The sequence below is a fragment of the Pelodiscus sinensis genome, chromosome 5, assembly GCF_052426305.1.
Source record: "Pelodiscus sinensis isolate ZL-2025 chromosome 5, ASM5242630v1, whole genome shotgun sequence".
Lineage (NCBI taxonomy): Eukaryota > Metazoa > Chordata > Testudines > Trionychidae > Pelodiscus > Pelodiscus sinensis.
In genome coordinates, this window is record NC_143056.1 from 89,013,859 (window position 1) to 89,302,216 (window position 288,358).

At 41.4% G+C, this 288,358-nt stretch overlaps 1 protein-coding gene and 4 long non-coding RNA genes across 14 annotated transcripts; 2 read left to right on the top strand and 3 right to left on the bottom strand.

The window, feature by feature from the left end:
- Nucleotides 1-10,459: 10,459 nt before the first annotated feature.
- ANO1 (anoctamin 1) lies at nt 10,460-145,804 on the bottom strand. Of its 9 annotated transcripts, XM_025185664.3 has the most exons (29): nt 145,619-145,804; nt 145,258-145,340; nt 85,723-85,901; nt 79,315-79,641; nt 72,944-73,042; nt 68,480-68,631; nt 66,505-66,559; nt 61,686-61,737; nt 59,188-59,253; nt 58,429-58,484; nt 56,433-56,474; nt 49,969-50,033; nt 47,876-48,010; nt 43,803-43,963; nt 37,046-37,128; nt 34,979-34,990; nt 34,059-34,130; nt 31,949-32,026; nt 30,780-30,854; nt 28,431-28,632; nt 27,293-27,404; nt 26,541-26,598; nt 26,329-26,429; nt 24,363-24,508; nt 22,740-22,892; nt 21,668-21,720; nt 17,888-18,072; nt 15,049-15,154; nt 10,460-14,218 (listed from the first exon to the last, which is right to left on the bottom strand). In XM_025185664.3, exons 2-29 carry the CDS (start codon nt 145,313-145,315, stop codon nt 13,964-13,966), a joined length of 3,138 nt encoding a protein of 1,045 aa, XP_025041449.2. In that variant the 5' UTR covers nt 145,316-145,340; nt 145,619-145,804; the 3' UTR covers nt 10,460-13,963. The 9 variants fall into 9 exon arrangements, with proteins under 9 accessions (XP_025041449.2, XP_014430074.2, XP_014430070.2 ...); XM_014574588.4 differs by lacking the exon at nt 145,258-145,340; XM_014574584.4 differs by lacking the exon at nt 34,979-34,990 and having other exon boundaries at nt 145,258-145,791.
- LOC112546125 (uncharacterized) lies at nt 86,827-95,195 on the top strand. The gene is made up of 4 exons (XR_003089749.2): nt 86,827-86,924; nt 92,457-92,563; nt 93,741-93,862; nt 95,064-95,195. It is a non-coding gene; the product is annotated as an uncharacterized LOC112546125 (long non-coding RNA).
- A 348-nt stretch (nt 145,805-146,152) lies between the features above and the next one.
- LOC142829169 (uncharacterized) lies at nt 146,153-149,790 on the bottom strand. The gene is made up of 4 exons (XR_012903550.2): nt 149,699-149,790; nt 148,331-148,473; nt 146,715-146,831; nt 146,153-146,549 (listed from the first exon to the last, which is right to left on the bottom strand). It is a non-coding gene; the product is annotated as an uncharacterized LOC142829169 (long non-coding RNA).
- Nucleotides 149,791-163,293: 13,503 nt separating this feature from the next.
- LOC112545864 (uncharacterized) lies at nt 163,294-206,258 on the bottom strand. 2 transcript variants are annotated; one of them, XR_016349565.1, is made up of 3 exons: nt 206,196-206,258; nt 195,642-195,752; nt 163,294-163,424 (listed from the first exon to the last, which is right to left on the bottom strand). It is a non-coding gene; the product is annotated as an uncharacterized LOC112545864 (long non-coding RNA). The 2 variants fall into 2 exon arrangements; XR_016349566.1 differs by lacking the exon at nt 163,294-163,424 and adding an exon at nt 184,775-184,919.
- Nucleotides 206,259-218,061: 11,803 nt separating this feature from the next.
- LOC142829001 (uncharacterized) lies at nt 218,062-220,878 on the top strand. Its single transcript, XR_012903215.1, has 3 exons — nt 218,062-218,205; nt 220,309-220,534; nt 220,630-220,878. It is a non-coding gene; the product is annotated as an uncharacterized LOC142829001 (long non-coding RNA).
- Nucleotides 220,879-288,358: the final 67,480 nt, after the last annotated feature.

Sequence of the window (288,358 nt, forward strand, 5' to 3'; positions counted from 1 at the left end):
TAAATATAGTATAGATGGCACAGCTTAGATGTCTATTGAGAGCCACATCATTTGTTAACTGGTGCTTTAAAAGTAGTATACCAAGTTATGTGCATTGTACACAAATGGTAGTTAAGTAACACAGATTGCACTATGAAATCGCCTGAGCAAGAATGGTTTTGCTAAGTGGGTGGGTTTTGCATAGGGTTGACAGATACTTTCAGGACAAATACCGAACATGACAGGGGAAAAAAAAACTGATTGAGCAAAAAAAAGCAAAAAACGGGGAGACCAAAAACACACAAAATCCCCTTGCTCACCATACGCGGCAGGGGAGGAATGTCCCAAGCGGCCTTCTGTCTGAGAAAAACATTTTACATGTCTAGTATTTTCTGGATTTTTTTTGCTGGAAAGAGGACGCAAATACCGGACTGTCCGAGCCAATACCGGACACCTGGCAACCCTATAATTGCACTCCGGGAAGCTTCTTTGTGTAGCCTGGCTTTGGCCCATTTGGCAGAGTTTGCCTCTTTCTGGAATACCTACAGTCTGGTACTCTGTGTACTTATTTCTGTATTCTAATAGCTGAGATCACAGACTCACACAGTGCCTGCTGTGGGAGCTACGGTGTGCCTAATCTAATCTAATGTAGATAACAGTGCTCATTGCCATCATATTGGAGCTGCTGCATCCAGCTGTAATTATAATGCTTTCTGTATTACTCTCAAACACCATCCCCTGAGGCTGAGGTCAGTGAATCTATATAAACTGGCTAAACAGCCTCATACAAACAGTGTCTTCCATCCCTCTCCTCAGTGACAACATGCCTGTAGCAGGCTTTTAAAATAAGGGCTCTGACTTCTTTTCCAGACCACTCTCTCATCTACGAAAGACTGCTCTTACTTCCCAGGTCTGGGAACCAGGGGTACAAAGTATGAAGTATATAATATATATTGCAGTCTCACTGTACACATTTCATCTCTAGCGTTAGTTCTAAGCTATACATCTGTCAATTCATATTTATTTTGCTTGCCTTTGATATGGTGGTCTAAATCAACTTAATACTTTAGCATGGTGCCCTGCTCCCTCATATACCTGGCTAGCTGAGGTGGGAGGACATGGTGATCACTGGATCAATAGTGCCTTATGACTGAGATTACACAGACTATAGGAGAGCTGCTACCAGCTCTATGACCTGACTGTCCTGATCCAAACTAGTGTCCCAGCTGCAGGTGGAGGAGAAAGCCAACAGCCAGCTTCAGAGGTAGAAGCTGGATTCAAACTGGCTGGGACTTGAGGAAAGTTTGTCTCCCTCTAGCTGCTGCTTTGCAGGTGGATAAGTGGCTTTTATGAGATTGGCTGATTATCATAGGAGTGGGAAAATAGGCAAGGATCATGTGGTTTTAATCTTAGCAAACAGGAAGAAAGGGGGCATCCAAAATGATGTGATATTGAAATCTATTGTGTTCCAGGATGGAGTGACAAATGACTTTGCTGGTATCCTTTTCCTGTGGAGCTCAAGGGATCTCCCAAAACACATCCCAGCCAGAAGGAGGCTGTGAAAGAAAGTACCATAAATTAGCAAATATAACCTGCATCCATGTATAACATGGACTCGTGTATTACCCGCGGTTTTTCTATCCTGTGTAAAAAAATATTAATTACTCGCGGATGTATATAACCCGCAGAGGCTTCTGCCGCCTTCATAAAAGATGGTCTTTGATGCCGCGGTGAGAGATCTGGCAGCAGCGGAAGCGCTGCTGCTTGGGCCAGTGCAGCAGCCCTGGGCACGTGAGCAGCAGCACCGAGATGAGGAGGTAGCCGCTCAGCATAGAGAGCAGACATAGGGTGACGGCCATCCTGCTGCCAGTGCTCTGGCTGGCCTGCAGAAGGGAGCCACACTCGCGCCCAGGCCCGCCCTACGCAGCCACAGCCAGGCACCAACCACCCTCCTCCAGGCGGGGGGAACAGAGAGCGCAGCGCAGGCACGCTGGAAGCTCGTCAGGCTCTCCCTGCAGCAGAGCTGACCCAGTTCTAATGGGGTGGGGGCAGGCAGAGTCACTTAGGGGAACTGATGCTCCCGGGGGGACTCCAAGGAGTAAAAATCAACTTGTATAAGACGCGGACATGTATACCCCGCTGGGGGTGTTTGTGGGGGGGGGGGAGGCGGGGGTTTGTCAAAATGTGTATAACCCGCAGTTTATATTAGCTAATTTACAGTAATCTTAATTCTCTGGCCAGAAAAAAAGAGGAAAACATAATTGAAACTGGCAATTGTCAATGCTGAACAAGAGTCAATTAGCAGCTGGAATTTACAGATGAAAATCTTCTATTTAAATAGACTTAAAAAGGTTTGAACGTGGGAGATAAGTTACCTATCAGCTATTTAGCTGAAAGTCAATCTAATATCGTTCTCTTCTAAGGAACTTAGGGGTATCTCAGACAGAAACGCTGAAGAATATTGTAGTTAAGGAGAAACAGTCACAATCCAGAGGGAAGTAAAAGAACAAGAAAAGTAATTTAACTAGGTAATATCTCATTTCTTTGTTTATATAAGTTAGATGAGCTGAGTTCCATGAAATTTACTGTATTTCCAGGTACTTTTATCTTGTGAGTCTTTTGTATGTGAGACAATGAATGTTCTGCATGGACACTAAATGTGCTATGGTCCTTTCCATTAAAGAAATAGTTTGCCTAGTGTTTTTGGCCAAAACTTACCCTTCTCTATAAGTGTGTGTATTGTTGTGATTGCCATCCACTCTCCAGGTGGTTGCATTTTGAGGAGGAAGTTGTTTTTACACTGTTTGTAAAGTGCTTAAGGATCCTAAAAGGGAGTTGTCCAAGATGAAAGGGACGATTGAAATGTAAAATCATTATGGTCTATGAAAGACGGGAGAAAGGAGTGCCCAGAACCCCAGCAGTTAAAGAAAGCCCACCCCATTTTGCCTGCAACCAATGCCATACCTGGTAGGGGGAAAAAATGAAGGAGCCTGGCTTAGTTTAGGACTGACTGGTGAGGAAGCAAGACTTGGTTTGGTGGTCTGAAGGCAGGAACCAGAGTCTGCCTGCCAGGAGAGCCAATAGTTTCTCCAGGCCTCTGGGCAAGGTGTTTGTGTGTTTGGTGGTGGGGTGGGGCAGCTTTGTGCTCCCAGAAGGGGTGGGGCTGGGGCAGCCAGTTCTTGGTGCCACCCAGACCACAACAGGTCCACCCTCAGCCCTACATGCTGCCTTTGTGCTTTTGGATCTCCGCACCCTCTGTGTGCTTTGCCCTCTCAATGACGGGTCTGCTGCCCACCCAGCAGCTGCAGGAACAAGTAAGCCCCCACCCTACCCCTCTGGGCAAAAAGTGGGAGAAACCTGAACAAAGGAGAATCTGGACTCTTGGGACCAAACCCCAAACTTAAGGACTTAGAGAGTGGTTCTGAGTTTCTGGGCCAGGAACACAGTGGGGAGGGGATGGCCTTCTTGCATTTGAATGTTTTCCATAACTATTTATTGTCAATGTTTCTCCTACAATAATTAAAAGACATTATATAAGCATTATATATGTAACTATTATGATACATTGCAGTCTACCAAAACCACAATTTTTAATGAAGCCACATATCAAGTTTTACACATGGGGAAATTGAAGTGTAGAGAGACTAAATGACTTGTTCATAATTACATAGTGAGTCAGTGGCAGAGATGGCAATATATTTCAGGAGTCCTGACTGGTAGTCCCCAAAGCTAACATGCTATCACGTAGTGTCTAATGTTGTATGTATTTTTTCCTCTTACTTACGTGTCACTTTCCTCTCAGTTCCCAACCCAATAAACACAGGGGAAAGGAACTACTTAACAGAGCTGAATTATTAATGTCTCTCTCTGTTTATGTAACTTTCCTCTCTCTTCCTATGTTGGAAATATAAAAAAATGTTCCTAAGAGTGGGCCCTAAGTTGGTGTAAAATTTACCTACTAACAGTAAAATAATTCATGGTGATGCACTTTAAACCTCTTTTTTAATAACTCAGTTGTGGGAGCCCAAACAATTAAGTAGGCCCATTGAATTCAGCCTCTGGAATCCTGCTCCAACCTTGCTCAGCAGAAAAGCAGCAAATCTGCTGCTGGGGAACTCTCTGTGACTGCTAAGGATAAGCTTTTCCCTGTGTGAATATTGAAACAGAGAGCTCTTCCAGCTGAACAGGGCTTGCATTGGAGCCATTTGGCGTTATATCCTGTCTTTGGCTGAAGGGGATGCTGTTGAGAAACATATGTTTTTTCCTGTCAGCACCCAGATAGTCTGCTTATGCACCCATTTCTCAACCTGCTTGTGGACTAGAAAATAAAATCTGGTTCTTCTCCCCCATGGGCTACTAACGCTTCCATTTAACAAAGTGAGTGGATGGTGCTGGCTTCACACTAAGAAAATGGGAAGTAATTCTGAAGGGCACCTCACGCTAGTTTGACGTTAGTGGTGTTTTTGCCACTGACTTCAGAAGAGTTACTCTTGATTGATAGTGATGTATGTAGGAGCAGAATGAGACTTATTGCATTCACAGTAGTGAGCCCAGACACTGACTCATAAGTTAATACCACAAGCTAAGGTACATTTATTTTGTAAGAACAAGTGCCAATGTAGACACCTGGAATTGTTTATTCTAAATATAATCACTGATTAGAGGTGTGACTAAGTACATTTTACTTTTCTCATTAAAAAGAATATGACCATACAGCCCTTTCCCTCTCTCTGTATGAGTCAGTTGGAAGGTGAACATTCTTTTGGAATCTGATTAGAAAGGGAGGTGCCTTGCCTGCCTAAACAGTGTTCTTCAGATAGTCATTTCCTTGAACATTTTGCACAATTCAATGTGGCCAATAAATGACACAGGATGTGACTAGTCCAGTTACTCACAGGAATTCAAAAATAATGAGTAAGAAAGCAGAACCCCACCCTTAGCTACCTCTGAAATATATTCTATTTTTCTATTCTTTAAACAAACCCTTCAATACAGGATGGGTTGATGGTGCAATGTAGGAAGACACGCGACACATGAAAGAAGTGGGAAGTGGGTACAATCAAATATATACATTTTTATTAAAACTATAACAAATAAAATACACTCCAGTATGCCTAAGTGTACCTCAACTGAGTTCATATATTTCACACTTTGGTGAGGGACCTTGTCAAAGGCTTTCTGAAAATCCAAGTATACTATATCTACTGGATCCCCCTTGTCCGCATGTTTGTTAACCCCTTCAAAGAACTCTAAGGCTACGTCTACATTGGCCCCTTTTCCGAAAGGGGCATGTTAATTTCAGAGATTGTAATAGGGAAATCCGCGGGGGATTTAAATATCCCCCGCGGCATTTAAATAAAAATGTCCGCCGCTTTTTTCCGGCTTTTAGAAAAGCCGGAAAAGAGCGTCTACACTGGCCCCGATCCTCCGGAAAAAGATATTTAAATCCCCTGCGGATTTCCCTATTACGATCTCTGAAATTAACATGCCCCTTTCAGAAAAGGGGCCAATGTAGACGAGCCCTAATAGATTAGTAAGACAGGATTTCCCTTTACAGAAACCATGTTGACTTTTGTCCAACAAATTATGTTCTTCTACATGCTTCACAATTTTATTCTTTACTATTGTTTCGACTAATTTGCCCGGTACTGAAGTTAGACTTACCGGTCTGTAATTGCCAGGATCGCCTCTAGAGCCCTTTTTAAATATTGGTGTCATGTTGGCTACCTTCCAGTCATTAGGTACGGAAGCCGATTTAAAGGATAGGTTACAAACCACAGATAATAGCTCAGCAATTTCCCATTTGAGTTCTTTTAGAACCCTTGGATGAATGCCATCCGGTCCCGGAGATTTGTTAACATTAAGTTTTTCTATTTGTTCCAAAACCACCTCTAATGACACTTCAATCCAGGACAGTTCCTCAGATTCATCACCCAAAAAGGATGGTGCAGATTCAGGAATCTCCCCAACGTCCTCAGCCGTGAAGACTGAAGCAAAGAAATCATTTAGTTTCTCCGCAATGGCTTTATCGTCATTGATTGCTCCTTTTATAGCTCGATCATATAGGGGACCCACAGGTTTTTTAGCAGGCTTCCTGCTTCTAATGTACTTAAAAAACATTGTTATTTCTTTTTGAGTTTTTGGCTAGCTGTTCCTCAATCTTTTTTTGCTTTTCTTATTACATTTTTACACTTGATTTGACAGTGTTTATGTTCCTTTCTATTTATCTCACTAGGATTAGACTTCCAATTCTTAAAAGATACCTTTTTGTCCCTCACTCCTTCTTTTACATGGCGGTTAAGCCACGGTGACACTGTTTTAGGTCTCTTGCTATGTTTTTTAATTTGGGGTATACATTTAAGTTGGGTCTCTATTATGGTGTCTTTCAAAAGTTTCCATGCAGCTTTCAGGGATTTGGCTCTAGTCACTGTGCCTTTTAATTTCTGTTTAACTAACCTCCTCATTTTTGTGTAATGGCCCTTTTTGAAATTAAATGCCAGGGTGCTGGACTGCTGAGGTGTTCTTCCCACCACAGGAATGTTGAATGTTATTATATTATGGTCACTGTTCCCAAGCGGTCCTGTAACGGTTATATCCTGGGCCTGATCCTGCACTCCACTCAGGACTAAATTGAGAATTGCCTCTCCCCTTGTGGGTTCCTGCACTAGCTGCTCCAAGAAGCAGTCATTTAAGCCATTGAGAAATTTTATCTCCACTTCTCTTCCTGAGGTGACATGTATCCAGTCAATATGGGGGTAATTAAAATCCCCCATTATTATAGAGTTCTCTATTTTGGTAGCCTCTCTAATCTCCCTCAGCATTTCTATGTCAGTATCGCTATCCTGGCCAGGTGGTCGGTAATATATCCCTACTGCTAATTTCTTATTATTGGAGCATGGAATTTCTATCCATAGCGATTCTATGGAACATGTTGATTCACTTAATATTTTTATTTCATTTGATTCTACATTATCTTTCACATACAGTGCCACTCCGCCACCCACCCGGCCTGCTCTATCCTTTCTATATATTTTATATCCCGGTATGATTGTGTCCCACAGATTTTCCTCATTCCACCAGGTTTCAGTGATGCCTATTATGTCTATCTCCTCATTTAATACGAGGTACTCTAGTTCACCCATCTTATTAGTCAGACTCCTAGCATTTGTGTACAAGCACTTTAAAAATTTGCCACTGGTTATTTGTCTGCCCTTCCCTGATGCATTGGATTCCTTTGTATGCGGTTGTTTGTCAGCTCTGGCCAATGGTTTGCCCTCTCCCCTCCTCTCTTTCCGACTACAGCTTAGAGAATCTCTATCAACGGATTCTCCTCTAAGAGAAGTCTCTCTCCGATTTACGTGCATCTCCGCACCAATCGGCTTTCCCCCCATCTCTTAGTTTAAAAACTGCTCTACGGCCTTATTAATGTTTAGTGCCAGCAGTCTGGTTCCACCCTGGTTTAGGTGGAGCCCATCCTTCCTGTATAGGCTCCCCCTCTCCCAAAAGTGTCCCCAGTTCCTAATAAATCTAAACCCCTCTTCCCTACACCATCGTCTCATCCACACATTGAGACTCTGAAGGTCTGCCTGCCTACCTGGCCCTGCGCGTGGAACTGGAAGCATTTCCGAGAATGCCACCATAGAGGTCCTGGATTTCAGTCTCTTTCCTAGCAGCCTAAATTTGGCCTCCCCATTACTACAATGGGTTTTGGATTAGGCCTTAAAAGAGAATGTCAAAAATTAAGAAATATCTTTATGGTGTCCTTTAGGGCTTTTAAAAAATGATATAACTATTTAAATAATAACGCTCCTTCCCTAAGTATAAAATCAAAACAAAAAACCCCACTCTAACTTATTACTATATTAAAATGGCATATTACGTTGAAATCAGGAAAAAATGCAGTTTACATGTGATATTGAGTAAAATGAGCAGCATAATAGTGAATTTTAAGACACAAATAAGGTTAAAAACAAGAGACAACTTCTGACAACGTCACAGGAAAATTAAAATGGTTTCAAATTATCAAAAAGTCAGTGCTTCCTCACCCCCCTCAAGTAAGAAGTAGTCTCAGAGGGTTAACTGTGTTAGTCTGTAACATTAAAAGCAACAAGTAAGCTGCTCATCTGAGGAAGTAGGTTTTGCCCCCAAAAATCTCATGTTTATATATATATGTATATAGTTAGTCTCTAAGGTGCTACAGGATTACTCATTGTTTTCAAATTGTTTATTGTTACTAAAATATCATGCAACAACCAGAAAAGACCATTAGCAGCTACAGCCCCACACATTATTGAAGGGTTAAAAATGAAAGCATATCTGTGCTTTGATTTGAGACTTATTAACCCTCAAGCAATTTAAGTCTGCAAAGTATTTGTAGTGCAGTATCTTAGAAACACAATGACATGGAAATCCAGGAGGTTTAGTCTTGTAATGTCAACAGAATAGGGTGTGTATAATTTCCTCTTCAAACATACAGACAGAATTTATGTATCCTTCCCACAATTTTTGTTAATGAAATACATAGCAATATTTTAAAATGCTACAATTAGATACTTCCTACTCTAATCTTTCCTCCCCTTCAGTCTTCACTTGCTAAATGCACAGTGGACATGGACTTTTCTATTTCACAAATTGTTGTTACGTGTTTTGCATTCAAATTATTATTATTATTCTTTTATATTGCTCCATGGTGAAAACTGGTCTTGCATTTATTAGAGTGGGAATTGAAAGAATATCAGAATGTAGGCTCCTTCATGTTAATTCAGTACTCAGCTAAGAAAGATGTAAGTGCTACCAATCCTCACAAACTGGACTTTAGCCCACACTGTAGCTCAGAATCACATTCAGGTCTTTGCAATTAGTACTATTATTTCTTCTTTACTCCCAACATTCTGGTTTGGAATTAATGCACACTGTTTTTTCCATTTTTTCTTTTATGAACAAAATCATTCCCCAGCCGCTATCTAAAAAGTGAAGACACACAATTGCCTCCACTTGCGATAAGAATATAGAGAGAGCTTTCATTAGCTTCAGATAGCTAACTGAATTTTCTTCTCCGTGGCACACCTACCTCCTATTTAGTCACTTCTGAAAGACTAATGACAGAGTCAAACCAACCACCAGTTAAACAGTGTCTTATCAGCTTCTTACAAGATTCCCATCCCCAATCCAAATCTATACCCCAAATTATACGAATAATATGAATGGGGGTAGTGCATTTGACAAAGTTAAGGTTTGTTCTTAGCCTACTTGATAAAACATATATAGCACAAAACTCAGGCTGTGCCTTTGTTTGGATAACACACCAGTCCAAGCTCAGTAATAAAAACATACCACACGTTGACTTCAGTGGCCTGACTAATGTTTCAAGTTAAACACGTACTTTAATGCTTTTCTGAACTAGGGCCTTATAGGATATATTAAGCTCCTAAAAATGAACTATTTAAAGCATGTGCCTATATGCAGTCTAGCCACACTTTTCAATATCCTATATCCCAGAACATTGTATGTTACCTGCTAATTAAATTCTAGGTGCACCAATCAAAGTTAGTTGAACTGCAGATTTTTGGTGCTGAATGGGAGGACTGGCGTGAAAGAATGCTCTGCTTTGCTCTACTAGAAACTCCAATCCAAAGGTTGGAGGACATGAAAATTAAACTGCTAATTCTAACCATGTTGTTACCTGACAGATCAGACAAATGCAATAAGAATATAATCTGTGCAACCCACCCCTTTCATCTGCTCCACTCTTCCACATTCTGAGGTAGGTTAAGCAAAGAGATTTGAGAGAATGATACAGTGCTACTGCTTTAGTTTCGTCCTTTCATACAATAGAATTTTTATCTGCTATTCAAAACACGCATAGTAGCCATGAGTCCAATTTAAACTGCTGGAATGAAACAAATAGTCCTGTAGCACCTTAGAGGCTAACAAAAATATATATAGTATCATGAGCTTTCGTGGGCAAAACTCACTTCATCAGATGAGCTGGAAGAGAACAAAGACGCATACATGCTGAATAGCTTCAGCTCTGACTGGTGTGAGTGGGAGTTGCGGGCAATCAGCATCTCACACAAGGTGTTTACAGTCAGTGGCACTGCTACTCTGTAAGGGGTCCTAAGGAGTAGTATTTTGCCCCCCAACACATACTAATAATTAATAGGGCCCCTCCTTTTGAATTGCTCAAGGCCCAAAGCAGTTGCTTTTTTTTATACTTACCCTGGCACTGCTTACAACAGTGTCTATAAAGAGATTTGTTCGTGTATAATGGCTGAGAGATCTCTCAGATCTTGTCACTAATGCCCACACAGACAAAGCACAGAGTAAAGAAAACTGTATGTAACAGTAGTACTAAATTTATGCAAACTGTAATGCATTCATTCAACTCATTTTCCATGTCTTGTAAGTCCACCAATACTCATATGTTTTCACACAGGCTGTGGTGATGACAGGAGAATGGAATCTTTCCCACAGTAAAAACTCTTGCATATTTAAATTTATTCTGAATAAATGTTCAAAAAAAATTAAAGCATTTACTTTTCTTAAAAAATGGTTTCCATGAAAGGATTTTTATATAGTCATCTAAGTAGTAATACAGTATTTATGTACAAAATCTCATTTCAAACAATTTGCTGTACAAAAAAAAGCATAACCAGTTATTCTTATGATTTCAGCAAATAATAAAATTTATGACAAATATATACTTTAGGATATAGCTTTACTATTTACAGGAATGTCAGTATTAAGCCAAGAATATTAGATAAATTATTTACAGTTAGAAATTCCTTCAAAGGAAGTTCCATAACAATTATCTTCATAAAAGGTGTCTACCAGTTGGTTTCTTTAGAATGTATAGGTTATTAATCAATTAAATTGAGAATATTTTCTATAAGGTGTATGGGCAAAACTCTACTTGTCTTATTCATGCTAGTGGTTCTGTTTCAGTCAGTGAGCCTGATCTTGCATACAGGTACTACCAGGCATAACGTTTACTCTGTGTGAGAATAAATCAGACAGGATTTGGCCCTATATTATTACAATATCTCAAATTATAATTAAAAATAATGACATTCCTGCAAGTCAAAATATTAAAGAAATAAGTGTTAACAAAATATAAGCCCTTTTATTAATAAACATCTTTGGTTGGATCAATATCTTAAATTAGTTTTTAACAATATTTGGTTATAATTCATTTCTTTCCACATAATTTCTCTTCTGGTATTTTTTTGGACAGAGTACAGAAAAGAATCTGAAAGTCATGACGTACTTTATAGTAAAACCAATAAATATTACAAAAAAAGTGGTATTTTTAAAGTTCTATTTTAAATCTTTAAATTACTTTGGTAAGAAAAAAAAATACCCCCTCCACCCATGAATGTCTTTTGATGTTTGGTTTTGTAACAAACCATACAGTAGATAGGCTGAAAAACGTTTGTGTTTAGTTTAGTTTAATTTAATTTATTGTTTAGTTTGCTATTTTCAGTGGAAGTGCAATGGACAAAAGAAGATATTAAAAGAAATCAGGTTAAATGCACCAGTATTATTTAGGAAGTGCCTTTTAATCACTAGACAAACCTTAAACTAAAAATGTGCTGTACATGAAGAGAGTTGCACTGATGGTGTCTAGATATACATCACAGATAAGAATTTTAGATTTATTTTAAGGAAATGTCATATAAACATATTTTAAGACAAAAAAAGGCCTGTAACTTAAATTCTGGTCCTGTAGTTCCAGAGTAGGCAAAACTTCCATTAAGGACAATAGATCATATTCACCCAGAACCTACCCTCTTCCTGACATAATCTCTGGTAGATGTTACTAGTATCAGAAAGTCTGCCATGTTTGGGAGATTGCAACCAAGCAAAGTGTCTGTGATATCCTGTTCATTGCAAAAGAGAGTGGGCTGTAGAGAAGAGCTGATGGGGAAAGGTGGATTCAGTATATCCGTTCAGCAGCGATCGTATCTAGATAATACGTGGGGCAGAGTAAGTTACTGTAGTTCTACATGTGCTCATTAATTCAGGACACTTTTGAAAATACTCCACAGTGCTCTGGCTGCTGGAAAATCCTGTGAAATCGTGCTGCTGCTGTTGCTATGCTGTTACCACTAAGTAATTATCTGAATTACCTCAGTCCCTGGAAAAATCATAGAGGGGCTCCTCAAGGAATCCATTTCGAAACACTTGGAAGAGAGGAAAGTGATCAGGAATAGTCAACATGGATTCACCAAAGGCAAGTTATGCCTGATCAACCTGATTGCTTTCTATGATGAGACAGAACTGGCTCTGTGGATATGGGGAAGGCTGTGGATGTGCTATACGTGATATGCATGGACTTTAGCAAGGCTTTTGAAACTGTCTCCCACAGTATTCTTGCCAGCAAGTTAAGGAAGTATGGATATATGGATTATAAGGTGGATAGAAATCTGACTAGATCTTTGGGCTCAATGGGTAGTGATCAACGGTACAATGTCTGGTTGGCAGTCGGTATCAAGTGGACTGCCCCAAGAGTCAGTTCTGGGGCGGATTTGTTCAACATCTTTAATAATGACCTGAATGATGGCATGATGCATACCCTCAGCAAATTCGCAAATGACACTATGCTACGGGGAGAGAGAGATGCTAGAAGGTAGGGATAGAGTCCAGAGTGACTTAGATAAATTGGAGGATTGGGCCAAAAGGAATCTAATGAAGTTCAACAAGAACAAGTGGAGAGTCCTATACTTTGGACAGAATAATCCCAAGCATTGTTACAGGCTGGGGACTGACTGGCTAAGTAGCAGCTCTGTAGAAAAGGACCTGGGGATTACTGTGGATGAAAAGCTGGATATGAGTAACAGTTTGTCCTTATAGCCAAAAAGGCTAATGGCATAGGGGCATTGCTAACAGATCTAGGGAAGTGATTATTCCCCTTTATTTGGCACTGGCAAGGCCACATCTGAAGTACTGCATTCAGTTGTGCCCCTCCCCCACATTACAGAAAGAATGTAGATGCATTGGGAAGAGTTCAGCAATGATTAGGGGACTGGAGCACATGACTTATGAGGAAAGGCTGAGGGATTGTATGATTCCACGAATTCCTAGTTGACTGTGACAAGTCCATGATACAATCTAGGGCACTGGAGCACCTGAACCCACGTGAATCATTCTCCTGAAATGCTTTTGGGGTAAGCAAACAGCTGTCCGTGTGTACAGAGTTGGGATAAAGGTTAACATGTTCTACACTGATTTCATCTTCTCATTATCCTGAGTGGGGAAGTGTCCCAATGGAAGACTCTAGTGCACAGCAGACTCTGCCAGCAGGGTCCCTATGGAGTCTCAGCTGAAAAAAAAAGTTATTCCCCCATCCTTGTCTATGGGGCAAATTTCCCAATGGGATTTACCCTGCTCAAGCTTCAGTGAATATAGCCTAGTGACTCTAATGGGAGTTTTATTTGCCTAGAATCTGCACGGTCAAATCCAAATTACATCCACCAGGGGAGCTGAGTTGCATCTTTTGAAACTGAAAATACCTTAGAAGGTGGATATTGTTTCTCTTCTCCTGTGAAAGGAAATGCTAGAGCATATTGTAAATCTGGCTTTGCATATATTTTGTAAAGCTGCTCAAAGCCTTTCAGGAACGGACTGCCAAAATATTTTAAATTATTATTATGATTTAAAATGTACTTTTGGTTGTTTCTTAATTAATAAGCTACAGTCAGATTCTCAGATATTTCTAAGTACCTGTGTTTTGTTAACACACATTAACATCCACAGTGTTATCTAACTATGAAATATAAAAAGTCCCTGCTTTACTTAAAAAAAATATCAGAAACAGAATGTGTCCTTCCATGTTTGTAAGAAGAGAACTTCTCATGGAGCTGGAAGCAAAACAGTTGGACATACTTAAACATTCACCCGGTTGTCCATAAATCAAGTCTTGCCCTTTAAGTAATGGCTTGTTTATCAATGGAATGCCTCAACAAAACAAAACTACTCTCCTCTTCTATACGTCAATGTTATATGAATGGCGGGAAGACATGCTCCCAGTCCTTGAGAGCTTGGGGCTGTGGTTGTTACAGTTTTCACCTTTTTTCATGCTCTTTTCTTTCCAGGTTTCTAGCATCTGCAGCTTTCCTTGTTCTTCTTTCATGAAGACCTCTACCATGAGAACTTTCTCTTTGTGAATCTGCTGACTAATGTCCTTGGGAATGTCTGGGATAATCCAGTCCACAAAATCACTCATAAACATGACTAGGTTCTGAAAGATAGATGTTAAGGAAATGTTAGCAAAGTAAAATGGAACGAGAATATACATAGATCTTTAGATTTTTGTTGTAGTTCAGACTTTCTCTGCCTGACTAGCATGAGGAAAGTTCCAAGTATCTGCTATGTAGTTTTGCTGTCACTTTCAGGTGGAGCTGGAGGAAAATAGCAGGATAGGTCTCCCTAACAGATGCAGAACATATACACTAGTGAGGAGAATTGGGATCTTCCTGAGATCTCATTAGTGGTTCCCTCATTCTTCCCTATATCAATTCAGCACTCTGCTTCTGTCCCACACTAGTGAGGCCCCTCCTGATCCTGGCTGTCCAGTGACTCTGTTCACTCTCACTGCCTGCACCATGCTCACACAGTAAGATGGGACAGGCAACCAGACCAAATTTCTACTCAACTTTGGCCGGTCACAATGTCACCCATCCAAATCTGGTGAGCAGGAATCCCAAGGCCGGGGACCCTGTGCAAATGTACTGAGTGCACATTGGTTACTCCAGGTCTGTGCTTAAATCCTTCCTTACTCCTGCAATTGAAGTCACTAGTTTGTGTAAACTTCATGGGGGGTAGGGAGCTGTGTATCCCTGTGCGGGAATCAGCCTGTAGCTGTTCTGTGCTTTCTCAAGCATGATGCAAAGTTTGGGGAAATTAGCAGCCATAGGGAGGAACTCTGACTGGTAAACGATAGTGTACTCATTTTATTCAGCAAAATAATAGGTGTGTGTGTGTGTGTGTGTGTGTGTGTGTGTGTGTGTGTGTGTGTTGTCGTCTCTTTCCTTATTATGAAAGTCTGAAAAGATGTAGATCTAACAGTACCTGAAAAACTATCACAAATGCTAATCTTGCTGCTAGGACAGCCCAGAAGTCCTTTGAAATATCATATTTGTTTTCAGACCATGGGGGTTCTCTGTAATCTTTGTATCTGTAAAACAAGAGATAGTAAATCAAAGATGTTGTTTAGAAATGTTAGCACAATTAGAGTTTAGCACAGACTGTGCATTACATATTAATTCGGACCTTTATGATACAAATCTCTTTCATAGAAAGGATGTGTAAAAATCCAGCCAAACAAGACAGAACAAAGAGCCTGGTCATTGCCTTGAAATATTATGTGAATTAAAAGAAGATGACACTTACATTTTTATGCTTTCTGATTAGTTGGAACAATATAAAGTCAAAGTAAAGAGGGGCTGAACTTCAAAATTCAGAGAATCTCAATTTCTAAGTTTGGGAGTATTTTATGTTTCAGGTTTGGCTCTAAGAGTAAAATATTGATCTGTATGGTGTGTTATAACTACAATATTTAGATTTCCATTCATAGGAACAACAGAAGATTGGAATCAAGCTCTTGCTGAGTGCATATAAAAAGAGAATTTCACCATAGCACTGGTTATATGTTCTGTGAATCCATGCTAAATTAACAGCCATTTGCTTTTGTCTTTATAAAGTAATTTGATGAAAAAATGGAAGTTACATTAGTATCATTCTGTTATATATTTATGCAGGAAGTATTTCTTCATATTCTGAAACTGGATTTTACCAGAAGAAAGAGTGAGAAAAACTGGAACCAGAATTAAAAAGGGACTTTTTGGAAAAAGGTCAGGAAAAAACAGTGCTGGGTATCGGATCATGAAGCTAATTCTTTCCTTCTAGCAATAATTCTACATTGAAAACATTCCAAACACACTGGTATTTCCTCTCTCAAGAGAGGGGTCACCTCATGGACACAGAAGAAAGGAAATGTAGGCAGGAGTAGATATCTTTGCTGATTCTAGCTGGTTTTCATTTTTATGTTACAATAAAAATGATTTTTAATTTTAAGGCATCTTAACAGTAACTTCTGATTTCAACAGTAGTAAATAGTGTAAATTAAGAAACACTGGATGATATATATGCCTTTGTTCTCTTGCTGATTTCTGTAATTTTCCAATAGAAAAAGACCAAAATCCCTTATTTTTTCTGTAAAGTCTCAATTTTTCTCTTTATCTTTCTTGTTTGAATTACTCTCATTTCTCCACTTGGCCTTGATCCCCAACAACAGGCTTTGAGAACATTTTAAAACTCATGCATATCTAAGTGAGCCTAGGCAAAGGATACATTTCAGTATTGACCCAGATTTCTCGACAAGCTGAAATATTCAGCAAAAAAATTTCTTCAAAAATACAAATAATATGTAAAATTTGTTTTGATCACACTAGTTCTAGATGGGCCTAAGGCCAAGGATTTAATTCTGTCAGTTCTGAAGTCAATTGGAAATTCCACAAGAGGAGGGATGGCAGAATTGGGTCCATAGCTGTAACAGAGTTGCCATTATTGCCAGCTTGAACTACTTGCTAAACTGGGTAGTCCTGACAGTTAGATCTTGAAGTGGTGTCATTGCATCAGTATATCATCATTGGGTTGGCGGAATGAAATTTTTTTTTGGTATTTCAATGATTAATATCTAATAATAATAAATAATAATAATACATTTGTGTTTTTAAAGTTGTGGGAAACTATGGGAGAAAGGCAGGCCTGCCGACAGGAGCGGGAGCAAAGAGAGCAGTTTCCCCAGGGCCTCGTGACTGCCCTGGCTGGGGTCTCTGCTCTGTCCCACCAGGATTGTAGCCTTGTTTGCACTTAGTGCTACAGAGATCCAGTATCATTAGCCCTCCACCCACACACAGAGCCTCTGCAGCTTCTCTGTCATGGACCTACTCCCTCACTCTGCAGATGGTTTTCTGTGTTGCGACAGGGGCAGAGATATCTGATCTTTGCAGACACAAGGTGCAGGGTGGGACACTACACTTGCACCATTTGTAATAGATGGGCATTTCCCCCCCATCTATTTTAGTACACCAGTTGAAATTGATGCTTACCAACATCTATCGATTTAAATTGATACCTGCCAAGCCTAATCATGATGCAATATTGTGACATCTTGTTTCCCAAGAGTATACTTTGAAGTGATGGCAGCAAAACATCATGTCAAAGCAGAACATTACGATGAGATGATATCAAATACCATAATGGAAATATAATATCATCTCAGTAAAATGGCATTATCCTGGAAATAGCATGTTTCAGAAGACCCTACTTTGATTATCAATAACTCCCCCTAGTTTTGTAGTGATGCAGAGGCTTTTTGGTCAAGCAAAGGAGAAAAATCTCTTGGACTGATCTGCCATCAGCATTGGGTAATTAAGGAGTGGTGTTGCCCAGTCCTGAGCTGGAAGGATGGTGGTGGTGGTTATGACTTTGTAAAAGAGAAGGAGATAAATTCCTAAACTGGCCAATCATACTAGATCCCAAAATCAGATAGGGGAGTTCCATACAATGTGAGTTTTTTTGCTCCCTCCTCTAACACAAATATTTGGTAACTACTTTGCAAATGCCCTGATAAGTATTTAAAATGTACATGGTAACCTCATTTTCCCAAACTAAGCTATGCATATGCTGCAAGTCTTGTGGTAACTTTATCTACATGCAGTTATTTCAATGGTAACTATTCTCTGTATAGGATACAGAGGACTGAGCTGCCAATAGAATACAATGGTGCCTAAATCAGGCGGTATGTGACCGTGTCGCTATGAGTCCCACCAAACACATGAAGAAGCTAGTACACCTCCATTTGACAGGGAAAATCATTTAAAATGGCTATTAGTCAAGAGAGTACCTGCATATCTGAACCTTGTGGTCAGGTCCCATTTGGTCATTTGGAGCTGTTCCTTCTTGAAAATCGCTGACATTAAAATAGGATAGCGTATGGTTCACGAAGCCATGCATGGTGCCATTTTCACTGTACATATACAGGTACACGAGGCGTGGAATGAAGTCGGATGTGAATGAGATCACAAATGCCTAAGCCATAAGAGTAAAGAATGAATGCAATATTCAGGTAATGCTTAGCGGATAATATTCGTAAGTGTATCTTCCCATATAATGCTTATGAGTTGAAGAATGTTATGCAGTGGGCTGATTCAGACAGTAAGTCTAAGTCTGCAGCCCATGGGACACTAAGTACATGGAAATCCTAGCCATCTATCAGTATAATGTTTACTGTTCACGTTCCAGAGCAGTATAGTATTGAGTAGGAGAAGCTTCATGTTGGCTGATATCCCTGTATAAGTAACTGGAGCTCCCCCATAGGGAATCCAAACATTGTCCCCCTTTTCATGACTTGGTCCTCATCACCCTGACATAGCAAAAAACCTCAGTCTGCTATTCCTCTAATTCCACAAATGCATATGCTAGCCCTGGACATATTACTTTTCCTATTCCAACTTCAGCTCCCTCCCAACCACTAACCCTCACATTTTGTGTCCAGGATAGACAGAAAGAGAAGATTGTAGACCGAGCTTTGGGCCTTGAAGATTGCAGGGGACGGGGTCCTCCAAACAAATGGCCTTGCAGAGGTCCCAGATTTGTTTCAGCTGGCCCTGCATATCACACAATAGCTGATCAGATCAAAAAAGGTAATGATCTCTTGTAGCCAAAATTGCTGAAGATTGCTATTTCCTTGATCAGCTGTGATCAGACCCAGACTCTTGAGGTTCATAGACTTTGCTTTTTCCCTCCTTGGTCTTTTGCTAGTCTTATATAAATGACTAGAATAAATAAATAGCAGGTATTTTACTTATTAAATATCAGTAGTGTTTTCAACCTTGAGTTGTCTTAGATTTTATGGCGTTTTTCTGTTGTGTGTTAAATATATTAAGTTTATGGCTGTACAGAATAATTTGTGTAACATTGCTAAAAAGCAAAACCATTATGTTTCCCTCTGCTCCAATTACAAGTGGTCCCTCATGGACTGTATAACCCTTGATTGATTGCTCTGGATGTACTTTTATGTGCTGCAAATAACTCGCAGTGAAACAACTCTTTAAATGCCCTCTGCTTTGCAAAAATCTATTAATTTTAATAAGGTTTTTAACTAGAACAAGATAAAAGAACAATCACTTTGGGCGAGGTAGCCTTTTTTGCAGTCACTAAATATATTGTATTCTCCTCAGTTATTTAAACAATTTTTATAAATAAGAGTGCTACGCAAAATGCAAAGACAGTCAATTTAGTTGCATTTTCAATAAGTTTGGCCTCTCTCATTTATATCGCTATCAGGAAAGAGATTGTAATTCACATGTAGCTCATGTATGTGCAGCACAAAGTCTGACTTATGCTATGACAGAAAAAAGAGAGAAGATAGATTCAAGTAAGGAGAACAGCAGTCATTAATGACTAAATAGAGAATTTTCTAAAGCAAAAGAGGAGAAGCAGGAAAGAGGAGAAGGGAGAAATTAAAGGTAGCACACTAAAATATAAGACAGAATGGGAACTAGCTTTGCCAGCAATTCTGGGTGCTGCATCTGTGAGACTTCCCTGCTTGGAAATAAGGGCTTGATCCAAAGTCCTCTGAAGTCTTTGTATTGATTTCAATGAGCTTTGGATCAGTTTTCAGTTGAGAAATAAAATTCCAGGTTTCTGAGGTGCATGGTTGAGTTAATCTGCTTAAAACAGGCTTCTAAGGTGATGGGCTACATGATCTTTCCTAACCTGAGGAGCACTTTGAGAATGGCATAGGCCTCTAATGGCTTCATCCTCTCCTTCCTGTTGGAAGAAGACACCACAGTGGCAACTATCCATTAGCTGAAGAGGGAGCTTAGAAGCAGAGTTCTGCAAGTAATACATTTGTTTAGTTCTCTGTCAAAAGTTCAAGAGAACAATCATTTTGGGTTGACTTGAAAATAATTTTTTTTCTCAAAACTTTCACTGAATAGAAAAAAGTCTTTAAAAATCATTTTGGGTCACACAAAATGTTTTAAAGCTTTGGGGGTAGCCTCGTTAGTCTGTACAGGATAAACTCAAAAAACAACAAATAGTCTGGTAGCACTTTAAAGACTAACAAAACATGAAGATGGTGGTATGAACTTTCATGGCTGTAGCCCACTTCTTCAGATGACCAGAGTGTTGGATGTCCAAAACTTCATTGTTTGATAGGTTGATAATGTCCCAGCCATCCAGTATCTTATGTTTTGTTCTCTTTGAAACAAAATACATCATTTTGATTTTGAACTTTATTTTTTTAATTTTTACAAAATACTAGTGGGCTGTGTCCCGTGCTCAGTATGCTCTCTAACCCTCCTCTCTCTAGCCACTTTTGCTTTTGTGGCTACAGAGTGTGATAATGTCACTCTGTTGCCTGGCAGGGAAAACTTTATTTTTTATATATATGAGAGAACACTTAATTTCAAATAAAGTCATTTTGAATCAAAATGTTTCATTTGAAATGTTGAAATTAAACATATTTACTTTTTCAGATTTTTTGTAGTTTTTTTTTTAAACCAAAGCCACCCAACAAAATCCATACAAATTTGAACCATCTTTCAGCTGACCCAAATACACATTTTTTCCTGAAAAATAGTTTTGGTTGAAAGATTTCATCCAGATCTAGTTATAAGATAATGTAAGGGGCATATCACATCCTTAAAACTAAAGGCTGAGAGAAAACCAGACTCCACAGACACACAGTATTTTAAGGAGAGTCACACGTGCAGCTCTGTCTCCTCTCTTGTTTTTTCTAGATCCATTTTTCACCTGGCTGGTAACTTTGACAGAAATCTAACTTCTGTTGCGTGTGAAGGGACTATGAAATGAAATAGTTTTTGTGTAACACATGTAGTATATGCACACGTCCACAAACACAGAGAAAATGTGTAAATGTAAACAAAATTCAGTCCGATATTCAACTCTTTTAACCCCAAAGTTTTCTGAAGACCCAAAATGATCCAAAGATGTCTGATTTTATGACACACTGAAGTAGTCTCACATGTTTTCTTAAGGGCCTAGTCTTCACTCATTTAAGTGCATGAAAACATTCTTATTAATTTCCATAGCTGCACAACAGAGTACGAAAGACATGGATCATATCATATTTTCAAAGTATGAACACATCATTAAGAGTCAGATCCCCAAGTGGTGTAAAGTGAATGCCATTGAGTTAACCTGACTTACACCAGCTGAAGATCTTTCCCAATAAGTGCAGAAGGATGTCAGGTTTTCTTAATTAGCATTTAAAAAAATGTTGTCAAGGTAAGATTCTTACAACATATGTAGACTATTAGGAAACAAGGCTAGTTTAAGGTCAGCAGATGCAATAAAAATTGTCTGGAAAAAAGACGCCAAGGTTACCACTGAATATTTTTACTATGGCTTTTTATACCAATTAGTCTTTAGTTATGAACCTTTTAATTTTGCAAGCTTTTATAATGCATGAGTAATATATCATGCACTGTGACTCACAATTTAAAACTAAACCCTGGACTTGATTCGCTAGTCCATTAGTTTGCTTTAATCCATGTGGCTCCACTGACTTCAGTGGAGATAATTAGAAGAAAGCCAGTGTGATGAGTGGAGAATCAGGGCCATTGCATTCAAATTTTACTTATGCAGAATTACTTACATTTATTATTACAGCAAGTTTTCCTACAGCTCTGAGGATATTGTACCAGATTCCTAAGGGAAGGACAAACATGGTGGTAAATGCTTGTTACACATTTTCAAGTTAACACTGATAAGTTTATCTGCCACGTCTCATGACTGCACATCACTACAGCTTTATCTCTAGGTTTTTAATGTTTAAAAATGTCTTCAGTTTGTAACATACTCTAATTCATAAAATAGGAACCAACATGAGCCTAAGGTATGGCTCCATACATCCATATTTAGACACCTGCCTCATTTTTAAAAGCACCTGAGCCAGCTACTCTTGCTGCGGGATGGGGAGGAGACAAGGTTACTGCAAAATGGAAGAGTAGCAAATACATAAGGAAAAAACGATGAAGTTTGATCAAATGGGCCCAAATATTTTTTTGTAAGGAGTAAATGACACATGGGGAACTAAAATCTCCACAGAAGATTCCTTTTTAACTGCTAATAAGGGAAAATAGCTGGCGGGGCAAATCCATTTCTCATTCTCCTCTGCAATCAAAAGATGCCCTCAGGTAGCAGATCCAGTGTTGTGTTTCTGTGCAATTGTAGGACCTGGTTTCAGCCAGATTTACTGTTGTGTCTTGCTTCCAATATCCCAGAATTCATACTGACAAGGAAGCAAGCAGTCACTGACTTCCTTTGCCCCTATATATTTCCCCTACCTAACTATGGGACTGGAGTTTTTAATGCAGAAGGTTTTGTTTCCGCAATAAAACTTGCATGTCCAGGAAAAATTATTGATGTGGAAAACCATGCACCATATCTCATTGTGTTATTGATCATTTCTGATCCTCAGATGTTTTATGAATACTTAATAAAATATTAATCTGAATTTAAAACACTGCTCTTAATATTTTAAAAGTAAAGCTTAGGTAAGTTATGACTATTCACAGCTGAGTTACACTCTAATAATGTTTTCAGTTGTATTATAAAGAGCTTCCTGTTAATTAAGCCAACTCAGCATAAAAAAATTCCTGCCATCAGTCAATAAATGAAGAAGGGGTAACATTACTCATGTCTAGGCTGTTTTGTAATCTACTTACCTATATCTTTCGCTCTGACTGCAACTGGTCTTCGAAGCTCAGTGACAAATTTCTTTGCATCGAGGCGTATTTCAATGATGTTGTTCAACAATGCAAACAAAGGAGCCAGCGGGAAGGACGCAACAAATAAGGTTACAAACCCAAACTGGATAACTGAAAAGAGAAACTTCACTGAGAGTGCTCTATATTTATGAACTGTGCTTTGGTGAGATAAAAACAAATTATTCATTCCCCTCAAGCCCTAACAGAAAGAAACTTGCTAGTTATACCTCACTCAAATTTCAATATGTACTTGATTAATTGGTTCTTCATACAGGCATAAAGAGCCATAAGTCCCTGTTCAGATAGTTTGTGCTGCTCAGGCAGCACAACCCAGCCACAAAGATGCCTTAAAGGGGCTACTTGGGATTCTTTAGATGTAGTGAAATCCCGAGTGGTGCAAAGCCAGCTCTAGGCCACTTCCTCCGCATCTGAATAGGAAGCATGTCAGAGACAGGGAGGAGTCATGCTGAGAGTGGGGCTAGAAAGCACCATATTTCAGTCAGTCCTGGAATGTTCCTTATGGATAAACCTACAGTGTGGTGCTATTTCGGGATACTTCCTGTATCCTGAAATAGCTATTCTGCGTCTTTTAAACAAGCCCGTTATTTCAAAATAGTTTTAAAAATAACCAGCTTGCTATTCCAATGTCCCTGTAAACCTTGTTCCATGAGGATTAAGGGATGTTTTGGAATAGCATTCTATTTTGAAATTTGGTGCTATGTAGACAGCACCAAATTTTGAAATAAGCTATTTCAAAATATACTCAAACGACGCCATGCAATTTGCAAATTGTGTGGCTTATTTCAAGCTGCTGGTGCAATGTAGATGCACCCAGTAACCAGCATAACGCAGATCAGTCTTTAGCACCTTCTAGTTGGTCACAGGACAAGTGGAATGGAAGTGTGGTTTACAGCCCACTCTCAACAGCAGTAAGCTGTCACTATGCTCCCATTCAGTTCTAATTAATCAATTACTAATAGAAATGTGTGTGTGATCTGTGAGAGATTGTAGGGGTATCTGTGACGATTGATATCAGAATTAATCAAACAGGGCCAAATGTTGTGCTCATGTTAATCAGACTTAATTTTACTAGCTTCAGTGGAGTTATCACTGATGTACAGGGGTGCAAAAGAGTAAAACGTACCTTGGAGCCAAATGTACAGAGCGCTATAAAATATTGTGTATTTCAGACTGTGTGTTAAACTGTAACAAAATCAACAGATAGCATCTGGTATTTCAGTACTCTATTGAAGTATCAGGAACCATGCCTGTCAGCTATTAGCATATATGTGTGGTGTACCTTTTCCCACTTGAGCTGTTGTTGTAGGGCTCTTTTATCTTCTCTAAAGCTAGCCACTTTAGGACAGTGGTATACGTACATATAGGCTATTATGCCAGATCACATAAACCAGTTACTTGCCTGTAGCAGCCAGTGGTGATTGTTCAAGAGTTACCACAATGGAGGACATTTTTATCAAGTAGAGTAACATGAGTCATATCTGCTAGTTCAGAGAACTCAACTCACCATCTCCCCAATTATAGCCACTACAGTTTACATTTAATTTTTTTCACCTCACTCACTCATTTCCATGTATTCTGGAGTAAGCCCCGCAAAAGGTTCCAAGTTATAGTCAACTTCGTAGCGTTGTTTTTTTTTCATATGCTCCTCATGATCTAAAGGGCGTTGCCGCTTTAATTTGATGTATCTTATTAATTTCTTCATTTTTCTGGAATTAACAAAAATGATCAGCTTAACAGGTTTTTTCCCCCCCATTAAAAACACAAACTATTTCCATGGTTCAGGAATGACAGTTAAATTCACGCTATTAGGCATAAAAAGCCTTATGTCATCAATTTTCATAATCTGTATAAAAATTGTGTAAAAGCCAAAGATAAAGACAAGCAATTAGGATTCTGCACTAACTGATTTTCAAATTTTGTAAGAACTGAACCTAATATTCAACATCAATCTTGGCTGTAAATAGTATGAAATCAATAATCTATAACACTTTTCAATTAAGTTAACATATTACAAAAACACATGAGGACTTTGAAAGTGCTATAGGGCAGGGCTGGGCAAAATACAGCCTGGGGGCCGGATCTGGCCCACCTAGCCACTGGATCCGTGGACCACCCATAAGTCATCCTGCCGGGACCCTCAGGTACGTAGCTGCATGTTTTAAAGCTCAGTCCGTGCAGCTCTCTGCTCTGCAGGAAGCTTCGTACAATCTCCCCACCTCCAGACCAATCCTCAACTCCTAGTGACCAGAAACAACCTGCCAATAGGAATTGATCCCATCCGCCAGCCAGTAGGAGCTGAGAGATTGGCCTGGAGGATAGGAACTGCGCAAGTCTCTTCCGTGGCACTGAGCGCCACAGTGGAGGGAGCAGCCTGCAGTTTTAAGTGGTCTAGGACTCCAGTCTTCCTTGGGAGTGCTGTAGGGCTCCTGGTTTAGGTAAGTACCTCCCAGCCAGAGCCTGCCTCTGGCACCCCCAGCCCCTCCTACATCCCTCCCCCAGGTCAGAATCCTCTCCTACACTCAAACTCCCTCCTAGACCCTACATCCCATTCCCCTGCCCCAAGTCACCTCACACACCCTCTGCAGTCTGCACCCCACTTTCCTCTTCTCCCAAGTCACAGCTTCTTCCTAGTGCCCCTCTCTCAGGCCAGAATCCTCTCCTGTACCCATACACCCTCCCTGACCATACACCCCTTTCCCCTGACCCACATCACAACCTCTCCTTTACCCAAACTTTCTTTGGGTACATCTACACTAGCCCCCTAGATCGATCTAGGGAGGCTAATGAGGGTGACCGAAACTGCAAATCAAGCCAGAGATTTAAATATCCCACGCTTGATTTGCATATTCCCAGCCAGTCGCCATTTTAGAAATTGACCAGCCCGAAGTAATTGCCCGGGTCTACATGCGGCAGTGAAACGGGATTCCGCTTTAAAGTCCTAACTTGAATTAGCTGGTATTCCTCCTGCAATGAGGTTTACCAGCTAATTTGATTTAGGCGCTTTAAATCAGAATCCCATTTCACTGCTGCGTGTAGACGAGGGCAGTTACTTTGGGCTAGTGAATTTCTAAAATGGCGACCGGCAGGGAACATGCAAATCAAGTGTGGGATATTTAAATCCCGGGCTTGATTTGCAGTTTCGGTTGCCCTCATTAGCCTCCCTAGATAGATCTAGGGGGCTAGTGTAGACTTACCCTCTCAGACCTCACACCATCTCCTGCACCCCAGTCCCTTACCCTGTGTACCTTTCTGCACTTGACTTCCACTCTACACCCTGCACTCCATCCACAGAAAAGTGCGACCCTTAACCATTTTCCAAAATCTTGAAGTGGCCCCAGACAAAAATTATTGCTCACCCCTGCTATAGGGGAACAAAGGCACATATTTACTGTATAGCAGGCACAGTCTTGCTTTAAAGATTTGTTGCATGAAGACTATAGATCAAACTAAGCCAGATATTTGCATCATAAAAGTTTGAAATGTACTTTTACATATGGTATAAAACGGATGTAACGATATGACTTACGGGATACCAATCTCAAAGAGATTATTTTGTATCAACTGTTTGCCCAACATGATAATACTAAGCTGGATACAGAGTTCCATTAGACAGCCGCCAGGGGCACACTAAAGCCAAGAAAAGAAGGCAAGTCAGCATTTTTGGCAAATAATTTGATTGTGAATTCACTTTTTTTTTCTTGCTCAATGATGAATATGCACAAGATAAATTTCAATTACCTCTTCCATTCGGAAAGAATGAAAAATGTAAACATAATCTCCTGGACGTCCAACAAATCTAGGACAGTATGGAAACAATGGTCAGAATTATGCTTCTACCTTTTTTATACACCTTTTATAAATTTTATACACCTGAAGTCCTTCAGATAAAATAGCTAATGCTTTGAATGTGAATTACACATGTACAAGGACTTTAGAATCAGTTAATTGGTCATCACATAGTAAAGTTCAGAAAGGGCAATTTCAAACAAAGGGACATTAGGGGAGATAGATAAATTTTATGGATTACACCGGGCCTGCCAATGGAGGAAGGGGGTACAAAGGAGGCTGTCATCCTGGGGCCCAGCAATTCAAAGGGGCTGGGGCTCCTGGTTACTGTCACTGCTATTGTAGCAGCAGTGGTAGCTGGAGCCATGGGTCCTTTAAATTGCCATCGGAGGATCATGCTGCATGATCCAGGTAGTGCTAAGGTGGTGGCATGGCATGCCCCAGGCGGTGCTCAGGGCTTGCTGCTCCTGATTCTGCTCCTTCCTACTAGGCCCCACTCCTTCCAGGAATGCAGAGCTGCCCCTCCCACACCTTGCCTAGGGGCCTGTGGAGGCTGTCAGCACCCCTGGATTACACACTATTTTGAGATGTATGTAAGATTTCCAATACTAGCTGCACACCATGACTCAACTAGAACACGGTGTTCCAAAAATAATCTCAGAGTAACAGCTGAAGTTTTTCAGCTACATGTCTAGATTACTCACCGGCCTTTGAAGAAAGCAACATAGAAAATGGGAGTGTAAGCATTGACAAATTTCAGGAGGAAGGCCTTGAAGATAAGGCGCTCTTCGAAATTCTTGTCTGTCTTTGGAACCTCTGAAGTAAAGAAGAAACAGATAAACCGTGTTTGAAAGGAAACTTCTGGACTGGAAAGTGTTAATAGTTTATGAAGCTGGGACTTGGGAAAACGTTCCAATGTAATCCAAACAACGAGACCCTTAGTATATAAGCACATATTTACATGGAGGTGCAGAAACCTGATCCCAGTGGGAAAAGAAACAAGCCACACAAGTAACTTATTCTGTTCTAATTAATATATGTGAGGTTAAAAAAAAAAAAACCCAACACAAAAGAGCATAACAAAACAGAAGGGCAGTCCTCAAGTGAAGTCCATGGGAGTTGCTTGAATGTATTGTTGACAGAATTGCATACTTAAACAAACTGCTATGGAAGATAAGAATATTGGTTAGAAAAAAGAAAGAAAGGTAATATGGGGACTACTGTACAGTATTTTTAAACAATAGGTCCAATTTGATAACTCTGTGTATGGAACTCCTATGAATCTCACTTGTAATGACAATATCCTATCTACTTGTGTCTGTAAAATTAGTATGGATCTAGCACAAAACATGAAACTGGACAGCATTTTTGGCTCTTCTGCTTATGGTATTTTCAGACAGGACCAGAAGAATATTAGTTCCATAGTGTTTTGACTCTTCCTTTTCCCATGTCTTTATAGTTTCTGCATTAAATAATGATTGGAAGGTGAAAAAAAGAAAAGGAAAAGCATCTGTATATTACCAAACTTTAGAAAGACACAAAATAAGTTGCATCACCAAAATAAGTTATGACAGAGCACAAGACTTTAATTTATCTGGAACCGCTTTGCCCATTCATAGTTGGAGCAATACCAACTCAGAGAAAAAGCAGCTAAAAATAAAACCAATTTCATGTGCCCTTTGGATTATTTTTATTTTTAAACTAAGGAGAGAGAATTTCAGGCTTATGTTTGAATTTCCTGTTTTTGCTCATCTGTCTCAAGTTGAAAAATGACAGGATTGGGCCTTAAGAGGACTTTATGAAATAACTGATCGAATAAAACTGACAATGATTTATACCTACCAATCTGAGTTAGCCACCTAGCTATGCAGCCATATACTTCATCCAGGATGATGATCACCACCAGATTAATAATAACTGCAGTTGCAGTGACCGTTACTCTAACACTAGATCGGCCAGAGTTAGTTGAGCTGATGGCTAAGGCTGCTGCAGTGGAGATTCTGTATATAATGACTCCAAACACGATGGCAAATGTCAGTCCAATCTGGAAGTAAAATGATGGCATCATCCATTATGAAACACACAACTGTCATTTATCAACAAATAGATTTAACTCTTAAATGCTTCCCATGTACTATCCTGACATCATCAATGAAAGGACTTTTAGGTGCATCTACACTGCACCCTTAGCTTGAAATAAGCTACGCAATTTGAGCTCTGCAAATTGCATAGCTTATTTTGAATTAATTCCGAAATAGCTTATTTCAAAATTTGGCACTGTGTAGAGCACTATTTCAAAACATTCCTTAATCCTCGTGGAACGAGGTTTACAGTAACGTCAGAATAGCGTGCTTGCTATTTTGAAAGCTATTTCAAAATAATGGGCATGCCATCAAGACACAGAAAGTGCTATTTTGGGATACCGGAAGTATCTCGAAATAATGCTGCCATCTAGATGCACCATTATTGACTTCAATGAACACTGGCACAGCTTCTCTGTTTCTAGCACTTTGATTATAACAGTAATTTCATAGTATCGCGTTAGCACTTAATAAAAAGGAATCAAAATGCAAATGCTAGAGGTATGCTAGTGAACTGATGTCCTTCACTTTTAATTGATACTCCTAGTAATAAAGGATATATGGCAAACAGCTTATTATAAAAGGCAAATCCAGGAATGAACATGGCCTGTAGCTATGAAGAGGAGAATATTTCTGTGAGAGATATGGCTTATCTTTTCTTCCTGTACAAACGTCTGAATGTCCCTCTGAGACCTCCAATTTTGTGAGAGTTCAAAGATTAAACTAAAAGTAATGGTGTTGCAGATAAACTACATATTCTTGTACAAGTACAATAAAATCCATAAAAATATTGCTGATTCCTGAAAGATTTGGGAAAAAACCCTGCTTAAAAATTGCTTAAATGAAAGAGTATATTAAGAACATGATTCTGTAGGAAACCAAACACTTCCCTGAGAAGTGGTTAATTCCCTCTGAAATCACAGAAGACATTCAGAATCTCTCAGGATTGGGACTTAAGTGGACTTTATGATTCTATTTCAGCCCTCTGATCCCAAATGTTGCAGGCTCGCTTATTTGGAAGAAAGAATTAAAAACACTGAACAATGGGCTATTCTATACATAGGCCCATTGGTCCCAGAATCAAACACCTCCATAAGTTCTTTGCTATACCTCTAGTGTAGGAGTATGGGTCAGTTACCTGTGTAATACCTCTGTCCCCTCAGAGGCCATTCCATTGGTCTGCACACTTGGACAGGGGGCAGCAACTGGATAGGCCAAGTATTAGCACAGACTTAGGCCTTGGGCAATTTTGTCCTTCCTCATCTTCAGAGATTCTCAGGAAGAGATAATGTAGCCTAGGGTTTATGCAGTCTTTTTCACTGGGATTCTCTCTTTTCGTTTCTTTTCTTTTCTTCTCTTCATACACATACACAAAGGTGGAGGCCAGATAAGGCCAGAGGGGATTCCGGATAATAAGGCTCTACTGGAGCTGTACTGCTAAGAAGCTGAGGGGATGATAGCCACCTAGAATCAGAACTGACAAGGAAGCACAGAGTCTCCATGTGAATGTCTCTTGCCTCTCTTAGATTATCCAGATTTAGAGTCCCCCTAGGTTTATTCCATAGAAACAAACCTAACAGGAACAGCTAGTTAAGAACACTGGAATAGGGATCCCTAGCAAACCGTCCTGCAGGTATTACCATGAGAAGGAACAATCTGCATCGTAGTAACTACAGGAGCTTCTGCCTGTCTTCTGAGTTACACACCTTGTGTTGTCATGGGACTGGTGAACTTGCAGTACTCTGACTCAGACTTAAGAGCAGATATAATTTGGAACCTGTGATCCAAAAGAACCCATGATTGACAAACTCTCCAAAGACGACTGCATGCAGTAAATTACAGTCCCCTTCAAAGCAGTACATGGGAAGTGTATGCTTCTATAGAGAACTATATTTTGTGTTTTCCAGTCCTCATTAAGGACACCATGAAAGAAAGACATATAAGCAAAACCAAAGTCAAATACTACCTGAACAAAGTGATTTTCAAATATTTAAACTTTAAACTAACTGTATAGTTTTTTTCTCCTAGATAAAAAGGCGTTCATTTTGAAATGCAGATTTCACAATAACTCATTATGGAGGATCTTAAATATTTGCCAGGAAATACTTACCATGAAGATAATGCCAACAAAATTGGTAAGATATGCTGGAAAACGATCTTTCCATGTCAGTTTCTCTTTATCAGTCTAAAATATGAAAAAAAACCACCCCTGTAATTTAATACAGCATCTAAAAAATCCATTCTATTTGTTTGTGTAACAAAAACACCAACACACAGGAAAACAAACACACACGCAACCAGTCAGAAGGTGAAAGGACAGTATTCAAAGATCCAGTTTTATACAGGTAAACTTCTTCAGCACATTTAGCTTCAATTTTGTGCTAATTCAACTCCTGCATTGCATAAATGACTACACAGCTTTTTTGAGAAACACACTTAAGTAAGCTATTTCAGTGTGAAATTAGATTTCTCTGCATATAAAATCTTTTATTTTCCTTTCACAGAAAAGATTTAAACTGTTTTGTTAGAATACGTTTTTAATAAAGCACCATTAGGACTATCCCTACAAGCCTAACTCACATGTGGAACACTTAATCCTATCAGTAGTCCCACTGTAATATGGATTGCTCACATAAGAAAAGCTGTTCAGGTTTGGACCCTTAGTGTAATGTTGCCAGGGTTGATTTTGCTTTGCTATGGCTCTACTCCTGTAAACAATTGAATACGAGTAACTTTTACACACATGAATAATATTGATGCCAATACATTTTAAGTTACTCAATATCTGCAGGATCACACTACAGTTGATCATTCTATTGTTTTTGATCACAAAATCAATCTGGGAATGACCATCTCATTTAGAATGTGATCTTTAATCTGATTTCACTTGTAAAGTTTGCAGAATGAGAGTAATTTCTTAAGAGCAGAAAGAAAATGTCAAAGGACAGTAACAGTGAAGAAATGACATTGCATTTTACTCATTCATAGTTACATGCATGTTGTCTGATAGAACAGCAGGCAACTCTGTCAAACATGTGGCACATGCTTCAATACAAAAATGCAACATCCATTCAGTATGCTAACCCAAAGATTAGCCATGCAGTGCCATCCCCATTACACATAAACAGTATCTGGGTGCTGGAGAGAGGAAAAAAAGAACAACTGAATGTGAATATTAAACAAAGGTTCAACAATCAAAGGTTATTGAGAAAAACAATCTATTTGTGCCTTCCATAATTACTCAGTCTGAGTTTCTGCACAAATTTGAATGAAATGTACCAATTTCACCCCAGCCATGACTGTCTTAACTCTCTGTCTCCATTTGTTTGCTGTCTCTTCTGGCAAATGTCGACGCTTCTGATGGCAATTAAAAGGAAACAAAAAAGGACCATGCAATACAACGTTACAAAGCATTGATGAACAATGCCAAATTAAGTCACGCTCTCTTGGCTTAGTAAGTACACTGCAACTTAGCAATAAGTATTTCATAGTTCTGAAGAAGTGGGTTGTGCCCATGAAAACTCATGATACCATCTACATTTTTCCTTAGACTCTAAGGTGCTGCAGGACCATTTCTTTGTGTTTTAAGTTTTGTCAAGTATTCCATTAGTTTGATAATGCTGAGTGTTCCAGCTTCAGGTTTCTTCAAAAACCAAAAACAAACAAAGCCAAAGCCAACAACCCACTATCTGACAGAACTTCATTTTTAAAGATAGCCTACAAAGAATTTGCAAAATATTAGGCTCGTGCCCTTTTTGCTTCTTTACGATGTATAAAGAAAACCTGAAAGGCTTTTCTTTTGAAAGATTTTTTTTTCCGTCTGAGATTTGGTCTGAGAGATAGGAATTTCAGATCTGTTTTTTTCATGGTTTGGCAGGCCTTAGCAAGGATGTTTACTGTGAACTTTAATACACTGGCACTTCAGACTGAAATTTACAGGGACGAGGCCTGTATTTCTAATGTATGAAAAGAGACTACAAAGTCCTCTACTTTTCCTGGGAAAATAAAAACAACACTGTTTTTCTTCATCACAAAAAAGGGAAAAAGGACAGCTTCCTTTTATGTATTTATTTTTTGGCAAGGCAATTTTGAAAGTAATGCTGCATGTAAGGTATTCCATGCTGGTACTAAAACCTTTTTAATATGAAAGAGGTTAAGCTTGAACATTTTCTGATTTAGCCTAACTAAAATGTATTAGAACTAGCTGATACCATTTGTTATGAATGGCCAAACTATACTTAAATGTAAGCATGTAAGAAAACAAAAAAGACAAATTTAATCTAATTCCAGTCCAGTCTGTCTAAGGTGTCCATTGCTCATTAATTTAATTGTCAGATGGCATCTGGCTATATCATCATCTTGCATTTACACAGTGCCTTCTATCTACAAGGATCCCAATGTGTCTTACAATATAAATGTTTTCTGCTATGCTATATGACCTATTCACTGGTATCACTTCATCCATCACTGAAATGCAGTTACTTCTGGGGTGACACATAGCACCATTACATAAGAAAAGAAGTTGGGATCAGAAGTGAAGGATATCTTTTTTCAGCTGAGATGGCAGGGGGTTATATTTAGAAATGCAGAAGGCTATTGCCAAAGCTGGAATTCAGCCAGGAAGTTGGGGTTAGTATTATTATTAATTACTTTATTGACCATTTTATTTTATTCAATACCCCGGGATTTTTAAAAGCCACAAACATCTCAAGACCTAAGCGCAGAAAGCCAGAATCCAACCCAGTAGCTGAACATTTGTCTTTTAAAGGCATTTTTAAGTGTGTGAACAGTCCATTCCAATGGATCCATATGCCACAAGAAAAGGAGAAAGCAAAATCTTAATTTCCCGACAGAAAAAGTTTTACTCTTCCAGATACTTCTCCTGTGGGAAAATCTGCAGTAGGATATGAGTTAGCATTCAGTTTTTGCTCATTTCATATTCAGCCAGACTTTGATTGGAATAAATAAAGGACCTCAAGATTTGGCCCAAATGGTTAGCATGTTATGATGATGGATGCTAGGAAGACATGGAAATCACTTTTGAAAAATTCTAGTTACTTATAACATGCAACATATCCGTTTCCGTTATAGATTATTTCTCAAACTTTATCCATAGCACAATAAGAATTCAAACACTTAAAAATTCTATTAAAATACATCTTATACCCAAACACTGAAGTCTTTCTAGACTTGTACGGGTTTTATATATATATTAAATATATGTGCTACTGAACATGTAATTAAAGACATTTTTGGACACTTACACGTGCTATAAAATAGTGTCTTTATGTTTATTTCTGTTTCCAAAATCTTGGTCAAGTCACTACTTAAATGGATTTGTTCACCACAGAAGTTTATGTGATTAAATAAATAAATACTGTTACCATACCTTTTTACGTATATATTCTTTCCTCAGTGATTTTTCTAATACTTTAGCTTCATATTCTGCTCTTGGATGAGCCTGTGAAATAAGTTACATTTAATAGTACAGAAATGTCTATTTCCTAGTTCCGTTAGAACAAATGATAAATCCAGTTCCTCCTACTGAATCCTAATTTACTATACATTGTACTCTATCATTCTAAAATCTGCTACATGGAATAAATGTTTAGGAAACAAAAAAAGCTCTCTAGAATATCTCCAGGGTGATCCTTTGCAAATGAAGTGTGTGTTATTCTGATTTACAACACAGCCTGAAAAGACTACAGATCTCAACATGTGATATTCCATCTTGGTAGAAGGGACACTGCAATTTGGATCAAGATGAAACATTGTATTCTATAAACTGTAATCTCTATGAACCATGTCTCATGAAGAATAGCTGTTATATGCTATAATTTAGGTAAGATATGTACATTTCTTGGGGTACTGGCAAACTGCAAATGAGGCCCTTGGGTGAGTCAAGTTTGGATATCAAATTTATTCATACCTACGACAACGTCCCGGGAAAGGTACATCTATGCAGCACAACAGACATTGCATAATAGACTAGCCCACATGCAACTGAAAAGAGGAAATGTAGGAAAATAACCAGAAATAGAAGGAACCAGACAGCTAAAAGATTCCAAAAGTACTGACAAGAATGCGCTGATGGAAAAATAGAAAAGATCTGAAAAAAGGCCAACCACTGGAAGAAGAAGGAAAAAAAAGGGGGGGGGGCGAAAGAGAACCCGAAAGAGAACCATCACAGCGGAGCTCTATGGAAATTAGATGCCGGAAAAAAAGAAGTGGGTGAAATCAAATGATACCTTTCAGTTGTAGACAGATAATAATAATAAAAAAAAGAGAGCAATTTTAAAAATACCAAACCTTGACTGCCTCCTTCAGGAAACCAGAAAAGAAAGGGAAAAAAACAACATAAAAAACAAACAAAAAAAAGTTATTAATTCACTGTTGCAAATTGCACTGAATTTTTTTTTTTTTAATCACATGGAACAATATGATAGAATGGATGGATAGACACAACCAGGAAAAATCAATGTGTTCTTGCTTTCATATAGAAGATATACTAACATTGGTACACAAAAGAATACTGAATAAATGTAGCCAGCATACACCAGAAGATTAAATATTTTAGGTTGTCATCTGAAACCCTAATACAGCAACCATTTAAGCATCTTTAAGTCCCATTGAAGTCAATGGGAAGTCAGGAGCTTAAGTGTGCTGCTAAGCAGGGGGCTGTATTAACTAGAGGGGAGCATATTAAGTGAAGAGTAATTTTTATTACCAGCTGCTGTTTCTGGACAGACTTTGTTTTTGCTGCAGAGAACACTGAGCATATCCATGAAGGGGATAGATTTTGGAAAGATACAGTAAATCCTTTCCACTTTCATGTATGCTAACAATTAGATACCAAAAATAAAAGGAGAGTTGTCTTATGATACCTAGAGAAAAAAGTATTCTAATATTGTCATCTGATAAAATAGCAGTCCCCAATCCTGCAGTGTGCAGTGGCACCGGATATACCTGCCAGGACCTTACAAAGGCTGGGACCTTAAAAACCAAACTTTCTTCTGAGAAGTCATTTAAAAATAAAAAAGCTTTTGTAGAATAATTGCAGGCCTATCAGGTAGCATCACACCCTATTTAAGAAAAGATCTCCTAAAATACACTTTAATCATTTAATATTATTATTGTGAATATTATCTGTATGTTTACATTTCAAAGTCAGCCATATTTTTAATAAAAGAACTACAGGCATAAATCCCAAGAAATTATTTTTTAAAAGAAAGAAATAGGATCCCGTGTAAGTGTCATGGATGTTAGTGGAATAGCTGCAGCTGACTGATGGCTTTGAAAGGTTTTTTTGGGGGCTGAATAAAGCCCAAGATATTTACCACTCAGAAGAACTCATATTGCCTTCAATTACAATTTGTAATCCAAATATTGCTGATAAAAATCCCAAACACTTGAAATGGAATGAATATAAGAACTGTTCTCATCATTTATGGGGCTTTGGGTGTGCTAAAGATACTCAAATGAACTGTGAAGCTAGGATCAAAACCAAAATACAGTGAGGTCACTGATAAAACTGCAACTCCATTCAATGGGCTCTAGATCAAGCACAACAATTTTTTTAAAAATTAACAGAGTTTAAAAAAAATTGACTAATTCAGATCTCCAGAATTACTCTTTTCATTTTATTCCATTAATGCTAAAATATATAGCACTATTTTGCATATATTTAAATATTTTGAATATTTTTGTTTGGATTTTTCTATCTTTCATCATTCCCAAATATGGTGAATATAAATTTTGCTTAAGTTTTTTTTTTTGGCACACACACAGCAAAGAGCCTCCAAATTTGTGTACCAGTGTTTTTACATAATACTCCATATCAATGTAGAAAGTATATGGGAGTTTCTCCCACTTACTAGAATGGAGAAACTAAGCCATTTTCAGAATTTGATTGTTCATGCTGCTTTTATAATGGTATAAACTTTACCAGCTTTGATAGAGCCATTCTTGACTGCAGCAAAGTAACTAACAGGAGAGTAAATTTCTCTGTTTTTAGCATCCTTTCTTGAGTCAGGGAATTGTACATGAGCTATATATTCCATGCCTGCATTACTAAGTATGACCTAATATCATTAAAAAAAAAAGCTTGTTTATCTGCGGGTATGTGTATGTGTGGATTAGAGCTATACAATTATGCTTCCATGGTTACAAGATGTATTAGTAATACACCCATAATTAAAACTCAGAAATAGTTCACATACAGGATTTCTCTTTGCACCTTGGAAGTACTAAAAACATCTTGCAGAACTCCAAGAAGAGAAGTCCTAACATTTTAGAGTAAGGAGCCATTTACGATGGGATTTCTGAAGTTAAAACATAACAAAACAAAACCATGAAAAGTAGTCAAACAAAACTAACCTCCTCTTCTTCAAACCCAGTCAGATCCCATCTGTAGTTGAGACGCATCTGTTTTCTCTTCCAGTGTTCCATAAAAGTGGCAGCTGGGAATTAAAAAAAGTTTGTTAGAGTATAGTTATTTGGACAAAATCAAATTTACCTGAGTTAGAATTTGTCTAAAAGTATCTGCTTAAATATGTTGGGTCAAATTTATTCTCAGTTACCCTGGTGTAAATCCAGAGGATTTCCACCGAGATCAACTGAGAGTAGAACTGCCTGATATCTACAAGTTGCTAATAAGTACAACTATACAATTATGTATTAGGGTCTCATTTTACATACCTGGTATAAAGGAATGGCTGTGTAGACGCTCTCATTGTTATTTAGAAATAATGCTAATTATCTCGAAATAACAGTGCAGTGTAGATGCATCCTTAGATGCCCAAATCCAATTTAAGTAATAGTTTGTGTCTGTAATTATCATAGCAGGCGGCATTTGTATGCGGCTGCCTAGAAATCTTTATATTGTCTATACACAAAAGTTGCAGAGCTCTAATTATATTGGTATGCTTAAAGTGGTAAACCAGCCCTCCATCTCTAAGTATGGACACAGCTATATTGGTATAAAGGTGCTTACAGGTTATTCCCATTAAGGAAGGAGAATAAGTTGCACTGGTAAAAGGCACTTTTAAAAATGTTATTTATTTGAAAGAGTTTGTGCGTTTGTCTCTGTGTGTCCATCTATGAGTCCATTTGTTCAAGAACTCCTCCTAAACAGTAAGAGTTAGGACCACACAATTTGCTATCTACCTTCCTTTTATCATAACTTAAAGCAAGGTCAGAGTTTGGTTGTGCCAGGAGAACAGAATGTGGAATGCGATGGTTTCTCATAAAACACTAAGGCAGGGGTCTGCTAGCAGCCACAGTTATACTGCAGAATGACCACAGGGGAGGGAGGGCTGCGCCTGTAACACAGTAGTTGTCTGGGGGAGAGGGTCTGAATGTTACTGGCCAAGATTAAGATTCCTGTGCTGGGCAGGGTTGCCCTTCTCCCATGCTGGGCTCCATGCCCCACAGCCACAGTCCAATTCACTCCCTTCCCGGCCTTCAGCCCCAGTGCTGGACGGGGAGCCCGGGTGGGCAGCATATTCCCCATCTCTGCGGGTGGCCCTCAGCAGCCATTGCTGTTGGAGCAGCACAGCCCCAGGTGGCTCAGCAGAGCCCTCCCCAGGATAGAACCCAACAGTGCAGCCTCAGGCACCCTGGGGAGCCTGTTTGGAGCAGCACCACCCTCACCACTATGGGCATTGCTGGGGAGCCCCCTAAGACCTCTCAGCCTCCTGCCCCAAGTCCCTCATTGCCTGCCCTGAATCATGCATCCTCTAGCCCTTGCCTTGAGTCCCCCCAGCCCTGCCATCACTCGGACTGTGCAGTTTCCACTCTCCCTCCGCTCCACTCCCCCCGCCCCGACTCCAGGCTGGCCCCGGGGAGAAGCCAGTAGGAAGCTTGCACTGTGCCTCCCAGCCCTGGGCCAGCCCCAGGGAGAAGCCAGCAGTCAGGCAGCATGGCCCCCAGCACCCCAAGCGAGACCAGGACTCACCAAACACTGGGTAAGTCTTCTAGTACTGATATAAAAATGTTTGCACTACAGTTTGTACTAGTATAACTCAATCACACCCCTATCCAAAATAATTATAAGAAACCTGCACCTAGATCAAGACCTATATTTGTTGGAAATAGGGAGTTTCCTAATGGCCACTGTAAGGGTATCCACTGCACAGCAGTCATTTTGTTTTTAACAGGGTAGACCCAGGAAAAAGGATCAATGTGAAAATAACTCTTGAGTTGCAGTAAATAACCCCACTCTATCAGTCTATGTGCCTTTGAGGTGGAGGAAGTTCTCAGAGGATATACATTTTAATGCTGGGAACAAACCAGCACGGTTCAGTAAATAAGTAATTATGAAAGAAACAAGTCTATTGAGAAAGGCTAACCACATGAGAATTCTTGTGCAGTGAATACTAACAGATGTGCTTAACAAGATGTACTATGATATTCAGTAAAACCTTGGAGGAGGGGGGAGGAGGAAAGAGAGACTAATATAGATAAAAGGATGACTGGAATCAAGCTATGATTTTAGCCTTCATCAGTCCTCCAAGTGAAATTCTCACGTACAAAGCCTACAAGTGAACCCCTTTATAACTCTTGTGCTTCCTGTAAATCGGTAACATCATAATTATATCTTAAAACAGTCTATGATATAATCCTTGAATCCCTGCCCCTTCTCTGTGCCCCTGGGAGTTCTTATACTGTGGTCTGTAGTTTCCACACACACTGAGAAAATGAAAGACACATTGTTTTGTGCTGCTACCAGAAATTATTTTACAACATTAACTTAGAAAAATGAAAATATTACAACTGAAACATAGCCATCTGTTAACTCATCTGAAAAGCACCGAGTGAGCGTGCCAGGTTCAAAGCTGTGGCAAGGAAAGAGTGACTTTCTGCCAAACATGCATGCATTGCCACATTTCATCTGTGCTCAAACACATACTGAGCTCAAAAGTTCTGGTAGATTGCTTTCTAGATCGTTATTTGAGCTGAATTTTGAGGAATTCTGGATTAAGTTTCACGCCACACAAATTCAGGCCTTATTTTTAGGGGACAGAAAAATCAATGTCAGACTGATAATTTAAGTGATGGGTGACCCTGCAGCTCCCAGATATCTGCATCTTGAGCCATAGCATAGGGGACCTCCTTTGCCAGTTGCAGAGCTCCTGGCTACTGTGAGTAGTGGGGATCCTCTCTGCCCCTAGCTGTCAAGGGCAGCAGGGAAATTCCAGATCTCTGAGTCACTGCAGGTGATGGAGAGACCCTCACAGCTCACAGCAGCAGTAATAGGTAATGAGGGATCTGGCACTCAAGCTACTGCAAGTGCTCATACAGCTCTCAGCTTCTGCAGATGGTGGGGATACCTGGAGCTCCCAGAGCAGTCAGCTGGCCTGGGTGCTGGGATTGGAGGAAGAGGTGACTGCTGCCCTGGGCACTAGGTGCTGGATCCCCGCCTCCTCTCAACAGGGCATGGATCAGCCCCATTTTATCACAGTTCTTTTTAGTAAAAGACGGGGACAGGTCATGAGCTTCTGTGAATTTTTGTTCATTGTCCATGACCCTGATCCTGACTTTCACCAAGAAGAATTGTGACAAAATCTTTACTTTACTGATAACTAATAGTGGCAGATGGGGGGGCCGACAGCATTGGTAGGCCCCAGGACAAGATGTGTGTGTGAGGGAGAGGAGGTAGGAAGGGGCCACAGGTAGAAGGGGCTGGGCCAGGGCAGCCAGGCCTCAGTGTTGCCCTGACTGCAGTGCTGGGCACAACCCCAGGCCTCAGAGCTGGGTAGAGTTTGCAGTGTTCTCCAGCAGTGATTTAAGGGAATCCTGGACCCCTTTGAATTGCCAGACCCTGGGGCAATTGCCCCTTTTGCTCTCCTCCCCCATCTGGTAACATATATGGAACAATTTTGTAGGTCTCAGGCAAGCAGGTCATGTGTGAGGGGAAGTCTTAACTTGTGACTCAGGTTATCACAGCTCTATTCCCAGCCTTCCAGATTCTTCCAGTGTCATCTTGTGCAAGTCACTTAGATCCACATACACCAAAGTTTCTTGCAGCCAGATAATCGCAGGAACAACACTGCAACCCACCAAACCTGAATGAGGTGCCTAGCTTCCTACCCAATGAATGGGGAGGCAGAGATGCCTGAGAATGTGAACCATAAAAAGCCAGGCACCTAGGCAGGGAGCCAAGGGGATGTGTTGAAAAGAAGGATGTCCCGAGGCCCATCCCTTCTTCTGTGCCAACGGACTTAAAAAGAGCTTTCCCAATGGCATAAAAAAGACCTCAGCGAGTAACTCTGCCAGTAGGAGAATTTCTCCTGCCAACACAGCCCTGTGCACATGAAAATTTATGTTGGTGTCACTTGTGTCACTCAGGATGTGGAACAGTTACACCCCAGAGCAGCATAAGTTTTGCTGACACTGGCACTCATGTTAACATAGGTTTACTCTGAAAAACGTAGGCAGCTGAGCAGGAGTTCTGTGGATCATGGTGGCATCTAAAAATGGCACAGAGATGCCTAATTCTGGCCGTTAGGTGCCTATGTACCTTTCTGTATCCAGGCCTAAGGCCTTGCTTTGAGGTACTTAAGCCTGTAAGAAATACTATTAATGTTAATGGAAAATATCAAGTGTTTAAGTTGGACATCAGCTTAAGTACCTTTCAGCTCTTCATTGTGAAATAATGTCACTAGTTTCCTTCTCCAAAGAATAACCTCATAAATGTCTGTGAGGCTTTCAGGTGCTCTGGTGATGGAAAATATATAAGTATCCAGATACACAAGCAGTTCTGGGGGGAGGTGTTTTGCTCTCACAGATACTCCTCAAATTGTTTGTTTACTTTGACTTTGCATAATAATAGAGATTGTCCCTCCAATCATCAAAAATGGGTGGCAGGGACCATTAAGGAATGGAACCCAGGAAATCTTCCATGTCATGATACATCTGACAAGACCAACAGGAGTACCTGTCAACTCATGATGTGTGCGGGGGAAGGGGGGAGTTGGAGCGTGTGTGTGTGTGAGAGAGAGAGTAGATATTTGATTACTCACATGACAGAATCAGACTATTTAAAGACTCTGACATGGGTTGGCATGCTGCTGCAGGTTATATCACATTTCTCAACATGTGTAACATGACAAGATGTTGTTCAAGATAACAGATCGCTCCTCTCCACAGATTTTGCAGACAGATTTCCTGTTGATTATCACATTATGCCTATTTGTTGAGAGTATTTTAAACCTAACTCTCAGCTGGACCATGTAATAGTGACCACTTCTCCTCACCTTACCTTATATCGAATAGAATACTCTATCACAGATGATGGTATTGCAGTTACTATAAATTGATGCTTGTGGTCAGGAAATCAAAGCTCTTGATTTCAAAGAATACACTAGCCTCACCTTAAATAACTGCTAATAAAAAAGTGGTTCCCTATTTATCACAGTAAATGGAAACTAGGGCTGAATTTCCAGAAATAAATGAGCTACAGTATTAAAAATTGAAATCACTACTCATATATAAAAGCTCGCACGGGCAAAGATCTCCTTGTGCTGCTTTTAGTGATGTACTAATGAATTCATGGCTATTCGATATGGTAGATGGTGGGAATGAATCCACACCCCCAAGCTACAGGCAGGCTATAAGGCTGAAATGCAGCTTGTAGGCTAGAAGAGCAGCTAGCCTTTGTCTGTTCTCCCTTTGATCGAGGTTCCTATGTATTAGTTCTCTATTCAAGTGGCTCCAGACCATCTGTCATCAACTCTCCTAATGGAAACACCCTGATTTGTAGAGAGTATGGTTACCACTTAACTTACCACTTCCCCCTAATGAAGGATCAGTGTGATGGTTGCATAAGCAAGAGGGCCTTACATCACTTTCCCCCTCCCCATGTGAAAACATTACTCACCAAAAGATTAGTAATGCTAGAAATTGGAGTTCTCTTTGCTCACCAAACCAGCTAAAAGGAAACTATTGCTTTGTGCTTCCCATTGGTGGCATTGATCTTGACTAACTGAGTTCTCTATCCTAAAGGAATAAGTCCTTGTGTAACCTCTGCACCAAATCTCTCTTCAACAGAAATCTCCCATGTAGAGGTTTTCTGACACCATCTGGGCTACTGTCCCTACTAGGAAATCTAGCTGAGGCAACAGTAATAATGCTTAGCTCTTACATAGTGCATCCAACCACTTTATAAACTTTATCTAATTTATTCTCACAACACTTTCATAGGGCAGCTAATATTATTAACTCAATTTTACAAGTGGAAATTGAAGCAGAGAAACTTACTCAAAAGTTCAGGGGGACTCAGCATTTGAAAAATAATTAGAGTGCAGCACATGGACTTGTCTTTACCACTGGTGCTGGAACAATTTTTGGAGTAGGGGTGCTGAGCTGCACCCCACTATACTCTGGTCTATACCCTCCTGCAGAGCTATGATTAGCAGCCAGGACTCTAGTGTTGGTGGCATCCTGGCTTGACAACCTGATCCTGCATATAGGGCTGGCACCTGGGTGGGACCCGTATGCTGGCAGCGAAGCCCAGAGGTGCAGGACTGGTGGCCAAGAAGGCCCTGGGACTGGCAGTGCAGTCTTCAGGCAGCAGCAGGCCAGCAGGGGCATGGGGCCAGCAGCTGGAACCCTGGGGAACAAGAGTGTGAGGCCCAAAACCACACTGCTACTTCTTGCACATATGATTCATGCCTTTCCAGATAAGCTTAATCACACTTATGTGCACAGCAAGACTCAGCCATGTTTTCTTCTGAGACTCAAATGCTCATTATGCTCCCCTTTCCTCTTGCTGCCCCACATACGCTATACATCTCTGCAGCAGTGTTCTAATTTGGAAGCGGTCTGTGCAAACAGGCTTTGTTGGCAAGCGATGCAATTCCCTTAATGAAATCTAGACATACCAGGCAGCAATTTTATGACATATGCTTAACAATTGCATTTTATATTCATCTAAGCAACCTTCTGAATTTTAACCTTCAGTCCAGAATATAAATTTAGGATGACAGTTTCATTGGCAAGAGGGAGAGGGAGGGGCTTGGTGAGGACTTGACATAATTAACTGTCCAAGCATAAAAATACTGGTTTAGCTTTTTAAACATCTCCTGTATTTAAGGGAATTAAAAACTCCATGTCAAGGCCATACATTTCTTACCCCACAGTGCCATGAAGACAGAGAAGAAGACAGTTGCTGGGTTATCAAACAGGTGACTTGCTCGAGCAGTGGCACAGGCAGAGCTCATGTTCCAGTAACTGCACGTTTTGTCACATAAAGGACACATGGTGATATTGTTTCTCTCGTCACACATCTCCTTACTGTGAGAAAGCAACAAGCAAATGCAAAGAGTAAGGTCAATACATTTCATCTTCCACGCACAGGTCATTTCTTCGGCTATGACATTTATCTTTCCGGTCACTGAATGCACATTCAAACTGTCAGGCTACCAAACATTCCCCTCAGATTTCTTCTCACCTCTAAACTTCTTGTTAGTATGGTTACTTATTTTGTATTATGGAAGGCCTTAAAATCAAGAGTCCTGCTACAATTTCCATTCAACAGGAATCTCTTTGTTGCTATCAAGAGGAAATGAATCAGGCTCTATGCTAATCACTGTATAAACACAAAGTGACAGAAAGCCTGTTCTGAAGTGCTTGTAATGTAAATAAATGCAGACCAAGGCTAGGAGAAAAATAAGTGTCATTAACCCCATTTGATACTTTGGGAAATGAAGATGAGAAAGGGTGTGTCTGTAGCAGACTTGGAAATTGAACTCCAATTTCCCAAAGCCCAATCCAGTACTTTAATCATTTGAACAGTTTAATCAAAACTGTTCTTCCTTTCTATTGTCCTCAAGACTACCTCCTTACTTAGCCTTGTCACTGGAACTACACTGTCGGGAATATGTGACCTCAGATCAAGGTAACAATGTGCATTAAATGAAAGTGATCCAATGTTTTTGGCTTTGAACAGCATTTCAGTTAATTGGGGAAAAGAAACTGTCTTGGCAGTCTGCTATAAAGTTTTCTGTGTGGTATGAGAAAGAGCAGCTTGGAATTGTCATTAACCCACTACTGCCATCATTGATCTTAGCACTGCATTTTCTAAGTCATCTCAGTTGAAATGCTAATTTTGCATCTACAATCAATTGCAGGTACCATCAGTAGTATTCTAATGTGATATTTTGGAACTAAATTATTTAATCCCGATGAGCTAAACTAGGGACAGGACTGGTAAAATGATAGGCAACATTTATTTTAACAATGTCTTGTGCTGAACACTAAGTACAGTAATATGGGGACTGCTCTACTTCAAGCATGACTGCCTAAGGTTTCCAGCAATTACTCTAGCAGCTGGGGCATAAAAAGGAGCCCATTATATCTTCTACATAAAAACCACTGTATGTTAGGGGCTGATAAGAGGTATGAGAGGAGCTCCTATGCTGGTTGCTAAGCCCACCAACAGGAGGGGTGAACGCTATCAGGCCACAAAATCTGCCCTAGCCATCCATTGTATGATTTGTGAGCACAGATATAATTGTTCCTGGGTGATACCTATAGTGTGTCAATTGCACATGAAACAGACTATGGAAGCAAAACTGGGCATGCAAAATTAGAGGCCTTTTTTGGAAATGTATAATAAATAACTACATAGTATAGTTAAAAACCACCCAGCTGGATTTTACTAATTTCACCAGATTATTTAGTTTCAACCTATGTATTTTTCAGTTGTTTTTGTATTTACAGTGGCTGCTATTCACTATCTGTATTCTGATTAGATTTTTTTAAAATGTTCTTTTATATAATGACCTGATCTACAGTTATGAAAAGGACAGAAAAGTTGCTAGCAACTTGTGAGATATAATAAATTATTTTAGCACACATCTCATCAGCTGACCAGACTGGATTATTTTCCCACATGTCTGGATATTTAGGTGTATAAAAAAAAACTCAAAAAACTCAAAAAAACAAAAAAACAAAAAAAACTCAAAAAAACTAAGCAAGTGCTGACTCATCAAAAGGTGAACTGTGACCTTCTATTTTGTCTGCATGTTATCTCCAGATTCTATTTTCTGAGAACACAGTTTATTCTGTACATGTTTTATCTTTCTACTGTAGAGAACAAACTCTTAGATGAATACTGTGAATACCTATATTGTCATGCACACTTCCAGCACAGCATCAAATAAAATAAAATACATAAATAAATAAATTCCCATTAGATGATTAAGATGGTTGAATAATGATAACATAAAATGTTGGATATAGTGGGCTCAGTCCTGAGACCTGCTTCTAACCTTTTGCACAGCTCCAGCATTAAAAGAAAACAGGCTTTTGGACCCTTTAGGTCAGTGTTTCTTAAACTTTTTAAGACCGAGGAACAGTAAACAATATTTTTTTTTTATGAGCAACACCAAAGATTCTTTGTTGAGAAGAGAAAAAAAAAAGGGTGGGGGGGGGGGCGGGAAAAGTTATTGACCAAAATAAATAAATAAATAAATAAATAAGAAAGAAAGGGTTGAGGGAAAAGTTATTGAGAAAAAAAGGGTCACCTGCCCCTTTAAGGGTGGCCATTTTGAACTCTGTTGTTCTCTGTGGCACACCTCTGACTGCCTCGTGGCACATCGATGTGCCGCAGAACACAGTTTAAGAAACACTACTTTAGTTAAACAAAGAAGTGCAAGCCCATTATTGGCTTTCCCAAAACAGGCTCACAGAACATTTTTAGAAACACTGATTCAGAGTATTAATCCACCCTATCTGATGTCCTAAATCCAACTGCAGTCACTTCCTGATTCTGCAGAGGAAAATGGCTATTCTGTCTTGCATCCCAAATACATCTGGCCAGTTGTGCTTTGGAGTAAAAGATCCTTCCTGATCCTTGCAGGAGACAGCCTGAAGCATTAGATTTTATCATAATAATTCAATGGAAGCAGAGCTGCAAGTGTTTTGATCATAGTGAGGGAAATGCAGAGCTTCCTATTCTCTCCAAAGCCTATGAAGGGATGGAATGAATAGGAGGATATATAGATTTTAAGGCCATAAGAGACCATTATGACCCTCCCATGAGACTTCCTGGACACACAGACAGAATTTTTCCCAAAAGCTGAATTAAAGCATATCTTGCAGAGAGATATTTAACATCATTTTAGAGATTCCAGTCAAGGAGCCCACCACCTCCCCATATAAGCTGTTCAAAGTTTAATCATCCTCCCTGCTAGGAAATTGCATCTTATTTCAAAGCTGATTTTACCTACATTCAACTTCTAGCCATTGGCTCTTGTTTTACCTTTGTCACAAAGAAGAAAAAAAACCCTCTATTAGATTCCTTTCCCATGGCTAAATACTTGTATACACTGAGGGTGTGTCTAGACTACATGCCTCCTTCGACGGAGGCATGTAGATTAGCCAGATCGGAAGAGGGAAATGAAGCCGCGATTAAAATAATTGCGGCTTCATTTAAATTTAAATGGCTGCCCCGATCTGCCGATCAGCTGTTTGTCGGCAGATCGGGAGAGTCTGGACGCGATGCCCCGACAAAGAAGCCTTTCTTCATCGACACAGGTAAGCCTCGTGAAACCAGGTTTACCTGTGTCGATGAAGAAAGGCTTCTTTGTCGGGGCATCGCGTCCAGACTCCCCCGATCTGCCGACAAACAGCTGATCGGCAGATCGGGGCAGCCATTTAAATTTAAATGAAGCCGCGATTATTTTAATCGCGGCTTCATTTCCCTCTTCCGATCTGGCTAATCTACATGCCTCCGTCGAAGGAGGCATGTAGTCTAGACACACCCTGAGTTACCTTCCACACTTCTCTTTGATAAACTGAATAAATCAAGTTCCTTTAAACTCATGTTGTAAATCTTATTTTTGCAGACTCAAGAACATTTTTAACTCTATTCAATATGAACTGTTTCTATACAAAAATTGATATGAATGAACTTTATGGGGGCAGGCTAGTAAAAGGCATGGAAGAGGCTCTAGGATCTGTGTTTATGAAGCTCTAATAATTCTATCACATTGAATCAGTGATATAAAAGGGGCTATGGCCCAGTATTCCAGCTGATGGCATGGTACCAGGTAAAGCTGAAGATTTCATTGACCCAACCTGACTCAGTGCCAGCATAATGCTTGAATAAATGATTGGTGCCATGCATCTCTAACAGCCTAGATTTTGAATGCTGTTTGGATTTGTAAAGAAAAAGAGTGAACATTTGGTTTTTTTTTTTACCTTGGTATGTTATCATTCACGGTTGCACAGCCATACAGAAACACAATCACTCCAACAATGGAAGCTGGAATGAGCATTTGAGTATAAACTCCCAGCCAGGCAAAATACAGCCCAATCTTCTCTCCAAAGTATTTTCTGAAATACATTAAAGAAAAAAATGAAATATTTACTATATCTTAAAATACATCCTGGCTAAAAATTATGAATCAGAACAGTATTGAGCTCGAAGGACAAAATAAACTCTTGGCTATCTGGATTGCACTTCTCCTTGGACCGATTCCTTTTTGCAAGTCACTTGGAATGAATCCAGTGATGGAAGGACCAAGACAGTCAGTTACCCCTACTAGCCAAATTATTTTGCTCTTGTACGTGTCTAAACTGATGTCCTTGGATTTACCATGATCAAATCCCCCAAACGAGTATTCTGCCTTTTTCTGTATGGACTCTGAATCTCAATAACAACAGACGCGACAAGGATTCCTGTAGTACCTTATAGACTAACAGATGCATTGGAGCATAAACTTTCGTGGGCAAAGACCCACTTTGTCAGATGCATGTGACAAGTATCTGACAAAGTGGGTCTTTGCCCTCGAAAGCTTATGCTCCAATGCATCTGTCAGTCTATAAGGTGCTACAGGAATCCTTGTCGCTTTTGCAGATCCAGACTAACACAGATACCCCTCTGATACTTGACAACAAACACACACAACCTCAATAAAAGTAAAAAAAAGTCAAAGTCTTGCATTCATTTTTGCACCATAAATTCTCATTGAGTGTACTGAAAATGCATGGTCAATCTGAGTGAGAGGCCGTGTCCAGACTCAGGGTTTTTTTCGGGAAAAGTAGCCTTTTCCTGAAAAAACTTCCCCTGCGTCCAGACTCAAGCCGCATTCTTTCGAAATTATTTCGAAAGAACGCGGCTTTTCTTTCGATGGCGGTAAACCTCATTTCACGAGGAAGAACGCCTTCTTTCGAAAGCTCCTCTTTTGAAAGAAGGCGTTCTTCAATGTAAAGAGGCCGTCTTCGAAAGAGAGCATCCAGACTCGCTGGGTGCTCTCTTTCGAAAAAGCGGATTTCTCTTTCGAAAGATCCGCCTGCAGTCTAGACGCGATCTTTCGAAAGAGGCTCTTTCGAAAGAATCCTGCAGTCTAGACATAGCCAGAGTGAAGTGGAAATGTAGGGGGAAAAAAGCCTTGTCTCTGGTCTCTTTGGAACTTTAAATGAAACTTAACTGCAAACACAAATGCATCTTCTGGTTTAAGTTACCTGAAGGGGATGCTGTAAATATATTAAATGTCTGTTTTTCATCTGGACCCACCACTTTCTGGTTTTCATGCGATGTAAATCTAATGATTTATGTAACAACTAAGCACAAGTATGAAGGAAGACTGAAAGAATTGGGCTTGTTTAGTTTCAAAAAGAGAAGACTGAGAGGGTTTTTCAAGTATCTAAAAGGGTGTTACAAAGAGGAGAGAGAAAAATTGTTCTCCTTGGTCTCTGATGATAGGACAAGAAGCAATGGGCTTAAATTGCAGCAAGGGAGGTTTAGGTTCGACATTAGGAAAAACTTCTTAACTGTTAGGGTGGTTAAACACTGGAATAAATTACCTAGGGAGGTTGTGGACTCTCCATCACTAGAGATATTTAAGAGCAGGTTAGATAGGCATCTGTCAGGGATGATCTAGACAGTGCTTGGTCCTGCCGTGAGGGCAGGGGACTGGACTCGATGACCTCTCGAGGTCGCTTCCAGTTCTAGGATTCTAAGTATCTAGGTACTATCAATATCTTGCCACAGTGCTTCTACAGAAGGATGGGATCTTTCCTCGTCTAACCAGGGAATCAGCATGTCTCCTGGGTGCCTGGGCTCTGACCCATCCCTAGCCAGCTCTGTCCCATTCTTTGAGCGTCATCAAGGGCTCCAGGCCCATAGAAGGTTTGTGTCTCCCTAGATCATCCTCCAAAAAGGACTCCGACAGCCTGGGAAACTAGTAGAATAAAGGGAGAGAATCAGGCCCTGTATCTGTAACAAAGAATCAGCTTTATGAAACTTTTAAAATTCTGCATGGAAACAAGACGTTTGGAATTATCCTTACCTCACCAGGTCAATTGGCTGGTATTTATAAAAAACTCCATAGCTTGCCCATTCTTCACACAGAAGCTGTAAAATAAAATCACAATTGAAAGTTAAAACTAAAGCATCACTTAAAGAGTTATTTCTCCTTTTGTTTCAACTCATTGCATAGTTCAAAGTGTGCTCTGGTGTCACTCTTTTTGTGGATGCACATACTGCAGTCGACCAATACATGCGTATGCATTAAGTATCGAAAACAAGGTTAATGGTTTGGCACATGGCATGCTACAATGATGAATTCTACTGCATTAAAAGCTCTCCAACCACAGGACTAATGGACAGACGTAGGGGGGAGGAAAACCCTGATTTTCTTGATAGTTGCAAATCATACATCAGTCAAGTCTTTAGCAGAATGGATGGGGATTTGAAAGATGATTGTTCTCGGAGTTATTAGAAAGATACAAAACTGGAATAAACTAGTTTGCTGTTGCTGCACTGATATTTTGTATTTGTCATGAGGAAGTGTATTGAGGTGTCCAGGAAAAGTGCATTTAAGATCTTAAGAAGAACGCAATGATCTCATCATTATTTTCAGTTAGAATTTGGGCCAAAGAAAATAAATGTCACCATTAATGGCTCACAGCATGAAATTACATACTCACAAAACTAGATTAATCTGAAAGCACTCAATTTACTGCATAATTTACATTGTAAACAAAACTATGCTTCTAGGATTTGATTCTTTCTGACCCAGTACAATTCTGGAGAGAACAAGGAGGCATTCCTAGGTATTAAATTGACAATTTAACATCCATCTTGCCATTCAGCACATTTTAAGGTATATTATCTTGCCACAGAGTATCAGTTTTAGTACAAAAATTTCACTGATTTCTGTACAAGTTCTTCACACATAACCAGAAAGAATAAAGCAGCTCTCATGATATACCTGTGAAGTCCCATACATCAATTGTGTCTCTAGTTTCTTTTTCTTTTTAATTTAATACAAACAATATAGCAATCATTAATCCATGCAAACCCTAGTGATGAATAGGTCTGTTTGTTCTTATTGTAACCACTTTCTGAATTAAATCCCTTGGCAATGGTATAATATCTCAAATTTAAATGCATGAGTTGATTGCTATGAATAGGTTTATTTAACTGTAATCTTTGGTGAGAAAAAAAACCCAACATACATCAACAGGGAATCAGAATCAGATTAATTTAATCAGCAAGTATTTTCATATTCTGAAATAAGTACAGTTCTTTTAAAAGTTGTTGCTAGCTGCATCCTTCTCCTCTTTTGTTTTTAATTTAAACTAGTTCAGTATCTACCTGCTTTAGAGTGTAGCCAAGTGAGTTAGTTGATAGATTTCCACTCCATACGTACATATCTACCTATCTCTGCATACACATATTTTAACTGTTGTCAGTAATAAAGGGCAGATTTATTTGCAGTAGCAACTACTTTTAATATTTGCTACTCTCTATTATAGACGTATGTCCTCAGAGTTTATTATGAAAACCCAAACTGATTAATAGGGATGGGAAGATTCCCAAACACCTGGATAACATTTGTGTCAATACCATTTAAACTATTTTGAACTCATTGTTAAGAGTGAAGGACCAGCATGTGCTACTTAGTTTATATAGGGCTAGACTGTACCATCCTCTCTCACATTCTGGGTAATCCAATTGACCTCAATGGTATTACTTGTGTGAGTAGGAATTGCACATTGTGCTGTGTTCTCATGAAGTAAGTGCAATCTAAGCAGCAGCTTTTGAATGGGGAAGATGTTTGCCAATATAGTGTATGTGTACATACATTCACTCTAATGTTGGGGGAAATTATTTTTTCCCGATGGAATATTTTGATTTTTTGTCAAAAAGCTAAAAATGAAAAAGGCTTTTGGTTTTTATCCAAAAATGTTTTGGTGCCAAAATGCTGACCGTTTCTGTGGAAGGCTAATACTTTTTATGGAAATGTTCATGGAATTAGAAGCCTTAATATTCTGCTGAAAAACAGTTATGATAGAAGTTTTTCAACCCGCCTGACCTGTACTTAAACTCTTGAGGACCACAACCTGCTTTCATTCTGCACGTGCAAACTTCATTCAAGGCAATGGCAATTTTGTGGGGAAAAAAAATCAATGAAAGAAGGCAGCCCCCAAACTGCAAATATGACCATAGGATGGGTGGTACTTAAGAGACTACAAATGCCATTGACTTTCAGTAGGGCTTGTGCTCCTGTTTTACTTACGGACTTTTAGAAATCCCACTCATAGTATACTTTAAAAATATAGAATCTGAGAAGGAAATCAGGTAAATGAACCAGGAAAAATGAGAGCTACACTGTGATTGACTACATTTCCATTTAATGGAGTAAGAACTCCCTTACATCCCTGCACAGGATAGTTGCACTTTGGTTCTAGACATGAGAAAATAAGCCAGTGCTGTATGCTCATTTATTTCCAACTACCAGAGCACCTGGGAGGTGAATGGACAGGAATGTGGGCCAAGCCCAGACCCACTATCACTCTACCTCTGGCTGGAATGGGGGTACAGGCCAACAGAAAATTACCAACCTAACCTGCAGCACAGGGAGAGAATGGCAGGATTTGATTTGGAGGTGTGCCTCTGTGTGTCAATGCCAATCATGGCTATTCACCTGGATGGTGCAGCTTATACATTACTTTTACCTAAAGCTGGGCTTAAAGTTAAAACCTCTCTCTGAATTAACAGTTAAAAAACAGTAAGTGGAATATTAAATCACCTGTGTGAGGCTGAGACTGGGGATGTGAATACTGGCCTATTTACAAAACCAAAGAGTGTGATATTTCCTGTAGAGTTTTATTTCAATTGATTCATAGATGCAAAATAATTAAGTCATAAAAACTAGCATTGCCTAATTGTTAAATAATTAATTAAATAAAAGGCTTTTATCTTATATAGATTTTAGACACAAGGAGTTTTAAATGTATTACCTTTAGGCACAGATAAACCAATTCATACAAGAATAGGTAGTAACAGGTTGATGTTTCCTAAAATCATTAGTTTATTTATATCTTGATGAGGTGAAAGCAAATATCTCAGATGCTTACAATTCTACCGTGAAATATAAATCAATCAATAAACAAACAAACAGACGCCACATTGGCAATCTAACTGAACCTCATGTTCCTATGTTTAGCAAAGGAAATCATAGAGGTGACATTATCTGTAGAGCAATTTTGCTGTTTTCTTGAAGAATGACTAAAGCCTTCAAAGCTTGCCTGATATATTTTCCCGCTCTCTAAATGTGTTCAAGTCACTCAGAATAATTGCATTTTTATTTATAATAAAAGATGTGTTGTCAGTAAATACTAAGTGGCTTGCATATTTTCCTCTCTGCAACCCAAGTCAATCAATATTTATTACTTTGAGCTCAAAAAGTAAGAACTGTCATTTTGGGCATCTTCATATCAGGTGTCAAAATTGCAACATTATAAAAATGACCTGATTTGATTGGGCAGGTGCTCAGTACTTTATAAAAATCAAGCCCCTTTCAGGTGTCTTGAGTTGGGAACCCAAAATCACTGGAACCTCTTGCAAAGGTAGGCCCATATGTCTGTATGGTTAGTACAGTTTTTTTAAAAATTATCAGAAAGATGCTGAATTAAAGAGATTTTGCATCAATGCAATTTTTTCAGTTTTGGAGGACACTTCAAACCTGCAGATTAATATTTGTAGTTCAGATAAACAATTACACCTATCCTGCTGTTTAGCTGCTTGATATTCAGAGTGCAGCTTCAAATCAACGATTATGAAGTATCTTTGCAATGGTGCTAAATATTTATTTCAGTGCTATGTCTGGTTTTGTGATAAGATGTAAGACCTGGGCAACTATTAAATTAGAGTCTAGAAAGTTTTAAGAGCAAGTATTAAGAACCATGACCGTTGCCAAAGAACTATTTGAAGGCACTGAAAGTCAGCATACAGTGACTATTTATATTTCTGAAGTGGTGGAATGAGTGAACTTGTGAGTCTTGGAAAGGCACTGGTCAAAAAGATAATCCAAAACTTTGAAGCAATTTAGTCTTTTGCTTTTTTGTTTGTTTGAATAACTTGTTTTTCAATAAGGCAATTACACAGACACAATATTTTTAACTTCAGTATAAAACAGAAGACAGCAAAGTGCAGAGGGCTAGTCACAAATCAGAAATTTGGCTGCAACTCCTGACTCTGCCAATGACAATGCTTCATGGTCTTTGATAAGCCCCAAAGTGCCTCTGACTTTGGGTGCTCAACATGAGATGAATTTTGCCTGATTTTCAGATATGCTGACCACCTGCACTTCCCACTGACTTCATTTGGAGTTGTGGGTATGCAGCAATTCTGAAAAATAAGGCCCAAGCTGTTTTGAGACCCAATAAATGAGCCCTCTCCCTCCAAGCTTAGTGTTCTCTTTTGAAAACTTTGGCCTTACCCTCTTCGTCACCCTTTCTCTTTCTGGAAAATGGAAACTCCTCTTCGTGGAAGTGTTATAAGAATTAATTTGATTATGCTTACAGAACACTACATGTGTACTACATATATGGTGCAACTGCTCTTCTGTAGTTTATTATGCCTAATTTATAACCTTCCTTCTTGTTCATGCTTTCTCATTCTTTCTTTAAAAATATTATATTTAAAAACAGAAAACAAAAAGTGTGACTATTGGTCATTTAATGTCACTTAAAGTGTCTTGAAACATAGTCAGTCCCAGCCAGTCTGAAGCACCTCACATCAGAGGATGAATACTTCGGGGTATGTCTACACAGCAAAGTTATTTTGGAATAACAGCCATTATCCTGAAATAACTATGCGAGAGTCTACCCAACCATTCCATTATTTCAAAGTAATATTGAAATAACAGGTGGTTTATGCTGAAATCTATAAACCACGCTCTACAAAGAATAGTGCCTATTCTGAAAAAACTATTTCAAAATAAACCGTGTGTAGATGCTCCACTTCTGCTATTTCGAAATAGCCCCTCAGCAGAGCCATTCTAAGTTACTCCTCCCCAGTGCCTTTTGGGGCTCTAAATCGAGATAGCACATCTACATTAGGGAAAGCGGCGAGGAGTCCTGTGGCACCTTATAGACTAACTGAAGTGTAGGAGCATAAGCTTTCGTGGGCAAAGACCCACTTCGTCAGATGCACGTGGGTATTTAACTGGGTAAACAATTAAACAGGGACACCCCCCCCCCCACACACACACACCTGCTGCATTTTGACTAGGAATGTGCTGCATATTGACTAGGAATGTGAATAGTAAACCAGTAATCATCACCCTTACCAGCTGATGCTTTTGGGTTACAGTTAATCAGTTGGGACTAGAGCAGCTCCCCTTCCTGTCACCATTAAGGTACTGCTCCAGTCCTGCTATGGGGGGAAGGGTGCTCCAGCCTGGCCCATTCGGGGGCACTCCAATCCTGCTGCAGCAGGAGTGTGTGTGTGTGTGGGGGGGTGAGTGTCCCTGTTTAATTGTTTACCCAGTTAAATACCCACATGCCTCTGATGAAGTGGGTCTTTGCCCATGAAAGCTTATGCTCCTACACTTCAGTTAGTCTATAAGGTGCCACAGGACTCCTCGCCACTTTTGCAGGTTCAGACTAACACGGCTACCCCTCTGATACATTAGGGAAGACTGCCTCGGACTAATTTTGAGGCTTCCCTGCAGTGTAGACGTGCTATTTTGAAATAAGCTATTTTGGAATAACTATTCCGGAATAGCTTATTTCAAAATTAATGTGCAGTACGTCTACTTGTTTCCTCCATAAATTAGTGGGCGTCTGCATTGAACTTCATTGGGGAAAACAGGATTTGTGCATGTCTTTTTCTATTAACAAAATTATCTACTTTATATGAACTTGTACTGCCCAGTTCTGTCCTAGACAACACAAGATGCACATTTCTGGGTGAAAATTTGGGAGCTGAAGTTTGTTAGTGTCGCCCTGCAGTGTAATTGATGGGGAACTGGCCATAGCACTTAGGCAGTATAGCTAGTTATGTAATAGTATAGGTGTGAGAGAGCAGACCAGGAGTGGCTGTTCTTGCAGCAAAGTAGTGTAAAAGGCATCCCTGGTTGGAGTATTGATGGGGCATGGCTGTTCAACAGTCCAGATTGTACCCTGCGTAATGTCACAGCACCCTTAAGAGGAATTAGAATGTAAATGCTGACATTTTTCGGATGATGATGTGAAATGCACAGTTATTATATAAGTTAATTTATACACATCCATGTTGTATTTTATGTTGGAATAAATTTAATATTTAAAGTACTTCTTCTATTTGACATGGTTGCCTTTCCATGATGGAGTAAATTTAATATTTAAAAGTACTTCTTTTATTTGACACGGTTGCCTTTCCATGATACTTTCTGGGAAATGTTGGCCTGTGTCCAATTCCCAGCAGGTGACATGTGAGGCTGACGCTCGAGAACTTGCTGAATCTCATAGATCAACTTACTTTTCTGTCATTCAGCTCAACATTTTCACCTTCGTAGTCACCCTTTAAAAAAAGAAAATTTGCGTCATCCAACGACTCACACCCAGAGCTGTTATGAGTCTCGCATACCATATAGCCTATTCACGTAATGCATCAAAAACAGAAAGGCAATTTGTAAAATAACACTGTATTATATGGGATCATTTCTCATGGCACACTTTGTCTTCTGTCATCAAGCACATTAAGAAAAAGCAATAAAGGCAGTCACTGGGCAAAAGAAACGAATAAGTAATAAAGGTGGCCTAAAAATGTCAAGCGGAAGAATGTGAATAGAGACAGGCCTACATCTGAGTTATATTTGGGGTTTAGGTCATCTATTATAGAAAGAGGAGACCAGCTTAGAAGGCTGACCCATATCCAAACTGTCTCAGCAATATTTAGGTCTGGAGCTTTGATTTGCAGCCATTTTTAAACATGATATGGAACACAATTATGAAACAAAATGCACATAAGTAGCATCGATAGCTGTCTACATGTCTAATACAGCACAGTAGAACCTTAGTATGTACATGAAGCAGAACTTTAAAATTTTGAACAACAAATTTTCTTTCTATAGCAGATGCTTGTGATATATGCCAGATAACAAAAAAAGCCAGATTCTGATCTATTCACACCAATATAAAATCAAATGATAAACCCATTCAGGTCAATGAAGTATCATTTGTTTTAATTCTCCAGCAAATGAGAGAAGTATGAGGTCAAAAGGGTCTTTTCCACCACCGTGTTACTTCAGCTTCACACCAAGATCCTCATAGAATGGATACAACAGGGACATCAAGCACTGCTGTTGACAGTCATGAAGGAAGTGACTGTAAGTGTTTCAAAGTCATTCAGTTTTCAGTCTTTTGGGTGAGCATGTCAGTTAATGCTAACTGTGGTATACCTATCAGTCTGCTTTGTCATTGGCGGTGATCCCCCTCCCCCCCACCCCCAACTCATTTTATAAGGCCATGAAGCCAGAGGATGAAATTTTTGAGTCACTACTAGCCTGATACAGATCCATGCCAGTGCACCAGGGGTAAAAAACTCCATATACAATTCTTTATTGTCTTCTGATTTTACCAGTCCCTACTGACACTATAAATTAAAAGTATTTGGACAATTAAAGAACTAGTTAGAGACAGGCTCTGGGAAATAGCCAGTGTCATGAAATACATCACACACTAGAAACATAGGCTAGAGTTTAAGGTGAAGTAGAACTCAGGCTCAAACTACACAACTGTGGGAAAATTGATGCTTTGAAATCTACCAGTAGTTGATTTAACGGGTCTAGTGAAAACCTACCACATTGACCACAGATCACTCTCTCATCAACTGTCTTACTCTACCTACAATGAAAAAAGGAAGGGAAGTCTATAAGAGTGTTTCTCCTGTCAACCCCCCTCAAGTAACAAAGCTTAAGGTACATTGACCCCAGCTATGTTATTTGCATATCTAGAGTTGTGTACCTTATGTCAACTTTCTGTGGTAGTGTAGATGTAGCCTCAGAATAGGTCATTATTTTTTCCTTCCCCAATCACAACTCATCATACATACAATCACTGACATTTGCTATTTATATACAGGGATGCCAGGGAGATTTAGACCAGGAAAATAGCTACCTAAACTCATAGATATTAATATGTTTCCCCATGATGCCAGAGTCCATGGGAGCAGAAAGTCAAAGACTAGCTAAAGTATTTAAATTCGCCAAGCCACAGTAATATACTTTACTAACTTTATATCACAGTGGCATTTTTGATGACCAAGGGAACTAACTCAGCAAGTATTATTAAAAGACAACACAGCTGACAAGTAAAGACTGTAAAAGTTGTGGAAACTCATTATAAAAGCAGAGCAGGATATTAAGCTCATGAAACACTAAAGATGTTTGGGACGATGCCATTAATACATAACACACTAAGGATTTGTTCATGTCAGATTGTAAAAATATAAAATATATTCCAAGATCACTTACATCATGCAAAGGATATGCAGCACTGTAAACTCCATTGGCAAGCAGACTGGTGATTCCTTGAAAGACAAAGACAGAATAGCTAGCAATGTACCATTTTAAATTTGGACAGTCTCAAGTTTACATCCAACTTTTCTAAAGTATTCCCTCAAAATAGCACTCATTTGGTTAGGTAATAAATCTTCTGCCATCTAATTCCTCTCCATGTAGTTTCATTTTCATTCATACAGATCATTAAATAGGATTCATTTTAGAAAATGTAAAACGGCAGAGAATAAAAGGAAGTCATATATTTGAGAATGAAGAATTAGGAGACAATGACTTGAAACCAGTCATTACAATAAATGACATTCTCTGGAAAGTCAGTCCAATTTGAAGAGCAAGGCTGCAGATTTTAGAGCAAAAGGCTGGATCATAAGAAGAATATGGCTGGAATTGACTGTGTAAAGGAACATATATACTAGGCTGCCAACAGTCCATTATTGCAAGCGATGTTCCTTATTTTTAAATTTATGTACAACATGGGAGCTTCTGAATGCTGCAAAAAGCAGCAAGAAATATCCCTGGCAAATGTATTAATAGTATCAGTATTAATACTCATATCATCTGGAGGGGCAGCAGGGCAGGGGTGCTAGGAATATAATTCCTTATTTTTTTAAAATACAAAGTTGGCAATCTAATATACATGCTCTCATCATACACTCAGAATGGTTAGCGAAGTTGTAGGGAAAGCCTTTGCAAAGCCCTTGATATAATACTTACCATATTTACCACATTTCCATCTTTTATTTAAAAGGGTAGTGTCCGTCTGTCTTCCCTCTCCTTTCCCTGTTTACACATTTGTCTATTAGTTACATGTATGAGCCTTAAAGCAGTTACTGCTGCATCTCTAATGTGTGTGGGGTGGAGTTTATTCTCTGCTTTCTGGAGAGTAATCTCATTCTTCGACTTTGGGATAAATTAAGAGAAGTGAGGACATAACAGGAGAAGTATATGTATATATATATATATATATATATAGTTGGAATTGTGCAATGGGTGAAGAATGCACTTAGAAATCTCATCTTGCTACAGAATTCCAAAGACTGCTTAGCAGGACACAGATTCTTGGAGGCTATAGTATATAATTTCTAGATACTGTGTGCTTTATTATAGCTGTTGGCATTAATATAGCTACTTCCAAATATGGAGTTTCACAAGTCTTTGAATGGGTCTTGTTACCCCTGGAAGATAGGTTGGGTGACTCTGCTATGTTGACTTTTAAGATCACATCTTCAGCGCTATTGAAATCGGTATAGCAATGTTTATTTACACCAACTAAGCTGATTCTCATTAGATGAATATTGGGTCAATGTGTTTAATAAGAGTTTCAGAATATTACAAAGCAGTAGTGCACTGCTGAAGATTTGAACACTCCACCTGCTGCATATTGGCATTAAAAGATGTGGATTATAATTTGCAGTTTCACAAGTCTGCACTTATAAACATCAGAAAGCTGGAGTGTTCACTGCACACTACTTGTTATTCCTACTTGGCAAAGTTCAGAGGAAACCACTTCTAAAATGTCCCAGTGTTACAAGTATTTGCTCTAATCTGTTCCAGAACGTTCTTTAAATATATAATTACCAAACATACCAAGTCAGATGGCACAACACTGATTTACCCCAACTGATTATGCAGCCCAAACATCTCTTCAACTCATGCATCCTGTGTGGCCTTTCCGTGCCCCATCTGGTGAAGGTGGCAGAAGAAGGGGGACCCAAAAATCTTAACAAGGTCTTTCCCCTCATTTAATTAACGGTGAATGTGGGCCCTGTTTCTGACCAGGAGCGCAAGCAAGCAGCCAGCTGGAAGGCAAGATTCCACAGTGAGCCACGGGACTTTCCTCCTGCCAGAGTGCAAGTTTGTTATTTCTTCTCTGAAACTGATCCAGCAATAGCTTGGAAACTGGAGATCACTCCTGAATTTGGATTTCCCACATTACAGGACCAGTACCTGGCTGCACCCAAAATAATCTTATGGCATATAAAGACTCACCACCTGTGCACTGTATGTTGAGAGTTAAATTGCAAAGTCAGAGTATACAAAGCACTTCTGGCTGAATCATACCACCATTATTTCATGGACGTCTTAACATCAGTTTTGTCAATATTTAGTCAAAGCTACTTGTAAGTTAAGTTCCCATACCTGTACTGTATTTAACTACCTGTGGACAAATGAATGTTTTAACTGTTGCCAATGGCCATTGAACATTTTTTCCATTTGAGTTCTTTTCCCCCCATGGGATATCATATATGGGGATGACTGGATTTAAAAAAACTTAGGTTTTGCCACTCATGATCTGGATTATTATGAGCTATTTTTTCACCTCAGTGCTATAGTTTAGTGAATCCTTATGTATCATAAGCAGTGTAAAAGAGACTATAAAACAGGTGAAGAGGGAATACATGGTTAGCAGATCTTTACCAGGGTGACCTGATTTTTATTGTTGCTTGTTTGGTAAATTGAACAGTTGGATCAGTTCTGAAGGCTAAAATCCTACATTCATAGGTAGCAGTAGTGTAAACTTCCTGATATTACTCCACCACGTTGTCACTGAACTGGAGGGACAACCATGTCTTCTAGGGATGAGAAATTAATGTAGTCCCCATGCCCGCTCCCGTACATGGCCTCCCTGCTGAGTTACTGAAGAATGCCAATAAATGCCATTTATGGTCTAGTTTTGAAAGCTTGTCAACTGAGACCATATCACACAAGCCCTTAAAGAGCCTTCAGTGATAATTTTAGGTGACTATTGATATAGACTGGATTTATATGGCTGGATATAGACTGTGAATCTGCAGCTACTGAAGTCTGTGGCAATACTCTCATTGACTTCAGTATGGATAGGATTGAACCCCTGGTGATCAGGAAGTGATTGCACATTATTAGTTCCTGGGCCGTATCTTAGTAGTGTTTTATGCTGCCATCCCGTTTCTTTGTGAATGATCTCTTTGTACGTGAAAATATTCATCTTGCTTCACAATTTACAAAGATCTGATCATAAAATTCCTTGACAGTAATGGCTTTATATCTTTAGAGACAAAAAATGTTTGTGACCAAACAAAGCTCAGAAAACAAGAACAAAACTAAATGAACTTAAATCAAACAATGGAGAAAAAAAGACAAACAAACCCCACCCAAACCATCCCTTCAGTTGCAATTTGCAGCATTTTAGACACCTGAAAATGATGATCTCAAACCTAAGTCAAGTTCCTTACCCATGCTGTATTTGGCTTTGGTACATGTTGTTCTTTTCAATATTTCATAAACCTACATTAGCAAGAGGGAAGAAAAGAAAGGGTTACTTGAGATTCTGCCAGTAACTATTGAGCTGTTCTGTGTAAACAAATCTCTGAGAATCAAAGTTATTGGCACAATGGAGCTGTTGATCACAGCTGATAAGTGTTATCTATGAAAAGCTCGATATTATATAGTGTTTTAAGGATGTTGAACTTTGTTATTTTCATATATGATATCTGTAAAAAGGGAAAAAAAAACCTAGATGACTAATCTGCCAATAAGTAAGATATGTGATTTTTTATTTGTTTGAGGGGAAGAGGGTTAGATTTAACTGTTCACTATGGGTACGTCTACACATCAGAATTAAAGCTGAATTAAGCTATGCAACTTCGGCTACGTCAATTTCATAACGTAAGTCGAAATAGCTTAATTCAGCTTTTGGTGCTGTCTATACAGCAGGAAGTCGAAGGAAGAGCATTCTTTCTTCAGCTTCCCTGATTCCTTGTAAAATGAGGGTTACCACGAGTTGGAGTTAGAAGTCTTCCAGCTCGACGTTATTTCAAAATAAAGGCTTGTAGTATAGACGTGCAATATGTTATTTAGGAATAACATCAGTTACTCTGAAATAATGCTGCTGTATAGACGTACCGTATGATAGTGATGCAATTCAAAGGCACCACAGGAAACACCTACAGCCCAGATTAAAGACATTTTTATACAAGTATCTTGTATATTAAACTGGTGTAAAGCACTAGATCCTCAGCTGATGTAAATTGATATAGCTTCATTGCTGTTCCTGCTTGAACTGAGAGGGCAGTTGAATAAATGGACATTCCTGTCTTCTTTCAAGGCAGGTGATAGTCAGGGGTGCTGTTGTTCTTGTTAAAGGTATTATAGAGGGCTAATTTGTGTTTATAACTTGCTAGTGTAACCCATGTACCTGATAGGGAGATATATCTTTAGGAGACCTGTGGGAGGGGCAGGGGGAAGAGGGGGCAAGGTGGTATGAGCGAGTTAAGTCTGGGTCATTGTTGCTAGGCAAATTTAACACTCCACACCCAGAAGCTTCTGGAACTGGGTGTGGTAGTTTTGGGGTTTGACCCAATAGATTCTGTCCCTGGGGTCAGACTCCATGAGCAATCAGGTAGGGCAGCTGCTTTTCTAAGGGCCTTGTGCCCTGTGTGAGCTGGGAGAAGCTGAGCCAGGAGCAGAAAGTTGGCTGCTGACTCTCACTCTAAAACACTTTGCAGCAGGAAGTGATGATGTTAACCCTCTATTAGGGAAGATGGGCAATGCTAATTATAGCCAGGGGAACCTGGGAGGGAAAAATAACTTACTTGGTTTTAGTTGTGTGCTCTGAATGTTGTTTTGATTTTAGCCAAACAGGTCTAGTAATCTTTCTCAATTAGCGTGATTCTTCTAGGGATGCTAGGTATTGGGTAATTGAATAGTTGTGTAACCTCATGAATTCGTGTTGGTTACATAACTATTGGATAGTCCCTGGGGGCCGAGGCTGGTAGCCAGTATTCTCCTGGTCCCACTCCCGGGGAGCTCCCTACAATTCTGCACTGCTGCCTCTGGTATGAGGTCAGGCAGCACCGAGGAGCTGGTGCTGTAGGGAACCTACTTTTAAGCTGGTTCCCCCCAGCAGTGACTCCTGCTCCCCCCTCTTTGCTTTCCCTCCTTGAATGTAGAGAGGCTGACACTGCAATTCGTGCCGAAATTTTGTACAGACTGAACTCTGAGGGTATGTCTACACTACACAGTTAGTTCGAACTAACAGACGTTAGTTCGAACTAACTTTAATAGGCGCTACACTAGCGCTCCGCTAGTTCGAATTTAATTCGAACTAGCGGAGCGCTTAGTTCAAACTAGGTAAACCTCATTTTACGAGGATTAAGCCTAGTTTGAACTAGCTAGTTCGAATTAAGGGCTGTGTAGACCCTTAATTCGAACTAGTGGGAGGCTAAGGCTTCCCAGGTTTCCCTGGTGGCCACTCTGGAAAACACCAGGGAAACTCTATGCCCCTCTCCCGGCCCCAGACCCCTTAAAGGGGCACGGGCTGGCTACGGTGCCCGTGCCAGGTGCAAGCCTGCCAGCACCCAGCCAGCAGACCCTGCACCTGCCATCCCGGGAGCTTGCCTGGGACCGCAAGAGGCGGGCACCTGCCTGGGCTAGTGCGAACATCGTGGACCTTGTCCACGATCTCCGCACTAGGCACAGGAAGGTGGCCGTCTAGGGCAGGAGAGCTGCCAGCCTGGCCACCCAGGAGCAGGAGTGCATGAAAATCAAGGTGGTCCACTGAGACCCCCGACCCTGAGCCCTGAGCTTACAATGGCCGTCCTGGGTCAGACCAAAGGTCCATCTAGCCCAGTAGCCTGTCTGCCGACAGCAGCCAACCCTAGGGACCCTGGAGGGGATGGACCGGAGACAGTGACCAAGCCATTTGTCTCGTGCCATCCCTCTCCAGCCTTCCACAAACTTTGGGCAGGGACACCACTCCTACCCCCTGGATAATACCACTCCATGGACCCAACCTCCATGACTTGATCTCACTTCCCTTTAAACTCTGTTCTAGTTCTAGCCTTCACAGCCTCCTGCAGCAAGGAGTTTCACAGGTTGACTCTTTGCTTTGTGAGGAACAACTTTGTGTTAATAGTTTGAAGCCTGCTACCCATTCCTTTCCTTTGGTGTCCTCTAGTCCTTCTTTATGGGAACTAATGAAGAACTTTTCTGTATGCACCCTCTCCACCCAACTCCTGCTTTTAGAGACCTCTATCCTGTCCCCCCTCCGTCTCCTCTTTTCTAAGCTGAGAAGTCCCAGTCTCTTTAGCCTCTCTTCATATGGGACCTGTTCCCAACCCCTGATCATTGTAGTTGCCCTCCCTTCTCCCAGCCTCCCTCTTCTCCTCTCCCACCTCCTTTTCCCAGTCTCCTCCAGTTTTGTTCAATAAAGACAGATTCCATTTTTGAACACAATTGTCCTTTATTTTGTACATCAAGAAAAGGGGCTAGGGAAGGGTAAGTGGAAGGAGATGAGGGAGGAATGGGGCATGAGCCCCCGATGGGGAGGACTGGGCTGGCTCTGCGGGCTTCTGGGGGTGGAAGCTCTCCTGCATCCCTCCAATTGCCCCCTCTCCCCAGATGGCAGCCTGCGGCAAGTGCAGCCGGGCTGATGGCCGAGTGGTGTGATGTGCCCAGTGTGGGCACTCCGGGCACTCCAAGCCAGGACTGGTTTTCAAGCGGGGCACCCCTGAGAACTGTCTGTCCGTGGTGGGGGTTGGGACCCTTTAAGCACAGCCCTCGGCTAGCCTGAGACAGCATCTCCACGCTCTAAGTCCTCCTCTGATGCCCTGCCGGCACTGCTTCCGGCCATCCTTAAGCCCTGTTCAGGGTCCACTTAACGTGGACATGCTAGTTCGAATTAGCAAAATGCTAATTCGAACTAGTTTTTAGTTCTAGATGCGTTAGTTCGAATTAACTAAGTTAGTTCGAATTAGCGCTGTAGTGTAGACATACCCTGAGCTACTTTCCATGGGAGCTGGGTTTTTTTAGACATTGGAGAATAGGGATGTAAGCGACTAGTCAACTATCTAATAAACAAAAGCTTATTGGATAGTCGACACACTAGTGTCACATGCAAAAGATGCCCAAGCGTACTCTGACACTGTAACTTATATGCCTGTTCATATAAACTTTCAAAGGGTTAATTTTGGATGTCTTTGCTTCTATTTTATGAGGCACTCATTTCTGCAGAACCTCACAATAGTGGATAGATTTTATCTTTGTAACACTGAAGTGAGGTAAGAAAATATTATCCTCATTTTGCGCCAATAATACTTAGCTCTTAGACGGTTCTTTTCATCAGTAAATCTCAAAGCAGTTTACAAAGGACTTCAATCACCTCACTTTCCACATGGGGGAATATAGGAACAGGAAGAGGAAGTCACTTGCCCAGTGTTACCCAGTGGGCTCATAGAGTCAGGAAAAGCATCCAGATCTTCTGATCTGGCATCCAGATCATTGATCCAGTCTAGAGCTCTACCTGTTATTCCATGCTGCATTCCAGAATTATTGAGACTCTAGGGTACGTCTACACTTTTGGTGGTGTGTAAAGAACAGACACTGCAGGCAAAGTGAGCATATGTATAAACAGCTGTGTAAATGGTGAGGCACAGCTTGGGCAAGTGGAGTAGAGTAGGGTGCTCTGTATGCCTGAATCTCCACGCCCCTCCCCCCAGTGTGTATAGCCTACAGTGCTCTTTACGTGACCAAACAGTGCCTCCCATGTCTAAGCTGCTATTTTTTAAGCAGTACAGTGTCCGGCTGCCTCCCTGCTGCCAGAGACTTTTCCGCTGCAGCCTATAGCTCCGACAATATTGAAAGCTCTGGCAGGGGGGAAGCAATGAGGAAAGACACTCCATTGCTTCAGCTGCGTAGCTACGCAACGCAGTAAGAATTGCGGACACACCCTGCCTTTCATTGAGCCATGTTCCAGCATGAGCAGTGCCTGTATTCCACATGCCACCATAAGTATAGACAAAGCCTAATAGAATCAAAACGGAGCTATTGTGCACACAAAAAAGAAGACACACTGTTAATCTCAAACAGTATTCAGCAGACACACTGGAGCCGTACCCTGGAAATGTTTCATTTTGTTTTTAAACACTTTCTGTCATTGACAATTAGCGTCATTTGGTAATGGGAGTTGGGGCTAATCCTAACAAAGGAACATTTAAAACCCACATAACCACGGAAATACTTCTGCTGTAAATGATTTAAAAATACAATACTTACTATCGTGCTTCTAGTTTTGCTGTCAAAAAAGGATTCTTTGTCAGACAAATCAAATCTGTTAAACAGTGGAAAGGAGAAAAAAATATTGCTCAATGCATAAAACGCTGTCTATACATTTCTACATGTAGGGCACTTGTACACAACAGGGTAAAAGCCGAAATAGGCAACTTGAGCTACATAATTGTGTAGCTTAAGTCAAAATAGCTTATTTCAGCTTTTGGTGCTGTCTACACAGCAGGAAGTCTGAGAGAGCACTCTTCCTCCGACTTCCCTTACTCCTCATAAAATGTGGGTTACAGGAGTCAAGTAAGAAGTCCTCCAGCTTGACATTTTTTTGACATTATGTCGAAATAACATACTCCTCATCTACACCACAAGCAGTTATTTCAGAATAACTGCAGTAAGTTCAAAATAACACTTCTGAGTAGATGTATCCTTAATGACCTCTTTTTCTTTATCCAGGAAATACTGCTGATCAGTAATGTTCACTGCTTGGGATGAAGGTTATTGCCAACAAATAGAAATGAGTCTAATCTAATATCCCTTCTAAAAGAAATGCCCATCACAAACTCTACTTTTTATAGGGTTTGGCAACACTTTTTTTGGTTTTATATATTCATAGATTTTAAGATCAAAAGGGACCTATATGATCTACTCTTACTTCTTGAATAACATGAACCTAGCATTTCGCCCAATGATTTTTTTGATCTAGCCAAGAATTGTTTTGTTTTTGTCTCCTGTACTCTGTAACTACTCTGAAAGTAGTTTCATGGGTGGGGTGGGGGAAAGGAGTAAGACTAGATGTAGTGTAAGATCCTTCCTAACACGAGTGCAAGTTAATAATCTGACCCCTTGTGACACTCAGGCATAGGATTATTTTATTGGATGAACACCCCTCGTGCAAATCTGGCCACATATCAAAGATGATACATACTCTGGTGCACAGTTCCTTTTCATGTTCTGTATCCACTAAAGGTAAAAAATAAACTTGTGTGTGGTGAAGAGGCTGTGCCCAAAGACTATTGTTTGCTCTAGGTGGCTGTTTGTGGGTATACATATAAACCATGCTTCTTCTCCCAGAGCCACATCCTCTTAAAACCTTTCTGCTCCCAAACTGAGACATGAAGAGGACCTGGCTATAGAATGGTCTTGCCGGAGCTTTCCAGAAGAAAAAAACCTTTTGCCAGACTTCCCTTTTTTCCATGTTCCTTGACATGCATGTATATACAACTGCAATTATTTTTGAGATCTCATAATGGCTCCCAAGTTGTTCCAATTAAAATCAATGGCCAAATCAGGTCCTCTCCTTGTAGATTAGTGGTTCCCAAACTTTTTGGCATCATGCCCCCCTTTTTGAAAAACCCTCATGCCCTATTCCCCCAAATAGCATCAAAATTTGTTGAAAAAAAGAAAAAAAAAGGAAAAAAGGAACTGAACAGGGCAGCAAAACTTGATGGGGGGGGGGGGGGCGAGGCTGGGCCACTTCGGGCCTCCCCTGGAATTTCTTCACACCCCTTCAGGGGGGCACACCCCCCAATTTGGAAACCCATGTTGTAGATGGTACACAATTATGTTTATCAATCTATTCTCCTAGCTACAAATCTTACTGAACACTTCACTTTTGCAGTGAAAAGGACCACAGTAAAACTGTATTATGATATAAATGTTACCTTATATTTGAAAAGGCATACTGTATTGTTACTCTGTTCAGGATGATTGCTACATATACTATATGACAGCTAAAATGAACACAAATGCTACAGAAAGCCTTAAAGAGCCCTATTCTTGCACAGTGAACTTGATAAGATCTAACTTCTTATGATAAGAAAAGGTGCCCATTTTTATTATCATTACTGCAATATTCATTCTGATGCATATTATTTTATTAACCTATTCATGCCTGTGTCTCAAGTGGTATTGCATTAACAGACTCCAGTTTTTGCAAACGATTAATTTAGATGAAGCTTTCACTTACAGGTGTTGTTTTTCCCGGGAGAAAGGGTAGGAGAGGCGTTTCATTGTCTGTGGTTTGTGTTCTGCTACTTTTGGTTGGATAGGTTCTGTTATTTTTTGAATTACAGAATTAATTTTTTTCAAAAGACCATGGCCTTGATTTATCTGATACACCTGAGAAGAAGGAAAACAAATAATTAATATTGTATTGCTCTCAAATTATTCATAAAAGTTACTGAAGTGTAATGACTAAGATCATCATTTAAATAAATACACTCAAACTAATGGTGACCAGTGTGCTATTGCTCGACCGTCTTTAAAAGGGTGAAAAAAATAGATAGATGGGTTTTGAAAGGGAAACACTGAAGCAAACTCAGAGTTCAATTATTCTCTTAGAGTATGTCTACACATCATAGTTATTTCGGGATACCTCTGGATATCGAGTCTTCACAAGCCACTCATTATTTTGAAATGTTTTTCAAAATAATGGGCATGCACTATTTCAGCAACCCAGTAACTCTCATTCATGATGATTAAGGGATGACTCGAAATAGTACTTTATTTTGAAATTTGGTGCTGGGTAGACAGCACCAAATTTCAAAATAGCCTATTCTGAAATAAACTCGAAATAAGTATGCAATTTGCATAGTGCAAATTGTTTATCTTATTTCAAGTTTAGAGTGCTGTGTAGATATAGCCTAAGAGTCACATCTTGCCTCTTATGTCATTCCAAAGGAAAGGGCTGGACTGCTTAACAGACCTAAAACTGTAGCTCTACTCTGTGGCAGGTTAAAGGCTGAAGGAACTTCGGTGGCCCTTGTAAGCCTCTCTGTGGGGTGAGAGAAAGGACCATTCTTAAAGTGGAGGGTGTGTGATGGGCGTACTCTCTCCACACTAAGCAGGAGGGGGTTAAGCCAGCCCTGAGGGCTGAGAACGTCGCACCCCCTATGTCTTACTGGGGATGTTTGAGCTGTACTGCTATAAAAAGAATCAGCTTAACTCAGTTGGGGTGGTGGCTGGAGGGGGAGGATGTGCCTTGCCAGCTCCAGGCAAACCACAGAGATTACCCAAATGCTGAGGCGCTACCATGTCGACTGGAGGCTTGACACAACTAGAGACCTCACAGATTCCAGATATAAGCAGAAGCAGCCAGATCCAAGATGAAGGAGGGGAGCTGGAGATCCATCATTGAGCAGACACACCCTAGATCAGGAAAGAGCCTAGGGAAGGCAATGGCTACAGGGTGAGCAAGCTGGTGCTAGAGAGTCAGTGTGCTACATTTTGAACTTTTTCCTGCTGACTCAGTGGCTACAGAAAGCCACTAACGGGGCCTGGGCTGGAGTCCACTGGAATGGGTGGGCCTAGACCCGCTTCCGGGGGTGCAAACCTTTCCCCTATCAACCGTCCCTTAATAGACTCTGACCACTGGGTTGTATTGGAACTATTGAATTGTGCTGCTCTGCCAATTGAGGGAAGTTAATCTCTAACTATGGGGTCACCCCACCCCAGGGACTAGTGGGAGGGATCAGACAGACTTTGGTAGGTGAGATTAAACACATTGGGTGTGTCCAGACTCCATGCCTCCGTCGACGGAGGCATGTAGATTAGCCAGATCGGAAGAGGGAAATGAAGCCGCGATTAAAATAATCGCGGCTTCATTTAAATTTAAATGGCTGCCCCGATCTGCCGATCAGCTGTTTGTCGGCAGATCGGGAGAGTCTGGACGCGATGCCCCGACAAAGAAGCCTTTCTTCATCGACACAGGTAAGCCTCGTGAAACCAGGTTTACCTGTGTCGATGAAGAAAGGCTTCTTTGTCGGGGCATCGCGTCCAGACTCTCCCGATCTGCCGACAAACAGCTGATCGGCAGATCGGGGCAGCCATTTAAATTTAAATGAAGCCGCGATTATTTTAATCGCGGCTTCATTTCCCTCTTCCGATCTGGCTAATCTACATGCCTCCGTCGACGGAGGCATGGAGTCTGGACACAGCCATTGCTGGGGAACAAAGTGGAAAATAGGAGTGTGACAGGTGCGAAGCTGGCATCCTCACACTGCCCGGAACGGGGCCTTCTCCCCAGTCATGTGACAAGGATCTACATAGTCCTTAAGTCCCATGAACTGCTGAGTGTAACCACACCAAATGCAACCTTCTGATCTCCATAGTACCCAGGGAAACTTGCATGTGAATGCCCTGCATTGACTTTTGACTAATGGAACTACAGTGGAACTACTTTTTACCAGTGCAGTAACAGCAATTTGGCATTCCAGTACCAAACAAGTGCCAAAATCATACAAGAATAGCATTAGAAGATAAAGAAATTGACCTATGAAGGAAGGCTGAAGGAATTGGGCTTGTTTAGTTTGGAAAGGAGAAGACTGAGAGGGGACATGATAATGGTTTTCAGGTATCTAAAAGGGTGTTACAAGGAGGAGGAAGAAAAATTATTCTCCTTAGCCTTGGCGGTTAGGACAAGAAGCAATGGGCTTAAACTGTAGCAAGGGAGGTAGAGGTTGGACATTAGGGAAAACTTCCTGTCAGGGTGGTTAAACACTGGAATAAATTGCCTAGAGAGGTTGTGGAATCTCCATCACTGGAGATATTTAAGAGCAAGTTAGACAGACATCTGTCAGGGATGGTAGACGGTATTGGGTCTTAGTGTGAGGGCAGGGGACTGGAGTCAATGACCTCTCAAAGTCTCTTACAGTTCTAGTGTTCTATGATACTATGAAAAGAATAAACTACACAGCCTGAGCCACAAAGTTCTGCTCTAAATCCAGATACAAACCACCTTCAGTGTCTAGATGAAATGGTTTGGTTTGAGCTCATTTCCAGGTGCAGCCAAGTGAAAATTCATTCCTAACTTCTACTAGGCACAAGCAATAACTGGTCTATAGCTATGTCTAGACTATATTCGTCTTTTGAAGGAGGAATGTAAATGAGGCAAATCGAAAGTGCAAATTAAGCGTGGATTTAAATATTCTTCACTTCATTTGCATATTCACATCTGAGCGCTTTTTCTAAAAAGGGTTTTTGAAAGTGAAAGTGCAGTCTAGATGGGTTTATTTTAAAAAAAACCTCCTTTTTCAAAAGAACCCGTACTCCTGAAAAATGAGGGTCTAGAACCCCATCTAGACTGCACTTTCACTTCCAAAAAACCCTTTTTTGAAAAAGCGCTCAGAAGCAAATATGCAAATGAAGTACGGGATATTTAAATCCACGCTTCATTTGCATTTTTGATTTGCCTCATTTACATTCCTTTCTCGAAAGAGGAATGTAGTTTAGTTGTGCCCTATGAAACCTCTCACTTACTGTCTTGACAAAAATGCCCTTTCCTGTATGATACAAGAGCTCCAACAAACTTAATGGTCTTTAAAAAAAAAACAGGAAACATAATTAAAATAAGGAAGGTGATAAGTGGGCTAAAATGCCACTAATACAATATTTAAAGCAAAAGTTTTATTTTAACTTGCAATAAATTACTTTGGGCTTTGAGGCGCTCTTTCATTCCATTAGAGACTTCATTCTCTGTAATATCTGGAACCTGCACTTAGGATGTCATTAAATATTAATCCACCTCTAAGTTATGTTCAATGAACAGGTACAGCTACATAGCAAAGATTATTTAAATTTTGGTCTGCAGAGAAAATACACTATTACTTTTATAATGACACTTCAAATATTCCAAAGGGTAATTTTTCTAAGCTAATTTAGTCCCACACCCTGCAAACAATTATGTTCATGATTAACTTTATGCACATGATTAGCCTCTGAGCACAAAAGGACTATTTGCATCTAAAATGCTACTTCCCCATGTGTATGGTCAGGTCTGGGGCTCTGCTGGGCTAAGAAAAAATAGCATCCCCCATCCTGTATATTTAAGAGTCCATTATCAGCTGCAAGCTAACATCGCAAAACATACCAAATACGGTACAAATCCATTTGTATTGGGGATGTAAAATCCTGTTTTATTGGTTAACCAGTTAAATGCAATGTTTAACCAGTTAACTGATTAAATGGGGGGGAGGGGGCAGAGAGGCCACTCCAGCCAGGCTGGGCTGCAACAGGCCCCCTTCCTCCCACTGCTACTCTGGCAGGGCTGAAGTGCCCCTGTCTATGGTGGGTCCTGATGGGCTAGAGCACCTCCTCCTTGCAGCAGACAGAGAGCTGCTCCAGCCCCACTAGTTAACCAGGACCAGTTAACCTTTCACATCCCTCTTTTGTATCAAATAATGAACTGGACCAGGAGCTAGGAACTCTTGCTTTCTGTTCCTAGTTATTGCCATGATGCTTTCTGTGGCATTTGGCAAGATAATTAGCCCTTCTTTCTCCATTTCCTTATGGGTAAAAGGCAAATACTTATTTCCCTCCCAAGATTGTTGTTGATTAGTTAATGCTTGTAAAGTGCTGTGAGAATGAAAAGCCTTATAGAAGTGCTATGTGTAAACTGTGTGTTTATGTGGAAGAAAAGAAAATCATCACTAACCTTTTTTGTGGGCATCTTGAGTTTCAGAAATTCTGCCTCCCGGCACAAAACATTCCAAGGGGCATGTATTTTTACAAATCCAACTCCATGTATTTTAGTCTAAAAAAGGAGGGGGAGGGGGAAGAGAGTTCATTTAGATGAAATAAAATAAGATGCTATTTTTGTCTAGTTACATACGCAATGAGGGATTAAATAGTCCACAACAGACATTATAAATCTTATCTGTTTAAAAAAAAAATGGGTGTCTAAACAGGTATGATAAAAATCATTGAACGAATCAGATTTGCTGTCCACAAGGTGCTCGCACCACAAAACTCTGTTCTGCAACAGAATAATTATCCCAAGGTAGACTAATTATCTTATTTTAAAGTGAGAAAATAAATGTTTGGAATATAAAGAGTATTTGCCCTGGATATACACCCAGTCACTCAAATTTGCGTAAGACTAGAATATGTCTAAATTGTAGTTAAAAACACACTGCTGATCCAGGTCAGCTGAATTGGGTTTACCAGGCTCAAACTAAGAGGCTGTTTAACTGTAGTGCAGATGTTTGAGCTCAGGCTGGGCTATGAGTTCTAGGACCCTGAAGGATGGGCATAGACATACCCGAAGGGGCCTGAGCCTATAGGGTTTTTGAGTGCAAGGTGTTTAATGGCTAGTCAGCAATGTCTCACAGCATACACATCAGAACCTCTAAGGATCAGAATCACAGACTTTTTGTAAGAAAGAGGCAAAAATGCATCATCTGCAGAGCTATTGTCTACATCTGAGCTTAAATGGTAAATTTTTACATTAGTACTTCAGAAAGATGTATAGAAAAATATCCAATTTCTTCATACACTGATCCAGATTCTTCCCTGTAGTAGGGCATGGCTGACATGCAGCTGTCCTAAAGCCAACCTAACTAACTATGTGAAGATCACCCTAATGTAGAGGGAACCCAGAGGGCAGAGAGTTGCTGTAATGGTTCCTATGACAATTCCCTTCCCAGATGCTAACATTCAAGGTTAGAGTAAGGAGTCACTTAACATTTCATCTTATAAAACTTTTTTCAACAGACACATTTCCTCACTACCCCACAGTAGTAATTGAGATGCAGAAGGAGTCCATGCTTGCTGAAGGAGTCCGATGCAGAGGGCAGTATGTAATTGCCAAAACGAACAGACAGAGCATGCCAATGCATTTCACAAAAGCAGACTTGTGACATTTGATCTGAGGTACATTGTTAGCCTTAAAGAAATCAGCAGATCATATTAAGAGAAATCCATGGAGCTCCCTAACATATACAGGCCACAGGAATTGCTCCCATTTATTTTTTGCCCACCTTTGCCAGCCAAGTTCACATGTAATATTTGGGTCTTAGGTTACACAATACAAAAATATCCGAAGAGCTGCAGAGCAGATTTGACTTCCTTGTTGATGTACCTACTCTCTTTATCTCTGGCCTGCACTTAAGTTGAAGAGCTTTCACATGAACAGCTGTGCTATCTATGTGTAGAGGCAAGGAAGTCTGTAGAGAGTTTCAAAGCCACCAATACAGATGCTGTATTTGAAGAACGGGAACCTTCAAAAGAAAACGATCTCTCTTGAAATACTGAAAGCAAGGAAGAACTGGGAGTGATTCCATGATTTTGAAAGTATATCCTTGCAAAGATGACAGATAACAGCACTGGGCCTTTTTGTTCCCATGTACAATGGAAGTGTTGGGAACTCCAAATGTGTGCAAGAAAAAAAAATCTTCCTGCTTATCCCCCACATTACAGTTTTGTGTAGATGCTATTAGGCCACTGAAAAGAAGAATCCTAGGAAGATGTGCAACTAGCAAAAGAGGATTGCCTTATCAGATTCCTGTGACTGTCACCCTCAGCCATATGTGGTAGAGATTTTCCAGCACTTACAGTCACCCTCAATCCTCCAGGCCCTTGATCAGATGCATTTATATGTACGCTAGCGGGCTGCACCCCATGTTCGCTATGCTCGCCAACCCCCCTCTCTTTGGCCACAGAGAGTAAGAGTGTAATGACATCTCTGTCACCCATCGGAAAAAAGCTTTTATTTTGAGAGAGAGATTATATTGTGAAAATGTTTTTCTACCCTTACAATTGAAAAGCACAGAGTGAATGGTTCCCACCATTCATCAGTTCCACAGGCTATTCAAATTTAAACTAGGTTACAGCTTCAAACAGCAAAAGACTTTAATCTCAGCTTTATCTTTCTATTCTCACTGCTGTACTGGCTTATGCAACTATAAAAATTTATTTTCAGTCTGCAATACTCTGCACCTGCTTTCCAGAAATACATTACTCAGGGGCCATAAATAGTTGCCATCTCCAATGTGTCAACTTCAAAAACATTTGAGTTAAACTCTCTCCTGTGAAGTTAAGCATTAATATAAGTTTTCCCTTTGCCAAATACTCACTTTTACTAACTTTTAAGACCTGTTGTGTGACTTCATAGCTCTCCAAGTAATGCCTTTCAGATTCAAGCAAGTGGCTGCAAGCCTTTTGCTTTACACTCAAGCTTTCAAGATGAAAGTTGATGTAGATCCCTGTAGCTCTCATCTCTATACATTCCTGTTCTATTTTAATATCTTGTATTGGGCATGTATGATGTCCTCACTTGAACTCAAAGACCTTCAATATTATTTAAAGCAGTATTACATGTCATAGGTGGGGACGCCCTATCATGTAAACTATTTTAATCTGCATGACTTGGCCAAAGAGTGCGCCAAACTACTATGGTAGTTTGCAAACCAGATAGAAGGCTCTTGTTATTTTCATTTGGAAATATAGAACTTGAAATGGAAATTGATTTCACTTTTCCAGGGTTTGTCCTATCTGTACATTCATGAATGTTTAATGGACATATTTAGGATTTTTTAATGTGCAGATTATAGGTCTAAGACCCAGGTTTTAGATTTTGTAAATAAAATTTACAAAATGCTTACATTCTCCCTCTGCAAACCTCAGGAATATTGGCTGGATCAGTTAATTAAAATATAGTCATTGCCTTTGAAATGAATCTGACCATAGCTATTTCTACTAATCACATTGGCAGCAGATCACATACACCCCCAATTATTTTACATGGTCTTTTAATAGAACACATTGTTTTTGCTGTGCAGGTGAAAGGAGTCACGTACAGCACACTGATCTCTAATCATATTGGAAGTCCATGGACTTAATCTACACCATTTACAGAAGTTCCCATGAAAAGATTTAATTCCTTTGAAGGCTAATCTGAGAAGTGATCATTTTAGTGCATATAACTCTTTTTCAAACAGATTGGAATTACAAGACAGATAATTTAAATTCAATTTGGATAGTGACCCAAGTTCAAAGGGGTACAAATCTGGAGGGTTTTTTCCAGGCTCAGTTTTATCTGTAATATTAAAACATCAACAACTTCTACTATAATAAAGGGTACACTATCATGTAAACTTTTTAGAGCTTGTCTTAAATTGAGACAAGGTTAGGGAAGTAAGCGACTAGTTGACTAGCCAACTACCCGATGAGCCTAGGTGTATCGGGTAGTCAAGTCACTACTCGACTAGTCACTCGGGGTGGGAGGGGTGGAGGCATAGGTGCAGCAGGGGAAATGGAAAGAGTGAGGGCTGAAGCAGTCCCTGCTCACGCCAGGTTCCCCATTGCACCTCTGCCTTTTAAAATGTATTAAGAGTCCCACGGGGCTCTTACTACATTTAAAAGGCAGAGGTGCAGCGGGGATAGCAAGCGCTCTACTCCCTCCTTATCAAGTAGTCAATGGAAATCCCATTGGCTACTTGATTAATCAACTAATCAAAATTTAACATCTCCAACCTAGGTCAATATTTTAAGCACATCAACAGAGAATTGTTCAGTCTAACTGTTAGGTCAAATTCACATCTCAATTTTGAACATTCCAAAAAGTTCAGGGATGTTCAGAACTCAGGCTTGATACTTTTAATTTAAAAGTCTCTTAAATTACAGATTTTAAAAGAATTCTACATGTTTTAACAAGAAGGCTAATTATGAAGTTCCATATAGATCAGTTAGAGCAGGGGTTCACAACCTTTTTCTCTCTCAGCCTCGTCCCCTCAGGATGCTGTAAAAATCCCACAGCCTACCTGTGCCACAGTAAAGGGCTTTGAATATAAAAACTAGAGTTGGCATTATGGGGTAGCAAGCGTGGCAATTGCTGCCCCTCCCCCCCCAAGAAGCTTCACTGCTCGGGCTTCAGCTTTCTGCCCTAGGCCCCCCTTAGTTTAATATTGTACTAGACCTGAAACCTGCTCACAACTCCCCATGGGGCCCTGGACCCATGGTTAAGAACCACTGTGTTAAAGATCACTTAATGACTTTTTTTTTCTTATGTCTGTATGAATTTCTCTTCCACTCCTCTTTTGTCCTCCACTCCACCCTAAGGGTATGTCTACACAGCAAATAACAGCCGTTATTTCGAAACAACTTTCTTAGCATCTACACAAGCCAACTGCTATTTCAAAATTAATTCGAAATAGCAGAGGGCTTATTTCGAAATTGGTAAACCTCATTCCACGAGAAATAGTGCCAATTTCAAAATTGCTATTTCAAAATAAGCGCTGGGTAGACACTTATTTTGAAATAGGGGGCCTCCAGCCTTTCCCAGGGTGCCCTGCTGGCCGCCCTGGCCACAAGGTAACTTCTGACCTGATGCCCTGCCGGAACCAGTTCTGGCTGGCCTTAAATGCAATTCAGCATCCAATCAGTGTAGATGTGCTATTTTGAAATAGCAAAAAGCTATTTTGAAATGCATTGTGTGTGTAGATGCATTATTTTGAAATAACTATTTCAAAATTAGATATTTTGAAATAACGCTGTAGTGTAGACATACCCTAACAGGTGGGGAAGAGTTATGGATGGGGCACAGTTAGGGGGAAATACTGCAGACATCTGAACGCTGAAGATGGAGCTCCTGTGGGAGAGAAATCAGGATTTCCAGAGTAGGAGAGAGGGCTCTTTAATATATATATGGCAACCCTGAGATCTGCTGGGAAACAAACATATCTGGCCATCTGCAAATACGTCAAAGACATTCAGTGAGGGCTGGACCTTCTGTGATATTCCTCTGCTGCTTCTTTTTCCCCAGCAGTAAGTAGTACCTCCTAAGGAACCGTGCCTCTCTGGCCCCTCCTCCAAAATACCTCTCAGGGATGGGACAGAAGGAGGGTCATAGACAATGAGAGACAGGTTCTGAGGGTTGGTGCTTAATATTAATAAGGTCAAAACTCATTTCCATGGGAATTTCTTAACTAGTTTACCTGGAGAAAATGCTACATAAAGACTTCCCCATGCTACTGTCTGGTCACCTTCCCATTCTATGCCCCACAAAACCTGCAGTGCCTGCTTAGGAAGGCCTTGTGTAGACTCAGTGAGCAGAGTGTGTGTGAACAAACAAGGGGATTCCATTTGTTTCAGTCCCTCCACACCATGAGAGGCTATAGCCATTATTGTCTTGAATGTTTTCACAATATATTTGCTTCTCTAGGAGTAGATCAGTGCTATGGGCATTATCTAGAATATGAATAGTTCAGAGAATCTAAATATTGCTACCGAGCATATAGAGTAACATTTTCTCAGCATTTTTAGAATCTATCAGTTTGTGTCAGGTTTTGTCCTTGAAAGCTCATTCTATATATGTATTTTTGTTTGTCTCTAAGGTGCTACAGAACTACTCTTTTTTTAACGTTACAAACTAAACATGGTTATCCCTCTGAAACTTGTGTGTCATTTACATTCATGAAGATGCAAAAGTTATATCCTATTATACTAAAACAAATGTGAAGTAACCTGTATGCGTCTCACAATTACTAAGGCTTATTTGTTACTTATTTGTCTCAGCTGCCTATGAGGCTGTTTAGAGCTGTGGATACCTATTTTAGTTTAGTGCAGTCTTCAGGCAGTTAAGTTCAGGATTCTACAACCACAAAGCACTTGTATCCCCATATCACATATTTTTCCAGTGAAATAAGGGTATCTGTCCGGAAAATGTCAAACATGCTCCAATTTTATTCTTTACTAAATGCTCAGAGTACTTGAATTCCTGGAGGATGAAAATGCCATAAGAAACATTGTTTTTAATTTAGTAATAAAAATTTGAATTTATAAAACATTCAGTTCAGAAGCTATGTTTTTGTATTCTAGAAGATCAACTACGTGATGGTGCTGACACAGTGAATTACTGAGATGACTGGTATCAAAGGGATTTGAGGATGCTACAAAAAATAAGGGCCAAATATTGGGAGGTCACGAGCACCTGTAACTCCCAACAGGGGTTCTCAGGAACTGCTTGATAGTTCTCAATATTTGACCCTTTCTTATTAAGGTAAAAAGACAGTTCAAAAGTCTACTTACATCTTCATCTCTTTCCAACTCCAGACCAGCCTCCATGAGGTTGCCTTCATACTCCTCTCTGCGGAATCTCTTATCATCTTCATGATAATCCATGTGTGGTTCACTTTCTCCCATCTCAAGATGTCCACCCTTCCCAGGAAGTGGTTGATCCTGTTTGATGCTTCGGGCACTTGAGTCATTGTGATGAATTCGCCTAGCAAGTGTCCTACTTACAGAGGACTTCTTGTAATGGTAAACCAGGATGTAGTCCACTTTCCTCTTGCCATCTCTAAAATAGAGTCCATATTTGCAGTTGGCATCTGGATCCTGACACAGCGAATTTAATAACTGTGAGCATAGAGGAGGGAAGAAGAGTTATTTGCAGACATGGACACCAAATAAACCAAATATTAAAAGAAACCACATTCACACTGTTTATGCTCATAGGCTATGTCTACACAGCAGTGTTATTTTGGAATAACTGACGTTATTTCAGAATAACATTGTGCATGTCTACACTGCCAGCCTTTATTCTGAAATAATTTTGAGCTGGAGGACTTCTTACTTCGACTCCTGTAACCCTCATTTTACATCTGTTGTGTAGACAGTGTCACCAAAAGCCGAATTAAGCTATTTTGACTTCAGCTATGTCAATTGCGTAGCTTAAGCCGAAATAGCTTAATTTGACTTTAGCCTTGCTGTGTAAATGTACCCCTACAGAGCAGAGAATGTCCTTTCTTCAAAGCAGACCGTGAGAATTTGAGGGCTGCCATCTCTGCCAACAAAATCAGAAGTTTTGCAAGTTAGCACTTGCAATTCTGTTGAGTGATGGTTGGCCTTTTATTGCTCAGAAATAAAGAGAGAAAATGACCTGCATTTTTCTAAATACCATCACTAGTCCATAAGTGAACTATTCGGTGGGTTTGATTTTCCCTCTTTGTAGGCTAATCACCAGTAAGATCATCTGTCATTCTTCACAAAAGACATCTGTGTTTTTAATTCTGATAAAAAGATTAATATCATGTGCAAACATTTCTCACTTCTTGTATCTATGAATGTAAATTTGCATCATCTGAGAGAGATCATCTTAGAGACTAAAAGGAGTCAGCTAGCTATGAAGTTGATGGAGCAAAAAATGCAACTGGCAGACAGGAAACCAGATTCAGTCCTTGCTTGTTTTGATTTTTTTTCTCTCTCATGTACAGGTACAAAATTTGTCTCATTGCAATTTGATGGTAGAAAAGATATGCACTCCAGATTATAATAATTCACTGCAAATTAAAACCTATTTACACTGATGTTATGAGATGCAAGAAACCCTATTTCTGAAACTGCAGAGATAGCCTAACAGATACAGAAACTGCCAAAAGGAGCTGAAAGCATGCTGTCTGATTCTGGAAGAAATCTAGGATGAAGTTTTTTAGTCAGAGATATAGGCTGAAAAGAGCATTTGTGAGCAAAAGAAGCTGTTCCTGCTATTTGATTCCTTTTGCATTCAGAGATACAAGACTATGTACATTCTTTGTAAAGAAAGAAAACTGCATCAAAGAAATACCTAACTGCTACCAATTTCTGCTCCCAGCTGCAGCCAGGGCCCCAAACTTTGGCTAGTCACTCAAGTAAAAATGGCAACAATATGTAGCTCTTTTCACTTGATGATCTCAAACCTAGCCACTGTGTGAACTCAGTTTTGTTCCTCCAAATGTCTGCATCTACTCTTATGGACCCAGCAAACTTCAAGATGCTAAATCACTATTGCTGTGTTGCCATACTGCTGTTGTGTAAATAACTCTGCCCTGATGGGAAGTGGTTTCTCTGTTGCTATAGGAATTCTTCCTCTCTGATCCACAGTAGCTAGGTCAATGGAAGCATTCTTCCACTAACTAGCTGTGTCTACACCAGGGATTAGGTCAAGTTAGCTACAGTGCTCAGCCATGTTGACCTAACTTCAAATGTAAATGAGGCTTCTTTCTAGCCTTCTTTTTGTCTGTTCAGCTTCTTTCCCCTCTGACACCCACACCTGACCTCTCATAACACTCAGCAAAAGCTCCTGACTGCATTTGCATATTCTATGTGTTTTTACAGTTACGTTAATTGAAGGATATGTTCATACTCATTGGCTGGTCAGGTTTTAATGAGGCATATTACAAGGTTTGATCCTGCTCATATCAGCATTCACAGTTCAATACAGTACAGCCTACATGAGACTCAATATTAAGCTCTCAGGACCAGATTAAAATAAAATCCTTCAACATGTATGAAAAACAGGTAAATTTTGGTAAAAGGGGTCTTTGTTGGACTGGATACGGTGATCTAAAGAGAACTGATAAACACTTCAAATAGGAGCTAGTCTGGGGTGGCCAAGCAAAAGTGTTTCTTGTTTTACAAGCATAGTAATAACATAATTAAAAGGTAACAAGATATTATTTAAAAATGAGTAGTCCTATGGCACCTTAGAGGCTAATTATATATACATATATAAATATATAATCTCAAGAGCTTTTGTGGGCAAAACCCACTTCTGCAGATGAGCTTGCTGAGAAAGTGGGTTTTGCCCATGAAAGCTCATGATACTAATATGTATGTGTATAAGTTTCTAAGGTGCCACAGGCTACTCATTGTTTTTAAGGTTACAGACTAACTTGGCTACCCCTCAAAGATATAATTTATTCATTGTTCATTTGGTGATGAGGAAAGAACGCAGATGAAACCATTCCTCTCAGCATCCCCCTTCAAGAACACCATTTTGACATTCATTTTGCAGGGGGCAAGATGTGCAGATTTTGTGAAAGCAAAATATTCTGTGATAGAAAAGACTTCAGACTTCATGCCATCAAACCTTGTAAGTGCAACTGGCCATTCTCAGTAAGGTCTGGGAATTCTGGGGGACTTCATTAAGACCACCAGTTTCATTACATTGTGAAAAGCTTGTGGTCAAATGATGATTTTTTCAGTAAAATACAGTCTAGTCTAAAAGGTAAAAGTTAGGGCCTGATCCTAAGCTGCTGGGCGCCAACTATTCCCACTGAAGTGGATGGGACTTTCTAGGATTCTCAATATCTATCAGGGTCAATTCTGAAAAGTGCTAGGTATCTTCAGTTCTTATTGAAATAAATGGGCTTGTCTGTGGAAGTCACAAGGAAGCAATTTTCAGCTCCCAGATTCTGTGGCTCTTCTACACTGGATCAAGCAGATGGTTCCAGCAGATTAGAAAAAGTTGACACTCTTAGGGTATGTCTAGACTACATCCCTCTGTAGAAAGAGGGATGTAAATGAGCCCGATTGAATGTGCAAATGAAGTGCGGATTTAAATATCCTGTGCTTCATTTGCATATTTGAGTCCGATTGCTGTTTTGAAAAAGAGTATTTTGAAAGTGAAACCACAATCTAGACGCGGTTCTTCTTAACCCCCCCCCCCCTTTTCGAAAGAACCCGTGCTCCTCATTTTTTCAGGAGTACGGGTTCTTTCGAAAAAGGTGGGTTTTTTTTAAAGTACTGCATCTACACTGCAGTTTTACTTTCGAAATACCCTTTTTCGAAACAGCGATCAGATGAGAATATGCAAATGAAGCATGGGATATTTAAATCCGCACTTCATTTCCGCTTTTGATCGGGCTCATTTACATCCCTCTTTCAACAGAGGGATGTAGTCTAGCTGTGCCCTTATTATAGCATGTACCCACAGGGCCACCTGACATCTGGAAATCATCAGAGAGCAGTGAACCATGGCCACACCATTTTCTATTCCCAGCACACCCTCTGTAATAAGGGGTTGCCAAGGAGGGCAAAAATGGGTTCACTTTCTGTTCCCTTTTAGCCATGAGAGCAGCAGCAGCAGGACAGATTGAATCAAAGAATCTGAACCAGTGGGTGATGAGCACTTGCATCAATTCTTACAATTGGGCTCCTCATTTGAAAACTCCATTTGTATTGTCCAATCAATCACTCTTTCTCTCTCTCTCGAGAACAATTCTTGTGGAAATGTCACCTTATACAAACAAATGTTATTCACTTAATGATAAATAGAATGTTTTAATTTTTTGTCATGTTTTTTTCCCCAAACAGCATGGTCAACACACTTAAAACCTATTTTATTTTAGAGAGTGCTTAATGAGCTGTAGTGTATGCGCTTCAAGTGGACAATACAGATGGTTTAATTTTGGAGTCATTCACTAGTGATTTGCTAAAGTTTAAGAATGACACCAGAGCTCCAAAAAAAGCACGGGCACAGTGCCAAGATTCAGAAGCAGAATGGGAAATGCACTGAGGACCCAAAAAAAGCAGGGAAATGTGCCAATGCTCCAGAGTACAAAGCAATATTGCTTCTTTCTCTCTGTCCCAAATGGAGTCACATTTGTAAAGCTTTCGTGCCCACATCATCATCCGGGGAGACTATAAGCATCAACGTAAGCAGCACATATGCTTATTTCATTTTGTAAGGACAGGAGAGAATCTAATTGATCTTAGAAATTAGAAAACATGGGCACCTCCCACCCCACAGCTTATAAATACAGATCTGATTGAATACATTTCTCCCAGGCATTGAGATTCTCATCTCTGTAAGGATTCCTGCTGAGAACCTGTTACCCCTCTCAGTTTCCTTCCCTCTCTCCCCCATCCCTGAGTCCTACTTACACTGTGATAAAACTGGATGGATTATAGACTTTAGGAGTACATAGATTTGGCCCCAATACAATTCCTAGACTATGAGGATAGCATGAAGTCCACATCTGATCTGGCAAGATGGAAAGAAGCTTGACAATACAGGTTGAAAAAAAAATATTGGTGCCCTTCTATTAAGCACATGTTATCCATCACTCATGGAGAATTGGGGTAGTCAATTAATTGAATGTGCTGGATAACAAAGCTTATTGCTGTGCCTCTGCCCCCTATCTGCAGATCCAGTTCAAGGCAAGCTGAGGGGGAATTAGGGACTTTCTGATGACATCAACTGGCAGTGCCCGCTGTCAGAAGCACCACAATGTCTGGCTGGACAGGAGGTGATCAGGCATGCATGCCTGAAGACTTGGTGGTAGTGTGGCTGTGGGCAATGCAGGTTAAAGTTTTCCAGTTAACAGAGTGCTGGATAACAACGTTTTTATTGTATATTTCTATAATATCAAGTCCTTTATGCACTTGGAGGAGAATAAACAGTTCTACATGGCTAGTATACCAGGAATTTCTTGTTGTAATGGTATGAAAATGCTAAGCAAATTCCCAAACCAATAACTGAATTAATCTGGAATTAAAATTGAGAAGCTATTGGTAGGCTATATCCTCACTTGATGTAAATCAGTGTAGTTATAGTGACATTTGAAATAAGTGAAGCTATAGTGATTTACACCAAAGCAGGATCAAGCAGCTCAATCTAGAGGAAAAACTAAAGGTACAATTCAGTTTTAAAAACGCAAACTTAGGAGGCTGTTCATGCTATTCCTCACTTCCAAGTCAATGCCAATTAAATATTCTCTCTCCATTGTCGGAGATAAAAAACATACTGCAAACAGAATAGTATCAGTTAATGTTTGTGTTTCAGGCCTTCTCTCCCTCTGTTCGCTTATCTATTAATATTATTATTATTATTATTATTATTATTAATAATAATAATAATAATAATAATAATAATAATAATAATAATAATAATTTCTAGAACAGTAGTCCTAGAAACCCTAATCATGTACCAGGATCCCATTGTACTAGATGCTGTACAAACAGGAGAAAAAAATACAGATCCTGTCAAAGAGTTTACAATCTTCTTTAAGTCAAAGACAGAGATAACAGATGGATACAGAGGGATAAAGAAATAATGATTAGTGCAATAGCAGTGGTAACACTACACCTATACACATTTTGGCCTTGTACATGTATGTAACATTACTGACTCCTTAACCACCTGGACATCTACATTATAACATTTAGAAATTACTCTAGTCATATTTAATGTACAAAACAATTTAATTTAAAAAGTAATGAAAGCATAACAAATGACAGTGAAAATCCATTCAGACAACAGGTATCTATACTGTAGGTTACTGGTGTAACATTATCAATGCAAGCAAATGTGTAGCTTTTGGATGTACATTTTTAGACATTTAAGGGCTGTCTTCAAATTCAAATGTCTCACCCAAATTCAAAAAGCTCCCACTGCTTTGCTGGTTTGTTTAATCTGGGAATAAGAAGCCCTTTATAGGATTTAGCTCAAATTACGATCCTGCTGTACACAAGCCAACACAAACCCTTTAAAGTTGCCTGTACTGTGGTTGGTGATAACTGTTCACACCCAACATCAACAGTGCAGAACTCGCACTATCCAAACCCCCAAACGCAGAGGAGTAATGGTTCTGAGAATGAAGGCACTTGAATTCCATGGTGCTGAGCAGGGTACAACACCCCAGAAGATAAATACCATTCAGGAACATCTCTACTCACTGTACTTTCATGCTGAATGTATCCAATATCCTCAATAGCTCGGATGTTGATAATGTGTATCCCCTTCTCCTCAGTTGGTAGAGAGGTGTATTTCTCATTCACCCTCATTGCAGTCTTATTCAGAGCCTCACCAAGATCTTCTGGCAGAAATTCTACCCTGTGAAATGTGCTGTCAGTGTCTAAAAGAAAAAGGAACAGGTTGCTCTAAACACTTTTATCCTAATCCTAGTCCCGCCCAGTGCTACTCCAGATGACACATTCTTGCCTTTCCCTGCCCCTGCCTTCCTTCTCTGTTCCCACCCTTAGTTTTGTGCCATTCCCTCTAAGCCTTACCTCTTATAATCCTGACTGTGCCCTCGGTTCTTTCCAGCTCTCTTCTGGATAGTTACTTATATTGCTTAATAAAAGCATGCTTAATAAAACTCGGGATTTATTTACAAAACGTCTCTTCTCAGCCTCATAGGGATTTGAATACGTTTTAGTTAAAAATAAATGTATTCTGCATATTAGCAGGTGAGTGCAGGTTGCATGCCACTTCCCCATTGTACACTAGATTCTCCTCCCCCCTCCCTTATTTTCATTACAAGTGACTCCACATATTTTACCTAAAGGGCAAGGACACTATTTAGGGGGGATTGTTTTGTATACAAGGTCTGGAGGCAGCACAAATCCCAGCCCCAGGCAGAGCTCTTAATTATGTGAAATATGAGTTCTGCAGAAGTGCTGCTCCCAGTTTGTGCCTCAGAGGGAGGAAGTCAGAATTTTGTTTACAAAAAGAGGCAGGGTGATTAAGATAAGAAAAGGATGGTAATTGAATTAAGGACCAGGAAGTCTTTATATTAGCCTGTCAAACAGGAATCCTTCTGCAGAAGAGTGGAAGTGGAGGTGGGCAGTGTTGAAGACAGAACATAGGGGGCTCAGAATAAACAAATCCAAAAAGTTACATTCAGAAAAGAGGGCACTAAGACGGGGATTGGTGAAAAATAGGGGCCATAGCCAAGGAAGGGGATAGCAGTGGTATAGATTAAGTTCCCACTCTACCTATGGTACTTACATAGCCACATCACCATAGTATCTGAGCGCCTCACAATGTCTAACCTATTTATCTTCACAGGCTCTCTGTGAGGTAGAGCAGTGTTGTTATCCTCACTGTACAGAGGAGCCATTGGGCACAGAGAAACTAAAGGCCAACATTTCAAAAGGTATTTAAGCACCTAGTAAGATTTTCAAAAATGCTTGGAAAGTTATGTGTTTTGTAAACCCTACTAGATGCCTACCTGCAGCTTTGCGTTCCTAAAAACTTGTGAAACTCTGTATGTAAGGGTACTGCAGATAACAAGGGGATGCCACAGATTTGCAGGACTCTACCCATTGACTTCAATTCTCTTAGCAATTTTGAAGTATGTAAGATGTGAGTGACAAGCATCTCACAGAGAACTGACAAAACTGAAGAAAGAAAGTAAACAGTGGTGTGGGGCTGCAATCCTCAATCAGGCAAATTAACATTGCAGTCACTGAAGGTATTTTCCTGAATGGGATAGCTGGATTATGTGAAAGTTTGATACCACACAGCATTTACAACAACACAACATATGAACTAACTAATATTATGTTTTATTGCTGCATTTAAACTTGGGCTTTTCATATACATGTATATGTTGTGTGAGTATTAAATTATACATACACATACAGACCAGTACTTTAAGACGGAGTAAAGGTTAATGAAAAATAACCTCCTAAAAGACACAGTAAAATGTTTTAAAAATCATTTAAAAAATTATCCTTGCCCTGCCTCCCCCCAAGTTATTATTAGTAAGAGTGAGATAAGGTTGCCTGCAGCAACTTAACTGGGTGTTTTTATTACCATCAAATTCTAAACTGAATTTACACATCCTGCCTTTCTATCGTTTCAGTTGTTAACATGACAATGTTCTTGTGTGTATTTTTCCATATAATGTTATTGATACTTACAAAAATGTAACTAGCTTGATGTGGATAATCTAGGGATTTCTTTCACATTTAGATAAAGTTATCAAGAAAAAATTCTGTACCTCAATATATAGAACTATAGATTTTTGACTAATTACAGGATATCCTAATTTTATTGTGTTTTATATGCTGGAATGGAATTAGCATTTTTTTTTTCAAATTGACACCAGAAGGTTTTTAAAAACTTTTCTTTCTGGCTACTTTAGTATGGACTTTAAATCATCCATATATTTCATTAAGTGTCTGGAGACAAAGTGTCCCTCATATCCAGTATGTTTTACTAAAGACTTCCTTGCAAGACTTAGAATCTCATTTGTCCAGATTCATTTAGTGATATGATTATCCTTGTATTTTGAGGGTTGGGGGAAGAGGAGTGTTCTTATACCCATTGCAATGAACAGAGTGGTTTCAAAATTCACTTAAAGGATAGACAACCAGGGCTAGCAGGTGAATATTATAATACCTTCCAGATTCCTTGAAGGCTAGATGAGTTCCACAAAGGACATTTAGGGTTTTTCTGCAATATAGGGTAGATCAACCCTGCAGTGATCAGTCCACAGGTGGTTGATTTAGTGAGTCTAGTAAAGACCCACTAAATTGACTGCTGATTGTTTTCCTTTTGACTCCGCTACTCCAGCAGAAAACAAGTAACGGGAGTCAACAGGAGAGTTTTTTCTGATGACCCCTTACCCCACACAGATTGGACCATACAGTAAGTAGATCTAAGCTACGTTGATTTGAGTTAGACTACTAACATAACTCTAATTGTGTAGCTTAAATCGACCTGTCTTCATAGTGTTGACCTGCCCTTAGGAATTAGTAGTTCCACTGCAGTGAAGGCATTGACCCAACATGAGTGGGGAGATGTGTACATCTTTGCATACTACTTGTGCTTGTCAAAGGTCAGGGCAGCTATCACTCTCTGGAACTATGGGATCCAGCTACTGTGATTCTTTAGAATTTCCACCACTTTCAGAATACTGGTGCACAGTTCCATGCTACTTTATATCTGCTATGCATTTCCCACACATCTTCAGTTTCTTGTCACAAGTATAGCAGGAACCTAAGCACTTCATCAGAACCTGGATGCTCAGCTCACACATGGCTTTAAGAGCTAAGATGACACTTCTTTTGCATCTGGGCATAGATCCCAAACCTTAGCAAATCACTAATGAATAACAAGTTCAAACAACAAAAGGATTTTGTTTTAGGAGTGTAGAGCTGTAGCCAAATCTGGATTTGACTAGGAAGCTCAATGCAACTTTATTTCTTGGAACATTAACTATTTTTATCTTTCATATGTACACACACGCATATGAAAAATATATACAGGTTGAACCTCTCTAGTCCAGCACCTTTGGGACCTGACCAGGGCCAAACCAGAGAATTTGCTGAACCACAGGAGGTCAATATTGTCTAGCAGCATTGCCAACTCTTTCACTGCCTACTGGGCTCTTAGTCTATGTCTAGACTACATCCCTATCAGCAGGGGGATGTAAATGAAGCACTTTGAAAGTGCAAATGAAGCCAGGATTTAAATATCCCATTCTTCATTTGCATAATCATGTAATGGCGCTCTTTCGAAAAAGTGCTTTTTCAAAATTGAAACCGCAGTCTAGACGCAGTTCTTTCGAAAATGGGGTGCTTTTTCGAAAGATCCTGTAAACCTCATTGCCGACAGAGGGATTTAGTCTAGACACAACCTAAGAGTCCAGTAGGCAGTGAAAGTGCCTAGATAACACTAGGCACCACTGCTAGACAACATTGACTTCCTGTGGTTCAGCAAATTCTCTGGTTTGCCACCGGTCAGGTCCCAAAGGTGCCAGACTAGAGAGGTTGTATATATTTTTCATATGCATGTGTGTACATGTGAAAGATGAAAAATAGTTGATGTTCCAAGAAACCTCATTGAGGTTTACAGGATGTTTTGAAAAAGCACCCCGTTTTCAAAAGAACCACGTCTAAGACTGCGGTTTCAATTTCGAAATAGTGCTTTTTCGAAAGAGCGCCATTATGTGGTTATGCAAATGAAGCATGGGATATTTAAATTCTGGCTTCATTTGCATTTTCAAAGTGCTTCACTTACATCCCTCAGATGACAAAGGAACGTAGTCTAGACGTAGCCTTAGAAAACATTCAGGGGTAAATTTGAGCAAAATAGCATAGAACAATGAAAACCAAGACTGATGGCTGTAAACAAACTTTATGGGACTGTAATAAACATGGCTTCACCTATGATAAGTGGAGATCCATCTAACTAAAATAATGCTGGATCAGAGAATGCCAGATTAGAGAGGTTCAAAATATATTTACACACCCTACATGTATGAAGGTGACATCCCTATATTCCATTGCAGACTCCTAAGGGATGAATTATTCATTCTCTAGCTATGTAGTGTTCAAATGGCATATATTGAATACTACTCTGAATTTCTTGTGAGTGATAAAATCTGAGGGACTTCACTGGGAAATCTGAAGTCACCAGGAACATGAGAGTAGATCATTACTTCTTTCATAACTTAAAGAATCCATATACTTCAGAGCTTGTGAAATGTGTGTTTGTGAACTCACAGGTGTTTGTCTAGAATTATCCTAGAAATCTAAAATAAACTAAAATATAGCGGTGCAGCAAAATACAAGCCGGGATAAGGGCTTAAATAAAGAGAAAGGTAAAAGTGGTTAATTGAGCTCCATTTATTGTGAGGTTGTATTTTTGAACATAATGCATTGACCCTACAATGGGATACATGCGGAATCACAATGGAATGCTGTCCAGATGACTCAGTGCTATTGTATGAATTCAAAGAATCACCCGTCTGCCACTATATATTTACATCTGTGTTTGCACACCAGTAGCCTGGCAATATATGAAAGAACAAAATGTAAACGTAGAAGGTAAGCAACCATAACAATTCGTTTTATTATGACTACTAGAAAACATGGGAAATATGAGTGCTTTATGATATAATCTTATTTAGAACAAGTTTGCAGTTATTTTCTACTTCAGAATGTCAGAATATAATTTAATATTGGCAAGGTCCAAGCCATTTAGTTAAATCCCAGCTTGCATGTAATTAGTGAGTTCAAATTTGCTATTAAAGGTAAAAGCATTCTGGTGCAAACTATCACGTTTACTGTTTGGGGTACTGTTCAGAGTAGTAAGCATAACTGAATTTTAGTTTGAATGGGTTATACCACATGTTATACCACAGACCTTCCCTTTGTACTTTAGTAGCATTTAAATAATTATTTAAACCACTTTTCCAAATCTAGACTTTCCTTTATGTAAACTACTAAAAGATGTATCCAGTGTTCCTTGGGGCCCTAACTCAGTTTTTGTTGTGTGGCAAATAAAATAGTGGGGCTGGAGATAAAGTGTCCGGTATGCAGATAGGATTGAGGTAGCCCCAGGGAGAGAGGACTTTCTCACTGCAGAAACTTGGGGGCAGATAAGATCTCTCTCTCTGTGGCCGCTTCAGCTCCAGCAAGCACAGCCAGGGGAGGGGTGCATGTTCTCTGGGAGAGGCAGGACCAGGTGTGTCTACCCCTTACACTCCTCACTTTGGCTGGGGAATGCAGCAAACTGTGCACTTTCCCCTGTCAGGGCAGGGGCAGTCCTGGACAGGAAAGTTGCCTGTCTCCATCCAGCCCCTTTTACCTGTTTGATGTTTCTGTCTCTTTTCTGTATGGTTTTATGAGAAGCACCCCCAATTCCAGGCACAATCCCATTTTCCTGATATAACTTAAATCAAGATAAGGGTTTGGTTGTAAGAGGAAGCTACAAATTGAATTTGGTGGTCCTAATTCTTACCATTTAGGAGGGAGGAGAGAGACTGATAAACAGACAGATTAATTCACAGATGCATATACAAACTCAAATATATAATAGATATGGATCTCGATTCCTATTATATTTTAAACATACTAAACACAATGTTTTCTCTGATTTGGAAAACATTTCCAAAGGTATTTATAGAACTAATCAGTACATATAGCAAAAACAGCATGCTAATGCACTCACTCTGTAGAATCAAAGGCATAACCTAGTATTTTTTTCTTAGGATGATGAATTTTATGGAAAATCCCCAACTTCACTGTCTCTTTACCCGATGGTCATACTCCTAGGACATCAAGAAAGACCATCACAGCCCTTTCTGTTGGCGTAATCAAAACACATTACATGAAATACGTAAGAGTGTCGCTACAACTACTGCTCTCTAAATGGCCAACAGAGAGAACCATTTCTTCTGTAGCCTCACCCTTGCACCTCATTAAATCTACATGTATGTAGCATATAGTAAAATACGGTACTCTCTCTCTCACCAGCCTTGACCACATATGAATTATGATGATGTGGTATGTACCTGGCAAAACAACATTAGAACAGCAATTTCAATGAACTGGACATGCACTTGTACAGTCAACATTACATTAGGCATAAACGCCTTCTATTACCTATGGTATTGCCAAGCAATTCCATTATTCATTTATATCCACGTCTCTATACCCGTCACAATTAGTAGAGAAATATAGGTTCTTCATTTGTATTCATGTCTCTTTAGGGAAAAATCACAATCAAGATTCCTGTTACAGAGTAATTGGTCATAAAAATTGCTTTTTCTCAGCAACAGTTCTTTTTTTGGCAGCAAGCAGTATAGATTGGGAGAGGAGGACAGAGATGATAAAATACTAATATAGACCCTTGCATCTCTTTCTCTCTCCCCCCTCTCTTCCTCCACGTTTAGGAAAAGAAAATAACCTCAATGAAGGCCAAATATGCACAGAATGCAAGCTTGGGGATGGATGATGAGACTGGAGCCAAATGATCAGCATTTTCCCCTTCCCAATACAGGTTTGTGACCCTCCACCCCCATCTGAATGCTGTGTGGTGGTAATTCCATGAATAGATTAAAAAAGAGCTCAGACATATATGATATCCCCTAGCAGCAACATAGAAATCCTACCTGAAAATCCCCTGGACCTTAGGACTGGTGGTTTATATATTATTTTCATTCTGCAGCTCAGATGGAGGGTCAGGTGCAAGCATAGTATCTGATGAATGTCTTCAACATTTTGAGGTGAGCTATGCTTAGTAAGATGAAGAGGTATGTTCTCCATGGGGTGCACTGCACCCTACAGAGTTTTCCTTTGGAGCCTGAGACATCTTTCCCAAAAGAAATGACGTGGCAGAATCTCCAATGGTCCTCAGCTGAAAAGTAGTAGGAGAGGGCAAAAACAATATGGGCATTTTGTGGAGGATCCTGTTGCTTTGCTTCTTAAGAAGCAGGTGTTTCTTTCCCTCTCCCCAAGAAAGCATGGAGAAATGTTTCAAACAACACAATCACATATTTGATCAAAAGTCAAATCAAACTGAACTTAAAACTTCTTAGATCCGAAAATATTTAAATCTGTATTGCTCGAGTTCTAAAATCTTCGCACTTCTCTGAATACCTTTAAGTTTAGAAATTTCCAGAACTCAGACAGAGCCTTTGGGCACAGCCCTGAGAGGATTGGGGCATAAACTGCATAACTGCAGCAGCAGCCGCCTTGGGACACTGCAATCTAGACTTCCGAGTCAGGATTTCTTTGCTTCTGGTTTGTTCTGGAGGGGAAGGAAGGAAGTGGCAATTTGCTGATGATCTATAATGGCAGCAAGTTCTCCCCACCTCTTTACCTCCTGGCGCACATATAGAGAAACCTGTACTGGCCAGTGTGTGAGGACTAACCAATTCTTAGCTACCTGCTCTGATGTGATCTTTGGACTCAGAGTCCAGGCAGGCTGCCCCAGAATACAAAGGCAGTGTGGTCCAACTTAGCCCCCTGAATAATTACATTTGAAATATAGTGTTCTAACACTTTTATTCCAGTGATTCTGCTTCTAAATCTGACACAAAGTTTCATTTGCTATTGTCCCACAAATCTTTTGGGGTCCACCAAACAGTTGTCCTTAGGGCACTATCCACTGTTGGAGGCTGCATTTTTGTGGTGGAAAGTCAACTCAATCTTGTGCTGTCCCCCTTCATTCTTAGAAAAAAATGGTGGATGGATTTCCCTGGTCACTTCCATAAAGTGAATGCAACAAGTCAGCTGAAGTCTGCCTAGATTAGAAGAAGATGTGTGAGTGCATGTTTTCGGGAGGAAGGCCATGCAGGTAATAACCAGTTCTGTCAAGTGAACAGTCCTCAGGGAAAGAGAGGTATTCATTTAACTTAACCTTCCTCCCTCCCCCAGAAGACACCAGTTGCAATGAAAACAAAAAAAGTTAAAGAAAATAATTAAGCACTGGTCAAACATCATTGGTAAAGCATTGCTGCAAATCACACACTTGTGTGAACCAAAGAAAAATGAGCCTGAGAGAGGAATATTATGAATAACATGATCAGAAGAGACAACAGTGATTCTGAATCATCCCCTCCCTCCCTTGCAGTATTGTAAAAAGCTAATTGGGATAGTGAGGGAGAAAAAAAGTTGTTACCCCCAATTAATTCCATCCCTGTTGAAAATATTTGTTTCGCTTTGTTCAGACTTTAGAAACATGACTTAAGATTCTTATCCAAATTGTCCTCTTAGTTACAAATGGATTATCATCTTGTATGAAAATTTGGAACTCATTTTTGTAATACTCCCTCTGAAGTCAAAGGGGGAGGAAGCACCTATGCGAAGGACTTCAGATGTAAAATAAGGACAGAATTGGACTCCCTGGCTGCACAGCAAAACAATTAGTTTAAATATTTTAGTAATAAGCACTTATGGCCATTTAATAGTCTCAGACCACAAAAGAAGCTTTCATTAGAATCAATGGAAGATCAGCAGGCAGACTGAGTGTAACATATAACTCGCAGTAAAGTGGGTTCAAGGCTGAGTACCTTGAAGTCACCCTGACTAATGTTAACAAATCATTGCAGATACCCGCATGAAATGTTTCTCAGGGAGAATTTAACTGAATATTTTTTTATGTATTCATTTTTTTTGTATTTAAAAATTATGCTTTAAAGAAAGTGGCTGAAACGGAAGTTTAAAATCTCAGTAGTTCCCAACACGCATTAAAATCCAACACAGGAAAGCATATAGTTCTGCCAACCTTGGCATGTACATAAGGATTACAGTCGCAGGTCAAACAAAGAATTAGTTTCATTGTGATGTAGGAAATATTGGCCTGATTTCTACAGGGGTAATGCTGTGGAGAATTTAAAAATCACGAAGTGATTAGCAGTAAAAATATACAGGGTTTTAAAATAATTGTTTTAAATTGTTTTCTAGATCTTTCCCAAAAGAGACTGTGGTATTGAAAATTTATTATTAGACTCCTTACAATTAACGCTCCATGTTTATCATTATTTATTTTCTTACAGCAGTATTCAGAGACTCCAAACCTCATCAAGTCCCCATCGCGCTAGGTGTGTACAAAACATTGTTAAGAAAGCTGCTTGCTAGTCTGTAACAAATCTATTTATTTGCCACTTGAACCGACTTCCCCCTTTCTAGAGTCCACATTTGGGTTATACTACACTTCTGTCTGCTATTAATAAAAATAGCTGTTTCAAAGCAGAATTTTCTGGGAATCTGACTTCCACGGCATGTCTTTGGTGAAGATAAAAGCAGGATTCTCCCTCAACACCCTTTCTTTGTCTTTATTTTTCTGTTTACCTGCAACATTAAAAGTGACATGCTGTTCTGTCAAGGTTTAAACTAAGCTGAGACCAATATTCCCTCCAAACTTGATCCATTCATGACCTCCTCTTTCTTTATACATTTTAGTGCTCATTAAAATAACAGTAACTACCACCACCAACACCTGGATAAACAGGAAACTGAAATCCCCTCCTTATCTCCAGGACAAGTACAGCAGGGGTAGTGTCAAGGAACACTCTGCCACCTCTTCCCACCACTGTGCCCCATTTCTGATCTATGGTGAGAAGAGAGTTCAGTCTCCAAGTAAAAACTTTACTGAAAATACCAACAAAAATATCCATGCTTGGCAAATGGTGCTTTTTTGAGACATGGACACTATTTTATTAGGAACTGGTCAGATAGTAACTTGTTCAGAGATTATTACACTCTCCAGTAATCATTTACCCTTAAACATTAACATCCCTAGACTCCAGTGAAAATATTGAATTAATTTACTTTCTTGAAACTTTTATTTTAGTTTCCCCTCCTTACTCTGTTTGCCAATGGCCAGATGCCACCATTAGTTACATTAATTCAGCTGATAAGTGAAGGCTGCAACAGAATCACTAACTGATCCAGCAAGCAGAGGACTAGCTGTAATAGGTTACTGATCTACCCCAAACTTAGATTAATGATTTCAGCAATATTAACATCTTCCGTAAATGTTTTTGCAATTATGTGAAATCTCAGCCTGTTGATGTTTGTGCTATGTAGTGCACTATAGAACTGACCATGCTTTGAACATATTTTAAATTTGGCCAAAACCAACCCCAAATCTTCACAGACTACAATTATGTGACCACAAAGGAAGACACACATCTATCCGTTTTTTAAAAAGTGGAACAATTTGTATTTATGGGGACACAATTTTCCTCCATTCTACAAGGTATGCTTAGAACAACAGTTTTAAACACAGCTGAAGTACGAAGAACTGCAATTCCACGAGCTGCTACTGCCTTTTCAGACATTTTCAATATCTTACACTAGAACCCGATTCTGTAATCTAAAGGCCCTCGGCTCCCTGGAAAGTCAATGGGAAGGAAAGAAAATTAAGCACCTTGTGCGAAGACAGTTTCAAACATTGGTTTACCTATATTTACCTCATGGCATGAATGTATATCACTCTCTCTGTAGGCCTCTGTAAGGAATGGAATGTCCCCTAAAGGATCATGCATCAGCCTAAAGTCATCAGCAAGGATTTTAAAAAGTCTTCAGCAGTGATACTTTCATTTTGTTTTTAAAGTTGAAGGTACAATATTTGCAATATCATAGTCCAACATTTGAAGGTAAGTGCAACCTGACATGATATGCATAAAGATTTCACAGTTTAATGTGCGAAAGAGAAGCCATCTTACCATCTTTTATTTTGCAGTAAACATTTGAGGTGAGATTTTCAAAAGTACCCAAGTAATTTATGAGCTTAAGTGGTATAGAAGGTCAACAAGACCTGTGCTCCTAGCCCACTTAGATACTTCGGAAAATTCCACACCTTGCCTTTAAAAAAGCCAAACCAAAATAAACTGTATGTTTCTATTAGCAAAGATACATATATTTTGGATGAAGGCTATTCCACTCCCCCCAGATAATTAGACAATATGAAATTTGTCTGCTATCAAAAAGTGGTGGGCTATTTCAGATTTGCTACTTTATTTTACACACAATATTAATTGTTTCTTGGGATGCAAGCAATCTATTTGCATGACTAATTGAATAATTTGCATAATTCTTATGATCTGTGTACCCCATATTTATTTATGCTTCTTTAAGACAAATAAAAGAAACAGAGGTCCCAATTCTGTTACCATTATACTGACACGTGTGGGATAACTCCAGGCAAATCATTCTGTATTTAAATCTCTGCTACTGAGAGCAAAATCACTGGAATCCCTGCAAAATGATCCCAATCCTGCAATCCTTACTCACAGGAGTAGTCATCCCACAGTAGAAACACTAATCCAGGAACCAAGCCCTGCAACAAACCTCGTTGCCAGCTCTGTTCACACATCTACCTTACTGACACCATCGTAAGACCTAATCACATCAGCCATATCATTAAAGGTTCATTCACCTGCACATATACTAACTTGATATATGCCATCCTGTGTCAGCAATGACCCTCTGCTATGTACATTGACTAAACTGTTCTGTCTCAATGCAACAGAATAACTGGACATAAATCAGACAGTAAGAATGGAAGCACACAAAAACCAGTGGGGGAACATTTTAATCTTCCTGGGCACACAGTCAGAGACTTGAAAGTTGCCATTCTCAAACAAAACAACTTCAAAAACAGATTTCAATGTGAAACTACTGAGCTGGAATTCACTTGTAAAGTTTACATCATCAGAGTGGGTCTGAATAAGAATTGGGAATGGCTCCCTTATTACAGTACCGTATTTTCCGGCATATAAGACGACTTTTTATACTAAAAAACATCCCCCAAAAATCGGGGGTCATCTTATACGCCGGGTATAAACATACTGTAGCTTCAGCTACATACAGAACGTCCCTGTGCTGATACTGTATGTACCGCGCTGAGCCAATCCCGGCAAGCGGTGTATTCTATTAATGCATACAAAGCCTGCTCGGATTGGCTGAGTCAGAGAAGCGGACTATTACAACCTTTGCAGGCTTCGTATGCATTAATAGAATACACCGCTTGCCGGGATTGGCTCAGCACGGTACATACAGTATCAGCACAGGGACGTTCTGTATGTAGCCGAAGCTACAGTACTTTATTACTGCACATCCAGCAGCCTAAAAGATTAGGGACGTTCTGTAAGTGGGTGGTAGAAAAGACCCCATCATGGCTCCAGCAAGAAGAAGGAAATTTGAAGCCAATTTCAAGCTGAAAGTTGTAAACTTTGCCAAGGAACATAATAACTGTGCTGCTGCAAGTCAATATGGAGTAACAGAAAAGATGGTCCGAGACTGGAAAGCAAATGAAGATGCATTAAAGAGTATGCCAAGTAGTAAGTGTGCATTAAGAAGAGGCACCCCACATTGGTCAGAACTTGAAAAGCATGTAGCAGACATGGTGCACGAGCAACGTCAAAATGGTTATGTAGTGACATGAAACAAAATAAGTATGTTTGCACTTCAGTGGGCCAAATCTAACCCAGATCACAGCAAAGGATTTAAGGCCACTGTATCCTGGTGTACTAGGTTCTTGGAAAGGCATAATCTGGTACTGCGGCAAAAGACCAAAATTGCACAAAAATTACCTGCAGATCTCGATGGCAAAGTAAGTCTTTTCCATCGATATGTAATACAACAGCGCAAGAAACATGGCTATGCGTTAAGTCAGATCAGAAATATGGATGAAACTCCTATGAATTTTGATATGGTTGGAAATAAAACTGTTAATCCAAAAGGTGCAAAAACAGTGTTAATTAAAACAACAGGACATGAGAAGTCCAGTTTTACAGTGGTACTAGCATGTACAGCTGATGGCGCCAAACTAAGACCAATGATTATTTTTAAAAGAAAAACAATGCCGAAAATCAAGTTCCCTGTTGGAGTTTTTGTACATGTGAATGAAAAAGGCTGGATGGATGAAGAAGGGGTAAAGCTATGGCTTGATAATGTATGGAGTAGGTGACCAGGTGGACTTCGTCAAGAACGTAGCCTACTGGTGTGGGACATGTTCAGGGCTCATTTAACTACCAGCACAAAGAAAAGGCTGGCAAGAATAAACACAGATGCGGCAGTTATTCCTGCAGGATTGACATGATTGGTACAGCCACTGGATGTGTGCCTAAACAAGTCATTTAAAGATCGCATTCAAGAACAGTGGAATAAGTGGATGGTTAGCGGCGAAAAGTCATTCACAAAAGGAGGAAACATGCGTGCGCCACAATTGGATGTTTTGTGTAACTTTGTCATAAAAGCCTGGAATGATATTGATGCAGAAACAGTGATCAAGTCTTTCAAGAAGTGTGGCATATCCAATTCTTTGGATGGTATGGAGGACGACTTCTTGTGGCAAGATGAAGGGGAAGCCAAAGCTGAAGCCACACCATCTGATTCGGAATTAGATCCATATGATGACTGTCTTACAAAAGTACCACAAGATGTCATTGATGAATTTATGATGTCAGAGGATGAACATGATGAGGATTTTGAAGGATTTTAAGTACCGGTAAGTCAAAACCATTTTAATTAAAATTATTTAAATCAAATCTGATGTTATTAAATGGTGTTGCCTCGGAAGGGGGGGTAGTCTTATACGGCGAGTATAGGCCAAAACCTATGTTTTAACTGGAAAATTAGGGGGTTGTCTTATACGCCCAGTCGCCTTATACGCCAAAAAATACGGTAAGTTATTTTCCACTTTAGCTGTTCTCACCGTATCATCTATGACCACTCTTACTGAATTAGCCCTCATGTAACACTCTCTTTTCTGTATCCCCACAATCTGTTTCTTTTTCATTCATTTCATGAATCTAACAAAATGAGTTACAACTCACAAAATTCTGTGTCATAATAAAATTGTTAGTCTTTAAGGTGCCACGGGACTCCTTGCAGTTTTTGCTGAACTTGTACAACTGCAGGTACAAACATTATTACTTCTATTATTTTAGCATCTGGAGGCACTGAGGGCTCCATTGTGCTACCCACGCAATAAGAAACAGGCCATGCCTTAAAGAGTTTACAGTCTAAGGTCCTAGCCCTGCAATGACTTATGAACATACTTACACACTGAGATTTTTGGGAACAAATCACTGCATAAACTTAAACACATACATCAGTACTTGCACACTGGAGGCATTGTTTTAGCTATACATTTTATGGTAAATTACTATACTGTGCACTGCCATCTTTTGAGTCTCTACAGAAGCATATATGTTACTTAAGTTGTGGCAAGCATATAGATATGGTCTAAAGGCTACTTAGCAATGTTCCATATCTAAATGCTGCCGTTTAACCTTCTGCTGTGTTACCGTCAGATCTCTCAGTCTATAAACAGTTGAACTGGATCTGTTCTTGACGGGGTGATTTACACAACACCAATAGTATGTACTGCAAAATGGAGTGGACTGATTCAATACATAGCCAAGAGAGTTGTTACCAAACCAATTCTTCAACATGCTGATAAGAAATTTTGTGCTGTGTGAGGTGGTATCTTTCATGTGAAGTATAAAAACAAAATCTGGTAGTTCTTAAAGATCTTACAGTTTCACCTAAATGCATTCATCTTCTTCATTCCCTGTCCTCAATTATAATGCAGTGTTACTGTCTGATGTTAATAAGCTATTACATTTCATTGGTGGGTGAAGGAATCCTTTTCTCTCTCTCATTGACAAGGTGAGTATGGTGCATAATAATAAGAAATAAAGGTGGATAGACTCATTAGGTTTCATATCTACCCAAGATGGTTGCCAATAAAGCCTTTACTGAATTGGGATTTCACAACGTCTGTTGGTATGGGAGGTAGACTACATAGGGATAACACATCCAGATAACAGGCCTTATTCTCAAGGATGTTATGAGAGATCTGAGTACCATAAACATCCATGCACTTTAGGAGGGTGTGGTCTACTAGCCAAGGAGGAGGGCCATCCCTTAGCCTGCTAGTGCACCAGTTGGATCAGTGGCATATACCATCTAAGGAAGTAAGCTGCTTCTATTTAGAGTTCCTGGGAGAATCCCATCATGGTGGAAAAATTTTTGGAGCACAGAATTCAGCTGTCAGCATACTCTGAACTAGGAATGTAATAATGTAGTCGATTAACTGATAAGCCAAAGCTTATTGTTTAATGCTATAGACTACACACATTTCCTTGCCAGTAAGTTTTTTAGCAGGCTGGCCAGCAGCCCAGCTCAGTCTTGGCTTGTGCTGGGTCCAGGACCTATTTCCGCTGCAGCTCTGCATTTAAAGTGTATTAGGAGCTGGGCAGCCCAACTCGGGTGCGGGAGCTCAGGCCTCTCCCTGTTTTTTAAACTGGCTCCCCGCCTGGACCAGCTTCCGCCTGGCACCCCATGCTGCTGCCTTTGATACAGAGGCAGCAGCACAGAGTAACAAGGGAGCTCTTTAGGAGTGGGGCCGGAGTGCATTGGCAGCTGGCCCCACACCCAGAGACTACAGAATAGTCGAGCAACCGATAATTCATGAGATTAATCGACTATTCAATTAACCGATATTTAACACCTCTACTCTGAACTTTCAGTGCTGGCCAGAGGCAGAATTTGAACTTTGAGATCCTCAAGGAATACTGGCTGCTGAAAGGCATACTAGAAGTGCAAAGTATTATTAATTTAATAATTAGTCTAAAATCACAAATTACTATTGAAAACAGCCCATAAGATATATTTTGGCCCTCCCAAGGAACATAAACAATGATTATGCAGGCTACAGTAGGCTCCATAATCAGAGTCTCATCCTTAACAAAGGTCTATTATATTACACTGCAGATTGGCAGATGAAATAAACACACCTGTGGCATTAATTACATCATGTTGTTATCTCAAAGATTTAAAATGGATTGAAATGCTTCCAGAAATAGCTACACAATGTGTTCCCTTAAAGTCTGGTTCAAACTAAATACTTTCCAACATAAGCTCCTTGTCTTGGAATTGCAAGTGTTACTACAGTCAGGGAAATGAATAAAGACAGAGGGCCAGATCACCCTCTCCAGCAGTAAAGTCAATCTGAAGATACAGTGTTTGGGAATTGGATAGGATCCTTTTAAAACAATAGCTGTGTCTTTGCTTTCTACACAACATTATGAACATGAAGTTACCACACAGCCAGATTCCAAGTAACCATGTTTACTAACTACACAAACATACAAGGCCTATCTATGCATGTGCACTGCTATTCTGTCAAATTCAGGAGGCTTCAGTAATAGTAGACAGGGAGTCTCATAAGAAAGCTCACAAACAATATGAAGAGACACTACCCCATTCATATATACTACAGAAAGGAAATCTCTAAGCGGTTCTCTTCATGGAATTTCTTTTTGATTGTTCTATTGGCCAGCTGGAAATTGCAGATATTATCACTGTTTAAAAGTAGTCTCATATCTTATTTCTGTAAGCAGCCAGTACTAGATGCTTGAAAGAAACAAAATTTTATAGCATGGTTGAACTTTGAGTTTGCCTTGTAGCTTACTCATTTCAGGATAAATTGGTTATCTTATTCAATTTTTTCTACAGAACACCATGCAGAAAAAAAAAGACCTGCAACTAAAGGAACTCTAGCAAATAGAGACTGGTTATAAGATGTTCTAGGATCTGACAACTAGAGAGAGAACAAAAAAGAATGCCACGTGTTCAGTGTATCTATATATCCTTAGAAACCATTATAGTTACCATATCATTCTTTTTTCCCATCAAAGCTCAGCTACAAATGACTTTATGCAGTAGTGTTCTGAAAAAAGGGCTAGATTCTGCATTTCTTGTGCAGAACAAATCTCCTGTTCATCCCCTATTTTAAATTTTGAGCAGAAAATATATAAAACTATCATATATCTAACTTCAGATATGTGGCCAGCAAACAGGCTTATGGTTAAATGTGTTTTTTCCTGCATTTCAAAAAAAGCTTTTTTAACCTTTAAGTTGATGATACAAAGGAGAGTAAACAAATATGTTTACAGCACACAGAGAACTTATTGTTCACTTGGAGAGAGGAGAGAGTCATTTATAAAGTTATTAATGGTTTCTTCATGATCAAAGGTATTTTAATATGACAGTTAATCTTCAATGTAGAAGATTTAGGTCAGCATAAATCATAGAGAAGACCATAGTGTCCCATGCTCCTTACGTGTTCTGCAATTATTAGTCTGATAAAAATGAATGATAAGAGGAGAAATGGGAAATGCATTTGTGTACAAATGAAGATATATGGAAAGGGAGAGCACACATTATGTTGTATCTTATTAGTAGATTTGTTTTAGGGTGCACTCCTGGCCCCAGTGAAAACTATGACAAAATTCCCATTGACTTTCTGGAGTCAAGGTTTCACCCTTGATATTTAAAAAGAGGGATTCTTTCTCTCTTCTACTTGCTGCTGCCTCCTTCAAAAATGGGATTAAATGTATATGCTTTCACCATAGTTTGAGATGTTATTTCTATTTTTACTTAACTGACAGTTTTGCTTTATAAGAAAATAGTAAGCAAATGCACTAGTTCATTTATCTGATAATTGTTTGTCAGATAGTTCAGTGGGGAAATTAAACAGTGGAATAAAATGGAATTAAACCTTAATATTTTGCTCTCCGAGCCTAGAAATATGATGGAAAATAATATTCCATATGATGGAAAGTTTGCGTTTTTAAATCAAAATATTTAGAGAAGTCATTTTATTTTTATTTTGGATACCTTGCTTCAGCATTTCTGTAATTCCAAAAAGACTTTCAACAACATATTGCAACAACAATCTGCTAACTTTCATATTTTACTCTTTATAGTTTCTGTCCCACACTGATATATTCAACTTGTTTTCAAAAGCATTAAGCACTGCTTGGCAATTAAAAGGTTCCCCCCCCCCATGAATGTGCTTCTATTTCTGAAATGAGAACATTAACATTCCGTATTTGTGCCTTTAAAAGTTACTATACTGAGAACACATTTATTGTTTAAAAATGGAAAAGAATTTGATTTCACCTGGCCACAATCCTTTTATTAATAGCAGTATTTGACAAGAGTGGAGGCCTATATTTGACAGAAGTGGAGAGCAACACCAATAAAGGATGGTCTATAGATTAAAACCAATATTGAGTTACTGGAGAAACTGTTTCAATCCTTATGTAGAAAGTTTGCTATTGTCCTTGAACCTACTCACATGCTATTTTCTTCACCTTTTTGGAACCTCTTGTTGTTGCTATTTACTTTTTATTAGGGCTGGCAGTGCACTAGAGATTTTCTATGATGTGATGTGATAGAGAAACAAGGATAAAAATAGAACAGGTATGGTGAAACTGAATGGGACATTAACCCATATAAACACAATATTAACTTCTGGCCTTTAACTCCCTTCTCTGGCACTTTCAACATCACCATTGGAAGCAAGCTCTCCGCTGACCAGGAGACATCAATTCAAAGTGGCACCTAACCAACAAGATGGCAGATGAACAACATGTAGATAGGTCCACTGGTATGGTGATCAATAGCCCTACAACATACCTTTCCAGATGTATGAGTCTGACGTATGCCTATCACAACATGTGACATGCCTCACTCAGTGTATCAAATGCTCTGACAATGACTATGTGGGTGAAACCAGACAAAGACTAGGCTCTCAGATGAGCTCACAGAAAAATTCTAAAACAAAACCTCATATCACCCATAGGCAAGCACTTTTCCCTGAAGTGATCATCACTCCATATCTAACCTCATGGGCTATATAAGTGGTCCCCAACCATTAGAGGTTGCCGGGCGCCAGAGGGCGTGGCCGTTCGCCTGTCGGGCGCCAGAGGGCGTGGCCGTTCGCCCGCCGGGTGCCAGGGGGCAGGGACACATGCGTGCCCGGGGCCAGGGCCCTCCCATAGCCACGCACCCGGGGCCGGGGCCCCCTCCAAGCGCCGCACGCCTGGGGTCGGTGCCCCCTGCAAACGCCGCACTCCCGGGACCTGCGCTCCCCCCGCCCAAACGCCGCACGCCCGGGGCTGGCGCTCTCCCCCGCCAAGTGCCGCGCGCCCGGGGCCAGCGCTCTCCCCCCGCCACGTGCCCGGGGCCGGCGCTCTCCCCCCACTAAGCACCGTGCGCCCGGGGCCGGCGCTCCTCCCCCCACTAAGCGCCGCGCGCCCAGAGCGCGGGCGGCCAATCCGCGGCGCTCCTGGGGCCGGCACTCACCATGCGCCCGGGGCTGGCTCTGGCACCACGCATGCGCCACGTGCCCGGGGCCAGGCCAGCCCCGAGCACTTGGCGGGCGCACACAAATGCCCCCGCAGGCGCCATGGCGCCTGCGGGCACTGTGTTGGGGACCACGGGGCTATATAAACACAATATTAAAGGAAACCTGCACAACCCTTCAAAAGACAAGCCCGGGAATTTAAATGCATAACTCTGCTGGACACTGAAAACCACAGAGATAACAGAGACAGTGGTTTTATGGCTCATTTTTAACACCTCTCTGTTGCAGCTAACCTTCCACTGTCCTCAGGACCATCCTCAGGCTTACACAGCATTTTCAGGTCACCCTATCCAGCCATGTGTGCTTGTGTGATTACGGATGGCCCTAAGCACCATTTGCTGGTCCCTCTTTGGCCCAGCCCTTTTTCTCTCACAGTCATTGGCAGCAGGGCTGCCTTCTCCCTTCCCCTCCCCCTTCCCATGTGCACCTATTGGCCAGGTGGCTGCTGAGCTGAGGGCTCTCTCCTGCCACTGTGTCTCTGAGCCAGCTCCATCAGAAACTAGGGGGATGGAGGAAGGGAAGCCCCAGCAGGAGCCACACGGGGTAGAGAGAGCTGCAAGGGAAGTCCCAGGAAGACTTGGGCCCTAGCAGAAACCACGCGGTGTGTGTGTGTGTGTGGGTGCGTGTGCATGTGCATGTGCATGTGCATGTGCATGTGCATGTGCATCCAAGGGAAGCTTTGACTTGCATAGGGCCCCTTAATCTGTAAGGATGGCCCTGACTGAAGAGCCATTAAGCGCCTTCATCATTCTAAGTGGTCTTCTACAATGTTAGCTTGGACACTCTAATTTCTTTCTCCAGTCCTGAAGATCTCTGTAACGCTTGTTCCTTCCACCAACAAAAGATGGTCTAGTAAAATATATTCTCACCCACCTGGTCTCTTGTATAAAATGTAGGAAGACAAAGCCCCCGGCCTGAAAAGCATACTGTCCACGAATTATTACACACACCTGCAGAGTCCCTGCAGGCTAGATCCAGGGCATAGTGGAAAGGTGATTTAAAGCTATTTTTGCTCCTAGTAGACATACATAGTACATTCAATACAAATACATCCTACCATCCTCTGTGTGCTCTGTTTAACTGTAAACACAATCAAGAGACTGAATAGGTCAACCAGCATACATGTGTAAGGGGACTGTTACCCCTTACTAAAACTCTGTGGGAGTTTTTTGGTTTGCCAGCTCCCAGATTCAGAAGGGGAAGGGTTCATGAGACTGACAGACCCCAGAGACAATGGAAAGCAGTCAACACTCCAGCTCAGCCTGACTGACAGTTTGTAAGCGGGGATTGTTCTGGCTCTCTCTGAGCAAACAGAGAGCTGAAAGAGTAGTGCAAGCTCCGTGAAGAAGTCCTGCAGCGACAGAACCAGACACAGACAGCCCGAGCAGTGCAAGCTGTGTGCAGAAGAAGTCCTGCAAAAGGAACAGAGAGCTGAGAGACTGATAAGAGGAGTGCAAGCTGTGCTGAGGGGCAGTTTTTGCAGCAGCAGAGCCAGGCATACACAGCTCAAGGAGTGCAGACCCTGTGTTGAGCAGCAGACTGGCAGTGCTCAGAGAGCCAAAAGGAACAGAGAAGCAACACAAGGAGCTGGAACTGGCCAAGCAGCACAGCCTGCAGCTGGATGTGGTGAGCACCTGGGACCAGCAAAGTGTGGGGAAAGGCTCTGGACTGGGAGAGGGGTCTGGCCACTTCGAGCCTGAGACTGTGTGGTCACTACCAGAGCTAGCGTGTCCAGCCTGTAGCCCCCCCTGCAGCATATCCAGGGCCTCTAAGAAAGAGACTGTGGACTGTCCTTACACTCTGCATACTGCTGTTTTGATGTCCCTGTGCTACAGAGCAGGGCTGTGTGTTCTCATTTAACCATTCTCATTTTTTCTTATTCTTTTCTCTTTAATCAGTTGATGTTTAAACCTTATGAAGTGATCACTGGGCCAAGAAGGCCTGCAGTGTAAAGAGAGCACCTCAGAGTGGGGACACCCTAACTCCTGCCCCTAGTGACTACAAGGTCAGGGATTAAGCCCCAGGAAACCTGGGCCCAGCCTTGTTGGGGTTTCAAGGGCTCTGCTACTCAGGAGAGTGGAGGGGGAGCCCTCAGGATCAGGGAGCTGTGGGGTAAAGGAAGTGGGAGCGGGGACTCAGATCCTTTCGCTGGTTCATTTCACTGGGGTGGTATAGAAGCCAGGAAAGTTCCCCACAATAGCGGGATCATTCCCCCGCTAACACATGTACCGTTAAAGGAAAAGTTCCTTCAATATTACTACAAAAACCTCACATTAGCCTATTTTCTTTATGAGACAAGATTCTAGCTTATGTGGCTGAATTCAGTTTCTTGATGTTTAACTCTCATTGCATATATTCAATAAAAAAAATTGTTTGGAATGGAGCTCCACATTTTTCATTCATTGTGTCTCCACAGAGTTAATTCCTGCCATCGGTTGCCCTATAGACCAAACAGAGGAAAGGGAATGTATACTTTCATAAACATCACTCTGGATTTAGCTGACAGGTAAAATACTTCCACAGAATTCTAGAGAGCATTAAAATGTACTGCTGGCTCATGTGCTTGGATGTTTCCCATAGTCTGAGAAGCTGGAATAAAATGGTGGCTTATGGAAGGAGATCCTCTGGTGATGGGTATATAAATATCTTCACCACTAAGTTTAGACAGAGCATGGTTAGGGACACAGCTATCGAGTGCATACTAATCACAGAAATACATATATGTAAACTAGCATTACCACTGAACAATATAAGCCAGCTGAAAGACATAAAAAAGGGCACCTACTCTAGCCTACCATGTGGTTTCCTACACTGCAGTGTCAGTGGTCATATCAAGTGGCTTCTTTACTGCCTGTGGCTGAGCAGGCCTTCAGGCACAATTGCAGGATTTGGCCCAAACCCTCCTAACCAAGATTCAGCAAGTTAAATACCAACAGCCACTGCAGACAACATAGTGTCTTCATTTCTATTATTTCTAAAAAAAATTATAATTTAAGTTCTTGTTGACATAGCTGGAGACACACTGATCATCTGGAACTTCTCTGGTATGTTAATGTCTAATTTGGCTCTTTATGCAAATTTCATTTGGATGATTTATTATATAGTCCCGGTGGCTTGGCTGGCATGTAATATGCCATCCAAATAAACATTTTGGAGTGCTCTTTAAATATTGAAATACTGTGTCAAGTGAAAATATGGCTCTGTAAAAATCTGTGAGAGGTGATGATTTTTCTGTTTGTTGTGTTTTTTGGCAACAATCTATTGTCTGACTTTCATTGTCTTTTTAAATCAACCATAATGCATCACTGAGGGAAGGCCTGATAATTCTAAGCTTTACAGACATCTTTGATAGTTACGTTACTGCTCACGCCCAGAATATGGACATTTCTACCCACTGATTATCTTTTAAACCACCTCACATTGACATCATCTGAGTAAAGCAACATTGTATCAGCAAGAGTTATGTGATGTGACAATAACTAGACACACTGATAACATCAAAACACTCATTTAGACTCTTCACTGGTATGTATTGCTTATGGGAAAATAAATTCATATGTGAAGAAGAATCCTGTATTAACTATTCTAAGACTCAAGTACTGAGGAGTGGTACAATCCATGGACAACATCATGGGTGGTGGGTATTATAGCCAGGGGAAGGCATTACCTTCCAAACTGCCTCATGTGGCCCTGCCTACGCTCCACCGGAGTCCCGCAGAAGCCCTCTCCCTGCCTGCTGTTGTGGTGTCAGGGGCTGGGGCAGGCAGGCTGGGGATTGCACTGTACTGCCTGTCCTCCCAGCACTGGGGTCAGTCTAGGCCCTGGTCTACACTAGGGAGTTATTTTGAAATAACAAGCAGAGCATCCACACTACCAAGCCCGTTATTTTGAAATAACTCCTGCTTTACATGAGGAATAATGTTTATTTCGAAATTGTTATTTCAAAATAGCAGTAGTGTAGACTCTCAGCAACCTCTATTTCAAAATAATTGGCCTCCAGAGGCCTCTCAGGGTACCTCTACACTACAGGATTAAACTCGAAATAAGCTACGCAACTTGAGCTACACTAATTGCATAGTTTATGTTGAAATAACTTATTTCGAAATAGAGTACTCTTCCTTCAACTTCCATTACTCCTCATGCAATGAGGTTTATGGAAGTCAGAGTAAGAAGCCTATTTCAAATTTATTTTGAAATAGCAGGCTTGCTGTGTAGACACGCAGTACATTATTTCGGAATAATTGACATTATTCTGAAATAACGCTTCTGTGTAGACACAATCTCACAGCTGAACTTGTGGCTATTCTAGCCACGCCCCTGTAAACTCCAATGCGCCCCTTATCCTGCAGACATTAAAGCTGCAGGCCAGAAGGGAAAGAGCTCATAGCACGAAGAGAGCTTTGCTAGCCCCACGCCACACAGCAACCTTCATAGGAGCCATGGCTGACCACAATGCTCCCTCTGTGCCTCCCATGGCTGCCAGCACTCCTGCAGCACCCTCAGCCACCACTAGCTAGGGCAAAAGAGAGTGATGGCCTGGACTGGTGTGGAGATCCTGTACCTCATTGAGCTCTGGGGGCGGGGGGAGTGGCAGCAGGAGGACCAACCTCCCACCTGCTGCTACTATGAACAGCTGGATGACATCCTGTGAGGAGGGGCAATCACTCCTCCATTGTCATCGACTCTGGTCAGGACACGCCCAGCATCAGCCTCCACTAGGGTGGTGTTGTGGAGAAGGAGGAGAAGGAGCAGGCCAGCTAGGACACCATGCCACCATCCAGGAGCTGCTCCTCACCCTGTGCCAGTCCCCTCCCCCTGCCAATCCCAGGATGTCTCCCAGGCCTCAGACAATTCCAACAAAGGCACTTCAGGTGAGTTCCATAACTTTCCCTACACACATGCAAGGGCAGGCAATCAGTCGCTAGGGGATGTGTGCTCCTAGCAGCCCAGGGAAGAGGAGGGGACCCCAGTAGCTCTCTTTCCAGAAAGCAGCCTCTGCCATTCACACAACTCCCCCAACACTTCCCTCCTCCTCCAATGGGCAAGGATAGAAGTTCTCTCTCTGTGGGATGCTTGTGCTGGACCCAGTGTGTGCGGGACACAGAAGCAGAGCTACCCTGTTCCCTCCTCCTGCAGGCTCCTGGTCTGGCTGGCACATTCCCATGCCTGTTTGTCCCCAAGCTGTGGAGGTAGCATTGCTCCTCTGGGACATTCATGCCCCTGCAGGAAAGTGCCCGCTGTCTAGGCAACAGATGGCCTTGCTCAAAGCACATTAGCATCGTCTGATCCGAGCCCTTCGGCGTTGGCTCAGGGATTAGGTCTAGATTTCATGCATGTGTCTCCTGGGATGACCACCTTTGTCACTTTTCTTCACAGCTGGGACACCTGTGAGTGTGGTGTGTCTATCACCTCCCACCCCATCTTCCTGACCCCGCGGGATCTGCCACAGAAACTGAGCCTGGGAAGACCTGTTGTGGGACCAAATGGCCGGCCTCCAGTCCCTCATCTGGGGGTTCAGTGAGGAGCACCAGGAGTGGGCCATCGACCACGAGAAGCACTGTGCTGACCAGGAGCAGAAGACGACCATGTGGGAGCAGCTGGTGTGCCAACACAAGGCTATGTGCTCCTCTATAATGTCTGTCATGAAGCACATAGCTGTGTGCCTGGAACAGGCTGCCAGCCACCTCCCTGCCCTCACCTGCCCCTACCCCTCTGGCTTCTGCTCCTAGCCCTCCCAGGGGCTTCTAGGGCCCCAGAACATATGGTGGTGGGATCTCTTGGGCAGCTGAAGCCTCCTGAGCTACCCGAAGCAGGCGCCAGTCCCACCCCTGCTCTGGGACTGGGGGAGTCTGGGACAATGCTATCCCTGGGCTAGGAGTGCTATCCTAGGGAAGGGGGCCAAGGGTCAGTAACCATGGGGGTAGGGCGCAAGAGCCAGCAGTGGCCACAGTGTGTGGGGTGTGGGTTCTGGTAAGCAAGAAGAAAAGTGGCCTCAGCTGAATGGGAGGTGCCAGTGGGGCTTGTGTCTCCAAGCCATGGGGCCATTCACTGCCCTGGGGTAAACATAGTTCCATCAGTGGGATGGGGGATTTTTGGCAGATGCACAGGGCATATGCAGCATGGCCATGTGCCTGCCTGTAGTGGATGTGAGGGACATTAGAAGGATTCTCATGTCCTGTGGGGCTGATACAGACTTAGGGTTCTCCCTCCTCTAGGTTTTACAAATAAAGTGTACTATTATTTTCAAGTTTCTTAATATTCTCCACATTGTTACAGACCAGCATCAGAACAACAGCTGAAAAATGCAACAGAAAAAAGACACAATAGCCAGCCTTTCCTCCCATTGCAATTCAAACAACAAAATCAATTGGAATGGTGCAACACAGAAAGAGTGGGGGGGTGAGGGGAGAAAGGAATGGGAACGTCAATAAATATTTGACCAAAAACATGCATACAAAAATCCCCAAATATTACATCCAAAGTGTTTTTATATGTGAGATGAAGGATGAACTCAAAACAAATACCAATGGATTGCTAATTCCATGCTCTTCGGCCCACTCTAGCAAAACCCTAATTGTCAGTCACTGAGGATGTGATGTGGGACTGAAAATGTATGAACAGAAGTACCATCAGAGTGAGACCAAAGGAGGAGGTTTCAAAAATACAAGCACAAGCTATACTCTTACAGAAGTTTTAAAACAGATGTCCAGTTCTAAATCCCATATAATGTTTCCTAATGCCATTTTCTGGAATAACAGTGGAATTTCCCTTTATATGCTAGAGCTGGGAATGAGCCCCTGAACTTCACCAAACTGCTCTCGTGGGGACCTCTCTTGGAAACATGAAGGACTAGCAGAGTATTGAAGATGAGCTTATTATTAGCAATTACTTGGATCATGGAATGGAGAATATATTTATAAAAACATGCAGAAGAAACCAATGTGAAAAATGTTGCTAGCATTTACAATTAAAAATGACTTTGATGAATTGGAATTGATTTGCATTCAACAAGAAAAAAAAATAAAGGCAAGTGCAAAATATTTCATCTAGGAAATTAAAAAAAAAAAATCAAATGCACAACTGAAGCGGGGAATAACTAGCTAGGTGGCAGGGTGAATTGGAGGATTGGAGGAAGACAGGTGGGCCATTTGGCCTAGGCCTCAAGCTCAAAGGGGGTTTCAAATTAGACACTTAATTTGTTGGCATCTGATAAGTTTCACAATTTGTTTTTAGGCACATCTCTATCAGACCAAATATGACAAACAAACATCCTCAGCTTAGTGCTGCAAATTTAAGGAAATAAGAGGTGTGATTTGGTAAAAGGCATAATTATTTTGTTAACTGATATAGATTTTGAACAATTTCAGCAACAGTACTACAAAGAAATCTCAAAAGAGCTCATTGGCAAGGTCATCTTCTTTATTCAAATATATTCTATGAACTTTAAATTGAATGCAAGCCAAAGAATTTGCTTCAAGAAATACTTGAAGTTGGATTCTGTAGGGTTTTTCCCCCAATATCACAATTGCTTTGCATATTTTTGTCAGTTTACCTGAGTCACAGGCTTTTGATGAACGCACCTTCAACATGTTGAAGCACGTAAAGGACTATCGCAGTTCAACTAAAGGTCAAGGGTGTTTGAATGGGCTCGCTATATTTAATATCAACTGCACAAAAACTAGATTTTTCCTCAATGAGTGCATTTGCACAGAAAAAGGCTAGAAAAGCAAAAAATGTTCAAATTATATCTCACTCTCTTTTGGTGCCTTATTTTGTTTTTCGTGTATTTTCCTTGTGGGGACAGTGTGCGAATAAATTACAATAAGATCACAGGAACAACACAAAGGAAAAAAGTGGGTGACTGCTCAGCATCTTACATGTCTGTACACAAATGCAAGGAGAAAGTGGAAGTATAGTACATAAGCTACTTTATAAACTTGACTGGCAACACAGACACTTCATGGGATAAATCTTATGACTGGAATATTGGTCTAGAGACACAGCTTGTTCAGGAAAGACAGGAAGGGATTAAAAGGGAGGGTGTGTTGAATTATTTATCAAGAATATATAAACTTGTTCTGAGAGCCAGAAGAAGGTGAGAAGCAGAGCAGTTGAAAGTCTCCAGGTGGAAGATAAATGTGGGGAGGGGAAAAACAGGACCAATGTCATACTAGGGATGTACAGCAAACAATTACTTCAGGAAAAGGAGGTGGGTGAGGGAAAAATGTATCATAAATGTCCAAAACACAAGACCTTGTAATAACAGGAGAAAGTAAACTCCGCAGACATGTTAGAAAAGTAAAAATTCAAAACACAAGATGTCCAGTAAGTTCCTGTAATGTATTGGGCCCAACTTTGTGTTTCAGAAGGTGGAAATAGTATCTAGAGGGCCAAACATTTTGGACTCCATTCTGACCAACAAGGAGGAAAGGCTGTGAATCTGAAGGTTAAAAGAAATTTGGGTGAGTGATTAAGAAAAAACTAGATTTTTATGATTCTAAGCAGAGGAAGGAGTGAGCTCCAAAATAAGGACAATGGACTTCAAAAAAAGCAGATTTTTTAAATGCATTAAACAGGTAGTTAAGGTCCTATGGCATGAAAAGCGAAGGGAAAAAGGGATTTCAGGAGAGTTGTCAGTTTCTCAAGAGTCAGGCAAAACAGCCAACTATCTTGATGCAAACCAAAGACAAGAGGAATGTAAAGAAGCCAATATGGCTCCATAAAGAGCTCTTTAATGACCTGACAATCAAAACAGAATCCTACAAAAAGTGGAAACCTGGACAGATTGCTAAGGATGAGTACAAAAGAATAGCAAAAGCATGTAAGGTCAAAATCAGAAAGCACAAAATGAGTCAGATATAGCAAAGGACATAAAAGGCAATAAGAGGTTCTATAAATGAGACTCAAAAGACAGACAAAGGAAAGTGCAAGTCCTCTACTTAGTGGGGACAGAGCATTAACAAGAGAGAGCCTCAGAAACGTTTATTTGGCTCCTGTTTTCACCAAAAAGGTAAATTGTGACCAGATTCCCCCCTCCCCTTTGTTTGTAATAATAATTGTGGCAAGAATGAAAGCCAAAATAGGTTAAAAAGTACAGGTTAAAGAATATTTAGATAAGTTAGATGTATTCAACTTGGCTGGGCCTGATGAAATTTATCCTAGGGCGCTTAAGGAACTAATTGAAGCAGTCTTGCAGCCATTAGTGATTATTTTCAAGAACTCACAGAGGAGGGGTGAAGTTCTAAAGTATGGAAAACATAGTATCTATCTTTAAAAAGTGGGGAGCGGGGAGGAGGAAGAGAACCCAAAGATTTGGAGAACAGTAAGCTTAACTTTGATTTCTGGAAAGGTAGTGCAAAAATTACTAAGAAATCAATTTATGAGCACCAAGTGGATGATAGGGTTATAAAGAATAGCCAATATGGATTTGCCCAACTCATGACAAACCAACCTTTTTTGACCAGGTTACTTGCCTAGGAGATAAAATAGAAGTTGTAGACTAATATTTTATTTTTTGTAAAGCTTTTGACAATCCCACATGATATTCTTATAAGCAAATTAAGGAAACGTGATCTTGTTGAAAGGACGATAAAGCAGATGCACAAATAGTTGAAGAAACATATTCCAAGAGTGGTTTGCTGTCCAAGTGGGAGGATGGATAAAGTGGGATCCAGCAGGAGTCTATACTGGGTCTGGTTCTATTTCAGTATTTTCATTATGACTTAGATAATGGAATGGAGAATATGCTTATAAAATTTGCAGATGACACCAAACAGAGAGGGGTTACAAGCACTTTGAAGAACAGGATTAGAATTTGGAAAATTTCAGCCAACTCTAAATAGAATTTGCAGAAAGAAGCAAAACTGATTAAAAACAAAGTCAGACTATAATGCAGTACATTCTAGCAGAATTACCCTGTATAAATAATCCATGGATACAGACTACTATTATATGGTTTATGAAATGTATGGATATCTTTATATATTTCTTGAAAACCTGAACAATCATTCATCCTAGCTGAGCATCACTGAGATATGGACTTAATTATATTGCTGAATGGAGCCTTAGTACTATGTAACATTAGACATGTGAGTAGCTTCATTGACTCATTTGCTTTAACTTATAGACTTGCTTATTGAATCAAGTCTTAACAGTTAATTGGTATTACCAGTAGATCCCATTAGCAGTGTTGATCCTAAGGACATTTGAAACATGAGGCCAGAGAGAGGGCTCTCTTAGTTGTGAGTATATATGGGCTTATTGCCACCAAATCTCCTACAAAGTTCCATCATGTTACTTTTAAAACAGTTGCTTCACATTGGCATGGCTTAAGTGTTTAGTTACACAGTGGGAGAGGTGCAGTCATGCTACTTCCTCTATTTGCACTTTAAAATAAGCTTCTCTCCCTCCCAGAAAAATGGCTGTAAAGGGAGAACTTGCACCAATCAGGCCTGCCAATGGGGGAGGCAAAGAGGAGGCCTGGTGATTCAAAAAGACTCAGGGCTTGCAGCAGTGGTCTGAGCCCCAGGCCTTTCAACTCACTGCTGACGTGCTGTGTGGCACATTCTGGTTGGCTCTTAGGTCTGCCTGGAGTGGTGGGAGGTCAGTGTGGCATACTCCAGGAGGTACTCAGGACTAGCTGCCTCCCAACCGTGTCCCTTCGCCCAAAGTCCTACTTGTTCCGGGAGCATGGAGCCATCCCCCTCGCCCCAACCTTGCTCAGGGACTCAGCGAGACTGTCGGCCCTCCCTCCCCCCAGCACCCATATCTCTATGGTAACAGAGTCCAACTAGTTTTCACATTTCATCCCTTTCAGTTTATTTTGAGACAGGGCCAGTAATATATGCATATTGGAGACTAAAGAATAAAGGATGCAGATAATGGAAGCCACCTAGAATCTGACCTAATCCCTCTTCTTCTCTTGGCATATACACATCTTTATTGACTTTTCTTGAGTCCAGTCCTTGATCCTAGTGGGACCTTGGCTTTAAACATTACATTTCTAAAGCCACTTAAGCATAAAATGGCACAAAATTTGAACACTTACATTACAAATAGTAGCTTAACAATCTTACCTTACAGATACATTCATTAATTCTGAGCAATTTTTCTTTCAGGGGTACAATTGGTATTAAGGCAAAACAGAAGAGTGAGTGTTTTTATAAAGTCCTTTCCAAAATGTTTTTAATCACATCCTGGATAATGGAAGATGTACATTTGCTTGGGTGAATAAGAGATACTATGACTCAGAACAAGACTGAAGTCTAAAGTTTTCCATGTGAAGGTGATCTTGTAATTATTGTTAATTAGAAGATTTAACAAGCATTGCTCAGGTTCTTAATTTTTTTTTTAAATAAAATGAAAATGTACATGTTTCATTTAAATCATTGCTCGGGGGTGGAGCAAAGGATCAAGAGTTCACTATGAAGGCTGCCCCCAGAAGAGAGGACTACCCTCCCCCTTTCTCACCACAGCTGCTTGGAGATAGATGAGAAACATCTCTCTATGGCTGCTGCAGCTCCAGAGTCACAGGCCTCTGTGCTCCCCAGTAGAGTTCCCTCTAAGCCAGGGGTGTCCAAACTTTTTTCAAAGAGGGCCAGATTTGAAGAAGTGAACATGCGTGAGGGCCGTCCCCGCACTCTCAGCCCCAAGGCGGAGGGCCCGCGGGGTCGGAGGCGGGCGGAGAGCGCAGGGCACGCCGGCCTCACGGTGGCCCGGGGGCAGGGCGAACCTGCTGAGCGGGGCTGCGGACGTGCCCTACAGGGCAGGCTCTAGGACCGCGAAGGCCATGGGTGGCGGCGGCGTGGCCGGAAGCGGCGCGCTGGGCGCGCCAGTTCAAAAGAGCGCCGGGGAGCCAGGAGAGGGGGAGGAAGTGGTGGCCGTATTAAATCAGAACTCGGGCCGCAATTGGCCCACGGGCCGGACTTTGGACATGCCTGCTCTAAGCTGAGCAGCAGCACTCTTTCAACAGGTGATTAATCAGCCCCACCCAGTCAGTCAGCTCTGTGCACTGAGCCTCTGACTGGACAGGGCTGATTAATCACCTGTGAAGCTGTGCAGCTTAGGGGGAACACTGCTCCCCAACCAGAGTAAGGAATGTAGCAAACTGTGCTTTCCCCACTCTTCCTGATGCAGGGTCCCTGCATGAATCATGGAGGGATGGGAGTTTCAGCTCACCCCACTCTCCCAAAAGGGTGCCTGGTGGGTAGCAGGCTCAGGAAGTTTCAGAGTGCGGGAGCATCCACCCCCTTCTCCAAGCCAGCTCCTTTCTCCTGCCTGGTAATTCTGCCTCTTTTCTGTATGATTTTCCAATACAGGCACATCCCATTTGGTTATCCTAGTGCTCACTGTTTAGGAGGAGTTCTTGAACACACAGACTCACTCTCTAAAATATATAGATTATCTGCTTACACAAATGCCATTACAGTATTCAATAGCAAGGCTTAAAAGTGAATAGTACTTTCCATACAGTAACTGCAACTTTCATAGATGCACAGAAGATTAGTGTTGGAAGAGGTCATCCCGCCCCTGCTCAAAGCAGGACCAACCCCAACTAAATCATCCCAGCCAGGGCTTTGTCAAGCCAGGCCTTAAAAACCTCTAGGTATGGAGATTCCACCACCTCTCTAGGTAACCCATTCCAGTGCTTCACAACCCTCCCAGTGAAATCATTTTCCTGTTTTCCTATACAACATTTTTGCATAATTTTTGTAAATACTGTATAATATTTTATGAAATAAGGCCCAATGATTTTTGAAGTTGAAAGAACACAGAAGAGTACTGTGGAGGGTTTCCATGCTTCTATTTATCTTTTAAATTCAGTAAAATCATATGGATCTTTCCCCCTTCAGTTAGCATCTACTGAGAACTTCTTGATTCTATGTTTCCAAATCCCAAATTTAGCAAGTTCACTGTGCAGAACTTTTGTAAAATGATTATGAATTCAAGAACTTGTGCATTAGTAATATTGCTGATTCTGATTCCTCTTTTCAAGCCTCCTGTTTGGCTTATTCTCACTAATAGCCTCTCACAGGAGTCTCCCTTTACACCCATAAAACATATTTTGATGACTATCAATTTCATTTACACCAGGGAGATCATTACATGGTTTTCTTTTCATATGAATAACAGAAGGGTAAAAAATAGACTACAAGGCATTTCCTTAAAAACACTATATTCAGGAGGATTTGTATAGTAAGCTTTTCTTTTCCAATGTAGAACAGTACTAGTGTGGCAATTCATAATCTATTAGCCTGTGTCTACACTGCACCCCTTTTCCGGAAAAGAGATGCAGATTAGACCAGTCGGAATTGCAAATCCGCGGGGGGGATTTAAATATCCCCCGCGGCATTTGCATTTACATGGCTGCCGCTTTTTTCCGGCTTGGGGATAAGCCGGAGAAAAGCGCCAGTCTAGACGTGATGCTCCGGAAAATAAACCCTTTTCTGGAGGATCTTTTATTCTTATTCCTACTTGAAAGTAGGAATAAAAGATTCTCTGGAAAAGGGTTTATTTTCCGGAGCATCACATCTAGACTGGCGCTTTTCTCCGGCTTATCCCCAAGCCGGAAAAAAGCGGCAGCCATGTAAATGCAAATGCCGCGGGGGATATTTAAATATCCCCTGTGGATTTGCAATTCCGACTGGTCTAATCTGCATCCCTTTTCCGGAAAAGGGGTGCAGTGTAGACACAGCCTTAGTGTTACATGTTGTGTACACTGTTATTAGTGTAAAATAATTTATAGAGGAGGTAGGAGGACAGAAGTATCATTAAAGGAGGCATGAGAGAGGCTAGAGACAGAAGAAAATCTCAGCGGTGTCAGAAATAAATGTATAACAGCTGCACTATTGTAAAATGCTGGTAGGTTTACTAGAGTATTGCTGCTTATATTTCTCTGCATTGGCTCCCCCAGCAATTCAGCATTTAGCTGAACCATCTTAGCATCTACAGCTCTGCTCTTGTCTTCATTCTGATTGCACATGTGCTTAGATTCACTACTGCATGTGCTTTTTCCACTGTTTTGTTGGACTAGACGGACCACCAGTGTAATCCAGTATGACAACTCCATGTTCCTGTATTAACGTCTAAATGCAACTTGCCTTTCAAGTTCTTGTCGTAATTGTACTATTCTGTGTTCATCCTAAGAATATATATTCTTTGGAGTATTTTTACCACTGCAATGTGTTGGATGCAGCTGTACAGCAGCATGAATAGTAATAAACTCTTTGGAAAATGCAACCTACAAGGGACCATGATTCATCAAAATTTTAATCCCATCCTAAATCCTTTAACATCTGACCAGATCAGTCTTCTCAGCCGAGCCTCCCAGGAGGGACTGCTCTCTTGTATATTTCCCAAAATGAACTTTTATCTTCCTCCTGCTCCTAAATCCTTGATCATTCTCCCAAGTGAGACAGCCCTGCTGTCCCCAGAATACATTAATCAGATGCATGTTGCACAGCTGCCTAATACTGACTCATTGCTCCATCCGGGTGCCCTCTGACCGTGGGAAACTAGGGGAGTGGAGGGCACTCAGTGCCTCTCCAGAGCTGGTCAGCTTATAGTTTACTGTGGTGGAGAGACCGCAGCAGTAAGTGTAGAGATATGAAAGCAATGAATATTGGCATCTCTTTTCTACACTGTCCACTAAGCCCAAGCTCTGATTTAGGTTTGAGCTCAAGTTCCCTTTCCATTCACACACAAAAAATCAGCCTGACCCAGGTCAGAAAACACTCTGGTCCTAGAACTCTGCTGGCGGGGGAGGGAGGTGTAGGTCAGAGCCGGAAGCCTTCTAGTTCAGGTTCAAGGCAACGCAGCTCAAGCAGCAAACTTGAGTCAGAAGGGCCCCAGAATGCAGTATATACATGTTAGCTCTGAGAATCTGGTCCAGCAATTGTACACTCAGGTTTACCCCACACTATGTGAACATGCCAGCATGGGCTTGGAAACACCAAGTCCAGGGCCCCACAGACTCAGCTTTACAGTGCTAAGAGAAAATGGCTTAGTAGCTCTCTTTGCAAGCTGAGCTTCAATCTCCTTTGTTCCACGAAACAGTGTCCTGTTTTGATACTCTACTTAATAGATACTTATTCCCACTGTAAAACGATCACACTGTTTGGCATGTTTGAGCATACTTTTCAGTCTCTGGTCAGGAGAGCCTGGACACTGCAACTGTTACAGCACTGCAAACAAAGCTGGTTAGAGTTCTACAGCAGGGGTGGGGAACCTCTGGTCCGGGGACCAGATACAACCCTCGGCTTACCAGGGTCTGGCCCCCAAGGCTCAGGGCTACCCCACAGCATTGGGGAGCCCATGCTGGTGCTCCAGCTTCCCCACTGCAGGGCTGTAGCACACAAAATCTACTAGGCAGGGCCCCCCAGGCTCTGGTGTGCAAGAGGAATGTGGGGAGTGTCTCTCAGTTGGGGACCTGGGGGCCACAGTGAGGTTTTTTTTGTTTTCCTTTTCACTTGTGTACGGCTCCCAACTGATTCTCTGTGGGTCAGCAGCTCCCAACCCAAAAAGATTCTCCGCCCTTGCTCTACAGGAATGCATGAATCTAGCCAACACTCTATTCCTCCCTTTTACAATAAATAAAATATGATTTTAAAAAAGAGCTTAATGAATTTGTATTTTCCTTTCCCTGCCTGCTGACCAACAGATAACTCAGGAGTATAAACTCATTCCTGGTCTGGTCTGGTCTGTATAGAGCTTCAGATTCTACAGTCACTGGGTATACAAAGCTCCAATTCACTTCAATGGGAATTACATCTGCATGAACCAGGAGTTGAGGACTCTTTCCTTCAGAGAAATGACACCTTGGATATAATCCAGCAGCTGTGTGTCCATTACTTCCTTCCTAAATATAACTATACTTCAAATTCAATAAATAACCAGATTCTTTGTATGAAAAAATGAGGAAAAGTAACTGAAAAAAAAAACCAACCCCAAGATGAAGAATTAAACAACCTTCATTAAAATAAACTCCATGGTAATGTCTGCATATTATCAAAAGTTATTAGGGAATAAATGTGACAGACCTGTCTGCTAACAGACTTCACTTGAACAGGGGACATACTTGAAACTTGTCAAAGACTTCCCCTCTGTTAATGTCTGCTAACCCTTACTATATGCACAGTGTTACATTGGAATATACTCCTGCATTTGTGGAAGGAGTTGACTTATTTGTTGAATGAAAGAACACTCCTTTCCCTACCTGATTTTATCCCTGTGGGGTTAAAATCTTTGCTATCTTTTATTCAGAGCAAACAAATTTTAGACTAAAACCAGACTACCTAAAATTACTTCTGCTTAAAAATAATAAAAAGTCACCATGGACCAGCTAATGTAAACAAAGGTGCAATTGACCCAAACGATTGTATATTTACTAAATTGCCTTTATTGTCTATTATTTAAGTAAACAGCTAGCATTGCCAATATTTTAAAAGGCAATTATAAAAAAAAATCGAAATGCAGAGGGAACAGAACAATTTAGGGTAAATGATCAAGAAAAAGAATGCACAAACTAGAAATGGCCTCAGTCCAAACACCAATGAACTTTGTGAGAGTTGGATATCCAGTCCGAAGCCTTGAAATGAATTTTGCAATCCAGGCCTGTGTATGTAATGTATAAAATTGGAACTCCAAATCCAAAACTTCCTCAACTTTGAAAATCTTTGAAATCTGAATGCCACCCTTCACCTGAATTTCATAGTTAAACACATATCTAGCAAGGGCTAAATCTTAATGGATGGCCCTACAGTTATTTAGAAGGAAAAATTTTCAATTTTAATCTGTAGAATAGACTCTTCTAGTGGTATCATTAGGGGATGTGATCATGAACATATTCAATGGAGTTAGAAAGCACATGCAGCTCAACTCGTGAGGCTTCTTGTCTGGCAAATACCCTAATTATAATTAATATAAGTAAAATAAAAATCTAGCAAGCTACATACACTAGGCACATGGGATCTAAATGGACTACTAAACTTCCTTCTGTGCATGTGAAGGAGAGGTGCTCTTTTTACCAGTTCATCAAAACATGCCAACCTGCTATCTGATCCTGCCATTCTTTACTATGCCAAACTCCCACTGAACAACATGGAATAATGCATGCATTAAGAGTTCCCATAAATGTGCATTAGACAATACCATAACAAGGGAAGTAAAGCATGACCCAGCATGAATCCCAAAGGGATCTGACTTATTATGATTCAGGTTATGATCTCATCGGTCAAGGAGATGCCCCTCCTCCTAAGAACTTTGGGGGAATTTATTTGCTGTATTAAGTCTAAAAGTAGAGGGATAAAACAAATTACTTGACAAGCACAATCCCCTGATACTCAAACAAATGAAGTCATTCTAAAAAATTGCCACTGAAACAGTAATAGAGGCAATGTGGTCTGATTGATGGAGCACTGGGGACAGCAACTTCGGAATTCTAAGCCCAACTTTACTACTGATTCCTTCTACAGACTTGGGCATACCCCTTAACCTCTTCGCAGCTCAGTCAGCAGGCGTTGTAATATTTAACTATGTACTACACAGAAACTTTATGATACTTATTTGAGAGGATCTAAGGGAGATTCCCATACCTGGCCATTCTTTTTTGGTGACAAATTTGAGGAACTGTCCCAAATTGATGTGTCAATGTTTTGGAATAAGTTGATATATACCACAGTTAGTAGTTCTGCAATTTTATTTTTGATTTCTTTCAGAACTTTTAGGTGAATACCATCAGGTATTTACCTAAAAGTTCTGAAATAAATATCACATTTAGTAGTTCTGCAATTTTATTTTTTAACTTACCACTTAAATCAGCCTCTGTACTAGATGAGTGAATGACAGTGAATATAACACTGATTTTTTATAAAGGCACCAGGGGCAATCCTGGCTATCACAGCCCAGTAAGCCTAACTTCAGTACCAAGCAGATTGATTGTTTTTGCTATAGATTCAACCAACCCTAGAATTATCAGGCAGTTAGATGAACATATATGTTGAGGAAAGAGTCGAAATGGCTTTTGTAAAGGGAAATCATGTCTCACCAATCTACCAGAATTTTCTGTGTGGGCATCTCAAATACACATATGCACAAGGATGATCCCATTGATACAGGGTACTTGGACTTTCAGAAAGCTTTTGACACGGTTCCTCACCAAAACTTTTAAGCAACTTAAGGAATCATGGGAGAAGGAAGAGAGATGGTCTTCCCTTGGACCAGTATCTGCTTAAAAGATAGAAAACAAAGGGTAACAATAAATGTTCAGTTTTCAGCATGGAGAGAGATAAATATCAAAGTCCTCCAAAGATTTGTTTCGGAACCAGAGCTGTTCAACACATTCATATGTGATCTGGAAAAAGGGTATACTCCTTGAATACTGCATGCAGTTCTAGTCACCCTCTCTCAAATAAAGTTATTTGAGCTGAGAAAAGTACAAAGAAGGGCAAGAAAAAGGATTGTGGGCATGGAAGCTGCCATAGGAGGAAAGATTACAAAACTGGGAATATTCAGCTTGGAAAAGAGATGACTGATGTGGAGGATATGATGGAAGTCCATAACATCATGAATGCTTTGGAGAAAATAGGGTTATTTACTCCTTCAGATAATACACAAAGTTGGATTTAATATGAATGTAATAGGTAGCAGGTTTAAAAAAAAAACCCATAAACTACTTCTTCACATAAGTTCCACAAGTTGGCTGTGTGTTATTGCAGGGGATGTTGTGAAGGCCAAAAATATAACTGTGTTAAAAAAAGAATCACAGAAGTTCCTGGTAGATTGACCAGATTGACTAATAGCCATTGATGGACCCATGATACAACCTTGTAAAATGGATGTACCTGGGCCATAACTAGAAACTGGGAGCGGAAGACAGGGGATGGATCACACTGTAAATTGCTCTGTTCTATTCCCTCCCTCTGAAGCATCAGGCAGAGACCACTGTCAGACGACAGGATATTGGGCTAAATGGACCATTGGTCTTACCCAGTATGGACATTCTTGTGATCTTATGTAAGATGGAAAGCATTCAATGTTGAATTTTATTAATAAACAGTTTAAAAAGTAGGAGTTCATTTGAACTATCATTCACATACATGCCTGAATTTCAGAGGAATTAGATGTGAATCAATGGATCTGAATCAGCCATTACTGATCTAGTTAGGGATTGCATCTAAATTAGGAAGGGATCTATTTTCAACATCAGCCAATAAAACAGAGGTCTCATGAAAGGACCCATATGAGATTAAATATTATAGGGAACAATTTGTGAGCTTTCAGCATTCTTGAATCTGAATCCAGACTAGCCTTTGTTTGATCGTGAGCCGGCATTCTCAATCCCACCTTAAACAGGATCCAGACCCAAAATGAACACTGCCTCCTCAACTCATCATGACTATCAATAAAGCATTGAACAGAAGTGTTGCTAGTGCAAAGTCATGTAAGGAACAACATTTCCAAAATTTCTGAATGCAAACTGAAAACCCACCCAATGTGGGATTATTTTATTATGTGGGGTTTGGAACAGAATGTAGAAGCACAACATAAGTTAAAATTATAAAGACCTGAATAGAAAATTGCAGTTATAAATGGAATAGTTGCTGTGAGCAGATAGTTTCTCCCAGTGGTTCACATGAACTGCTTTGAACCGGAACAGATGTGGATGTACTATTTGCCTCCTCCCCTCACTTCCCCCCCTCTACTCTCTCCCCGCCACTGCTACAAACCTATCTGCATTTGCTAAACAGTCCAGAAGGAGAAAGAGGTGACAAACACCAATCCTTGGCTTAACCTAAGTTTCATTGGGACAATATCTTCCCCTCCTTTCTCAGCCTTATTAGGGGGAAAAAGGATGAATTTTCAAATACTTACGGAAATTAAAAAATGCTTGGTTTTGCTAAATATATCAAGTCATTTGCAATTTGACTAAAACTGCATTTTTAGTCCTTCACTACAGATTAGTTTCTGTTTCACAAGTGTCCCTTCAGGGGTCACACAGATGATGAAAAAGCTAAAAGAAGAATCAAGTGGGGAAATAGATGTTAAAAATAATGAGGCTGCTCCAAAACTAATTCAGGTTCCGGACAGAATGCAAACTTCCAGCACACAGTTTATTTTAAATTGCCTCCTTTCCCCTCCACTTCTGTCTCTGTTTTATCTCCTGGAGTTTCATCTTTTTTATGTCTCAAAATCTATTCCTAAAAAAGACAGTAAAAACAGAAGCAGCCAGAGAGTGAAGAGGCAAGATGTAAACATTCCGTTCCAAAATCTGCTGTGAAACAAAAGGGCAATGGGATTACATTTGGTAAGGGCTGAAATTTGTTCAATTTTTTTTAGATGAAACTGAATCCCCCTTTTCTAGATGTGTTTGGATGTGTCACTCCTCTGAAAAAGTCAGGCATGGAAAACTGATAATTTCTCAATATGAATATTCTTGAGTTGATTAGTATTGAGCCACAGGTAGTTTATACACAGAATTTATTCATTTTAACTATTCTTTTAAAACAGATCCCTGATTTTTCCACCTACAGAACTTCCAGGCTTAAATTCTGTAACTGATTCTGCGTGGGCAGTTCCATGTGTCTGACTTCACTGTGTGCTGGGGTCTGTCTGAGGAGAGTCAGTTGCATGACTGGAGCGTCCCTGATTTCAGGTGAATTATGTATATGTAACAAAAACAGTATCAGGCCCTCAAGGACTGTTTTGACTGGACATTGTTATAAAGATTTTGTGCTAGATCCTGCAAATTAGTGAACATTTAAAGTCCATTAGACCTGTGGTCCTGCTCCAGAGCTGAAATCAATAGCAAAACCCTCACTAACTTAAACTGGAGGTAGAATGGACCCCCTTGTAATTTAACTGGAATTCAGGGTGCTCAGCAGGAATGTTTTTAGGAAAAAGTGGGCTGATCCCACACTTCCTACTCAGACTAAGCATCCACATAAGTAATCTTTCTCCATATATTTTAGTGTGTGTCTGAGTGTCTATCTGCATGTGTGTCTATTCAAGAACTCCTCTTAAATGGCCCATCAAATTTGGTATTCAGCTTCCTCTTCGCCTAACTTAAAGCAAGGGAAGTGTTTGGTTGTGCCAAGGCAATGAGAAGCCCTGGGAAAAGGACTGTTTTCCATAAAATGCAAAGGGAGGAGCTGCTGTTTGGAGGGATGCAATATAGGAGTGGCTATTGGGGGCAGCGCCAACAGGGATGGAGCTCCGCCATCTTGCCTGCCAGCACACTGGTAAGTAGCCTCCCCTGACCCCCGTGTCTCAAACCCTTTCCCTCCCTCCTGGCCCCTGGCCACAGCATGGGGTGGGATGAAGACAACAGTGCAGGGGGGTCTTGGTGAGGGGGAGGGGAGAGAGAGAACAGTGGGGGAGGTGGGGAAGACTGGTGAAGTGGAGAGAAAAGGTCCCTGGTGGGCAGGGAGGCCTGGCAGGAGTGAGAACATGCCCTTGGTGGGTGGGGGGTCTGGCGGGAAAAAGAACACGACCCTGGGGGAGAAGGGAGCACCCTATGGGAGAAAGAGCATGTCCCTAATGGGTCCACTGAGCTCCTCCTTACTTTCCTTGCCTCCACCCTCTTCCACCTGCCCCCCATCCCTAAGGCCCTGTCCTGAAGCACCCTGGCAATGCTGGGTAAGTCTGCTATTGAAAAATATTCGTGAGAAAGTGAGGAAGGCTCTAGGTTGCAATGTGACTCAGAAATTAAAAGAAAGAGTAGCATTTTGTTTCACTTTGTTATGCTTTTGGGTGGTGCTGACATCTTCGAAAACACTTTGCAAATTGAATTCCTACCCATGGTTGTTAAAAATAGAGGGTGCTTAGAATCTGTGGGATCAGGCCCTCAGCCACTTGATTACTTTGTTCTTTATCAAAAAGTGATTACATTTAAGCACATGCTTAAGTGCTTTGCTGGACTAGAGCTAGAGTTGTCAAAAATTTGTAAGACTAGCCCTGGATTAACTATTCGGGGAAAACACATTGCAAAAAAGAGAAACTGACACAAAAAGGAGGCTTCATTCATGTATAATAGAAAGACAAAAATGTTAAATTTTAGAAATAAGAGCATCACTTCTTTAGTGGAAGCTTCTAAGAGGAGAAAAAGGTTAAAATTAAATCCATGCATCTGCCATTAGAAAAAAGCAACTAACTTAAAAAGGGTTATATCTATGCAGCAGGTATGATGAAATTTTAGAAGTGTGAAAAAGGTTTCTGCTCTTCCACTGGCAGAGCACAGAGGTTCTGCTTTGTATCATCCAACTAATATATGTTCTGGCAGCCTTTTTTCCCCCTCCTTTTTGAAGATTCATACTTCTATCATAAATGTATTTACTGGAACAGCATGAAGAGAAAACACCTTTTATATAATCATTTTAAATGGCAAGGCACAGTGTTTCTTCCATTTAACTGTTCTTTTAAAGTAGAGGGTAGGCGGGGTTTAAATAGATCACTTTTTTTCCCCACCTGCAAAACTTCCATGCTTAAATTCTGTAATTGATTGTATGTGGACAGTTCTGTGCCCCTGACTTGACTGTGCATTGGAGTCTGTTGGAAGATAGTCAGTTGCATGACTGAGGCTTCACTGATTTCAGGTGAATTATGTTAACCTACTAAAAACAGTATTTGTCACTTTAGCATTATTATCAGTTGTTATTATAAGCCTGATCTGAGAGACCAGATATGATCTAAGATGAAACTAATATGGACCTAAAATGAAGTCCTAAATTCTAAATTTGCCAATCAGCCAACACTCCCCTGAAACAGATATCAAAACTAATGGTGTAGCATGGCAGCTTTAGGTCCAGAACCTAACATTGTGTAACATAACCCTCCTGATTTTGGATTCTGTCTCCCGGAGGCTACTGTGGCCAATCTGGGAGATTTTAAACTGCTAAAAATCCAGTGGCACAGCAGGACTAAGGTGGGCTTCCTGCCTGCCCTGGCCCTGTGCCACTCCTGGAAGTAGCCAGCATGTCCCTGCAGTTCTCTCAGGGCAAGGGGATGGGAGGGCAGAGGATTTCTGCATGCTACTCTTGTCCCAAGCACTGATTCCATAGCTCCCGTTGGGCAGGGAGTAGGGCATGGAGCCCTCTTCCCCAAGTGCAGAGGGGAGTGCCAGCCACTTATGGGAGCAGTGTAGGGCCAGGGCACTGCCTTAGATCTACTGTGCTGCTGACTGAGAGCTGCCTGAGGTAAGTGCCATCCAGCCAAAGTCTGCACCCTGCAACTCCTCCTATATCCCCCAATCACCTTCCCGCAGCTCAGCGCAGCACCCCCCTCTCTCATTCTGAACCCCATGGCCCAAATCCAGAGCCCACACTCCCAATCCCTTTTTGCCCCATCCTGGGAAAAGTAAGGGAGAACGAATGAAGGAGGGAGGGAAAATAGAGTGAGCAGGGGCGGGGCCTTGGAGAAGTGGGTAAAGGTGTTTGGGTCTGTGTGATCAGAGACAGTTGGCAACCCTAATCCTGAGCTGTAGATGATGAATACCTGGAGCAGCTCAGAAGTGGTGTTGTGGATGACTTAATGCTATCATTGCACTACCCTGATTCTGGACAGAGATGAGTTGTTTTGGTCTCTCCACAGTAATTTGCAGCAGCATCCTCTGCAAAAATACCAAACGTGGAACCACGTGTCTCTCACTGACTCCACTTCAGAGTTACTCAGCTTGGAAGGAAAAAGGATCTCTTCTTCACTGCTGGCTCTGCAAATTCAAACAGACCTGAAAGTCAAGTTCTCACCTCGGTTACGTCTAGACTGGCATGATTTTCCAGAAATGCTTTTAATGGAAAAGTTTTCTGTTAAAAGCATTTTCAGAACAGAGCATCTAGATTGGCATGGACGCTTTTCCGCAAAAGCACTTTTTGTAGAAAAGCATCCGTGCCAATCTAGACACGCTTTTCCGCAAAAAAGCCCCGAACGCCATTTTCGCGATCGGGGCTTTTTTGCGGAAAACAAAGCTCAGCTGTCTACACTGGCCTTTTTGCGCAAAAGTGTTGTGCAAAAGGACTTTTGCCCGAACGGGAGCAGCATAGTATTTCCGCAAGAACACTGACAATCTTACATGAGATCGTCAGTGCTTTTGCGGAAATTCAAGCGGCCAGTGTAGACAGCTGACAAGTTTTTACAGAAAAACTAGCCAGTCTAGACATAGCCCTCATGTATAATCATTTGTGATAGAGGTTTGACAAGCCCAACTCACACTCTCAGTAAGACCTGTACAACACCTATTTTCGCCAAATGATGTCCGCAGGTACATGGTGCAATCCCATTGCAAGCTCATTATGGTTTGTAAGTTACTTTGAGATCTTCAGATGAAAGGCGCTGAAGCTGTACAAAAGATTTACTCCATCATAAATCCAACTCAGCAGGGTTATTCAGATTAATGATGCATTTCTCTGTTTAACCCTTAGACCCAGGGGCGGATATACGGCAGGGTGAGCAGGGCGGCCGCCCCGGGCCCCGCGCTGCAAAAAGCCCTGCGCATGCGCCGTGGCAAAGGGGTCCCCGCAAGATTATGCTGCCCTGGGCCTCGCAAAACAGTCATCTGCCCCTGCTTAGACCTCATTCTAGCATCCTACTGTCTACCTAAAAGAGAACTTCCCGAGTGTGAGAATGTCCCTATGTATGGTAGCTCAGCTATGTAATACATTCTTGTGTTTGGAAAGCCTGAATCTCCTGTACAACACCTGGGCAAAATAGCAGAACCTATTTTAGGGTTTCAATTACAACACTTAGTTTAAGACATGCCATGGAAACTAATTTAAACCAACCAAAGACAAGAAATTAAATTTTCATTTTGAAACATATTTTTGCTCAGACTCAACTGCCTGCCAATATTATTATTGATAATTGCTGTAAAGATGAAATCGTATTTCAAATCTGCTTCTCTGATCAGCAGAGGACCTAGAAAGCTGTTCAGACAGATAAATTCAGGTTGCCTATTAATAAGATTCTGCTTTTAGACATTGAATTCCATGTCCCTATAAACCTGAATTCCATGACACTGAATTGAAATGATCAGAGCTAAATTCTGCCCATGCGTATAGGTATCTTTTATTGAAGAAAATGGAAGACAAGCCTGGATCTAAAGATAAAGCTAATTTATTTTTTGTTTTACTGGTCCAACTGTCAAACATTTATTTCATTTCATTATCTAGTCTAGGGTGGGCATTACAAAAAAACTGGTGGCCTATAAGGGTTAGTCCCTGGCACGCTGCCACCACTGTATTGACCTCTGCCTTCATAGGGATCTGCAATTGCAGCTCTCATTAGCCACAGATTGCGATTTGGGACACTACTTCCCACCACTCCCATTGGCCACGAATGGTGATCATGGCCATCAAGAGCTTCAATCACGCAATACCTGCAAACGTGTGGGTAAATATAGATGTGGGGGGTCTGCCAGAGACTAACCATGTGGACCAGATCCGGCCCACAGGCTGGAATTTTTCCACCCCAATCTAGATATTCTTCTGAGTCTATTATTTGGATGCATTCACCTCTGTGCAGAAGACTTTCACATGGCCCTGTACACTGTCATTCATAGAAATTCTATTTTACAACAAACAGTGCAACAGTAATTCACAGGAAATACATTAGGGCTCCTAAGAAGACAACAAGGAAACAATTTTCTTCCATACAAAATATATTTGCAAACAGAAGGTGTAAAGAAATGCTAGTGGGATGGATTAGAATGCACAAACATAATACATCCTATACATACCAAAAAAAAAAAAAAAAAATTAAAAGCCTGTATCTCTGCAAGCCCAGAAAAGGAATACATGAAAGGGAAAAGAGAAAATTCTTATTTTACCTTATAACACTCACAAGGTGAAAGAGTAAATATCAGTATACGGTAGATGTTTCTAAGAGATATGATCTAAATTTCTTTAATCACTTTTCGGGACACAACAGCCCTGAGGACACTACCTATCATACTGAAGGGGATTTTAATATTACCCAAGTCATGTCTCTAGACAGTTCACTCATTCCATTTTTATTAGGTGGAATATTTTACATCTAGTACAATGCACCGTGGACTTCAGTAAGCTCACCCCTTTCACTAGTCATAGAGCACATTCTATAAAAGACAAGCCCTTATAATCAGGTATGCATTATACACAGGCAAAAGATGCACCTTTCGGCCAGACATATAGTATACTCTATAGGGTTTGTTTTTGCATTAGATATTCAGTGTGCTACATGTACCTGGTCCTGGGAAGTGCTCTGAGTCTCCTCTAAAGTGATGCACTCCCTCAATTCCTCACTGACACCCAGGCATATTTTAGATTGGTCCCTATAGTTTCAAGGACACAGAAACAAGACAGTACCTTAAGTTTTGCACAGTCTGGAATATCATGATATTTTAGTAGATAATCCCCACAAACAAGTGAACTCTTTGCTTACTGAAAACTTGACAAATACATACATCTTCACATCTATGTGAATTCAAGATTCAGGGCTATTTATTAGCAACATGATGAATTAAGAATACGTGCCAAGAAGCTTTTATTAAAAAATGATGCTCAATTTGATGGAAGCAATTGTTATTTTGGATTATTGCCTGATCAATAGAGGGGATGGTGTTGGGGGAATAGTTAACTGGAAGTTCCCTCATGATTAATTATTTTAGTAATTAACTGACCTTAATAGGGCTCTTAGATTTTCTTTCACTGATTGTGCAGATACATTTATTCACAAAGGTCTTTCTGTTATTCTCCACAGTGCTAAAGAGACAAGACAGGGCATAGTCTGCAAATTAAACATGTGAACAGAGAAAGCAGCCTACAGCAGAACCCTAGAACCAGTCCCCTTCAATCCCCAACACAGGCTATACACCCAGGATCTTAATTCTCTACTCAATTGCAAATGTTGAGAAAGTTCAGTTCCATATTCCAGGGTAGTGAGTCAGCTACTACACTCAGTCTCCTGGTAATTATATGGTTGAATAAAACATATTAAGTCAGAGGAAATAAAAAAAGGAAAAATCATTAGTTTATTTTTAGAAACCTTGACTCGTCATTCATCAGAAAGAACATTCACACTATGCACTCAGATACCAGCATCCGCATGAGGTTTGCCTGACCACATGCTGAAATGCATGTTACATATAGAGAACCATTTTTGTTCTTTAGATCAGGTTCAGACTCCATGCCAGTGTACACAGGATATATATAGCAATGTAATAATTTCCACCGGCCAGTAGAACTGTACCAGGGCTTCATTGTACATCAAGCCTTGACATAGTCTCTTCAGTCTTATCCTTCACTGCTGCCACATCAAATACCAGTGGCAGATTTACAGTTAGTGGAGCCCTGTGCTCAGCCACATTTTACGCCCCCTCCCCCCTCCCCTGGACCCAACCAAGAAAGAACATTCTCTTTCACATCCCTTCCCCCAGAGATGACTGTCCAGCCTGGGGAAGGGCTAGGACAATGCCACTCTGTCACAGGCCCTGCCTCTTCCCCATTCTTGCTCCCCCACCTTCCCTCCTCTTTCCTCACTTTTGCTCTGTCCCCTCCTTGCCTCTTCCCCCCAGTCGATGAGACTTGGGGGCTAGCAGGTCTGGTGGTCCAGCACTGGAGGTGGGGGAGTAGAGCTGACAGTCACTAGTTGCATCATTCCACTTCCCAAGGGGTTAGTGCAGGGCAGTCCGGACCCCCTCCCCCGAGCAACCAGAGTGAACTGGATCCACATTGTTCTGTTTTGCCTGCTGCTGCTGGAGAGTGCAGGGGAGCCAGACTCCTGCTATGGGCTCCAGAGTCCTCCTGCTGGCTCCTTGCCCCCTCCCACCCATGATGTTGGGTGCATGTGTCCCCTCCATTTCCCTTCACACATCACTCCTGCCTCCCTCCCTATTTTTGTCCTTCATCCTCCAATGTAAATGAAAATAAAGTGAGGTACCTTGACTGTTTTTGTAGTCTAATTTGTTTTCCATAGATCATCTGAAAATTGCTGAGGGTCTCAGTGGACCACTCAATGATCTTTCCAAATATTGTTTGTACCATCATAGTTTGTACTGTTAGCTAACTATTGTTAAGTGCTTTGGATAAGAGCACTTTACAAAAAAACAAAAACAAAAGTAACAACCTTTCCTCGGTCCACATGAATGGAGATCTTGGACCACAGTTTGAGAACTTCTGGTCTAGATGAAAGCTTGTATTTTCACTATGCCAATGTGAAAAATGTGTAAAAAAAATAAAAAAGTATAGGTGCTGTGCATCACTTGTTTTATTATTTTCCTCAGCATGACATACAGGAGAGGCAATCAAAATCAGCCTGGAAGAAGAACATGCATGAGAACTCTCTCTGAACAGAGAAGCAATTGATTATTAAAAAAAGAAAACAACAACAAACAAACAAACAAACAAACAAACAAAACCACACCACCACCACATTCTTTGATCTCTTCTTGGGGACAAATCCTGTTTCCATTGAAATCAAAAGGAGTTTTGCTAATCGAGTTCACTGGGAACAGTCTTTGACATTTTGGGCATGAGGGCTAAAACCGAAATAAGCTATGTGACTTGAGTTATTTCAATTGCATAGCTTACATCGAAATAGCTTATTTTGGCTTTTGGCACTGTCTACACAGCAGGGAGTCTGAGAAAGCACTCTTCTCCAACTTCCCTTATTTCTCATAAAATGAAAGTTACAGGAGTCAGGGTAAGAAGTCCTCCAGCTCAACATTATTTTGACATTTTGTTGAAATAATACCTTGTAGAGTAGATACGGACTATGTTATTTCAAATAACGTCAGTTATTCCAAAATAATGCTGCTATATAGACATAGCTTTGGAGAAGAAGAGCTATGTTGTATACTGCTTATACCACAGGTATCAAAGTGAGAAAGTCAGCAGACACATGATCTTTGTCCACTGCAAGGCAGAAAAAATATATATTAGCAGTCAATGAGGCTAAAAACGTCTGTGTACCATATCCAACACATCCCCCCCCCCCCATAGTGCACTGCCTTGACCACCCCACTCATTTGCTGTTTAGGGCTCATTCCCTGCCCCAATCATAGGTGACTGGTGCCTGCAGGTGGAGATAGTGCAGAAAAGGCAACTCAGAGGAAAAGGGAGAGCACATGAAGAAGCACCTCATTTAGCAATTAATTTTTTTGGCAGAAGCACCGGGGGCCAATGCACCTCCCAAGTGCTACCACAAGTCACTATGTTCCCCCCCCCCCCAATAACCTACACAGCCTTTCCCTTCGGTGGGCCCTGTTGGAAGCCAGTCTCAGCCTGATCCATGTCTGTGTAGTAGTGAACCTGGAAGATTAGACCTGGGCCATCTATGCTCCTTGGTGCAGCAGAAGCAAAATTTCCACTGCTGCCACTCTGGCAGTGCCAGAGCAAGCAAAAGGTGTGTGTGTAGGGGGCTCCCCTGGGCAGGCACTGAGTCACAGACCAAGAGGAATAGAGATTCTAGCACCACTTGGACTGGGAGAGAGATGAGCCCCTCCCTGGTTGATTCTTCTTTCTGGGGTCCTCACGCATCTCTGCCCTGCACTTTCTCTTTCTGTGTGACAAAAAAATCTATTAAGTCAAGTATAGACTGGGCAGGCATTTTCTAGGGTATGCTGTGAGCTATGTGTTCCTTAATTGGCCATTCAACATCATATAAACTCTTCCCTTGACTTCATGTGCTGGCTAAATAATTTGCAGGCATGACCATAAGAGCAAGTATGACATACAAAGCTGGGAAGTGAGATATTTGTTTCCTTTGCTTTGTTGCTCCAGTGTGGGAGACCCCTGTCATTATCCTCCCTCTCCTCGCCACAGCACTGTTTGAGGGTTGGAGGCCCTCAAAACAATCAATACACATCTTCCATTGATAGCAGCAGCATGTATGCTTGAGTTCTACAGGAGAGGACGAGTGGCCTAATTCAGCTCTCCTCACACCCCTAACCATCAAATAGACCTACACTCTTGTTCAAGAAAGCAGTTTTAATGCATGCTGAAAGTTTATCCCTCAGATGCCCCACAAATAGATTGTCCCTGGTCTCAGCACACAGTGTTTGTGTACATACATGGCCACTATCAAATCAGGGAGCATATGCATACAGAGATATGCAGACATATGTTGGGGAATTAAGACAGCGGGGCACAGATTATCCAATAAGTTCTTGGACTGCGTTGGAGACTTTTTTTATTTCAGAAGGTTGAGAAAGCTACTAGAGGCGAAGTTGTTCTAGATTTGATTTTCACAAATCAGGAGGAACTGGTGGAAATTCAAAAGTGGAAGGCAGCTTGCATGAAAGTGATCATGAAATCATAGAGTTCATGATTCTACGCAATGGTAGCAGGGAGAAAAGCAAGTTAGAGACAACGGATATTAGGAAGGCAGATTTTAGTAAACTCAGAGAGCTGTTAGTCTTACTTCTCATGGGATCTTACCTAAGAGGAAAAACAACTAAAGAGAGTTGACAGTTTTTTAAAGGGACATTATTAAGGGCCCAAAACCAAACTATTCCACCGCAGAGGAAAGAGAGAAAGTATGGCAGGAGACCACCTTGGATCAATCAGGAGATCTTATATGATCTAAAAAACAAAAAGGAGTTATGACCTAGTTTCCACTTTTATATATTACAAATGATGAATATAAGCAAAGAACACAAGTATGCAGGGGCAAGATTAGAAAGGCACAAAATGAGCTAAATCTAGCTAGAGATAAAGGGTAACAAGACAACATTCGACAAGTATATTAGAAGCAAGAGGAAGACCAGGGGCAGGGTAGGCACATTCCTCAGTGAAAAGGGAGAAACAATAACGGGAAACTTGGAAATGGCAGAGGTGCTTAATTACTTCTTTGTTTTGGTCTTCACCAAGAAATCTGATGATGAAGGGTTACCTAAGATAGTGAATGCTACTGAAATGGGGGTAGGTTTAGAAGTTAAAATAAAAAATGAACAAGTTAAAAATTTCCTAGAAAAGTTAGATGTCTCCAAGTCACCAGGACCTGATGAAATGCATCCTAGAGTACTCAAAGAGCTGATAGAGGACATATCTGAGCCGTTAGCTATCATCTTTGAAAAAACATGGAAGTTGGGAGAGATTCCAGAAGTCTGGAAAAGAGCAAATATAGTGTCTATCTATAAAAAGGGAAATAAAAACAACCCATGAAGTTACAGACCAGTCAGTTTAACTTCTGTGCCAGGAACAATAATGGAGCAAGTAATTAAGGAATTCATCTGCAAACATCTGGAAGATAACAAGATGATAGGTAATAGCCAGCATGGATTTGTAAAGAACAAATCATGTCAAACCAATGTGATAGCTTTCTTTGATAGGATATCAAGTCTTGTGGATAAGGGAGAAGCAGTAGGCGTGGTATACCTAGATTTTAGGAAGGCATTTGACATGGTCTTGCATGACCTTCTCATCAATAAGCTAGGGAAATGCATCTACTGGCTAACTGTTCTCAGAGAGTAGTTATTAATGGTTCACAGTCATGCTGGAAGGGCATAACAAGTGAGGTTCCGCAGGGGTCTGTTTGGGACCAGTTCTGTTCAATAGCTTCATCAACGATTTAGATGATGGCATAGAGAGTATGATTATTAAGTTTGCAGATGATACCTAGCTGGGAGGGGTTGCAAGTGCTTTGAAGGCTAGGGTCATAATTCAAAATGATCTGAGGTCATGGGATGAAGTTTAATAAGGAGAAATGCAAAGTACTCCACTTAGGAAGGAACAATCAGTTTCACACATACAGAATGGGAAATGACTGTCTAGGCAGGAGTACTGCAGAAAGGGATTTAGAGATCATAGTGAATGACAAGTTAAACATGAGTCAACAATGTGACACTGTTGAAAAAAAGAAAAAAAGCAAACATGGTTCTGGGATGCTTTAACAGGAGTGTTCTGGGCAAGACATAAGAAGTCATTCTTCTGCTCTATTATGCACTGAGTAGGCCTCAGTCGGAGTATTGTGTTCAGTTCTGGGCACCATATTTCAAGAACAATGTGGAGAAATTGGAGAAGGGCCAGAGAAAAGCAACAAAAATGATTAAAGGTCTAGAAAACATGAGGGAAGACTGAAAGAATTGGGCTTGTTTAGTCTAGTAAAGAGAAGACAGAGGTGACATGATAACAGTTTTCAAGTATTTAAAAGGGTGTTATAAGGAGGAGGGAAAAATTGTTCTCCTTGGCCTCTGAGGATAGAACAAGCAGCAATGGGCTTCAACTTCTGCAAGGGAGCTTTAGGTTGGACATTAGGAAAAATTTCCTGTCAGGGTGTTTAAACACTGGCATAAATTGCCCAGGGAGGCTGTGTAATCTCCATCCCTGCAGATATTTAAGAGCAGGTTGGATAGACATCTATCAGAGATGAGAAAGATGGTGCTTGGTCCCACTGTGAGGGCAGGGGACTGGACTTGATGACCTCTCATGGTCCCTTCCAGTTTTAGGATTCTATGAAATCAGTAAACCACACCCATTATGTGTGCTGCTTTCCCTGAAATTTTTCCTGCAGTGGCTCTGGTGTTAGAATAGAAGTGGAAAAGTGTGTGCACATATATGTATGTACAGCATTCCCTTTTAAGACATCAGTACGACAAAACAGCATGGGCACATTTAGCGACTTTTAGCACAAACACTTCCTTTCTTTCTACACTGCAATAATATTTTTCCTAGCTTTGCACAAAGTTCTTTGAAATTCTACATACCACATCAGTGAAAAAAAACAAAACAAACAAAAACAGTCACTATACACAAACAAACGAAGGATGGGAAACAAGATCTTGAAGTGAAAATATTACAATATAGACATAAATGAATAGCTTTCTTCCTGTTATTTATCATACTAATCCATATGGAACAATTTTAAACTCCACTGAAATTAAGGAGTCAAATCCTGAGAGTCCTAAATAAGGCCCTATCCTATCCCACTGTAAAGCTGCCCCAAATGTAAAAGCAAAAGAGAAGAGATGGCATGAATAAATTATATTTTAAATAAACCTTTTTATACTTTAAGCGACACTGAATACAAGAGTTTCAAAGGATGCCATCCTCACTTTAACATTGGCCTTCTGATACTGCTGAAGTATGTACATGCTCGGGATAGTTGGCTCAAAACCTGCTTGTGTGATTTACCTCGTACAACACTTTAAGACAACATGTTCTGAATTTTGTATTTGTTAATTTAATTTTTGTCTATGCCTTTCCTATACCCTCATATTAACCAGGTGTTTTAAATTTGTTTAATCTCTTCTCCTTGGACAGAATTTTGTCATCTGATCTCATCAGCCCTGTAGATTTCTATTCCATATTCTGAGCTTGTTCTGTGAGCGAAACTTCAGCTGGCATCATGAGTGCAGAACAGGCAATAAATATCTGCAGTGTGGACAGGAGACAGAATTTTACGCATACTGATAAAATTTCCTGTCATACAGATAGGAATAGCCTGACTATAGGCCTACTAGTCAGGAACATCTGAGTTTTAACTCCAGCTAGCAAACGAATTTGCCCCATCTGCTAAGTTAAGTCATTTGAATTTCTCTGCCTGAACCCTTCCCTCTGTGAAATACCAAGCCTATTTAGCATCCTCACAGGATATTGATCACTTAAATGTTTCTAAAGCAATTTGAAAGGTGTTGCAAAAAGGCTTAGTATCATGATTATAATATGATTAATGAACAACACATGTTATGGAATTGACCTAAGAAAAATATTGTACAAGTTCTTTGTAACTTAAAAAAAGAGTGATGATTCTCTGTAAAAATAAAGAGCTAACTATGGAACTTTGAAGATTATTTTAAAAGTGACAAATTCCATCGTGGTGAGTTGTGCTCTAAGGGCTTGGAACATGCAAACCCATATGCACATGAGTTGTCCTAACAATACCAGAGTATAAATATTAGTAAGAACAGTTTGCACAAGCAGGCTCTAACTTACTATCACACTTTGCAGCTGTGTATGTAACAAAGGTATGAAGCAGGATGGAGAACATGAGAGGACAAGTGATAGCATAATGAAAGGTCAAGAGATCTGATGTGAGGCATTATGTTACTACTATTATTTTATAAATTAAAAGATTCTGGAATAAAAATAGAGATTGATGACATCAGTACCAGCAGGCTACAGGTGAGAGCTCAAGAAGAAATTTGAAGAAGCATAAGGTTACTTGGTCCACAGTCTGGAAATTGCATGAGAAAGGGGACAGAAGAACTGCTCTTGAGAGAAGACAGTAGGAGCATAAAGCCATTCCAAAATGGCCACGTCTACAGTGCAAGTGGAGAAATAGATGAACTAGAGCTGGTCAGAGCCTTGAAAGTGAAGGGGATATCAAAGAGTATAAGAAGGCTGGTGCATGATTCAAAGAGGGGGTGGCCCTCCAAATACAAAAGCAGCATTCAGAAATAGAGGATGATAGAAACAATTATTTGGATTAGCTTGGTCCTTTCATTATCCCCAACAGTATGACTGTAATATTTGAAACAGTGCTTGTTACCAGTACTACTTGATATGTATGCTTAGAATTTTTTAAACAAGCCACCTATTTTGATTATTACTAAATGGCTAACCTTAACTGCTTTTCGGAGAACTTACAGTAAAGACATTGCAATATTTTCCTATACTTAGAACAGAAAATATCATCAGTTTCTCAGATATTACTGTGTTCTAACAGTTGGAATAAGACTGACTTTTTAAAATAGTACCACTGGAGTACTCAAGGTGTCAGTATGAAAGGGGTTCTACAAGTGATGAAGATAGATAGTTCCATCAATACTTTCACACATAGAACTCTTGGGCTATGTCTACACTGGCAGCTTCTTGCTCAAGAACAGCTGTTCTTGTGTAAAAACTTGCCTGCTGTCTATACTGCACAAGCGTTCTTGCGCAAGTAAATTTACAGTATAGCGTTGTAAAACAGGGCTTCTTCTGGAAGAGGTATTCCCCTCCCCATGAGGAATAAGCCCGCTTGAGCAAGAGCTCTTCCACAAGAGGGCAATGTAGACAGGCAACATGAATTTCTTGTGAAATAAGCCCCTATGGTTAAAATGGCCATTAGAGCTTTCTTGTGAAAGAGAGCATCCACACTGCCATGGATCCTCTTGCGCAAAAGCACATGGCAGTGTGGACACACTCTTGTGGAAGATTTTTTGCACAAGAACTCTTCCACAAAACAGTTCTTGTGCAAGAAGCCGCCAGTTTAGACGTAGCCTTGAAATTAAAGTAATCTCTGCATACAGATTGTAGGATCCAATTATAAAGGCAGAATGTCTATGGCAAGCATGGTTGGGGCTTGTAATTTAAAAATTAAATACACACATTTTCCCTTTATCTTGGAAGATTACAGTAATAGCAAAGATGGGGATATTCAGATCAATTTCACATAATATAGTCACTAGCTCAGCACACCCGGTTAGATGTTATATGTCAAGAGGTATATTGACCCTAGATATCATCATGAGGAAAAGAAACAAATTGTGACATATGCCTGCCTATGCCTATAGAATCAAATTAAATAGATTATTTACCTACGAAAATAACTATGACTACATATGAAACAGAGGCCTAATGACTACATACTTGAAATGCTTTGTCACCTTGCCTGAGGTCAATTCCAAATATTCAAGATAGGCCCAATTCAGACAGTTGCTTGGCTCCCTCACCTCTCATTGGTTTCAGGGTACTCAGCGCAATATGGGATTCTGCCCTTAGAATATACATTGTGGGGCCATATAAGAAATTCAACAGAAAAGCTACATTGATCTGTTAGACTACTAATCTCTATGCAAAGGAAAATTTAAGCATTTTGAATAATCCTGACTTTATTTTTAGGAAAATACACCGAGTTGATAGGTGAATAAGAGCTAAATGTCTCTCTCATATTTACCTAACATAATGTATGAAGAAGGCTGCCGTATGTGCACCAGAAAGAGCTTCTTGGCAAGGACTCAGTTGTGCAAGGTGCTGAGCAGCTCCTGAGCAGTGTTCTGTGCATTGAAGCCAATGAGAGATGAGGGGATTCAGCACCAGGATGAGCCCCTGAAATCTGTGATGTCTGCTACAACTCCCCAATAAAAGTGAGTGGGACTGAATACAATCTCTTTCCCCACTCATAGTGAGTGCCCAGCATTTCCTTTTCTCAAGGTCATCAGAATCCAGGGGGTATAATTAATATTAAAATGGACATTTTCCCCCTCTTGGTGCCAACAAATGCCTCCACTTCCCAGGGTGACTCTTCTGCCTTCTGTTTTTGGCAGGCTACTGTTTGTCCATATTTCATAACAATTGTGTAACAACAACAGAACATAGCTGCTGCAGCTTCTGGTTGTGGTAAATATGCTGGGTCTTAAGCCCATTATCATCTCTGCTGTGTCACTTACTTCCTGATACTCAGTTGCTCCATAACTCCTCGCAGTGACTGGTGAACTGTCCTGCTTGCCAGACTGATGTAGGACTAGACACATTGCACTACTGCACACCCGAGAACTGTCACTGAATCAAAACTGCCTCCTGGAGGTGCTCGGGTAGAACATGGCCCCATCCCCAAATATGAATAAGTTATTTTAGATTAAAACAAAGTGAATGATGTGAACGACTGCAGAGCTGGAAGAGAAAGTCTAATTAAATCAAAGCTGTTAGTCTATTGTCACAGCTGATTAATTATTAGCTGGAGATAATTCATCACTTTAACTCATGGTAGGAATAGCTCTTGTGTTATCAGGAGCAGAAATTTAATAAAAAACAGTAAACCTGATGCGTAGGCCTGCACTGGAAGTCCCAGTTCAGGGGGCTGAACAATCTCTTCTAGAGAGAGTGTGCCAGGGAAATGGGTTTCAACATCTGTGGTGAAATCATGGCCCTAGGTAACAGCCAAACTCCCAATGACTACAGTAGAGTCAAGATTGCACCCCTGAGGGGGTTGATAAGTTTACTTCCTGTGGAAGTGGGGATTTGCTTCCATTCTAGCTCCACAGGAGGCCTGATTCTCCAGCTCCAAAGACGTTCTGAGTCTTATGCTCACTGCCTCCAAACTGCTTTCCATAGGCACCATCTTACCTATGCCAGCATGGTTCCTTCAGACTCTATGTTGCCCATACCTTGACTTGCAACTCCATAGCTCACACTCATTTCTCTAGAGCAGTGGTCTCCAACCTTTTTAACCACAAGAGCGCTTTTTCAATTTAAGTGCAATGTAAGATCTGCCTCAAACCCAAATACCCTTGCCCGGCTTCCTTCCCACCTCTTCTTTGAGGCCCTGCCCCTGCTCCATCCCTTTGCCAAGGCTTCACCCGGCTCACTCCATTTCCCTTCCTCCCTGTATCTCATTCACTTTCACCAGGCTGGGGTAGGGATTTGGAGTGCAGGCTCTGGTCTTGGGCCAACAGATCTGGAGTGTGGGAGGGGACTCCCTGAAGGGAGAGAGAGAGAGGAGGGATGGGTTCTGGAGTGCCCTAGGAGATAGGGCATTTGCCTGGGGAGCACAGGGCTGGGGGCTTGAGTGCTGCCGCCTCCCTTCCCCCCAGTCAAAAACTAAAAACAACCCACTTTGCAAGCAGTAAAAGTCGTAATGATTCCCCACATACGTGTTGGGTCAGGACAGTGTGTGCTTGTGATAATGACAGAGACACACAGTGTGTGAGTGTGACAGAGATTTGCATTGCCAAGCTCCCTCCATGCCCTTCTCTCTGTGGAGGACGGAGGGAGGGAGGACACCCTGACATCAGCACCTCCCCTCGTCTCCCATCCCACACCTTGCACAGCAAGCAGGAGGCTGCCAAGGGGCAGCTCCAAGGCAGAGAGCAGGAGTAGCATGACAGTGGGAGGAAGAGCAACTGAAATGCCAGCACTTAATAGCTTCCTGGCCAAACCAGTCAGGATCACCTGTCAGAGGCTCCAAGATCTAGTGGTAGATCCCACTACTGGTTGGTGACCACTGCCTTAGAGTATAGAGGGAGGGAGGGAAGGGGGAATCACCATAAGATAATGTTGACAACTGTCAGAAATGCCATGCACTGTATTACTGTAACATGCCTGCAGGTTTGTAACACAGCAGATGACACAGCAGATGACATTCATTGCCTTTGATCTTTCCTTTTTGTGCTACCAGTGAAGCCCAAAATTCATGGACAGGGTTTGTGACTAATCAATAGCACAGAGGCACTGAGGACACTTAGGCTTAATTATTAGCTAGCATAAGATAACCCATTTTTTAGATTTAAAAAAAAATATGCTCATCAATCCTTACTTCAGGCTAAATTTCCCAAGCAATCAGTGGAGGTTTTGCTTGAGCAAGGACCAAGTAGAGACTTCATGAATGGGTTCTGCATGTTTCTGCAGTGGGACCAAATGTTACCAAGGAAACTGATCATCTACAGCTCTGCAGTGTAGTTAGACAGTACATATTTCATAAACATTCAAAAGAAGATTTGTGGATGGCTCATCAATAGAAATGCAATGAGGTAGGTGTAAGACCAAAATTGTTCCCTGGTCATATTGATGAGATTGGGTACACTCAGTTCATGCTGCTAATGAGTGAATCAGTAAATTAAATGGAGAATGTCACTAAAGTACTATTTATAATTTCTCAGAGATCTTTTGGCTTATCACTTTGAATGCCTTATGATAAATAGCTGCCTGCCTCATGAGAAATAGTATTTCTTTAGTCACATTCTAGCATTTGGTCCACATTGATTTCTCTGTTAATGTACTTCGATGACACATTAGTTACCCCTGTTTTTCCTGCTTTCTATTTCAGTGTGCTCCTTCAACTTTGAAATGAAATTATACCTTTTTCTTCTTCTACTATAAATATGTCAACATGGAACAATTAATGGACATCAGAAGAATGATATTTTGATATAAAACCCAGCTGTTTTCTGTCAGGTTAATTTCTACAACTGTATTTTTTTTCATCCTGAGACGCTCTGGCTGGTCTGAGATTTGATGAGCATACAGTGTTACTTTTAGAAATGGGCAGAACTCCAGTTAAATATTTGGCTGTTTAATAAGACGACTTTAGGATAACAAGTCTTCATGGGAATAAAAAAAGGGAGTAAAGAAAGGGCTCCCCGTGCTATTCTTAGCTGCAAAGAGTTAGATTTGGAATTTTGATTGTAAAACATGGACTTTATAAATGTTGCCATTCTAAATTTACTTCATTTGTATACAATTCAGATGGATAATCGAGTGTTACAGTATGTTCCTGCTTAGCAGCTCAGTTCTGAGTTTAATAGCCTTTAAACTAGGAGAAAAATTCATTCAATAAACACTGATAGTGTCATTTGTTTTCCAATTGCTGAACTAACTGAAGATTTGTTATGTGTATATATGTTATGTGTATATACATCAAAGAGCAGATACCTTAATGATACGAGACACAGGGAGAGAATTTCGTTGGCTTCCCCTTTGAAATAAATCATTGCTATGTATATATGTGTATCTGCTCTTTGATTCTAAGTGTTCAGTAATTTCTCAGCCAAGGAATGTACTTTCACTCTCCAATCTATGTGTGTCAATTAGCACTCATTATTTAATGATAGTGGGATATACAATTTACCATTTAAAAACAAGTACATTCCTGATTAGCCGCATACCTCATTTATATATACACACACAAAGACATTTCAGTTTCAGTCTTTCTTTGTCTTCTATTCTATAATGCTAATCCACTGAAATAGAATTTGTTTATATATCATTACCATATATTGCATATTCAGTGATTTATGAGTAGATTGACTTCCCTAAGAAGTGATACACAAGCTTTCAATTGCTATATTTAGGCAGCTATGACTGATCCTACTTTATATTTTAGAAGAAACTAAAGACATATTTTACCAGTACCTTTACTAAGTAGGAAATTGTTCCTGGAATTTGGTATTAAATAAAAACCACTAATAAGTTACTTAATATGGCACTTCTGATAGGGAGAGGTGAGGAACACTGTTTGGATAATCTGGTTTTCCCTAAGAATTACCAAACTAGAGTAAAATGACTTTCCCTCTAATGACATGCTCAAGATCCAAACTTATACCCTTTGCACTTTCCCCCATTGCTATAAACACTTACGTGGCCCCCAAGGTGCCTCGGGGGAGATCCTGTGAAGATCAATCTCATCCTTATCCATTTCTTATCCAAGCTGGAAAGCTCAGCTGCAAATTGGTACCAAAAAGAATATTTCAACTTGAAGAGATCCTTCCTCTTTTACTTTTTTAATGTTTAAGGCTTTCATTCATTGGACACAAGAAGCCAGTCAGCTACTGCAGCCACTTTGGTCAGGCAGACTATTTGCTAGCAATCTTCCCTCCACCACTAATGATAGTAGTACGGTCCCTGGAATTAAAGCCAGCCAAATGTGAAGGGGGGGGGGGGAATAACTGAGAAAATCCCCGACTGGATGCTCTGGGAAACAGAACCGCTTCAAACGCACCTAAGAGCGGAGCCTGCTCCCCTTGCAGAAAGCCACAGATGCAGCCTCTGCCATGCAGAGGGGTTTTTAATGGATCGCTGCTACTGCTACCGCTGCCGCTCGAGGAGCCCCCCTGGCGAAGCGAGAGGCAGTGACTTTAAATAGCGCTCAGGACTGCTCCGAGTCCGGCTCGCGCTCCCTGCTGCTGCTGTAGACACAAGGCAGCGGGAACCCAGCCCTCCACGTGACTCAGCGGCTGGGTGCAGGACTGTGTCCAACACTCCAGCCGGGAGCAGCAGCAGCAGCAGCAGCAGGAGCAGGAGGAGGAGGATGGGAGCTGCTCTTCCCACCTGAGCCTCCACCCTCTCCCGGAGCTAGGGATCCCAGACGCACGCGCTGGCCCCAAGCTGCACACGGAAGCGCTCGAGGAAGAGTTAAGGGCGCTTCCCGCTCACGGTACCTCAGAGACCTGCTTGGGGCTGCAGGCAGCAGCGCAGAGTAGCGCCAGGGGGCTGCTTTGCCTGCTAGCCCGTTCTGTGGCTCTGCCCTGCGGGGCTGGGAAGGGCGAGGCACTTTCCATTTTGCACCATTGGGTAGCAGGCATTTTAGACGTGAGCACCTGTGGCTGGGTGTTTGGGGCAGGGATGGTGGGGCTAGGAGCAGACGCTTTACCCAGCGGATGTGGTAATCCCAGGCTGCGGTCCTCTCTGAAGTTGCAGGCAGGGGTGACGTTGAGGGTGCCTAGAAAACGCAGCGTGCAGGATGGAGTTCTTTCACCATCTCTGCAGTCAAATAATCTGGATTGTTTTCATCTGTCGGGTTGAGATGTTTCAGAGACGGGACCAAGCAGAGCTGAAAAGATCTGACTCTTCTCTCAACTTAAAATATTCCCCATCCCTTTCTACAGGCTTTGAGGCCAAATCCGATTTCAGGCTTTTCCTCCCCTGTACTGCTGCAAGCAAGAGAGAGGAGGGGGGAGAAGTGCTGAACAGCAGCTTGAAAAAAGGCACCTTCTTATGTACCTATAGAACTCAGCCAATGACACCCATAGATAAATATAATAAATCCCAACCCAGATCTACCTTAAACAAAGCAGTTTGTAGCTGAGTGAACTGACCTTGGGAGTTTGAGTAACCAGCCTGAATGATGGCAGCAGCTGACATGTGCAGGGAGAATTCCTCTCAAAGGTCACTAACATTTGTTTTCCTCCAGCAGGCTGCAGGACCACAGGCAACTATTGGAAACCACAACACTGTAAACCCAGAAGAACTTTCAATGGGTTTGGAGTGAGTTTTTGGAGATCACCCTCAGTGTTCAGGGTGCTCAGAAAATTAGTGCATTTTGACCAACGAGAGCAATCAGAGTAAGATCTAATTAAAACATGATTAGCACTATAAGTCTTCAGTGATTCATAGTTATCTTTGAACATTTTTGGACTTTTACCCAAGGACCGGTCAAAATTTAATATGACGTGGGTGAGGAGGTCCTCTTCATGCATCCTGCCCAACTCCCTTGTCATATCTTGATTTAATGGTTGAATGTCAAGCAGGAGTTTTATTTTTTTAAGTTTATTCTCCCGCCCCCCCCTTTGTACATAGGCGCTGACATTTAAAATCATTCCTAAGGGCCTGGTTTTTAAATGTAGCCATCTAAAGATACAGGTAGATGCTTTTGAAAAGCCCACAAAGGTTACGTCTAGACTGGCATGATTTTCCGGAAATGCTTTTAATGGAAAAGTTTTCCGTTAAAAGCATTTTCAGAAAAGAGCGTTTAGATTGGCACGGACGCTTTTCCGCAAAAGCACTTTTTGCGGAAAAGCGGCCGTGGCCAATCTAGACGCGCTTTTCCACAAAAAAGCCCCGATTGCCATTTTCGCGATCGGGCCTTTTTTGCGCAAAACAAATCTCAGCTGTCTACACTGGCCCTTTTGCCCAAATGGGAGCAGCATAGTATTTCCACAAAAAGCACTGATTTCTTACAGTAGGAAGTCAGTGCTTTTGTGGAAATTCAAGCGGCCAGTGTAGACAGCTGGCAAGTTTTTCCAGAAAAGCGGCTGATTTTCCAGAAAAACTGGCCAGTCTAGACACAGCCAAAGTGTTTACTTGAACCTTTAGGTGCCTACATATCTTCACAGATCTGTCTAATTGGGCCTTGTCAGTGATAAGGAAACTGAAGCAGGCCTTTTTTGGAGCTCATGAACACCTGTGCAAGCAAGTAAAGTGCATAAGAATCTCTCTCACTCTCCTGGGTGGGGTAACTGCACTGCAGATTACATGGGGCAAGAAAAGCTATTGCTAGGCTTCTGTCTCCTCAGCTGCACAAATAGGTGTGGCTATTAGGTTCTGTCCTTTCCACCAATTCACAGGCTTCCAACAGGAGCTGCACCACAAAAAAAAAGGCAGGCCCAGTTTACTTCTCTGATAGAACGAGGCAGGCACAAGCACCTTACTTTGACTGAGTCAGTTTGATGCCTACAATGCTCCTGAAGCAGTGCAACTATGCTCTGCTCCTTACACTGGTACTCTATCAGCTCAAGTAACTCTAGCTGGCTCACCCAAAGCCATAGAAGCAGTAGGGGAAAGGGAGATGGTATTGGAACTCAGACTTCTAGGTGTTGGACTAGAGGTGTAGGAGGTGCTGCAACAACATGTGGCTTGAAGTGGTTCCCATTATTTAGAGTTTACAGTTTGGGTTCAGTGGTTCTCAGCACCCCCACATTATACAAACTCTTACCTTCTAGGCAAACTGCTAGGTCACAGAACTGATTCTGTCTCTCTCTCTCTCGGAAGGAGTGCTCCAGGAGTCAAAGGCCTAACTTCTCACACTTAGGTTTCCCTATTGGTGTAAGTGGTTAGTCTTTTATGGTCACTGCAGCACTAAAACAAGGAGAGGAGACACTCAGAATAAGTTTGAAACCAGATGTGATAGAGTGGAAAGACAGTTGAGTAAATGTCTAATCAAGGGAATTTTAGAATGTGGATAATTTCTTGTCAGAATGCAATCCTTAGAGGCTGTGAAAATGAGTCAATATTAGGGATGTAAAATCCTGTTTAATTACTAACCACTTAAATATATCAGAGGTGTAGCCATATTAGTCTGAATCTGCATAAATAATGAGAAGTCCTGTGGCATCTTATAGACTAACAGATTTATTGGAGCATAAGCTTTTGTGGGCAAAGACCCACTTCATCAGATGCATGTGGGTATTTAACTGGGTAAACAATTAAACAGGGATACCCCCCCACACACACACCTGCTGCAGCAGGATTGGAGTGCCCCCCAATGGGCCAGGCTGGAGCACCCTTCCCCCCATCGCAGGACTGGAGAAGTCCCTTAATGGTGACAGGCAGGGGAGCTGCTCTAGTCCCAACTGATTAACTGTAACCCAAAAGCATCAGCTGGTAAGGGTGATGCTTACTAGTTTACTATTCACATTCCTAGTCAATATGCTTTTAGGCTATTTTTTTTTAAACCATTGTTTATTCTCAACTTTTATGCAAATATTGATTTAGGCAATTTTGAAAGTGTACAGCATTTTCTTTATTTTAAGAGTAGCAGTACAGTATGTTGTGTTGTAGATCTGCAATATATCTGAGCCTAATCTTATTACATTTACTCATGTGAGTATAAACTCTGTATCTGTACAACATTAACGTGCACGTTGGAGAACAGGGTCATTGTCATAGGGTGTCCTGGCTTTATAGCACCCCTTTCTGGCCAAGTGTGGCACTGTAGGTACTTCCTGCCTGCCTAACATCACCCAGAAGGTCACTGAAGCTTCACAAAGGGAACAATGCACTTCCTAAGTGGGAAGAAGTCTAATTTAACTGAAGATCCACTGAAAATACAAGCAAGCCTTCCTCCCAGCATTATAGGTGGAAGACAGAGGCTGTCTCAGGATATCCAATCCACCTAGGTCCATCCTTTCACACCCTACAGGGCTCCCTCTGTTAAGGTCCCTTCCTGAAATCAGACCTCTTGCTGCTACCTAGCCCTTCTCTGGAGCAAGGCATCTACACAGAGCTAACAACTGCGACTCTTCCCTAGTACAGCAGGCCATTCCTGAGAAGCTGGGCACACCAGTCATTGTTTGGAAGTTACCTGTCTTTCAGAGCACACTTTTCAGATATATCGCTCTGGTGAGTTCTCCTGGGACTGCCTCTCCTCAGCAGCTTCCGGTTTATACAACCAAACCCAGCTACAGCCAGTTAATCCTGCATCAATCTTATTAGATAATTACCTGCCAACCAGCTACCTAGAGATTTAATTCATTCCAGGCATGTCTGAACTGGCTCAGTATCTCTTACAGAAGCCTCTGACAGGTAGGCCTGCTGTCCTTAAAGGGCCAGGCTCTGTGATTGCTGCCATACTGACAGGGAACAGTAAATGTCAGGGAAGTTCTGTCAGAGTTTTAACAGGGGACTCTAACAATATTTCTGCTTAGTCTGTGATAATTCCCAGTATACCCCATACCATGTTCTTGCAAGGAGGGAGCAGAACTGACTAGTGAATATATTAATTGGTCTACTTAACCACAAATGCTTTCTCAAACCAGGGAAGGAGGCAGCTCCAGTTGGCAATCAAGCTTATATTAAGTGCACTTGAAGGCAATGTTAATACTATTCTCCCAAAAAAAGATAGTAAGTATCTTGATATGATAGCACTGCTCTTCTCACATAATTTGAAACACAGAAAATAGAAGTTTTATGTATGTCTAGGGTTTTGCCAATTGCCTTGCAGTTGCCTTGGAATGATTTAATTATTTTTGCTCTAGAATTATTTTTATGAACTTCTTGAAAGGCTAGGAGGCGAACTCTGTGGGAGACAGGGAAATCACTCCAATTCTTTCTTGGATTTAGTGGTCAAATTTTTAATAAGGGGCACCCTAAAGAATACTTTTGGCAATAGAGTGAATCTCTGACGATAATCACATGATCATGAAACAAAACACTGAGGCTATGTCTAGACTGCCCCCTCTTGTGGAAAAAAATGCAAATCAGGCAAAGCATGGAATATTGCTGTGCCTCATTTGCATAATTAACAAGGCTCCATTTTGAGCAAAAACCACTTCTTGTGCAAGAGCTGTTCTTCCATGTTCTTCAGCCATAGATTAATTAAATTAATGGAGATTACTTATCTCCTAGAGCTGGAAGGGACCTTGAAAGGTCCCAAGTCCAGTTCCCTGTCTTCACAGCAAGACCAAGTACCATCCCTGACAAATTATTGCCCCAAATGAGCTCAGCAAGGATTGAACTCACAACCCTTGGTTTAGCAGGCCAGTGCTCAAACCACTGAACTATCACTCCCCTGTTCAAAATGCTTGATATCCTGCTATTTATATCTTATCATTTCATCTGAGGAATTCTCACTGAAGTCAGATGGAGTTTTACATAAAAATGAAAGATAGGGTATGGCCCAAAATGTAACACCACCACTTTGCCAGTATGTAATATCAATGAGATGATCCAAGGTAATAAAAACAATGAGTAGTCCATAGAGACTAACAAAAATATATATAGGATCATGAGCTTTTGTGGGTAAAACCTACTTCTTCAGATGAGTAAAGGTAAGCATATGTGCAAGTTGGCAGGATCACGGTCCTAGGACAGAGACTTTGTAATCAGTACTGCTGACTTATTCTGTCCCCCTTCAAATGAAAAATCACATACCAGCTTAAAGGACTAATATGTAAGTACTTTGCTGAAGTGCTAGTGCTAGAAGGACTTGAGGGTGAGACTAGTATTTAGATTTCAATTTATAAACAGAAATGCGCATGGTGTCAGATTAACCCTCATTGCATAGAGTACTATGCTCGCAAAATGGGAAACATTTTTCAGGCATATGACTGGGTAAAGAGGTCAAACTAAGCAGTTGCTACCCAAACAAAGTTTACTGCTTTGACAATAAACACTTGTGCCACTGTTGTCTGCAATAAAGTAGGTGGAAGATGGATCACCATACATTTAAAGTCATTTAGGAGACAGATTTTATTGTACAAGGTATCAACAGTGACAGAAGAATGAAGAAAATAAAACCTCTTGGTAGAGCAGTAGGAGAGGTGCAGAAGGTTTCAGGTACAATCTCTTTTACTTTAAAGTAAAATGGAATCCCCACATTTCTTGCCTTGGGATCGTACCTTCTTAGTTCTACATAAAGTAGCCATGAATAGTACACAATGTTCACTGTGCCCTGACCCTGAAAACGTTTCTGCATGTGCGTAACTTCAAGCACAAGTGGTCCCATTGATACTTCACATTTGTAAAGTTAACCATAAGTGCAAGTACTTGCAGGATCTGGCCCTGAATTATTTTACAGCATTTGCTTACACACAAAACATTCCATTGGCACCCCATTTTCCTTTGTATTCCTTGTGTTTGCAAAGTGATGCTCACTTCACAACAGCCAACATTTGAATCTCCCCAGTGGCTAACAGTAACTAGTACAAGTTTTAGCACTAGTACTGGTAAAAAAGTTTTCAACAGACTTTTTGAAGATGTTAAAGGAACTCAGTGTTTCTCCCACTGAGGCAGATACCGTTGGGAGTAATGTCATCTGGGTCCAGAAGGACCCTGAAGGCTAGATTTTGACTTTTAACTGCAAGAAGTTGTGTATCAGCAGCATTGCCATGGTAGTAGCCAGAGAGACACTGTGACTCAGACACACCACTGAGTCACAATTCCTCTTCTGCTCCTTTCTTGCTCTTGAGGGAAGGAAATTATAGCAAACTCCATGCCAACCCAGCTGCACTGGCAACTGGGGGGAGGGATGGAACCAAACCACTTTTCATTTCTCTCCGCTTCCCACCCACTGACAACCACTTATTCCCACATGCCTGGACTTATGGTCTACATAAGCAGTGTAAGGGGAGTTATGACTCTTCTTACTCCCTTGTATGTGTGTGTCATTTAAGTCACAATCTAATCCCAAATACAGGTTCTGAATGACAAGCTCTATTTATGCTAGCCACTGCTGAATTTTGAATCTTGTCTTTCTGACTCTACTGAGAAAAGAGCTGAGTATTCGTCAATATGGTTTAGCATTTATTTGTTTATAATCTACTCTTTTCCATAGATTTATGTAGAATTCAGTGACCCGTTCCATATTATGATGTTGCCATTCCAATCCAATATCACTGTGCAATTTACAAGAAAGGAAAAGTTTAGAGACAAGGTTAAGCCTTTTATCCACTCCAGGTATTTTGAAACCTCCTCAGTACTCCTTATAGTACATTTCTTTAGCTGCTTGGTTAAACAGATATTTGAAGACAGTGGCATACATATAATCAAAATTATCTGAACAGTGTAAGAGCAACAGTCACTCCTGTACTCACATTTAACATTTGATCCCAATAGTTCCTTCTGATCTTAATCTATAATTATACTTCCTCTCTGGTTTACACTAAAATCAAGAGGAGTTTTGCTGCTTGTTACAGTGGTTTAAGGTAGACAAATACCTGAAAGAGACAGCTATACATTGATACATCTTTATTACATATCACAGAATAAATCACTAGAACACCTATCTGCGTGTCAAATATTTAAGATAATTTAAGACCAGATTTCAACCATCTTGTTCCCAAAGGCTAGTACTTTATTTCTCCACCGAAACCTACAGGACTAATCAATGTGAGTAAAGGAATCAGAATCTAGTTATTAAAAATGTACAAAATGTATACAAGTTATTGCAAAACTGTCTGGGTAATGTTAACAAATGTACTATGGTTACACAATGTATTAAGCAACAACACATGTTTTACATTCATCCACTCATGTCATAGGAATCTAATACAGTAATTATTTCCCCTGGTATTTAACATGCAACTATTACAAGACCATTTAATAGTCAACCATAATTAGTGGAGTACCTATGCACAAGGACTACTACAGAGTTTCCTGCCTTGTGTAGTCTTATGTTTCAGCCTTAACTATATTCTATTGTTGCTGTCAATATTTCTGGTTTGTTTTAAGTCAGTTGCCTTACCTTTGTTTATATCAAGAATTCATCTCTAGAGAGCTTGTGTTAAAATAAGGGAAGCCTAAATTCAAGCATGGCCTCTGTGAAGGTTCCCTTGAGAAAAAGGAATAAACTATGCAGAAATGAGACATAAGGATGGCTAATGATATCTTATCTTCTTCAGTCCTTCTACCTATATGACTTTGTTGTATGTGCTCCCAGAAAAACTGTTTCCCTATGGAATAATCTAGACAGGGAAGAACACAAAGATTCAAGCAGCAATGAATATCACATAAGGATACGAGTGTTGAGTTTGGATGAACGTAGGAATTTGAAGACGGCATGTTCAGTCAATTAATTGCAATAATTTCTATTGTAAATATGTATTGAGTTGTCGGGAAATTCACTGGTCTCTTTATATGAGTGTATTTGAAAAAAATAATCACAGGTGCCTAAAATGAGCACATTCACATTACACTTTGGTTTTACACTTTGTTTACATCTAAATAATAAAATAGCACTGCTAAGATTGTCCTTGCCCTGTATAAAAATCTGGAAACAGAGTGAGTGTTTGCACATACACAGCCACATGTGAGCAATCAGCAACTGTGTAAAGTATGCTGCATGTATCCCATTGCATAATTAAAATTAGCATACCCATAAAGTACAAATATACACCAGGTACAGCATCTGAAACAGAGTGAATGTCAACACAAGCATGTTAAAAATAAATAAGAATAAATATTTATGAAAACTTAAAACAAGAGTGACCTGTTTTGAACCCTTCAAAATGAAAGCACTTTTTTTTTCAAAATTACATTTAAGTTTTTTAACTGGCTCCAATATTTCAAAGTCTAGTGTATGACATTTACTTAAAGGATTAACTAGCATCAGGCTAAATTTGTTGGGTTCAGTTAAACACAAGGGGGCACCAGCAAGCTAATGGAGCAGGATGAATAATTCAATTTTTCTCACACATATTAAATTAGAGAAAACAGCTGTAAATCTTTACACACTTTTTAAAGTGAAAATGATTTTGAGAACAAAGGATGACAATACAATGTGCTTTTATTTATTTATTTGATATGAAAACAAAAATCCTTATTATATGCCTTGCATGCTGTTTGTTTCTTCATTGTTACTTCATATTACAGAGAGTAAAATCCAGTTTCTTTTACAATGTAGGGAAGATATTTTAATACCTCAGTAGAAATTGTATATCCCAGGTGTCATGTGTGGTTTTTTTTTAATGAAGACTTCAGGATTATGCAGCTCTAGATCTGAATTTTGCATCCTTATAGGCAATTCAAAAACTCTTAGATTTGGGAGCTTGAAATGTAGATTCAGATCTGAACTTTCCCATTTAAATGGGAGGTTTGATTTGTCAACTCTGAGCTTGAATCTGGGGTTTGAATTCAAGGCCATCTCTTTACCAATGTCTATGCACATACCCACAGTGAAATTCATCTCAGTGCTCTCCCAGCCACGTTGCTCCCCTTCCCGCCAGGGCTACGTCTACACTGCACCATAGTTTGAAAGAAGATATGCACTTTGAGCTATGCAAATTGCATATCTTATTTTGATCTTATTTCAAAATAGCTTATTTTGTAATTTGGTGCTGTCTACATGGCCAAATGTCGAAATAACCTGCTGTTCTGAAACGTCCCTTACTCCTCATGGAATGAGGTTTACAGGGCTGTTGGAATAGCGAGGTCGAAATAATGGTTAAGCTTGCTGTTAAGATGTGGGATAGCTATTTCGAGATACTCTGGTATACTGAAATAGCGTTGCAGTGTAGACATAGCCCAGGAGAGTAGAGCAAGCTGGGGCTGCCTTGCTCCACTATCCCCACCACTGTCAGTGAGGGGAAGAGGTCTGAACCCTGCTGCAGGTGCCAGCTCCCCCCGCCCAACCTCCCCGCCAGCTGCTGGTCAGCCCTTTTCCTCCCTGCATGTCATCCCTGAAATTTTCCCCCAATAAATAAGACTCTGGGTGAAGTCAGTGCTGTTCTCTATGGAAACAGCACAGGCTCCAAGAAGTTTTCTCCTATGGTGAGATGGTTCAACAAGCTGTACCAGTCATCCAGAGTTACGAGGCAGCATTTCCTTGCAATGTACTAAGGCAGGGTCTCTCAGACTGTGGGTCAGGACTCCAACATGGGTCACAATGACCCCCCATTTTACTACGTTACTAACACTAGCATTGGCCCTGGGCCCCAGCAAGTCAGAAGCCCAAGCCCCACCAGTCAGGACTAATGTTACATGCGCCCCACCCAGAGCAGAAGCCCTTGAGCTTCAGCTTTGGAGTCTCCCCTGCATTAGGTAGCATGGAGAAGGTGGGGCTAGGTCAGGCTCAGTCTTCAGTCCCCTCTTCTGGTGTCATGTAGTATTTTTTGTTGTCAGAAAGGGTCACAGGCAGTGTTCTCTGTAAGCTGAGTGTTTGGGTGGTCACCCAGGAGAGATTCTAATGCCACCCAGCTGATTAGCAGAGACCTCACAGGACTCCCAGCCAACAGCATGTGTTTCTACTGGAAGTGCACATCCACACATGCCTCCATACATGGATGGAAAAAATTAGAGGGAACATTTGTCATGGGGCAATGATGTTTGAGAGCCACTGTACAAAGATACATTCCTGCAAATTGATAAAGTCCAAAATGTTCAAGTTTCTATCTGTGAAATGTATTCCTTGCTTTGCTAACTCACACAATCCTGTGTCATGTTATGAGACTGCATATGTGAAGGATCACTTAACAGTCATTTGCTATTTCCATTCTTATTCTTAAAAAATACTTGTATTCAATGAGCCAACCTAATATTTGAGTGTAATGAATGGGGGGGGGGGGGGGAGGGAAGAATGCTATCTTTGGAATTCTAGGATTTTGGGAATGGTTTTGACAGAATGCTTTTGTTCCTAGTGTTTACACATTTTGTTAATTCTCCCCATTGACTTATTAGGGATGTCATCCTGAGCTATTTTCTGCTTTCTTAGGTGTTTTCTCTTCCTTGCTGGGTTTCTATCGCCCTTGTAATTCTCAGGACAGTTATCTGTCCAACCCCTCCATCTGCCTAGACCACAAAAACAGAGATTGAACTAACTATTTTTTAAAGGAATAAACCTTTTCCATATAAGCTACAGATTTCAAAGCAGATTCTTCTAAGAACTGATTCAGATATGGAGATGAATAACACGAGACATATTTATTATTCACTATTGTAATAAACCTGAGTAACACTCATATTAACCTGAGTTACACTAATATTAATACTAGTGTAGCTATTAATGTTCCAAGCCAGGTTTTCACTACTTCACTTCAGAAAAGTATGCTAATTTCAGCATGTACTGAATGGCACAAAACTTTTTGCCTTGTTTATACTGCTAAGCTGCTTGCTCTGTTTTAATTCTTACTTGCTAGCTATTGACTTGTTTTATAAAGAACTGCCAGTAGAGTTTAAGATTGAGAGAGCTTTCCTGGTACTCTAAATAAATGTGCATTAAAGAAAGTGTACAAATATTCTTTCAATTAAAAACCCTTGCAAACATCATGCAAACTTAGAATGATTTTGTGACCAAAGCACAGGTGTGGGGATTGATAGATCAGATATTCCCTAGCTGTGGCAATGACTTGTTGTATTACCATTGATCAGTTAACTTCTCTGAGGCTGAGCTCCTCACCTATAAAATATTTACGTATGGTAAGGAATCCACGCAATCATGACAACAGACACAATGGCTGTGTCTAGACTGCATCCCTTTTCCGTAAAAGGGATGCAAATTAGACATAGCACAATTGCAAATGAAGCGGGGATTTAAATCTACCCCGCTTCATTAGCATAAAAATGGCTGCCGCTTTTTTCCGGCTCAGAGCTTTGCCGGAAAAAAGCGGCAGTCTAGACGCGGATCTTTCAGAAAATAAAGCCTTAAAATGAGGGATAAGGGATCCCCTTAAAATGAGGGATAAGGGATCTTTCGGAAAAGGCTTTATTTTCCGAAAGATCTGTGTCTAGACTGCCGCTTTTTTCCGGCAAAGCTCCGTGCCGGAAAAAAGCGGCAGCCATATTTATGCTAATGAAGCGGGGGAGATTTAAATCCCCACTTCATTTGCAATTGCGATATGTCTAATTTGCATCCCTTTTACGGAAAAGGGATGCAGTCTAGACACAGCCAATTACTAGGAGAATGAAACATTACTTCAGACTTAGGACTAACCCCTTACTTCTGCAGCTCTGAAATAAAGGCCTCATTTGAGCTAAGGGAGATTGGTTCTCAACCTTTCCAGACTATTGCACTTCTTCCAGGAGTCTGGTGTGTCTTGTGTACCCCAAGTTTCACTTAATTTAAAAACTACTTGCTTACAAAATCAGACATAAAAATACAAGTGTCACTGCACACTATTACTCAAAAATTGCTTACATTCTCATTTTTACCATATAACTATAAAATAAATCAATTGGAATGTAAATATTGTACTTACATTTCAGTGCATAGTATATAGACCGGTATAAACAAGTCATTATCTGTATGAAATTTCAGTTTGTACTGACTTGGCTAGTGTTTTTTATGTAGCTTTTTATAAAACTGGAGAAATATCTAGATGAGGTGATGTATCCCTTGGAAGACTTCTGCATACCCCCAGGGCTACACATACCCCTTGGCCCTGGTTGAGAATGACTGTTCTGATAGTAGCGGCAAATCTCCTATCATATCAGTGGGCCAGCCAGGAGTGCTGTCAAGCTTCCCCTCCTTCTCTTTTTTCCTGAGTGGGGAACCTATGAGCTGGATCCAGTCTGTCACTACATTTCTTCTGGCCTGAGGTGTGCCCCTTTGGGGCTGGAGCTGGCACTGAAAGTGCTAGCTCGCCCCACCCTAGCCTTGGGGCCCATCTCTCCCACAAGTTCGAGACTGAAAAAACATTCCCACCGCTGTCTGATTTAATATGAAGCTTTTGATGGGGATGGAAATGGGGAGAGGAAACACATTTGGTTTGGAAGTGTTAAACTGGCACTTAAGCCAAATTTTACTCCCTTTTCTCCTCCCTCATCACTTCAAAAAATACATAGAATCATAGAATAATAGGACTGGAAGGGACCTCAAGAGGTCATCGAGTCCAGCCCCCCGCCCTCAAGGCAGGACCAAGCTCCGTCTACACCATCCCTGACATATGTCTATCTAACCTGTTCTTAAATATCTCCAGAGAGGGAGATTCCACCACCTCCCTTGGCAATTTATTCCAATATTTGACCACCCTGACAGTTAGGAATTTTTTCCTAATGTCCAATCTAAACCTCCCCTGCTGCACTTTAAGCCCATTACTCCTTGTCCTGTCCTCAGAAACCAAGAGGAACAAATTTTTGCCTTCCTCCTTGTGACACCCTTTTAGATATTTGAAAACCGCTATCATGTCCCCCCTTAATCTTCTTTTTTCCAAACTAAACAAGCCCAGTTCATGAAGCCTGGCTTCATAGGTCATGTTCTCTAAACCTTTAATCATTCTTGTCGCTCTTCTCTGTACCCTTTCCAATTTCTCCACATCTTTCTTGAAATGTGGCGCCCAGAACTGGACACAGTACTCCAGCTGAGGCCTAAATAGTGCAGAGTAGAGTGGCAGAATGACTTCACGAGTTTTGCTTACAACACACCTGTTGATACAACCTAGAATCATATTTGCTTTTTTTTGCAACAGCATCACACTGTTGACTCATATTCAACTTGTGGTCCACTATGACCCCTAGATCCCTTTCCGCCATGCTCCTTCCTAGACAGTTGCTTCCCATCTTGTATGTATGGAACTGATTGTTCCTTCCTAAGTGGAGCACTTTGCATTTCTCTTTATTAAACCTCATCCTGTTTACCTCTGACCATTTCTCTAACTTGCTAAGGTCATTTTGAATTATGTCCCTATCCTCCAAAGAAGTCGCAACCCCACCCAGTTTGGTATCATCTGCAAACTTAATAAGCGTACTCTCTATCCCAATATCTACATCATTGATGAAGATATTGAACAGTACGGGTCCCAAAACAGACCCTTGAGGAACTCCACTTGTAATCCCTTTCCAGCAGGATTTAGAACCGTTAACAACAACTCTCTGACTACAGTTATCCAGCCAATTATGAACCCACCTTATCGTGGCCCTATCTAAGTTATATTTGCCTAGTTTATCAATAAGAATATCATGTGAGACAGTATCAAATGCCTTACTAAAGTCTAGGTATATGACATCCACCGCTTCTCCCTTATCCACAAGGCTCGTTATCTTATCAAAGAAAGCTATCAGATTAGTTTGGCATGACTTGTTCTTCACAAACCCATGCTGGCTATTCCCTATCACTTGTTGCATTCCCTTCCTATGTACGCACACACACTACTCTGAACAGGATCATGGTTTAGCCAATTTATTGTGATTGGGTAGCAATGTCATTGGTTCTTACCCTAGCAACAGCTTACATTTCCTTCTTACCTGATTGCGCAATGTTTCTTATTGATCCAGAACTTACCTCAGCCTGCCCATTTGAGCCCTGACCAGTCACCTTGCTGACTGCAAGGGTTGTGGTGCACCATTTAACTGGGGAGGGTGCATAGACGTCTACCTCTGTCTGATCCTTCTCTTGCCCTCTCAGGTATTACCTCTAGCAGCCTGAGTTCCAGCTCCTGCAGCCTCCAAATTGGAATGTGTAGTAAGTACTTGGGGTTGCAGCACCACTGGACTTTGGCCTACGCAAAAAGTGTTTGAGCCATGGCCCAAGTACTTCCCCTCAATCCTGTGACCTATGAACTGAAATAAATGTATTCCCTAGACTTTACAGCTGAGCCCCATAATTTGGACTGTAGCAAATGCCAGGCAGTATTTATTCTACTTCAACCCAGGACAGATTCTTGTATGTTTTTGTTGATCCTTCATTTACAAATAGTATTTGCTTTAGTGTTTTTATGGTTACCTTTATTTTTTTCCTCCTCTATGAAATGCCTTTCTTTCCATTATGCTCCCCTTTTCAGTTACAGCTATTTTACAGCTGTACACTGACTTTCTTCCCATGCCACTTTATAGACACATATATATATATAACACCGCTGACAACCATCTACTTTGGGTGGTATCCAACCAGAATGTAACACAATGAACAACAGATTGAGGTGGATCAAGGACACAAGAGTAAGTCTGCACTATTGCAAACAGTGCCCTTATATCTTTAATATTCACAGAGAACATCTGGTTCTCATCCAAAAGATCCTCATGCAAGAAAATTCCATGCTTATCTACCTCATAAGTATGAATCAACTGTGTTGGAATTTGAACATATTGTTCTAGGGAAGCAAGAAATTCCACCCATGGTGCTTAGAACATAAGAACATAAGAACGGCCGTACTGGGTCAGACCAAAGGTCCATCTAGCCCAGTAGCCTGTCTGCCGACAGTGGCCAGCACCAGGTGCCCCAGAGAGGGTGGACTGAAGACAATGATCAGCGATTTGACTCCTGCCATCCTTCTTCAGCTTCTGACAAACAGAGGCTAGGGACACCACTTCTATCCCCTGGCTAATAGCCTTTTATGGACCTAACCTCAATGAAATTATCTAGCTTCTCTTTAAACTCTGTTATAGTCCTAACCTTCACAGCCTCCTCTGGCAAGGAGTTCCACAGGTTGACTACACGCTGTGCGAAGAACTTTCTTTATTAGTTCTAAACCAGCTACCCATTAAAGTTACTATCTAGAGCTTGTCAAACATTTTCCATTGGAAAATGCTCTTTTGTCAAATCAAAATTTTTGCAGTAATGTGTGTCAATGAAATTTCACTTAGAAAAAAACACTGAAAAAAGTTTCAATGAGATCAAAAGTGAACACTTCAAAATTGGCAGAACATAGCGTTTCAACTTTTTATTTTAAATATGTTGTATGGTAAATTTTAACTTTACAAAAAATCAAAATCTGAACAAAACATTTTAATAATATTTTGATTGACCTGAAACTATTTTTTTTCAAATATTTCCTTTTGTAGTATATCACAAAATGTTAATATTTCCCATGGATAGGAAATTCTGAATTTTGACCAGTTGTATTATTAAGCTGTTCTCTAGAAAAACAAATTTGAAAGAGGTCTGATGGGCAACACACCAGAATTCAGTTTCTATTTTACTATCACTTTCCAACTAAGACTGTGGTTTTGTCCTTTGAAAAATAATTGCGTGACTTCATAGAACAGCATATAATCTGCTATGTATTTGAGAGAGTTTGTCTGTGCATGAGTCAGTCAGTCTGTTTGTTCCAGAAAACCTCCTATATGGTAAGAGCAAGGGCCACCAAATTCGGTATGCAGCTTCCTCTTATTGTAACTTAAACCAAGGCAACGATTTGATTGTACCAAATTGTCTTCCATAAAGCCATACAGAAATGAGACAGAATAACCAGGCAGGTGAAAGGGGCTGGCTGGGGGCACCTCTCCATCCAGGACTGCCCCAGCCCTGAGCCTCTCACCACACAGGCACCCTTTAGGAATGTGTGGACCTCTCCCACCCCACATTTGTATGGGAACATTGCTGGCTGTCCCCCTCAGGCAGGGAGTATGGGGAAGTGCATAGTTTTCTGAATTTCTCACTCTGTCTAAGGATTGAAAGGGGCAGATGAACCTATATCTGCCCCAGCTGGGGAACATGCACCCCTCTGCCAGCTGTACCTGCTGGAGCTACCATAGCCATCGAGAGGTGCTTCTCACCTTGCCCCAATCTGCTGTGGTGACAGAGGGCTTGGGTAGTCCTCTCTCCCCAGGGTAGCATGCATACTGAACCTCTCATCCCCAGCCTCACCCCAGAGCAGATTTAAATGAAGAAAAACAAAAATTAATTGAGTTAAAGACTAAGCGACACCAAGTAAATCTTCTAGTACATTAATAAAAGGCAGCTTGTAAGACTGTACATGTTATAGATACAATCTTTGAAATCCAATAATGCAAGTTAAAGACAAACCTCTCTGGTCCACTATGAGTCTTTTTTTATCTATACTGTTGCATGCAGTGCTGTTTTAGTTATCTTCAGTGTGTAGCTTTGTTGCAGATTCTCCGTTTGTTTTTCACTAGGGGTATGTCTACACTACCACCCTAGTTCGAACTAGGATGGTTAATGTAGGCAACCGGAGTTGCAAATGAAGCCCGAGATTTGAATTTCCCAGGCTTCATTTGCATATTGCCGGGCGCCGCCATTTTTAAATGTCCACTAGTTCGGACTCCGTGCCCGCGGCTACACGCGGCTCGAACTAGGTAGTTCGGACTAGGCTTCCTATTCTGAACTACCGGTACATCTCGTTCCACAAGGAGTAATGGTAGTTCAGAATAGGAAGCCTAATCCGAACTACCTAGTTCGAGCCGCGTGTAGCCGCGGGCATGGAGTCCGAACTAGCGGACATTTAAAAATGGCGGCGCCCGGTAATATGCAAATGAAGCCCGGGAAATTCAAATCCCGGGCTTCATTTGCAACTCCGGTTACCTACATTAACCACCCTAGTTCGAATTAGGGTGGTAGCGTAGACATACCCTAAGAATTTCCACTAATGTCAACTCAAACTTTAATCTGCAGAGAATAGTGCTGTACAACTTGTTACCTCTAACATTTTAATTTAAAAAAGAACTGCAATGTTTATTAACTCATGTTATTTTTACAGAACTGTGGAGCAAACTGACAAACTTCAGATAAAATTGATTCTAAAATAAACTAAAGAAACAAAAGAAGATAAAATTAAATACAAAAAATTATTTAAGTGAGTTTAATGCACAGTAATATAATGAATGGGCTTCCTTACTTGGGTACAGTGGGAAGTACATTCTGCAGTGGAAGGTAAGGTTGCAATCCCCTCTTCACATATTCCTGTTTCAGATGCCACAGAGTACTAGAAATAAAGGAAACCTGTAGTGAAAATGTGACCCCTTTATTTATATAAACAGGAAGTTAATGGAGAAATATAAAAATGCTGCTGGTAAATAAAGGTGGAGTTCAGTGCCCTAATGGAACATACCCTGATAACTTTATAAACTTGTTGTTCAAGACTAATAGGCAACTGACATAAGTCAACACTAGTTAGAGAGTTTCATCTTCACGACAAATTTCACAGGCCATCCTGTAACAGCTATGGCAGAGTACAAAAACACAGTTACATGATTAATTGATAAAACTAAATTTTGCTTCAGAACTGTTTTGTTTTTTCTTTAATGACATTGGCTGGATTTTTTTTATGTTGAGGAAGACATTCCTTTCATCCCAGACATACCCAACTGCTGCTCTTACTCCAGCAGCAAATTCACTGACATTTCTCTGTAATCACAATGAAACTTAATGGTACAGGGTAAATATGCAAGTGCATTGTACTAGGGCTTAATCTCAATGGCTGCTGAGAACCTTGTGCAAGGCAAAGTGTAAAGAAATTGAGAATACTCAGCACCCTGCAATTGGCCCTATCCCCACAGAATAGCTTCATGTATTATTGTTATATGGTGACTGATTTTCTTTGCTCTACACTGTTGTAAATGAAGAGTAACTTTACAAAAGCCAGTGTAGGTACACTAGTAAGACAGGCTATGTCTACACTACCAGGTTATTTTGAAAAAAAAAAGTGTTTCAAAATAAAACTCCCAAAATAACTATTTTGAAATAAACATATTCCTCTTCACAAGCAGGAGTTATTATTTTGAAATAATGAATCGTTATTTCAAAATAACAGGCTTGGTATTGTGGATGTTTGCCTTGTTATTTCAAAATTAGAGGAGTTATTTTGAAATAACTCCCCAGTGTAGACATGCCCGTAGAGGCTTAAAATACTGGACTGAAAGTCATCTAGCAGGGCTTAACATTTTACACTCCTTTTATTATTATTACAGTAATGCTAATGATCAACACATTGCAACACATTACTAATTATAAATACTTCCAGGGTATTAATGTTATCCATGATACACTGCAGCAGTAACATTGCTCATGTGATAAATATTGAAATAAGTTTTCAAGGAGAAGACATGTTTGTCTCAAAAATGATCTCTGTGGTTTTGGTCTTTATAATTAGTTCCGCTTTCTGTCAGTCTCTGGAATTGATTTTTACATGTTTATTCGTTCCAGACTGCATGTGCAACTCTTATATAAGTGTCAGAACTCAGGTGGTATTTTGTTCATCTCTGCAACTTTGTTAAAATGTTTTAAAAGTGAAAAATGGAAGTTTCTATAAATCTGTCAGAGAATCATAGCCAGTTTTTAAAAAAGTTAAAGACACTTGGAAATGAGAAGGAAAGGTTGAAATATGTTTTCTCTAACAGCTTGAAACATCGTATTTCATGTTGCTATTATAAACAGTGTAATGCTATATTACCTTTTTTGGTTAAAAATGTCTATGAGCTATATGCAGAAGGTATTCTGCCTTAAAAGATTTTTTCTACAAAGATAATTAATTACATTACATTGTAGTTGACGTACCATATTGATGCTACTGATTTGTGAAGAGAACTATTGAAAAGTACTGTTGTGAGGTACAGTTCACAACCTCTCTGTTTGGATTAACAGAAGAAGAATGTTTGCATGAATTTTTTTGGTAAAAACACAAGCTTCCAATGTTTAATGGAACTGATATAATAACACAGTGCATGTCTCCAAAGTTATCTTACAATGAACAGCAGAACCGTTTTAAATGCAAACATAGATTTCATAAGCTTGAGTTTATTTATTTGATCTGGTTAAAGGAGGGGATTCATCTTACAGTCCAACAAAGTAAAAATGTGTTAGACAAGCATTGTGTTAAAGGCTATGCACCACTGCACAACCATTTCCAAGATAACTATTTACTTTACACAACTTTTAACAACTGGAAGTCTACACTATGTAAGGGTCTTTTAGCTTTGCCTATATTTTTTCTAGGTTGGTTCAATCTAGGTTTAAACATAGGTTCAGCACTTAAAAGTCTGCCCTGCCCTCTGATACACATTATGTGCTGCCCATTCCTGCAAGCACTGGCCCTGCATTTCCCATTTGCCAGAAACTGCCTGTGAGAATGGTGCTGGGGTTGGGGGACAGTGTGTGGAGGCCCACTGCTCCCCATGCTCAAAGGGGCACACAGAGACACATTTGCTGGCAGCAGCCGTCTGCTTCTGGGAACGGGGCTCGCTGGGGCCACAGCAGGCACCCTTCTGCATTGCAGGACTCTTAGCAGCCCCAAGTGTCATGGAGGGATTTGGGGAAATGTTTGCCCAACCTGATCTAGACAGTATTATGAGAAGCTCATGCAAAACGTTAGGAAAAGCCTGACTAAAGTTGAGCTATACCACATCTACCACTCCTCCCAACCACAAGATTTGTTATCCTGTCAGACAAAGCTATGAGGTTGGTTTGACATAATTTCTTCATGACAAGTCCATACATTTACTTATCACCTTATTGTCTTCTAGGTGTTTGAAAACTGATTGCTTAATTATTTGCTTCATTATCTTTTCAAGTGAAGCTGACTGGGCTGTAATTCCCAATATTGTACTTATTTTCCTCTTTAGAGATGGGCACTATATTTTCCCTTTTCAGGTGCATCTACACGGCATCATTATTTCGAAATAATTGAAGTTATTTCAAAATAACAATGCGAGCATCTACACAGCAATTCTGTTATTTCAAAATAATTTTTAAATAACAGATGGCTTATTTTGAAATCTGCAAACATGAGGAATAATGCTTATTCTGAAATAGCTATTTTGGAATAGCAGTAGTATGGATGCTCTGTTTTGAAATAGCTCCTCTCCAGGGCCATTCAAACTAATTACTCCCCAGTGTCTCCTGGGGCTCTAATTGGAGGTTGCATGTCCACATTAGGGAAGTCTGCCTCAGACTAATTTTGAGGCTTCCCTGTAGTGTAGACATGCTATTTTGAAATAAGCTATTTCGGAGTATTTCTTCTGGACTAGCTTATTTCAAAATAAACATGCAGTGTAGACATATTCTTCCAGTCCTCTGGAATCTCTCCCATCTTAATGACTTTTCAAAGATAAGCACTATGGTTCATATATTGCCTGAGTCATCCCCTTGAGTTCTAGGGTGCGCTTCATTAGGCCCCGGTGACTTGAAGACATTTCACTTGTTTAAGTATTTTAATTTGTTCTTTCCCTATTTTAGCCTCTGATCCCACCACATTTTCACTGGCATTTGTTATATTAGATATCCAATTGCTACTAAACTTTTTTGGTGAAAACTGAAATAAAAAAGTCATTTAGCACTTTTGCCATTTCCATATTTCCTGTTATTGATCCCTCTTTCTCCTTCATTGGGGAACAGGCCTACTCTTTTCTTGGTCTACCTCTTTCTTCTAATGTATTTTCTTGTTACTCTTTATGTGTCTAGCAAATTTGATCTTCCTTTGTGCTTTGGCCTTTCTAGTTTTGTCTCTACCTACTTGAATTATTTTTAATATTCATCTTTTGCAATTTGACCGAGTTTCCACTTTCGGTAGAAATCTCTTTTGACTTTCAAATCATTGAAATTTTCCTGGGTAATCCAGAGTGGTCTCTTATCATACTTTCTATCTTTCCTACGAAGTGGAATAGTTTGCTTTTTTACCCTTAGTAATATCTCTTTGAAAAATTGCCAGTTCTCTTGAACTGTTTTCCCCCTTAGACTTGTTTCCCAGGGGATCTTATCTAAAACTCCTTGAGTTTGCTACAGTCTGCCTTCTTAAAATCCATTATCTTTATTGTGTTATTTTCCCTCGTACCATTCCAGAGACTCATGAACTTTACCATTTCACCATCGCTTTCACCCAAGCTGCCTTCCATTCTCAGATTCTCAGCCTATTCCTCCTTCTTTGTCAAAATCAAATCTAGAACAGCCTTCCCCGTAGTAGCTTTCTCCACCTTCTGAAATAAAAACTGCAAAATAATCAAGGCTGTATTGGCAATTTTGAGTGTAGTTGCAGGAAATGGTTTTCACAGAATTTTACTAAAAAGAGATACAGAAACAAGTCACCAAAAGACATTTGATTTAAATAACGTCAAACCTTAATAGAGTTGCTGTGTGTAAAAGGAGAAAGTTCATCAGGCTTCTTCAGTTTCCCTAGCCTAAGAACCAACATCTTCATTTTCACTTTGTCATAGATCATTGAGATGATGTAAAAACTGCATGTGTCTGGCTAATAATTTACAAGAGAGGGCCTTGGAGTCTATTTCAGTTGAAGTCAATGTTATTTTGCCATTTTGAGCATAAAATAAATGACTAATTGCTAGATTCATGTGAAAAATTAAAAAAATCTTAAAAGTGAATTAAAATATATATAACATTTTTCTTTTCTAAATTCAATATTATTTTCCCAAGTTTAGTTCATGTAAAATAGACAGTTCACATACTGTGATGAACAAGTGGAAAATGATTACTGAAGAAGGGGAATCTGGTGTTATAGTGGGTCAGAAATGAATCAACGTAACATTGTTGCAAAAAAAAATCTTTCTGGAATTTATTAGCAGGAGTGTTCTAAACATGATCCAAGAAGTAATTCTTCCACTCTACTCAGCATTAAGAAGGCCTCACTTGGAGTGTAGTGTCATGTTCTGGTCTTCGTATTTCCAAAAAGATGTGGACTAATTGGAAAAAAGTCCAGAGGAGAGCAACAAAAATGATTAAACATCTAGAAAACATGATCTATAAGGCAAGAATGAAAAATAAGGTTTATTTAGTCTAGAGAAGACTGAAGGGGGACATAGTCTTCAAATACATAAAAAGTTGTTATAAAGAGGAGGGTGATAAGCTGTCCTCCTTAATCACTGAAGATAGGATAAGAAATACTGGGCTTAAATTGCAGAAAAGGAGAATTAGGAAACTTTTCTTCATGTCTAACCTAACTGTAAGGATAGTTAAGTATTGGAATAAACTACCTAGGGAGGTTGTGGAATTTCTGTCACTGGGGGGGCTTTAAGACAAAGGTTAGACAAAATACTGGTCAGGAATGGTTCTGATAATACTCCAAGTGTGGGGAACCTATGGACCGGGGGTTGGCTCTAGCCCCTGGCTTGCCTGGAGCTGGCCCCCAAAGTTTGGAGATCTCTCCTCCCCAGTATCAGGGAGCCAGTGCTAGTTCTCCAGCCCTGTGCCCCTTCCCCCCACAACCTCACCTTGTGGAACTGGAGCACCAGCACCAGCTCCCTGCTATGGAGGGAGGGAACCCCGAGCCTCCCAGGCTGGAGTCAGACAAACTAGTGCTGGTTCCAACACATTGGCTCTGCCAGACTGGGAAGGAAGGGGAGAAAAAAGTGACTGTACAAATGACAACTTTTACTGCATGCATTCAGAATTATCCTTTCCTTTAAAGGCTGAAGAGTTTTCTGCTCTTTTCTACTGCTAACTCTGCAGAAAACCCCCCAATAAAATATTGTGATCTGTATCCTATTTTCTTTTGTGCATAATCAACAGAATAGTTTGCCAAGTTCCAATACACATCTTATGTGTATGCAACCTTGTTAACATAAGTGGGTCTATGCAAGTGTCATGGAGTGCATATTTGTTACTGATTGTGCACAGTAGGAAAGAACCCAGCTTGATTCTAAGATCTCAGATTTAGGTGAAAGGATTGGCAGTGAGAGGCGGGGAGGAACTATATTTTAGATAATGAAAATCTGAAATTTATAATATATTTGATATTGAAATTGTTGAGTCATTAACATGAAACACCACAATTTTATAGTCACTTCTCTGAGAGTAGATATGCAATTTATATTTGGTGGAGAGACAGAAAATGGTCTAGTCTTCAGTATGCATATTTATAGATAACTTCATAGTCTGTGTATGTACATTGCAGAATTATGACCATACACTGAGTGCATTGTGTGTTATGAGATTGGAAAAGTTTTCCGCATGCCTGCCTAAAACTTTCCCTTATGTCCCACCCTACAAAGTAAATGATAAAAATATTAATAGAAAATATTTCAAAACTATAAGACCTGGTACCACTTAGCAGCTTGTGTAGATAAAGGGCTTCTTTCCAGCTAATCTTCTTTTCATTCCTTCCATCTCTACAGAATGGTTATTAACATAAATGTAGATGGCAACTGTTCTGGAATGGGGAGGGAAAGGAACAACTGGGTGGGAGGAGGAAAGTTACAAAACCAGTAGACCTGACAAAAACAACTCTGAATAAATACTGCTAATGGGGCTTCCAGCTCCCGAGAGTCTCCTAAAGGTCACATGGGGGAGTTACTGAGAATAAACCAGAAATTTAAAAATAACTATAATTCCCCTCTAGTTTAGAAGAACTCATTATAGCATCATAATTTCCCACAGACTTTAACATAGTGAGATACTCCTTTTTAAATATACTTCTGTTGTAGGGGGATTCCTCTTCAGACATTCTAGTGTGTTATTACAGAGTTACTATCTGGCAGCCAAAAAGGGTCCTATGAGAAAACAACTACTGTGACATGGCCTTGTGAGGTCTCTCTCTTCTCATTCTCCCTTCTCTTTGGAACTGGAAGAAAATGCAAATTCTGGGTGTTCAGCACTTCTCAGAATTTGAGTAATTTTGCGATAGTTTCCTTCTATTCTATAAAGATTCTTATGTCATGTTCATCACCATATTAGTCTGAACTTCTTCCAAAAGGTCAAGCAGCGACGTGACTAACATCCATCACATGTTTGCTCTCTCATCCTGTCCCACAGGGAGGAGTGTGTTCAGCAGAATGTTTATTATGGAATTTATTTTTATTACATACACATTGCTATATGTTTATGTTAGTGAAAGGCTAGGTCAAAGAACTGTGCCTTGCTCTGAGAGCAGAAGGTTGTGAGGTCCTCAATTCTTGTGGGAGTTCATTCCACAGACTTGAAAAATTCTGGCTCCTACACAGATTAGGTTTATCCTGAATGTAGAAAGTACCATTGTGCCAGAGGAACATTGTTGTCCAACACAGTCTTCATCCTTGAGGCAATCTTTTAGATATCATGGGCCTAAGCCATTGCCACCTTAAAAGTAAGGATTGAGACTTTGAACCTGATGTGATATTCAATGGGAAGCCTGTGCAGAGCACAGGGTTAATGAGATCACAGCAGCCTATACTTCTGAGGAGATGCTTTGCAGTGCTTTATATTAGTTAGTTTCCTAAGGTTTATCACATTGCTATATTTCAGCTGGAAAGTGAGAAAGGCATCAATAAGTGAGACCAGGTCACTGTTCACCAGGATGGGGTGGAGCTCCTAGCTAACTAGAGATGGTAGAAAAGCATTATTCACCAGTTGCTGCTACAGGGGAGTTTCATGTCCATTGATGAAGGAATCCAGAAGCAGTCCTAAGGTTCAGATTGCGTTGATCGTGAGTGGGTATGTACCTTCAATCAAAGGACCTAGTATCTCATCATATTTGTTTATTTCATAGGAGTAGCCATGTGAGTCTGTTTCAGCAAAAAACAACAAGGAGGGTTGTGGCATTTCAGGGCACGTCTACACAGCACCCTTATGATACATCTAGATTGCCAGCTTCTTTCAAAAGAAAGCATCCACACCTCAAAACCATATAAAAAAAAGATCTGCTTTTTTGAAAGAGACCATCCTGACTGCATGAACACTCTCTCAAAAGAAAGCCCTGATTGCTATTTACAGAATGGCCATCAGGGCACCTGTGCATTTTTCGATTGCTTCTTCTTTCAAAAAATGTCCCTGTTCTGCATCCACACACGTCTTTTTTCAAAAAAGGTGTTCTTTCTTGTAATTTGAGGTTTACCAATGTCGAAACCCCTCCTGCATTCTTTCAATTTAATTTTGAAAGAACACAATTGCAGTGTGGATGCAGGTGAAGTTTTTTTTTTAAAGGGCAGGTTTTTTTGAAAAAATGATGTAGTTTAGACATATTCTTATCTTGGAAAAAAACTATGCAATTTGTGCTACGTAAATTGAGTAGCTTATTTTGAATGTATTTTGAAACACTCACTATTCTGAGACATCCCTTAACCCTCATGGAATGAGGGTTACAGGGATGCCAGAATAGCACACCCATTATTTCAAAATCTATTTCAAAATAACAGGCGCATGTAAAAGATGTGGAATAGCTATTTTGGGATACCTCCAGTATCCCAAAACAGCTCCGCTGTCTAGATGGACCCATAAAGACTAACAAATTTATTTGGGCATAAGCTTTTGTGGGCTGGGGCCACATCTGATAAAATGGGCCCCATCCCACAAAAGCTTATGCCCAAATAAATGTGTTAGTCTTTAAGGTGCCACAGGAATCCTCATTGTATTTGTTAGTGTTTCTCTTGGTTAGCTTTAATCCATTTGGGATGTTTCTTCCTCTAGAAGGATTCAATCTTCAGGAGCTAAAGACTCCTCAAACTTTGCCTGTGTAATCTGGTCATATTAAGGTGCAATTAGAACTGATACAAGAAAAAGAAGATGGACAAAGTCGTTCAGGAAACATGCTAAATAAGCTGGTTCTGGCTGGAGCTATGAGAAGCGTTGTTTTGGTTCACAAGTTACATGAACTAGAACCAAACCAAAACATATGTGATTCCCTCTGCCTTGAATCTCTCTCAAACACACCCTAAACTCTCAGCAAAATGTATATGAGGAAAGGATAGGCAGCGTGAGCTGGTGCATCGGACTTGGGAGTTGAACTCCCGGAGCCTGTGTTCCCTTCCTGGCTCTGTCACTGACTTTCTGTTTGACCTTTGGCAAATCACTTTTGTTCTCTCTACCTGTCTTTCCTCTCATATGTCTTCTCTGTTTATATTCCAGCCTCATTGGGGCAAGAAGGGTCTGTTCCTGTTTTTTATGCAGGGTGCATCACAATGAGACTGATCTTACTTGAGGCGTCTACAAAATACTGCAATACAAGTATACCATGTCAGACTAATTGGCCCAGTATCCTGTCTCTGACAATGGCCAATGCAAGATGCTGCACGGGGAATAGACAGAACATGGCAATTTTGAGTGATCCATGTCCTATCCTCAAATCCCAGCTTCTGGCAATTGGAGGTTTAGGAACACACAATTGGAGGTTTAGGGGCTGTGTCTCTAATCTAGTGGCTAATAGTCAATGATGGACTTGTCTTCCACAGATGTATGTACTTCTTGGCTTTAACCACATCCCACTACAATGAGTTCTAAAGGATGAGTGTGCATTGTGAGACGAAGTGCTCCCTATTGTTTTTGTACTTGCTGCCTTTTAATTTCATTGGGCACTCCCAGGTTCTTGTGTTAGTCAAAGAGGTAAATAAACATTTCCCTATACACTTTTCCATGCCATTCTTAACTGATGGATCTCCATCTCTCTCCCCAGTCATCTCATTTCTCAGTTGAACTGTCCCAGTCTTATCTGACCTCACAGAGAGGCTGTTCCACACTTTTAATAATGTTTGTTGCTCTGCTCTGCATCTTTTCCAATTCTAATTCATCTTTTTGAAATAAGGTGACCAGAATGCAGGATTCAAGGTGTAGTGTACCCTGGATGTATGGAGTGACATATTTTCTGGTTTTTGATGTATTCCATTCTTAATGGTTCTTAACATTGTTGGCTTTTTAGAGTGCTGGTGGACATTGAGCTGATGTTTTCAGGAAACTATCCAGGATGCTCCCAGTTCTTTCTTAAGAGATAACGCTAATTTTGCATGAGAATTCGGCGTATGTTTTCCAATATACATTAATTAGCATTGAATTTCATCTACCGTTTTGTTGCCAAGTTACTCAATTTAATAAGATCCCTTTTATTAACTCTTATTAACAATGGTTATAGCTCTGGACTAGGACTCACAACAACTGGGTTCAATACCCAGCTCAATTTCAGACTGTGTATGTGACCTCTGTAAAATAGGCATAATATTTCCTTTCTCCATCTTGCCCAGATAGATTATTACACTCCTGTGGGCAGGGTTGATGGTATGTACAGCAACTAGTATACTGGAACTTCAGCTGGGACCATTATGTGTTAACATAATGCAAAATGAATAATAATAGTACCCTTGATGAAGATACAAAGTTTTGCATGGTTTCTATGCAAACCATCACAATTTGCATTATTTCTATTCCAAGGCCATAAATTCAGTGTAGGTTTTCTCGGAACAGTTCAGATTTTCTTGAAAGAGCTGCTAACTTGTGAATAGTTTAGTAAGTCTGAGATGTTGCTTTAGTTGGTAATCAAACTGGAAAGTAAATAAGCTTTGTCTGGTTTCCTATTTTATCAGCATTTTTCAGACAAACAAAACAACAACAACCAAAACCCACCCTCTATTCTGACTATATGTCAAGTACAGGTAGAGTACTCTTCTGTTCTAGCACAAGAATTCCTCAAGGCAAATTCTGAAGTTCCTAGTTAGAATTAAGAAAAAATAGAATTAAGCTTTAAAACTCAGCCACAACTCTTAAGGATTATTGCATTTGACTCTTATTGCCTAAGCTTAAAGATGGCATCAATATTGTGTAAGTAGCTGTGTAACTAAAAGGAGATGTTGACTTTTTTGAGAACTCAATCTATAAATATAGTGGGATGATTCCTTACACAATCTATCCCATCCGTCATGAGCAAAATGCAGACTCATGACTTCTTCGGCAACACTCCAGAAAGTCTAACAAAAATACCCTGTGCAGACAAATATAATAGGTCTGATTTTAACTGGAAATTCAGGTAGTAGATTATTTTTCAATCTTACATTTCTACTATACTTTAGAAATTACTCTTGGGGTAAGTCTAGACGGGCGGGTTTTTCTTCGCCGTGTCCAGGGAACATGTTTGCTCTGCCACCTTTTTTTGTGGAAGAGCAAACACGCTCTAGATAGGGCCAAATGGTGGAAAAACCTCTTCCAGAAAAGCAATTTGTGTAGCTTTTTCCGATAAAAGAGTGTAGTCTAGACCTACCCTTGATCTCTCACTGCTAAAAAGAGTTTTGCTTTGAAGTGCATTTTCCATGGAACAGCAAAATATGTATAGTGTTTCCTTTATGAAAAAGGACTGTACAGCTAGGTTTGCAAAATGTTTTAACTGAATGATTAGCTTTACTCCTTGCCCTGCCACAGACTTGATACTAAAATTGAAATACAGTATTGGGTAATACTCTTCATTCTCTGATTCAATTTTCATACTACAGTGTGCTAGTATATTAAGGAAGACTGGATGAACATGGCCATGTTCATCCTTGGTGTAAGTCCATTGATTTTAGCTGAGTTGCCCTAGAAATGAGTTTGACACAATATTTTTATCTCCTTTCATTTGCTAAAGTAGATGCAGACTGTAAATCCTAAAATAGGATTTGCTACTTACAAGTGCCATGTAATTTATAAGATTCAGTAAACAATGATGTTAAAGTCCATGATACATAGAGTGCTACAATGACTCATTTTGCTTATATCACTGAGTGCTCCTACAGTATTGTTTTCATTAATTCCAGCTAATCATTCTAAAACTGTGTTAGTATAAAAACAGTATCTATGTGATCACTATTGAATTCAGCCTGCCACCCAATTTATCTACAAAACTCTGACCAAGTAGTCAAGTCTCTATTTGTGTATAGTCAGTGGTGCATACATAATGGTTTTTTTGCTCTCTAATCAGTTATGCTATTAAAATGGGTGTATCAGGATAAAGTCTTTTCATGCTATTATTTCTTGTACTGACAGAGCTCCTTTCTTTTGTAGAAATGGATTATGAACTTCACTGAAGATGCCAATACTCATTATAGAAGAATTTGTGTAGACTGAGTGTATGAACTGATATTGCAAAATAGATGCCACGTTTAGAAATATTACTCTTAAAGTAAAAGGGATAAAATCTAGTGATGAAGGAACAGAACTGGAAGTCAGCAGATCTGGATTCTGTTCCTCATCATGCCACTTCTAAAGAAAAAAAGTCTGTCCTGGATATCTCTATTTATGTGTTAGGGATAATGTGCACCTACTTATTAGGAAGATCAATTACATTATGATACCTTGGCAGGAACTGTTCTTCCATCTGGGACCTCTAGGCACTATCACACAGCAAAGATAATAAAGTAACTAAACTTGGAAAAATACCTTGAGAATATTGGTTTGTTGCTCCTATCAGCTGTATTGTTTTCATTCTTAATTCCAGCTAATCATTCTAAAACTGTGTTAGTATAAAACCCAGTATCCTGCCAACTTCAATATTATACAGAGATTTAAAGAGATCTATATTTGATTGAGCCTTTTCATGATTTTCTATGATCAGAAATTTAGGAGCTTGATGGTTATATTAAAATAGATATATAGGGCCTGTTTTTTTAAAGAATAATCTAATTACACTGCATATACCAATATACAGCACATTCTTTGACTATACCAGACATATGCAGACTTCTAAATGCATTACACTGTATACTATGTCACCATTATAAAGTCTACCAAAGAGAAAAAATTTCCTATTAAAAACATACTTGTTCCCCCTCATGTTGCTTGTTCCATATTAGTAGCAATACCTGTAGTTCCAGTCATCCACAAGTTTTCTTTGTAAAACCCTGGTTTTCAAAAGTATATAAACTTTACCAGAACTTAAACTGTTTGGGTTGAAATGTCATATATGCTAGGTATCTACTTAAGACCATTTTTTGGTAGAGTGTCAGCTAAAACAGTTCAGCTGTTGAAAAGTAGGTTATGAGAAAATATGTTTTGCCATATTCAAAAAAAACTTATAAAGATTTCATTGAGACATTTTAGTGCCACCATACTTTGGAGCTGGAAATTGAAACTGGAAATTAAAGACCATCATAATGGACCCACACAAGGGAGCTGCATTTAGATTTCACAGGAGACATTAAACCTAATTTTTCATAGGACATGATCTATGAAGGAAGACTAAAAGAACTGGGATTGTTTAGTTTGGAAAGAAGAAGACTGAGAGCAGTCTTCAGATATCTAAAAGGGTGTCACAAGGAGGAAGGAGACAAATTGTTCTCCTTGGCCTCTGAGGATAGGACAAGAGGGAATGGGCTTAAACTGCAGCAAGGAAGGTTTAGGTTGGACATTAGGAAAAACTTCCTAACTGTCAGGGTGGTTAAACACTGGAATAAATTGCCTAGAGAGGTTGTGGAATCTCCATCTCTAGAGATATTTAAGAGCAGGTTAGATAGACATCTATCAGGGATGGTCTAGTTGGTATTGGGTCCTGCTGTGAGGGCAGGGGACTGGACTTGATGACCTCTTAAGGTCACTTCCAGTTCTAGTATTCTATGATTCTAACTTTAATGTTCTTATAGTATTATGTGATAGAAATGTAGCTGTGTTAGTCTGGGGTAGCTGAAGTATTAAGTTTATAGTATTAAGCTTATAGTATTAAGCACTTAAAATGTCAATGTCCTTTTTAGTTAAAATGAATATCAAATTCATTTAAAAGATTTCTTAAACCATTAAAAGTTCTCTCTTACAATACAGAAGTTTCATGTGCTATACCCATGGGCTTGACCTAGCAAACCTTTATTCACATGAACGAATTTTACTTTCACAAGTAGCAACACTCAAGCAAATTTGCACAACCAGGCATTTTGGAACTACATACCTGAAAGGAGATATTTCTAGCTTTATCCTGTATTGTGCAGGACTAGGTCAGATTAGGTGATCATAACAATCCCTTCTAGTTTAAAAATCTATAATACATACAAAGAAGTGTATTCTTCAGATAAATAGAACCTTCCAAAGTGGAACAGGTGCATGTGTTCAAGGATGTAGTGAGAAGGCAGGACAAGAAAGCGAAGTACTGCTCTAGTCTTAGGGTGCGTCTACACAGCACCCTAAACTTGAAATAAGATACACAATTTGAGCTACACAAATTGTGTTTCTTATCTCAAATCTATTTGGAAATTGTTTATTTTGAAATTTGGAGCATCTACACAGTACCAAATTTTGAAATAACATGCTATTTTGATAGAAATGTAGCCATGTTAGTCTGGTGTAGATGAAACAAAATACAGGACTATGTAGCACTTTAAAGACTAACAAGATGGTTTATTAGATGATGAGCTTTCGTGGGCCAGACCCACTTCCTCAGATCAAATAGTGGAAGAAAATTGTCACAACCATATATACCAAAGGATACAATTAAAAAAAATGAACACATATGAAAAGGACAAATCACATTTCAGAACAAAAGCGGGATGGGAGGGGAAGGTAAATGTCTGTGAGCTAATGATATTAGAGGTGATAATTGCGGAAGCTATCTTTGTAATGGGTAAGATAACTAGATCCTTTATTCAGAATCAGGTGTAAAGTGTCGAATTTTAGCATGAATAACAGTTCAGAGGATTCCCTTTCAAGAGCAGTCTTAAAAGGTTTTTGAAGCAGGATGCAGGTAATTAAGTCATTGAGACAATGTCCTTTCTGGTTGAAAGGGCAAGAAACTGTTTTTTCTTTGTGATCCTGTCTAAAATCTGTTTTGTGGGCATTGAGGCATCCCTTATCTCTCGTGCAACAAGGTTTACCAAGATGGCGAAATAGTGTGCCCATTTTTTTGCAAAATATTTTGAAATAACAGGTGGCTTGTGTAGACGTGGGGTAGCTATAGCTGTGCAGTGTGGACGTACCCTTAGTTTCAACTTTATACAGCTATGTCCAAATCCTGTTTTAGGTCAAAGTACTTAAGAAGTTACAGTCCAAACCCAGTTCCTGCTTGTTCAGGTTACAAAAACCACTACAGGACTGTCAGCTTCTTCATAATGACCAGCACCTGGTTTCATGGGTGTTTTATCATTTATTTCAACTGGAGCATGATGGAATTGTAAAGGAAGACTAGCAATAATAAGGGTGGTGCAGATGATGACCAAGATTCTCTGGTTGACTTGTGTGTCAAAATTGCATGACACTTATGGCACGTTAGCCAGTGGAAGTGGTTCATTAATAGTACATTCACATACCAGAAAAAACAAAATACTACTGAAAGGCTTTTAAATGAAAATAATTCTTAGGCAACAATAATGAATAGATTAGCCTAATTTACCTTGTAAATACTGACCGTCTATTTTTCTAAAGAAGAAAAAAATGTTAAAATGTTTGCATTACTCACCCCTTAGAATTATGTTCATTGGGCACAGTACCACAAAGTACATAATTGTATGCTGACCTGTTTTAAAAAAACACACACTAGGACTTTCTAAGCAAATCTATACATTGAGTGAGGGGAGTAAAGCATTCAATGGTCTTCTAAGATCATATTAATGTTTTAAGTACATAATCTATGTAAAAAAAGACAGTTGGTAAATTCATGAGGACTTTCATATCCATAACAGTGACAGGATCAGCAGAACAATGAATAGAAACTTTGCAGTCCCTTTGTCATATTATCATTTAATTTCTAGAAGCATTTCCTGAGGAATGTCATTAAAACCTCAGTAATGTGGATAAACTAGTATTGCCCTGTCAACTGTGAGGAAATTTATTTTTAGGAGATGGTACTAAACTGGAGAGAGATTTTAACAGTACCAAGGAGTTTGAACGTAATACAAATGTATAAAGTTTTCCTTACAAATCTCCCCAAATAAGCAGATTTCTGCTGATTTCCTGTTTAATTACAAACCATATATATTTATCACTTCTGGGTAGAACATTCTATACTTTAGGTAGATGGTTCAACTTCCTCCCATTAATAACCTTTTGAGGCATATCTAACATTATAATCCTTTAAATTCAAAACAGAAAAATGTAAATTTAATTAGTAAACTACATCTCCACCAACATTCAATAATTCATGATTTAATAAAAACTTGATTGAACAGTCTGTTTAGAAACAGTCATTAGTTACCTCAACTGAATCATTTGGTACAGAAAATATGGAAAAACAGTTCTTTCTTGCCTTTTAAAGGTAAGCTAATTCGTAGTGAGCGCAATTTTGTGTGATTTTTTTTCTTTTTTGCAGACCCAGTCAAGAATTCAGAGACACTAAATCCTCCACCTTAATTTGTGTTTGATTGGGGTTTTCAACAGTGCCTCAGGAAATACAGTATCAGAAGGGTAGCCATGTTAGTCTGGATCTGCAAAAGTGACAAGGAGTCCTGTGGTACCATAGGGTGTGTCTACACTACAGCATTATTTCGAAATATCCTATTTCAATAGTTAATTCGAAATAAGTTATTTTGAAATAACATGTCTACACACAAAATGCATTTCAAAATAGCGTTGTGTGGTGGGTGTGTGGGGGGGGGAAGAAATGGAAGGGGGAGCAGGAGTGGGAGGATGAGTGATAGCTGGGGCGGCAGCAGGGGCTGGAACAGCAGCAGGCACCAGACTCTGCACCAGGGTCTGCAGGTGGTTGCAGATGGCACGTCCCTGGTCAAGCAGCTCCCGCAAGCTCTCCTACCGCAGCTGCAGGTCTTCTTGCACCCAGTGCTCCTGGCTGCGGACCTGCCTTTGCAGTAGCTCCAGGTGCTGCCGCTGGTACTCCTCTGGTTCCGGGTGAGCCTGCTGGCTTGGGTGTGGGAGGATGTCCTGGGCGGGGTGGTGCGCCCTGAACTCGCAGCTGGTGCAGCTGTGGAGAAACCAGAGAGGTGGTCAGTTATCCCTGGGGACACAATGGGTAAAGCTCAACCCCCCTCTGCAAGGTGAGGACAGCAGGTCTCCGCACCATAATGTCCTGCTATCCCCAGGAGTGTGAGCTGGCCCGGGACTGCACCCATGCCCCTGTACTGTATATAGGGTGGGGAAAAGGTGAGATGTACCCTGCCTCTGCATAGAGGGGGCCTTTGGAGGGAGGGCATTGTTCAGTGTCCCTCCCTGTGGTCAGGAGCATGTCATGTGCCTTTATACATACATGCATATGGGTATCAGGCCATGGCCCCGTATGGCAGCCAGCTGGGGCCACATGCCCCAGCTGGCACGGCACATGCACAGGCTGCTGCATGATCCGTGGTGAGCAAGGCCTACACGCACGGTCCCGGGGTTCCCTCGTTCCACCCTTCCTCCCCCTGCCCCACATAAGGGGACAGTGATGGTACTCACATGTCGAGGCTTCCTCTGTCTCGGAAGACAGCGGTGACATGGCTGCTGTTATGGCTCAGGGGACCTGGGTGCTTGGTACGCCCCCTCCAGGCTCCTGTGATTCCTGGCCATCCTCCTCCTCCTCCTCCATGCCCTGGTCAGGGCCCTCTACCCTGGGGTTGATTACTACCTGCGGGCCACGGACCGTCCGGGCTCCCCAGGATTTGGTCCAGGGTGTCAAAATACGGCAAGGGGTCTGGGTCTGACCCTGGTTGGGAACTGTCCCCTGTGGCCCTGGCATAGGCCTGCTGCAGCTTCTTTATCTTCATGCGCACCTGCTCCTGGATGCGCATGTGGCCTTTTGTGGCCAGGCTGTCAGCCATCCTTCTGTAGACGGCCACATTCCTGCATCTAGTGCAGAGATCATGGATGTTGGATTTAATAAAAACTTGATCAATGAGGTCCATGATCTCCACACTGGACCAGGAAGGCGCCTGCTTTTTGCTGCCAGACTGCTCCTGGGGAGCGGTGGAGGCTGGCTGGTACTGGCTGGCTGGTTCATGCTGGCACTTGGATTGGGGCAGCGCCTTCAGGCTCTGGGCTGGCAGGCCTAGACCTGGCACAGGCCCTGTGGCCAAACTGAGTCTACCCCTTTAAGGGCTGCGGGGTTTTGGGGGGGAGCAGAGGAGTTTTCCTGGTTTGGCCCAGAGTAGCCACCAGGGCACTCTGGGAAGGGCTGGAGGCCCCCTATTCTGAAATAACAGTCTACACAGCACTTATTTTGATTTAGCTATTTCGAATTTGGTGTTATTCCTCGTAGAATGAAGTTTACCAAATTCGAAATAAGTGCTCCGCTATTTCAAATTTATTTTGAAATAGTGGTTTGGCTGTGTAGATGCTAGGAAAGTTAATTCGAAAGGCTTTCTTTCTTGACAGATCCCCTCTAGACTGGCTTTTTTTTTGTGGACAAAGTGCTGAGTGGGCAAAAATGGTGGCCATTTTTATGCAAATTAAGCACAGGATATTTAAATCCCCACTTCATTTGCAATGTTGACCTGCCTAATCAGCATCCCTCTGCCAACAGAGGGATGCAGTCTAGACATACACTTGGACGCGTTGCTGTGAGCCTGGTTGCACTTTCTACAGGCTGCCATCCAGGAGGTCCATTGAGGGGCTGTCCGTATCCAGGAGGCCCTGTGGGACAGCTTCCACCCTGAGGAGTACTAAAAGACTCCATGCTCTGCCCCACTGGGGGCTTGTGCCTCATTCCTCCCTCACGTCCTTCCACTTACCCTCCACCCCTCACCCTCCTTCTTGATGTAAAATAAAATACACATTTTTTAATAAACACAAACTGTCTTTATTTAACAAAACTGGGGGAGGGGAGATGAAACTCTGGTGGGACTGGGGAAAGGAGGCAGGAGAGGGGAGGAGAGAAGGGGGGAGAGGGGAGGGAGAAACCTGGGACGGGGAAGCAAGGGGAAGAAGGGGGAGGGGAAGCTCAGGGTTCAGGGTTGGGGGTCTCGCCAGACCAACTTGATTGTCATGCAAACCTGCTCCTGGGTTCACATCTGGCCTTTGGTGGCCAGGCTGGCAGCTATCCTACCGTAGACGGCCGCATTCCTCCATCTAGTGCGGAGATCATGGATGTTGGGGGCATCCCCCCAAACCTGAATAAGGTCCATGATTTCCACTCTGGACCAGGAAGGTGCCCGCCTTCTCCAGCCCCTGGCAGGCTCCTGGGAGCTGGCATACTGTTCCTGGGGAGCAGTGGAGGGCTGGCTGCTAGTCGCTTGCTAGGTCATGTTTTGGGGCCACTGGGTCGGGGCACTGACTGCTGGCTCTGGGCTGACAGGCTTGGAGCTGGCACAGGCACAGTGGCCAGAGTCAACCTCTTTAAGGGCTCTGGGGAGGGGAGGAAGGGAGTGGAGTGTTCTTGTTTGAGGCTGGAGTGGCCACTAGGGCACCCTGGGAAGGCTGAAGGCCCCCTATTTTAAAATAAGTGTCTTCACAGCACTTATTTTGAAATAGCTATTTCGAATTTGGCATTATTCCTCGTAGAATGAGGTTTACCAAATTTTAAATAAACGCTCTGCTATTTCAAATTTATTTTGAAATAGCGATTTGGCTGTATAGACACCAGGAAAGTTATTTCGAAATAACTTTGCTGCGTAGACATACCTTATAGACTAACAGATGTATTGGAGCATAAGCTTTCATAGGCAAAGACCCACTTCATCAGATGCATGTAGTGGAAATTTCCAGAGGCAGGTATAAATATGCAGGCCAGAATAAGGTTAGAGATAACGAGCTTAATTCAGTCATGGTGGATGATCTAGCAGCTGATCTGGAGGTGTGAACACCAAGAGATGAGAAACTGCTTTTGTAGTTGGCTAGCCATTCACAGTCTTTATTTAATCCTAAACTGATGGTGTCAAATTTGCAGATGAACTGTAGCTCAGCAGTTTTTCTTTGAAGTCTTGTCTTGATTTTTTTGCTGCAGGATGGCTACCTTTAAATCTGCTACTGTTTATCCACGGAGATTAAAGAGTTCTTCTACAGGTTTTTGTATATTACCATTCCTAATATCTGATTTGTGTCCATTTATTCTTTTGCGTAGGGACTGTCCAGTTTGGCCGATGCATATAGCAGAGGGGCATTGCTGGCACAAGATGGCATATACAGGCAGTCCCCGGGTTACGTACAAGATAGGAACTGTAGGTTTGTTCTTAAGTTGAATTTGTATGTAAGTCAGAACTGGTACATATTGTACCCCAGGTGTCCCCGATTCAGCCGCTGCTGAAACTGACCAGCGGCTGACTACAGAAAGCCCGAGGCAGAGCTGCTTTGCCCCGGGCTTCCTGGAATCAGCCGCTGATCAGTTTCAGAAGCAGCTGACTTGGGGACACCTGGGGTAGAGCAGCTGGGGTGCTGCCAGGTTGGTCCAGATTCCCAGGCGTCCAGATTCAGCCACTGTTGAAACTGATCAGCAGCGGCTGAATCGGACACTCCTGGGGCAGAGCAGCTGGAGTGCTGCTGGGTTGGTCTGGTAGCACTGACCCTTGGGGCAGTGGGACCAACCCGGCAGCACCCCAGCTGCTCTTGGGGACGCCTGGGGCAGAGCAGCTGGGGTGCTGCTGGGTTGGTCCCGCAGCACCGCTCCTCGGCAAGAAAAGCCTGGTCTGCTGGGGGGGAGGGGGAACTAGCTGCGTCCCGCCCCCCCCCCAGCAGACCAGGGAGACGCGGAGCGGCTTTTCTCACCGCGGAGGACGCGGGCGGCGGGACCGCCATGGCGCGTCTCAGCAGTCTGCTGCGGGGGGGGGGGGGGACACAGGTAGTTTGGGGTTCCCTCACCCTGTTCTTAAGTAGGGATCCGACATAAGTCGGATCCACGTAACCCGGGGACTGCCTGTATTACATTGGTAGATGTGCAGGTGAATGAGTCAGTGAAGAGAAAAGCATTTGTGCAGTATAAGTTGATGGTTTTTATGAGTGAAAACTAAATGTAGCATGTTTGGAAAAGAGGCAGTAGAAAATATCCCTATATTTCAACTAGACTTGATTTTTTGCATATTTATGGACTTCATATTTTTGCAATTCAGTAAAGCTCTGAGCACACACATACAAATCAATATAGACCAAATCCTGCTGATCTTAAGTCAGGCAAAACTGCCATTGATTCTAGTGGGAGCTCAGTTAAAGTGAATGAGAGATTTATCAGTGAGATCTGGTCCTGGAGTCACATTTTATTTGTCCTTGCCATCTTCATTATGGCAATTTAGAACTTAACTTGAACAGACTGATGAAAGACAGCATGCCATCAAAAGAAAGGCTGGCCCAAATTCTCTTTGGCTGCGTCTAGATTGGCATGATTTTGCGCAAAAGCAGACGCTTTTACGCAAAATCTTGCCGCCTGTCTACACTGGCCACAAGTATTTGCACAAGAACACTGACTTTGTAATGTACAAAATCAGTGGTTCTTGTGCAAATACTCTGACGCACCCGCTCAAGGATAAGCCCTCTTGTGCAAGTATTGTTGCGCAAGAGGGCCAGTGTAGACAACAACATTAATTTCTTGCACAAGAAAGCCCGATGGCTAAAATGGCCATCGGCGCTTTCTTGTGCAAGAGAGCATCTACACTGGCGTGGATGCTTTTGCGCAAAAGCAAATCTTTTGCACAAAGGCATGTGCCAGTATAGACGCTCTCTTGCGCAAATACTTTTAACAGAAAAACTTTTCCGTTAAAAGTACTTGAGCAAAATCATGCCAGTCTAGATGCAGCCTTTGAGTGTTCTTTCTACATTTCATATGTCAGGTCAATTGGTGCTTACCTTTCTCACGGAAGTAGTCAGACTGATTCTAATGGGATTACTGATGGGAGTAATAAGTAGTAATTGGCTCATCTTTGTCCTCTGGCCGTATTTTGTATAAATGTATGTCATCCTTTTTCAAGCATTATGCTTCTGCACCCTATCAAGGAACCTAGTATTAAAGCACATTAAGAACAATTATTTCCATTGCATTTGGCAACCTTGTTGGCAGTCTTAGAAGAGAGGCTAAGGATACTGAGCCACTGTTGCAAACCTAGCCTTAGAGTGCAATTCTTTATACACAGAGCTAATACAGAAGGAGATACAGCAATAGAGATGTAAGCCCAGGGCTGGCCTTACCATGAGGCAAACTAAGGTGGCTGCCTCAAGTGCCAGACTGTGGAGGTGGGGGGAGAGGGGCGCCACTAGGACCCAGAGTGTAGAAAATTGTGTCTGCTACTGGTGTATATGTATTCTCTCTGCTCTAGATGCACAGAGATGGTGGAGTGCCATGAGAGGAGTAGAACAGGAAGAAGGCAGAATTTAGACCTTTCAAAGTTTTGGCCCAAGCAAGGAGGCATGGGGGTATCATTTGAGCTCCCCGCCTCAGGTGCCAAAATGTTGTGGGCTGGCCCTGTGTAAGCCCTTGATGGTACTTCTTGTACACAGGATATTCTATCCCAAAGTTCAAGCCTTATAATATGGTATGACCATATTGAGATGGATATTTTTCTGTCCTTTTAGCTGCTCTGTGTCTGTGCATGGTCACCAATGTCAAGAGTATCATCAGTGACTACTGGCCAACCTCGATTAGCTCAGACATGGGTCATTTCATATTTTGTTGTGTAACTTTTTCTTGGAATACACACAGTAGATCTCATGAGACCTTTGAGATTTTTATTATTTCCCAGTTTCAGAGAGATCAGAAACACTGAAATATGTTTCCCTGAAGTATTTTGGAATCTTCATTTACAAGAAATACCTGGCAGTGCAGAGATGTGCAAAAATTAACACAAATGAACTGAAAGGTTAACTGCACTCATTTGAAGCTTAAAGTGTGAGGTTTGTTTTTGGTTCAAGATTGGACCCAAACTTGTATCTACTTACATTTGATTAAAAAAAATCCTCAGTTACTTTGAATAATAAAGAGATAGTGGCTGGAAGCTCTCAGACAAAACAGTGATTGAAATCAAGGAAATAATTAGTGAGCAAAACTGAGTGAGGACTTGAGGATTCTACTTAGAATAATGCCTAAATAAATACAGTAGCTTGTGTATAATGTTACCCATGCAGGTAGTCCAATGGGATAGTCATAACCATGTACACTAAAAGCCCTGCTATCCAGGATGCTGGGAGGATGGGGAGTGCCAGTTAATCAAATATTCTGGTTTACTGAGAAGTTATACTCATCAATTAAATGCCCATTTAAAAATAATTAGAATACAAGAAAATAAAGTATACAGGTATTCACTAATTCAGTAGTAGTACTGCATAGTAGAGTGATTGGTTTCTTCAAGAACTTAGACGTACACAGGTAATGTTTTCTAGATTGTAGTTTCTCTTATGACACTACATATTAATGCCTGGTGCATGTTCAGATTATCAAAAATACGCTTAGCACTAAGGCTTTATCTACACTGCCAGCTGAAGAAAAACTCATGTTGTACACAAAGTTGCTTAACATCCTCTACCACAGAAAGACAAAAGTCTTGCCTCTTGGCTCATTGTCCGCAGGAATGCTCTTCTGATGACAATGTGAACCCTGCTTATGGGGGTGGAAGTATTTTGTCAGCTAAAGGGTGGACAAACAATTTATACTGTCCAACATTTATGGACACAGCTGTGGTGCTAAAAGTTGTGCAGTGTAGCTAAAATTAGCTTTCTTTGATGAGTCAGAAGGCACTTCAGGATCTTGCAGTGGATCAGGGTCCTCATTATCAAGATCAATTGTCAATATAGATGGAGAAGGTGTAGGAGATTGTGTCAGTATAGATTCTGCCTAATGATATACCCTAGAACCTGCTTTTTTGGATAAATCCCTGATTTCAGCTTGCTTGTCTTCTGCCTCTTGCATAAAAGCAGAGTGCAGAATATGCAATTGCATAATGTGCTGGGCAGTCCTGGGTATACTAGTCCTGGTTACCAGACTGAAGATTTGTATTTGGAAATATCAGAAATGCTGGTTAATTGAGCTTTCCGGCTAAATGAGTGTCGATAACAGAGCTTTTACTGAATATAACTTTAATGTTTGTAGGAGTGGCACCTCACTTTTTACCATTATGTTAATTCAACTCATTACTTTTTATGCCTTATTTGCCTGAGTCTTTAATGAGATCAGACAGATCAGTTTCATTTTCTGGCTATATTCAGTTTCACTCTCTGGTTTTCACTCTCAATAAATATCCTGATCCAGCAAAGCTCTTAACCACTTGCTTAAAGTTAAGCACAAGTTTAAAGGCTTGGCTAAATCAGGACCTACGCTGTAGAGACTTCAAATACCCCAAAGAGGGAAATACTTTAATTTTAAACAAACTTTTTCTCTATGCACACAGTTTAAAATTCCTACCATCCTAGAGTCTATTTACAGTTCAGATGAATCCTAGAGTCTATTTACAGTTCCAATTAATCAGTTGAAGGCTTAAATACTTGTTTACATTTTACCACGATTACCTCTGCCACTTTATTGTCTCCTTTTCCCTAAATGTGTCACACTCTGTATCCTTCCATTAAACACAGTAACATCATAGATTAACTATGTTCTTTTGATAATAAACATGATATAAATATAATATTTGTAATAGTCTCCCTCTTTTGCAATAGTAGTCTTCCCACAGTGGGTTCCCTGCAGTACAGTCTCCTGGAAGTAAGTTAAATATAGATGAATTTACTATTGCAGTCACTCCAGAACGTAGACAAAAATGTCTCTCAGGAATATTGACATGAGGAAGATTCAGTAGATCTAGATTTACACTGAGGATAAGAGGATTTTTGATTGCTCCAAGGGAATCAGTTGGAAAAACAGGATATTATTTGCATAACCATTTTCAAAATGACTGGCAGTTTTCCTTCATGAGGGTAAAGCAAACTTCCTGCCAAAGATAATAGCTTAGCAACCTTTTGTGGTAACTGAATCACCAGCAACAGAAATATTTACACTGTGTTTTTATGGCACTTTAAGACTTAACTACCTAGAAGACTGAAGGAGCTGTTCTGTGGTTCTAAAAATGGAAACCATGCAGAGGGCCTGTAAAGAAAAAAATGAACTCACTTTTTAGAAATATGTATAGTGATTACAAAAGAAAGCTTTGGCATTCAGTGCCATCTCTCAGACTCCAATGCTTTATTCTTTGTAAGATGCAGTTTGTAAATTTGTTTGAATGTTTAAAATACTCTTTCTATTGAATATTATCAGAGGTCAGAATTTTCAACTGATATCTGGTATAACAATTACATTCTATTCTGCATATAAGCAAAGACCTGTAACCTAGCAAAGATTACGTTTTTTAATCTAACCACTGCCATGACTATATGAAAAAAGGAAAACTGCAAAAAAATCTGAAAAAGCAATGTGCATTTGATAGCAAGTAAAAATGAAGAGGTTTAGGCTTACAGGAAAAACAAGAATATTTACAGATCAGTGTCTTGAGCACCACCAGGACATTACATTTCTTACATACCACTAATGGCTTTTGCTAGAATACCTAGATTAATACACAGATTTATACTTCACATTTCTAACTTCACGCAGAAAAATGATAAATGCACACAAACAAAATATCCACATTTAGGGGATTACAAGCTCTCCAATGACAGGTCGCATGCCCCATTTGCCATAAAGCATATGAGTTATGCATATTCAAAAACACATTTCCAACAGAAATATGAGGGCACACCATCACACTTAGATTACACACACATAATTTATACTGCAGAAATAATGCATACACACAACTAGTCATCCTAATTTAAGGACAGGTTGTGAAACACTCCTTTTGCCCCCTCATGCCTCCTCCCAACACACACACACACACACACACACACACACACACACACACACACACACACGAGAAATTACACAGAAGCCTAAAGACAGTGAAATAATGTGTGTGATTGGCTCCTACAGAAGAAAATATACCTCTCAAGGAAGTGCTTAAATATTAAGACATGCTAAAGCAGGGCTACTCAACACGCAGCCCATGGGCTGCATGTGGCCCGCAGCCTGCGGTGCAGTTTGGGTTTACATGGGGCTCGACATGCGGACTTTGAACATGGCCTGCACTGGGAACATGTTCCACAATGTGAGACATCTCCCAGTCAGGGTGAGCACTGAAAGACGCAAGCAGACAGGCTGGCTGGAACAGACGGGTACAGGGTGTCAGTGTTTCTAGCCCTCAGGGCTGAGGTGCTGGTAGCACTGAGACATTGTGGGAAGGGCTTTGTATTCATGCCCATCAGTGTGAAAGAAGCTATTTGCATATATTTGCATACATATTTGTATGTATATGCAACCACACTTAAGTTGCGGCTCTCGGCATGTGCTGTATCATGTGGTACCCAGGGTTTCCAAAGTTGAGTAGCTCTCTACTAAAGTATTCTCCTCAATAGGGCTAAATTTAAGTATATGCTTAAGTGTTTTCCTTAAATTGGGGCCTATATGAAGAAGAGATTTTGCAATCTGAGTCTTAAAGTGTAGTGATTTAGTTACTACTAAAATGTCAATATTTACCAACAGCTTCCCACAGAACTTTATCAGAGACCCTGAAGTTCTTCCTATTCTGAGAAAAGAAATGTGATGTTATCTCAGATACTAGCTGTGTTCAGTGAGGGCAAATGCTGATTTGACTGCTGATCAGCACATGACAACAGTAATATATAAGTGCCTTACTGAGATTCATAGCATCTCTCTTGCATACAAGTGAAGGGCTTGAAAATACAGCTCTTGTGCATCATATGACTTCTCTTAGGATGTGTCTACACAGCAGGGGTCAATTTGAAACTATGCAAATTGAGCTATGTCAATTGTGTAGCTTATTTTGAAATAACTTATTTCGTAATTGGTAGCATCTACACAGCACTTATTTTGAAATAGAGCACTCTTCCTATGACTTCCCTTACGCCCCGTATAATGAGGGTTACAGGAGTTGGACTAAGAAGTCCTTGACAGTATTTTGACATTATTTCAAAATACTGAGTTATTTTGCTGTGTAGACGTGCCCTTAGTCATAGTTGTGGGTAAACTGGCTTTAACTCAATTTTCAGAGAGTTGTTCCATACTGTGGTGATCAATGTTTTGCTTAGATGAAGGCTTTGCTACCCTCCAGTGGAAGAGGGTTGGGAGCTAATCACAAAAAGGAAAGCTGAAATCCTAAACCCATTATTCATGGGGCTAGTATAAAAATGGTTTGTAATTTAAAAGTAAATATCTAATCAGCTTTGACCTTGAGCACCAAATGCTGTGTTACACAAATATTCGATCCCATGTTGAAATTCAAATTCCATTGGTATTTTGTAAAGAAACATTTTTCTTTGGCTGCAGATCTCAGTGTTGGACAGTGTTTTAACTACTTTTTTTTCTCCTGTGCCATTAGTGTAATTAAATCAAAAGAGCTAGATGGAGAAAGATCGTGATATTATACAATCTCCATGCTACCCCCATAGATACTTCCCTCTCTGGAAATACAGCACTTGCAAGACCTAAGTTTCCCAGTGGATATTCATATTAAGACTCCAATCACCCAGACACTTATGTGCAGTGCTTATAATGGAAATATGGTTCTCTCACTGAATCTCAGATAGGATGCTAAGTGGAGGCAAATCCAGATAATCTGGGCAGGAATTAATAATTTTCAGAAAGGAGATCAAGCATGAGCTTGGAGAAAAATGCATGTTCCTGTTATCTCAGGCCAAAGGAAACAAATTATCTTATTATCACTGTATGTGTATAAAGGCATTTAGTACAATATGCTAACAGAGTGCTGTGTTCGTCGCTCAGCAACAAGGCAGAGTGGTTGTCCTGTCTTGTTTAATTCAGCCTTGATCTTAACTTATCCTTGTGAGAGACTGTGTGAGTGGGTGGAAGAAATCAAATCCAGATTTGTTTACTAGGCCTCTCCATCATGGCAACATTTACTGATAACGTGAAAAAGGTGGCAATGGCTCCCAAGCTTATTGTCTCAGATGTATGAGGGTGTCAAGGGAGGAATCTTTCCTCATGGGCAGAAAAACTTTTCCACCAATAAGGACTAGGCTGGAGTGTTACATCCAGTTCTGGGTGCCACCTTTCAGGAAAGATGTGGATAAATTGGAGGAAATCCAGAGAGAAGCAACAAAAATAAATGTAAAGAGGTCTAGAAAACATGATATATGAAAAAAGGGTTTTTTTTTAATGGGTGTATTGCGTCTGTAGAAGAGAAGGGACATGTAACAGTTTCAAGCACATAAAAGATCATTACAAGGAGAAGGGAAAAAATTGTTCTACTTACCCTCTGGGGATAGGACAAAAAGCAATGGTCTTAAATTGAGGCAAATGAAGTTTAAGTTAGCCATTAGGAAAAACTTCCTAACTATCAGGGTGGTTAAGCACTGGAACTAATTGCTTAGGGAAATTATAGAATCTCCATCATTGGAGGTTTTTAGGTCCAGGTTAGGCAAACACCTGTCAGGAATGGTCTAGTACAGAAGACTGAACTAGATAACCTTCCAGTCCTACAGTATGCTATGATAGCCCTCTGACTCCAATAGCTTTTATGGCCCTGATGTGTCACCCACATTCCCCCCTCTCCTGATGCTTCCACAAGGGTTTTACATAACATTCACAGATTAAAATGACTGAGTAATTTAAGACTTAACTCATGCTAGGATTTCCAGATTAGGTTTGCAGACATAAGTGGTTGGATAAGCTTCTTTTATTCCTTGGATGGGTCACTGGCAGGAGAGATCAAACATGGGACCTTTGGATCTGAAAGCATGATCCTCCACTGCTCAGTTAAACAAACCAGTTCTCGTAGCCAAAGCTGGAGTAGTTTCATCCATGTCCATATACAACTCAGCCACCACTAATAGGAAACAGCACCACAATGAGCATGTGTAAGTGTTCAGACAAATAAGGGCAACATTTGGAAACCTGGCTGATTGAAGTTAAACTTAAAAAACAACAAATAGTCAGTTAGCACTTTATAGACTCACAAAACATGTTTTGTGAGTCTTTAAAGTGCTAACAGACTATTTGTTGTTTTTTAAGTTTGTCCTGCACAGACAAACTCGGCTACCCACTGAAGCTGATTGAAGTTAGACCCTTAAAATACACATCTCAGACCTAAATAAGAGTGGCCCATTTTTTTTTGCCTTTTGGTGGTCAACACCTCTGAAAATTAGGCCACTCTTGTTAGGGTGCTTATATATTCATGTAGGCACCTTTTAGGTTACCTTTCCCTTTAGAAGGTCACACATAATCTACATTCCCTGGAAAAACTACAGGTACCTTTCTAATATGACTAGATCCCTGCAAATCCACAGATATCTGCTTTATAGTATTCAGTTGGGTATCCACATCCCTGTGGGTATCCACATCCATGGATGTGAATGATTGTGAATATCGGCAGCTCATTTTTGCAGATGTGGATACAAATTTTGTATCTAGAACTCTGCAAATTTGCGGATATCCACTCTATATTGATGAATATCCGCAACCACGGATCTCAATGCAGATCTGTGGCTCATTTTTGCAGATACAGATGTGGATGCAGATACTGTACAAATTTTGTATCCTTGCAGGGCTCTAAATATGAAGAGTCTAAAACCTATTCATTTTGTCCCCAAAGGCACCTCAAAGACTACAAAATCTATGTAGCTTTGCTGAAGTCAATAGAGATACTCTGCTGGGGTGTGTCTAGACTGGCAAGATTTTGCGTAAAAGCGAACGCTTTTGCACAAAAACTTGCCAGCTGTCTACACTGGCCGCTTGAATTTGCGCAAGAGCACTGACTTTGTAATGTACAAAATCAGTGCTTCTTGTGCAAATACTTTGATGCTCCTGCTCAGGGATAAGCCCTCGTGAGCAAGAATACTTGCGGAAGAGGGCCAGTGTAGACAGGCACCTTAATTTTTTGCGCAAGAAAGCCCAATGGCTAAAATGGCCATCGGAGCTTTCTTGCGCAAAAGCGCGTCTATACTGGGCATGGATACTTTTGCGCAAAAGCACTTCTCACGCAAAAGCATCCGTGCCAATCTAGATGCTCTTTTGCAGAAATAATTTTAAGGGAAAAACTTTTCCGTTAAAAGTATTTCCGCAAAATCATGCCAGTCTAGACGCAGCCCTGGTGAAAAATCAGTGCATCAGGTTTCTTCTGTTGTGATCTGTCTTTAGGCTGGACCTAAGAGAGTGAGGTGAAAGCTAGTGGGATTTGATAATCTAGCTTCTTTTAGGGTAAGGTTATCAGAGAAATCTTCAAACAAAAGCTGGGATGTAGGTGGAAAGAGGGCAACAATTAGACCATCGTTCTGTATGTAATTTAACGTGAAAAATGCCTATTTGTACTGTACTTAGTATTTACTTTCAGCATGTCAGCAGAGATATCTTGTTTAATGGAAAATGAAGTTAGTCAAATCTACCTACTGCTATAATCTGAATCAGTAACAATTTTGTCAAGTTTTCTAAGAGAAGAATCTGTGTAGCTTTTTGTTTAATTTGTTTCACTATCTCAGTCAAGAAATACGACACAACACTTAAGAACGTAAACAGTTTGATTTATGACAGTTTGTTTCTATGCAAGTAAAAGACTTTTCTCAAAACCTCAGCAGACATGAACATACACAAAGATGTTCTGCATAGCAGACAAGGCCACACACAAAGTTCTGTGAATTCAATTTTTTGATTCACATTCTTTTTCTCCCATAAAACCCCAGGCAGCCTAAGGCTGTTTTCTTATAAGTGCTGGGAATTTTCAAAATCTTGCACATTAGCACCTCAAGCATGGTGTGCTGGAGAAAAATCAGACAAGACTCAGTTTTCATATGTATAAGGGACTAGTGATGTCCCCAGAAGAAAGGCTTAGACTGAGTGAAGTTGTTATTGAGACCTATTCTTCTACATTCTAAAGGAAATTCCCAGGTTGCCCTCAAACCTTATTCCTAATGTCAACCAAAAAGCCAGACACAGGAGATATTGCTGCTAGAAAAATGCATTTTGAAGATTGGCATCTATGTCTTGCAGCTGCTAAACACACACTATAGGTGGCCAGAGCTGTTGATTCCTATACCCCTGCGGACAAGACAGCAAAATAGATAAGAGCAAAGGAAAAAAGAGAGTGCCCAATAAACATAAAAATGGCCCACTTTGGTTACTGAACCTCTGTATATAGGTACAGTGATCATACAACCTGTTTTGGCTGGCACAGTCCCTTTTTAAAGCCATGCCCCAGCTATTCAGACTTTTTTTGGCTGACGTAGGCATTTGCCCCATTTGCTCTTGCTGACTTGATCATTTGCCATGAGCAAACAGTACAAATGCCCACTTTTGTTTAAAAAAAAGAGTAGGGCACAGAGGAACTTGGGGGGTAGGCAGGGCTTGGGTGAGCAGTGACACCAGCCTCAAGCTTATGTAGGGAGTGGGCAGTGCCACCTGCCTACATGGGGCAAGGAGAGGTAGTGGGGAGTCAGGCTTAGGCAAGCAGCTAGGGCCAGCCCCACACACAGAGGCAGGAGGACTCAGGCTAACCCCACATGGCATCCCCTGCTCCCTTTGGGAAAAGTAGTTAACCGATTTAGAGCAGAGGTAGTATCTAGAAACATGTGAATGCTAGTAATACAGTTGTGTGACTTTATACTAGCTGATGAGCTTGCCCTTAACATAGGATTTCCAAACGGTACTGAAAGTACAAGATATGTTTAGAAGGTTGAAGGAGTGAGAGAGCAAAATGTTCAGCATGATCCTTTAAAGCACAGAATCTAGGAATATGCTCTTCCTTCCTTAGAGGACATGGCCACTATTGAGACAGAAAAAAATGAGCCAGCAATAACATTTGTACATTTCACTTACCAATCAACTTCACTCCTACTTTTTGGCTACCCGTTTGTTGCATCACATCTAAAATTAGACCAATAGTTCTGTTCAGGGACCATGTCTTACCTGGGTTTTTTTAGATGACAAGCATTGATGGAGTGCTATGGAATATATAAATAATAATCCTGCTTGAACATATTTAATTGTTTTGGGCCGTGCTAAGCAACTGGGGAAATTCTCAGGCAATCTAGATTTGTACATGACATTCTGAGAATATTTCTGTACCTGATCTATTAGTACGTTCTCAAACAAACAAAGCAAAACGCAGGAAATGTGTATCCTGAAGAGCTTTGTAAAGTTTGCTTTAAAGGGAAAAGTGACTCCACTAACTGGGAAAAGATTTGGCTGAATATTAAATCCTTGAAATTTGGCAAGTATTCAGCATTTAACTATTCCGTGAAAACCAGAGTATTCTCCCATATGGACTAAGTTGGAAGTAGCTCAAACTCAGAAATTACTCTTGATCCTGTCATTATTGCTTCCTGAATGAGAAGAGAGAATGTTTAGCCTTAAAAAAATTTAGGATAGTGATGGGAGGGAGTGCAGAGGTTGTGCATAGACTAGAGGGAGACAGGAAGTTTGGGTTCTACTCCTGGCTCTGTCACTGACTCACTGTTTGGCCCTGAGCAAATTGCAACTCTTCAGTACCTCAGTTTCTCCATCTGAAAAATTAGGCCTCTAAAGTGTTGCGAGGCCTGATGCATGAACATTTTATAAGACAATCAGAAATATGGAAGTTGCCTTAAAAGTGTATTAATTGAGAGGAAAATCACTGAAGCATGACAACAAAGTACAGCAGGGACACACTTCATCACCTAACCTTGCCTGCCTTACCTCTCAAATGTTCCTCATTTAAAGAGCCATTCCTCCTCGTACACCCACACTTGCCTCCATCCGCTGAACACCAGCTCTCACATCAGAAATGGGGAGTCACGATGCATTGAGCTGGTAAGACATCATTTATTACATTAATTCTTTGACCACTGCATTTTAAGGTGCCCTGCACTGTTATTTTCAGCCTTTGACTACATCCATCATGTGAAGTTCAGACTCATTGTACCATTTTTTGACACTAACACAATTAAGCTGCTGTACTTCTTCCTCATATCAATACCTGAGAAATTGCAATTCACTGGGGCACAAAGGAAATACATATACATAGATTCAATGCATGGGCGGCAGATACTGAAGGCAGGGGAAGGCATTGCTTTTCCAAACTGCCTCTTTTGGCCCCACCAATGCTCCACTGGACTCCTCCAGACCCACTCCCCCAGCCTGCTGTTATGATGCCAGAGGCTGGGGCAGGCCAATTGGAGGGCTGCGATCTCACTGGCTATCCAGCACTGGTGCTGGCAGCTCAGCTGTGGGGAGGGCCTTGCTAGTCACAGGTGCAGGCAGCATGGCTCCAGTCATGAGCCATGCCTGCTGGTCAGTCTGCCACCTCACTGTGCCACCTTGCTGGGGCCCAGGGGGAGGCTCGAGATGCTACTCCGGGGGTAGGGAGAGGGCAAGAGCCAGCAGCCATATTGCATTGGCAGGCTGAGCAGGGGCCTGCAGTGGCCACAGTATGGGGAGGCCTGGGGGGCAGGGCTCAGAGGGTTTGTCTTACCAAGCCACGGGGTCACCCACCACCCATGATTCAGTGGTTGAAGTATGCGTAAACAGCCAGTGAAGCTTTGCACTAGCTAAGGAACTGGGAGAGCTGAGTCGGAGCCCTGCGCCTTCAAAACATGGAGAGGAAGCGGAAGCTTCTCTCTGCTTTAGTTGAAGAGCAACAGCTGTCCCCTGTGAAACCTATTTGCTTTAACCCCCTGGCTACATTGTACTGCCAGGATAGTAAGCTTCAGGGGTAGCCGAGTCAGTCTGTACAGGATAAACTTAAAAAACAACAAATGGTCTGGTAGCACTGTAAAGACTAACAAAACATGTCAATGGCATCATGAGCTTTTGTGGGCTCATGTTTTGTTAATTTTTAAAGCACTACCAGACTTTTTGCCAGGATAGTGTTTGTAAAAACAAGCTGTGACGGGCTAGCCCCGTCCCCCTTACCGCACACGGGCGGACTGACCACTCACGCCGAGAGCGGGGAGCCGTGCAATCGCCACACGCGCTGTTGTGCATGCGCGGGAAGCTGGCAGCCGCATTTAAACACAGCGCCGGCCCACCTGGGGGGGGGAGCGTCCGCATGACGGAGAGCGGAGCAGAGGCCACTGAGATGAGGGCAGGGGTGGCCACGTCCCGAGGGGGGCAGAGAGTGGCGACTGGGGGGCATTGACATTGGGGCAGAAGCTGCCAGACCCAGAGGCACACTGACCAGCTCAAGGGAAGACACTGGGCAGGCGATGAAGAACAACACTGACCCCGGGACAGAGCCAGAGAGGGCCGAGCACAAAGAAGCCCGAGTGGCGGCGGCCTGGAGAGGGAGGACCAGCCCGGAAACTATCGGAGGCTACCGGGCTTCCCAGGGACCCAAACACACGGCAGACCTGCCTAGTCCCCCACCCCGACTGGGGAACTGGGATGCGACGCCAACTAGGCCAACAATGCGTCGGAGACCACGACTTCGCAGACACAGTCTCTAGTGGAGGTAGGAAAGAAACCCAGGACGGGGGCGCCAGCAGAAGCAGCCGACAACGACAGCCCCCCCGAGAAGGGTGGTAAGGAGCCAATGACGCAATCCTCGCCATTCGGGTAAGGGCCAGACGTCCTATCCTTAGGGTCCTGGGGACGGGGCTCGGGAGCTCAGGAGGGCCTGAGTACCCCTACGCCCCTCCGGTGGGCTCAAAGCACTACGCAGCCTCCGGTAGTTTGAAGAACAATTGCCTGTGGGAGAACTGTAAGCCTGGCGGGAGATAGACTTTGATGAGAAACTCGGACTGCACAAGGGCCCCGGGAGAAAGAGGAGGGGTTTGGGCCATATCGGGGCGTACCCCGGTATGTAGGAACCCTGCCCCGCCCTGAAGGCCTAGAGTAAACCATCAGTGGGCAGGGTGGGCCCCCTCCGTGAACTCAACGCGGGTCCGCCCCTGCCCCACAATCCTTTGGGGCTGAGAGGGAGGGGGGTGGCAACCCCCTGACACAAGCATATAAAAAACCAGCATTCCAAACATCCACAATCCTGGGGCGTCTACATTTTTCAGGACAGGAATCATGTTTGTATTTGTATATTCTGTAAATTTGAGCACAACCTCTTGTTTAACAAACAACAAGCATAATAGGATGAAGGCATCCCAATAGGTTCATGGACAAACCTTTCGTCTCTCGAGACCTGTGTGTATCTTGATTCACAGTAGGTCACATGTAAAAGTAAGCTTGGTGGACTCCCTATCCATTTCTCTATTATGCAGGTTGACATAATTAAGCATATGAGACAGCTTTTTCCTCAATAAATAAATAAATAAATAAATAAATAAAGGCCAAGGGATAGCACGGAAATTGTTGCAGACAGGAAATGGGCTGTATTGACAAAACTTTGGCAGGGATCTTGTGAAATTCTTGCTCACATCCTTTTTAGAGACAAGTTTTACATTGCCATGTTTTGAAAGGAGAAAAATAAATGAGAAAAACACCACTAATATAATAATGAAGTCATTTATCCAGCAGCACCTGCATTTCTGGTACTGGTAAAGCAGGGAAAGAAACAAACCCCTGACTTATAGATCACCAGATAGTTTTCCTAAAACTTTGATGAAAGATGTGTTTTGAGACTGTAAGTCAAGTTTTGGGCCTTAGGTCACATCTAGACTAATCTTGGCTTCCAAAAGAAGATGTGCAAATTCACACCGAATTTGCATATCTTCTTCCAATCCCTTTTTTGGAAGAGGTATTTTTTTAAAGCAGTCTAGACGAGGGTTTTCGAGCAACCTCCCTTTTTTTGAAAGAACCCTGTAAACCTCATTTTTGAGGATTAAAGGTTCTTTTGAAAAGGGGGGGGGGGAGTTGCACAAAAACCATCTAGACTGCTTTTTTTTTTTTTTTTTTTTTTTTTAAAAACCTCTTCCGAAAAAGGGATCGGAAGAAGTTATGCAAATTTGGCGTGAACTTGCATATCTTCTTTTGGAAGCGGAGGGTAGTCTAGACATGGCCATTGTACTTTTTGGTTTTCATGAATTTTTAACATATCAGCATAAAATTAGTTCACCATCTCAGGGCACGACTACATTGCACCGTAACTCGAAATAAGATACACAATTTGAGCTAGGCAAATGGCATATCTTATTTCAATGCTATTTCAAAATAGGTTATTTTGTCATTTGGCGCTGTCTACAAAGTGCCAAAGTTTGAAAAAAATGCTATTCCAAAACGCCCCTTACTCCTCCTAGAATGAGGTTTTCAGGGACATCAGAGTAGCAAGCCTGAAATAATGGGCTTGCTGTGAAGACACAGGATAGCTACTTCAGGATACTCCAATATCCTGAAATAGCGTAGCTGTGTAGACATAGCGTCAGATACCACACTGACAAGCACTACATGGGAACCTACACAGAGATGGGTCTATGTCTATGTACAGTAAAATTCCAATAGTCCGGCATCCAATAGTCCGGCACTCCTGATAGTCCGGCATCAAAATGGCAAGAGCCTAGTGAGTGAGCTTCGGCAAAAAATAAGACCCAAGGTAACAGCGGCAGCAGCTGAACTGAGCAAAAAGGGTAAAAAAGGCTTAAAAAAACTAAAACATTACAGTATACTGTATACAGTATGTACAATAAAAAGGGTAAAGAACACTTTATATACAGTATATAATGTATACAGTATATATATAACCATCTTATAATACCTTCTGATAGTCCGGCATATCTGATAATCCGGCACTACCTAAGTCCCATAAATTCCGGATTATCGGAAGTCTACTGTATAATGTTTTTCTTTTTACTTATTTTTTGCAGGCATGAATGAGATGTGCTTGTGCTCAAGTCCAAGCTTCTTTTTGTCATCGTATTGTTAGGGTAACATTCATTTACTAAAGACATTTAAATGATAATGAATAGTCTTGTAGCACCTTAGAGACTAAAAAATGTAGATGGTCAAGATCTGAGATTTCTTTGTGTAACATGATCTTGGCTTCCAATGAGAATTTGTATGATTTGGGGGATTTAACAACCTGAGGCTGAATCCAGCACATCTTTAAGGGATGGGTAAATATTTATGACACATTGCCTGAAGTTTAGCATAACAACTTCAAATCTTTCTGTCAAGAAAACTGGTATAGGTCATGCTATCAATAGCAAGACTTCTCGATAACTAAACAACACTCACTGGCCACTAATTTATGTGTACTATAACTCCAATTTAAGAACTTGCATAGGGCAATTAAATAAACCATTCATGCACCAAATATTAATTTGCTGTGACATTATATTTACATTCAAGAGCACCAAGGGTGGTAACTAAAAGGAGGACTTTAGAAGAGGAAAAATAAAGGATGCTTTTCTTTTCCCAGTTGTTTAATACTTTGCTGTATTGTTGTAATGGTTTGATGCAAAAAAGGGAAACCTATATAAAATGGGTGAGAGATTTTAATCATAGACTTCAATAGGCCAAATGATGGACCCAACTCTTCATTTTCTTATAAAATACATACAAGAGATGGGACCCAACTCGAAATCTTTGACCTAAACACATTTAAGTTAAGGTTAAATTTTGCACCAAACATTCAGTTTTGAGGCCCATCCCAGGTAAACAGATAGTAATTGCTCTTGGTGTGTATGTGTGTATGTATGTACATACTTGGTGTGTGCATGGTCATCTAGCCAAGCAATAGCATCTTCAGTGGCATGATGCAGTTCTGCTTGACCACTGCTGAACCTTGTCAGCAGACATTCATCAACATTGTGTGTCATCTTCCGTGTTGTGCCGCAACTGCACAAAGGGCTGTCATCAATGCCCCAGCAATATCGGTTGGCTGCACAGAGACCTTACCCCATCTGGAATCTGTTCAACAGGGACCACTGATGATGGGCTAGGTCAAAACCAGGCAGGCAGATTGTTGAGACTGGTTGGGAATTTAAACAGATAACCACTGCTCTCACAAGAGTGTTTTCGCCCTACTATCAAGGCGTTGCAGATAAGACCATCCAGGTGTGGCAGGGAGTCAGGGGAGTGGAGTCAGATTCAGGGTGCCAGAGATGATACACATGATGGCATATAACTGCATATCTATTGGTATGGAGTGTGACAATCGACTTCATGCTGGTGCACAATATTCCACCACCAAATACGAGGTGGCAAGAATTGACATCCGCAGGGTTGGAACACAAGCACCCTATGACGAACCTGACAGCTTGCTAAGAAGATTGTTGCTGCTGTCTTCTGCAGTTGGGCATGGTAACTCAATGCGCCATCTAAGGTTACACCTAGACCAACTGGTTCTACTTCATGCTTCACCTTTTGACCATTCAGATAAACATTCAGTTCTTGGGTTGTGCCAGCATGATAAAGATGGAACAAACTGGAGACAGTTTTTTGATGCTTTGCTGGAGATGCCAAGTCCTACAATAGTCAGTTAGCTTTGCCATGGCCTGATTTAAGATGGCATCAAGCTTGTGAGTTGTCGGGGCTTAGATACTGCAACAGATTCATCTGGGTAAACAAACTTTGTGACCCTGTTGTTAGCAGATCATTGTTGTAAAGGTCAAACAGGGTTGGAGAAAACACAGAGCCCTGTGGTAACCCTTTTCTCTGTCATCTCCAAGCACTCATCTTCCCCTCGCCCCCCACCATAAACTCTGAACTGCCTCTCACAGAGGGCCTTGGTATGAAACAAGAGACCTTTCTGATGCAGGCTGCAGCATGCAACACACTTTTAAGTCCTATCGTGCAGCGAGCCAATTAAAGTTCACTTGTTGTGTGTTACTTAAATTACCATAGTGACTAGTAGCTCCAGGTGTGGACTAGAACCTCGTTGTGCTAGGTGCTGTATAGAAACAAAAGAAAAAGATGTTCCCGGTCCTCAAACAGCTCACAATCTAAATAGCCGTACATTATTTTGACATTCAAATTTGACACATTCTGGAAAGTCAGCAGAATAGAAAACCTTTTGTGTATTTTTTTTTTTTGAAAAAAAAAAAAGTCTTGTCTTCTCTTTACAGTTCAGGATAAATGAACATTAAAAGACTTCAGGGAAACATACAGGGTCCTGTTCTAATTATCATGTACTGCCCATTGGGGTCTAGTGCAAGTGTACTTTTTAAACACCTCAACTGAAGAGTTCTTTGTCAGTGCTTATGTGACGGAGCGCAAAGGCTCTGCCACTGGACAGACGTGGTAGCCGGGAATCCCGGCTGCCGAGCCCATTCCCCACACCCGTGCGGCGCATGCTCACGCCAAACGCCGGGCGTTTTAAACACCGGCAGCGCAGCTGGTGGGTGGGGAGGAGAGGATGGTCCTCTGGAAGATGGGAGGAGAGCTGGAGGTGACGGGGGACGTACCGGATAGGCAGGGTGAAGAGCCGGCGGGTCCACCTGTGGGGGGGAGCGGTTCAACCCCCCAGACGGGAGAGGAGCAGCCCGCGGCTGGGCGACGGGTTGAGGCGGTGCCCCTGGGGAAGCAGACGGCGTCCCGGCTAGAAATGCTGGAGAATCAGGGTATGTCTACACTACAGCACTAATTCAAACTAACTTAATTCGAATTAGTTAATTCGAACTAATCTAATTCGAACTAGTGCATCTAGACCTAAAAACTAGTTCGAATTAGCATTTTGCTAATTCGAACTAGCATGTCTACATTGAGTGGACCCTGAACCGAGGTTAAGGATGGCCGGAAGCAGTGCCGGCAGGGCATCAGATTAGGACTTAGAGCGTGGAGCTGCTGTCTCAGGCTAGCCGAGGGCTGTGCTTAAAGGGACCCGACCCCCCACCCCGGACAGACAGTTCTCAGGGGTTCCCCACTCGCTTGTCTAACTCGATGAGGGACAGCAAAGCAGTCCTGGCTTGGAGTGCCCTGAATGCCGGCACATCACAGCACTCGGCCATCAGCCCGGCTGCACTTGCCGCAGGCTGCCATCCAGGAGGGTCAATCGGGGGGCTGCAGGAGAGCTTCCACCCCGAGGAGCCCACAGAGCCACCCCAGTACTCCCCATTGGGGGCTTGTACCCCATTCCTCCCTCACCTCCTTCCACTTACCCCTCCCTAGCCCCCCTTCCTGATGTACAAAATAAAGGACACGTGTGTTCAAAAATAGAAACTCTCTTTATTGAACAAAACTCGGGGAGACTGGGAAAAGGAGGTGGGAGAGAGGAAGAGAAAGGGTGGGAGAGGGGAGGGCAACTAAAATGATCAGGGGTTGGGAACAGGTCCCATATGAAGAGAGGCTAAAGAGACTGGGATTTCTCAGCTTAGAAAAGAGAAGACTGAGGGGGGATATGATAGAGGTCTATAAAAGCACGAGTGGTGTGGAGAGGGTGCATACAGAAAAGTTCTTCATTAGTTCCCATAATAGAAGGACTAGAGGACACCAAATGAAATGAATGGGTAGCAGGCTTCAAACTAATAACAGACAGTTCTTCTTTACAAAGCAAATAGTAAACCTGTGGAACTCCTTGCTGCAGGAGGCTGTGAAGGCTAGAACTATAACAGAGTTTAAAGAGAAGTTAGATAAATTCATGGAGGCTGGGTCCATGGAGTGGTATTAGCCAGGGGATAGAAATGGTGTCCCTGGCCTCTGTTTTGGAAGGCTGGAGATGGATGGCACGAGACAAATGGCTTGGTCATTGTCTTCGGTCCATCCCCTCCGGGGAAGCTGGTGTTGGCCGCTGTCAGCAGACAGGCTACTGGGCTAGATGGACCTTTGGTCTGACCCAGTACTGCCGTTCTAAGCTCTGGGCTCAGGGTCGGGGGTCTCACTGGACCACCTTGATTTTCATGCAAACCTGCTCCTCTGTGGCCAGGCTGGCAGCTCTCCTGCCCTAGACGGCCACTTTCCTGTGACTAGTGCGGAGGTTGTGGATGAGGTCCACGATGTCCGCACTAGACCAGGTGGGCGCCCGCCTCTTGCGGCTCCGGGCAGGCTCCTGGGAGCCACCAGCTTGGTCCCAGGAAGAGGCAGAGGGCTGGGTGGCAGCGGGTGGCTGGTTCGTGCCGTGCCACGTGCAGGGTCTGTGGCTGGGTGCTGGCAGGCTTGCACCTGGCACGGGCACCATAGCCAGCCCGTGCCCCTTTAAGGGCTCCGGGGCTGGGAGGGGGATAGAAGAGTTTCCCTGGTGGTGCCCAGAGTGGCCACCAGGGAAAGCTGGGGAGGGCTAGCCTCCCACTAGTTCAAATTAAGTGGCTACACAGCCCTTAATTCAAACTACTTAATTCGAACTAGGCGTTAGTCCTCGTAGAATGAGGTTTACCTAGTTCGAATTAAGCTCTCCGCTAGTTCGAATTAAGTTCAAACTAGCGGTTTGCTAGTGTAGAGCCTATCAAAGTTAATTCAAACTAACATCTGTTAGTTCGAATTAACTTTGTAGTGTAGACATACCCGCAGGTACCACAGTCGGAGAGAGAGAGAGAAGTAGGAAGGAACTCAGGGCGGGCTCGTCCCACGGGGCTGGAGACTTGAGGAACGGAATCCCGCTCCAGCCTTAAAGGGGCGGTGTCCGCCAACCCCCTAGGGCCCTGGGCTGGGGCCCGGAGGTGAGGGCGGGGCTGGGCCCCCTTACCTTCTCCCCTTCCCCCACCTGAGCACCAAGGGACAACCAAAAGGGGCGAAGTGACATTGTAGGGCCGAGGCGAGGGGGCGTCCCATCCAGGACACTGGTAGGGACCCTCAAACTAGAGGGGCGCACCCCCTAGAGGGCCCCACGGACAGAGTCCTGCTAGGCAGGGGCAGCACAGTTGAAATGTGGGTGGAATAACCAGTACGCCCCAGGGACCGGGTGGCATTGGGTGGGAGGGGCGACTGGACCCTCCACCCCCGTGTCCCTTCCGCCCACCTGCCCGGGGGGCAAGAGGAAAAGGGAGGTGGGACCGGAAGGGGGGGTAAGTGGACCCCCCTCGGTGCGCCACCCGACAGCTTAATATTGGTCCGTCCAATACTAGGGACAAACACCTTATATAGGCTCCATAGCAAAAATATCAGGAGTAGTTTATACTTTTCAAGGCAGTTGGATTAGCATTATATTACTGTATGCTGCGGAAATCTCCTCAGACATAGCTAATAAAGCACATCTCTTGGACTACATACAAAATGAAAATGTATTTGCCAACAAGTTTTGAAGATGAGATGCATAAAGAGGCTGTCACTCTGAAGTGGACCCTTTGCTCTATCCGTCAGCTAATGTAAAGTTTCTATCTACAGCCCCCTTCCTTTTCTTCTTATGCCTAACTGAGAAGCAAATGCACCTGCCGAGTTTATAGCAACACCTACTTTAGTCTGCAGACATTCACACCACTATACTCTCTTGCCCTGCTGGACAACTTTAAAAATCATAGCAGAGCTTTTTTAACGTCGTTCCCCTTTCCCAATACTCTCACTCAACACCTCACAGTATATTCTGTCAACTTAACACAGATACATTCTTGATAAAGGGCCCTTATTTCCTGGCGATGCTCCCCATGTTCCCATATCAGGTGAGCAATGGTTTCTTTACTCTTACATGTGTCACACAACTCATATTTGTGTGCATTATTCAAACGCCAGCAATTAGTTCATCTCAATACGATCACCTCTCTGAGCCTTTTATACCTCTGAAGTAGCTGACTATCGTCTATCTGGGGACATATTTCAAAGAATCATCTTCCTCTTTTTCTCTTTATTCTACAGTTTTTGCTATTCTATTGAACTCCTTTTCTGTCTTTTGCTGAATTGCCTCTGTTTATACCCCCCACGCAGCCTTGCCCAGCTGCATTTCATCATAAATTAGACTTGACCCACTCTCCAGGTACAGCCAGGTGGGCTAATTGAATTCTCTCACTACTTTTAACTTTGTTTACATAAGTGGGATAGACACCCCATCAACGATAGTTTTTGCCACTTATTATTTGTAATGCAGTACAACCGTAGTTATAGAGCAGGACCTCATTGTCCTAGGCACTGCACAAACAGAGGGTCCCTTAAATCCTCCTTAAAACTATCTTTTGTCTATGGTGTTTACACCATAACTTGAAAACAGTTGAAAAGTTACAGAAAAGAACAGTTTTATGGAGGAGGCATTAATTTTATGGATGTTTTAGTTCCACTATCTGCTCCATTGCCTGTTTACTTATTGATACCGAAAACTTTGAATGGGAGAGATTGAGGAACTCCCTATTCCAGAATATACCAAAGCACCTTAAGTTAGGACAGCCACACGAAAGGAGATTGGGATTGGTCCTGCCTAGAGCAGGGGGCTGGACTTGATGACCTTCTGAGGTCTCTTCCAGGTGTATGGTTCTATGATTCTATTACCTCTATGTAGATAAGTACTACCTTGCTCAAATTAAAGTTGTATCTTCTACATTCCTGGTGAGTGCTCCAAGCAGTGGATTGAAAGTTCTATGATGCACACTAGCTCCGCCTACGCTTTCTCCTTCCTTCCATTCTCCCATTGTGACTGAGACACAGTCTGTTTGGTGGCTTCAGTACACCTAATGCACGGGGCTCCACAGGAGAGATAGGTGGAAGAGAATGCGTGTCTTCCCCTAGTTCATGAATTGCACAGGGGTGTAGGCAGGACTGACCAGACTTGTCCAGAGTGAAGCACCCGTGTACATGCCCAAAGGTGGTCACTTAGGAGTGTTGGGATTTTCCCCCCGAAAAACTGAGGTGCCAACTGAGTTCAGGTGCCTACAAGGTTATGTGGTAGCTGAATGGGGGCTTTGCAATTCATTGTTGAGGTTAAAACGGGGACTTAGGCATCTAAATATCTTTGTGAATTTTTAGTTCCAGGAACCTAGTCCATTTAACAAACAAAAGGTGAAGGGATGACTTGATCACAAAATATAATTGCCTATTAGGGGAGCACACATTTGATAAAAAGTTCCTCATTGGAGCAAACAAAGGTAAAAGAAGATCCAATGGCTGGGGATGTTGAAGCTAGACAAACGAATTTGGAAATAATATGCAAATTTTAACAGTGAGAGTGATTAAATATTGGAACAGCTTACCAAGGGTTGTAGTGGATTCTCCATCACTGGCCATGTTTAAATCAAGAGTGGGTGTTTTCCCTTTGGTTTGCTCTAGTTCAAACAGGAATCAATTAAGGGAAGCTCTGTGGCCTGAATTGTATAGGAGCTGAGACTGGGTGTTCACAGTGGTTTCTTTGTCTTTATGAATATATAAAGAAAAGCAAAGTCAGCAGGGAGAGGTCCAGGAGGATGAGAATGGAAGACTGGTTCTGATGTTTGGCTAGGATAATGTTATTAAAGATGACAGCAAGAACTGTTTTGGACTACAAGGAGCACTAATGGGGTGGGCAAATACCAGCTCATGGGCAGGATCCGGTTCACTAGGGTTAGCCCCTGGTGGGCCACCACTGCTATATTTACATGCGCCTCTGCATGTACAGATTATTGCAGTTCCCATTGGCTGTGGGTCACCCTTCCTGGCCAGTGGGTACTGTGGAAAGTGGTAGTCTGGTCTGCGCCCCTTCCTGCAGCTCCCACTGGCTGGGAACAGCGATCCATAGCCAACAGGAGCTGTGATCGCCAGTACCCGTGGAGGCGCAAGTAAATATAGTGGTGGCAGCAAACTGCCACTATTTTATTGGCTGTCCTTGGTGTTGATGGGGGTCCCCCAGAAAGTGGGTCTTACATCCTATTGTGATTTGTGAGGTAGGTCATGGCTCTCAGAGCTATTGTGTCAGGCTGTCACAATAGTAAACATCTGCAGACTCTAGGAAACATCACTGCACCTGTTACATTCACATCATGTTTTCAACCATGTCTTCACAACTATGATGGCTAGAAATTCCTTTTAAAAAGTACAAAGTTCCTTCTAAATTGTACAAAGTAGTCTAGTCTTCTCCAACCCTCCCTTACATTCACATACTGGAAAAAAATATCAAACATACATTTTTAAAGGCAGTTAGAACAGTGGTGGGCAACCTGCTGCCTGCAAGTTCCTTGCGGCTCATCAGGGCAAACCACTAGCGGGCGACCAGACAGGTTGTTTACCTAGGGTCCGCAGAAACAACTGCCTGTAGCTCTCATTGGCTGTTGCTTGCTGTTCCCGGCCAATGAGAGCTGGGGGATGCAGCAGCCAGAACATTCCTCTGGTTCACATTGGACGGAAATGGTGATGCGTGTCTAATGGAAGCTTCAGTTAGTTTGGAAAAAAGAAGATTAAGGGGGGACATGATAGCGGTTTTCAAATATCTAAAAGGGTGTCACAAGGAGGAAGGCGAAAATTTGTTCCTCTTGGTTTCTGAGGACAGGACAAGGAGTAATGGGCTTAAAGTGCAGCAGGGGAGGTTTAGATTGGACATTAGGAAAAAATTCCTAACTGTCAGGGTGGTCAAATATTGGAATAAATTGCCAAGGGAGGTGGTGGAATCTCCCTCTCTGGAGATATTTAAGAACAGGTTAGATAGACATCTGTCAGGGATGGTGTAGACGGAGCTTGGTCCTGCCTTGAGGGCGGGGGGCTGGACTCGATGACCTCTCGAGGTCCCTTCCAGTCCTATGATTCTATGATTCTATGATTCAGGTGGGCGTACGAATAGGTGCAAAGTAAACACCCTGTCTGGCAACCCACAGGTGAGATAGAACTTACTTGGGCTTCTCTTGAAAAAAATGGCCTCTGGTACAATAGATTTCCAATACATATTAATCCCAGGTTATATTTGATCTTAATAAGCAAGATGTTAGATTATATAATTTTTATATAGTGATTATTTAAGTACTAGCCAATAGCCCATCATAAGATGGGATTTTTGGGTCTCTGCTCCACGTCTCTCTCTCTCTCCTCCTCCTACTGCCTCCCCCTCTCTCTCTCTCAGCTCTCCTCACTTCCTGCCTCTCTCTCCGTCTCTCTCTTTCTCTTCCCCTCCCCTTCCTGCCTCTCACTCGGGGGACTGTGGAGCCCAAACGGCCATTTGGGCTCCGCACTCCCCATGCTACATGGGGAACACGGAGCCCAAATGGTCACTTGCGCCACTTGCTCTCCCACTGCGGCCCGGCTGAGTGGCGCAAAAGTCAGTCGAGCGCCACTGCTGGAGGCGAAGGGGAATGGGGCGGTGACGTTCACAGCCAGGGGGTGGGGCCTGGAGCCACTGTCATGCCGCACATCGCCGCCCCACCCCCTTTTGCCTCCCCTCCATGGCGCTCGGCTGACTTCACGGGGGAGCAAGCAGAGCAAGCAGCCATTTGGGCTCCCCCGCGGCAGCCAGGCTGAACGGCACAGAAGTCAGCCAAGCGCCACAGTGGGAGGTGAAGGGGGGGTGGGGCGGTGACGTATGCAGTCAGGCCCCTCTCCCTGGCCATGTACATCACCACCCTGCCCCCCTTCCCCTCCTGCCGTGGCGCTCGGCTAACTTCTGTGCCACTCAGCCGGGCTGCCGTGGGAGAGCAAGCAGCACAAGTGGCTGTTTGGGCCCCGCGCTCCCCATGCAGCACTGGGGTGCTGCATGGGGACCACGGCACCCAAATGGCTGCTTGCACCACTTGCTCCACCATGGCGGCCCGGCTGAGTGGTGCAGAAGTCAGCCGAGCACCACGGCGAGAGGCAACAGTGCCACCCAGAGGGAACAGCCAGCGTTTCAGTGTTACAGAATCACAGACATTGGGCTATTATATATATGATAACCTGTACAGAGTGCAATAACCCTCTCCCTTGAATTTCCTATCACAGAACAAGAATATCTCATCTTTCTCATCTATAAGTCAAATTTCATAAACCTCACATCTGAACTGTCTTGTTTGTATTCTGGGTAGGCAAAGTGTAATGCACTAGCTTACAAATCCAATCTATGGCCTCCTGTGTTTTGAGAACTTGACCAATGATGGAGATTGTAATGGAGCATCTTGATATCCTAGGGTGCACTGAGAATTTGTGAAACACAGTTTGGAAAGCATCACAGTGTGGCAGCCATGCACAGGAAATTTGATATGTAACAGATTTAGAACAGTTATGAGGAACAACTTCCTTTATGATGACGTCTAGGAAGTCATTTATCATCCCACAGAGGAGTCTGGCACCTTCAAGTGTTTATCTAAGGAAAGGAAATGAATCCCGGCTTCTAATAGAAACAGTATTTGATTAATTTCACAATGAAATACATTGGTCAAAAGAATTTTAAGTAATTGTGGGCTCCAGTATTTGACTGTACCTGGTTCTTGTCTCCAGGAAGGGTTCAATCCGTTATTTTCTTGGTTTTCCTTTCTTTTCAGCCCTTTCCTTATTCAGGAAATCTTCCAGTTTGAAGAGCCTCATAAAATCATATCTTTTCAGATACAATGTAGATATATGTTCAATTGTACAAAATAGATTTTTTTAGATAAACCAAAAATGTGGCTAGTAAGAAAAAACAATTAAGAGTATTATATCTTTTTCATGTCTATAATTCAGACTATAATGCACTAGTTCAAAGATAAAGCTGGATCCCATGTATAGGAACTGATCCAAAACCAACAACAGTTCTTTCCGTTGATTTTAAAGGTGTTTGGATCAGGCTGTTGGTGCATATTACATTACACTTCCTAATTTCTGTGCTCACCAACAGCTAATGCGAACTCAAAAGTCCATTTATAAGAGTAGAACAGCGTTGGGTTTATTAGGTCCAATAATGCACAGCCAGCAGGTGCACATAATTTTGGAGACCTCCTATGCCAATACATTCATTATACAATATGATTACAAGTCCACTGAGATGTGATTAATTTTTAATACCTAGAACAATTCATCTCTAGCAGTTTTTTTTATGTGCCTGAATAGAATAGAAAGCTGTAGATAAAAGTTCAAGTCATCAGGCCTCCTTGAGTGCATTGTTAGCAATAAACTTTGCTTGCATAGCTGAAGGCTACCTTTGAAGCTAGCTTCCATTACTTTCCAAGGAGAAGAGTGCAGATAGCTTAGCAATATTATTGGGCTTTAAATTGTAAAATAATATGGTGTAGTAATATTGACAATAATGTACTTAGTGCTGTATATAATGGAAGACATGGTCCTAGTCCATGGATTGAGGTTGCTTTTAGTGTCACAGTTCAGACACCTATTACATTAATTCACTAGGTGCATTTCATACTCAAATCCATGCAGGTTGGAATCTGTTGTTGACGGATTATCAATATAATCTTAGGGTATGTCTACACAGCAAAGTTATTTCAAAATAACAGCCGTTTACCAGCGTCTACACAGCCAAACTGCTATTTCAAAATTAATTCAAAATAGCAGAGTGATTATTTTGAATTTGGTAAACCTCATTCCACAAGGAATAATGCCAAATTCGAAATAGCTAAATCGAAATAAGCGCTGTGTAGACACTTATTTCAAAATAGGGGGCCTCCATCCCTTCGCAGGGTGCCCTGGTGGCCACTCTGGGCCAAACCAGGAAAACTCATCTGCTCCCCTCCAGCCCCAGAGCCCTTAAAGGGGTAGACTCTGGCCACAGTGCCTGTGCCAGCTGCAAGCCTGCCAGTCCAGAGCCAGCAGTCACTGCCCATGGCCCAGCATGAGCCAGTAACCCACTGGCACCCAGAACTCCACCACTCCCCAGGAGCAGGCTGGCAGCTCCCAGGAGCCTGCCAGGGGCTGCAAAAGGCAGGCGCCATCCTGGTTCAGTGCGGAGATTGTGGACCTGATTGACGTTTGGGGGGAGGCCTCCAATGTTCATGATTTCTACACTAGATGCAGGACCACGGCCTTCTACAGGCGGATGGCTGAGAGCCTGGCCACCAAAGGCTACATGCGCACCCAGGAGCAGGTGTGCATGAAGATAAAAAAGCTGCAGCAGGCCTATGATAGGGCCACAGGGGGCAGCTCCCAAACAGGGGCTGACCCAGATCCCTGCCCCTATTATGATACCCTGGACTGCATCCTGAGGGGGCAGATGGTCTGTGCCCCCCAGGTAGTCATCGATCCTGGGGCAGAGGTCCCTGACCAGGACATGGAGGAGGAGGAGGAAGAGGAGGACGACGGCCAGGAGTTGCAGGAGCCTGGAGGGAGCGTGGCACTCACCCAGGACCCACGAGGCATCACAGCAGCCATGTCACTGGTGTTGTCCAAGGCCGGGGAAGCCTCGATATATGAGTGCCATCACTGTCCCCTTATGCGTGGGGAGGGGGGTGGAGGGAGACCAGAGACTGCGCGTATGAGCCTTGCTGACCACGGAGCACACAGCAACCTGTGCATGTGCCGTGCTACCCTGGGCACGTGGCCCCGGCTGGCTGCCACACAGGGGCCCTAGCCTGTTACCCACACGTGTGTATGTATGAAGGCACATGACATGCTCCTGACCCCGGGGAAAGACACTGAACAATGCCCTCCCTCCAGGGGCGGCCCGTGAGCCTAGGTGAGCTAGGCAGCTGCCTAGGGTGCCGCTGGCCCGGGCGCCTGATGATGACATCACGGGGCGCTGGGGCGCCCCATGATGACATCATGGTCATTGACGGCCGTTCAGGCAGGAGCGCCAATTGGCCGACCCCCTAGGGTGCCAGCTGCTGCAGTAGGCCTCGGGCCGCTCCTGCCTCCCTCCAGAAGCCCCCTCTACACAGAGGCAGGGCACATCTCACCTTCCTCCCCCACACCCTATATACTGCACAGGGGCATAGGTGCAGTCCCGGGCCAGCTCAAACTCCCGGGGATAGCAGGATGTGATGGTGCGGAGACCTGCCGTCCTTGCCTTGCAGAGGGGTTCTGGGCTTCACCCACTGTGTCCCCAGGGACAACAGACCACCTCTCTGGTTTCTCCACAGCCGCACCAGCTGCGAGTGCAGGGCGACCACCCTTCCCAGGACATCCTTCTGCACCCGGGACAGCAGGGTGACCCGGAACCAGGAGGAGTACCAGCAGCAGTACCTGGGGATCCTGCAAAGGCAGGTCTGCATCCTGGAGCACTGGGTGAATGAAGACCTGCAACTGCAGTGGGAGAGCTGACAGGAGCTGCTTGCCCAGGGCCATGACATCTGCGACCACCTGCAGACCCTGGTGCAGAGATTGGTGCCTCGTGCTGCTCCAGCCCCTGCTGCTGCCCTAACTATTGCTCCTTCTCCCCCTCCCGCATCTTCCTCCCCCCCCTCCGCCCCATCCTCCATACCTGCTCCTCCCCGGGGACGCTGAGGCCCCTGCGCCTACAGTGCTGGGAGACAGGGGGACTAGCAAGACCACCCAACCCTCAGTTTCTCCTCCCCCTTCCTCCTCTTGCCTCCCCCTTCCAGCACCCTCCTCCCAAGTTTACCCCTCCCACCCTCTCGCCTTCCCTTCCCCCCAGTTATGTTCAATAAACAGAGTTTGTTTTTGGCAACACACATGTTTTTATTTTACACAAGGAAGGGGGGTTAGGGAGGAGAAAGTGGAAGGATGTGAGGGTGGAATAAGGCACAAGGCCCCAGTGGGGCACGCCAGGGAGACTTCACTCCTTCTCCATCTGGAAGCTCTCCCGCAAGGCCTCCCAGATACCAACAGCCCCCCGATTGGCCTCCCAGCTAGCAGCCATATGGGGCTGTGTGTACAAGCCAGTCAAGTAGTCAGTCTCTGCCATCCACCCTGGCAGGAAAGCCTCCCCCTTCTTTTTGCAGAAATTGTTCAGCACACAGCATGCCGCCACCACGTGCAAAATATTCCTCTCAGAGAGGTCCAGGCGGGTGAGGAGGCATCTAAATCGGGTCTTCAACCAGCCAAAGGCACTCTCCACCACAATGCAGACACTGCTGAGCCTGGCGTTAAAGGCCTGCCGGGACGGGTTGAGGTGTCCTGTGTAGGGCTTCATGAGCCACGGCTGAAGTGGGTAGGCACATCCCCCACCAGGCACACAGGCATGTCCATGTCCCCAACCCTGATGTGGAGGTCGGGAAAGAAAGTCCCAGCATGCAGCCTCTGGCCCGGCCCACGTTAATGTCCAGGAAGTGACCCCGGTGGTCAGACACAACCTGAGAAGTATCCCTTCTGGTTTATGTACAGGGAGGCCTGGTGGCCTGGGGAACAGATAGGGATGTGTGTCTCATCGATTGCCCCCCAACACACACAGCTGGAGAAGCCCAGGGTGCCAAAGCCCTTGATGACCGTGTCCACATCAGTGAGGCAGATGACTCTGTGGAGCAGCACTCTATTGATGGCCTTGACCACCTGCAGAGGGACACAAAACAGAGAGTCACTAGGGTGCCAGGGTGGCTGAGAGTGCTCCTTCCCCACCACTGCCCCACACCCCCTCCCCAGGAGCAACCCCCCCTGCAATCCTGGCCTCTGCGGGCAGTCCATAGTGTGGCTGGGATAGAACAAACCCTCCCGGGGAGGGGACTTGCACCACCTCCCCCCCTTTTCCCTGGGGCAGTCCATCCCCTCCTGTCACTCTCCCCCCTCCCCCAGGCTCAGTGGTTGGAGACTGCCATACCTACACGAGCACTGCTCCGAAGGTGGATCTCCCTGTGCCGAACTGGTTCTCCATGGATTGATAGCTATCCAGTGTGGAGAGCTTCCTGAGGGTGATGGCTTCTGGAGGGGAATGGCGGGCCTCATGTGTATGTCCTGTCACCGCAGAGCAGGGGCGAGCTACTCGCAGAGCTCAAGGAAGGTGTCCTTCTTCATCCTGAAGTTCTGGGTCCATTGTTGGTCTCCCCAGTGCTCCAGGATGATGTGGTTCCACCAGTCACTGCTGGTTTCCAGATGCAAGATGCAGCGGGACATGCTGGCATCCAGGCACTGCTGCTGCACCTCCTTGTCCCCCAGGGGGGTCAAGAAGAGGGCCTGGGCTGCAGCAGAAGCTGCCAGGCAGTCTCCAGCAATTGCTGCCAGGCTTGCAGCAAGACATCCAAAATGAGCACCAGAGTGCCCAGGGGCAGCTCTGGCTCCATGGTGCCTAGTACTGTGGTGTCCCGAGTCAGGGCAACCAATGCAGACAGACACAAAAATGCTCAACGAGGTAGGCAAGCAAGCAGGGAAAGCTGAGAACCAGCTCTCCAGGGGGGTCCCTTTAAGCACAAGCCTCAGATAGCCTCAGGCCACAGCCACACAAAGTAACTACTGACCTGATGCCCTGCTGGAACCGGTTTCAGCTGGCCTTAAATGCGATTCAACAGCCAGTCAGTGTGGGCGCGCTATTTCAAAATAGCAAAACGCTATTTCAAAATGCATTTTGTGTATAGGCACGTTATTTCAAAATATCTTAATTTGAAATAGTTAATTCAAAATAAGATATGTTGAAATAATGCTGTAGTGTAGAGATATCCTTAGTGAAAGAAGAATTGTTTACAGAGGGATTTCAATGGCTGTTTGGTGAAGAAAGGAAGGAGAAAGTGTATTCATGTCTTCTTCCTGGCTTGAAATGAAGCGGAAGAAAATTATTATGAGAGAGTGTTAAATGAGACATAGAAGATGGAGAAAAAATTAGCAAAAAATGTGTGAAGAAAAATGAGAGCCAAGATGAAAAAGCAGACTTACTCAGAACCTTGGAGGTGAGGAATGGAACTTGATTTGGAAGACGACAGGAAGCCAAAGAAGGATTTGGAATAAGGGACAGGCATTCTAAGAAAAAGAGGATGACTTTTATGATAGTATTTTGGATGGACTAGAAGAAAGAAACAAGAAAGCCTGGAAGAAGATGGATGCAATAATTAAAGCACAGGATGGGTTTTAACATTGAAAATGGGCTTAAATTTTAGCAAGAGAGATTTAGGTTGGACATTAGGAATAACCTCCTGTCAGAGTGGTTAAGAACTGGAATAAATTGCCTAGGAAGGTTGTGGACTCTCCAACACTGGAGGGATTAGAAAAACACCTGTCAGAGATGGCCTAGATAATACTTAGTCCTTACTTAGTTCTGCCATGAGCGCAGTGGACTGGACTAGATGACCTTTTGAGGTCCCTTCCAGTCTTACGATTCTATGGAGAGGAAAAGATAAAGTTATAGATATTTTAAAGGAAGACTTGATGGGATAAAGTGACAGCCTGAATATAGTGCAGATGGAGGGGAAGTGGTCAAATGTGGCCCCAAGGATGTGATCCTGGTGTCTTCAGTCTGCAAGAGTACGTCTAAACTACATGGCTCCATCGACGGAGCCATGTAGATTTGTTGTTTTGGCAAAGGCAAATGAAGCCGCGATTTAAATGATCGCGGCTTCATTTACATTTACATGGCTGCCGCGCTGATCCCAAAAACCTCCTCCCACGAGGAATAACGGGGCTGCCGACAGAGGGCATTGATGTCGGCAGGGGAGCGTCCAGACTAGCGCGCTGAGCGGACAAACAGCTGATCAGCTGTTTGTCGGCTCAGCGCGGCAGCCATGTAAATGTAAATGAAGCCGCGATCATTTAAATCGCAGCTTCATTTGCCTTTGCCTATGTGTCTAATCTACATGCCTCTGACGACAGAGGCATGTAGTCTAGACACAGCCCAAGAGTAAAGCTAATAGTGCAAGTAAGAAATGGAATACATGACAGGACATTTTATTCTGGCATAGCCTTGTTCAAATCAAAGTATCTCAGATCGTTCCACACACAAATAGTCAGTCACCTGTAATAGATAATACTATCTATAGGTACCAGATAATCATGATGGTTAACAACCAATGGGTACTGGATGGAAGAGGAAAGAAGAGGGAATAAGGAAACCCTTAACTGTTAGCTTTCCAGGGACCAGGCACAGTTTTCACCTTTTATGTTGAAGGGATGGATTGAAGCTAGTACTAACACCTATGCAAGCCTCCTGAAAGTAATGTAAGAACAGAAAGTGGAGGGTAGTCCTTTGGCCCTGTTCTGTATTCCTCCTTGGCCAAAGAACAAGAGGAATGCCTGGAGGCTCCCTTAAAAGGACCTGCACACATTGAGGACTCAAAGTTACTCTTGTAACATGACACGGGGATCATTTTCCTAAAGAAGAAATATCCCTGCACAGTTGTTGAAAAATATCAGCTTTGTGCTATTGATGTGAAAAATGCATAGACCTGGATAGACAGTCATGGACTTGCAGAGCATCAGTGAAGCTCAGAGCTATTCACTATACAGCAGGGATACAGCACTCCTCTAAGGTTAAATAGAACAACAGAAACTAAAACCGACTGGTGATCCCGGGACTATTGTAGTAGGTCCCCTTCTTCAGAGTTTAAAATAGTGAAAGGAGGAGGCTGAAGATGAACAATTGCTTAGGAGGGTGAGAGGTTGTAATCACTCTCCAGTTATACCATTTCCTATGCTACACACGCCTCCTGCAAGGCAACGAGAGGGAACTATGGACCCTCCCACTTTCCTTCTCCCAAGAACTGCATATACTGTAGATGGGTTTCTGTCAGCCTCTCCTCCTTAATTATATTTCCCTCTCTAACCCTTCCTTCAATTGTAGTCTGTGATTTCTCTGGACTCTGTTTTCATCATAGCCAGCAACACATGGCTGCCACCATGGGATGATTCCCCTTGTATTAGCCATCCTCTGAGAGTTAGGATATTTGAGATGACCCTTCTTATATTCCCCTGTCTGCTGCACTCAGGGCCCCAGTCCATTTTAAAATCCCATCTCAAGACTCATCTTACTCCTTACTGACTAGTGCAAATAAAACAACAAACATAAAACTTCCCAAAGCCTCTAATTGCAGTGTGGTGCTGACTGACCAGGGCCCAGCTCATGCTAAGGCCCCTAGGCCTCACTGAATGCTGATAAATACATAGGTTGAAACCAGTCTGGCTCACCTGTGAGTTACTGTTGTTAAACTAGATGTAAAGTTGATGAAATACTTCATTTTGCCTTGCAATATCTACAGATGCTGTGGCTTTCTCTGATGCTTTGTTATATGTAAGTTCAACTGCTATCTACTACATTCCACATTGCTTTCTTTTTATTCTTGGAAACTATTGTTTGGCTGTCCTTTCCCTTGCTGGCTTTCCATCCCTTTTGATTTCATTTGATTCTTTCTATTTGGCCATTACCATGACCTGTACCTCCTTCATCCCCATCACAGTCAAAGAACAAGTTTTTTTAAAAAAATAATGATTTGCCTGAGAATCCCCAACTTTGCCCCTGACCCATTTGAGTCATTCCATAAAAAGCTGTATAAACATTTTTAGGAACTGTCAGAGAGAAAACAAACTTCTCATGCACAAATTCAAACAAGAAGCACCAGTCCAGCTTGGTGGTCTAAAACTATGGCAAAATCGCTACAAAGAACCTTCACAGCTCATGACATCACACACTGGTGATGTGACAACAGAACATTGACCCTGTGGAACCAGCTTGAGACAGCTTTCTACATTTGGCACTTCTCCATTGATTTGGAAACAGAATTATTTAGTTCCAGATAAAGTCAATGGGACAAATTAATGCCTGGAATAACTCCGTCGACCCTCCTAGACTTCAGAGGTATTACAGCAGGAATGAATTTGGCCCTGATTCAACTAGGAGGCATCTATGTACTAACAGGAAAAGAGGGAGCAAAGAGGGGTTAGACTAAGTGATGTCAGCTCCTAACTTTTAGGTACCTTATCGCCAGCTTAGGCACTTGGGCTTCTTATACAACATATGGGGAGAGTTAGGCCTTTCAAATGGGGACTAACAGAAACCAGCACTCTGAGGGGCGATTAGCTTAATATAGCCAGTAGGAAATGCCATAAAAGGGGCAGGGCCTAAAATTCAACTTACGAAAACAATTGGTGCTTCCTTCTATTTGGGCTTTATAGTTGTGAATGCTTTCCTGGAGTGAGTCTAAGCCAGGCAAGGTCAAGAAAAAAACAAGGAGGGTGAATAACCCCTTCCTTTAGTGCAGTGGCTAATTGCACTCATACAAGATGTCAAAGACCCACTTGCAGCCTCCCCTTCTGTATGATGTAGAAAAGGGCTTTGAATCATTGTCTCACAAGTCCCGCATAATTGCTCTACTACCTATGTGAAACTCTGAGGTGGAGCTTTCTTCTGTTTAACCTGTTACAGATTTTATAAAATATTTAAATAACTCAAGTTCAGGAGCACAGGCTGAACTTGGGTCTCCCCCCGGCTACGTAAGTGCTCTAACTACTGGGTAATAGAGTCACTCTCTCACTCTCTCTGGCCCAATGACCATTTAAATCATTTATATGAATGGAGCAACCCCCAAATACCTTTAAAAATCTGGGCCACAGATATACTCTGTGGGAAAATGAAGTTTAATATTTTTGTCATGTGTTATGCAATCAAATTTACTAGATTTTTCATTTATGGCACATCATAGAAGTTTCCTGAAGCTTGACCCTTATAGAATAGCTTTACTTTTTTACATAGGACTTTCTCTCTCTAGCTATACCTCTATATATTTTTTTCATTTCATACATTGAAGCTTGTGACAATCTAAGAGTAGTCCCATTACAAGGATCAGAATAACGTCCTATTATTCCACGCTAATCTGCCCTTTTTTGCCCAAAGCTTTATTTGCTCAAATTCATCTCTGGTGTACATCTAGTCACTTCAATGCCTCATTTTTTCTGTGTTGGGTTCTGTTGGAACAGAAACCACTACACTCAGTGGAAACTGACCTCTTCTACATGTCATGGTAACATCATTAGTAGCCCTGACACATCTCATATTAATTTGGCCAGGAAATAAAGTCAGTTTCTTCTGTGTGTCAAACCTTCATTACACACATCAGCCTCTAGTTCTCATTTTAATCCAAATCCCTTAAAATCATGCACCTCTCTTTGTCATTACAATGCTTTACATTTTAGTGTTAGCCAAATTTCATTTCTGGCTCTGTCCCATCATGGCCTGTTCCATTATCCTTGCCATTTAGTCCCCAGGACAAAGGGATTAGCAATTATCTAAAAATATCAGGAAGGGTGTCATTAATTTTGGTTACTTCCTTGGAAACTCACAGACACATTCTATTCGGACTTATGCCCACATAAGCACATGCAGTCTTTCCATAGCCATTTCCCTTATGATCTAAACAATCTTTCACTCCTCCCACTCCATGTTAGGAAAGCTAACCCCCATGGGCCAGTAGCTCTTCAGACACTCACTGCTTTGTAAAGACAGAAGCTAAGTAATTGTCAGATTAACCTGACATTTCCTTATCCTGTCTGAGATTCTCCAAATGGTTCGTTTTAAAATAATATTTTGTATTTACCATTATTCAAGTGCCCATGAAAAAACTATGCGCCTTGCAAAAGAAAAAAAAATCCCTGCCCAAAGTAGCATACAACCAGGATTCAACATGGTGCAAAAAGTATGAGTGGCTGCAGATGAGAGGGGTAGTCAAAAACAGACAAAATTGTGGAAAGAGTGAGGAAGATTAAGGGAGATGACAGTAAGATGATGTGGTTACTCAATAAGTGCCTGATCTAATGCCAACTGAAGTCAATAGGAATCCTTTAATGGACTTAACGGTCATTGGGTTGGACTCTTCGACACCCCTAGCATCTTGATGGTTACAGTCAAACAATTTATATATTTATTTATTAATGTGTTTAGCATTTCCTCCTATACTCTTCTCAGAGGCAGTTGAGATTTCAGAAGAGGTTTGAAGGTGCTGCAGAAGGTGGCTTGTCTGAGGGAAGTCATCCAAGAAGTAAGGAGCAGCACAAGAGAATGCACAGAGATGCCTATACAAAAAGGATACAAACTGGGCACCAAAGCTACTGGTGGAGTGAGATAACGAGGCGTGTGGTAAGAAGAGAGAAAGAAAAATGGAAAGACTGCTTGGTGAGCAAAGTACACTTCGGTATGGTACCATTCATTTTTAGAATCACACAACACCTGAAAAATAATTACCTCACAAATGGATTTTAATAAGTATCTACATTTTCCAATTTACAGATGGGCCCATTGTGATATAGAGTAGTGATGTGATTTGCCCACAGGAGGAAACAAGTCAGTGGCACAACTGAAAATCCCAGAGACGTGAATCCCAGCCAAATACTGTACATTTTCAATGACACTCCTTCGATTTGTGTTGCTTGACTACACCATTTTGTCAGGTTCCTTAATCAGGATGAATTGGAATCTGTTTTAATTGTAGTTTTGCACCTTCATGTGTCTTGCTTGTCTGGAGAAGCTCACATTAAAGAGTTTTAATTAAACTCCTCGTGGCATTTGATATCCTATGGAAGTCAGGGTTTTTAAAGTTGAAATTTCTCCTGTGTAATATTGTGTTGCTCTTTTGAGTAGTTCACATCTATTGAGAATATGTGGTATTGACAACATTTTTGGAGTGGCAATACTACACTATCTACTCACAACATATCCTCACAATCTCTTCATACTGAGAGACTGATAGAAAGAGCAAATATTTCCCTAACTGCCAATGTCTCCATCCTTCCAGAACCTCTCATCTGCTGCATATCCAAAGACCAGATCGCTTACAGAGAATCACTTACATATCTCCTCTAACTTCTGTTCACACTGTCCCAGCAAAAATATTGTATTGAGTTTTATCTGCAAACTCACTGTGCCTCATTCTCAATGCAGAATCCTCCTCCTTCTGCCTATCATCTGTCATCTTCCTAGTTTAGCTCTGTTTTTTACTGTAATTTCAGAGGCATCCACTCTGATAAAACCTGAAATATGCTTTCCATTCTAATCCCGTTTTCTACCCCATTCCTTAAAATACCATCTATCAAAATATCTTTTGGACTGAATAGTTTCAGGGTTTGGTCTTAGTCCCAAGAAATGTTGAGGGGAAGTTTGAACCAATTATTTAGCACTAGAAATTTTACCTGGAATTGCTTGGGTTATTAGTTCAATTATTTTTTGTTTTTCTTCATTTAAATCATTGTCCTACGGTGGGGCTGGGGATGAAAGGTTCAGTATGCAGGCTTCCTGTGCAGACTTCCCTAGAGAGAGACGACAACCCCACCCCTCTCTCATGGTATCAGATTGGGGCCAAGTGAAAAGCCCCTCTCCATGGCTGCTGCAGCTCCAGCGGGCACAACCAGGGTAGGGGTGCATGTCCCCTGGCTGGGACAGGTCCAGGTTCATCTGCCCACTGCACTCAGCCAGATTGCAGAATAGAGCAAACTGAATTTTCCCCTTGCTCCCTGACCTAGGGGAACAGTTAGCAATGTTCCTGTGTGAATGTGGGGATCTGGCAGCTACAGCCCATCTCACCCTCCCTATTGGGCCTCTGGGCACCAGACAAGAGGAAGGGGTACCCCCAGCCAACCCCTTGTACCTGCCTGGTGATTCTGTCTCTTTTCTGTATGGTTTTGTGTGTCTGAGTTCAAATCAAGCCAGAACTGAAGATCAGTTTTAAATTTACGAATGATTAATGTTGTCAATTTTGCTCAAGGTACACTAGAACTTCATTATTATTTTTTTCTGGTGCAGTTGAAGGACCCATTTGTTAAAGATTTATTTGTAAGGATAAATCCCACACACTGAATCTCTCAATATCAAGCAACTTACAAACCAGTGAATCATGTTTGAGTTATGGACAGCTGACTGAGCCATTAGCTTGCTGCCTTTATAAACTCTTCATTTAAATCATTGTCCTATGGTGGGGGCATGGGACAAAAAGCCACCTTGAGGGGGAGCTTTAAGTATACGCACAGGAACAAAGAAGATATAAAATCTGCTCACAAAGCGCAAATCCCCAATCTAGAAAGCCCTGAACTGTTGTTTTGTGTTCACAAGACTTGTGATGGAATGAAAATACCACACTGAGTGAAGAAGCCTCAGCCCTTGTATTATGAAAGGGAGACTTTGTTACACCGTATTACTTTTGGAACAGTGGCAATGCCATTTTTCATATTTCATACCTGGTTGCCCGTCTAAAGCTTGCCAGTCTTTATTGGTGACAGGAAGAGGCGACAGTTTAGCTGTATTCTTTAAGACAGAGCAGGAACTCCTTTAAACCTACGGATTAGAAAATGCATTTTTAGGCTCGCAAACAACATAGCAACTAGGCACCATTTATAGCTTGGTGAAAAGGGAAACATAAATTAAGACCAGGATTCAGCAAAGCATTCAAGCACATGCTTAATTCCATCCTTTCTCAGCCTGCTTAACTTTAAGCACATACTAAATCCTATTGTCTTCAATACACATCAGAAGTTACTTCCTTAAGCAAGAAAAAGACTTGGGAATTAGAATATTATGTGAAACTGTCCTTTAAAAGAGTTTACTATAGAATATCAACTTACGTACTATCAATCTACCATATCTCTCCATCTAGAGATTTCTTTGGCCCCATCACTGGTGGGCTAAATATTTATTTCAAAAGTTTCTTAAAACCTGGGCATTATTTATTGCTCACTATAAATCAGTATTATATGATCAACTAGAACAGAATGTCAACAAATCAGTCTCTCAAAGTAACCAGAAGTGGAAAAAAGCAAAGATATCTCAGCAGGCGATGTCAAGCCCCATCTACTGGCTAGTGAACTGTACTTTCAGTTTACCATCTTTGAGATATGTATATTAAAGGGACAAGCAGATGCATTACTTTTGTAGAATTTCAGTCCTATTCCCATGTTACAGTATTTTTGTCCCTCTTCCTTGAATATCTGCTGTATTTTCAAATGATAAAATTGTTCTAGAGATAATTACCGAGTTCTTGTATAGTGACATCAAACTGTACTTGTTGGCATTATGAAGTTGCAACATTTGCCTGTGCATAGATATCCTTTTTGATAAACACAAGAACTCAGGAATTAATATTTTGTTCTGTTCGAAGAAGTTTTTCCACACATGAGTTCAGATTTTATGGTAACCTGTAATTTTATGGTAACCTGTAATTCTTCTGCTTTACACTGGTCTAATTAGGCCTCAACTGTAGTATTGTGTCAAGTGGACAAATTGGAGGAAGTCCAGAGAAGAGAAACAAAGTGATTAAAGGTTTAGAAAACCCGGCCCATGAGGGAAGATTGAAAAATGTGGGTATGTTGAGTCTGGAAAAGAGAAGACTGGAAGAGGACATGATAACTGTTTTCAAGTACATAAAAGGTTGTTACAAGGAGGAGGGATAAAAGTTGATCCCTGCTACAGTGTGAGGGGAACCCTGAGCTTCACAGGCCCAATAAAGGCATTGTGGGGCCAGATCTGACTTGCAGGCTATATGTGACACGGAGGAAGCAGCTCTGTGTGCTACAGGAAAATGCTCCGTGCAGTCACCACTCACCCTTTTGCTCCCATTGGCTGAACTGCGGCCAATGGGAGTGGGGGACAATGCCCCACTGAGCCATGTGGAGCCACTTGTGCCCGACTGAGCTTTTCCAGATAGGCACCTGGACCCCCATTCCCTCTCTCCTCCCAACCAGACCCCACCCAGCTCCTGCACCTCTTCCAGACCCCACCCCCATCATACTCCCACACTGTCCTTCCCACCCAGACTCTGCACCTCATCACACTCCTGCATCCTCCCTCCCACCCTGACTCCTAACCACAACCCTGCTCCTGCACCCCCCTTCCAGACTCTACACCTCCATCCCCATCCCCCTCCTGCACCCTCCATGCCTTCTAGACTCTGCTCCTGAACTTTTCCTCTCACCCTGGCATCCTACCTGCTACCCAGACATCCCACCCCATCCTGCACCCTATGTCCTGCCCAGACCCACACCCTCACTCACAACCTGCTCCTGCACCCTACATCCTGCCCAGACCTCCCACCCCCAGCTTACTCCTGCACCCTACCTGGTGCTGAGACCCCACATCCCCACCTGAGCCCACTCCCCATGCACTGAACCTCTCCTTTTTAGCTCCACCTCAGAGCCAAATCTATTAGCCCCAGTCCCTCCTAGGCTCTGTGTGGAACTTGAGGGTAGTGAAGTGAATGTTTTTTGGGGGGAGGAATATCTGTGAGGGTTTTGTTTTTTGTGTTTTGCTTCTCACTTGCATATGGCCCCCAACTGTCCCTCTGACCCAAAAAAGGTTCCCCATCCTTGGTTCAGATAATACTTAGTCCTGCCATGAGTGCAGGGGACTGGACTAGATGATCTCTCGAGGTCCCATCCAGTCCTATGATTCTAATCAGCAGTTCACACTGTGTCCAGTAGGAATAAGAAGTAGGAATAAGAGATCCTCCGGAATAGGGCTTTATTACGGAGGATCGGGCCAGTCTAGATGCTTTTTTCAGCCTTTTCCCTAAGCCGGAAAAAAAGCGGTGGCCATGTTTATTTAAATCCCGTGGGGGATATTTAAATCCCCCGCGGATTTCCCTATTCTGAAGTTTGAAATTAACATGCCTCTTCCGGAGAAGGGGCCAATGTAGACGTAGCCCAGGGGTTTACTTGCAAATAGTCATTCTAGGCTATGTCTACACTGCACGCTTCTTGCGTTAGAAGCTTTTTGTGGAAGAGATCTTCTGCAAAAACTTCCTGTGCAAGAGCACATCCACACTACAAAAGCACATCGCAAAAGCAAAAGCAAGAGAGCATCCAGACTGCATGGACACTCTCTTGAAAGTTTTGATTGCTATTCACAGAATAGCCACCAGAGCACCTATGCTTTTTTCGATTGGCTCTTTTTGTGCAAAAACTCCCTGTTGCCCATCCACACATACCTTTTTGAGCAAGAACTCTTGCACAAAAAGGAGTTATTTCTTGTAGAAACAGGAATACCTACACCGCAAAAACCCCTCTGTTCTTTTGATTTATTGTCAATTTACTTGTGCAAAAATGTGCTTGCTCCGTGGGTTTTTGAGCAATTACCCTATAGTGTAGAAGTAGCCCTAAAGTTGTTAAAATAGATGAGAATCATACCAGCCAGAAGAGCTCTACTTACACAAACCAAGGAGAGGGGAACTCTCCTTCCCATTTAACAGATGAGAGGAAGCTGTTCTCCACCATCATTATATCTTGGAGCACCTCACCCTATACTATTTCATCCTTTGATTAGCTACCCATATGTGCACATATTTACCTCATTTTCATACCCAAATGAGCACAAATGAAGTCAGTAAGAGCTTTGAACAATTAAGGACTGCAATACTTTATTTTGGTTCTGTATTTGAAGTTAATGGGAATTTTTGTTGAGGAATGACAATGGGATTTCATCTAGTCACGAAAATAAAATGTGCTACACTGCACCTTTATTCATTTAAGAGAAATGGTCCCTTTTTTAAAAAAAAAGTGTATTTAATAGACCCAAAACTTTAGCTGGTGCAAAGATTCAAATTTATCAAAAGAAAATGAAGATGTACAGGTTTTAGACAGATATGGTGCATTTCCAACGTACAGAGTGTTCAGTAAATACCTCCGATTTCCAACCACGTTGAGCCAAAGAGAGAGAAGAGCGGCTCTGCCAGAAACCTAGTTTGTAGAAAATTTAACAGTTGGGAAATGATGTGTAATTAGTGCTAATAGAAAAAAATCCCATCTGATTTATGTTTATTTTCATCTAAGGGCATATTCTTGCTTCAAACCTGTTTCAAAATGCCACTGTACTTAGGTCTAACATTTATTATTATTAAAAAACTGATAGAGCAAAGTCATTTTAACCTGCATCATGATCAATGAATGGACTAGTTACACTTGCTATTTGGACTTACTTTCCTCTAATTCTATCCTAGATGGTCTATATCTGTAAAAACAAGGAGTCCTGTGGCACCTTAAAAACTAAGGGTATGTCTACACTACAGCGCTAATTCAAACTAACTTAGTTAACATTCTTTAGCTTTGCTTAGGCAATGTTCCTACCACCATGAGTGGATAAATAAGAAGAATAGGATCTTAGACCATATATGTCGCTACATTTTCACTGAAATCGAGTACAATATTGATAGGAGAATAATGAATTAGCCAAGATAATTGTTTTTAAAAGAAAAAATATATTGTAACATGCATGAAGGAGTAAGAATAAATTATTTCCAATGAAAGATTTTGTTTTTCTAGAAAGAAATGTTCAAGCACATTTTTGTTTCAAATCAACAATTTCAAACAAGCTGGCTATTTGGTTTCATTTCAACCTAAAACATTGCTTTGGTTTAAAAAATTAAAATTGCTACAATTGTCTATTTGGAATAACAATTTTCAATTGAAACTTGTACAAAAGGGTTTTTTTTTTTAAATATTTCTGCTTAGGAACTTTTCAGTACTTTGATTTCTGCTCCAGTGCAGAAAGGAAACTAATTTTGAAATTGTTGAATTTTTGGAGACAAAAGTTCTGTTTTAAAAACAGCTATATAAACATGTATGCACCAGAAAGTCTGGGTAAAAAGCTCTAGTATGTAGAGAGAAAATATATGTTTTTAATGCATTGAAGAAATTGGTCAAGAGCTGAGTACTGCGATGACCACATTAAAAAGAGACATACACTATGATGCAGGGTAATCTTGAAAGGTATGTCCCTATTGAAATGGTCTGCTTGATTTCACTTTATATGTACATTACCTATATAAGGATATTATTACTTCATAAAAGCTAATTTTATTAATTGATTCCTTATTTGTTGCATTTTCAGTAGCCAGGTTTTTTAATACTGCCACCAGATGGCAGGCTCTACACATGTCCATGAACGCTAGCAGTTATTTTGTTGCTAAGGTTGTTTTTCATGACCATTTATTAGTGTCATTCAAAATCACATGTAGCTGAACCCTGTGTGCTATGGGTCAAACTATGTGCTCTCTGCATTATTGTAAGTCCTTAATATCTTTAGCCCTGCACAGTAAAAATGTTAAGGGCCAGGTCTTGAGCTCATGTAAACCAACAAAGCTCCACTGGTATCAATAAAGGCAAAGAATGGTAAAATCATCAATGGAATAAACTGTAAAGTCTTTACTCAGGCCCTGTGTTCTAACCATAATACTCTTCTCTCTTATGTGTATGGGACCCTGCACAATGTAGACCACAGACTGTGTGGGAAGGGGGCTGCTGGAATGGGGAAGTTCAACCGCATAGCATGCTGTCTGTCCCTCTACCCCACCCAGGCCCATGAAAGTTCCTTTATGGGTATTCTCTAGGGTCCATGCCCCAGCAACATAGCTTTGGAGGGGGAGAGAAGCAGACCATTCTCTTCTCTCCCCCAAACCTAAGGGAAAATCAGAGGAAGTTACCTGCTGTTTGCTTTGCGGTTTGGATTCTGCCACCTCATCTTCACAAAGGAAGTAGGGGGAGCTAGCAGAAATAGTTCAGTCCAGGGGCCAGTGGGAGTTGATGGCACTAGGGCCTGGTCTACACTAGGACCTTAGTCTGAAATTAGCCTCTGAGGGTCAATTTTCTAAGCGATGCGTCCACTACTAAGCCTGTTATTCCAGAATAAGGGGCTGTGGAATTCAAACTCTGTAGTCCTGCTTTTCACGAGGGCTACATCTAGACTGGCATGATTTTCCGGAAATGCTTTTAATGGAAAAGTTTTCTGTTAAAAGCATTTTTGGAACAGAGTGTCTAGATTGGCACGGATGCTTTTCTGCAAAAGCACTTTTTGCAGAAAAGCGTCCGTGCCAATCTAGACGCGCTTTTCCGCAAAAAAGCCCCGATCGCCATTTTCGCGATCGGGGCTTTTTTGCTGAAAACAAATCTGAGCTGTTTACACTGGCCCTTTTGAGCAAAAGCTTTGCGCAAAAGGGACTTTTGCCTGAATGGGAGCAGAATAGTATTTCCACAAGAAGCACTGATTTCTTACAGTAGGAAGTCAGTACTTTTGCGGAAATTCAAGCGGCCAGTGTAGACAGCTGGCAAGTTTTTCCAGAAAAGCAGCTGATTTTCTGGAAAAACTGGCCAGTCTAGACACAGCCATGGAGTAACACTATTCCTGAACTTATAAATCTGAAATAACATTAGTGTAGACACTCTGTGCTGCTAGTTTGAACTAATTGGCTTTCAAGAGGTCTCTGCAGTTGCCCTAAGTGCTTCCTGGGGCTCTGAGTCTGAAACAGGCTCCATTAATGTGGATTCACTACCTGGAACTCCATTCAATTCTTCCCCATAGTGCGGACATGGAACTTCAAATTTGTAAAAGTGTGTGTCCAGCAATTGAATTTAGTAAATTGGAAATAATCTCTTAGGGTATGTCTGCACTGCAAAGTTAATTCAAAATAACAGCCGTTATTTCGAATTAACTTTAATAGCATCTATACAGGCAAACTGCTATTTTGAAATAAAATCGAAATAGCGGGGCACTTAATTCGAATTTGGTAAACCTCATTCTATGAGGAGTAACACCAAATTCGAAATAGTTAATTCGAAATAAGTGCTTATTTCGAATTAGCTGGCCTCCAGCCCTTCCCAGTTTCCCCTGGTGGCCACTCTGGGCCAAACCAGGAAAACACCTCTCCTCTCCCCCAGTCCTGGAACCCTTAAAGGGGTAGACTCTGGCCAGACTGCACGTGCCAGATCCAGGCCTGCCAGCAGTCTCTGCCCTGACCCAGTGGCCCCATGATGAGCCAGGCAGCCAGTGCCAGCCAGCTGTCTCCCGCCCAGTTCTCCAGCACCCAGGAGCCAGCCAGGGTCATAGCACTCCCTCCTGGACTAGTGAGGAGATCATGGACCTCATTGAGGTTTGGGTGCAAGCCTCCAATGCCCATGATCTCCACACTAGATGGAAGAACGTGGTTGTCTATGGCCACATAGCTGCCACCATGGCCCAGAAAGGCCACAGGCGCACCCAGGAGCTGGTGCGCCTGAAAATTGAAGAACTGTGGCAGGGGTATGCCAGGGCTACTGGGGGCAGCTCTTCAGCAGGGGCAGACATCTGCCCCTACTTCGAGGCACTGGACCGCATCCTGGGGGTGGAAAGTCTGTGCCACCCCGGGGGGCAGCGAGCCAGGACCAAAGGGCACTGACCAGGGTGCAGAGGAGGAGCCACCACAGATGGCGCCACACCGGCCGGACCCCCGAGCTGTCCCAGCAGCGGAGTCACCAGGATCGTCCAGGGAAGCCACACCATGTAAGTGCCTTCACTGTCCCCTTCCCGGGGTGGGTTGGGAGGGAGACCAGGAACCACGTGCGTGGGCCTTGCTTACCACAGATCACGCAGCAACCTGTGCACATGTGAGCACGTGTGGTGCCACCCCTGGGCAGGTGGCTCCAGCTATGTCCCACACAGGGGCTGTGGTCTGCTAGCCACACACGTGTGTGAAGAGACTTGACATGCTCCTGACCCCGGGGCGGGACACAGCAGGATGCCCTCTCTTCACAAGCCCCCTCTACACAGAGGCAGGGGACATCTCCCCCCCACCTTGGCTGCACTATACACAGCACGGGGGCATGGGTGCGGTCTTGGGGCACCTCCCACTCCAGGGTTAGTTGGATATTCTGACCATGGCCTCTGTGCAAGCACAGCAGCTCTGATGGTGCAGGGTACAGTCATCCTCACCTCGCGGGGGGGGGGGGGGAGGCTGCTGGGCTTCACCACTGTGTCCCCAGGGAGAACTGACCACTTCTTTCTCCACAGCTGCACCAGCTGCTCTTACAGGGTGCACCACCCCGCCCAGGACATGCTCCCGCACCTGAGGACTCCACAGGATGACTGCAACATGGCAGGGGTACCGAGAGCAGCACCTGGGGGCCCTGCGAGCCCTGACCCGCCATCATGGAGCAGCGGGCACAGGAAGAACATGAGTTCTGGAGGGAGCTGCTTGTCCAGGGTCATGCCATCTGTACCCATCTGCAGACCCTGGTGCAAAGCGTGCTGCCTGCTGCTCCCCCAGCTACCATTCCTTCTCCCCCTCCCGCTTCTCCCTCCTCAACCTCCTCACCCTCCTCCTCAATCTCCACACCCTTCTCCTCATCCCCTGGGGACACCGAGGCCCCTGCACCCACCGTGCTGGGAGACATATGGCCCGACGAGACCCCTACCCGAGCGCTGAGCTTCCTCTCCTGCTTCCTCCCCTTGCTTCCCCCTTCCAGTTTTCCCCCTCCCCTCTCCCACAGCAGTAACATCCTAACTTCCCCCATTATACGTGCAGACAAAGCTTCGTGCTTTGTGAAGACATCTAGGGCAAGGTAAGATGCCCCAGAGGGCAATGCACTTCCTGCCAAGGTGTAACATAACTTATAAAATTGCATCAGGAAATCAAGTAGTGTGCTTTGCCTGTCAGTGAGTCATAACTGTGAAATATAGTAAAAGGCGAAGTGTCACAACGGTGACAGCGGTGATGTACTCCATAGGTATTGCTACATCTCCTCTGGGAAGTCAGGTGTGATGAGAAAAGTAAATAATGTAGTGAAGAAAAGATGGTCAGAAAATCAGTTCTACTAAATGACTGATTCTGTAACCCTTGCTCACATTGGAAAGTATTAATGGATTCGACTGGTACCACAGTGTATATAAGGAGTAGCAGAACTGCTCTCCTGTGAAAATGTTACTCACAATGCATACATGGTGCAGAATTGAACAATCAAGTTATATTCCCCTTTTTTCCCCATTGAGCATATACGAGCACCCTAATGTCAGGCTCCTGTTGATACATATCTCAGTTCCCTACTTTAAATGTAGAAAAGGAATAGATAGGTTTCACGGCATGGCTACGTCTAGACTGGCATGATTTTCCGCAAATGCTTTTAATGGAAAAGTTTTTCCGTTAAAAGCATTTGCGGAAAAGAGCGTCTAGATTGGCATGGATGCTTTTCTGCAAAAGCACCTTTTGTGGAAAAGCGTACGTGCCAATCTAGACGCAGTTTTGTGCAAGAAAGCCCCGATCGCCATTTTCGCCATCTGGGCTTTTTTGTGCAAAATAGTTTTTAGCTGTCTACACTGGCCCTCTTGAGCAAAAACATTTCCAGAAAAGGGCTTTTGCCCGAACGGGAATGTCAAAGCATTTGTGCAAGAAGCACTGATTTCAGACAGTAGAACGTTGTGCTTTTGCACAAAATCAAGCGGCCAGTGTAGATAGCTAGCAAGTTTTTCCGGAAAATCAACTGCTTTTGCGGAAAAACTTGCCATTCTAGATGCAGCCCATAAGCGTTCCTTCTCTGAGTTACCATGTACCTGTATTCATATTTCCCAACAGACAAGTTCTAGCATGTTTGTAATGGATGCATCTGAAACAAAACCATGGATAGAAGTATATTTGAACTTCCTGGAGGAGATGAATACAAAAGCCACGGCTGGCCTATACCTTTGCAATGGGCCAGACCAAAACTCTGCATCTGAATACATATACATTTTTGGGATGTCTGAAATCCTGACCAGATGGGAGTTTGGAGGTTCAAGCCTCCTATAACATATGGCTACAAAATTTACATAGGGAAGTTCCACCCTGTGGAGTCCAGGATAAACCCAGCCAACACAGTATAGTTCATAGATATGCTGGGAAGCGAAATATTGGTCAAGAGGAATGGACCAGTCCCTTGCCATTGCTAAAGGTGCCATGGAATTTTTAATGTCTGTATAGGGTAGAAAGAACCTTCATTGTATGAGGTTGCAGCCTGAAAAACTCCACACAGCCAGTTGCATAGAGCTCATTTTACTTATACCACAAAGGCAGTGTGCTAAGACATCCACATATGAATGTCAAATACAACCCCAGAGTGTTATGTGGCTGCTAAATCAACCTTTTCAAACTCTGAACAGTGATTTTGAATAATCTGAACCTGAATACTGTAGCATGCTGTAAATTCAAGGAGACTGCTGTATATGCTTACATATATTGCTGATAGGATAGCTAAACTATAAGGCTCAGTTCTCTAACATGTTCCCTGCATGCACCTAGATCATATTGTAGAGTCAGAGCCTTAATTTTCATTTTTTCCCTTTATTTTTAAAATAAGACATTTTAATAATTAAGCAGGAGGCCGAATACACTTGAATAATGACGCTATATCCCCCTTTCCCGCTGTTCTTATTGCTTTTACCCATTATTTTTTTGCAAGTAGACACAGTGCTTATGAAAATGAGTAGTTCATAGCACAGACTCCAGCCAAGGAATATGTTTCTTCTTCTTCTGTGTCAGCCATATCTCAGTCCTGACATGACATAGAACAACAGAACCACCATAACGGCATGGTAACCAGATCTGCATCAGAGTGACCTAATGAGTTGGTAGGACTCTTGCTACTCAAATGGAGTGGAGGCAAAGAGGTTTCCTTCCCAGGACCTTGCTTTCCTCCATTAGGGCAGGAAAGTGCACCCTTGGCCACAAAAATCAGCCAGGATATAGCCTGCATTTGGTCACCAAATGTAATTGCTAATTGACTACTTCATTGTGATATTTAAAAGCTGGTGAATGATGGAACATCTATTATATCTTAATGCCTCCTGTAACTTGAAATCACTGATTTGTCCCTCTAAATATTTATCTTAAAAATCATTCTTGGCTTCCTCTTATATGGAAGGCTTATGCTCAGAGCACATTTTGAATGCAAAGCTATAATGACAGAGTTTCTGGCTGGCCTTTCATAACTACCACATGCTGCTAGAGATAGACAATTAGAAATATTGATCAAATCAGTGCAGACAACCAAAGCACAGGCACAGTATGATCAAAGGGAAGACAGCTAACTTATTGATCAGCAGATAATGGGATTTAGGCACCAAAAGTGCCTGGCATTCTACTTAGCATTCTACAGGTTCGGACCCCACATTTTTATGCCATTATGAATGTGTAATTTCTTAGCTGACTGACCTTGTATTTAATCAAATTGATTCCAGGCATTCTTTGTTTAATCTTGTATTTTATCTCCATATAAAAGTAAGCACATGTTAATCAAATAATTGTAATGAGCAAAGGAGCCACACAAAAGATGTGCTTTCAAAGTCATGATATTGACCGTTTTAATTTGATTTCTGAATCAGAGCTTCAATTTACTGGACTTGCAAGACAGAAACGATTTTTTTGAAATGCTGCTTTAACCAGGAGTAAGAAAAAACCTGTATTTGCCCTGTGAATTCACAGTGCCTGCCTGCTTGTGTGCAGGAGTGCAAATTGATCCTGACACTCTGTTATCAGCACCCAGTGCTCAGCTCCAACTGGGACTACCACATGCTGCAGTTGTGAGTTCATGCCACCCTTTTAAAGATAGCAAGCGATGATCAAGAAGTCTTTGCTCTTGTTTCAAGCTCATTAGATGAGTGATGACAGGTTATAGTAGGGGTCCCTTGTGGCCAGACAACAAGCAAGGCCCCCAACTGCTGCTGTCTACTGCAATTGATGTTGAATGTAGCCAGCTGTTATAACAACCATAATGACACAAGATACAGACCTCCCTGTGCTCTAGTGTACTTGCTTGGAACTGTTGCTTTGTAAGAGCCTTCTCAATCACAGTGTTTTATGCTGTTAATTAAATATGTGATTATATCCTTACTCCTTCCTTTTCAGTATGTGGGAAGCAGCTTTCCTTCCAGTCATACTTCATCTTAATCAGCTGAGCTGAAGCCAGCTGAACTCCCCTAGTGTTCAGTAGGGGAAAACAGGTAGGGAGCACTCTTCTCTTCTGTGGCTCTCTTGGCCGGAACTGCACATTTGTGCTCTGCTTGTGGAAACGGATGTAGGTATTGAGATTCTGTTTTCACATCCTATCTTATAAAATAAACACCCCAAGGGATGGATGTGTTATTAGCCTTATTCTGTAATCTCCAGCCATCATCTCATCAAATCAAATATTGGATTCTTTTCCTGGCGTAATCTTATCTTACTATTAACAGAGGCTATTAGCATAATGAAACTAGAAAATTATGTGAATGGAGTGAAATGTTGAGAGTGGAAATTTCTGCAGTTTCATGAAACTTGATTTTGATTATTTCACTTTATGCAGGTTATATTTTTGGAACATCATGATGACTGACAATGTTAGAATATTCTGCTAGAAGTAAAGTTGTTGGCATTCATAATAGATGGGGGACTTAAGCTACTCTGATATCTGCTGGAAAATAAATACAGTTCAGAAGGAATTAAACGGAAGTGAGCAAAAATAGATTAAAATGGATTTATGGACCTTTCCCCCATGTTATGTATAGATGGGTAATAGCTTTCACCTTTTACTAGAATCAAATGCTATCTTTTTGGTTTTAAAATCTTCTAAGAGTGTTTTCTAAATTCCAGTCTTTTGCTTGACTGAAGTAAAAATGTTTAAATGCCACAAGATAAACTGTTCTCCTACTGTTACCAAAGATGAGCAGAAGCAGAAATTCTAGGGACCTCTCAATATCTTTCTACTATCATAAAATTTCTACATGAATATTTTAGACTGAAAACTTTTATGTAAATTTTACATAAGCATCCAAAATGCAGGATGCTTATCCAAACCAGGCCCTCTATATGAAACTTTTAAGGTTTACTTAGCATTGGTGATAATCTTAACTAGATTTAAAGAAAGCATTTGAACCCTCTTCTGTACCCAACACTCACATAAATCCTCAGTTTCTGGTTACTGCCTGATTCAGATGGACCAAAGTTCTAACAATCTGGACTTCAGCAATTCAGTATTTTGCAATGTCAACATGATTGGGGTATTAGTATTAGTGTGGGACTTTAACTACTCAGATGTCTGATGGAAAAGTAATACAGGCAGTCCCCGGGTTACGTACAAGATAGGGACTGTAGGTTTGTTCTTAAGTTGAATTTGTATGTAAGTCGGAACTGGTACATATTGTAGGGGAAACTCTAGCCAAACATTTCTCCAGAGCTCAGTTTTATTCTCCCACTCCTCACTTCCCTCAGTCCTTTATTCTTAAGCTGAGGTGTCTGCTGAGAAAAGCCGCTCCGCATCTCCCTGGTCTGCTGGGGGGGGATGCTAGCTTCGCGTCTCCCTGGTCTGCTGGGGGGGGGGGCCCCTACCTTCGCGTCTCCCTGGTCTGCTGGGGGGAAGCAGCTAGTGCGGGGTTGCCTCACCCCGTTTGTAAGTAGGGATCCGATGTAAGTCGGATACATGTAACCCGGGGACTGCCTGCATATGAAAACATACAATTTCCAGTAAGTTCGTGGAATGTATAGGAGCCTTATAGGAGTCAGTGCCTTTCCGGAAATACTATGCTGCTCCCATTCGGGCAAAAGTCTTTTTCCGAAAGACTTTTGCGCAAAAGGGCCAATGTAGACAGCACAGTACTGTTTTCCGCAAAAAAAGCCCCGATCGTGAAAATGTCGATCGGGGCTTTTTTGCAGATAACCGCATCTAGATTTGCCACGGACGCTTTTCCGCAAAAAGTGCTTTTGCGGAAAAGCATCCTACCAATCTAGACGTGCTTTTCCAAAAATGCTTTTAACGGAAAACTTTTCCGTTAAAAGCATTTTCGGAAAATCATGCCAGTGTAGACGTAGCCTGAGAGTGAAATTCTTGGCCTTCTGAAGCCAATGCCAAAGCTCCCACTTACTTCAGTTGGGCCAAGGTGTCATCGAATTTCTTTTACCACTTTGTTTGGACTGTATAAGCTCATAGATTTCATGGTTTCCAAAGCCAGAAGGGACCACTAATACAGTCTGACCTGCATAACACAGGCCATATAACGTCCCGAAAATAATTCCTAAAGTATATCCTGCCACAGACTTGAAAAAGTGAGACCAAACTGATTAAAGGTATAAAAAATCCATGTAACTAACTAACCTTTAAAACTAATTCCCCTCAAGTTGACTAGTAGACAACAACTTATGAATTAAGCAAGGAAATAATTACAGAACCCCTTCTAACATTCCCAGTAAATATTTGGCACTTGTAGTGCTTGGGAGCTCTAAATGTTTGCATCTGAAAGCAAAGGTTTCAGTCAAAAGCTGAAAAGTTTAAGCACCAATATTATGTTTTCCTTTTATGCTACACACCACAAATGATTAAGGTTGCAAAGCCTTGTATTTAAAAGTTAGTAAATGCCAGAACTAAGGGTACGTCTACACTGCACGGCTATTTTGGGATACTGAAGATATCCCGATATACCTACCCTGCATCTACACAGGTATTCTGAAATATTTTCAAAATAATGGGCATGCTATTTTGGCATCCTGGTAAATCTTGTTGCACGAGGAACAAGGGATGGCTCGAAATAGCACATTATTTCAAAATTTGGTGCTGTGTAGATGTGCCAAATTTCAGATTTAAAAATAGATTCGAAATAAGATACACAATTTGAGTAGTGCAACTTGCGTATCTTATTTTGAGTTTAGGATGCTGCGCAGACGCACCCTAACATTGCCTATGCAACTTTAAAAGCGATGCCTTGTGCATATGTATTATAGCATATATCACATATTATTTATTTACATTTATTTAATTCAGTGAACCGGATGGCTGATGTTCACTTAATAAGCAACTATACTGCTGTCTCCTCATTGTTCAATGTGTGATTCTAGGCTGGGGCAGGCAAAATATGGCCTGCAGGCCAGCTCTGGTCCTGCACATATTCGGATCTGGCCTGCCACAATACTCTGAGCAGTTAATGTCCTGCGATTCAGCAGGACCCCACACTCATTTGGCCGGCTGCTGTGGCCAGCTTGAACATCTCTTCATTACATGTGCCCCTTGTGTGTCCGGGCTGTTTCCACATGCTGCCCTGTCTTCAGCACAATCCTTACAGCTCCTATTGACCAGCAACCAGCCAATGGGAACCGTCTGGGCTATGTCTGCAGCACACAGAGACCTGATATCACTGTATCCCCAAAGGGTGCACCACAAAGAGACGCACACACCTGCCCCAGCAGACGGCCACCTTGAGCAGCACATAGGGGCCAGGCAGCTTGGCCAGGGGTCCTGCTGGCTGAGAGCTACTTAATGTAAACACCTTCTAGACAGGGCTAGCACCTAACACTCCTTCTCGCATTATAACTCCCTGCCTCAGGTTCTAACTCAAACCTTCTATACCCCTTCCTGCAACTCTGCCCCAAGTCAGATTCCTCTCCTGCACCAACCAGCCTTCCCAGACCCTGTACCTCTTCCTGCATCCCACTCTCTGAGTAAGAGATACCTCCTGTACCCAACTCCCATCCCATACCATGCATGCCCTCCATTAATATAGTAGAGAAGTGCAGCCCTTGACCATTTACCACATTCTTGGAGTGTCCTTTTCCTTCCCCAACAAAAGTTATTGCCTACCCCTTCCCTCAGCCTTAATTGCTGCACACTATTCAAACCCTGTTTTGAAGGTGGAACTGTAACATCCTGTAACATGGTGGGCCTTACCACCACAGATGCCTCCTGCTGGCCACTCCCAGGATTAGCTATTCAGCCCTGAGCACTCCCTTTCAGCGTGCATCAAGCCTGTTGTTATTCTCTACTGCCTACTGTTAGGACCCACGTCCATCCCAGACTGTCGCATCCTCCCCACTGGGTACTGCCCTGCTGCAGCCCCCCCACACTCTGGGGTCCTCCTCTTGTGGGAACCCCCAACCCTATGCACACATTACCTCAGTGACCCAACTGCCAGTCTTCATCTAGACCTGCCACAGCGGCAAACTGCAGTCTGAAATGGCCACTCATCATTGGCAAGGGACCTGCTGCCTTTGCCTATCCTGTCTGCCTCCCTGCAGCCCTAGGAGCCTCAGGTGTTGCTTCAGGCCCTGCAGCCTGGGAGCTTGCCTGGTCAGAACTTCCCCAGCTCTGTCTGCCTTTCCCCAGTCCTGCTCCAAGTCAGGAAGCCCTCTAGCTTCCCTGGAAGCTAGGTCCCACCACCCCCTACAGCTGGCTTAAGAATAAGTAGGAGTCTTTCCACCTCTCCAGGAGCCTTTATTTATACTGCCCTCAGCTGGGCCCTAATTGGCTCATACCTGCCACAGCTGCTAGTGCCACAGCTCCACCACTCCCGGGGCTGGGTTTTAACCCTTCACGGGCCAGTGTGGGGCAGATGCCCTGTCACGCTTCCTCAAGGAGTTTTCTATAGCATTCATTACTAATGAATTTATCATAACACCTTTAAGAGATGGCTTTGACAAGGTTACTTTGATGTGATGTATCTTGATTTTAGTAAGACTTTTAACAAAGTCAACATGACACTCCGTAAACAGACTATGGAATGGGATTGATTAAATTACTGTCAAGTGAATGTACAACTGGATGAAAGACCAAGTTCAGAATAGTTTCCAATAGTTTGCTGTCAAACTGGGAGGACATATCTAGTGGGGTCTTGTAAGGGTCAGATTTGGGTCGGGTACTAAATGACTAAATAATGGAGTGAAGAAAATGTTTATAAAATTTGCAGATGACAACATGCTAGGAGGGGTTGCAAGCATTTTGGAGGACATGATTAGAATTCCAAAACAAACTGGAGAATTTGTCTGAATTTAACAAGATAAAATTCACTAGCAACAAATGCAAAGCAGGACACTTAGGAAGGTAAACTCAAATGCACAACTACAAAAGTGGGATAACTACATATGCATAACATGGACATCCTTTTATTAATCTGGTTTCTATTAATCTGTGTTCATGACATAAGATTATGAACATTATACATGAAGTGAAGAAAAACTCAGTACTTTACCATGTTGTATAGAATGATTCCTGATGCCTTTTATTATTTATGGTTTCCACAAGGCAAAGAACTGGTCCCTTTTATTTTAATTTATTTTATTTTATTATGACAAGGTATTTGTCCCTGGTAAAACTTCAATAATGTTGATGAACTTCCAACAGAAATTAATTTAACCAAATTTGTTTTTGTTGTGATTTACTGCAATCCTGTGGAAAGCAGTGGTATTTTAGAATGAGTACTTGTATGCAAGTTGTTTTCAAGGCAGAGGGGCTTGTGAAAGTGAGGTCCATCCATCTGTCACTTCTAATACATTCTGTGAAGCTTCGATCCCCTGAAGTCATGCCATATTGTGCTGTTGTTCAGGTCTTCCCATTAAGGACATTAATGTTATAGTTTTGTCTGCAGGGTCAGTGAGATTAGATTCCATTAGTACAGCAGGTTGAAAAATAAATAAAGAAATACATATTATATATGTTATTATATAATAATTAATTCAATCTGTTGCCTTTTTCAGGGTACCAAAGTCTGAATTCTGTTGAACTAGTGACATGGCACTTGACCAATGCTTAATTCAGTCATGGTCAATGAACTGCAAAAGGATTACAATATTAGCAGTTAGTTGGTTCAACTTAATCCCTGACAGCTTTGTTTAAATTACAAAGAAAGGTGACTCTGTGAAACAGACTGAAACAATGACAGCAAGAAAATGTTAACATTCTTTGGGCCCACTGCATACATTGCACTGCATTCATGTTCTATTATGCCAGAACTTCAGTTTGCCATGGGATCTAAATACACTCATATCTGTAGTCTCCCTGTTGAAGCAGAGCCCTTGACCAATTAAAAAACCTCTGGAGATTTTTGAGCCAGGAAATTTGGCTGCCAGAGCATGGAACTAAATATATTCTTATCACACACGTATCTGATCTGGATAGTAATCTGGAGATCATCTAGATGAGTTAGATGTCCAGCTTCCATTGAATTCCACTGTGATTTGGACAACTAACTCAATTAGGCCATTTTGAAAATCCCAGCTTCACTGTGTACATGGGTGGTGGGTAAAGCATCCAGCCTTGGGAGGTTTGCTCCCTGCACTGTCTCTTCTGGCTAGTTATCTTAGGTGTCTGTACATGAATGCAAGAAACCTGGGAAACAAACAGGAAGAATTGGAAGTTCTTAAACAGTCAAAGAACTACGGTGTGATTGGAATAACAAAGAGTTGGTGGGCTGACTCACATGATTGGTGCACTGTCATGGAATGGTGTAAACTGTTCAGGAAGGACAGGCGGGGGGGGGGAGGAAAAAAGATGGAGGAGTTTTGCATTCTATGTAGGAGAGCAGTATGATTGCTCAGAGCTCCAATATAAAACTGGAGAAAAGCCTGTTGGTCCTGCCTTGAGGGCGGGGGGCTGGACTCAATGACCTCTCGAGGTCCCTTCCAGTCCTATTATTCTATGATTATTCTATTCTATGAGAGTCTTTAGGTTAAGTTTAGAGGTGGGAGCAACAAGATTGATATTGTGGTGGGTGTCTGTAATAGACCACCAGGTCAGGTGGATGAGGTAGATGAGGCTTTCTTCAGACAACTAACAGAAAATTCCAGATTACAGGCCATGGTTCTTAGAGAGAACTTCAATCACCCTGACACGGGCTGAGAGACCAATACAGCAGTACATAGAAATCCAGGAAGTTTCTGGAAAATATTGTGGACAACTTTAGGAGCTGAAGGAACCAATGAGGAGCCATGCTCTGCTGCTAATTGTCGGGTTCAATGGGTAGTGATCAGTGGCTCAATGTCGGTTTGGGGGTCAGTTAGTATCAAGCAGTGTGCCCCAAGAGTCGGTTCTGGGGCCGGTTTTGTTCAACATCTTTATTAATGACCTGCATGAGGGGCTGGATTGCATCCTCAGTAAGTTTGTGGGTGATTCCAAGCTAGGAGGAGAGGTAGATATGCTGGAGGGTAGAAATAGGATCCAGAGTGACCTAGACAAATTGGAGGATTGGGCCAAAGAAATCTGATGAGATTCCAAGGACAAGTTCAGAATCCTGCACTTGGAACAGAAGAATCCCAAGCACTGCTACAGGCTGGGGACCAACTGGCTAAGTAGCAGTTCTGCAGAAAAGGACCTGGGGATTACAATGGATGAGAAGCTGGATGTGAGTCAACAGTGTGCCCTTGTAGCCAACAAGGCTAATGATATATTGGGGTGCATTAGCAGGAGCATTGCCAGAAGATCTAGGGAAGTGACTATTCCCCTTTATTTGGCACTGATGAGGCCACATCTGGAGCATTGCATCTAATTCTGGGTCCCCCATCACAGAAAGGATGTGGATGAATTGGAGAGATTCCAGCAGAGGGCAACAAAAATGATTAGGGGATTGGAGCACATGACTTATGAGGAGAGGCTGAAGGATTTGGGCTACAGAAGAGTGAGGGGGGATTTGATAGCAGCTTTCAGCTATCTGAAAAGGGGTTCCAAAGAGGGTGGAGAGAGGCTGTTCTCAGAGATGGCAGATGACAGAATGAGATGCAGTGGTCTCAATTAGCTGTGGGTGAGGTGTAGGTTGTATATGAGAAAAAACGACTTCACTAGGGACTGGTCTACACTAGGACTGTAGTTCAAAATTAGCCTCCCAAGGTCCAATGTGTAAGCGATGCAGCCACACTACCAAGCTCATTATGCTGGAATAAGGGAACGTGGAATTCAAACTCTGTAGTCCTATTTTCACACGGAATAATGCTATTCCTGAACTTGTAAGTCCGAAATAACATTAATTTGGATGCCCCAGTGCCACTAATTCAAACTAATTGGCCTTCAGGAGGCCTTCTGCAGCTCCCCAGAGTGCTTCCTGGAGCTCTGAGTCTGAGGTAGCGCGTCCACATTAATGGAGCCTGCCTTGGACTACATTTGATTCTTCCCCGTAGTCAGGACATGGAACTTCGAATTTGTAAAACTGGGTACCCAGAAGTTGTACTGAGTAAATCTCCTAGTGTAAACAAGGCCTAGGAGGGTGGTGAAGCCCTGCAATGGATACCTAGAGATGTGGGAAACTTCATCCCTCAAGGTTTTTAAGCCCTGACTTGACAAAGGCCTGGCTGGGGTGATTTAGTTGGGATTGGTCCTGCTTTTATCAGGGGGCTGGACTTGATGACCTCCTGAGGTTTCTTCTAACCCTATGATCTTATGAACTAGCTGCATGTGTATGCAACAACAAAGTCTGCCTAGGTTCAACAAATATCTCTTATGCTTTGTTTCCTATTTTAAAATGGCAGAAGAAACAGAAGTCATATTCATTATTCACATGAATGCTTAGCTACCTGTATTAGTTGTCCTGTTATAAAACTCTTTGATAACATGCAGCTTATTACCTATTGAAGCTTTAAGGCAAACTTGGAGAAGTGCCAGCCAAAGCATAGAAATGAATATCCAGCTTTTATCTTAGAAAAGATTGTTGGTGCATACCAATGCACAAATATTTTGAAACATGTAGAATTTCTCTTTGGGATTTGTTTTATAGAAAATTGTAAATACTTCAGCAGAAAAAGCAGTAGCCATGCCTTTTACAGATCTGGCCTGGAATTTTCTTGGCTTACAATTCTGAGTACCAAGGCCACCCACAGTGGAATTCAGCACAGCATGGAGATTTCACTCAATGTTATAGATTAGATTGCTTTGCCACATAAAGCAATGGCACTCAAACTTTTTGGCCTGTATCCCACCCTGCTTAATGCAACCCTTTCCAGGAATCACCAGGCAACCATCCATGATGACAAAATGGGTGTAGAAATGGACTGGAGGTAGATGTGAGGAGTCTGGGCAGGAGGGAGCAGACTGAGCATGTGGGGTCTCAGCCTGAAGGGTATGTGTGAGGAGGATGTGGGTGTGGAGTCTAGGCAAGAGGGAGACAGCGAGACAGGACATGGGTGTGGAGTCTAGGCAAGAGGGAGACAGCGAGACAGGACATGGGTGTGGAGTCTAGGCAAGAGGGAGACAGGATGTGGGTGTGGAGTCTAGGCAAGAGGGAGACTTGCTTTGCACTTTCCACTACTCCCAGGCACTGCCCCCTAGCCCTGCCATCCTCCCTGTTGCTCCCATTGGCTGGGATTCTGGCCAATGAGAGCAATGGGGAAAGCCTCCAGGCAAGTGGTTTCCTGTGCTGCCATTCCCCCAGCTGAGGGGAGGGGAAACAGCAGCGACTGGAACCGGATCCCACAGGCAAGGCTCAGGGCTCCTCCCCCCCTCCCCCCCCCAAGCAGGAAGCTGGCACTCCAACTATGTGGAGGTATGCGGGGCTGGCACAGCAGCATAGGCTCCCCACTGTGAGGGGAGGGAGGTGAACTCCAAGTCCATGGCTCACCTGCAAGATGGTCATGGACCACTAGTGGCCCATGGACTACACTTTGAAAACCACTGATGTAAAGGGTTGATTCAAAATCCACTAAAACCAAGTAAGATACTCTCACTGAGTTCAGTGTGCTTTGGATCAGGCCTGTTTTTGTGTATTGACTTTATTTTCTGCTACATATTCAGCATGGATTGAAACTGCCTTTCTTATGGGTGAGCCTTTCTATAGCCAGGCAGAGACATGTTGCGGGTACACTACCCTCTTCCTTGGAGCAGTATATTATGTTAATAAATTAGACATACCTCCATTTCTTATTAGCAGGTACTGAAATAAATACTTTCATGCCACAAAACTGAATGCCATGTATTGCTGTCTTTTAAAAAATGTACAAGCAAAAAGCAAAAAACAGGGAAGGCTCTGTGTTTGTACAGAGGCAGCCACAATGGGGTTTTGCTGGTCCATTACTATAACTCCTAGGCACTATGTTATGGTAATAACTAATTATAATCATTAATAGTAAATAGCTGAAATGGTGGATCTGTTTTAAATATTCACAGAATTCCAACTTTTTGGATGTCTTTCACCCCACAACCACTTTCAACATTTCTTATATTTCCTTATAAGTATGGTTGGCCGTGCCCTTGTTAATCACAGCAAATAGCTGAGGCTATACGATTTTTCTTTATTATACTCCTGGTAAATCAGCACTCCCTGTCACCACTTGATATTACTCATTTTGGATATCAGTAGTAAACAAGATAATTGTCATAAACCAGTAAAGCTGTAACTGGCGGTGAAAGGCAAATTAGAGATAAACACTGTGATTAGATGTTTATAGCTGATGAATAGATTATTTAGTCAACTGACTGTTTCTCTCAAAATTTGTTTCTTTCCATTACAGGCTTATCTATGTGAAATCTCATTGGAGGCGTAGGAGGCTAACTATGTGACTGGTACCCTTTACCAGAAAGCATGCATGCTGAAGAAAGCACTATGATCGGATAACTAATGTTCTAACCTAAGCAATTAAGGAATAACAACTGTATAACTCTGAACCCCTTACCTACATTAAAAGGTCATTTCTATATTTCGATTTCATTAGGAGTTATACTTTGCTTTAAGCCTTGTAGCATATCGGGCACTAGGGATGTTTATAAACATTATACCTCTTGCGGCATGTCTGGAGTCACAAATAGGCAGCAGGGTATAAATTCATACCTCTTCCGTTTTGTGCTTTCTAGGCCATAGTCTCAGGCTTAAGAATAGCCATTATTTAAATTGTATTGGACTAGCATTTGTAACTGATAGACCTGAAGAACAATCTTTGTTTCTTTGCAACCTGATGGAATTTTGTAAGTGAATTTATCGTGTTGTAGAGTTTACTGTCAAACACAGTCTTCAAATAGAAGCCATGAGCTCAATTTTGCTCAGAGATGTCTCCCTATGGTTTGCAAAATCAAATCAAAACCAAGGTACTTTAGCTTATCTTGTGACATGCTGAACAGTGACTCATCACTTGGCCTATGCAATAAGATCATGTGTATCATTAAATGTGGGAATGAAACACAAAAGAGAGCAGACCCTTTCCTCACACTAAGTACCTCAATAATATACCGTTCAACAAGATTTCCTACTTTTGAGAAGGGTAGATGTTCACATGACTCATGGATCTGAAAACGCGCAAAGAACTTAGGGTATGTCTACACTACCACCCTAGTTCGAACTAGGGTGGTTAATGTAGTCAATCGAAGTTGCAAATGAAGCCCGGGATTTAAATATCCCGGGTTTCATTTGCATCTTGCCGGGCGCCGCCATTTTTAAATCCCCGGTAGTTCGGACTCCGTGCCCGCGGCTACACGTGGCACAGAGTAGGTAAGTTCAAATTAGGCTAATTCGAACTACCGTTACACCTCGTTCCTCAAGGAGTAATGATAGTTCGAATTAGCCTAATTCGAACTACCTACTCCGTGCCGTGTGTAGCCGCGGGCACAGAGTCCGAACTACTGGGGATTTAAAAATGGTGGCGCCCGGCAAGATGCAAATGAAGCCCGGGATATTTAAATCCCGGGCTTCATTTGCAACTTCAATTGACTACATTAACCACCCTAGTTCAAACTAGGGTGGTACTGTAGAAATACCCTTAGTTCCCACACCTGGGCCCAGATTCCCAAAGGAGCTTAGCTCCCATACAAATATCGAAATAAAATGACCAGATTTTCAAGTGTTCAGTTTCCAGAAGCTCCCCTGAAGGATATTAGAAAATGTTGGTGCTGAACGTTTTTGAAAATGAAAACATTGATTGATTATATCTTATTTAGATCCACTTGATACAAGAATATGAAAGAATCTAAGAATGTCAATTTAAGATTTTATCATGATAAAACCACACAAGTGAGGCAATTCAGAGTTGAAGCTGAAATGTACTGTATCTCTCATGACTTCGATACCTAGGATACAAAGTTATAGTTCAGAATATGAACTGTTCGGTAAGTTGTTAGAGAGTATTTGGTAAATCTCATCCTTACTTTGGAACATCCTGCTTCTGTGGCTGTAGGAATCCCAACAGAGCTTAAATAGTGGCGAATAGGAAAAAGTTCACCCTTGTTCAGGTCTCCTCTTTTTAAAGATAACCACATTTTTCTGGACCAGTTTCGTAAATCCACTGTTCTTTCAGCACTGGGGGTCTGATCCTCAGCACCTTCTTAGATGTGTCTGGACAACTCCAGATCAGCACTCAGATTTGGAGCAGCCCTGAAGTAACAGATGATGTTTCTGCTGCTAGAGAGAACCTGTTAGGCAGTGTAGGATTGACACAGCCAATAGCTGGGCTCGGAGCGGAATCAGAGTGTGATGTGCACTGGCAATCATAGCCAGCAGAGCAGCTCCATGTGAGATATTATCCACCTATGCAAGAGTCTGTTCTAATTTGAATGGGGGGCCAGTTTGCCACTCAAAGCCCAAAGACTCAAAAGAGTGGAAAGCCTCTTGTACTCCATCCTTTCCTGGTGCCCTGATTGATGCTCCGGTGTACCTGCAGCTCTAGTCCTTTATTTTTAACATGTCTAGATCAGTCCTACTCGAGATTCAAACAACCCGAATGCTGGTTCTAAATGTGCAACTCAGGTTCATTCCCAATTTTTAAAGTTTAAAATCAAGTTGAATAGACCTTAGATTAGGCAGGGAACCTCTTTTGGGTTGGTGGCCACTGACCTAAAGAAAAATCAGTCGGATGCATTGCTGATGGGTCACTCCTTGAGCATTGTTAGTTGCTTCTACATATAATTACTTTCATTAATCACTTTCTAAGGGTTAATCTAGCAATATCATACTTTATAAACCCCTGTGAAATACTAACATTGCCTTATGTTCCTGTCACTTTAGCTTTTTGCAGAAACTTCCAGTACATGTGACTCATAACACCACCTACTGGTCAGCTTTGTATGTTATGACAAACTGTGACTAAAATGCTTTATTAATCTGTGCATTGACCTATGTGGCATTATAACACATTCATACGCATTCATTATAACACATTCATTCAGCAGTGTACATGCTGCTATCATCATCTCTAATGTATAGCTCATGGCCATTTGTTGGAATCTATGACTTCAGTCATGTTAAAATCAATTATTTCTTAGTGTCAGTGAATAAATATGTGCCGAGGTTTAGAATATGATGCTTTACTGTATTTCAGGCCTGGGGTACATTTTCGGAGTAAGGATTGAAAATAATTAAATTATTCACCTTTGGCATTTTTTAAATATTGACAACGAAATGGTCATCAGATGAGCAGTTCTTTGTATACGTATGTGATTTTATTTCTATCAGCAAACTGCGTATTTCCTTCCCTCTTTGTGTTTCAATTGCTGAGGCAGCTTGGGTTTCTTAGATACTAAGGTCTATGCTCATTTGTCAGTCTCTCACAGATGTCAACATAAGGCCCTAAAGCCTCAGCCTAATGTTCACTGGAAAGAGTCCTTTTGGCTTAGTTGTCATCGGATACGCCCTAAGGTCTGTCTCCTAAAACTATCTCCATAGACGATCTCCATCTCTGAACTTCTACAGAGTCCTTTGCAACTCAGTATGGTCCTGGGAGGATACTGGGGTCCAACCACAATATATAATTGGTAGGTTCATAACCTAAAAGAATAACCATGGACCAGATTGTGCCATCAATTTTTATGGCAGAATGTGGGCTAAGGTTAGCATCTATCTTCAAAAATATGGATTTTATTATATTGTCTTTATAATAGAAAGGGAATTCTCTAGAGCAAATCTCAGGATTCTAAGTTTAACTTGGATAAACAAGAAATGTGGGCCTTAGCTTTGGGAGATGTTTGGATTCAGTTCTGAACTCTAAAATTTGAACCATCTCTAATTCTCATTCTTGTGGCATGGCAGTATAGGGCTGAAAGTCTCACAAGAACAGTTTTTATGAGATTATCAGATCTTCTTGCCTCTTCTTCAGTATGTCTGTTTGTGGTCTCTGTAGTATCTTTGCCCTCTATGCCCTGTATTTAGATGGAGGAGAGATACTGATGTAATAGTCATTTAATAGTAGAAGCACTGATTACTACTAGTAGCCACCTCCCAACAGCACAAGACCCAAAGAGGAGAGGTACTGTTGGTACATGGTACTGCTTCCCCTTAATCTCTCAGGTCAGATCCTTATCTGAGCTATGGGAAGAGTTTATACAACCTCAGGGAGTTGTCTGGCTCCATTTTTACAAGAATAGATGAGATAAGATTATTCAATCCCTGTGACCCAGGACCTGTGGTCTCTGACTACAAAAAATGATCTAAATTAAACTAGGAGATTCCAAGGTTGTATAGACCTTTAGTTTGAAATAAGAGTTTTGTTTAAGGGCACCCGAAGGAAATGGTGGGAGTCTTCTCTTCACTGCCTGATAAACTAGGCCCATAGTTTTCTTCCATTAGAATGTATACCTGGGCCTGAATAGCTAGCGTGACTTCAACTTTCTCTCTTCTCCCAAGGAATAACTGGTGTAGGTTGGTGGACCTGCTCACCAACCTGGGATAAGCCTACCCCAGGAAGCCCTCTGTATCACCTGGAGCATGCCGCATGGGGTTCCAGTGGCAATTTTAAGGGTCTGAAGCTCCAGCCTTTTGAATCACTGGGCCCTGGGACAGTTGCCTCCTCCTTCCCCCTTCACCCCATCAGTGGGCCTGGACATCTACAAAGAGGCCAGGCTCCCCCGGCCCTGATTTATACTCTCCCAGCTGGCACTCCGACTCAATCACTTAATGTTCTCCAGCTGATTTCCCGGGACTTGCCATGTGAACTTCTCTCCAGAAGAGCGCTGGCTGCACTTCTGGCCTCGAAAAGGACAATGTGACCTTTCACAAGTGGCAGATGTATCTCCTCCCTCCTCTTTTTCTCTAATACATTGTCACCTCCTAGAATTCTTTTCTCTGAGCTCCTTGCGTCAAGAACCTGTTGGCATGCAGTCGTACTAATCATCATAGGGTTAGAGGAAGCCCTAGACTGACTATAGGGAATACCATAAGATATGAGTCAAATTCATTAAAACTGAATTAATTGTGATTTGAAGGCTGAAAGGCAGATTGTAGTAGTCAGTTATCTGAAATGGAAGTACAATGAATCAGGACTTCCTGAGAGGAGAAGCGCTGTTTTTGCAAGGCTTTAATCCCATCAATGCGGTTTTATTTGCAGCTGCCTGTTTTTGAGCTGGTTGGAGAAGAAACAGACCAGCGTTAGGCCCCGATAACCTAGATGTTCATCTATTCCCTGAAATAGTATAATTAAGGATAGAGAAATGGATGCGACTGACTTTCTTCATTAAAGAAAACAAGAGCAAAGACTCTTCACATATTCTGGAAACCTTCTCCAGGGAATAATGGTCAACCAGTCCAGTGAGCTCCATCTGGGGTAGGAATTAATTAATTAATTAATTAATTTGTAAAACTGATTGTTGTCTGTGCTTTGTTGCCTTTCTATATTCTTATTATTTTTGAAGTTGTTTGTTTCTTTATTTTGTTAAAATAAATTATGATTAATTCTAAAACTGCAAATTCTGAGTCATTGTACAGCCACTCCCTGACTTATGGCCACCTCCACTTATGACCATCCGCACTTACGACCAAATGTGGATCTGAGTTACGAACGGTGATCCGCGCTTACCAACAGCGCGGTCGCCATATAACTCTATGGGATCCGAGTTACGAACAGTTAGAGTTACGGATCAAGTGTTGGTCCGTAACTCGTTCATAACTCGGAGAGCGGATGTATTTTTGTTGGGTGTATTCATGTTGTATTATCCGGATAGATAGTATTTTTTTGAATATGGAAATACTTTTTTCTACAATAGACGAAAGCCATTGGCATAATTCCTTTCCTTGCTCAGAAATTCAGATTAGATCAGGCAGCCTATTTGTCGTTTTTCTGGTGATGAGGAAATATTATAGCACATGTGGGATTATATCTCATTCCTGAGTCTTGTGCCAAACCCCCATGTGCCTAAGAGACCGCCACAAAATAAGGCCCTATTGGGTGAGTACACTTACTGCTGCTTCAAATGATCCTTCAATAGCTCAGCACAAAGGGCTAGATTGTGCTCTTGTCCTACATGTTTCATGGCAGTCATTAGGGCTTCTGAGTCTTGGATCCAGGTCTGATATGGAGTGCATGCAGCCCCTGCATGCTGTCAGCTTCCCCTTCAAGCAAATAGGTGGACAATAGGTAGATTAGGGCAGAAAGTAGGTGCAGATAACTAATTTGCATCATGAGGTAGAAGGGATTTTGCTTCTTTCTGTTCACAGGGAGTGCAAACTGGGGAAGTACTGTGAGCATCAGTCTAGCCCAACGTGATAAAGTGTTGTTGCTGCTTAAACAGTTCCTCAGCTGGTGTAAATCAGTATAGCACCATTGAAACCAATGGATCTGACTCTTATTTTTAATCAGGCCCTCCAACTGGTTGGTGGCCAAGCAGGCAGTTGTCCTGGGGCCTGCGATTCAAAGGACGCAGGGCTCCAGAGCTGTAGACCTTTAAATCACTCCTGGAGTGTTGTGGCTCTTATGGGAGATGGGAGGGGGCGCACTGTACTTTGGGCAGCACAGAGGGCTGGCTTTCCCCAGCCCCAGCCCTTCCACATGAGGCCTTGCCCCTTCTGGGAACTAGCCCTGCCCTCCCTCCTGCCCCGGGGGCCGTGTAGTCTGTTGGCTCTCCTGTTTTTAATATAGACCTTACGACTCTTTGGCAGGGAATTTATCTAATAGTTACATCAGATCTCGTTTCAGGTCTGTGACATATATAGCTGTGAACTTATGAGTCCTCTGTTTTCAATGTACTGCACTTCAAAATGTCAAAGAAATCTATATGCAAAGAGATCAACCATTCTTTTTTTGGAGTTGCTGCAGCCTGTTACAAAAAAGACACATGCACACAGCTCATCTTTAGTGACTTTGACTTTCTTTCTTGTTGTTTTCCTTAGTCTAAAATAAGAGCCAATATAGACAGAACATATATAGGTACTTTTGTGTCTGGAAAAAACAACAACATAGGTTCTTATTCCCCACTCACTGTGTGACCTGTTGAATGCAATTTGCTCTAAAACTTTCAAAAGCAGCTTCTCATCTGGGTGCCTCTATTTTTCAGTGCTCCTCTTGAAACACATTCAACCTCATGTTTCAGTAGTGCAGAGCATCCTCAGGCCCAATGGATGTCAGCTGGAATTGTGGGATTGGAATTTATTCATCAATAAAAATCAGCTGAATTCTCTTTTCAAAGGTGTGGTGTTGTAAAATGTAAAGCTACTTCTTTCAACAACATTGTAAAACCAATGGTTGTTTATCCAGAAGCTTGAAATCTCAGCAGCAATGGGGTTACTTAAGTTTTGCCCGAAAGTTACCTATAATATTTTGCTAAAGTGAAAGAGGTTAGTCTTTTCTCCTGGCTACAGGCAGAACACTTAAATCCAATGTTTATGACAAAGAGTAGGCTTTATTACTTATGATGAATGACATGCCTTTGATAAAGACATTTCAATCCCTTTATTACTAGTGCTATTTCTTAAGAGCCAAGAATTAATGACACAAATAAACTCATTAACCTTAAGTCTTAGGTTGAAAACGTACAAGAAAATTTGCTTAACATTTCATAAAGAATGTGTCTAAACAATATTCCTCTCTCTCTGGTTCCTTATTTTCAATGCCCACAATTATATCAAAAAATCTGAGAGTTTCTCTACTTTGAAATTTAGAACTAACTTCTGATTGACAAAACTGTAGCTGTTCTTTCCCATAAAGTGTTTTCCTTATCCTAAAGCAATTAAAAGGATCATATTAATGGAGTAGTTTTCGGATTATTTATTACTTATTGTCAAATACTGTACCAGACAGTACATGGCTCTTACAAATAATTATCAGTCTTTTATTATGTCATTACTACTAGTGGTAAACAGATCACATGAGTTTGGAAAAATACTTCGTAGTAAGAATGAAAATACGGTGTGGTGTTAGATGTATGTGTACAACAAGGTGAAATCACGGCCCCACTGAAGTAAATGGCAACATTCCTGTTGATTCAATAGGGTCAGAATTTCACCCCAGATAAAATATAGTGGCTGATTTTTGGTTATGCTGGAATTTCAAATGTTGCAATAATGCACTGATTGACCAGTTTCATGTTTCATATAGTGGCTGAGGTAGAAAACACATGCACATTGCAAAAGAGCTAATTTGTTCATGCAAAACCATGATAGATGGTTGAGAATCTATTTTTGGAAAAACAGGCCTTGTTAATTAATTCTAAGAAGCAGTGTGGCCAAGTTGCTAAATCAATATTCCTCATCTGTACCCCCGATTCTATCACACTCTTATTGAGTGATTGTGGCAGCTCCTTTAACTGCTAAATGTGGCTCAGGCGTTTGAATTCAATGCATTATTATTAATTATTATTATCCTGTTAGAAATTAAGTCTTTCCTCTGTCATGATAATGTCATTCTTCTGAAACAGGAAGACTCTTGCAATCCCTTTCAAAATCGTATTTGAAATTCAAATATTACACTCCTCTAATGTAAAAAAGTCATGAGGGACAGGATGCAGATTCACTAGTGTAAAATAGAATTAACACAATGGTGAATCAGACCTTGTGTGTTTACCTATGTTGGTCCTAGTCTACACTAGGACTTTAATTTGAAATAACACCTCCCAAAGCCAGATATATAAGTGGCGTGTCCACACTACCAGGCCTGTTATTTTGAAATAATGGGCTGTGGAATTTGAAATCTGTACTCCAGCTTTTCAAAGGGAATAATGCTAATTCCAAAATAGTTATTTCGAAATAACAGCAGTGTGGACGGTCTGGTGCTGCTATTTCAAAATAATTACTCAGCAGAGTAATTCAGACTAATTACTCCCCACAGCTTTCTGGGGCTCTAAGTACCAGGTAGTGAGTCCACATTAATAGAGCCTGCCTCGGACTCATTTCGATGCTTCCCCATAATGAGGACACGCTAGTTTGAATTGTTAAATTGGGAGTTCTTAACTCAAATGTAGTCATTTCCAAATAGTTTCCTAGTTTATACATGGCCTTGCTGTCTAACAACTTTCTGTTTTAGCTGCTGATGTTAAGTAGTTTCGAAATTTGTTTGAATTCAAAATTCTTCAGTGAGTTTAAGAGAATTTTGAAACTCTTCTTCTACTTTGAGTATATTGTTTACCACAAGATGGCACTGTTTTTTGTTTCTGTATTGTCTGCTACTGCAGTCCACAGTGCTCTTATGTTTCATGGTGTCCTGCAGAGACTAATAGCAAGATGCCATTAATGTTTAACATGTACGTATTTATATATCCCTGTTTATTTTATCTGCACACAGTGTACGCATTGGCTTTTAAAACATGGGAATTTAGCTATACATGGATTCTTTATTGAGTATGTGCACACATTATTTTCCTTTTTAATCTATGCAGTTTTCAAAATCACACATTTGAGCTTTCAAATTCAAATTAACTGAAATTTGCTTTGGCTCCCATATAAACTTCAGATTGATTTGGATATGAAATCAAATGGCATACCTGAACCAGTCTTAATTTTTCAGGTACACTTGCAAAGATCACAAACCTTAGTCATCCTTCGGGTGAGCCTGGTCTGATTTTTGAATTTGCAACAAAACATATGTAATCAGGTAAATTTTATGTGGATGCATAGAAACGTTTCATATGACTCTAATATCAATATTTCTTTCACCACATGGAAGAATACATTGTTATACATAATATTCTCTGCACAGGTATATGATGGGTATGATTAGAGACTCCATAAAAGTAGAGTGATTGCTATTTTTCTAGGTAAAGAAGATATCCCAGTTACTGCAAATACCTGGGGTGGTGAATACTGAGTTTTTAATTATTTCTATTTTCAAATGATTCCAGGCATCTTTTCAAGATGTGCTGCAGTGCTCATGATCATATGTCTTCGAAGGAATCCAGAAGATTGCTATTTATGGCAGCCATATTCATGTGGATTTACAACAACTTCAGCATCTAAAAAAGAGCTTTATCCAGAGACACAGTGTCTATAGAATTCTGTTGAACTCTAAATTCTATCATATAAATTCTTCTTTAAGTGAAACGATATGTTCATATTTCTATGAACTTTAGTGTCAGTAGTACATTAGCATAAGTCATTCAAGACCCCTTCCCTCAGCAATAACAGGAAAATATCCACTATTTGACAGAGAATATTGTAAATGATTTGAACAGTTTTATGTTTTTGACCTACTTCTAGTTACTCTTTTAATAACCTAAGTCAGTGTTCGCAGTGAAAAGTACAAGCATGGCCCTCCTTTCTGCATGGATAGACAGCAGTAACCTTGCATCTGCTCTTGTGTTAGTCTGTCACTCACAATCAGGGGTTATTTGATGCCTAAAATAATTCCTCCCCTGACAACTAATTCATCTGGGAAGAAAAAGAACTCTGTCCAGATGGTGGGAATCTCACAGGCTTCTGGGTTTTTTAAGACAAAGTGTCTCCTTTTTAAATAGGTATTTTACAAGAGATAAGATTGTTGGAAATATTCCTGAACTTGTCTTAATTTTTATTATCCTTTTAGAAGTTACATTTTTCCCCAATGTCATTCCTCTGAAAAAGGAGGACTCTTGCAATCTCTTACAAAATCATACTTGAAATTCAAATCTTACACTCCTCTAGATGTAAAATATAATGAGAAATAGGATGGTAGAGAAGACAAGTAATGGGAAACACAGCTTTTGACACTGGTGTGGCTTGAATTTGTTCCAGTTGATAGCAACTCTTAGGGTACGTCTACACTAGCCCCTAGATCGATCTAGGGAGGCTAATGAGAGCAACTGAAATTGCAAATCAAGCCTGGGATTTAAATATCCTGCGCTTGATTTGCATGTTCCCTACCGGTCGCCATTTTAGAAATTGATTAGCCCGAAGTAACTGCCCGCGTCTACATGCGACAGTGAAACGGGGTTCTGAAATAAAGCCCTAACTCAAATTAGCTGGTATTCCTCCTGCAATGAGGTTTACCAGCTAATTCAATTTAGGGGCTTTAAATTGGAATCCCATTTCACTGCCACGTGTAGATGCAGGCAGTTACTTTGGGCTAGTCAATTTCTAAAATGGCGACCGGCTGGGAACATGCAAATCAAGCGTGGGATATTTAAATCCCAGGCTTGATTTGCAATTTTCGGTCACCCTCATAAGCCTCCCTAGATCGATCTAGGGGGCTAGTGTAGATGTACCCTTAGGGTGCATCTACACAGTACCCTAAACTCGAAATAAGATATGCAATTTGCGTAGTGCTAATTGCATAGTGCAAATTGTGTATCTTATTTCAAATCTATTTGAAATCTGGTGCATCTACACAGCACCAAATTTCAAAATAACATGCTATTTTGAGCCATCCCTTAACCTCGTGCAACAAGGTTTACCAGGATAGCGAAACAGAGCCCATTATTTTGAAAAATATTTTGAAATAATGGGCGGTTTGTGTAGACGCAGGGTAGCTATTTCGGAATACCTCTGGTATCCCAAAACATCCATGCAGTGTTGTAGCCTAGGAAGGAATTATAGTGGAATTTAGGTGGGTAAGGCTAGCCAATCCGATCAGAGATTCTAAGTTTGTCCTCTCTATCCCAGGTTACAAGCGGGTAGAACCATAAGATTCCCCCTTGTGAGAGTCCGCAGGTGGTCAACAGTCACACTTCAAATCAGGAAATGCAATCAAAATTATTTGTATTGCCATGTGAATAACAAGGGCTCGATGATCACGGCGAAAACCACTTGCCAGCTCTGCACTGCGCATGCGCCAGACCCGCACTGTGCATGTGCGAACTGCCGGTGAACAGGGAGACCCTGGGAGTAACAATCACAAAGCCCACAAAAAATATGGCACTGGGCACACAGTTTAATTAAATTTGTTCTGTAGATGGCATTAATTAAATTAAACTAGACGTATTTAAGTATACAGATTCTAATGATCTAACAGCATTTCATACTCACAGGACCTTAGTCTCCCCAAAGGCTGGGTGTGGAAGAACCAACCTCCTTTCACCTGAAAGGCCTTGGGTACAGGTGGAATATGAGATACTTAGAAGCAAAACTTTAACAAAATAAATGAAACAAGATAGAAATAGAAATATAGAGTAAAGATAAATTCTAGGATTCTGACTTCAAAAGAAAACAGGTTATACTCCGGAGTGGGCTCTGCCAGCGACGGCTGCAGCAGCCTCAACTTCCCTGATCCCTGGGCCTATATTCCCCTTTTGGCACCAAAATATCCCGGATTTCCAACCCATTACCCAAAGTTAGCCTGGTACCCTAAGATTTCTGTGGGTACCTATAACTGATTGTATGTCATGTGGGGGTGGTCTATGAATATGCATAGGAGAAGAGTGATGTCTTTTTGGACCAATTCCCGGAACAAAGAAAAAGAGCAGGAACATTGTAGTTAGGTGCAGGAAATAAGGCACTTTAGGTTGGTGGAAGTATGAAAAGTCAGTTGGTGGGAGTTGGTAGACTTTACTTACTTGTTCCAATCAAAATTGAGTAATTGTCTCCAAATACTGTCAAACTAACCTCAAAGGCCCTTACACAATACATATCTTGGAAAATAACAAGAAATAAACCTGGCTCATACAGTGAATTTAATCCAGTAGGCATCCTGCATTACCAGCATACCAAAAAAAAAAAAAAAAATCAAGAAAAGAATAAGATAGGGAAAATATATCTTAGCAGGCTACAGTGTAGACATACCCTTAGATATTTCCCAAAGAATAAATAAGCTCTTATCTTAAAAGGTGGGCTCCAAAACTTAGCCATAAGATACATCAGAAGAGTCTGAGAAGTTTTGTACAACTACAGCCTGCAGTTGTTCTATTGTAAAACCAAAGGACTTCAATCAACAGCAGTGTTGCCAGCTCTCAAGATTTTAGTGTGTCTCAATATTTTGTATTTTTCTTAAAGCCGGGCTCTTAGAGTCTAACACCTTCATGCAAATCTTGGCTTTCACTTCTTGAAAAGTTAGTTTCTAGCCCTCATGATTATGGAGCCCAACAATTAATTAAAATATCAGGATTTTTAAAGCCAATTTCATGATACATTGGGCCAAACTCATGATATCTGAATGTGCAACACTAACGGACCCTGGTTGTTAGGATCAAACCTGGGACCTCGCTCTTAAGCTTAGTGTATGAGCCTTTACCATATTAGTTAAAAGCTACATGACTGTAGGCAAAACTGAAGAGCAGGCTCATTAATCTTTCTCTAAGTGGTCTCAGTGCCACTAGATAGGACAGAGCACCACACTCAGGAGGAGTGTGGGTTACAAATGCAGTACTGCCACCCACTAACAGCAAGGCTATCAATCTGTCACCTTTCATGTGAAACTTTTACTGTGCTTTCCTTCTGAAAGCAAATGAACAAAAAGGATGTAAAATGGGACTGACCCTTAAGAGTGCAGAGTACCCTCCATTGTTCTTGAAATTGATGGAAATTGAGGGTTTTTAGAACCCTGCAAGATTGGGCCTGTTATTTCCATCATGTCTTTTAAGCCTGTGATATCTTGCTGTAATATGATGTTTGAAAAGAAAGGGAAAGTCTCATAATATGGAACCTCAGTTTTTAGAGACTGTTTATTATAAGTGTGTTCAGCTATATATTAGCATACGCTTTCAGTGTTAATATTAGATATGGACTTAGGAAATGTAGTTCATTCATAATATTGTGCAAAGAGATCATTTAAACATTTGGAATTGGATTTTCAAACCATCTTAAGGGCATTAAGTGCCTTAATATCACTGAAATCCAGTGATAGCTGGGTACACAACTCCATTAATGGCTCCTTTGAAAATCTCAGGCCTAAAAACAAAACCTCACATCTAAAGATCCCTGAACTTTTTTGGCTCAGGCCAGTCCCTATATGGAAGATTTGAAATCTCTTGAGTTCTTTCTATACTTAGCACAACGTTAAGCAAGATAGCATGTTAACTTTTACCCTGTTGACTTTTCCTAAGCACCCCACCTTCTAGTGTTACTTTCAACTTTTTTTTCCAGGCTACCCCTTTACTTATACCACTTTTCGTCTATAAGTCAATTGCCAAGATGTAAATGGGAGGAGGATTTTGCCATGATTCTTAGGGCAAGTCTACACTATGCAGAAGATCCAGGCTGCCATGGTCAATCTTCCAGTGTTTGATTTAGCAGGTTTAGTATAGACCCACTAGATCAAACTCAATGGGCACCTCCATCAGCATTGGTACTCCTGTTCCTCATGAGGAGTAAGGGAAGCTTATGGGAGTGGTTTGCTCCTTTTGGCCTCCTGCTGTGTGGACAGCGTGGATTTGTGATGTAAGATACATTGACTCCAGCTACATAATTGTGTATCTTACGTCGACCGTCCAATGTAGTGTAGACCAGGCACAGCAAGCAGGAGGCTCCTGCAAGGGGAGGGGGAGCAGCTCCAAGGCAAGGGGCAGGAGGTGCACAGCACTGGTGGGAAGGGCAGCTGAAGTGCTGGCACTTGATAGCCTCTTGGCCAAACCAGTCAGGATCACCTGTCAGAGGCTCCAAGATCTACCAGTAGATTCTGATCTACTGTTTGGTGACCACTGGGTTAGACAAACACCTATCAGGAATGACCGAGGTATACTCAGTCCTGCCTCAGGACAAGGGGCATGACTAGACGACCTCTTGAGGTCCCTTCCAGTACTACATTTCTATGATTCGAGTATAAGCTTTCTGTAACCATTCCATGTGGCTTTAGCAGCGTTCTTGTTTTAACAGGATTTTTCAAGATATCTAACTGTCCCCTCCCATTACAAAGTCTTAGGGCCTGGCCATACTAGAGGGGTTCACAGTGGGGCAGGTGTACCAATGCAGCTGTGGCTCTGTAAGCTTTCTAATATAGCTGCTCTGAGCTGATGGGTGAGTGCTCTCCTGTCAGCTTAACTACTCCAGCTCCCACAAGTGACAGACTATGTCAGAGAGAGAAGCTCTCCTGCAGAAACAGTGCTGTCTATACAGGTGTTTATGTCACTGTAACTTCTGTGGCACAGGAAGGTGATTTATTTAAATCAACCTCTTCAGCATCATATCTTATCCTGCTACAAGCTATAGTACAAATATAGCCTTAAGGTATGTCTACACTAGCCCCCTAGATCGATCTAGGGAGGCTAATGAGGGTGACCAAAATTGCAAATGAAGGGCGGGATTTAAATATCCCACGCTTGATTTGCATGTTCACGGCCAGTTGACATTTTAGAAATTGACTAGCCCGAAGTAACTGCTCGCGTCTACACGCGGCAGTGAAACGGGATTCTGAAATAAAGCCCTAACTCAAATTAGCTGGTAAACCTCACTGCAGGAGGAATACCAGCTAATCCGAGTTAGGACTTTATTTCAGAATCCCGTTTCGCTGCCGTGTGTAGAAGCAGGCAGTTACTTCGGGCTAGTCAATTTCTGAAATGGTGACCGTCTGGGAACATGCAAATCAAGCGTGGGATATTTAAATCCCGGGCTTGATTTGCAATTTTGGTCGCCCTCGTTAGCCTCCCTAGATCGATCTAGGGGGCTAGTGTAGACATACCCCTAGAGAGTCAGAGTTGATCAGATTTCTTTCTATACTGGTTTTTATATTAACACAAATGAACATGTCTTTATAGTTCACATTCATACCCACTGATTTGTAAGTGGATTAGAGATGAGGGTTTGCTAGTGACAAGTAGGGTCAGTTCTTTGGACTTTTTCACATGTCAGTGTTTCCCCATGGGCACAGGTTTGGAATAGCAGAGGTAGGCCTGATTTATTTAATTTATTTATTTATTTGGTTTAATTTTGGCAATGGCCTTTTTTATGAGGCTTTGCCATAGTGCTTCTTGGATAGAATTGCCCTGGCACACCATTTGTTGGATCAAAGACATTTTGTTTGCAGCTGTCTTATGGCACCTTGTGACTATAAGGTTTGCAGCTCTCACACTTGCTGGAGGTCAATGAACTATAAAATAATTAGCTAAGAATCAACCCAAATTACTTGAATCAATTTATGACACTGTTTTCTCATCACTGGCTCAGTTGCCTACAATAGCTGCTGGGGGATGGAGAAGTATTAACACAGGTAGCCCCATTTGTATCACCTTTTAAATTGGGTGGATCATGCATTACTTGGCAGTTATTCACACATTGTCCTGTGGTGTAATTTTACAAAGAGCTGTATAAGTTAGAAGATGAAAAGGAGTTGGATTTCACTTCTCTCAATCAGTGCAGCTGCTCCTCCCTGACATCCCTTTACTAAATGTTCAGGAATCTTCATACCCTGACACATCATTAATAAAAAGAAACCTTACTCTTTGTTCTCCTGTGCATTTTAACTCTAGGTAAGAGGGACATCTTAAAATGTAACATTTGCCACGCATCCTGTGTAACTGACTCTTCAGCCAAAAGCTGCTGGGATGTGCTCAATAGGGAGATTTGGACTATAAGGAAATGAAATCAGAGAAAGATTTGAGTCAAAGAGTTTGGAACTAATTTCCATCTTCCCCAAACTCAGGAAGAATTTGAATCCTGAGGGTTTGTTTTCCCGACTATCGTGAATGAGACAACTGCAAAGTCTGCATCTGGAGACAAAGTTTATCAAAGTGTGGAGTGCTTGGATATAAGGTTTGGTACTATCATCCCAATAGGTTCACTTAGGACCACTCAGTAAGGGTTTGATCTTATTCACCCTTTAAGATGATGGCAAAGTGCCTAGTGCATTCGGTAGGGCTGGAACCAACCCTAAATCCCTACTATTCACTAGCTAGGTCTGGGATTTATTGAAGAACAAACTGCTAATATTTAGAGATTTATTTCAGCTGTGAAAAAAAGAGCTGAACTGAAGTATGGAAGCAAGAAAAGGATAATTAGATGAATCTAGAAAAGCAATATGATAAACGTATGCAAGGCCCTTTCCCTTGTTGATTTTGACAGATTGTGCAACCAGAGAGTTTTTCTAAAAAGGGAAACAGAATTTGCTTACTGAATTATTATTTTCCAAGAATGCATACCTCTCATTTCCATTGCATGATTCTTCCTGACAATGATATGATGAAGATCCCTTTAAAAACTGGAGCTGCTCAAAAAACAGGAATAAATAAACACTTGCTTATTCTGACAGCAAATATGGTCATCGTGAGCTGAAAATGCAGTCCTTACGATATTAATTCTATTCCACTATCTGCTGTATCGTGTCAGAAAAACTCAGTGTTAATTTTAGAACTTACCAAAAGCTTAACTCATTTCTCAGCCATTGGCTTAACTAGTGATAGGGAGTTAGAAGTTTAATCACGATACAGTATCTTGTCAATATCAATGTTAAGGAAATGATTCTGCAATTTCTATTCAAGCAAATTCTTTGACTTCCATAGAAGCTTTGCCTGGGTAAGGAGTGTAGCATCACACTTTGCCAGACCTGAAATGAAGGATCATACTCCTTTAAATACACGGGTATATATTTAAATGGGAAGGTTGACTTCATGCCTTTAATATGTTTTTAATAAATAATTAATCTGAGCCATCATAAGTAGCAAGTTGTTTCTAATTTTCCTAAAATGTTATCTTTTTTTCTATTAGCTAACTAGCATTTAAGCACTTTAGACAATTAAAGCATATTATACTTTACTCAAGGGGGATACTCAAAGGATGTTTGTAGGTATCATAAAAATTGTCCATAGTTTGAACAAAATAATTGATAACAGCTTGTTAAGTCTTCGTAGTTTATAAAAGCATTTTAAGATGTTATGTCTCCATGATTAGTTAAAGGGTTGATTCTGGTATTTACCAACATTGTTCTAAATCTAATAAAATACAGGTAATAGAATGGGATTACATTTAAGCTCTTCCTATTGAGAGACAGCATTATATAGTGATGCAGGATATAATAATAAAAGGCATATAAAACTCACAAAAACAAATTCTATTCTCAATATTGCTTATTAATCTTCTTTCATCTCATGATGCTATAACTGTTGATTTAAGTGAAGTTTCTTATGGCTTATACTGGTGTGAGAGGATAATCAGGCTAATGAAATAATCCTTACCTGTGTACTTAAAACTGTTCAGCTCTTGTAGAGTTAGCACACTGTTCTAACAATATATTACCTATGGGCTAATATCTATGGCAACATTTCTACTGATTTCAATGGGACCAAGATTTGACTCTAAGGCCGATCACTTTTAAAATCATAGAACAACACTTTTTTGACTAGTCTCCCTTTGATGTGTCCATATAATTCATGCTAACAACTTAAGTTGTGCATTCGTTTCAAGGAGATAAGGGATCATTTGGCCTGGATATCATTGTACGCTGAGAACAAAATAATGAAAAATTAGGCTGAAATTTTCAAAGCCATCTAGGAGATTTTGATAGTCCTTTCCCATTCACGTTAATAAAAACTGGGCATCAGATTTCTTAGGTTTAGCTTTAAAATGTCAGCCTCAAAGTTTACTTCGTGTTTAATAATGATGAGTTTCTGACGTTACTGTTCAAGGTGCTAGAGGTAACGTTTAACGTGCTCAGTTCATCCCCAAAAGATAGGAAATGCAAAAAAGCTAAAGTTTCTAATGGCAATGCTGAAATTATCTGGCTTGTGTGAATCTGGCTTTAAGTGGACTTTGATTCTTGACCTAGCTTATAGTGGTGTAGGTCAGAAGTAACTCCAGTGAGATCAACAGAATTGGATTAGTGTAAAATTAGTATAAGTGAGATCAGAATCTGGCCAATTATTTTCTAGGAAGCATGTGCATAAAAGACTCTACAGCTAGACATATAAAAACCACAGTTCATTGCTACAGATGAGGTTTGTATGCTGTCATACCTAAGACTATCTTTGTAAACAAAAATTGATCACTTTCAGAAACTTACCTGAAGGGTATAAGGTTATAACCGTTAATACATGTGTGAATGCCAGCTCCAAGGGTCATCGGTGAAATGGAAGGCTTAGCAATGGATCAAACTGTATCTGCCAAGTATATTTATCTTTTTGCTTTCTAAGTGTTAAAGAGACTTGGTGACACTGATAAGGGAACTGTTACTTATATTTGCAAAGCCTAAATACATTAGGTCATGACCTGAATAAGATAAGTGGTGGCTAAACTTACATGGCTTCCAACAAGAAAAAATTACAGCAGCTGTAATTGGGCACCAAGTATGGAAGAAAATGTGAATGGCAATAAGTACAAAGGAGGACTGTGACTTTTTGACTCCTGGCATGCTTTAGCAAGTATATGGACCATGCCACTATGGTTTTAGCCTCACAAAGGAGTTGTCTTTGAACACGCCGAGACTGACAGCTTTGCTTTTTTTTTGGCTCTGTGTGGGGCTAGAGTCTAGGGCCTGGCACTCATGTCACCGGTGCATGACCAAGAGTAGAGAAGTTACACTTTAGTAACACAGTAGGCCTTCTGCTGCTCTCTTTGTTCCTTAGGCAGTCCAATGTTCTTGCTTTTTGCAAAAATACAATAAGGGTGCTAGCCATGGATTTGGTCAAGGATGAGACTGGCATAACAGACCTGCAATGGTGCAGAACTAATCTGCAGCCAGACCCTTCCTGTGTGATAAGTCACCATCCAAGTAACCTAATCTGTGATGGGAAATCACCAAAAAAAAAAGTATCTAGCCTTTAGTGATGGCCTGATTTTTTTCACAGTCATTTGCAGGTTTCTATTGGGGTCCTCCAAATCATTTGATGTGGCAATTAGCAAGTGGACTTTTGTACTCTGGGAAGATGAAACAGCCTCCTTCAATAATTACGTTTATGCCTTGAACAGAAACAAAAAAAGCCTGATAACATTGTTACATCAAACAACAAACTGATTGTACTTTGTGACTATCTATTTTCTTTTTAAGCAAAGTGTTAGTTTTCCCAGGAGGAAACTGTCTTACGTCATAAGACGAAATGTCCTTATACCCTCAAAGACCTCACATTTTTTCATATGGGTTCCTAACCTGTTCTTCCCTTTGTTTTTACCCTATATTACTATTTCAGTTCTTTTTTTAAATCATTGCTATGAACTATTAACAATTATGGGCAGAAAATAAAACAGCCACAATATTCATAAATCCTTGTTGTTTTGCCATCAAAGCTAGATGTGTTGAAGGGTTAAAGCATCAGATTGTTTCCTTGATCTGCTTAAAGAGCCAATTTACTCTGCATCAATAACATTGCATAGACACCTTTAAGTTAGAATGGTCTGATTCTATCAATAGTGAAAATAATCATGTTAGAAAAGCTGTATATATAATGCAGAGATCTGCAGTTCTTCCGGAGGCTGGGACAGATAATGATTTCTCATGATTCATTTAAAATACACAGCTATTTATAATGATCAAGCAAGGTGACAAGATTTTAACATGTTATATCTTCAAAGCTCTTCAAATGCATTCATAGCATTGGAGAAGCTAGGTTTAGAAAAGACCTTTTAGATTATCCTATTAATCTTCATGTAATTTATTAACATTAACTGAACCTCACAATACTCCAGGGAGGCAAGTAAATAGTTCTCAGTTCTGCAAATAGAGAAACTGATGCTAGGGAAGTGACTTGCCAAGACTATGACCCAATTCAGGGGTTCCTAACCTCTAATCTGATTCCTGTTATACTGGGCCTGTTATATGGTAAAGTGAAAAAATCCAGTAGGAAATCAATGGGCATTAAGTATCTAAATACCTTTTGAGGAATTAGGTGCTATTGACTTATTTGGGATGTTAGTATTTAAAGCTATGCTATTAATGCTTGGGTTCATTTGCCATAGGCTGCGTCTAGACTGGCATGATTTTGCACAAATACTTTTAACGGAAAAGTTTTTCCGTTAAAAGTATTTGAGCAAGAGAGCGTCTATACTGGCATGTGCCTTTGTGCAAAAGATTTGCTTTTGCACAAAAGCATCCGTGCCAGTGTAGACGCTCTCTTGAGCAAGAAAGCTCCCATGGCCATTTTAGCCATCGGGCTTTCTTGCGCAAGAAATTAACTTGGCTTCTACACTGGCCCTCTTGTGCAAGAACAGTTGCGCAAGAGGGCTTATCCCTGAGTGGGAACGTTGGAGTATTTGGGCAAGAACCACTGATTTTTACAGTACAAAGTCAGTGTTCTTGCACAAATACTCACGGCCAGTATAGACAGGCAGCAAGATTTTGCGCAAAAGCGATTGGTTTTGCGCAAAATCTTGCCAGTCTAGATGCAGCCATATAGTTATACAAACTGAGGAAGATGGTATCACTCTTTCATACTATAGTTTGCAAGAGAAAGTTTTGATCATCTTCTGTATCTCTGCAATCAACTTGCATGCTAAAGAAGTTTATAGAAATGTATCGGATTACTATACATATATTACTTTTCATCTGCACTGTAAAAACACCCTAATTAATCCAATAAGTTCAATGTTATTATTGATATTTACTACTAATAAAAACATTTTTATAAAGGAAAAATGAGAGCACCTGATGATGTTGCATGTGTATGTGTGTGTGTGATGAAGTCAATAGAATTACTCCAGTATATACTGCATCTAAGGGAGAGCAGAATCATATTCTATATGTTCGATTTTCCATTAAAGGCAGAAATAAAGGGAATTATCCCATCAACATCCTTTTCTCAGACAGGTGAAAAGGATTGCTGCTATTGCTATTGTTAGTCCAGCTGGCATTTGTATTACACAGAATGAAATTACAGGACAGTTCCCAAGGAATTACATTTGAAAATATGTATTTCACTTTATATTTTGGCCACACAAGAACCATTTGCATCTGATTAGATGTATGTATGTTTTAGGATCAGATTTCTGGTGAAAATACTGACATTTGAAAATTCAGAATTGACTTCCTGTGACTTGTTTCAGTGTTGCTTAAAATTCAGTATTTCCTCAAACATTTTTGCCAGTAAAGTCATTGATCAGAGTGGCCCGGGAAAGCAAACACAAAAGGAGCTAAAGCAAATTTGTTTAAACAGTCAAATGAATAGTGTTTGTGTGTGTGTGAGAGAGAAAGAGAGAATCAAAGTGGGGATGAAGGATGCTTAAATTTTAGCATGTTCTGTGTTTTGGAGAGTGTTTCAAGAGGCACAGGAAATCAAATGATATTATGCAGTGACTAATCCTATGGGCACATCTGGATTTTTTTTAAATGACCAGCAGTGTTAGATGAAACAGATAAAAACTGCAGCGATGTATCATTGTACGCTACAGTCAATCTAAAATAATGTAAAAAAAAGGTGGGTGATTGGAATGTACAAAAAAGAAGGGGTGAGTTGGGGGAGGGCAATTGGAAATATATATGGTTTGAATACAGTGGATGGACAAAACACATCACATTATGTGTTTGACTTCCTGCCTTCTTGCATATATATATATATATATATATATATATAAAAAGAGAGAGAAGACAGGGACATCTTCCCCATTTCTTAAACAACTCTGTTTTCTCCACCATTCATTTCAGCATCTCAGTTGCATCTAACATAAGCTGCTTGTAATCACTTTCAAGGCCCTTCACAGTCAATTACCACCCAACATCGCTCATTCACTCCAGCTGTCAGCACTTGCCTCCCGTCAGCCCCATGAAGCTCCGCTACCTTTCCCAGTGCTGCTCCACACACTTGGGAGGGGCTCCCCATAAAAATCTGCAAAACTGCCACATTATCTACATTCAAATCCCTCCTTTGCCATCTCCTGGTACCTCTCTTTGCAGCTCAGGCAGACCGACAAATACTATTCCCACTCATGGTAGCACATTAAAAATAGCAGCATAACCAGGAGTAGCACGGGAAGTGGTTCAGGCTAGCAGCCCAACCTGTACCCAGCAGTCAAGATGCGTTTATTCTAAGGTAGTTAGCCCAAGTTCTGCCAGTTCTGCAATATACCCACTGCTATTGTGCTAGCTCAAGCATAGCTAAGGTGTATCTACGCATACCTGCTAGGAAGCACCTGCCCAGCTGCAGTGAAGAAATTCACTTTGTCTTCAACTCTTTTCAGATGAATATATATCTTTGATCCCTCTCTATTTCTCTTCCTTTTGGATACTATTTATTTAGGTAAGTGTATTACTTAAGGACTACACTGCAGTATTTGCACCAAAGACACAGAGCTGACTTACCCTGGTTGGAGTGCTACAGAGATAGCCAAAAGTGTTAAGTATCTGTATAATGAGCAGACGAGAGAAAGCCATTTGCAATGTATAACATGTTTATTGGTCCTTCTACTCCTCAGAGCCCTCCATCCTTGTGCTGTTGAGCAAAGACACTAAGTCTAATTCTGTAAAACATTTCAAGGGACATCATTTCTACGAAACAAGCTAAAATACAAAAACAGATTGTATATTGCTGGGTTTTGTTGTTGTTGGGTTTGGGGTATTTTTTGTAGCAGGTACAGATTTTACCAAGTTTTAGAGTAAAGGCTTCCTCTATCTCTCCCTAAACTTCTTTAAAAAACATCAATTTTGTTCTTTGTAGCAGGGCTTAATCCAACCCTTTTAACATCAGTATCTTTTAAGCGCATAACAATGAGCTCACCCACTGTGATAGAGGAAAGGTGCAATTCCCAAATGGAATTGCTAGAAGCAATTGGCGCACTCCACTTGTTTCAGATAAAATTTGCGTAAGCCTATGTAATTATAATGACAGAATGATCTCAAAATTGAGGGGGAGAGGGGGAACATTATTTGATAGCAAAATAAATCTATGAACTATCATGTCTGAGTCAAAAAGAGGGAGCGAGGACCATAATGAAGATAGTTCTAAATTGTAAAACTCAGATCCAGATGATTGTCCCCCCAAAATATCAGGTTTCCAAATTAATCTTGCAGAGGCAGACCAAAGCTATAGATAATGTTGAAACACACTTCATCGCTATACTACAGAGTACTTAAATACATTTTGGAGTCGAATCTAGAAACCAACATTCATTAAGCCATAAAGCAAACACACAAATCACAGGTAAAGGGCTTTGCCAAAGTAAATGCTAACTTGTCAGAGCCCAGTTCTAACTCTATTGAAGTCCAGAAGAGTTTTGCTAGTGATTTCAATGTGAGCAGGATTAGATCCATGATTCAGGAAGGCCTAATTTGAAGCTTGTGTATAAATTTAATTGACTTCAATAGGACTTAGGCTCATGTAAAAGTGCTTTATTGAATCAAAACTGTTGTATTTAAAAATCCCTTTTTGAAAGGCTTTATCTATATGGTATAATATAAAGTGTAAATTTAAAGTGATTTTGCTAAACCAGTGGAAATGCCTATGTCTATACTTATGTCTGTATAAGTGCAGCTTTTTTTAGGAGACAAATTTAAATTAAACCAAATAAATTATTCTCAAATCAGGCTAAGGACATTGGTCTATTACACAGGGAAATTAAACTGGTTTTTCTGCACAGGTTAGGCCTATTTCTTAAATTATGCATTCTTCACTCTAGATTAAAATGTCACTGCAGTCATCTCATTGGGCGGGAGTAATCAGCCATGATACATATGTTTTTTAATTGCCAGAGATGCTGTAAAGAACATCAGAGTTTAGGAAATGACAGAGTAGGTGACAAGACAGGATCACATAATAATACAAGAGTCTTTTGGAGAGGGACTAATTTCAGGATGTGAATAGCAGCTGTGGGCTTTCATTGCTTATGATGTCTCAAAATTCTTACAACTCTTCAGATTGGGAAAAATTGACTGACCGCTGTAGGGCATCCTCAGAACAGCAGCGTCCTATTGTCCACCTCTTTGGAAAAGGCCTAGATGAAGGAGACTCAAGCTTCATCTAATTGCCTCATGTATCACAAGAGCAACATTTTAAAAACAGTAAAATCAGATTTTCCTCACTGGGGCAGGCTGCAAACATGTTTTTCAAAATTAAAAAAAAAATCCATTCAGATGTCTAGGTTAAAGTCCACACCCAATAGTATTTGGATGTTAATGCTACATGACCCAAATTCTTAGTCTTTGCTTAGGCAAAATGCCCAATGACAATGATCAGAGACAGTATGGCAGCAATGGTATTTGTATGTGGCTGTCTGAAAAAACATCTGGCACTAACAGAGTTTGTGAGATTTTTCGGAAGCAAAGGGAAATATCCCTGAATTAGCTTACTAATAATGCCCTTCTAGGGCTAAAAACCTTACTCAGTGGTGCTCTCACACAGAGATCCGAGTATAGGAAGCCCCCAGATCCACCACTTCTTGGCCCCACTCATGGCAAAGCCTCTAGTGTTTTCTATGCTGCTGCACAGTTAAGATTTATCATCCTTCACTTGTTCATGTTATGACTTACCAAGAAAACAATGTAAATTCAGTCAAAAAAAAATGATAAAAATTCAGACCAAACAAAGCTTGTAGTTCAAGATTCAACTGGGGTTTCTTTTTAGGTCAAAAACTTTTAAATAAGGGTTTAAGCATTTGTAATATATAAAAAGGACAGAAAAGTGCATGTGCGCCCTGTTCCCCCATGTTAATTAGGATATTGAATTCCAGGATATTCATTATCCAGATCTGAATCCATTATATGTAATAGTCCAGGGCCTGATTCAGCTCCCTTTCTATCTCTTTTCCCTCACTGTGTCTGTATTATCTATAGAGATTGTAAGCTTGTTGGGATAGTCTATTATGCTTTGTCCATCCAGGACTTACTATAATGGAAGCGCATTTTTGGTTGCTCCCAAGGCACTACTACCATAATAATAATAATAATAATTAATAATAAATAGTAATTGTCAATGAGCATCCTTCCATTGATTTTAATGGAAATTGGATCAAGTTCATAAACGCTTTGAAATATATAATTCATAAGGATAGAGTAAAGCCATTGGTCAATAAATCGTTTCATAGACTCACAGTAGTTAGAAATAGAAATGACCTATTAAGGACCCAACAGACTTGTGTTAATGAGGCTTGCTGTAGTGCACTAAAAATGGCTGTGTAGATATTGCATATTGGCCTAGACTGTGGACCATAGTGGAATGGCCGTGGGCTTGGGCCCAAACGGCAACATTATATATCTATTTTGTAGCATGGTAGCTTAAACCCCACTTATACAGGTCTGTGGAGCCAGATGGGGAGCGTCACTCCCAGGTGCAGTGTAGACGTATTTTTGCATATCAAGTTTCTTGTTGCCAAGTCTAACCATTGTCTTCTCCGTGGGGATGCAACCAGATTTTAAAGTGATAATACATTTTGTTTTAGTTAATTTTTTCCCCCAGTGATATAGTATAATTTTAGAGGCTCATACTGAACATCTAAGGATTTGGGGTACTTTTCATTTGTGCTAATCTGTTCCTTTATTAATATTCAATTAAATGCATGGAAAAGATAAATGTAAACCAATTAGCTTATAAGCCTCACAAGGGTAGCCTGTAACAGGAAACACTTAAAAAACAACAGAGTCTTTAAAGACTAACAAAACATGTAGATGGTATCATGAGCTTTCGTGGACACAACCTACTTCTTCAGATGACCGGAGTATTGGAAGTCCAAATCCAAAAATAAATAAGGGAACGAGGGAGAGGGGAGGAAGAAAAAAAGTGAGTAGATAACTTTCAGGGGGATAGCTGAGTGAGTCTGTACAAGAAAACCTTAAAATTGGCTTATAGTAATTTTTAATGCCTAAACTTTCTCCCAGATGGCTAGATTTTTCAAACACACCCAATGTGCAACTACACATGCAAAATTCATGTGAATTTGTATGGGAGTCTTCATTCAATTTGCATGCACATACTTATCAGGTAATAGTATTTAATTATAAGTTGAAACACCAGACTAACACGGCTACATTTCTATCACTAATTATAAGTTGCTCCTTCAAGTGTCTGATATACACATATAATTATACACACTAATTGAGCTTTATGCTGAAGATATTTGACCTATACTATATAAGTAAAAATATAAAGTTTTATTTCAATTATTATTTCATAGAATTTATTTTTGTCCCCACTGACAACTAGAAACAAGGTACCATACAAACCTGGATAAGGGTTGAAATCTTTTGCATTAGCTTTTTCATTGAAAAATTGCCTTTTTAAAATAAATGGAACAATTCGTGAAAATTTTATCAGATTTTATCTCAGTATTTTTAACTCATTACAGAAATGTTTTATTTAATAAAACTCAAACTTACTTATTCAAAACGGCACTTTGGAAATGAAATTTTTAAAAAGTGATTTAAAATACATTTGGATTCAAACATTGGTTAAAATCTGGTGCGGCAAGTATGGAAATGGATGCATTGTTGACTGCATAATCAAAATAATTTTGACATTTTATTTTTTTGCAGATGATTTTCCTGTTTTACAATCAACTCTTAACAGCCATAAAAGAAGATGAGTTCCTGTCCCAACATGAAAAAGAGCTCAAAAGTATGTCTCTTTCACCAGCTGAATTTGGGCCAATATAAGATATTACCTCTCCTATCTTGATTCCCAAGAAAAGTAAATGAGTGTGTTAGCTCAGTTCAACTTAATTCACATAAATGGCAGCATGGATGTTATAGCACTGGAGGCAGTTTGGGCTAGTTACCAAACTCAGACCCAGGCAGTTGGGCGGATGTGAACGCAAGCAGCTTGCCTGAGCCAGCACCAATTGCACAACATCCACAATGCTATGTTTAGCATAGCAAGTCAGTCTATCTGTGCTGGGAATAAGACCGTCCAGCAGCATTGTAGACATATGCACAGGGAGTCAGTTGCTCATCTAGTAGCTGAGTCCAGATCCCTTGAGTCCTAATCTGGATTTAGCCCCAGTGTCCAAATCTTGACTCAGACCCCCAAATACCATGAGCATGGCATGAAATCATATGGGCTTTGTTTTATTTGGGGGGCCCTTTTTATGTGATTCCTGGGTATTGAGCCTTCAGTGTTTCTCTTTTCAAGGTTTTTCCACGAACACGAGAACTAGGAAATTATTACTGGAATGAATGCAGCAGTATGCACATAATTATGACTTCAGAGCCGGGGCTTTCAGAAAAGGCATTAAATTTCACAAGACTCGTGATAATCACAAGAGCCGGAAATACTCTAATCCCAAGACTATACTTCTCTCTCATGAAGTCGACACATTAAGGATGTGGATCAGTGAGAGTGGGCTGCTTGAGTGACCCTCCATCTCAGTGGGCTACAAGACTGTTGAAACCAAGACTATCTCCCGGGGATAAGGTAGTTTTCTTAGCTTGCTTGCATACCCAGAATTTTTGGAGTGTGCCAATTGAACTGCTGCAGCTGGGCCCACTAATGGGAGGCAAAGGGGACAATTGCTCTGGGGCCTAGAGATTCAAAGGGGTCTAAAACTCCCAGCCACTGCCACCGCTACTGCAGCAGCAACAGTGGCTGGAACCCCAGGCCCTTTTGAATTGCCACTCGAGTGTTGCTCTGCATGTGCTGCACAGTTCTTAGAGCTGGTGTGGTCTGTGCGGTGCTAAGGGCTGACTGCCTTTGGCCCCACCCTTTCTGGGGCTGTGGAGCCGGGGGCCCACACACTTTGATTAGACGCAAAAGGAGTGTATGACTCTCACAACGTTGTGTGAAATCAGCACGCACTTCGCTTCACATTCTCTTGCTTTAAGTGTGTGTCACTTTTGTAATACTGGTAGGAAAAAAATACGCAGACAAAAAATCTGGCAACCCTGTGCATGGGCAACAGTAAACAATATGTTTTGTGCCACACATAGAACCTAACCAGGCCACATGAAACGCTCAGGCCACAGATTGCAATAACATGGATGAAAATCACTGTGGGCCACACTCTAGTTTAGTGGCACATCACTCCATAAATTGTCAACAGGCAGCTCAGGATAAAAGGGACTATTCAACATGAGTAAGAATTGGAATCTCTGTAAAAGTTAATTATGATTATTAGTGATGATTATCACTTGCTGCTAATAATTTCCATCCATTTTACATGCTTTAAATGTGTGAAATGTTGCTTTTGCTGTTAATATGTTAAAGGTTATGTACAATATTAAAACAATTATTTCTAAGTACATAGGAAGGTGAACTAAAACTCCTAAGGAGTGCTCCCCATGAGTTAGGAAATTGATGGTTCAAATGTCATAGGGAAATAGCATGTCAGTGCAACTTCTTTAGTGATCAATAAAGTATTCTGTATTCATGCTTCACAAAAAGGTTTCTGAGAACCTTCTCAAACTCCCCTGGGGACAATCCTTTGACATTTTCATTGACACCTTCTGAAGTAGTTGCCTTTTTAGCTGTGCTGTAAGACAGCAATTTGCCACCTCATTATCAGTTTGATTGATGAGAACAGTGTCTTAAAATGTCTGTCACATTATGATTGTTAGTTTGACTCTTTCACTAGATTCATCCTCTTAAAAAGAAACACTGATGTGCATGACAAAATGTTTTCCACAACAAGATGTCAATGACAGGTTTTCTGAAAGAAATTGCAGCTTCTGCAAAAGTAATTGACCTCCCCCACCTCCTTTTTGGTCTTTCATGTTTGTGTTTAAAAAGTGCGACAGTATGCAACATTTAGTTATAATGACGCTCAAGAGGCAGCCACCTTTTAGTGGCATAGTTGGTGGCTTTTGCATGCATGTACCTTAAAGTTTATGAAGCAATTGGTGCTTCTTCAGTATGCAAAGTGTTGTAAAATGTATAAAAGATTATCATCAGTATACAAATGCCAACAATAGACCTGAGTGTTAGAATCTATTAAATACTAAATAAAACACATTTCTACAGTGCTCATTCATTTGTCTTTTAAAAGTTTGCATGAATTCTAAACTGCCTAATATTTAAACTGGAGTGGGCTGTGCCCAGAAAAGCTCATGATACTGTCTACATGTTTTGTTAGTCTTTAAAGTGCTACCAGAGTATTTGTTGCTTTTAAAGTTTTGCCTAATATTTGTTAGCTTCATCTTTCTAACACTGGCATTTTTATGGCCTCATTTACCATAGTATCTCACTTTCTTTAATGTATTCTTTTACCCTCCTGGTGAAGTATTATCTTTTTACCAATGGAGAAACTGAGTTTTAGAAAGCCCAAGAGATTTGCCCAAGTTTTCATGGAAAGCCTATGGAGGATAAGGAATTGAAACCCCTATTTTCTGAAACCAGCTTATCTCCTTAATCATTGGACCATCTGTTTTGTCAGCTGTATATATTACACAGCTTTCTTTATTGCTTTCCCCCAGCTTTCTGTATTTATAATCTGTATTTATAATCTGTATTTAGACACCAGTTCAAGAAAGCTTCCCTAGGCTATACAAGGCAGCAGTTACGCATGTGAAGTCAATGGGATGTCAGAACATGCCTAAAGTTAAACACATGCTTAACTGCTGTCCTGAGTATAGACAGACTTAAACATGAGTAAGGGTTTCCTAAATTGAGACCTTATTTAAGATCAGACTGAGCCTTTAATGAAATGCAATGCAATGTCCAACAGGATTCTACCAAGAATGCAACACAGAGACTGAGTCTTGGTGCCTTCCCTAGTTTCTTCTCTTGCTCCAAAAAGGAAATAAAGTCACCCAGCTTTTGTTACCTCATGCAGATCTATGATCCCCATGCTACTCCCCACCTCCTTTCACCCACTCCCCGTTCACTTGCATGTGGGCCAGCTGACAGATGCTTCCTCTCTTCTGGACTCATACACACACACCAGAGACCCAAATAGCTCAGCAGTTGAGGAAGGAAGGATGTCTCGTCCTTAAGAGTTAGAATGAGCCAAAACTGAGGGGGGAAATAATGTGGAAAAAGTCCAGTGTGCAAATGCATGTGCAAAATCCATATGCATTGGCAAACCTTTCTGTCAAATTTTGAACACATTGATAATTTTTTACCAGCTCCCTTAATCACCTTTCTTTCTTACATTTCCTTGTTTTTCTACAAGGGGCATGTCTACACTATGAAATTATTTAAAATAATTTATTTCAAAATAAGAACTCCAGAAATAACTATTTCACAATAGTGTGTCCACACATTGGGAGTGTGTCTAGACTACAGGTTTTTTTCGGAAAAAGTAGCCTTTTTCAAAAAAACTTCACCTTCATCTAGACTGCAGCCATGTTCTTTCAAAGCTAAATAGAAAGAAAGCAGCAGTTTTTTTCTATAATGGTCAACCTCATTTTACAAGGAATAATGGCTTTTTTTGAAAGTACTCTTTCGAAAGAAGGTGCTATTGAATGCAAACTGTGCATTTTCGAAAGAGAGCATCTAGACTCTCTTTTGAAAAAGTGACTTGCTTTTTCGAAAGTATTGGTTGTAGTCTAGATGCTCTCTTTCAAAAGAGGCTTGCAGTCTAGACGTAGAGCCCCAGGAAACACTGGGAAGTAATTATTTCAAAATAGCAGCAGTGCAGCATCCTCCCTGCAGCTATTTTGAAATAAGCATTATTTCTCGTGGAAAGCAGGAGTTATTTCAAAATAACCAGCCCGTTAACGGGTTTGGTAGTGTAGATGCTCTGCTTGCTATTTCAAAATAGGGTGTAGACCAGGGCCAAGATAGCAGCCTCCTTCCCTCCCCTGGCCAATTCTTTAGCATATTTCTCTTCCCTTCCTCCATATTGTGTATATATTTTCCTAGAAAAAGCATCAGCAGCCACAGTCATAAATGGGCAGTGGGCACTGTGAATGAATGCAGATGGTAGAATGAAAACTACAAATAACTCCTACCATTTAGAGAATCAAATTAAAAAGAAATCTGATGCATTACACAATGGCCTAATTTCTACAATGTCATGTGTAGCATCCTCTTGTCCAACAAAACAACCCATTATATTGTAGTTCACTTTCTTCCCCAAAGGAAATTGTATCTATTTTCTATCTGAATTATTTAACTGGTCCAGAATATTTTCTTTTGTGAGGTCCTGGACTGATTCAGCTTTAGATCCAAAAACTCACTGGACATAGTGCATTTTATTGCCCACTGTGTCTGATTTGTATGTGTAATAAAGAAGAGTTTCAGGAGCTGGCTATTTAGCTCAGTCTACAAAAATTCATGAATCCTTCCAGCTTCCAGTTCAGTCCCCGGTGAGTATCAAGACAAAGGCTCTTATAGATGTACCACTAAAGTCAGATTCTACTCATAGTGTTCTCTTTGAAGGTGCTAGGACAATTTGTGGAGTGACCTACTTGAACAGAGGTGACAGAATTTAGACCTATTTGAGAACTGTTATTCTGTAAAAACAATGAAGATTCCTTTGGCACCTTAAAGACTAACAGCTTTTATTGGACATAAGTTTTTGTGGGTAAAACCCACTTCATCAGATACACGGACAAAGTGGTTTTACCCACAAAAGCTTATTCTCAATAAAATCTACAAGTCTTTAAGGTGCTAAAAGACTCCTTGTTTTTACAAATACAGACTAACACAGCTTCCCCTCTGGGACTTGTTATTCTGTGTAAAGATTTGCTCATCATTTTCATTTTAACTCCTTTAAAAATAGAGATCATCACAAAATGTTATGCCCAGTGCCCTCCCACCCACCTCCTGCTGAGCATCCCCAAAACTGCACAGCACCCCATATTCCTGAGGGCATTTGGCACCAAAAATATTCTGTGTACAATATTTTAAAATTCTGTACATTTTATTGTCAATAAGTAAATGTGGAAGCTCCAGCATAGCAGTGGCAAGTGAGGTGAGACTATACTATACCCAATTGAAATTGAGGTGAGAATTAAAGTAGGTAGAGTTGGATACAATAATAATGAGTTGGAATTTAACCAAAGCCTTAAATCTTTAAGATGGTGCAATGCAATATCTCAAGACCAGTTTTTTGACTGATATAAATAGTTTTATCTCCACTGACTTCAACTGTCTAATATTTGTTAGCTTCATCTTTCTATCTTTAGCATCTTTGTGGTCTCATTTACCATAGTATCTCACATTCTTTAATGTAAAAACTTAAAAAACAACTAACAGTCTTGCAGCACTTTAGAGACTAACAAAAAATGTAGATGGTATCATGAGCTTTCATGGGCACAACCCACTTCTTCAGATAATGGAGTTTAAGGGGTCCAGTTTTCAAATAAATAACACAGAGAAGGAATGGGGGAGGGGAAGAAGGAAAAAGAAGGAAAAAAAAGGGAAAAGAAATTGTCAATTAGAGTGTCCATTCTAAATGAAACAAAATACAGGACTATGCATCACTTTAAAGACTAACAAGATGGTTTATTAGGTGATGAGCTAATGAAAGATGATGTCTGTCTGGATCTGTGCAAGTTTTTTCATATGGTTGATGGATTTCCATTCCAAATGGCTAAATGTAGTGCCTTGCATGTAGAATAGTAATCTGCATATTCCTGTCTTTTGTTTCAGACCAGACCAGACTAACAGGATTACATCTCTATTACCATTCTAAATGAAGCTGATTAAGAGTACTTAGCTAATAAGAATTTTTTCATGTATCCTTTAATTAATGTAGTATCTCACATTCTTTAACTTATCCTTTACTGTACTATTATTTACACAAGTGGAGGATCTAGCCCAAATGACACCTCTGAAAGTCCAATCGCAGTGGCGTGTAAGAATTCAGAACAAAGAGTGCCATCCACTTAACCACACTGTGCATCTAGATACTTCTGGGAGAACTTCTAAGTACTTCTTCCTAAGTACCTGATCTTTCCCTGGTTAGGCTAGGGAGGTATGCTGTGAGTCATAACACAATATGGTATGGCTGCACACAATTAAAGAGAAAGAGAATAAATATCGGCATGTCAGAGTGCACTTTTTCCTTCATCACTGCCACTAGGCCATGAAAATGGGAAGGCATGTAAAGAATTTCTCACTTTATGTTCTAACCCCCATCCCAGAAAAACATCTCTCCCCCTCCCCCCTCTCTCCCTGTATTTTGGCTATGCCACAGTAACACTGTTATTCTCCCATGCACTCTGGATGAGTCAGTTATCTTGTTGGACAAGACTGATGACAGGGCAGTGGCTGAGCCATGTCGAGCGTTTATCAATGCAAACTGAAGGATCTGTCTATCAGTTAGTGAAACAGGAGACATGGCTCCTTCAGTGAACCACTTTTTGGAGAGGCCTCTTTTGTCTTGTCTCTTTCATCTACATGAAAATAAACAGCCTCTGCTTAAACATTCAGTTTGCATCAACAAAAGGTCAGTGACCATAGCTGTATTCAATTACAATTGAAAATGTATTGAGAGCAGTATTTTTTAAACAATGCTGTCCATCTTTCATAAAAACCCTGGTGTTTTTCTTCTTTTATATTATGAAATCTTGTCCCTATTTAAGTCAATAATAAAACTCATATTGATTATAATGGAGCAAGAATTTCACTCACAGAATTTTCCATCAAAGAATTTTACAAAGATTAACTCACTGAGCCACATAAGACCCTTTTGAGGTAAAGTAGTTCTCATGCATGTAGCTAGAACTAACCCTATCTTATAGTGGTCTGGGGGGGGAAAAACACAGTATCTCTAATCATGATATTCATCTTCACAGAAATCTGATCTCTGCTTATTAGTGGTTCAGTAGGTGGCACTCTTCTCTTTGAGTGAGTGCTAAATTGATACCCAGCATGTTAGGGGTACAGTGCAGATGGAAGAGTCAATTTACAGGTGGGACATATGACCCTGTGCTATTTAAACATATGTTGTAAGCCCAGATATAGCAAAACACTTAAGCATATGCTTAAAACCACCACTATTCATCAAAGCACTTATGCATAGGTTTAATCAAGGGCTCACGCCCCTTTCCCTAAGTTAAATATGTGCTAACTACTCTGCTGACTTCACACAGATTGCAAAATTGAGGCCTAAGATATCTAGCACATTTTTGGGTACAATACTAATATAATAAAAATGCTAATTAACAACATGTTAATTATATCAAATTATAATGACAGGATAATTATATTAATTATATATCAGAACAATTTCCAGGGTTTAATAGTGGCATAAACTTTTGTTTAGGTAGAATTTGTATAATTTTCCCATGGTTTATTTTACTTTAAAGATTTCTCATCATCACAATTCTTATTGCCACTCAAGTTGTCCATTTGTGTTTTAGAACATTTCTGTTTTAAAGGAGGGATTTTATTTTAATCTAGTAAGTAATTTTTTGAATTGTCACATTATTGCAACCTGATGCAAGTTTTTGGCTGTTTCTTGTTTCACTTAAGTAGTTTTGCCCTTTTTTACTGTTAATATTTCAGTTACTGGAAAATACATTGGCTAACAAGCATACTTAAACTATTTGGAGTGCTATGAACTGTAAATATGTAAGCACCAAAGGAGTTGCCTGAAACTAGTTGTTCTGGAAACAGAAATAGAATGTTCACAGTGATATTTTCCTCCCTTTTTTTGAATGATTTTGAGAAAGTTTCCTACCCTTTGTAGAAACCTGGTCAGGCAATAGAAAATATTTTTGTGAAAATGTTTATGATTTCTTGCTAGCCCTGAATTGATTCTTAGGAAATTTTATTTCAGTTGACATTTTCCAACCAACACTATCAATGAACTGTTTAACTGAAGATTTTTAGGCTGCTTGTTTTCCTTTTTAACACTCCATTAAAACTGGCAATTTACTTTCTTTCCACAAGTGTAAATGGGATGCCTAGGTTCCACAGTCCAAAAGGCTTCTCTTTTGCTATGTGAATATGTCCTTACAGAGCCTCACACAGTTTGGCATAAAGACCTAGGGCTCCTCCTAGCACCCCTCTATGATTTAATGTTTAGCAGCTGCAGCAGAAAGGCTTTCTGGCCTAGTTTTGGTGGTGTGCCTTCAGGGAGATGCTCCAAAGTTCTTTTAGCCCACATTACATAGCAACAAAGTACAGAGTGACTCAGCACTTACCTTTCTGAACCCGGAAAGTTGAGAGGTAATGTTGCATAGAGAGACAATATCCTTAAATCATGCCTCAAATTCTATTTAAGGTGCACAGATAATTTCTCTTGTTAATGTGTATACAAACTCTCTCCTTCTCCAGCTCCCAAGAGGCTTCATATGTAGAGTACTGTCCCTCCGTATTTTTTTCTTGGGCCCCGCAGACCAGCAAAATTTACAGCTTGAGTTGTCACTTCTAACAGCAATCCATAAGACAGCACAACGTGCAAATGCTCAAGATCAAATTCTGCTCTGAGGTACACTTCATAATATTTTGGTTGCAATTATTTTATCCCTCTTTGGCTACTGAAATGCATTTAAGTCTGAAGTCTCCTATCTGTGGAGCGTACCCCACAATGGGGGCACTGAGGAATGTTAGGGGGAGGGAGGAGTGGGGCTGTGGCCTGGGCCAGCCTCTATACAGGGCAGGGAGGGAGTACCACTCTACTCCTGGCTCCAGCTGCTGGCCCTGCATTCAGGGCTCTGCTACAGGCCCTGCACCTGGGATTCTGGCTGCAGGCCCCAGCCTTGGTCTCCTTCTTCCTATCTGCCTCCCCTTCCCCTCCAGCAGCCATGGCTCCACTCCCAGCCCCAACTCGGCAAATTCAAAGATCTAAATATTCATCTCCTTTTTGGTCTTTTTTGATGTGGTATTTACTCATTTACTAACTGAAGTTGGTCATCTTGTCTCTTCCATTTACCAGTCTCCCAACTGTCTTAACATAATGGAGAACGCTTTTGTTTGCCTGTAACCTGCTATCAAAGTTTCAGTTGCCATAGGTGGTATGTCATGTCTCTGTGTTCTTGGATAGCTGCCATATTAACTGGCAGGCCTAGAAATGCAACTAATGTAGTATGAGGTTGCCCAATAGTTGCATTTAATTATCAGCTAATTTGTTCTTGAATATTTATATCAATTTTAAACATTTGTCATCAATTTTAATTAAAAAGTAAAGAGAAATTATAACAGTGCAGGGTCCTACTCCAGTCTCTTTTCAAGTTACTAACCACTTAAAAACCTTTTTCTGGTAAGCATCTTGGGGTTTATTTCAGTGTCCTTCCCCACCATCTTTACAGACTTATGCAGCCCTGTATTTATACTAACTCAGGGCTACTCAACACAGCCCATTTGTTTGCAGTCCGCGGTGTGGTATTGGTTTACGTGGGGCTCACCACGTGGCTGGGGGGTGGAAGCCAAAACAAAAAAGTACTCAATATAATTGTCTTCTGTTGATGTGCCTTTTAGTAGTTAAATTCCTGGACTGTCATTGCTCATTAAAAGTGCTGTCATATGGGTGGAAATCAGGTAAATATTGCATTTAATTAACATCAGCAGAACTGACTTAATGGGGCCTGCGTATTGTGTAGTCTTGTCTTAATCTTTGTATTCATGCCCGTCAGTGGGAAAGAAGCTATCTGCACATATTTGAATATATGTTTACATGTATATGCAACCACACTTAAGTTACGGCCCTCGGCATGTGCTGTGAGTATTGTTGTGGCCCCCGGGGCTTCCAAAGTTGAGTAGCCCTGTACAAACTCAATCCTTAACTCCTTTGGTCAAGGTAGGAGGGGGACAGAAGGTCTGTGTCTACACTGCAGCCCTTTTCCGGAAAAGGGATGCAGATTAGACCAGTCGGAATTGCAAATCCGCGGGGGATTTAAATATCTCCCGCGGCATTTGCATGTACATGGCTGCCGCTTTTTTCCGGCTTGGGGATAAGCCGGAGAAAAGCACCAGTCTAGACGCAATTCTCCGGAAAATAAGCCCTTTTCCGAAGGATTTCTTATTCCTACTTGAAAGTATAAGAAATCCTCCGGAAAAGGGCTTATTTTCCGGAGAATCGCGTCTAGACTGGCGCTTTTCTCCAGCTTATCCCCAAGCCGGAAAAAACGGCAGCCATGTAAATGCAAATGCCGCGGGGGATATTTAAATCCCCCACGGATTTGCAATTCTAACTGGTCTAATCTGCATCTCTTTTCCGGAAAAGGGGTGCAGTGTAGACACAGCCAAGGAATGTTCCTCTGGGAGATCTCTTTAGGCCTTAAGACTATTGAAACATCTTTACCCTTTTCCTGTCTTTGCTATTTCAGCCTATTGGACTAATTAGCCTCATAATTCTCCTCTGACCAGCCTAATCCATCAGACATGCTCTCTAGGGCCATTAACTAGACTGCAGTGATCAGGGTGCTGGATCATCTGTGTTGCCCAGCTCTGTCACAGAAATATTAGAACCATATTAATGAAAGAAAGATTAAACCTAATAACACTGTGTAAGAGAATCCATTCCCATCTTCCAATGAAAATTAATTATAAATCTATTGTACTTGAGTTACTTGTATACCACACACATGTACAAAAAGAGTGGAAAGAAATCTAAGGGTATGTCTACACTTGCACCTTTTTTGAGAGAGGGATGCAAATGAAGACATACAAAATTGCAAATGAAGCCGGGATTGTAATATCCCGCACTTCATTTGCATATTCGCGTTATGGCGCTATTTCGAAATAAAAGACGCTGCTAAAACGCAGTTATTTCGAGAGAAAACCCTTCTCTCAAAATAACTGGTAAACCTCATTGTATGAGGAATAAGGGTTATTTCGAGAGAAGGGTGTTATTTCGAGAGAATGGTTTTCTCTCAAAAAAACTGTGTCTTAACACCATCCGTTATTTCGAAATAGCACTATTTCGAAATAGTGCCATGACACAAATATGCAAATTAAGTGCGGGATATTTAAATCCTGGCTTCATTTGCAATTTTGAATGTCTTCATTTGCATCCCTCTCTCAAGAGAGGGTGCAAGTGTAGACATACCCTAAAAGACTTCAGAGTCCAAGTAAAGGGGGAAAAAAACCCAACTGTATGAAAAGGCTAAGGTGCACAGCAGGGCTTAACTCAAACTAAGCTATGCAAATTGAGTTACGTTAATTGCGTAGCTTATTTTGAAATAGCTTATTTTGAGATTGGGAGTGTCTACACAGCACTTATTTTGAAATAGAGCACTCTTCTTCTGACTTCCCTTACTCCTCGTACAATGAAGGTTACAGGAGTCGGAGTAAGAAGTCCTCCAGCTTGACAGTATTTTGACATTATTTTGAAATAACTGCCTGCTGTGTACAGGGCTGGCCCTACCATGAGGCGAACTGAGGTGGCCGCCTCAGGTGCCAGACTGTGGGGGGGGGGGGGGGGGGTGCCACTAGGACCCAGAGTGTAGAAAATTGTGTCTGCTGCTGGTGCATATGTAGGGAGCAGGGAACCCATCGGCACTGGTGCACGTATTTGGACCTAGTGTGCCAGCACATCTCGGACCTGAAAGGGATACAAGATGCAATGAACCAGAGGATGGAGGCAGAGGCAGACCGGTGCAGGTGCTTGCTGGACGAGTTTGTCCAGCAGCACACTGAGATTTGTGCTGCGATCCGGGCGGCCATGGCCTTTCCCGGTCCTGTGCCTGGTTCTGCTCCTCCTGCTCAGCCTGCCCTCCCCCCTCCAGCCCCTACCCTCCCGCTCAGTCCCTGCCATCCTAGACCCAGGTACAGCCCCACCTCCTGCCCAGCCCCTTACTGTCCCAGCCTGCATGCTCGGCCGTGTGCGAGAACGCCTCAACAGCCAAAGTGCCAGGGGATCTTCATCAAGGCAGCACCCTTAGCCCTGAGCCTCCCTCCCTGTTCTATGGTGACATTCCCCCTTCCCACTGTGAGAGTCACTGAGGGAAGCACTTTATTTTGTTTACAAATCCTTTATTTTTCTGAACAAAAGAGCATTTTAGTTTTTCAAAAAAACAACAGTGAAATAAACTGTACACATGTTTTCACCAACACCTGTCTCTGTTCTCAGTGTGTGATGAATGAGTACAATGTGTGAATGTGGGGCTGGGAGGGGTTTTGGGGAGGAAGGCACTGGTGGCATGGGGCAATCCCAGAATTGGGAGGCCCTGGGGAAAATCATCAGCCTCCTTGGGAGAATTGCTCCCTCAGGGCTTCTCAAATGTGCAATCCCAAACAGCACTTTGAGCTGTCCAGGGCTGCTCAAAGTGCTTCCCCTCCCCATCAGCCTGTGTCCCCCACGCAGGGAGGAAAGCCTCCCCTTTCCTCTCCACTAGGTTGTGCAGCACACAGCATGCTACAACCACATTGGGGATGTTGTGTTTTCCCATGGCCAGCCAAGTGAGCAGGCATCTAAATCTGCCCTTCAGACAGCCGAAGACGCACTCCACCTGGCAGCGAGCCCAATTCAGGTGAGAGTTAAACAGTTCCCTGCTCACATTCAGGTGGCCGGTGTAGGGCTTCATGAGCCAGGGAATAAGGGGGTACGCCGCATCGGGCACGATGCACGTAGGCATCTGCACATCCCCGACTGCATAGTTCCTCTCTGTAAAGAAGAATGCTCCAGCCTGCGGTACAGGTATGAGTTCCGGAATATGCAGGCATCATGTGCCCGGCCTGACCACCCGGCACAAATATCTGTGAATTGTCACCGGTGGTTGACCAGGGCCTGCAGCACCATGGAAAAGTAGCCCTTTCTATTAATATATTGTGCTGCTCGATGGGGTGGTGTGTGGATCAGGATGTGAGTCCCGTCGAGTGCTCCACCACAGTTCAGAAAACCCAGCCCCACAAATCCCCACCACCACAGGGTGAGGCCAGGCAGACTTCTACCACTCCCACCCCTTCCCCTATTCCCTGTGCCCGGTCCTGACCATCCCCCTTATCTTCCCGCCCCTGCCCCATGGACTATCCCCCAAGAGTGACTTACCTCCATCAAGATGGCCCCAACAGTAGACCTCCCCACACCAAACTGATGTCCCACAGAGCGGTAGCTGTCGAGGTTGGCCAGCTTCCACAGAGCAATAGCGATGCGCTTTTCCAGGGAGATGGCGGCCCGCAAGTGGGTGTCCTGGCATTGCAGGGCAGGGGCCAGCCAGGCACAGAACTCCTGAAAGGTGGACTTCCGCATCCAGAAGTTTTGGAGCCACTGGTCATCATCCCACTGCTGCATAACAAGCTGATCTCACCAGTCGGAACTGGTGTCCAGCCTCCAAACTCACCTCTCCAGGAATAAGTTTTGAGCCTGAGTGAGGGGCTCAAAGCTGGGCTCTGAATCAAGCTCTGCTGCAAACATTGTGATGCTCACATGCAGATGAAGCAGAACTTCCATCATCACAGTGTGGGGCCTTTGCCTGCTCAGGGGCAGCTCAGGCTCCATGGCCAAAAACACAGTGCAAAGCAAAAAAACCAAACCTGAAAATAAACTGCTGTGGTGCCGGAGGAAACAGGGCAACCAGAGCAAAAACTGCAGAAGCTTTGCTTTCCCTCTAGGAGGTAGGCAAGCCAGAAGCAGGAGCAGAGCAATGGCTGTCCAGGAGGATTCCTTTAAGCACACATCTCTGCAAAGAGCATGCAGCTGTGCCTGGACTTTAAGGCTGCCCATACAACCTGCCAGAAGCACTTCTGGGTGCCTTCTTTTGTCGACAGAGCATTCGGCAGTCTGGACGCTCTTTGTTGACAAAGCAGATCGCTTTTTCGATCCACGTAATGCAATCTAGATGCTCTTTTTCAACAGAGGCTTTGTCGACAGTATCTATCGACAAAGTCTCTGTTGACAAAACCCTGTAGTCTAGACGTACCCTAAGGAAAGGATTCCTTCAAAATCTAATATTTCACAGAACGTACATCAGTTGCCATTATTGGAGATGGTAATCTTTTCCTCTCAAGGTGAACACAATTTTCTGTCCATAAGGAAAGGAAATCTGAAAGACCTTTTAGAGTATAGTTCAGGCTTTCAGTGTTTAATGATATGATGGATGCATAATTTTATACATAATTTTATGGCTAATAATATTTGCAAAATGAGTAGTTGCTGTGTAAATTGATATGATATAGCTTCTATTTACCATGTTTTGTTTAGCCAGCACTTCGGTTAAGCAAAACTGGAAAGTAAAATTACATGCCTGAGCATTTTGCTGTGTTGCCCAGGTCCTCTCTTGTACTCTGTGACTACGTCTACACTACATATTTCTTGCGCAAGAAGCCTTTTGCGCAAGAGTTTTTGCACAAAAACTTCTTGCGCAAGAGCTTGTCCACACCTCAAAGCATATGGCAAAAACAAGAGAGTGTCCACACTGCATGAATGTTCTTGTGCAAGAAAGTTCTGATTGCTCTTCACAGAATGGCCATCAGAGCACCTGTGCTTTTTCCCATTGTGCAAGAAATCCCTCTGGAGCATCCAGACAGTGCAATAGCTGTAGTGCTAAAAGCATTTATGCCTCAGTAAAGGAGGTTTACCCACAGCAGAAAAAGCCCTCTGTTCTGCCTTCTAACTGCCCATTTAATTGCGCAAGAGCTCATTTGAGGTGTGGATGCTCTGCAGGTTTTTGCGCAAAAACCTTGTAGAGTAGACATAGCCTCTGTTACTAACCCTCTGAAGAATAGCACAGGCTTCTCCTCCAGAGCTCAATGGCCTTAGCCAAAGCTGGTCCCTACTACAGCCTCACTCTTACCAGGGGTGAAATCTTGGGCCCATTTAAGTTGATGATAGAACTATACTGCACAGACTTGGGAGAACCAGAGCAGAGACTCGGCAAAGTCCATTAATCTTGGGACAGTTGATTGGCATTCTCAAAAATTATTTGAGCCAGTGGACATAATGGGCTTTTGCATGCTTGAAGGATCTGCCACCCAAACTTCAAAGCCTGATGGACCAACTTCCTGAAAAGATAACATTCCAAAGCATTCATATTTGATGGATAAGTAGTTTTCACAGCCCTTATTTCAGTGTCATGTAAGACTGAAAAAACACTTGTCATCCAGACACAACATTGTTGAATTGGACAGGTGCACGGGGGTGTTCTCCCCCAACCTGCCATTTTCTTCCAAATCAGAAACTTCTGAGATGGGAAGCTGAATGAGATGAAGAGCTGGGCTAATTCCATATAACACACACCAAATTCCACAAGATAATTCACAAAATCAGTCACAGGATGGAAAACTGAAAAGATTTTCACATTTAATACATTGGAATTAGTATAACCTATGTTGTCTTTTGTATTATATTTGACCTTGCCTATATAATGTGACTATATATTTATGTTCCATTTTCAATTTGACTTGATTTTTAGTTTCAAGTGAGACTTGTAAACAAGACAAGTTTGAAGAAAATTGATTCAGGAGTTTTAAAATAGTTCCCTTCTGCTTGTGACTCTGAGAGTGAAAAAAAAATCAAAATCTAATCTTCAGTCCTCTGCTGTCATACTCCAAATTTGTCCCATACCTTTACAAAATCTGATAGGATACAGCTTTGAGGATCCAGTTTTGGTTCATCTGTACATGTGCATGGATAGAGAAATAAAACCATAATGTAATTAGCGGTGGAAAGTTTTTAACATAGATTATTGCAAAAAAATAGGAAAAGGAAAGCTACAGTAACTAACTCCATTCTTTCCCTCTACAGTTAAACACTTTGTGATCTTTCTTGTAAATGAATTGAGTCATTATATCAAATGATGATATTGGCTCTGACCCAGAACTTGCAACATTGTTAACATTCTCAAAATAGACTTTGCCTTATTATATTGTTTCTTATGTCCATTTCTAGTTCTAAACATTTTTGGAATGCAGCTCATTCTGCAACAAAAGCCTAAAAACTCTTGAAGCATAGAAAGCAGTATTTTAGAATTAAGAATAAATACAAGCAGCAGGTAACCTGGTAAGAGCACTTTGTCTTATCAGTACGCATTATTTATGAACATCAACAGTGTGCCAACAAAGTTGTTACTTTCATGTCCTGTGGAAGCAAAGTGTCTCATTCTGCATAGGGCTAGGAGGCCTCATTTACAGGGAAATTTTCTCCCTTCTGAATCTTTTTGGTTCTGATAAGTTGTCAGTTCTATGCTTCTTAGATTCAAACAATCACAGGGTGGAGGCAGGAGGTATAGAGTTGGCAGGTACATTTTTCAGACACTTTTCTTCAAACTTCACTTCCTATGAAAGAAAATCAATTCTCCCACATATAGCCCAAATGATCAAGCTTCACATGGGATGAGTAAAAGTGGGGCAAGGAGAAAAAAAAAGTCACAGCCTCCATCATCCTGGGGCAAGGATATAGTAGCACTCTCCATCACAAGCAGCTACACATTTCAGCCCATTGAACAATGCTGATTTACAGCAGTGGAAAATCTGGTCCTCTTAGGAAAAATTCACAATTGTCAGACCAAGAGTAAGCAATTCACTGCTAGATCTCACAACAAAACACACCTCTTTTCCATAGACCTTCCCTTGGGTGCATTAATCTAATAAAAAACCTACCAAAACAGAGGAAGAAGTTATCGTTATTTTTTTTAGGGGAGAGGACTATGTAGGTAGTAAAGGGCAATATAAGTAGATGGATGGATACATATGGATCATATTAGGAACTCCCTCACATGGTTGTAAAACAATCTTTGATTAGGCATATTTACACCTGGCACAAAGAAGCCAGCTTGTCTACAACTGGCTAGTTGTTCTAGTAGTGGGAAATTCTCAGTTACCGTAAAACATGCCAAACAAACTCCCATGCCAACAGACTTTCCACAACTCTGGAGGAGCATGCTAGGGGCAGAGGAGAACATGCTGAGCTG

Bases quoted from the DNA above. Each gene is read 5' to 3' on its own strand.
- ANO1 (XM_025185664.3), bottom strand. From the start codon at position 145,315: ATGGATAAGGATGAGATTGATCTTCACAGGATCTCCCCCGAGGCACCT. The intron at 56,475-58,428 runs GTAAGTGATCTT...CTTTTTTTAAAG, and splicing joins CTGCATATCCTTTGCATGAT to GGTGACTACGAAGGTGAAAA. The intron at 27,405-28,430 runs GTAGGTATAAAT...TCTTTACTTCAG, and splicing joins TAGGTGGCTAACTCAGATTG to AGGTTCCAAAGACAGACAAG.